At 38.9% G+C, this 288,358-nt stretch overlaps 4 protein-coding genes across 5 annotated transcripts in view; 3 read left to right on the forward strand and 1 right to left on the reverse strand.

Annotated features, from left to right (window-relative positions):
- Positions 1 to 1,786: 1,786 nt before the first annotated feature.
- Positions 1,787 to 189,340, forward strand: LOC145985769 (NEDD4-binding protein 3-A-like). 2 transcript variants are annotated; one of them, XM_083119850.1, is made up of 7 exons: positions 1,787 to 2,003; positions 33,560 to 33,619; positions 85,234 to 85,475; positions 163,336 to 163,468; positions 176,325 to 176,911; positions 183,406 to 183,600; positions 188,470 to 189,340. In XM_083119850.1, the coding sequence occupies exons 3-7, from the start codon at positions 85,254 to 85,256 to the stop codon at positions 188,914 to 188,916; spliced, it is 1,584 nt and encodes a 527-aa protein (XP_082975976.1). In that variant the 5' UTR covers positions 1,787 to 2,003; positions 33,560 to 33,619; positions 85,234 to 85,253; the 3' UTR covers positions 188,917 to 189,340. The 2 variants fall into 2 exon arrangements, with proteins under 2 accessions (XP_082975976.1, XP_082975984.1); XM_083119858.1 differs by lacking the exons at positions 1,787 to 2,003; positions 33,560 to 33,619; positions 85,234 to 85,475 and adding an exon at positions 117,228 to 117,430.
- A 23,132-nt stretch (positions 189,341 to 212,472) lies between these two features.
- Positions 212,473 to 253,708, forward strand: Hsc70-5 (Heat shock protein 70 cognate 5). The gene is made up of 14 exons (XM_083135657.1): positions 212,473 to 212,682; positions 217,665 to 217,720; positions 218,604 to 218,749; positions 220,621 to 220,744; positions 222,750 to 222,951; positions 226,429 to 226,535; positions 229,487 to 229,649; positions 230,911 to 231,066; positions 233,393 to 233,539; positions 236,617 to 236,844; positions 246,556 to 246,778; positions 250,436 to 250,623; positions 252,071 to 252,211; positions 252,923 to 253,708. Exons 1-14 carry the CDS (start codon positions 212,584 to 212,586, stop codon positions 253,031 to 253,033), a joined length of 2,091 nt encoding a protein of 696 aa, XP_082991783.1. The 5' UTR covers positions 212,473 to 212,583; the 3' UTR covers positions 253,034 to 253,708.
- Positions 253,709 to 259,160: 5,452 nt separating this feature from the next.
- The window catches only part of LOC145998916 (uncharacterized), a 281,190-nt gene continuing 251,992 nt past the window's right edge, over positions 259,161 to 288,358 (forward strand). Inside the window, exon 1 of the mRNA XM_083135724.1 lies at positions 259,161 to 259,444. The gene's annotated coding sequence lies outside the window, so the exon portion shown is untranslated. The remainder of the gene's footprint in view (positions 259,445 to 288,358) is intronic.
- LOC145998912 (uncharacterized) overlaps positions 287,235 to 288,358 on the reverse strand; it is a 4,290-nt gene continuing 3,166 nt past the window's right edge. Inside the window, exon 1 of the mRNA XM_083135671.1 lies at positions 287,235 to 288,358. This exon is cut by the window's right edge and continues 3,166 nt beyond it. The gene's annotated coding sequence lies outside the window, so the exon portion shown is untranslated.

Raw genomic sequence — 288,358 nt, forward strand, 5'->3', positions numbered from 1 at the left:
GACGACAAAAAAATCTTAAGAAGCGTTATGCTTATTTTCTGTTTGTTAGTTTCTCATTGGAGTACCGACAATTGCATGAGTGTTAGCAATGCTTTCCCATTGGTTTCATTGTTATATCTATCCTTATCGCTGAAAATATTCGAGAGAAAGAAATACGATGTTAAAAAATCAAAAAAAGTGTACGAACTACGAATTCGTAAATGCTAAGAATTGGAAAGATTAAAATTGGGCTCCCAGCCCAAATAGTCTGTCGATAAAACTGCTGCTTTGATATCAAGGGGACCCGGGTTCGATTCCCGGTGGAGGTAATATTTCATTAAGTGGTTCAAATTCCACTAGAAACTGTAGCTCTCGTCCAGATTAGCCTCTGTGCATATAGTGGACCTTAATATAGATCTAATAAAGTAATCATTGCAATGCGGTGCGAAAATCATCAAGATTGGGCTATTTGATTGCTCGCAATCCTAGTCCTATATGTTAATTAATTATAATTTGTGATGTTAGAAAATAATTTCTGCAGTACCATCATGGTCAAATTTGATTCCGCGGCCGCAAAGTTCAATTTTGCAATTTTTTTTTGCAAAAAGTCGCGCAGTGACTCTCGCGAGAATTGTGAAAATTCCTTGCTTCGTCGCAGTGTGCCAACGTTATTGCAAACGTTCTTCCCGGTACTGATTTCACATCCCCTTGTGAACTCTCAAGTGATGCTGAGTCTACATCCACATCATTAAATAATGTTGAAGAAGTGCTTTGTGAATCACCTAGAAGTGATAAATGCGTTGGAATGTCTTTTAACTTACTTTTCAACGAAAACATAGACTCAGTGGAATTTAACAACATGTATTCTCGCGCTTCATCATCATCCTGGTCGAGTTCCATAGGTAAAGGTAATGTAAATTCTCCCGTGCATATAGCACCGTGCCATGAAGGCACACGTAGTGGTGTGGTGGGCCCCACACATTCTCGATCTCGGCCACTTTGCAGGTGATGTGATCAGCACCATGCTCCTGCAGTCTTTATCCCCCAGGATTGCTCTCAGGTACCCATTGCTATGAGGCTGGATGCGGAGACAAGGTTGGATAAATTCCAACCAATTCCGGGAATCGAACCCGGATATCCCACGAAGTTGTCAGACTAGACCAGCGCGGCTCCTTGAATGAGTTTCATATTTCGATTATTTCAATAAATTTAATATATTTGCTTGTTTTTATGGATTTTCTTCACACTTAAAATGTCTCACTTATCATATACAAATAACCGTTGACTAGACAATTATTTTGAAACAAAAGAAATGTAATTTTGTTCTATTTCTTTCATAAATAGCAGCTGCATTAGTAGTAATTAAACTAATTAATTAATTATAAAAAATATTAATTAATGTATTATTATTATTAATTAATTAAAGTGTAATAAAACAATGGTAATGTGAATTTGTAGAAAGTTTTCGAAATAACACCCCCCTTGATGAAATCCTGCGTACGCTACTGCATTTGACAAGCAAAATAAATGGTTTCTGCTGCTTCGCCGAAGCTATATCATGGGTCATTCGGACGGATCAAGTTCAAGCAATCACCTGTTACTCGGAACTCCGTTGTACTTCCCAGCAGTATGTTTCAGGCTTTTCGATCCACAACCATCCTTGAAGAAGACGATCGGGTGTTCCAATTGCTTTCGCTTACGGATGCAAAGAGTAAAGACTAGTTAGTTCGTGCTTTTTCCGCGAGATGGCTTGCCTCAGTTGAATCTTGAACGGGAAAGGGAAACCTGTCGCGCAAGAACATGTGTTGTGGTTAGTACGCGTGTGTCTCGGTAAAGTTCGTTTGCGTTTGTTGTGATTAGTTTGTTGATGTTGAGTCGTGATGTAATATGAGCTTCTTACTGTGAGAAATACGTGGTGTGACAGAAGAGTATTGACTTCGTTAGATCATGCTATACCTCTAGACTTGGAGAATTTAGATTTTTCTGAAACTTGAAACTTGCTAAATCAAGAGAGAAGGAAAAAGGTAAGTGATTCAACTCTATTCTTACACTTATAATTTATTGGTTTGTTAATGTTCGCGAATGATGCTTTTCCTGCTCTATTTTATGACAGTTTGTTTCCAGAAGTTCATTTAATTCAGAAAGGCTAGCGGGAATTGAGCCTGTAGTTTTATATCAAATCCTGTCATTTGTGCTCTGCAGAGAATCGAACTCAAAACGCATTGATTACATTACAAGACGAACATATTAACCACCAGCGTACCGCTTGTGGTGTGTACAGTTACGATGCCCGGAGGATGGGGAGAAGCTTCAACTCTTATTCAGATTGTCCATTCTCAAATAGACAAGAAAGGCTTTCCAAGAGACAGTTTTTGCATGTGACATTTTGCCACTCCCACGAAATGTTGTCATCTCCCTCCACATTTCCATTCACCTTTATTAGTGCCGTTACTGTTGTATTGTAGTGGTAGCTTTAAATAATCCACTGAAACGCTGTCAGGTGCCTTGTAATGCACATAGTAAATGTTATTGATTGTAAATTGTTAGCACAAGTTCGATTTGCAAGGCACAGTGGTTAACTTATTCCATCTAAGCACAAAGTGAACTTGTCATGGACGTCCAGAAAGAGGGAGGAGGGGTGGTATGCCCCTCCCTCTAGAACATTTCACACTCATAACTTCATGTTCATTGCGATCGCAGTAATTTATGTTAATTATTGTAAGAGCGCTACGGTAACATATCTTCAAACTGAAAGAGTATTAACTGAAGGCGCGAAAATATGCCTCGTTTGCCCCTCCACTGTAAGAAAATATCTTGCATGCTCCTTCCTGAAAAAATCCTCCGGACGTCCATTCACACTATGTTGTTGAAATTATGCAATTCATTTTGCAGTTTGTCGCTTCTAATTACATGGATCGGCGAATGCATCCGCCTTTTTGGCTCCCATTTCTTACGCCGACGTAGTCTCGACCAATTTTTACTGTGATTTGTAGGTGACGTCACTGGGGGTTTTCGGGAATGGAGGATCCAAGTTGATCATTTCTTATATATGCACAATATACGAAAATTGAAAATGTTTTGTTTGTTTGATTTAAGTTTACTTTTTGTTCGGATAGGCGAATCGGGAATGGACCTACCTACACTGGTCGTACAGTTTAAAGTGGGATCCGAATCACTGTGCAATGTGCCTCCACCCATTGGCGTACGAAGGGGGGGGAGCTGATGGGGCTACAGCAGCTCACCAAATTTGGAGAAAATCAAAATTTTTAAAGAAAGCAGTAAAGAACTCGGGAAACCAAAGTGGTAAATGAAAATCCCCTTAAAACAAACCCCGATCACCATATTTGTCTTTGAACAACTTTTAACCGCGGAGCTATCAGAAAGTTGGATTTTATTTACCTATATCGGCTGATACTTTTCCGGCATTTGCGGCGTGCGCCAAAATGCATCATGACACTTTCGCAGAGTCTAATTAATCATCCAGGTTATTATTTATTTATTTATTAAACACTACAGGCAAATGCCCAATTACAGTGCTTTGAGGTTAAGTTCTGAGTTAGGTTCATACATGTTGACAAAACAAAAGTAATAAAGAATTGGAAAGAGAAAACAAAGACAATGAGAATAGAAACTATAAAATGGAACAGAATAATCGTTACATAACAACAATATATAATACAAGGGTGGTATATCATAAAGTATACAACATACTTTGTTACAATGCTTTTATACAGGGTTCACATAATATGTTAGCTTTAGGTGTAAATAGATCAATGTCAGGGGTATTATTAGAGTTCAGTTAATATTGCACTAATATTGTGTGGAAAACTGTATTTTGTGATTACATAAGATGTATTTTAATGTTCTGTAATACTTGAATGTTTTAAAGCAAAAATCTAATAAATTGATGCACATAATTGGTATTTTGAACAACTTTTAATTATTACAATTTTCAAGTAACGGTATCGGTGAGAATCGGTAGGAGTATCGGCATCGGTGTTGCTATCTGCTCAAAGTGGTATCGACTCAACCAATTGAAGGGCTAGGGTGTAATACATGGTAAGTGACATTTTGGTCATTTTTGAGTTACGAAGTATAATGTGCCATCCTTCAATTTTCGAGTGAAATTGCCATGTCATACAATTTGCATTGGACTCAGTGAAACCTTCTGAAATTGGTAAACACAACACCATAACATTTTATCTACAGTATATAGCTTATAATAACCTTTATTCTTAATGAACTCAGAAATGACCAAAATGTAACTTAAGCAGGATTTTATTTCGAAGGGGGCTGAAATTGTAAAGGTGGATATTACATAGCTGTAATCTTGAGGGAAAGGGGAATACACAAAAATATTTCATAATTAATTGAAGGGCTCGGGTGTAAAACATGGTCACGTTTAGCCAAGAATGCAGAAAAGCGACGTAAAATAACAAAAATACGCAATGCACCCTGGAAACTGCTAATTTTAGAGGATAAAAATGCTCTGGCGACTTATGACCAGGAAATTGCATGAGCATTTTTTCATCGTATTTGCTCTTTTAAGTATTTATAAATAATAATAATCATTAGCCCTCAACGTCACGATTAATCTACGGATGTAAGAGAAATAGGCGTTAAGTAACTACAGATTTCAGCATATTACCGTCACTGGCGTACGCATATTTTTTTTTGCCAGAGGGGGCTAGAATAGTAAATGTGGATCTTACGAAGCTGCGTTACCATTTTAACCTTCTTTTTAAAATCTGTACAGACAAATATAGTAATTTTAGGGTAGGTTACCGTTTACCACTTTGGGTTTTCCGGTGTTTTTCCTTCTTTCAATTGATTTTTTTCTCAACATTTCGGAAAGGGCTGAATCCCCATGACCTCTCCCTGGGCACGCCAGTGGTTACAGTACGCACAAGGCAATGTATATAAATAGTCTATTATCTGGCATGCATAGCAAATTTCATATGATTGATTGACTTTTTGAATTAAGTTATTTTACTTCGCGTTTCTGTCACTTCTGGCTAATTGCAAAGATGAAGATGTATGGTGATAAGATGAAGTAGATGAGGGGACAATCACAAACACAAATGGACAGCACACAACACAGGCCACACGGAGGATTATACTGGTCGTGAGTCCAGGCGCCAGAACCTCACTAGTCTGCAAAATGCAGTCCAGGGTGTACTACGTGGAAGTGAGGTTGACATTTGGATGTCTTCACCAATGGTCGCCCCTTACACCCCAAATTTGATATAATTTCATCCAGTGATATTAAAACTAGACTCTGAGGCTACGAAATGACGTTTTTAAGTGGGTGACGTATTCAGCACTTCGAGCCCCATCGACAGTTTTTTCTGGCTTTCTAGGTAGGAAACTTAGGAAAGTTAAAATATTGCCAGCCAGTGGCGGCGATTGTGTCCCAAAAGTGGGGGGCAAAGACAGTATATTTCTCTTTGTAGATAAGATTTAGCATAGTGCGGGGGCAAAAGTGGCGAAAATTGGGGGGCAACTTCCCCCCTCGCCGCCACTGTTGCCAGCTAATCCAACCATCTTGTAAATAACAACTAGATCAACAGGTGGCGCTGAATCCACTGCATGTTTACTCAATGAACAATTGAACAACGTTAATGTAAGACACATACTACAAACTTCCGTAAGTTTTAAAATGGCAATGAATTGTCAAATTCCAACATCACATTTGTTGTTGGCAAATAAATGGTACGAGGCGAGAAATAAACCAGAAACCGAGGCATCGATAAAGAAAAATAAGAATTTTACTAAACGAAAATTACATGCGACATATTAGTGAGGTGTTGCTCGGTGATAAATTATACTGAACTGTAAAGTATGGTTGCATGCATACATTCAGGAGAAATGTAGTTTTGAAGGGTTTGTAGCGTAATGATAAAGTATCCAAAAATCTTACGAGTTATACAATTTTAATCGTTGAAATGAACAAAGTGGATGAATATCGACAAGTCACTTGTGCCAGAGATATCAAAGCCACTTGGAGATAAATTGAAAACGAGTAGAAGCAGTGGTTCAACAAGTGATAATGTTCGCAGAGCCATCATCTTGTAATTTCAGTTGTAAAATACAAGTACATCAGACATACGAAGACAAGTACGTACCGTTATTTTGAATGAAGGTCACTTCACATAAATATCTCGATACATTTAGGATCTGTACTGTCTTTTGAAGTCCAGATAAGATAAATGTTGAGTCTTATCCAATATTGTCATAAGCTTTATGCGTAAGATCTTACTGTAATTTTTAAATCCGTGGGTTCTGCATCGATTACAACTCGTTTTGGTTGTTACGTTACAAGAATACTAATTGACGGATTGGGTGAAGGCCGGACCAGCCGGACTAAAGACCGATAACCGTTGTTCCTGTTGCTATCGGACTCTTCTCTGCCGACCAACGAACACGGTGCTTGACACTTGTAATGTACTATAGTGACTCATCTCTGTTCTAACATGTACAGTATCATCCTCCTACGTAAGAAAAACGTTGCTCCGACGAGTTTCAGTGTGTTTGCTTGTGAAGATCTAATATGAAATCGAACACATGCAGGAACATGTTGGATCTTTGGTTTCGGCAACGTGGACGTAATCGATAAATACTGCTTTGTAGAATCAACTCAGAGGCCCACTTTGTTGTGAACGTAATATCCGTTGTTGGCTCAAACTGTCAAAGAACTTGCCTAATTAATGTCTGTTTATATAATCCCAGATTACACCTTGAGAGTCGTCTTATGCAACAGAACATTCATTAATTTCGAAGTAATATATAATGCTTATTGTAACAAAGCAAGGTGGATTGATTGAAATTAAGATTTAAAGCACTTTAAAGAAATAATTTATACAATAACGTACTTAAGGATTTTGTAAATATCAGAATCACTTGTGGTGAAAGTACATTAATCTCGTAATCATTTAATGGTGTTTATTAGGCTCTAAGAAAGTAAACAAAATGTATGTACTGCTGTGTTCAAGCTCATTTGAAAGGAAATGAAACTGTAAAAATACTTAAATTTATCTTGATTTAAAGTTCAATAATTTTATATAGGCAAGAATAGCAAATATTCTGTGTTGATAAATATGAAAAATACTAATCGTGTTAAACCGTAAATAGATTCATTATCATTAAACTGTAAATAAAAATGGCAGCTGATATTTTGCAAACTATCATTTAAAAATATTCTAAAATTCAGCTACAAAGATTATAAAAATATTTTTTAAGTTATAATTATAGAGTACATCCAGAATGTTTTATTTTCAGTGGAAAAAAGTAACTGAAATTATTATTGTTTCATTGACACACACAACAAACATTTCCGCAGTAGGTTCATGTACACAGTATCAGAAACATAAATGTATATTACAAATATTTTTTTATTTGCTTTAATCAAACTGTTCAAATATTTTACAGGGCCGTTTAAATTGAAAAAGCCTTTATATAAAAAATACATATCTATATGTATGGTGCCAGAAACCACACAAGCAATTTCTATCGTGTTTTTTTTTTAAAAAATCGATTTAAATAAAAACAATCAACAAAAATTATTTTTTAAATAGAAATCATGATTTTTATCTGCTCTGTAACAAACTAAAACTACTACTTCCTATAAGGGCCTATGAATAAGCCGAGCCGGTGGCCGAGTGCATTATGTGGCCGACTTTCGATTTCGTTACCGAAGTTTTCTGGTTCGAGTCCTGGCCTGAACATAGGTGTTGTTTGTGAGTGTTCATTCATCATAGATATCACTCATCGTCATCTTCGCAATTAGCCAAAAGTGGCAAGAAAGCTAAGTAAATAAATGAATTGATTTATTTCACTTTGCATTTGAACCAAATCAATCAATGAAATCATCACTCGTCCTCATCGTTGCGATTAGCCAAGAGTAGCAGAAAAGCGACATAAATTAACAAAAATGCAGATACCAATCCTATCTAAAAATGAAACTGGTTTGTAGTTCTTATTATAAAGCCGCTCCTGATGAAGTGCATTGTGTACAAATATTAGTTATTACAGCATGCATAAAATAACTGTAATAAAATATTTTAAGAGAACAACCCCGCCCCCTCCCTCTCCCATAGCTATGACTCTGCATGTGACAGAAGAAAAGAGGTTTTATTCGTCATAGCTCTGCTATAGGGTCTATATGTAACCGATAGTGAGCAATAGGAATAAAGAGGTGCCTTATGTGTGCGAATGGTTAGCACAGAGAGATAGGGCACCAGGGTTCGAATCCCAGCCTGGGCATGGGTTTCATCATATCATCACTCATCCTCATCTTTGCGATTAGTCTAAAGTGGAAGAAAAGTGACGCTAAATAACAATAATCAAATTCTAAGAGGGCGCACAGGAATTTTGCCCCTGTGTCAGTCCGGCCCTGCAATGCTCACTCTATACGTGAGCACAGCACGGCGTTCTCCCAGTCACGAAAATGCAGTTGGTAAACTCCCTCTCCCAGTGCAGAAAGTAACGGCTCTCCGTCGAGGAAGCCAGACTGGCCGAGACACAGTTCCACGAAGAAGCGCACGTCATGCGTGTTTACGTTGCTCGGAGTATTGCAGTACATGCAATTAGCAATAGATGGATACAAACAGGCTGGTCTGCAGGTCAGTGTTAGCATCACTGCCGTACTAATTGTGTAAGATGTATTCATGATGTTTATTTTTTTATTTTTTTTTTGGCAAAGAGTGCTGTATTTACTAGAAGCAGGTCACTCGTCTTTTGCCTTTTTTCCTTCGTGTTAAAATGTAGGTGTTCATAAACACCTTTACGTTGTTAAAAATAAGAATTCATTTGCCATAACACAAGGGCTGTGCCATACTCCCAGAGAAGTGAATCATGACTGGACCCACTGGCATACGGGACGGGCTGGAATTGTAAAGGTGGATAGTGCATAACTGCTTTCTATGGTGGCGGCATACACATTAAGATATTTCGTACATTAAAAACCTTCCACTATCAAAAATGGCATTCGGCGACCATTTTAAAGCGAGTTTGCATTTACCACTCTGGTTTTCCCAGAATTCTTCACTTCTTTTGTTTCAAAAAAGGGAGCTGTAGCCCCTATAGCCCCCACCCCCATTTGCGTGGCTGGACTTACAGTTTCAAGTGGGGTCCGAATCACTGTGCAATGTGCCTCCACCGGGGATCGAACTCGGGACTCACAGGCGGATCCAGATATTTTTTTTTCTTGGGGAAGAACAAATGTGTGTTGTGATGTGTGAGAGCGCGCTAATTGAGTTTAATTTACGTCGTTTTCCTGTAACATTTGTTTAATCACGACGAAGGGGGTGAATGCCGATAAGATGGAATGAATCAACGGACAATCACGAATGCGCACACGCACACGAGTCACCACCAGCCCCACAGAGGATTTTGCTGGCTGTGAATCTAGCCGCCAGAGCCTTGTTAGTCTGCTCAGGGCGAACAACATGGAAGAGAGGTTGGCAATTTGGTCATAGGCGTGCGCAAGGGCGGGGGGTGCCAGGGCACCCCCTAATGTTTCCTTAAAAAATAAAAGTGTTGAAACTACCATTAAAATAATGAAATTAATATTCGTGTTTTTTTTAAAAAAAAGTAAAGAATTTCGTTTCACTTTAGATGGCCACTCTTTCCTCCCAAAACAATGTGTATTATAGTAGAACCACGAGGAAAACAACCTGCGCAGACCCGCGACTCCTGTGCACCGTACCCCCGCGAGTAGGGGAGGGGGGAGAGTGGACCATGCTTCCTTATGGCCTGAGGTGGAGGGAAGAAGGGAAAGCTGCGCAGGGACTTTTCGTTTCAAGGTTTTTTCCTTGTGGTCGATCTATAGTATTGTTTACTATAATAATGAGTAATCACGTAGTAAAGAAGATGTTTTTAATTTTATAAATCTCACAGAGCTCCTATACAAATCGGATCGCACTTATCTCTATCCCGAGCACAGCCTCTATTGCTAATGCAACCTTCTTCAACTCACAAGGTTTATTTGGTTTTTTCTTCATTTATACATACCAAGAATATTTGCAGTAGGAATAGAAACCGTATCCACAAGAAAAAGAAGAGTTGGCTGTTCTGTACCAAAATTGATTTTCAAATGTTTACTTTCATTATTTATATAATATATATATTGTCGCAATGACAGGAAAACCTGTTCTAAAGTGATAGCGAATACTCACAGGCTACAATCTTAATATTTCAATTTCATATAGCCTAACTACTAATACTTTCTGTGAAATAGGAACATGAATTTACGTCAATTAGGCTAACATTGTCAGGATAAGCAATTCAAAGTCCCCTTAACCCTAGAACACTACCGTGTTCCAATATTACAGTATAACTACCGCTACGTAAAATTTACGTGCATGAAGAAATCTATTTTTAAAGCAACCTCTACATCATGAAAACAAATTTCTATTCATTGTGAACATTATCTTGTTTATTTTTCCTTATATTGGAATTTTAATCTTAATTTTAAAATGTGTAAACATGGTTTTATTAAACATAGAATATTTTAAGAGAAGGTCTTGCTTGACAAGCCCGTTCGTACATTAAGAATGAAGGCGAAAAGTTCGAGCAATGAAAAGCAAACAATAATAATATTCATAACACTGTAAATAAGGAACAAATGTATTTTTAAAGTCTTACAAGATAATAGTGCATGCTTCTAAACTTTTGTTTTCAAAATCTAAGTATCCAAATCGAATTTACAAATGTCAAAATTACGTGGAAGATATTTCACGTTTTACACTGCTACGTAAAATTGACGTACAGTGCACAACATAACAAACCAAATCATGACTATCAGCGCTAGCACTCTCCTTACCACAGTGCTGCCTTATGTCTAACAGACAACTTGAGGCACTGCTAGGCAGAATGGTGAGTGGGTGCGAGGTGGGAGGTAGGGGAGGGATTTGAGCGCAAAGCATACGTAAATTTTACGTACGGTAGCGTTCCACAAATTGGCTTCCCACAGGAGGAGTACGTAGTTGTCATCCTCCTTTTCTTGTAATTGTAGAAACTGCAATACTTTCGGTTCTCTTGTGACGTGGCTGCTACTGTACTTGTCTCTTCCTTCCCCAGTAAGGGGATGACGCTTGTTGTAGATTAAATAATGTTGGTCGAGCACTTGTTATGCCTTCTTCAAAATTGACTTTCTTAATTCCTGTGACAGTCCCGGATTTATTAGCCTTTGCTCCTGCCAGATCTTGGTCAAGTTCTCATGGAGGTGAAGCATGAACTGAATTCATGAGAATGGTCTCTTTTCTGAGTTGCCCTGATCGTTGTAGAAGTTGTGGGTGTGAATAATGTATCCATTAATCGCTGCGATGTTGATCATATTATAGAAAAATGAGATATTATAGAAAAAATTCACGCAAATCTTACGTGAATACAAATGGCGTTATTACTACATGCACGTCAAAATTACGTGTAAGATTTTTCTTCTGTTACTATCGCTACGTATTATTGACGTACAGAGTCCTACATAACGCACAAACTAAAGACGTTCACTGCTTCCGCCCTCCTTACCACAGTGCTGCTACGCACCTGACAGAATGCCCGAGGAATACCATAGGTGGAGGGGTAGGTGGATGCGATGTGGGAGGTAGGGGAGGGAATTGAGCGCGAAGCATACGTAAATTTTACGTACGGTAGTGTTCTAGGGTTAAGACACCCCTAATAAATTGTCTATGCACGCCTATGAATTAGGTACCTTCAGCGAAGGTGACCCCTCCCATACATCCTGTATGCACATTCGTGCGTGTGGAGACGTGAATCCTAGAAAAAGGGGGATTTTTATGTGCTGTGTGTATGCATTCACATGACAAATTCACGGTTTATTCATCCCGAGATCTGGATTTAACCATCCATGCTTTCTGTGTGTTTTTGATTATTTTTTAGTAAAGTGTATTTGAAGTTAAAACTAATTGCTTATCTTCGTTCTTTTAACCAAAATTCTCCCTCCCCCTAGAGATTTTTGGTTGAGGAATTATTTATGACAAGATTGTTGTTATAGGTCTTTCCTACTCTTACGGCGGGCGCTCTATATGCTGGCAAGGGAAGTGGGGAGAGGGGAATACGCAGCAGACCAACCAGACAACATCGGTGGCGCCGAGAGTTACGACGTCGAGAGGAGGAAGTACTACGTGCACCTCATTATACAGGCTGCTACGTTTCTTATCACGCTATAGATTGGTCGCTTCCCCGTTCCCCACTTCCTTTGCCAGCATATAGAGCGCTCGCCGCAAGACTGGAAAAGAGCTATAGTGGGGGAAATCCCCCCCCCCCCCCCGTACGTCGAAGATTTCGTACCCTGCTCTTAAATCACAAGGCGACAGCGTTATCACGACCCCATCGAAGAGACCCTTGAATGTTGTCATATGGAATTAAATATTTTCTCCGCAATAAACTACCTTAACAGGGCTAAGCTCGTCTCCTTGGTCAAATCCGGCAACGCGAAGAGCGGCGCAGCAACTCTTCAACCTGCCTTTCTGCTACAGGTTATCGCACCCTGCCTTTGAAGTTTTCGTTCGTCTTCATCTCGGAGCAGGACGTGAGAGGAGGTTTGGTCGGTCGGTGGATTCTTATGCATGCTCATGGTCGAGGAAGGAGGAAGGACCTCTCTTCTTCTTCTTCCTCCTCCTCCTTTGCCCCATCCGGCGAAGGCTTCGCTTGATCATAATCTGGAGGTGGTGGGCAGAACCTTGCACGGACACTCAAATGAATGTACGCGTTCAATCTGAAGCCTTGGTCATTTTTTTTTATTTTTTTTAAAATTTAAAGCTCGGTTCTGGCTGGCCTGTCGTGTTCATGGGGGAGGAGAGGGTGTTCTCGTGAAAATATTTTAAAATGTAGTGCTGGTTAGGAAAGGTATCGAGAGACAAGACTGGGCAGTCCCGGTCTCGTCTTGAGTTGTGGATGTCTGTCTCGTTCTAGGTCTCGGGCCTATCCGACGGCATAGTTGTAACGTCGCCTGTAATCAAGGGGTCCCGGGTTCGATTCCCTGTGGAGACACATGGCACAGTGGTTCGGATCCCACTTTAAACTGTAGGTCCAGTCCAAATTAGCCTATCTGTGCATAAATTGGACTTAAACATCAAATCAATCAATCGTTAGGTCTCATCTCGCGTCTCAAAATATATGCATATTTCTGATTTGGTTAATTTTACTTTTTATGTCAATTTTGGCTAATCGCGGCGATGATAATGACTGATAATGAAATTTATGAAGGGACACTCACAAAGAACATCCATGCCCAGGCCGGAATTCGAATCTGGGACCCCTGGGGTCGTAACGCGCTATTCTAATCAATCCTCCTCGGAGGTCGGCAAAACTCCGTGGCGCAACAGCCTACTCAGAGCCAAGGCCTGTCAAGCGGTCTTTCGTTTGATGACACGTGGTCAGAGCATCAACTCCCATCCCCGCAGTTTTATCCCTTTCCAAACTGAGGTTTCTTTTCAAGCACCTCCCCAATTGTGATCACGAAGCTGGGTCAACACCGAAATTTTATGGGCTCCCACCAGGAATCAAACCCGGATCCGCTCACACCAGAGACGGGAGCGCTAACCATTTGGCTATGTGGGAGCCCACATATACATTTCCTCCATGATTTTTTTTCTGCTTGACGCCTCACTTCGACGCTACAAGCCCTTGAAGAACTTATTTTTTTCTTAAATATATGCAACCGTGCTCTACAGGTCCACAATTGCCACTGTCAGACGATGTATTTAATATAAAAACAATACATTGCTTCTCTGCAAATAATCAGGTTAATATCCCCTTGAATGACTCTCACGGTAAAGTAATTTTGGTGTTCCAGTACCATACATTCCAGTTTACAAAGAGGAAATAATTTGTTTGGAATATACGTACGTATATAGGGGAGACCGGGGCTAGTTGTTACATAGAGTTTTCGGTGACTTCCGCTAGGGGTAGCACTTCCTTATTCATAGAGGACGTGACTTATTCGACAAAGACGTCCTGGTTGTAGTTTGGTGCCAGTGGTGACATGTCAGTGGACGTTACGAGTGTTTTTTCACTTTTTTGGTTTGAAAGTGATTATTGAGGGTTGCGTTCCAGTTGTGATTTTTACATGAAGAAGTGAAGGTAAGTTTCCGTTATTTTTTATGTTTGAATCAATAATTATTAACGTTGATTTCACGCAGTTACAGATCACTTTCTTGTCTTCATCCGGACAGGACTACATTGGAAGTAATTGCGTCGCGCGGGGCTAGTTGTTACATCGTGTACGGGGCATGTTGTTACATTGTAAACTAAACAAGAAGGTAAGGAAAGTACAGCATGAAAGGAATTCATACAGTGAAGATGAAGACTGTTTGTGTATTATTTGCTTTCATCCGTTTTCCGAAAGTAAAAAGGGGGAAGATTGTGTACAGTAGCTACAGAAATTGAAATCTCATTTTTAAAATTTTATGTTTGTTTCTTCAATTCGCAAAAAGTTGCAAGGGAAAAGTAACAAGTGGATAAAATGTTTGTAGACGTTATATACTTTTGCCTCTCTCTTAATCTTTATTTTTATATGTATGTCTTTACTGCATAAAACTTTGTTGTAACAACGTGCTCCGATACTGTAACAACTTGCCCGAGATCCAAAAATGTAACGTTTATGCCCCGATACTGTAACAACTTGCCCGAGTTCCAAAAATGTAACGTTTACAAGTTCATAATGTAAAGCTATTCCATTGGAAGAAAATATATTCATTGACCAAAGGTGTGATGGTTTAATTCTGAAAATTTGATTATTGCATGTGCAGCATGAAGCTCATAAAAAATTCCGAAGTTAAAATTGTAACAACTAGCCCCGGTCTCCCCTACGTTTAAGAAAGGAGTTTATTCAAACCAAGCATTTGTTAAAATGATTGTTCACCAGAGCCAAATTCTTTTAGTAATCGCGCACATTTGCTTAGTGTTACCAATAAATTTAGTCAAAGTTACCACATTTAGTAAGGGCTACCAAATTTATCAAGCAAATCCAAGACAGATATTTTTGATTCGAGACGAGCCCGAGCCACTGGCAGATCCTGTGAAGAATTCTGGAAAGCGGTGAGAGTCCTTTTGGAGTTCATCCTCTGAGTAAGGGACAACGAGCTTCTTTCAAGAAAGATCTTGGTGCAGTCGGTATACTGTAGATGGACCCGGTCCATTTTGAACATTCCCAGCACAATGCAACAAAGAGTATTTGTGCAGTGCACTTCTGCGAACAATTTATGTAACTTCCGGTGAGGACACGTCTCGGTTTTCGATGAATGAATGGATTTCAATCGAGACTACGTTCATGGAGTATGAATGTAGCCTCCATCCAGTGTTGCCACAATCTAAGAGTGCAATTCCCCTTTTTCTGGTGCAAAATTTCCCTTTCTTTAATTCCCTTCATCTAAAAAAATTGCTATCAATAATTTTGTGACATCGGCTATCATTATCGCGAGTTAACCCATAAAGAGCATCAATTCACAGTAATATTTGGAGTGATTGAATGCATGAAAAAATAACAGAAAATGAAGATCTTCGATATCAAATTCTACACCTTAGGAAGATATACAAAATTTGAAAAGAAGAATTGATGATAACAGTTACCGCTAGACTTATAAGTGGTTGTATTATTGTAATTTTTAAAAGTTCGATAATTGGAATGTTCTTAAACTAAATTTAAATTATTATGGTTTTTGGTTTTACATGTTTAAAGAAAATTTCACATTTGAAAAATCTTAAATCTAATATATGAAGCTGATATGGTGTGCAAGGGGTGACTCTTTTACAAAGTAAACTGCATTTTGCAGACTACAAGGCTCTGGCGTCTGGAGTCACAGCCAGTGTAATGCTCCGTGCGACTTATATTGTGTCCTGTGCATGTGTTTTTGATTGTCTTTCGTTAATTTCATATTATCACCATCCATCCTCATCTTAGTGATTAGCCAAAAGTGGCAGAAGAGCGATGCAAAATGAAGCAAATCAATAAGTCAGTTATGAGTTGATGTCTTAAAATTTTCCTACAATTTTGATATTTTTCTTTTTCCCTTTTGACTTATAATTTTACCCGAATTTTCCTTCATTTGGCAACACTGCTTCCACTCCCAGAACATAAGCGTGTGGTGAAGGCAGTTCAGTGTAGAAACCTCTCGACACCACGTGCGTGTATAGAAGCAAGCCACCTGCAAAGCTACTCATCAATACTCAGAGCCTAGTTTCTGCCCGTTGACCACTCCCGCCCGGGTCTCGATAACTGAACCACATTCCTCAAAGAAACATGTCCTCCTACTCTTCTCTCCATCTCGCCATATGTGCTCGCTACTCTCCGGCCACAAATTTCAAGGGTTGCCATAAACAAATCGTTTCCTGTGTGCACCTGTCTTCATCTCCAGTTTGAGTCCACTGAACTTTTCTTTTGTTCTTGGTGTGCATCGGAACGTCACTTTTTGAAAGTGAGTCAACTTAAAGTTACTCATTTTTAAGAGTAAACTTAGTTGCACTGAAGATCGAAGTTACCAAAGTCCATTTTATGCTTAGATAGGCCAATCGGAGGGAACCGAACCACTAGGTACCTCGACCGGGTATCGAACTTTGGCCCAGTTGATTACAAGGCGACAGCGTTACCAGCACATCATATCCGGTGGAGACACATAGTGAGGGTTGCACTTTAAAAACTGTAGGTCCAGTTCCGATTAGCTTATATGTGCATAAAGATTCAAACAAAAACTCAACTCAGCCAGTACACCATCGAGGAGACCCCACAGTTGCAAGAATATTGCAGCTAAAGTTACCCATTTGAAGAGAAACTTGCAGCCGATTTTGAAAAGTAACTCGGTTGTAGGTAAAGTTACACCTTTTGAAGAGTTATTCAGTAATTAAAAATCTTAGTACCACAATTACAGTTAAATCAGTACTCATTTTGAAGAGTATATCATTAGAGTTATTGGTACCAATTTTGAAGAGCAACATGTAATTAGTTACACTTTTTGAAGAGTAACTGAGCTACCACTGGCGACGTTAAGTAGGGTCAGCAGGATGGGCAAAGCCTTCTTCCCGACCCCACTCCCAAATATCTTGGCTATTAACATTTAATATCCTCCGTATTACCATGGGTAATATTCTGCTATTAACTTTCGACCTTCTTACAATTTTTGTGTACCGCCCCCTTCAAATCTCCGGAGAAATACACCTGACCTATTGAACACTTGTTTGTTCTGTCATATATTTCTTGTAAGGAATCGTCTTTCTCCCATCGTGACGATGACGTCGCTTTTATGGTATCCATGGACCCACGACCTCCTCACAGAAGATCTCGGTTTCGAGTCTGAAGATGAACAAAATACACGAGCAGAAGCAAGACACTCAAAGTTTTTGACAATGGCGGAGGAAAGGTCTCTCTTCGGAAAATCAAAGGAGGGATGTTTTTTTTTTTTTGTTTTTTTTTCAAACAATGTTTAGAAGATTTGTTGTTAGCTTTGGTTGTCTGGGGGCTGGGCATTTTTGCTTTATTTTAGACATTACCCCTCGAGAAACGTTTGGGTATACTTCTGAGGACAGGCACGTAGCCAGAGGAGAGCTAGGGGCTGACCCCCCCCCCCCGAAATCCTACAAATGTTCGTTGGAAATAGTGCATAGTGCTAATTAATTTTATTTCCTTAGCTGGATTAAACATCTTGTATATTAAGTTGTAAGTTGTCATCTTTATGGCTTCTATCCCCCCTCACTCATTCGCCTTTAGATGACGGCTGCTTATAAGGGACGAGCCCCCCAAATAAAATTGTAGCTACGAGTCTGCCTGAGGACTACGCTAGGCTCCAAACGTAATAGAAGAAGTAGGAATAAATGACACAGAAAGAGAGAGACCGACCTAGAATAAGACTCTCTTCAAAGGGAAAAGAAAGTAGAATATCTAGGTAGAAGGAGGGCGAAACAGGATATACTGCAGGAAGCAGGAGATATCGCTGATCGTGACAACAACTGAGTAAAAGTGTAACAATCAATTAAAATTTAATTTAAAGCCGACACCTGGTAAAATATTCTAACTAATGTTGCATGTTCAAATTCTTTGGCGTAATATTTCATGTTTGTTCAGGTACATCCAGTGATTAACTTTCTTCATAATACCAATCAATTAGTGTATTCAACAGGTACAATACTTGCAAAATTAACTTCAGTTAGATATTGTTATTATTTCTGAAAATGTCAAAGTATGTATTTTATTGGAGCTGCATTGGTCTAGTCGGTAGGGCGTCTTGACTACCACGCAGGAGACCTGTGGTTCACTCAGCCTCATATAAATGAATACCTGGGACCAACACTGGGGAACAAAGACTGCCGAAGCGTGGTGCGGAGCACATCACCTAAAAAAATTTGGGTGCTCTACCTCCACATCTTTCCTGTGTGTGCCTGGAAAACTTTACCTATCGTTACATGTCTTTTATTATTTTAGAAAATCCTTATTTCCTTTTGCAGAAAGTATCAATTACATTGTTGACCCTTATAAAGGGATAAAATATAAAATGAATTAATACCTTTTGTGCGCAGGGGTGCCCACAGGAGGGTTTCATGACTGCGTCATGGGAATTTTGGGGGGGACAAATTGTATACCAATTCTATATATCTTCACACAATAAGGGTGGGGGGGATCGTATCGTTTGATTGACTTGTTATTGATTTTTAGTTTTGGTTATTATGTTTACGTTTAGTTATTCTACCTACCTGTGGGTGATCGCGGCGAAAGGGTTGAAATGAAACACCACCTCTTATGCCTTTAGAATCGGTTTGGATGGAAAGGGGGGGCTGGTTTTCGCATTAATACAAGGTTAGTCGAGCAGACAAACTGTGCAGAATAAAGTTGACACTAACAATGGCAGTGAGCCTAAAGTATCTAAAGTAAACATATATTGCTTAAATATATCTGTATTATACAGTGACGCAACCACAGGGGGGGTCATTGCCTCCCCCAACCTTCGACGGAACTCAATTCTAGGGGGCAATGGGGGACAAACATTGACGACCAAGGGCACCTGCAGGGGGCACACAGGAGCAATTACCCCTTCGATTTCGAATTTTATGCAAATAAAAATTCGTTTCGTAAAATTTTCTTGCTTGCTTCGCTCGCATTATCTGCTTTTCTCGTTTTCGTCATGTTCAGAGCTATAGCTAGGGGCGGCGGGAGTCGGCCATGGACGCCGAATGATCTAAATGAAATAAAAAGTTGTAAAAGAAAGAATGTCATGGAGTCCAGTGAAATTATTTGAGCCCTATTAAATCAATATTCTTTTAAATTGCAAAAATTAGATCTAAAAATTTATTTCAATAATATGTGTTGTACTGTATATTTGTATTGAATAAGCTTTGAATATCTATACAATTTAGTGTTAGCTTGTTGCATATGTATTTTCTTATTTTATGTTGCTCCATGTTGCATACGTGTAAAACATATGCTGTACATGAATGTTTATGTATCTTCGGAATGCATTTATCACTCATTTTCTGCCATTCAAAAATACAGTCTGTGGCTTGATTTCCATTATTAGCTAATGTGAAATTGACGGTGTTGAAAAAATATTTCAAATTGTTTGTTACAAACAAATGCATTAGCACTGACTTCTACCATCTTCTTGCGTAATTTATGAGGATAATAACGTCTTTGATACTACTACTGGTAGTAGTAGTAGTAATAATAATAAGAAAGCCATTATTATTATTATTATTATTATTATTATTACTAATGGTACGTTTATCCTGGTACTTGCCCCTCCCCCCAAGACAAAAGTTCGTTGTTATATTTTTCCGCAAATTTTGACTGACAAAAATAATTTGAGTAATTAATTCGGCATAAATGGACGGGGGGCAAATGTTCTACCTTTTTGTGGGGAGTGCGTCATGGGCCTTGGTGGGGATGGGCACCCCTGTTTGTGCGAACATATTTCTAAGAAAAGGTGGGGAGGCAAACAAAATATCTTTCATTACCCGGCTCAAGCTCATTTTGTGAACATAAATATGACCCAAAATATGATTTACCCCATGCTTTAGACCAGATCTCGACAAACCGTTGACCCGTAGCTATCGGGAGCATAAAGTATGTAGCTTAGATCAAATGTTTAAGTGCATCATCGAGAAAGATGCATCAAAAACACATCAATTGATGAATCCGATTACAGCTCGACATTGAAAGAAAAGCTCACTTTCATCATATTTTATGCGCTTTGGCGTTATCTTTACAAACGGTACAAAAATACATCGAACTGTAAACCGGATTCTTGGCAAAGGCACCAATCGATGCGTTTCTGTGTGTGGCTCACCATGTGTTTGTACATATATCCGGATAATATCTCAATGACTAGTTTCTCTGTTTTAGTCTTGAGGTTTTGTCTTTAGTCTACTTTATGCACAGAAAGGCTCCGAACCACTATGTGCCTCCACCGGGTATCGAACCCGGGACCCCTTGATTACAAGGCGACGACTACCACTGCGCCATATCTCTGTTTTAGTCAAAATATGAGCCAAAGGTTAAGCGCCATAGTGTTCACAAAAGCTAGAAACGTGTTTAAATTAATTTAAGAATGGCAGTAATGACGTGACATGCCATAACATTCGGGGCTCTGTTAATAACCAATGACGTAACGACTCATATCGATTGTCTTTGCGTGTTGCAGAAGGATACAGAAACCACTTGCGGCCATCGTTCTACGCTTTTGTTCCAAGCGCCAGTACTTTGAGAAAAGCATATTAAGTTATGTGGCAGGCTTAAGGCCTTAATTATAAAGTTGGAGAATCGAGGTGTATCATTACAGCTTTTTATGACGTGGTTTATCTGGGCTTCGATCGTGTTGTGCTGCCTCGAGTGAAGAGGGGAGGAATGGGATGGCGAGAGAAAAATATGAAAAAATCGAAAACGGTTCTGATGCATTAAATGGATTTTCTTCTTCTCTCTTTTATCACCAGTTGTCCGTTAACCTGAAGTGGCCATCCTGAAATTCATTCGATGAAACTGCATCGTGCGTCGTACCTTGTTGAGTGAATGTGTATTCACTTTTTCCAACGACTCACTTAACTTACCCAATAGACAATGGGTAGGCTATATATCGCAACATTAACGACGAGCCGCCCGCCCGTTTCCCACTTCTTCTTTTTTTTTTTTTTTTTTAGAAAAATATATGTACTAGCATTATTATTACTGATGCATAGTATATTGCTAAGATGATAATATCAACGCGGTAAGATTTGCAGGTTTGATTTAAATAAAACAACAATTTAATGCATAACTCAAAATCATATATCTTTACATAACTCCATACTTGGTAATGAATCAACAAAACAATTGAATATGACTTGCAAATCATAATCTATCATGTACAACTTCTCCCTCCTTTCAAGTGACAGGTCTAGTCTGTCAGGTGGTTTTCTTAGTCTGAAGATCGGCGTGGACTGTTTTAAGGCTCTCCTCACACCAGGGGTGTCCGCAGGGAAGTTATGGCGCAGGCTGCGCCATCGAGATTGGGGGGGGGGGGATTTTTTACCTTCAAATAATATAAAATTCATTCAACATTTATATATTTTTCCAAAATATATGTAAAGATTTTACACCTTAAATGCACCATATTTAATCCTATTAGATAAGAAAAATAAGTGTTTAAGGGTATTATCGAAGGGAGGGGGGTGGGAGAAATATCCAACTCCAAAATATTAGGCCTTATTTATTCTGGGTTCTGGGAGGGGGATTCTGAATTAAACGTTGAGGGAAGAGTATCCAACTCTAGGTCTTAGATTGTGGCGGGTATTTTACTTAGAGGGGGATTGAGCATTAAATTGTGGGGTATCCAATTCTTGTGTATTACTATTGTCTTAGACTGTTGCTAAATTCTTGCGTGGAGACTGAGAATTAATGTTTTGGAGGAGGCAATATCCACTCTTCAATATCAACAGTAAGTCTAAAATTGGCTTGGAAATGGTGGTGGTAGAATTGAGTATTAAATTTCAAGGGGGGGGGGTATAGGAATCTTTTGATAAAGTGTTAAATCTTAGGTTGTCAAGGGAATTTTTTTTGTAGTGGAGAGAGTGAGTTCGAACATTAAATTTTGGAGACTGTATTTAGCAACGTTTCGCCCCCGAACGTGCCGAAAGATAAACTGGAAAAGACTAATTATCTCGGGATCATAAGAAAGTATTTACACCCCATTAAATTAATATTCTTGAAAGCCTGCAAAGAAATGGATATAAAAATTGTCTTGCTCGCTTCGCTCGAAATCATGTGTTGCAAGAGCGCGTGTTTGTTTGGCGCTTTACTGAGATGGATGTGAAGTTTTATACTATAGGTGCATTACAAGACATAAGATATTCTCGATATTCATTAATAACATCACTTAATGCTTAGGGTTGGTATACTATTTAATTTAAAGCAGGTGCATCATTTGGAACAAAAATATATCGAATCCGCATTTCTAACTTCTTGTCACAGGAAAATTTTACTTTAACAAGTTAAATTTGTACTGAAGATAAAATCCACGTAATTATTGTTATAGGTTACTAATATAAATATATTTACCCCAAGAAAACGGGGTGGGGTGAGTTCTTTGAAAGAGGAACCGTATTATATTATCTCCCTGAGCTTTACTTTGTGGGGCTTACTATATGGTTTGAGTTCGCGAATAATATAATTTGGGGGGACGCATGACAGATTTTTTTGGGGGGGGGGGATTGCGCCATTGGCCTTGGGAGGATGGGCACCCCTGCCTAACACGCTCTCTCATAGGGAACCATCGGAGATCCAAAATCTATTTTCTGCATTGTCAGTACCCAACAGCTCTTCGTAATTCCAAATCCATCTTCTTCAATTACTGTACAGATATTCTGTATTTTATTTATTTAAATTAGATTTAACTGCTGAGAAACAGGAGTAATATACAAGATAAAGACATAAGGTACATTTAAAATTACACGACACACGCATTGAAAATAACTATGTACTGAAAATACACTTAAATGCACATTTATTTTGTGCATTGATTACCATCCTTCCTACAGACACTGTGTTATGCCAAGAGAATATGTAAATATATTGTTTGTACAATTGGTAGTAGAAATAATATTGAACTCTTATTGTAACCCCACATATCTATATAATAGGCGTGGATGATTGTTAGTGTCCATTCATCAATTTCATCATATCATCACTCATCCCCATCTTCGCAAATTAGCCAAAAGTGGCACAAGAAGCGAAGTAAAATAAAGCAAATCAATCAAAACAAGTTTATTTCTGGGAAAGTTGACAAATTGAACTTCAAAAGTATAACTTGCACAAGAGTTCACAGAAATGTCTAAATATGTAATTTAGCGAATCAGTGTTAATGAAAATTGATTTCCTTTCATAGGTTATCTGTATCGATTAATTCAGCAAAGTAGATGCATGGTCGATTTAAAAGAAGGCTGCTGCTATAAATTGAGAGCTCGTAATCTGATATTGTTCGCTATAAATTACAGAACAGATGAGCTACGTAAATATTTATTTTGCCTCAACTGGGACAAACTTTCATTGAAATGAACATATCTCAAAATAATAGGAGCTGCTGCTTCATAGTTTGTTTCCATGTCAATGTATAAAGATTCTGCATGTGAACTATATAATTCTAATAACCTTCATGTGAACCACTTCTCACTCGGCAGATGTCCACACAGTAATCAAACTCTTCCCTAGTATTCCCAGAATAGCCCCGTCTAGTTCGCTGCATTTTATTACTCTCTCTGTACTCACTTGTCTAGTTGGTTACGCTGTGCAACACCGACTCGTCTACTTAGTTGATTTGAAGTCAACTGGTGTATTTAGTGTCTGCGCCGTTTGCACTCAAATGCACGATTAGGCGATTGGGGAGCAGTTGCTGTTAATATTATAGCCCTGGAATCAAGGAGTCCCTGATTTGATTCACAGTGGAGGCACATTTCTGTTATTCATATCCCACTTTATGTCGAGTTTCTGTTATCTTAACTGTGCACAAATGGAATTTAAACTATGCCAAATATTTGACTTTGCTGTGTATGCTGTTATAATCAATTTCTCAGTGTTGGCTTTGTTGCTGCAAGTTTTCTAAGCACTGCACTTTACAATGATTTGTAAACAGGACAAGACTGGGCTTTGGTTGAAATCAGAAAGCAGGTTTACGGCTTTTTCTTGAGAACTGTTCAGTTGATAGGAATGGTACCATTTCTCAAGGGTATCTCATGTTATCTTATCCTGTATGACAATGACCTGCGGTGTTGTGTTTGCGGGGCACAGAGGAGTTGGTAATCTTCGTTCGGTACACTCTAACAACAGTGTTTATGCATCGCTCCTTCGCCGTGTCAATAACCAGTTTCCAGCCTTATCCCCTTTGTGAATGGGAAATTAACCGAATGCAGGTTTTTCCTGTACGTGGCGACGAAGTGAGGATTGTTCCTTGTAACTCTTCAATGTCAAGGTTTTCAGTTGCGCCTCGGCGAACGCGAGAAAGTTGTTTTGTGGAGTCAACATCCAAGAAAAGTCATCCCAGGGTCTACCACTCTCACATGTGGCAGTTCTGGGAACAAGGAGCACTTGAGCCTTTGTATCAATTATCATGTTTCTATGTATATATTTATCTCGAAGATGTGTCTCCAAAAACTGACAGAACTTACTTGTATATCAATCTAGGTGGAGCTGTGGGTATTGTACAGGGTGATCAAAAAGAAACCCAACCTTATGGGGAAATGTAGTTGATCATTATGTATTTTCATACCAGTTGCTCCCCGGAGACAATGACAAACGTAAAGCTTACTGTCAGTGGTTTATGACATCTGTAACGCCAGAAGGGGGAGAACTGGGCGATTGGTATTGGTCTGACGAAGCGTGGTTTCACCTTGATGGGTACGTAAATGCCTAAAATTCTCGAATTTGTTCCACGGAAAACCCTCATCAGCTGAATGAGACGCCTCTCTACTCACAGAAACTTGGTGTCTGTTATTCAATATCACGCAGTGACATCTTCAGAACATTCTTTTACGGCACAGTGAACAGTGACCGATACATTCAGATGGTGCGAGAGTTTATTGGCACTGTACAGGTTCACAGGTTACAGCATACGTGGTTTCAACAGGATAGTGCTACAGCCCTTACCGCCAACAACATAATGGCGTATTTGGTACACTGTTTTCATGGACAAGTAATTTCTCAGGGGTTGTTTCCAGCTCGGTCTCCAGATTTATCACCTCCCGACTTTTTCTTGTGAGGTTACCTCAAGGTAACTTACACATACTTTTAAAAATCAGTAACTGTCTCTGAATAACTATTTAAAACGAGTTACTCAGTTACTTTTTGTACCAACTAAGTGTAACTCAGTTACTTTTATAAAGTAACTTTCAAAACACTGAATATACAGCAATGTATCAATACACAAAAGTAGACAAAATTTTGGTAATATCTTATTTTCCAACCATGGACGTTTCCGTATGTATCCGATCACTTTACGATTCTGGTTCATAAACATGTATATATGATTTTGCAGTCTACGCCACGTTATTAGGGGAACATGGGCGGCGTCCTGAGAGTTCCCACAGTCCTGCTGGAGGGATTCCCTGCCTGAGCAGGAACTAAAGAGTGGTCTTCTCAGGGAACTGGAGTGGAACGGGATGCAGAGAACCAAGGAGGACTTCTCGGAAAATGAAGCCATCCCACCCAGGAGTCTGGAGCAAGGGGGAAGGGAGTGTTTTTGCTCATTCCGGTTCGTGACAAGGAAGAAACTCCGCCCAGTGCTTTATTAGCTGATTTCTTTGTGCTGCGACCCTGAACGGTGGATCTTTGTTAGGTCGGTAGCTTAGTCATCCGGATCTATCCGAAAACGGGGCCTCTTCGATTCAGCCATTGTTTGCGCCACCAGATTTGTCTTACTACTTTTTCCATTCTAGTAATGTGTGATAAACTGGAGAAGAATTGAGCGGCACGAATTTGGGAGCAAGACAAGTAAGGTTCTATCGTCCTGCGCTGCTCTTATCCGTAAATCACAGTTCGTTTTATCAGCTTAATCAGAGCTTTGTTTTATCGCCTCTGGAATGCATTCATTACATGCAACAGTCAGGTGAAAAAGTTTAATCGAAAGGTCCGGCGGCCCGAGGCGCTGAAATTGCCCGTTCTTGCTTTGGTGAAGCCAGATACTGTGCTGAAAACTATGAATGTTTTTTTTATTTTTTTAAATAGTAAAAACCAAATAAATTGGCAATTTTTATTTACTACATGACCGATCTAGAGGATCTGGAACTTGTATCTGAAAGATTGTACCACCGTAAAGTGCAGTTGCAAACATTAACGATGTAAATTTCGGGAGATTTTTAACATAACGTACAGTGAGATTCACAAGTATCGCTCAGCAAATTGTCCACAGCTATTTTCATTGATTTTTCTCTTGTATCCTAGGTGCTTTTAAGAAATTTATTTTTATATATGCTGATACAGAGGTTGTCAGCAGCTTGTTTCGTGTTATGTTTTAAATTATTTAAGCTCTCATTTTATATAAAAAAGTGAGTGAATATGATGATGGACAATTTGCTCGGTATTACTTATGGAACCCGCTGTACCCAACCCCTTTCCGAGTATTTCATCGAATTATGATTCGCTCTTCATCGCAAGTCGGGTGTGCTGTCTGGCGTCCGATTTCACCAATAATGCACCGTAATTTTACGGGCGGTCTCTGTGGCGGAGTGATGAACGCTATGACAGCGGTCTATAACCTTTCGTTCCCCATATATCTCCCTTAGTATATTTTGTTTTTGTGCAACCCCAGGGTTTAACTAAATATTTGATTTCCTAAAGTTGCTTATCATGGGCCGTTTCTTGCAATTATAAAATTTATTACAATATAAAATATTAGAAATAGTAAAAACGTGACGTAAAATAACTAAAATGGGATAGAAATGGAATGGACATATTTTCCCTATGCATTAAAACTCATTCGGTACCATAATTATGCATTAAGTTATTTGCAGAATTACAGAACTACAGCAATTTGCTGATTAATATAGTTTCTTTCATTCATCTAAAAATATATGGACACTCGAATGCGGATATTTGTCACCAGTGGCGAGCCCAGGAATTTGTAGCTGGTGCATTTTCTTTTATTTCATTCCTATATTTTGCTATATTTTCCAACATTTCTCAAACTATCCATTTTCAATAGGTTTCATTTTGAAGAGTCTCGTAGAGTGAAATATGTAATTAATGCTAGGTGCATTGTCCATTGTCATGTTCAACGAACCATTTGATATCCCATTCATGCACCAGCAGCAGTAGAGTGAGATGCATAAGTATTACCAAGCAAATTGTCCATTACCATGTTAATTCACTTTGTTTTACGCAATGAGAGCGCCAATGAAAGAAAACGCCAAACCACGGGCTGATAAGTTGTGTACCGGCATACGTAAAAAAAATATTCGTTATGTAAACAGTAGGATGCAAGAGAAAATTTGAGGAAAATAGTCATTGGCAACTTGGCAAACATTCCACGTACAATTGGATGTAAGGGGCTTATGAATGAAAATAAGTAATGGACAATTTGTGTGGTAATGTTTATGCAACCAACTGTGTAAATGCTGAAGATAATTTCAGTTCACATAGCATAAGTTAGACACTAAACCAGCAACATTCAAAAAATATTCATCTGGTAACATTTACTATAACATTACCAAAGATTTTCGACTCTAACGAGCCTTTCAGTTGATGATAACAGTCAAAACACGAAACATATTTCTGCGTTTCGGTTCGAATACTTCTCCCCCTTCCTTCAACCGACAAATGCTTGAGAATTAATATGGAAACTGCCCAGAGCAACTTCCCTTGAACCTGTACTTTGGTCCCTACCTAATGTATCTCGTCGAAAGATCTCTTCCTTATCTTGTAGATTTCCTGCGTTTTGTGTCCCGTTCTAATCAAGGGTTTCACGATGCCTGTGGTAACTAATTGGAGAACACCAGTCTTCGAATTTCGAAGCTTGGTTTAAAATTGTTTTTACCTTCCTCAGTATTATTAGTTCATCTCACAACCCTAACACGGGTGTATTGGTTCGCTTTGGTTAAAGTTTGGAAGTGAATCAATATACTCAGTCACAGTTGGCTTTTGCCCTTGCACCGTTTTAATCAGTATTTCAAAGCTGTTGAAACACAGTCACCAAGCAGTTGTGCCAGTTTTCGTTGAGTATAATTGTCTGAATTGTCGTAAGTATAATTATTTTCATGCTTAATAATATTGTAAAAGTGTTGAGGTGTAAAGTATAGTAGTAATAAAGGAGCTTCACATACTCAGGAGCGATGTAGCTGAATATTCGTTTTGGTGTTAATATGAAACTTGAAGTTGCAGTGCGGGGAAAATTGCGTTGTTATGACGTAACATTTCTAAAATGTATATTCCTTTTTGACAGACAAGTCAGGTAATGGTAAAAATAGAGGCAAGGTTGCATTTCAGGAATTTCGACGTTTCTTTTAAGTCCGTAACAACAACAGCAATTTTGTCCTCATCTTACCACATTAACACAATGTGTTATGACAATTGCATTTAATTTTTCTAGTGCATCATTCGTGTTTTTAAGGACAGATGTTGTCAGCAGCTTGTCTGGAGTTTTGTTTCAGTTCTTGAAGCTCTCATTACGTAAAACAAAGACAATAAACATGGCGATGAGCAATTTGCTTGGTAATATTTATGCATCCCCTCTACATACATCCCTCATATGCTTCTGCACATGGATTTGGGAATCTGCGCTAATAATCAGGCTGAACACACGTGGGGGGAAGTGTATGTCAATCTTGCACACAGATATCCATTCACCTTGACATTTTTAGGAAGTTCATGAGTAAGTCTAATATTGTCAGTCCACATCATTTTATGTTGTTTATACTGTTTCTAGACTCGAGAGGAGACAAAGAGATAGGCTTACCATATTTTTTTGGGTCCAACCCAGGACATATTCGCGATCAGCTCGTATCTTCTGAATTTCAGGTTTCTTTTTACAAAAGTAAATAAAAAAATAAATTGAAATTACTTAAAAGCCTTAACAGTTTATTGGAACATTAAACTATTTTCAAATGTTTAATTGAATAATACATTTTCTGACACTTCATCGAAATGAATTCCCTCCTATATGCTGAAATATCTTACAAGTGGAACAAGTTTTACTTCACTTCTGTTTGAACTATCCATCGATACTGTAACATAATTAATGTTTTCTAAAGAAAACATTATCGAAAATAAATGGCGAAATAACATGAACTATTATTGCCTCGGTTATGGTTCTAGCAGATGAAAATTTTGGGTCATATAACTTTTTAACCAGTTTAGAAGTGCAGTCTGATGTGTTGAAACTGAGTTCGTGTCTAGCAGTGTGGTATGAAAATGTAGCTTCTTTAGCAGCACACTCCAGACCACTGTTACTCCCATCTCTGGCTTTAAAAAAATCTCTTATGTTTGCTGAAGCAGTAGCATTAATAGCACTCCTATGTTTAACTATTTTCACGTGGTCTTCAAAATCACTTCTTCCTTTATGTGCAAGAGAAAATACTCCATTACAGAGTGTACATTGCACACGTTCAGTGTCACTGTCGTTACACAGTTTCAAGAATTTGTATTGCTGCTGCAGGTTAACGTTAATTACACACTTTCTTTTGCCCATTGCCAAATGCAAAGCCCTTGTAAATAGTTATCATTATCAAAAACCTGTAGACGAGTTACTTCACACGCTTGCAAGACCACCAAGACGCTCACGGAAGTATGGAAACGGAAGCGCTCGGAAGTCGATATCTCCAAGAAAGCAAATGTATAATCGATCCTTATAATCTATCGATCCTTGCCGGTCATAAATTCTGGTCGTGAATATTCTATACCAGTAGCTATTTTCATGTTCAGATTCTCAAAACCCCGGACATTTTGCAAATCCCGGACAGCACTAAAAAACCAGGACTGTCCTTGCTAATCCCGGACGTATGGTAAGCCTACAAAGAGAATTGTCCTTCGAAACAGATATGAGAACGAGACAAGCATTTACAACAGCGAGAACAAGATCCCCTTACACACGATATCACTTCCCCCCATAGTTCATTGTTTCACATCACGCAAAGAAATGAGCTATGTTGTCCCTATAAATCCAACATAGTGATAATTCGGTACACAAATCTTCCATTCTTTGTTAGTTTTCTTTGCTCTCTTCTGGAATCGTAAAGATATGAGCAAAACGATTCGGAATAATAAAAAGAAACAAAAAAGGAGCCGATTGATTCATAGCATCGAGTGCACTTGTCTATGACGAATGCCTCGTTAAAGGGCCAGTCATGTTTTCCTTTCTGTCATTTCGAAATGATGGATAACCTAACTTATACAATGCCTTCGTCATTTTCCTATTGGAGCACAGTAATCCAGTCTTCTTTTAAGTGTAAAATCCCTCCACTGGGATATCGTTGTAGACCGAAGCTAGTGGAAGAAGCACTCATTTCCTTCTGTTCCTCCTGTTATTATGTATGATTTATTGGCACTTTTCATCTGTACACCTGATCTGGAAATCACAAGAACAGGGCATAAGGGCCTACCACGCAGAAGCATAACCAGTCCTCTGATTATCGAAGTGAGCGCCCTCTCGTTCCGTTTCCTTTTAATGACGCAGAGGAACGATGGGGTTTTAGCGTGTGTTACTTGCAAAACTTGACGAAGAACCTGTTTTGACTGCAGATTTTAAGTCTCTTGACCCTTGGGTCAGCAGGTGGTTTTGTTTCGAGCTCGGTAGGGTTCGCATGACGTGTTACGACGAGAACCTTTTGTTTCAGGCGATAAGTTCAGAGTGCACAAACACAACAGTTCTACTAACACGAAGTTTCCTTTCTGCTGTGTGACGCACTAAAGAACACACAGAGAGAGAAACCGAACTTGTAGCCCCGGAACTGAACACGGCTTCAGAATTTCCATAGATTTCTTTCCCAGGTGGACTCTGCTTCAGGGCTATTTACTTCACTCTTTCCTTTCTCCCTCCGCTTCTCTATCTCTTTTCTTTAGTTCGCTCTTATTTCCTCTAATATTTTTCCTCCTTCGTTCTCAGTGCGTCTGTCCGCTTCTCAATCGTCCTCTATCTGTTTCTCTCTCGTTATTCTTATTTCTCTTTCTTTGTCCTTCTGTGTGTGAAAAGTAAAAAAAAAAAAAAAACCTCACGTAGGTTGTTCGAGTTGGCAGGAGAATTGACTAAATTATTTCACAGTGGGCTAGAGCCACGCTCTCGTGGCGAAGCCCCTGGACGTAGTGATTATTCAGACAGCAGCGACATGCAACACGGAGGTTTCTCACTGAAGCGACACGATGCACACCATTGTGAAAATTGCTCAGTCCGACCGACACATGCAGCTTGTCGTGTTGCTTCGGTTCGAAAGGGTACATTGAGCGAAAAGTTGCAGTTTACACGGTGTTATTTGAAGGGGGATGAGGGAGAATTTTTCCTCTTCGGATTCTGCGTCCCCCCCTTTTTTTTTTGCTAATTTTTGGACAGGGGTCAGTACCCCTTCCCTTTGGACCATTATGTTACTTTCTTTCTACAATTTTATAATGGAAAATTTTAAATTTCTTAAAATTTCTCATTCTTGCATTGTAGTAACAGTAAAAGTAACATAACTTTTTTAATGTAACGGTAAGGTACTGAGTTACTTTTCAAAATGAGTAACTGTAATGGAGTTACTTTCGGGCAAAATATCCACAACGGAGTTATTTTTAGATAAATTAGCTGTGACGGAGTTACTCTTGGACTTACTTTTTTTTAGAAAAGGAACCTACCAAAAACTCCTTACAGGGTAATGTTTCCAGCACATTACAGCAGGTGGATGGAGCATCCAGTATATTGCTATTGGAGGTCGGATTTGACGTCGAAGTAGCACAGGATTTTTTTAACACCCTGCTGTTGAAATGAGTGCGGAAGCTCGCGGACGAGACTGGAAAGAAAAGGTCTCGCACCAGGGAGTTTTCGATTTCAAGCTGCAGGGTGGTTCGACTTTTATTTCGTAACCTGCGTGAGAATCCATGCTGTGCGTCTTTCGTCAGGTTCCCTCAGCGCACGTGATCACCGCAGATGGCCTTTCTTGTCCCGTTGAGGAGGAACATTAGCACCGCAGGGACTGCTTCGTGCGATTGATTTCGTACAATGTCTCGTGGAAAAGTACGAAATTACAGCAGGGTTGCCAACAGTGCTGTTGATTTTGCAGGTCTCTTTTTTTCACTTTGTGCAGTAACAGTTACTTTTTTGGGTAACAGCAAATTTAGCGAGTTACTTTTTGACACGGGCGCCAACTTTTGAAAAACATTGGATGGACTCAAACACTTGAGTTTTAAGTTTTTTTAATGTGCTATTTACTGATTTCAATAAGCAATCCAAAATAAATACTTTAACAAATATAATAAGTTAATAATAATATATTATATTAACAACAATACCACGGTAAATTATTGGGTACGCTCCAGCCCAGACCCAGCGGCCCATAAACGTTGGCACCACTGTCTTTTTAAATTAGTACCTGTACCACAGTCACTTCTTTTAGCTATATCTATCAACGAAATTTTATTATGTTCTCGAATTCAGAAGAAACTCTGAATATAGTTTAAAGGTATTATTTAAATCTGAGCAATTTTATACTTATATCTAAATAAAATTAATAACATATCGAAGTATATATCAGTCGACAGCAGGAGCCATCAAAACAACAAGTAAATAACAATCAGGTTTCTCACTGACCTGGAAATTGAAAAATCTGAAAACGTCATGGAAAGTCACGGAATTCTGAAAGTACATCGAAAACACTTAGATTCCCAACTCGGGAAAATCAATTGTTTTTGTACTTAACCAGGAATTGGGAATAAGAATAAATTCCACCTTTTCAACTTGGACCATCTTCTTACAGAGAGATATTCTGTATAAAAATGTTTTTATAGTTTATTTTTTGATAATTGAAGGGCTCGGGTGTAAAACATGGTAAGTGACATTCAAGTAATTTTTGAGTTACAAAATAAAATGTGCCATCCTTCAATTTTAGAGTGAAATTGCCATGTCATACAATTTGCATTGGACTCGGTGAAGCCTTCTGAAATTGGTAAACACAACACGATTACAATTTATCTACAGTTATAGCGTCTAATAACCTTTTTTACTTAATGAACTCAGAAATGATCAAAATGTCACTTACCATGTTTTACACCCGAGCCCTTCAATTTATACTGTAGAATGTTGAATAAAGTTTAACACTTGAAACTTGGCTATTAGAATGTTAAAGTATCACATAGTTTGGAAACTTATTTTTGAATTGTCTGGAAAACTTGCGTTTGTTTTGAGTGAATTCTAATAATGTAAATATGAACTCCCACGTCATCAAGTATCATAATACTTTATAATTATTGTTATTATACTTGTTGCATGTGCATATAAATGCTCTATTAAGATGTATTCTCATTCAAGAAAATTAAATTTTATGGTAAAAGTTAAGAATGAAAAGAGGACAGTGTTGTCTCGGATATGGGAAAGAAAGAAGATGAATGGTGTTTCTAATTCAGTTCATATTAATTTTTATTTTCTTTCCATTTTAGGATGATTTGCAGATGGTGCTAAGGGCGGGAGTGTGTACACTATGTTCCTAAGAGCATGAGGTAAGTGAGAAAAGTTTGCTTCTGATTTTGTTTTTATTAGTATGTTTACATGTCTTTACTTCGACACTGGAGATGTATGTACAGTCACCGGCAGTAAAAACGGGACACCTAATGTAGATCTTGAAATACTCGCTTTCCTGCATGGCGTTATGTGTGTTGCCTAACTCTACGGCGTAAGCTGAACTTACCATTGAAGGTTTGCTATTCGCCGTAGAGTTAGGCAGGATAAATTAAGAGTATAGGAAAATAAGAAAGGAAGGTTGTTCCATTCTATTACTACTAATCTGTTGCGTATGAACTCAAGTAAACTCCGTACCAGCTAACTGTAGACCAGGCGAACGAGAACAAGTCTCTGCGCAAGTAGTGACGCGAGACGGCTGCACCAGTGAACAGTGAGAGAAACGGGATTGTGTAATGGGCGACGGGAGTTACCCGATTTCCTCCTTCGCTCTGTAAGTGTTGCAAACTTTTGAAAAAGATAATACCTAAGACACATGGCAAACGGACCGTATTTTTGCTTCCAAGTCCGTACGATTGGTTTAAGAATTTCTTACGTAAATAGCGATATAACTTCAAGAGCAAATTTTGACAAGTCGTGCATTTAGCGTACGGACTAAGGTCTGGACCTTACGTCCGTACATGCCATGAAATTTCCGTACATGTACGGTCAGGTTGCCAACGCTGCGCTTTCACCACTCAATTTTCCTCTTCCTCCTCTGTCGATATGCGCGGCCCTGCTCTACAGTTAGCTGGGACAGGGTATAGTTGATCAGTCTACTAGTAGTAGTTTAGAAATGCCCTGTTATCTTTCAAAGGGATGACACAGCATCAATGTCTTTTTTTAGTTTTTTTTAGAGTGAGCCATTCTGGAGAGTTTAATAACAGCCTGTGCTATTTACGATGTGTGTGAATTGTGTATGCCATAGGTAGCCTCAACGGGTTGGTTATTGTGTGATAAGTGTGGTACTAAGGCAGATTAGGGGTGGCACCTAGACGAGACACATCTAATTCTCATCTCATTCGTAAACGAAAATTGCGTTACTGTGCAGCTTATTTTCAACTAGCTACTGTTTACCAAGCTGATATAAATAAATAGATATCAATATATTTTGTATATTCTAATTGCAAAGATAACCCGTTAGAGCAACTAACGTACCTCTGCAGCGTAGTTGCATTTATTCATGACAAAATGCCGTTTTTCGAGGGTTCGAAGCGTCGAAACGATGTGTCAAACAGAATAAACGTTATTAAGGATAGTTTGTTTCCCGTAATGACCTTTGTACCATAGACAATGTATTACCTTTGCCTGTGTACTCCGTGCATCTTTGTGCAGTGACTTGCTCTATATATACGCATGTAGCTTGGATCTAAAAGGGAGCGGGCATGTCATATTGTCATATTTTGACGACAATGAAATGCAGTGAAATTAAACTCCTCAGGGTGCTAATTTTGTTATGCCGAAAGTCCAAGTTTAGTGGGAAATATGTAATTAACTAATATCCAATGTTAACTATTGTCCATTCAATATGGAGCTTTTGGCACAAGATAATTTATCACACAGGGGAGTCGAATTCCTCTGCAGTCTCATTGTCGTCAAACTATGGCATGCCCGCGCGCTCCCTCTTAGATATACATCTCGAGGTAACAAAGGAATTATGTTAATACGAAAACAGTTTAAATATTAATGTGGATGGACTGACAAATTAACTCCGAATCAGTTGCAACCGAGAAACAGGAAGTACACGGAAATTTTGCGAATATCAAATTTCTCAACAAGAAAGGCACGATCTCACCACCGAAAATTCAAGGTTCTAGTCATCGCGTTCCCCTGTGTCAGTTCATGAGTTTTCATCTAATCATCATTCATCTTTGTCATAGGGATTTGCCAATAGTGGCAGAAAAGCGGCACATGGTAGGAAGAATGCAAGAAAGGCACAAATTTTTGTGGAATCAGGACAAGTCTTCAATAAAGTTTGGTGATAGGTTTGTTTCGAGAAAATTAACTTGTGGGCCCATCAAGGGGGCATCCCAGGATGCTTGGGAGCATCAGTACAGCCAAGTATGGTTAACACACACACACACACACACACACACATACACTTGAATTAAAAAGCGCCACACGTTTGCGCATTAACTGACAACCACAGAAAAATTCTCGTGGGAAAGATACGGAGCGAAGTGCCTGCCCAATCACGTTTTTTGCACATACGCATCAGATATGAGGGAAAATTTCCAACACCAAAATTGGCCGAGACGAGAGAGAGAGAGGTTCGCTTACAAAAGCCAGGAAACGCTCGAGTGATCGTGGAAACAGGCATTTTAGGATAACTAAGGTGATCATCTGCGATTCCCCTTTCTCACTGGACCTTGAATTTCCCCTTGCCTTGCCTTGTTGGGCAACAGTTGGCGTGAGAGAGTGTACCTCTTTTCCTGCGGCTCATAGCTTCGCTAGAAATGCATAGCTCTGACCAATCAAGTACCCAGAAGTTTATTCTGTGGAAAACGGGAAGGTGAGTCTGAACCTTCTTCTTCATATTCCCTGTATTAAAGGTTCGCAAGATTTTCTTACATTGCTTAACATTAAAGTAGGAAATAATATGTTCATTTCTTATAAAGCGAACAAAATTCCGTACTTAGTTGAATTTTTACATGAACAGCATTTTGTTTCTAATCGATTTATTCACTTGTAAAGCTGATTGATTGAAATAATTTCTCTTGGTGCAACACTTGTGTTTTGCACCCGTCACATTATACGCGATCCAGCTCCTTATCGTGACTAAAATCTCCGTACCTAGTTAAAAGTTGAGGCTGTGAAGAGGCACTCAGCACATGTAAGGACAAAACACAGGACAGCACACAGCCTACAGAGGATTATACTGGTCGTAGGTCCAGACGCCAGACCCTCGTTCGCCTGCAATATACAGTTATCGGTGTGCACTACGTGTAGTGAGGTTGACTTTTGGGTTCCTTACCAAAAGGTCAAAATCTGCCATTCAGGCAGCTTTGCAGTTTGAATACACTCCTCACAAAAAGTTTGGAAATTTGTTATAATAGGCACAACAATTTAGGAATATTATTAGCAATAGGCGATAGGCACGATGACATATGTCGGCGAAAAGACGAGAACGTCAACCAGACAGATACCATCAGGCCCGTACCCAGGATTTTTTGAGGGGGGGAGCAAACCAGAAACCGTGGTGATTATACAAGGGTCGTTCAAGGTTGACCGGGATTTTCGTACGTAAAAAATCGATGAATAGCCGGATCATGATGAAACGTGCGGGTGACGTAATGTATTCCTTCGCGAGTAACTAGCGCCCGGCATGACGTATTTCGCGCATGCGCAGCAGTTGCATCGAACATGGCGGCAAGCAGTGCCTGTGGAGCAGCGGTGTGTAATCAAATTTCTCGTGAAGGAGAAAGCTGAGATTTTCAGACGATTGCAAGCACAGTATGGTGAACAAACGATGTCGCGGACAAGAGTGTACGAATGGTGTGAACAGTTTCGCGAAGGACGGGAGCTGGTGACAAATGAAGCGCATGGACACATTCGCCCGACTGCAGTCACACCAGTGAATATCGCACGTGTTGAGCAAATGATTCTTGAGAACCGGCGAGTAACAGTGCGGGATATTGCTGCCGAGGTGAATATCAGTGTCGGGAGTGTTGAGACAATCATTCACGACCACTTACGCTTCCGCAAAATCTGTGCAAGGTGGGTTCCCCGCCACCTGACATTCGATCAGAAGTGGACACGCAGGACGGTCTGTGAACAGCTTCTGAATCGGTTTCGAGCAGAAGGTGATGAATTGTTGCAATCCATCATCACGTGTGATGAAACATAGTTGCACAATTCAACCCCAGAGACCAAAAGACGCAGCATGGAGTGGCGGCATAAAGGTTCCCCGCCCCCCAAGAAAAGCAAAACGCAGCCGTCCGCTGGAAAGATCATGGCAAGTGTCTTCTGGGACATGAAGGACGTTATCCATGTGGATTTTCTGGACAAAGGGAGCACGATTAATGCCCAGTATTACTCCACATTGTTGAGTGGTGCTGTACGAAAGTCCATTCGCAAGAAAATACCTGGGATGTTGTCTGGAAATGTCATTCTTCTCCATGACAATGCCCGCCCTCACACGGCCAATGTGACAACAGCAACTCTGGCCGACATGCGCACGGAGAATACTTTGAAAAACTGACATAGTTTGGTGTTTCTTCTGCTACCTATTTCCTCTGCAGAAATAAAAGTCCCGGTCAACCTTGAACGACCCTTGTATATACGTATATAATATATATAGATAGATAGTTGTCATGTGATAATTATTAAATTATTAATTAATAATATTGATTAATCAATTTATTTTTATATATTTATATTTGGAAACATAAATAAACAAATTAATTTGCTACATAAACTAGCAAATTAATTCCTTTAAGAACTGGTTGAAAATGTCAAGAAATTAAAAGATAAGTGAAATGTTTTTAATAAGTGTTAGATTTTTATTTTATTATTGCTCCTTATTATTAATGGTAATTAAATTTTCATACTTTTATTGTGTTATGTTTCTATAATGGTGTAAATCTATTGATGGTCCCTGAAAGAAAACATTTCCTTCTCAGAGTTGAAGGTAGAGATTTCAGCGCCCAGGACGAGAATAGATTTTCGCACCCTCTGAACCGAATTTGCATTGTCCCCCTCCTCTCTAGATGTAACTGGCATACTTAGACATTGAATACATTTTATGTTCACCCAATGGCAAAAGAAACAGTAGGCAAATTGTCCATCACCATTCTCATTCGGTCTGAATTACACAATGTGATGACAATGAATTGAAATAATGACGTCAATAAGCCGAGAACAGTGCCTGAAGAAGGAAAGAAAGAAAGAAAGAAAGAAGGAAAGAAACCCTTCTTCGAACCAACATAGTTTCATTCCATAAAACAACACAGGATGTAGAATAAAAAAGTAATGAAAATAGCAGTGGATAATTTGCCCACCATTATCTTTGGGGTTGACTGTACCTACACTTTTCCGTTGAATCCGACGAAAAGAAAACTTGGCGTTCAAGAAATGTGGCTAATAAAAGGGTAGTCGGTTCGGTTGTACATTCCATATCATCTTCATTGAAGCAGTGTGTGTTATTGTTCAAATCTGCAAACTTGATTGTAAATTAAAGATTAGTAGGTGGAGGGACAAAAAATGAGATACTTTAAGAAGGCATTAGTTTCCTATTAAATTAACATGTAAGTGCTATGTTTTATTCCCGACGAAAGTAGGTGAGAAATGGAGGAGTAATAACAGGTCGGTCTAATTTCTATATTCCAGGGGCCTAGGGTGATAATGACAACACCTTCGCAGCCAAGGCTCCATTTCTTACTAGTCCAATTTGATATAATTTGAAAATCTTATCTATGAATGTAGAAGTACGTTTTTACCCCATGCTGTTACCAGCCTTAAAGAGAAAAGAGAGAGGGAACAAGAGATGTAAGCAACATTCACACACAGGCTGACATTATTCTTTGTTATTCCTTCTTTGTATGTGTTTATGATATTATTCTTAGTATAGAATGTTTGCTTATCTGTGTTGTTATAACACAAACTCTTACCCTCGGAAAATTTTGATGGGGGAACATTTTAATAGAACAAGATCTTTGGGGGAAAGGTGGGAGATCCCTTTTCCGCCATGTGAATTCGTACCCTGAATGTGACCACCAACGCTAAGGAATGATCCTTATAATGAAGAACATGAATTAACCAAAAAGGGACATTTCCCCATCAAGTCTGCAGTTCGAAAAAAGTCAGAACAGGGAGTAAAAATGGTGAATTGTCCCGACCAAAGTGGTACGTTTGGTACCTTCGCATAAATAGTTATAAAACTAAAATTACTAAATATAGTAGACTGCAGACTTCTGGAGTCTGCCTCTCTCCAGAAACAACACATTCATTTATGATAGAAGAAAATAGAAACTCTTGCAAAATCATAAAACTCGTTCGTGTTATTTTTGTAGGTTTTTATAGGTTTACATTAAAATATTTCATGGCTCGAGGGAAGGGGGCATGACCCCCTTGGTCCCTCCTTTGGTACGGGTCTGGATACCATGTGTTGTTGCATTCCAAGGCCGTGTCTATCACCTATTGTCTAACCAAAATGTGTTTTTAGAGTATTCTCATGTTCATTTTCTAGATTGTATTAATTTTAAATATTCTGTGCAACTGGTTTTTACCAACTTTGTATTATTTACATAATATGTAGAGGAAAGTGAGAGAATTGTGAGCATCCATAACTGAGCATACAATTGAAATAAACGAATTTAGAAGGCGATTATACCAATTTCCCCTGTCCCCACTGGCATCACCACTATATACTCCTTAGATAAAGTGATATCTTTTGTTGGGTACTTTGTTCAAGTCGTATCTGTATGTGAAGCGGCAGCGTAAGATTAGAAAGACACATAAAGACGATAATCGTTCAATCTAAGTACAGACTCACTGCTGAAATAAGTTATTTAGTAAAAATATTTTTTAAATTGAAAAAAACAAAAAAAAAACAAGAAAAACAGAGCTTTTAATAAGAATGTGGAATGTGAACGCATCTCAACAAAACATTGCTCCACGGTAATTTCGACCACGTAATGCCCCGAAATTTTAAGTCAAGAGTTTGTTTCGCACAAAGATTGGGGAGCAGGTTTGTGTACGCCCTTGGTTTTTCCAAGTTAAGATTAACTGCATTGGTTTGTAACTTTCATTCCTACCCAAGATATATTTTTTTTGTGTAGGAACTGTTGTTCCTTTTATACTGTTTAGGTTTGCGATCATTCTATTCATTGATATGCGGTTAGTTTTATATTATTTGAAAGAGTCTTGATTACTTTGGATGCACTTTTGGCATTATGCATTTATTATTTATTATTGTTGAATGCTATGATTTTTACTACGCAACTTTTGAGGTATGTTCAATTTTGTTATACAATTCCTACAAATAGCCCTGAGTTTGTAGGGAACAGCGGGAAGAGGGCGCTTTCAAACTTGCAGATATCTGCTAGAACTCATCTGTGTGCTACTAAAATCTTAAACGCCTAATTCGGTGAAAACTGTATGGATATACGTTCGTGACGTAACTTCTCGTCAACGAATATTCACTCAGTTACATTCAGCGGCGGCACCAGGATATATCATCTAGGGGTGCTGAGGGGGTGCTGAATGAAATTCAGGGGGCGCGATGTTGAAAATATATACATAAAAAAACATCAAACATGCATGCAAGGGTGCCTGCAGGATGTTTCTCCGGGGCGGGGTGGAGGGGCAGAGTAAGATTTTGCTATTTGTAAATAATATAACGCGTACAAAAGTACGAAGTCATGTAGTCCCCAAGCACCCCTTCGCGCCCCCTGGCGCCGCCACTGCTTACATTGATTGACGAACCTGGATATAGACATGTCGGATACTTCTCTCGTAGCAAATTTTCGCGTTTTAGAAATGATGAGTGAAACGTTGCCCTCCGGTTGAATTTTTAAAATCTCTCTGACTGTTGGTTGCTTCAAGGTAATCCAGATGGCGGGCGTTATAAGCTGCATATGGGCCGTGGGAATCGTGTTCAAGCCCAGAGCAAGGTCTTATTTAATAACCGTTACAGGTGTTTAACCCGCAACGTTCACTCACGCGACCAGCAGCCAAGGTTGCCAACCCACGTTTCGAATAAAATCCCTTTCTTATCGGCAAATTAAGTTTTTCACTCTAAAGCCAGCGGGAATTCTTCGCTATTTTACCGCTGGTGTCATGGATAGGGTAACGATAGTTTGTCACGTATCCGAGTCTATCACAGATATATCTAGTAAGTGGACGTCACTGATCCGGCCTGTGCTAAAATTCGTGATCCAGTACGGTATTAATCAAAGCATTGTTCTCCGGGCCTGCAAGGGAACAATAAATCTGAAAATTCCCCACGTTAACCGTTGATTACTCACAGGCCTTGTGCAGGAAACAGCCTATGAGCGATAGTATTGCAGTCACACCCTTCCTATCCTGAGATTCAAGCGTGATCTTTCTTCACAGAGCCGTAGCTAAGGAGGGGGCGGTGAAACAGAGAGAAAAATGTTGGAAAGAAAAACTAGGCGGCTTATCGGAAGGGAATAAAGGTGACCGAAGCTGGTAGAGCATGATACTGATTACATCACCTCCACTCTGGGAGATCGAGAATATGTTGGCTCTTATATAACATAGGCCCCCACTACATAATGTACTATATAATTTAATACTTCGGTGATACGTACAGAAGTTACTCAGCATTTGGCAATAACCCTCTTTGATATGAAAAGAAACATTTCTTTGCATTCATTGTAGACACAAGACGTCTGAATTCCAGACCACAATTCTTTTGAAGAGAACTTGCGTGTTAAAGGTAATTACTTAACCACAAGCTTTGGAACAAAATTGCAGCTTTCACACGGAAAACCTAACTAACAGCAACTGAGGACACAGAAGAGCAGAACAGGATAAGAAAATCGCCTTTAGCAACCATATTCTTCACTCCACTGAACGCTAATTTCTAATTCATGAGCCAATCGAAAGATAATAAGAAATGGACGAGAGAACAAACGTAAAGAAAAATATCCATACTTTGTCCGATATTGTAAATCATGCACCTTTGCATCGCTGTGCATTTCGTTATCTCTACTCTATTTGATTCGTTACAATTAAATTGTAAATAGACTTCCAATTGTTAATATTTCAGTGCAAATTGTACCGTATACAATTTGCATAAGCATTTACCAAGTCAAACTAATAAGTTGATTGGACTTTTTTGTGTCAAAGCGGTTCTTCAGTGACTTATTCAGAAGTTTTATCATATTGGTGAAACGGATCGACAGTTGGCAGCGGCTGCGCCAGGATTAATCATCTAGGGTTGCGGAATGAAATTAAGGGGGTGCGATGTTGAAAATAAAGAAAACATGAAACATGCATGCATGTTTTAGACACTAAATCAAATACCAGTCGACTTTTAGTAGGCTTCTATGATAATGTCAATGAAACTGAAAAATACCAGCGACTTGCTTCACTTTTGCTTGATTTTAGCACAACAACTACATGCTTGAAATTTTGAAAGGAATATATGCACGACAGCATGATTTTTTCCAGAGAGAGGCAAGCGAAGTATTTTTCAAATGTTGCTCTCTCTAATAAAAACACTCCTTCAGTTTAAAGTTACTATGTTCCTGCAACGCTCTTGCAATAATTAACATAAATTATTGTGAAATTAAATTAAATGTGTGAAATATATAATTTTAGATTAACATCCACTTTTCAGAAGAGGATGTGCCCCCCTTGTCCCCTTCTGGGCGTCCATGATGACATCTGTATTACTTTTTACGCTCCAAGATAGTGGTCATAGAATATAAACATTCAAACACACGTTATAGTCTTATTGAACTATGTAGAGAAATACAAAATAAAATGTTCCTTTTTTTGGGGGCCTCCCCTATTGCGCAGTGGTAGCGTCGTTGCCTTGTAATCAAGGGGTCCCGGGTTCGATACCCGGTGGAGGCACATAGTGGTTTGGATCCCACTTTAAACTGTAGGTCCAGTCCCGATTAGCCTTACTGTGCATAAAGTGGACTTAAAACACCAACTCAATCAATCAATCAATCAAAATGTTCCTTTCCTTTAAACACACATTTTTTGAACCTTTGCAGTACATTCTATCATTGTAAAAGTTTCGGTTGAACATAGGTTTTGAAAAAGGGGTGTTCGCAACACCCCCCCCCCCGGCGCCACCCCTGACTGTTGGTTCAGTCTGGGAACTTTGAAACATTGTGCATGACTTTACGGGGACTGTGTTCTTCTTGTCGTATGCTGCTGGTATGGACAGAAGCTTCCTTCGCCTTTGATACAGTAAGAAACATTTATATTTCTGAGCTTTGGAACTGAGTACACAGGAAAAGCAAGGGATAAGCAAATTATGCCCTTTCAACAGACTGCATATTACTGTACTCAAACCATCTACGAAAACTGGGAATATTATGTAAATCATTCATTAGTTCATTGTCCTCTGCCCAATTGATAGATTCCTCACCGCAGCCTTCAGGCTTTCTACAATTTTGTGCCTAATGCTTCATAGCAGAGTAGAATCTTTTTAATGTAATAGCCACCAGCTGATACTTTCTTCCTCTCCCCGTTAACCATTCCTTCCAGTGCATCTTAAACCAGGCAGTGAAGGCGAAGGGCGCTCGCAGGATTTTTTCTCAAGGGTATTATTACTACTACTACTACTATTAATAATATTATTATTGCTATTATTGTTTTTATTTTTGTAATTATTATTATTACATTACTTTTACTACTATTACTACTACTTATGTTTTTTAATTACATACATTTGTAATTTCCATATTCTGTATATCTATTTACAATTTGCATAACTGTATACTTAACATCAATTCATGTAGGATAAATATCTGTTCTTTATAGTTAGATAATCAGTGTAAAATAGACTGTAAGCTGAAATGTAACCCTATTTCAAATAATAATAATAATAACCTAATAATAATAGTTGCTGTAACTTACGGCCTGTAAGTCACAGAAAACAGTACTTTCTTGTTATAAAATACATCTACAATTTCACCATTCGAATTATATTAACTCTTTCCAGAAATCTCAGAGGCAGTTACTTCTTGACCAGACCTTCCAAACAATTTCACTGCTCACTTCCAGCATTGCTTCTTTTTTCACCAACTCTTTCCAGCCCGTTTTCATTTCTTACTTAGTCTGTCCAATTTCCATGCTCCGTTCTTTGCCATGACCACATTTCGAAAACTTCCAGCAGCTTTTCCCTCACTTTTATGTAGCGCCCACGTTTCTTGTGTACAGAATGCTACATCCGGAAAAAAGTAAAAATATTAGTCTCTTATTGTTGATTGATTGATTTGGTTTATTTTACTTCGCTCTTGTGCCACTTCTGGCGAACTTGCGAAGATGGGGATGGGTGATGATATGATGAAATTGATGAATGGACACTCACAAACATCCATACCCAGGCCGGGATTCGAACCCGAGACCCCTGGTGTCGTAGCGCGATATGCTAACCACTCCGCCACGGGGGTAGGCAGTCTCTTATTGTAAATAGCATGTCGATGAGCCATGGGCTTCCCCTATGGCGCAGTGTAGCGTCGTCGCCTTGTAATCGAGGGGTCCCGGGTTCGAGTTCGATACCCGATGGAGGCACATAGTGGTTCGGATCCCACTTTAAACTTTAGGTTCAGTCCAGATTAGCCTTTCTGCGCATAAAGTGGGCTTAAAACATCAAATCAATCAATCAATCGATGACCCATGTTGACATAGCCATACCAAATTTTTAAAGATATCCCTGTTCACAAACTTATTCTATCTCTCTCGGTCTCTCTATTGTCAGCAATGATGCGGTCATGGATTATATCTATTATTTTTAGGCTGTACTGATTTAGTGATGCTTTGATTCCCATCTAGAAAGTCGTGTGAATTTATTTCTCCTCATGTCGCATCTTATCTTCATGCGGATATATTGACATCCTCACCGATGTAAGAATGTTGCAATGAAGAAATTAATACATTCAATGGTGTGCACATGAATTTCGTAAGAAGATATATAATGCTAAAGCTGGGCCAATGGTCCTCAAGAACTCTCTTCTGAGCACGCCACTGCTTGTTTGTACTTCCGAACACACATATTTCGTTTCGAAATCGATCAAATCAGGTGTGATCGTATCGAATACCAAATGGGAAATTTTTATGTGGTTCACAAGAGCTTCTGAGGTCACCTACGTTTCAGCTTGGCATTATCTCCGTAACTAATTCCCAGCGATTGCAAAACAAGGTTGATTGTGAAGCACAAATCCACTGAAGATTTTCCACAGGTGGTGGTTTTTTAACGCTTTTTTTATGCGTCGAAATAACTTTGTACTGTTAACAGTGTCTTCTTTTTCCACCTTCTTATTCATTGCTCTATTCTTCTTGGGATAGGAGTGGAAGATTGGAACAAGATAGAAGAGAAGTAATCTAACAGAGTCTCTCGGCTGAGATGTTGATGTTCAAGTTACCAAACATGGATGAGGTCCTGTTAAAAAGAAAAGAAGAGAAAAACGAACAGGACAATCTTCTTAACTGTTATCTCCTGCAGCACAGGCAAAAGATTCTGCATATTAAAGCGGTGCTTCTTTTGACATGAAGGAAGCTTCAAAGCCACGGCGGCGTTCATAAACAGTCTGCTTCTACCTTACCAAAAAGGAAGAAGAGAACTCCTTGGAATTACTCTTGTCGAACCTGTTCGGATGGGCTAATTGGCCCCAATTGCAACTTTATCAACAGACACACGTGTGTCCGTTAACATGTGTTCTCCCGGAATGATTCTTTTGGATGCACACATTTCTCCGGGGCTAACAGTCAAAGGGTGATAGTGTATGATTACGCATCACACAATCCGTTGCAACTCGTCATAAGTCATTTTTTTACGGGCGAGTATTTCGTAACTTTATACCGTATATGTTATCTCCAAAATTCAACCACGCCTTGCTTTCAGCTCGATGAATTTCTTTTTTCCAGCAGATACATGTCAGTTATCATGTCTTTATAATCCAACCTTTTGCTACGTGACAAACCTCCATGTCTAACAAGAGTTTAATTCTATGTACATGCATATACATGTACATACCCTGATGTATGATGATCAAGAAAGAGAGGTGTATGTGATGAGGTGCAAGGATTTATATATATAGGAGTATTTGGCCAATTCTTACTTGGTTTACCGGAGGAAAATCATGGAAAACCAACGTGAGAACTAGAGAGAATTGAACAAGTGAATATCTTCCTGTGGGACTATGTATATGCTTTATAAACAGTAACATAACCTCCAGTCAGAAATCAAAGTGCAGTGGAGAAAGAAGGCTTTAGCAGAAGAAGTGTGTTTCGTGGAACAGACAAGTAAAGAGGAGACTAATGAAGTGCTTTATGACGCACACACATGGAGACTACAAAGAAGTAAGGAAAAACAGCAAGCAGCTTCAGAAATGTGGTTATGGCGAAGCATTGACCGTGTGAAATGACAAAGCAAGAAGTGAAACTGGAATGGAAAGAGTTGGTGAAAAAAGGCAATCCTGAAAGAGATGAAGAAATGAAAGAAGTGGAGTAGGACATTAGCTAAGAATGAACTATCTAATAAACAATGAACTAGAAGGAATGGTGAATGGAGAAAGTGCCTGGATGAAAGAATCATCTCAGAAGTAAGTGGCTTTCAAGGTGCACGAGAGGATAGGTCGCTGTGAAAAACCTGACCACTGGTCACAGAACATTGTTTGGACATGTGACGAGAATGACGACAAATATGAGTGTTAATTGGAAGAACGTAGAATGAAAATCTGAAATTAAGATTTAGATTAGAGGGGGAGGGGAAGAGACAGATTTACACTAATTGCGGAGAGACAGCAAACGAGAAATGTGAAAATAAGATAAACGTTTTGGAGTTAGGTATAGTATGTTGTTTGCTATTTGTGTAATATCGACCACTATTGACACCCCAAGAAAAACTTCAAGACTGCAATTCTTAATACTTATTTGTAGTACAATTTTTGTTATATAAATTCATTTTCATTGTCAGGATGACGCTAGGGGTGTAAGGGGTGACCTTCCACATAGTACACCCAAATGTCAACCTCACTTCCACGTTAGTACACCCTGGACTGAAGACTAACGAGGTTCTGGCGACTGACCCAATGGGCAGTATAATTTTGTTTGTATTGTCCTGTTCTTTTGTCCTTATGTGTGCTGAGTGCCCCTTTACAGCCTCAGCTTTTAACGAAAGTCAGAAGATTTTAATATTTTATGATTTTAGTTCTGCAACGTTCGAGTTGTTATTTGTAACGATAAGGGGCTGGACCCCGTATAATGTAACGGGTGCAAAATAGCCTTAGTGCTGACGCACCCAAAATTTAAATTCAAACTCAGACTCAGGATGACGCTATTCGGTCACTTTTTTGTTTAATCACCTTCGAGCATAACTTCGGTTTCATTTTTATTCAGAATGGGGCTAAGCCACCACAAAATTAATTTCATTTTTTTTTTTACTATTGAATGCAATTGACTTCAGAAGTAAGTTTTATGTCTTTCGTGGCAGACTCCATTATAGAGAACACCATTAACTGATATTGAAAGTTTATGCTAAGGAACGAAAAAGAAAACAGTGAACCAGTTTACGGTCTGCTATGACAAGTTTCTTTTGATGTGATGTGGCATTTCCTGTTAGAAGCAAGTATCTTGAGAAGTTTTGTTGGTGCCAAGCAGTCTACAAGTCGAAGTCGAAGTTGAAGGCATAGAGATTCCATACAACATGATGCAGTTGAATAACTATTATCAGTATTGTTGTTGAGGGAGGGATTACTATGGATTTGTGTCATCATAACCAATCTAACTCATAAAAATTATGTTATGTTATGTTTGTGCCACTTTCTTAAGCATAAGCGCTCATAGTAAAATCACAACGTACTTAACAGACATGACTACCGGGGTGAAAAAAACACCTTTGTGGCCGACAAAACAAATTTTCTGACTCGCATGTGGATAATATCAAGACGAGATAAGGCTTGGCACATCCTCGTCTCGTGAATGAGCAATCCTGTCTCGGTCTCGTCTCCAATCTCGAACAATTTTGATATAAAGAACAGGTAAAACTTATACGTATAAAGTTTTTGTAAAGTACGGGTAAAACTTACAGAAGAACTTAGAACTTACTCTCCGATGGCGTAGTGATAGACATTGTCGCCTTGTAATCAAGGGGTTCCGAATTCGATACCTGTTGGTGGCACACCTATTTTTGAACTGTAGGTGCAGTCCCGATCGCATAAAGTGGACTGTACAAAACGTACTTCCCCCAAAGGATGAACAAGTGATTCTTCTCCTACGAATACCACCACCCTTTTAACATGGGTGTCCTTACAGGAATTGGCAACTTCGAAGGGACGTGTGGCGGCCACACGCCTCTTCATACCTCGCTAAGATTGTGAAGAATATAATATCAGATTATATTGTGAAATGTTACATTCGAATCTGCTAGTCTCGAAAGAGATGAGACTGTCAATAAGTCTCAACCTTATGCCGAATTTACAGACAACAGAGCTAGCTCATTCTCGCACTATCGTACTTAGACTCGGATGCTCTCTTTGTACTGTATCTCTGGTTGCCGGTCCTACAGATGTTGTTAGATCATGAATTAAGGATTGAAGGTCTCTTAGTGTGGCCAATGTATCATGGCTGCTTTCATTAATCTTTACATTAATTTCAACAAAATAATTCGGCTTGCATCATCCGCGCCTACTGTCATTTCAAAAACAAGTAGATAGAATGTTATTGTAATTGTTTCCGTCATTTATTTAATGGGAAAAGAAATCAGTAATGCCTCCGGGGGTCAGCGAGAAGCTCCCACTCTGTTCCGTGGCCAATTCTTGGAAATGCGCAGCCAATGACCGCCTCGGAATAAAAAAGCAGATCACGCCGGCAGAATGAATTATTCATTTCAGCCATTAACAAGAAAAGCTTAACTTCGAAATGTTGTCACCTTTGCTAAGTAGCTCTTGCAATGCGATATTGATGCTCTAATGTTTCTTATACGTCTATTTTATTAGCATTTAAAACTATTTAGTTGTAATTAAGTATTTGAATCACGTTTATGTAAGTGAATAAAATACTGCCACACTTCATGTGTAACAGTTTCTTTGTTTTTTATTAGAACGAAAATTTAACAAAAATACAGGAATTCACTGTCTAGACATTTTTTTTAGTGTGAAATTAGACATTTTTAAATCGTTACTACATCATATTTCTCTGTCTCAAATGTTCTTTTTTTCTCGTTTGTTTTAGACAAAAGAGTAGAGTGAAGAGGTTTTAACTCCACCGAACAAACCCTGCACTTGTATGTGTAGAAAAAGTTAATTTGTTAAATTTCCATTTAATTTTCTGTCTTACGAAAATGTATTTTCTTTAGAAATTTCAGAAGGTAAAGGGGGACTAAATAATTGTTCTTCACGATGAAGTGAAAAGATCAGAAAATGTAAAACTCGTATCGTGAGGTTAGTGGACACGACCTTATAGACATGACCTATCCTAACCAATGAGGATGTTGACGCTTCAAGGACAATCAAAAACGGAATGTATATGTTTGCTAACCGCACGTGCTACCCATTCCTTTGCGTATGGAGATACCAGTGTTACTGCGATGCGTGAAGGCAAAGAATATATTAGTAACTATTCAGATTATAACGATCTATGAAGTTTTTATTCACACAAATGAAAAAGAAAAGAAACTCGTCTGTAGCGTATTTAACTGGAGATTATGTTTCTACAAGCCACACAACACATTTCATCTTTCCAGCGACAGCATCTATAGTAGCGATAATCCATTCTTTCAGTTGAAATTCTGGTCCAAGATGTAAGAATCTGGCTGACGAAAGTTTTCTAAAGAAAAATAACTCTTCAAAATACAACTGGTTACGGTTACTCCTAACTTGTTACATCCAAAGACTTTAGAGGTGTAAGAGGTGAACCTCCTTACAAGATACCGTGGACTACATTTTGTAGACTAACAAGGCTCTGGCGTCTGCGCTCACAGTCAGTATAATCCTCTGTAGGTTTGTCTTGCGTTCTCACAAATGTGTGTTTGTGATTGTCCCTTCATCCATTTAATCTTATCAGCATTCGCCAATATTATCTATACCCACCATTTGTACTATGTGAAACAAAACATCACTAGCCGGACCCTGTGGCCGAGTGGTTAGCACATCGCGCTGCGACGCCAAGGGTACCGGGTTCTTCTAATCCCGTTCGGGCTTGGTTGTTTGTGAATGTCCATTCATCAATTTAATCATTTCATCACTCATTCCCATCTTCGCAAATTAGCCAAGAGGCACAAAACGCGAAATAAAATAAACTAGATCAATCAATCAATCAAAACATCACTAATAAAGATAGTACATGATTGATCGAAAAAAACCTGAATTGATTAGGTGGTATATCAGCATTTGCTGAACCTCGTCCAAGAATGAAGACTATTGAATTGAATTGATTGATTTGGTTTATTTTACTTTGCTTTTCTGCCACTTTCGACTAATCGCGTATATAGGGATGAGTGACAATATGATGAAATTTATGAACAAACACACAAAGAACGCCCTTGCCCAGGTCGGGATTCGAACTCGGGACCGAAGTTCTGAGGATATGGAATTTTGGTTTATTCAACGGTACCAGGACAACAAGTGCTTACCTGAAAGTAAGCCGGTAGAGGCGGGCTTATCACCACTCATCCTCGTCGTCGTGATTATCCCAAAATGGCAGAAAGGCGAAGCAAAATAATCAAATGACTCAATAACAACAAAAAGTTATCCGAAGACTGTAAAGGTGGACATTGTTTTGCAGTTTTCATGCACCCTTCTTCGCATCTTAAACGCCCAATAGTTTGCACATAAAGGCTCGGGCCGAAGTGATCACCTGTTTCCATCTCGGCGAGTGAAGTGTGGTTCCCCGTCACCGCTGTAGCATTTGGAGCGAGACCCGCCTTTCCCTTCCTCCTCGCTCTGGTTTGGGGAATCGTGCTGTTCCTCGGGGGAGTCTCTCGTTCGGTTAGCACGAGCCTCGGAATCACGTTCTGGCGCCTTAGGCAACGGACGCCGCCCTTTTCCTACTTTTACTAACAGCAAATCTGCTCTTCACCTGTCACCTCACCGATGGATATTCATGACGTCGTTGGACGAAGGAAGAGCACGCGTATCCATTTCCATCAGATCTGCCGGGAAAGTTGACTTTTTCCCCCCTATGCTTGCTCGTTAGAAAGGTTAAGTTCATATTTATGACTTCATCATGGGTGAAAACTCGTGCCTTGCGGTATGTTGCGAATTTATTTTCTGTTTCGGCGAGCGCGGAGATGGATGGGCAGATCACCTGTTCATCTTGGGGGAGGGAGAACCTGAATGTGATTCCCACTCGTAGGAAGAAACTGTCAGCACTTCATCAAGGGCGAATTTGAGGGGGGCGTGGGGGCGATCGCCCCTTGAGATACCTAAGTTTTTAAATAGCTTGATAATGTACAATCACCGGCAATAAAATGGGACACCTAGGTCCTGAAAAGCTCGCTTTTATGCAAGGCGCCATGCATGTTGCCTACCTAAGGCGAAAAGTTGATTTTAATAGCAACTTTCAATGCAAACTTCTACCAGCGCCGTAGAGTTAGGCAACACACATAACGCCTTGCAGGGAAGCGAACATTTCAGGACCTATGTGTCCCGTTCCTATTGCCGGCGATTGTAGATAGTTTTTACCTCAGTGCAAGCAGCATCAAGAAAATGTAAACTTATGCTTAATTACTTGATTGAGTAATTCATTAGCTTGAATGTGGTTTGTTGAGTACAAATTAGTTTTGGATCTGTGCGGAATAATAAAGAAAGTTTCCTTCGGGGAATGTTGTGGAATATTTATTTTGTTTGTTTCTTTCTGTTTAGATTATTTTACGTCATTTTATTGCCTCACAGAAGGATTTGGACGTTATGTTTGATGAAGAACTTTCATTTCCTGAGCATGTCTCCAGAGTTCCATGCGTATACTGGGTTTACTCTATCGTTTTACCGAAATAAACAATGTCTATGTTCATCACAGTCTATAAATATTTTATTTCCCCTAAAATACGGCGCTTGACCGATAAGGTGTTTGACGTACGTGCGATAAGTTAGACCCTTGGTAATGCAAGACTGGAAATTGGAAACTCCTGCCATTTGGGTAGGCAGGAGAGTTGGCTAGAGATTACCTTTTCGGAAGTGTTAACCTCCCTTCCACGTAGTATACCCTGGACTCATCAGTATAATCCTCTCTGGGGGCTTGTCTTTTGTACTGTCCATATGTTTAAGCGATTGTCGTTTCGTCAATATCACCTTATACCACCGATACTTATTTTTTTCTGGCGGTACGCAACGGTACGCCGTACCGGCACCTTTTCATAGGCGATTGTTTCTGAACATAATACTACAATATTTTGAGTAGTTCTCTTGATAAACGCAATAACAAACCAACTTTGAGAGTACCGTGACAGTCCCAGGAAAAGGTCCTGCTTACCACCATTGATCTCTTTCTTCGCAAGTAGCCAAAAAGTAACAGAAAAGCGAAAAAAAAATATCATATGAGAAGATGGATTAATGCTATTTCGCGATGGGTTGTGTACCATCATTTCATTGAGGAGCAGCACCAGTGCTGTTCGCTGCAGCAGCTAGTTTGCCCTGCATTTTCTCCGCTGTCGTTTATAGGTTACCTTCATGATTACAGATAATCGGAGCGGCGAAGAATCCGCACAGAAGATGAAGGACGTGAGGCGATTACGTGCGGGATGGAAACAAAAAACGCCGCCGAAAAGCATGTGGTAGGTAAGCAGATCCTTTAACGACGCATTCCCATCCCGTTGGTCGCCTCGAGAGAGCCAGGTGGATGTGCACGCGGGGAACCGGTACGGAGGGTCTTCTTGGGGTGACGGTGAGGAGCGAGTGGGTTGGCGCGGTGTTCTGGCAAATTTAATTGAAACGAGGGAACAGAGGGAGAAGTTAAAACACAGAGGCATAGTCAGGAATTGACATATGTTGTTGATATCAACTTGACTACCAGTTGTAACAACACCAATAATAATACTATAATTCATAATTTTCATTCATTCATTTTTCTCTGCCTTAATAGCAGGTTTTCCATTGCAGTCTCTAGGCTTTACGATATTTGCGCCTTACGCTTCATGCCAACGTAGGATCCACTTAATTTAGAAACCCTCCGTGATGGGGTGGTTAGCACAGTCCGCTACGACGCCAGGGGTCCCAGGTAAGAATGCTTGCCTTGGTATGGGTGCTCTTTGTGAGTGTCCCTTCATGGCTTTTATCATAGCATCATTCATCCTCGAGCCTCCCAGATGGCGCAATGGTAGTAATGTCAAGGGTTCCCTGGTTCGATACCCGGTGGCGGTTCATAATGGTTCGGACCCCACTTTAAACTGTAGGTTCAGTCCCGATTAGCCTTACTGTGCATGAAGTGGGCTTAAAATATCAATCAATCAATCAATCATCCTCATCTTCTAGAAGTAAAACAAACCAAATCGATCATCTGATACCTTCTTCTTCCCCGATCCTTTTCCCATCGTTCAAACAGTCCCAGCCAGTTTCTTTTTCGTTTCTTGATCACTTCCGGCGTTGTTCTCCTTTAACAAACTCTTTCCAACTCAGTTTTATTTCTTACTTTGTCCATTTCACGCGCTCTGTTCTTCGCCACAATCGCATTTATGCCTCCCTTATAGCCCCTAACAAATTCTCAATCTCGACTATAGTGGAGGTAATGTGATCAGCATCACCCTCCGACCGCTTTTCACAGCAAGATTTGAATTGAATTATTTTACTTCGCTTTTCTGCCACTCTTGGGTAATATGATGAATTTGATGATGGTAAACTCACAAAGAACATTTATGTTCAGATCGGGCTTCGAACACGGAACCCCTGACGCCGTAGCGCGCTATGATAACCACTCAGGCACGAAGGTCTGCTTCACCGGTCATACATCCCAGTTGTCTGGCCTGAAAATGTGATTCTTTTATAGTAAATATCGTAAACAGACAGTCTCAAGCTACGTGCAATAAAGAATGTCTTTTAAAAAAATATGACCTTTGTAAATTTTTAAAAGCTAGTTCCAATAGTTCTTCTCCAAAGAAAATAAATGCACAATTCACATATTTGCATGTAAGCAGAGAAGGAAAGGATAATAATGACGGGTGGTGGATTCTACATTATTTGAGGGCCTTTTTCTCATTCTCTCCCCACCCTAAAAGAAAAACTCATGCCCGCCTGAAGACATTAAATTGTGAGTACGTGCCGTAAGTGCTAAACGCCTCTCCCTGCTGTTCGATTATTCCGTGAGGAGTAACATTAGAGCGTTGTTGGCAACACTGATGACAACAGCCCCCCACGGGGAGGTCAGCGGTGGCCCCTGGCGGATGCGGTAAACTTCTGAAGGAGGACATTTGAGCATTGAAGGTATTGATGATACACCTTCATCAGTTGTTCTCTCGTCTCTTCCTGATTGAAGCGGTACACGGAAGACCGAGCATCTAACCCATCCGAGATTGAAACAAGTTGTATGCAAGTGCTTTCAAAAATGGTTGTTTGGATAACTGAAAATTAGTTTTTTAAAAATAGTCATTACGTAAAATCAGATTATCTTTTAATGATCGTTTTTCAATGTTTCGGTTTTATGAATGTTTACAGATTTCAGTTTTCCAAAAATGGCTTCACTGCAAACGAAAAATAGTTATCAATAATTTTATCAGCAATGTTAGACACCCACTTAGTTGCAGTCTAGTGAAAAGCCAAAAATTGACTCATATCTGGAGAAAAATGAAAGGGAAACTGACATTTGATATGATTTTAGAGCCCCTTTGAAATATCAGCTAAATCTTTAGATATGAACAACACAGCTTTGATGTTTCATTTTGCACAAAGAAAATTAAGGAAACTATACATTTTTGGAAAGGTATGTAATTTATTTCAATATTTATTGGGGATATTTAACAATATTATTATAAAAGATGGTAGCCAAATCTCTTTCAGTTAATACGTTTCAATTTTGCTTTTATCTATAATTTGTGAAATTCTCGAAAAATGCACAAAGAAAGTTATGTACGGTTGAAGCAGCAGATATCAGACGTCTATTGTTTCCCTCAGAGAATGTTTGCTTGGTTGCTGTTTGTTTAAGTACACTTTATGCTCAGAGACACCAATCAAGATTGGATTTACAGTTTAAAGTAGATCTGATCAACTTCACTTTGTGACCAGATAGGCATAGTTGGAACCGGACTTATAGCTTAAAGCGCGGTACGAACCATGTGCAATGGAAGATTTTTCTCATACTTCATAAACCATATGTTATTTGAATAGTTCAATACAATTTCACCTTTTTTTCTTACACAGCAAAGAATATGACTAATTTCAAAATTTCTTACAATTTACAACCTAATTATTCCTGATTTATTAACAGTTTTTTTAGATTACTTTTTAACTTTTTCATCCACTTTTCTACTTTTACAAATATATTATTTGGTAGATGGATGAATATTTAAATTACCTTCTGGTCGCGCCCTTCTTGAACTAGAGTCAGCCTGGTGAAGTATGTTTCCTCCACTAGGGATCAATGTCGGATCTTCTTCATTACAAGGCGACAGTAAAGAAAATTAATCAAGTATCAGGCCCTCCTCTATCTTTATTGGCACATCCTATGGAATTTCCTGGTCCAAGTGCTGTATTCTGCAAATTGTCTCATTTTTTATTTGTGTTTTATTGTGTATTGTATAATTTCAACTTCTCCACAGACCGGATTCGATACTCGTTGTAGCTACTGGTTCAAATCTCACTTTGAACTGTAGGTTCAATTCCGATGAGCAACTGGGAGGAAGCGTGAAGCGTGTTCTTTGTGAGTGTCGCTTCATCAGTTTCAACTAATTATCACCCATCCTCATCGTCACGATTGACAGAAATGCGACGTAAAATAACAAAAATGTAATTACAATGCAACAAAATCTTCTCTTTCAGTCATTGAATCAAACGAAGAGGTCACCTAGATAATTTGTATTGAGTTTAGTATTGGTACTTTACAACTTGAGAGAAGTGACAATACTTGACACTAACGAACGGTCACTCGTCTGCGCATGGATACATTTTCCCGTTTAGGTGGTGTCTTTTCGACCGCAAACGCGACATATTAGCGAGTTATGCCCAGTGAGCTATTTGTGGTTCCGCATTCCGCCACCTACGTCGGTGAGTATATTGTAATAGAACTCACACTTAAAAAGCTTTATGCGTCTCAAGCCGGCCCACCAGAAAGTACTGGACACATATTTCCAATCCGTAAATATGATATAAACCACCGTGTTCGTCCCAGCATGGGGCCAAATTGAAAAAGTTAGGAGGCACTCCTCAGAATGAGTTAAAGAAGAAAAAAATGGACGCCGCAACAAGAAAGAGAAGATAAAGACTAACCTTTTAAAAAGCACGAGTGAACAAAATGGATTACGACGAATGGGGGAAGAGTGAATTCCCAGAGAAAGAAAAGGTTACGGCTTAACTTTGACAACAACAGGTTTAACGGATGATAAATACATATGGCCACTTCAGGCAGAACTCTTTTCTTTCCCACTGTACATCGGCAGACACTTTAGTCTCCTCGGCAGCGATTGTTCCGTATCACATATTTTCCTTTAATGTTGTCCCATACATTTTTTACGCCCCACGGGACGCTAATGCACGATTCGGCAATCACCTTCGTCTGAAAGGGGAACCACAGAAAGCAGTGTCTAGGAAGATGCCTAACAGAGTTGTCGCCTCAAAGGCGGCAGTGTTTCAAACCCCTTTCGCGTGCATTTATTAGTGGTCAGGCTTTTATGTAGCATTAGCTCATGCAGTCGGAAGGAGAGGTGGTTTTGAAAGGGCCATAGAATTTCAGCCCCGTAGCTAAGATATTTTGGCGGCCTAAGCAGGATTGTGAGTGGCGCCCACCACTACCAATCACAGACATTTCATGTGCGTCATTTGATATTTTCTTCTTATGCCGTGGTTTGTGATATTTACATCCTACAAATTAAAAAAAAAAAAGTTTAGCGTATTAAGAACATTTCAGTTATGTCGTAGTGTCTGGACATATTCTAAAACGTACTATTACTGCTACTTTGGGGAACAGAAAATTCCAGAAGTGTGTTACCTGAATATAAGCCTACAAGTAGAAGAAGAAAAATTAAAGTACATAATACACCGTGCCGTATGTTCTCAGTAGAGAAAATATGTAATTTAACATTATTAAACTCTGCTTGAAAAAAAATAACAGTTATAAACTATGTGTTACACATTATTCTAAGTAAAATTTACAAAATACGTAATTATAAAACCCGACTGATATCTCAGAAAAAATCGAATTTAACTTTTCTTGCTTTGAATGAAGCAAAATCGTCAATTTTCCTATCAAAGTTGATCATTCTTGCAGCGATGAACTAGAGGTTACTTCATCACTTGAAAATCTTCAATGGGAACACGGGTCGAGTAACATCTTGTATGTTTTCTTCCTACCCTTACCGCTGCCAAGTGTAAATTTAAAATGCCCCGTCGCACATTCTGAGGTTGTCTAAAGAAAATAGAAGCTTTGAAAGTCGCCTTTGTGCATGGCGCCCTAGTTGGCCACCCAACTGAGAGACATGGGAAGAAAGAGGAGAAAGAGCGATGGGAACAAAGATAAAGTGAGAGAAAAAAGAGGAAACAAGCAAAGAAGATAGAAAGGGAAGGAGAGCGATTGGAAAAGAGATAGAAACAGGAGGAAGGAAAGGGAGAGAATGAAACATGTGAAGAAAAAAGAGAAAGAAAGAGAAGAAAAAGAGAGAGAAACAAACATGGGAAGAAAAAGCAAAGGAAAGAAACATGGAATAAAGAGAGAAAGAAACTAACTAACTAACTCTCTAGCCTTCTTAAACCCGAAGGTTCATGGCTGCAGCAACACAGGCCTTCCATCTTTCCCTATCTTGAGCAAGTTCTATATACTCTTTTCCAGAGAGAAAGAAAGAAACATGGGAAGAAAAGAGAAAGAGAGCGATGAGTACAAAGTGAGGAAAGAAAGGAGAGAGAGAGAGAGAGAGAGAGAGAGACCAGGAAGTTCAGAAGGTCATACATATATTTTACATTTTATATGTTATTTCTTGACGAGACCGAGAAAGAGACTTCATGAAACAAAACTACAAAAACCTCGCCTCGTCTCTGTACCATAGGAAATATCGATGACAAGATTGACCCACAGCTCAACGTATAGTAGAACCACCAGCAAAAAAGCCTGCGCAGACCCTCGACTCCTGTGCTGAATCATGCTTCCTTATGGCCCGAGCTGAACGGATCGAGGGGAAGGTGCGCGAGGGATTTTATCTAAAGGTTCTTTTGTTTGAGGTCGCTCTATAGTATCGACCTTTCTAAAACAGGGGAGGGTTTTCTTAGAATCTGGCAACACCTGACTCGTACGCCTGATATCTGGCTGCGATTTCTCGCAACGCGAGTGGTGTGTGGGCACAGAAACAATGCAGACTTCGCAGGGTCCGCTACGTGACCGGCGACGGCGATGTTCTCCAACGGATCCTCTGCTTCGAATTCGGCAGCCAGGTGTTCGGGTGATTGAATGCTCTGCGTGGGATTCCTATCAGTCGCCTCATCAATTTCGCGTTGCGCGTTTGCTTAAGGAGACCAGGCTTGGAGAGTAACGATTTACTATTTCGATACTTGAGCTACAGACACGTTACTAAATTTCCAAGAGTGCTTGTCACGGTATTTCGTTACTTTGTGTTAATTTACACATTTTACCTTGATAAATTCAGAACTGGAGGATGTATTTGCATTATCGAAACGTGTTTCATTACCTTGTTGTGCGTGTAACGTTACACCAGGAGAACATGCACTACTGAGAACATTGGAATGAAATCATATATTAATATGTTTAATTACTTTGGGCACTGGCTATTTTGTCGGTGCTTAAATGGATATTAAGTTTGAACCTGGCAGTAGACATTTAGAAAAGTTTTCGGTGTTTATAGTTCGATAGTTCTTTTGTGTACGAGTTTGGATTTTCGTAAATGTACTGTTTCTAAATTACGTCATATATTTATTAAGTAAGATTTAATGACCTAGGTTAGAACCAATATTCAAGGTACTTGGAACCGCAGGGCAATAGCTTAGTTTACTGACTGGTAAGATATACAAATTTGCACACACAATAAACATACCTAGGTACTTCCCAAAATGAAATCACAAATACGCCACTGAGTGGGCCAACGGCAGCACTTGCCCACCAGAAAAAGTTCATGTAAATCGAATGATGAAAATGTAGTGATATTTTATCACAAAGAATATTGTTTTCTAGTGGTTTACAGAACGTGAAAAAAAAGGTCGGGATGGGATTGGGAAGGAAATATTGATAATTCTAACATTCAGAACTGAAAAAATCTCAATTTCCCGATCAGGTCGGAAAATTTTCGGGATTGGAAATTTTCGAAATTTCCCGATGCGGTCTAAATCTCGAATTGTACACACTATTCCTCTTCAAGTGATTGTTTTTGTACTTCTTGAATAAAAACTGTTAATTTCAAGAAATTTCACACATTTATAGTGCAGGGCAGAAAATATCAAGAATTAGTCTCCTTTAAATAAGATGGTTTGAACTTTCTCGGCTGTTTGTGATCTGACCTCGATATTTCACACCCCGTCATTTTCAATTATTACTTTTATTTTTACAGTAGGCCTACCCTTCGGCATGAAAAAACATGGATCAGAGGTACCATGAAGGAAAGTAGATTAAGTGTTATCTGTTTGATATCTGTACTTTGTGAAAAAGTACAAAAAGACAAAGAACTGGTCATCAACAAAGTGATAGATGTTTATGGAAAGGAAGCAAGACGAATCAAGTTTATATCTATAGATAGCAGACTGGAGTCTGAAGTTGTATATACAACGCCAAAGAATTGTAAATCCAATTTGAATTTTATGATTTGTAAAGTAATAATAATAATATGGCAATAATAATATAATAATAATAATAACAACAACAACAAAATAACAACAATACAAGTTTCTTTGTCTGAAGGGCAAGATATGAAATCTTACTATGCCTCCTCCTCCGAGAAAAATCCTGCGGGAGGCCGTGGAGTGGGCATTCCCCCCAAAGCAAAAAGTTTAATTCGCACAGTGCAATAAAGTATTGCAGATCACTTTCTTACTTCTGAAGCTTAAATGTTTTTTTTTTATATTTAACGGTTTATCAACATACTGGAAAGGTGTGCTCGATGGCAATCGCGAGTCATTTGTCTTTGTAACATACTGCAACTCAAAGTTAAACACTGAACTCAGCTCAAAGGCCTAGTTGTAACTGATCGTATCTGCAGTGGTAATATATATAAATATATATTGCATTTTAGGTCGTGAATTATGAGTTTGATTGTTGATTTTTTTTCTTTCTAGCACATATGATGCAAGGAGAAAAATACAGAATTTTAGGTCAATTTTTAAAGTTCTTTAGATTATAAATGCATGTTTTTAGGACATTTTAATAAGGTCAACAAATTCCTTTGCTGACAAAATACTTTGTACGGCTTCAAATTAAAATCGCATGCTCCAATGAAGCACCTTCATTTAACATTTTTTTTAAAAATGAGATTAATATCTACATAACATATCACCCTTACAGACAAAAATTACAATGTGAAAAATCCAATCTGTAGTAATAATGACTCATAACATGGTTTAATAAAGATAAAGATTGAAGAACTGAACTAGCAGCTGTAAAAGTGGAAAATAAGAATTAATAGACAAAAATAAGGTTCTAGTGAAGGATAAGAGAACGACCGGAGAGTCTTGTGGCGGGAGGACTCGGCAGAGGTTGAAAACCCTTGGCTGCAGCCATACAGGTTGGGCGACCTTGCGGCGAGGCAGGCGGTAACCGCCCGTCCTTCACCTTGTACGTAGAACACATATGCATACTCACAGGAGGATCGTGTTGCTCGGGCCGAGTGCCAAACGACAACAGGTTCCGGCCGAGATGAACCAACCGGGCGGCGATGGTGGAGCTTCGTATCATTGTGGCCGGTGATTTTTCTCGTCGGTCCACAAGATTTCATTCTCTGTTATTTTCAACCAATTTGGAATTTTAACATTGTCTCCAAGGTTAGTGGGGTTTAATATATCCCCTCCTGTTAATTCGAATCCCGCTCCGAACGTATTTACAGAATTTAAAATTCCAGCAGTAATCTCCTATTAAGCTTTATATACACATACACCAACCCTGGGAGGGCCTCCCCGATGGCGTAGTTGTAGCGTTGTCGCCTTGTAATCAAGGGGTCCCGGGTTCGATACCCGGTGGTGGCACATAGCTAGTGGTTCGAATCCCACGTTAAACCGTAGGTTTAGATTAGTGTAATTAAAACACCAATTCAATCAATCAAACAACAGGCCTGGGCAACTCGCCCGATTTGTAGAGGTACGCTCTCGTATGCACGTGTGGAACTCGGAGCAACCATTTTTGTTGGCATTTTTCTTAACATTTCTGCTACGATCGAATTCTACCGTGTAAAGTGGAGAAATTCTATAGCATTTGCTTGAATCTCGAGCGAGTAGCATAACCAATCACATGCAAGCTCTATGCAGATGTAATGGCTGGCGAGTTGGTTGGTGTTAAAGTCCACTTTGTGCACAGTAAGGCTAATCGGGACTGGACCTACAGTTTAAAGTGGAATCGGAACCACTATGTGCCTCCACCGAGTATCCAACCCGGGACCCCTTGGTTACAAGGCGACGACGCTACCACTGCACCATCGGGGAAGCCCCTAATGGCTGGCGAGTACGATGTAAACGATGTAACTATTCAACCGAGAGATATGAAATATTTGCTAACTGCACTCATCTTTTGACTCTTTATCTTCCTTTCCCAGTTCACTTTGTTGCCAAACTGTTCAATCTGACCACTCATCTCTATATCCCTGGATAGATGGAGTGTTCGCAACTGCAAGGGAATGTTGATTGATTGATTTGCTTTATTTTACTTCGCGTTTTCTGCCACTTTTGGTTAATTTTCGAAGATGTAGATGAGTGATGACATGATGAAATTGATGAATGGACACTCACAAACATCCATGCCCAGGCCGGGATTAGAATCCAAGACCCCTGGTGTCGTAATGCGATTTTCTAACCACTCCGCCACAGTGCAAAGGAATGTAAGCCTGTAGAAATTTAGATTCTGGAAACACGAAAATACACTAATATTCGTACCATTGTATTCTATATTGGAAGCAGTGATTTTTTCCACACTCTCCCTAACACCCCTCAGATGTTTTTCACTAAGGCTAGATTTACGGGATATTTTTGCTCTAAAACTACCCCTACTCCCCCCCCCCCTTCTCCATACATACAGATTGGAAATTTATGAGCAAACCCCTGACTAACGACGGTACAGGTAACAGTGAATATGAGAGGGTATAGTAAACCATTGCAGCATGAGTTGCCTTTATGCCACATACCTATAAAGTGCAATAAAAAATGAAAAGTAGAACGAAAAACATAATTTGACTAATAAACAGAAAAAGAGAAAGAGAACATACAGACATGTTATTGATAAAACGATACATTTGCTCAAGAGGATCTTAGTGCAAATCTATTTTTACTTATGTTTGCGGTTGTTGTGTTTATTTGAATGAACGACCAACTGTAGTGGCCGGAGGCATGTTCTGATGGAAATGATACAATTTACTGAATGCAGTGCGAAAAATGTTCCAGCTAATATAACTCATTATTGAAATTAATGGTGTATATATATATATATATATATATATATATATATTGTGGGCAATACGTAGTTCGAAAATGGGATAATTTTGTGGACTTGTTGGTAGGGAAACAGTCCAATTTGCACATTCTTTCCTGCTAGCCAGTCCATTGTAATAGTCAATATATCAACCTACAGTAACCTAAGATGTATCGATCAGGTGAATTGATATCAATTCACCTGTAACAAAACACAATCACATATGAATTAAAATTTCTGGCATCTCTTTCATCACTTGAATAGTTTTTGGGGAAATGTCGGCCTGCTTGCGGTACAAAAACAGTACATGATCATAAATGTAACACACAAATGCCCTGTTTACGCTAACGGGGACTACATAAAGTAGTAATTTGAAATTTCAGCTTAAGTAAAACTCTCAAAGAAAGTCCGCCTACCCTTTTACCAACACAGTTACACTTTACGATGGCGTTACTCTACTTCATTATAACGTTGCAAGCGAAGACGTGTAGTTTATGTGTTAAAATACATGCTTGTTCCTCCGTGGTTCTCATTGATACTGAAAAAGGATAAAGAATAACTGGCTTCCTCTATAATCCTGGAGCGAAAGTTAAGTAGCTATGCGAAGTTCGGAAATATCGACTTGCATATTAGCATGGGCATTGTAGCTTGCTTGTTACACAAAACATTATTACGAATGTTCTTAATGTTGTTATTGTTATTATTATTATTATTATTATTATCTGTGTCAGTTGATGCACAAAAATAGTTTGTGTATAAATTTCGAACGATATGTAATCATTCCTCTACAACTCGACATCGGCGCATACAGTATAATTGAAGATTTATAGTACATGTACGAATCACATAATGTATTTTCTCCCTAGTGGTAGAATATATGGGGCGTACGACATCCACAAAATTTCGCATCGTATATCTGAGGTTTTGCTTTAAGTCCACTTTATGCACAGAAAGGCTAATCAGGACTGAGTATACAGTTTAGTGGGATCCTAACCACTATGTGCCACCACCGAGTACCGAACCCGGGACCCATTTATTGCAAGGCGACAACATTACAACTGCGCCATCGGAGAGCCTCACAAGTTGTGGATTACAAGACGAACTACTTTTGTTCGCAACATTTTCCTCGATGAGGCCTGGTTTTGACGTTGAATTGTGTGTTATGAAAAAAAAAGAAGAAGAACAAGAAGCAAAGTTAATTCGCCGTTACACAGAAGAGGAAAGTCCATTGTCGTAATAGCACCAGGGGTTGAAAGGAAGTGGCGTGCCAAGAGGAAGGTTTGTGGGGAAGAAGAAGAACGTTAAATGTAGGAAAGATGTGAAAATACAGGAACGAGTAATCCCCCTTACGGTCATATCCCCCTTGTACAAATGCTGGACGCGCCACTGAAGAAGAGAGTGCATATTTTATATTTTGTGAGGATGTAGGTATTGTGGTGACATAATACTGTAACTCACCTTTGGTGTTCGTGGGACATGCGAAACTCGTGAACACGACAACGCTCTTCCATAGAAATACAGAATCATGAATATCCTCCATAGTTTCGAGACACTTCACATCTTTCCTCGACACGAGAAAGACACCTGACGTAACACGTTGTTCCAGTGTTGCGTAACAAAGACCGCATTGAAATGAAGCGAATTCATAGTGTTGTTTGTTGCGCCAATTCCCCAATGATATGCATTTTCTCCTTTCCGAATACATCTTCTTTTCTTCATAAGGTCAATAAAAGAAAGTTTTCAAAATACTCCATTTGATAGAAATTGAATTTCAAAGAGCCGCATTTTTCTGGGAGTAAATTTTGCTCACATGAAGAAAGATACTGCAATATTTCTAGCAGCTGCAAAAGATTCAGCTTGTTTCTTCACCCCAACCGTCCTAAATCCAAATTGAGCCGACTTGATTTCCCAGAACTGCTATACAGGTATTTGTTTATTCACCAAAAAGTTTAATCTAGACAGTGATTTGAAAATAGAATTTGCAGCGGGCGTAATAGCATTAGGTAGATAGGTTTTTTGGCCACCGTTTTGGAACATTTTCAAGAATTTTGATCAGTAACTGTCCATTCCTCGAAGCTATGTAGTGATTATTGAAACACCTCATTGGAAGCTCAAAGTTTACGAAGATAATCTCTCTTTAGTTAAACTCCAGCAGACTTACGTAGTCCATAACGGATGGATTAGGGTTTCCATTTTTTTATTTGATAGAAATCTATGTGCTTTTAGATATGTAAATCATTGAAGTACTTGGAGAAGTTTTACAGTGAAAGATTATCACCTGAGGAGTTCCTTTTGATAAAAAAAAGTTAGTTTTAAGTCCATTCTATGCTCAAGCAGGCTAAGTAGGAGCAATTGGAATTGAGATCCAACACGTTCTACGTATAATGTGCCTCCATCTCGAATCCAACCCGGGACCGTGGAATCTACCGATCTCGATATGCTGAACACGAATATTTATCTTTAGTTTGAAATGTTTTGAGCACGGCATAAACCATATTCCCTTTGTGAGGTAGGTCACGCATTACAAAGACGATCGTCTTGAGCCGGCGCTCATAGGCTCTAAACTTACAGGCACCTAATGGCATTAATTAGGATTGCAATTTGCTAATAAAAAAATGTTTAATATAGAGTGAATAGTTTACGAGGATGGAAACAAATGTGGGCAGATTTTAATTTTGTGAGTACAATAACTCGGTCTGGCCTCGAATTATGAATACCTGTCAAATTCTCGGTCATGTCCCAAATGTTTGTATGAAGTCCAATTTGTGGTCAGATAGGCTACATACCTACAGTTTAAACTGGAACTGGACGTAAAGTGGAATCTGAACGAAGGAGCATACACAACATAAACTTTCACAGGTATGTCAGCGCGCTGCGATGCCAGGGATCCCGGGTTCGTATCCCGGCCTGGGCCTATGAATGTCATAGTATCACTCACCCTCATCTTCGCAATTAGCCAAAAGTGGCAGAAAAGCGAAGTAAAATAAATCAAATCAATCAATCATACATACGTCATTAAGGAAAACACGAGATCAATAGTCCGGAACACTAACAAGCCTCGATTCTACAGAAGCCTGTCTCGCTCTCGGTCTCGTCTCGTCTTGTCTTGGTACTATCCCTAATATTCGTTTTTCCTCGATATTGGCACCTCGCTCTCGGTCTCGGGGCTTGTATCGGTATAGGTACGTGCCATTCGCAGTGATGGACGTAATTAGACTTGGACAGACTATTTCATCGAGAAAGAAACTGAATCATCTGAGAACCCTTGCAGTTTCATCGTCATTTTCCCTTCGCGGCCTAAGAAGCTTTCGGGGAGAGGGGGCATTGGAGAAGGCTCGGGGCACGTGCGGTGGGGAACAGGAGACCCTATTTGCAGGCAAGTCACGTCGCACGGGTTCATTCACATACGATCTTATAATGTTTGTTACCAGGATCCAGCGTTTACTTCGCAACCTTCTGGTGCGTACGGTTCCCATTGCGGAAGTATGCGTCGATCGCTGCTCTTTCATCTTCCCGGCCGCTCAATCGCCAACGCCGTGTCCTAAGAACGTTTCATACGCACGCACAGTGACGCATACATTTACAAGGAAGTAGTTCGTTCTTCTTCCTCCCGTAGACGTCGAATTATGACTCTTCATTGAACATTATCATTTATCGTAGTCTAATGTTCTTTACACAATATATTTCGAGGTGTACCTCGCCGGCCTCTGTGTTGGAATGATTAACGTGGTGGTCCTAAGTTACAATCCTGGGTCGTGTGTTTGTCCAATTATTTAGGGATTTTGACGAGACTGTCCTTCAAAAAACTAGACGAGCAAGAGATCGGACTCTTCCAGACGAGACCGAGATCAAAACAGACCTCTGTAAATCGAGACGCAATTTAGTGTCCTTTGGTATGATACTTGAAAATTCTAAAATCAGATAGACATAGCCTACCAATTAGATTTGTACCTAATTATGTGTATGCGACTCATATATCTTGTTTATCGTAATTGCAAAGTTGATTCATTAGTAACAAATATGATCCTGGTGCTTCGATGCGTGTATAACAGTTGTGCTGAAAAGTTCGTAGGCTAACATAGTAAAAAATATTTTTTTGACAGAATTCGATTTTATTATTTAATATAGTTGCCTTTGAGGGCGATACAACGATTATAGCGGTCATACAATTTTTCGATGCCATTTTTATAGTACGATTTCTCTTTAGCCTCAAAATAGGCCTCAGTTTCGGCGATTACCTCTTCATCAGTGCTAAATTTCTTTCCAGCGAGCATTCTTTTAAGGTCTGCAAACAGGAAAAAGTCACTGGAGGACAGATCTGGAGAATATGGTGGATGGGGAAGCAATTCGTAGTCTAATTCATATAATTTTGCCATCGTTTTCATTGATTTGTGACACGGTGCATTGTCTTGATGAAACAGCACTTTTTCTTCTTCAAATGGGGCCGTTTTTTCGTGATTTCATCCTTTAAACGCTCCAACAACGCTATGTAATAATCGCTGTTGATGGTCTGGCCCTTTTTGAGGTAATCGATGAATATAATACCATGCGCATCCCAGAATACTGATGCCATAACCTTGCCAGCCGACTGTTGCGTCTTTCCACGCTTTGAATTCGGTTCATCACGTGCAGTCCACTCGGCTGACTGTCGATTGGACTCTGGAGTGTAGTTATGGAGCCATGTAATTTTCCATTGTAATATATCGACGGAAAAATTCGTGTTTATTACGGTTGAATATCGGTAAACATTGCTCCGAATCATCAAAACGTTGTTGCTTTTGATCGATTGTGAGCACGCGCGGCACCCATTTTGCACACAGCTTTCGCATGTTCAAATATTCATGCACAATATGTCCAACACGTTCCTTTGATATTTTTAAAGTCTCAGCTATCTCGATCAACTTCACTTTACGATCATTTAAAATTATTTTGTGGACTTTTTTGATGTTTTCGTCGGTAACAGCCTCTTTGGGGCGTCCACTGCGTGTATCGTCTTCAATGCTTATTTCGCCTCGTTTAAATTTAGCAAACCACTTCTCAACGGTTGATTTTCCTGGTGCAGAGTCCGAATAATGTTTATCAAGCCAAGCCTTGGCTTCAACAGTATTTTTTTTCTCGAAAAAGCAATGCTTTATTAACACACGAAATTCTTTTTTATCCATTTTTTCACAATAACAAAAGCTGCTTCACTCACAATGCTATATCTCACGAACTAATTATCCGGCAGCTGTGAAATTTATATACGTATCTTTTGAAGGTTAGTACTAAGTAAAAATCACATGGATTTAATTCTAGTAACGCCATCTATGAGTCAGCCTATGAACTTTTCAACCCAAACTGTTACATTCAGATACATTCAGTCTTTTCGAGTGTTCGTAGCAGATTGATGTGTTGGGGAGTCAAATGTACACGTATATCTCGTATATATAATATTCATACATACAAAAAATATGGATGAGTAACCCTTTCGAAGACACTCAAATGTCAACCTCACTTCCACGTAGTACACCCTGGACTGCATTTTGTAGGCTAACGAGGCTCTGATGCCTGGATCTGCAACCAGGATAATCCTCTGTAGGATTGTGTTGTGTCATCCATAGGCTATGTGCTCGTGATTGTCACTCCATCCATCTCATCGTATCACCATTGATCATTCTCTTCGCGATTAGCTAAAAGTAGTAGAAATGCAATGTAAAATATGTCAATCACTCAACAAAAGATTTGTAATATCAAGTTTTTAAAATTTATATATGCACAATAGTGTGTGTGTGTGTGTAATAGTATACGATAGCTGAAACTAAAATAATGAACTGATTGTAAACTACATGGAAAATTTTGGTAATATTTGTGTGTGTGTGATATTAAAGTAAAATCTCCTCTGACCCATTGAAAAATTTGGGTGGGGGCGGCAAGTGGACGTCCCTGGATCGTAGCATCGAAACGAGGCGTCAAACAGATAATCGTTATTAAGAAGGCTTTGCCAGTATCGTGGCGAACATAAAATCAGATTACGACTACAAGAATCCGCCTCCACGAGCGTGTGTTGTTCCTTTCACTTTCCTCAGACCTTTCAACCAAACCTTGATTCGTATTGTCCGTACATGCTAGAAACGGTTCCATTATCCTTGGGGGACAAGACGAAGTGAACGGCGTGGTCTTCTCTTTAATCACGCCATTTATATCTTCTGCGGCTCCTTGATGACCCAGGTTAGAATGCAGTGGCCTCGGTGGTTTCTGTTTCCGTTCTCAAACTGTCCAAGAAACATTAATGGAATTTGGCTTTGTTCGCAGCGGCCTCGTATGTACAGTCCTAAGATATCACAAGACAAATTGTCAAGTTTGTTTCATAATTATTATTCTGGATCGTTTTTTTTAAAATTATAAATATCATACCCTTGATTTCATTTCAGTCTCAGCAATTTCAACAAATAAAGCTTTTTGTCAGGTTCCTGAATGAAAAAACTGCATTCGATGCGTTGTGCTTTACTGATCACGGAAATAACAATACAACTTTTTGATTGGTTCCTATTTTTGTGACATAGGCATTTTCCTGTTTTGAAATTACAAGCCCAGTTTTAAAACTTTCCAATCACACCTCGTACAATATACACATAATAATGACAAACTATTATATTTGTTTGTTTCTTATGTATGGTATTTCCATATATATATCTATATGCACATTTACACACATATCTACATATAAATACATACATCTCACATTTTCCTTTTGCGAGATTTTCCATTGTAGGAAGTTTCTGAAGTCTTCCTGTTGATGGTCCAGCAATAGTCCGCCAACATATTAGGATTCCATTTTCCCTGGTAACGCTTCTCCATCGTAGCGATCTGCTAATGGAATCTCTCCCCATGTTCATCACTAACAGCACCGAGAGACTCTGGGAAGGAGTCCAAGTGGGAGTGTAAGTAGTGCAGCTTAAGAGACATGTGACACCCCATGTTTTTGAAACATTCTACCATGTTCTCCACTATTTCCACATAATTCACCGCTTTCTTGTTTCCAAGGAAATTGACAGTCACATGTTTAAAAGATAACCATGCTGCTTTTTCCATTCATCCAGTAGTGCAGTGAAATGATCTCTCTTCATGACTGTCCTAATTTGTGGGCCGATGAATACACCTTCCTTGAGCATCGCATCTGTCATTTGGGAAAACATTTCTTGAAGACATTCGTAGACTGCACCCTCCCTATCCAGGGCCTTTACGAAAATCTTCATAAGACCGAGTTTTATATGGAGTGGAGGCAGCAGAATCTGTTCCCTATCGTCAGGGGATCATACAATACATTCTTCTTCCCTGGTTCTAGGTTGCTTCCCTTTGGTCAGTTCTTCACAATTTAACGTTTGTTGTTTGCACGGCTGTCCCACTCGCAAATGAAACATGGGAACTTGATGTAGCCTAACTGCATATCTAGGAGGAGAGCGATACAACCTATAGATCGGCACAGAGTTTCCACTTATAAGTAGGGTATTTTAGACATTGTAGAATATGCTTCAGTGTGTTGTATGTCTCTTTCATCTGTGCAGCATGCACTACAGGAATGGAGCTTTTTCATTCCCATTGTGGAGAAGCAGATATTTTAGACTCATCTTTGAGGCATCTATGAAAAGCCTCCATTCCTGTGGGTCGTGTTCAATTCCCAATGCTGCCAGTAACCCATCAAATGTTATTGCAGAAACAAATGTTTCCATCCATTGAAAAAAAAGTCTACGAATGCCTTGTGTCGCTGACGATAAGAGATACTGACATCAGTAGGAATTACATTCCACTCTTTCAGGCGGGAGCCCAAAAGTTCTGCTATGGCCTTGCTAAATTCAAGATCGCGAACAAGGTCGTCAAGTTCTTCCTGTGTGGGACGATGGACTGTAAAATCTTCATATTGTACCTCTGGTTCAGTAGGAGATTCTGCATCTTCTTCGTCAACTGTCCAATGTGCAGGTGACTGAGGTACAGGTAACTCAGGGGCTGTGGGGAACAGGACGAAGTGCAGATGCTAAGTTTGGATACACAATCCTCCTTTTCTTTGTCATCGTCATGCCTTTTACACTTGGTGTAGCACAAAAGTAACAGTCCTCAGCATGATTTTTCGGTTCTCGCCAAACCATGGGCACTGCAAATCACATAGATACTCCCTTCCCATTCAGCCACTCCCTCAGATGCACAGCTCAGGTATTACAGCAGAAATGAGGAGCCCATGCTTTGTCCTGGTCACCCACCTTACAACCAAAATACACGTCATAAGCCTTGCAGACAACAGGTGTGAGCTTCCTTTTCTGTGCGGTAAATACGAACTCTCCACAAATGTAGCAAAAGTTGTCACTTTTGTTCACAAATTAGCGTGGCATATTATTGCAAAACTTCTCACTGGCTCACAGGAAATAACACACACCTAATCTGAAACAAAATTCGAAGTTAGTTCTCAATATAAAAATTTTCCAAGTTAGGTCTAGGTATAAGATGAACTAACCTAACCGAACGTGGTATCTCAGAAACCAGAACCAATGAGAGATTTTTATTGGTAATTTTAAAATCAGCATACCGAATTTAGGTAAAAGACGTTACTTTCATTTAGGAACCAAATCCATTGTTGTCCAGTGGACTGATAAATACAAATGAGATTGGTACAGCTCCTCACAGAAACGTGATAACATCGACGTAAATCTGTCTTTTTTGAGGACGCATTACTGTTTTTTAGGCGGGATGCCTTGCTTGCCTCCCGTCCCATCCTCCGGAACAATTCTGCGAACTTCCATGGTAGGTTTCACAAAAGATAACCTTACCAATGTTTGCTTCCCGGAGATGATATTTTTAATATTTCACATCATTCTCGCGCGTTGGTACGGCAGCCATTCTTTTTAAAAAAAAACATTGGGTGGACTTGAGTTACAAGTTCGAAAAAAAATCTCGTAAATCCTCCCTTTATTAATGCACACCAAGAAGATATCCTTACTTTATTTTATAAAAAATTGTTTTTTACTGATTTCAATTTTCAATAAGCAACACTAATCAATAATAATAATAACATGATAGCTTATTATTGGGTGGGCTCCGGCCCCATGAGCCCATATAAATTGGCGCACTGCGCGCGTAAGTATATGCATTCTGTATCGTAAATAGTTTTCTTCATTATTTAGCTATATAGAATGTTTTTCAGATGTGTTCATTAGGTACTGATCCACCATCATGTTTGAAGTTCTTGTCTAGAAGCAGTGGCGGTCGAACGTGTAAGTCACGGGTTGGCAAGACCTTTTAACAGTAACGGGCCAGCTTGGTGGTCGAGCGGGTTGAGTGGTCGACTTTCGATCTAGCCATAATGTTAGAGTTGCTGCCTGGACATGAGTGTTTTTTGTGTGTCCCTTCATTAATTTCATCTAATCATCACTCATCCTAATTGTCGCCATTATCTGAAAAGAGGAAGAAAAGCAACGTAAAATATCAAAATACAAATATTCTAACAAAGATAGGGGTAATCGTCGGAAGGTGAGAGAGAGAGGAGATAAAGCCTCTTATTGGCATACTTTCCAAGAATAGAATAGAATTGCCTTTATTGAGAGAGCATATTTTGGCTCGCGGCCCGCGGGCCACTGTTACAACAAACCCTTGTCAAATGCATATTACAATTAACATTGTATACATAACATTTTCTGAAAATAACTGTTACAGCAGAAAAAATAAAATATAGAAAAATAAAACAAATATACTTGTAATATAAACAATGTACTGATTTATTTATTTATTTACCTTCAACAGAGAGAAGTTTCTAATTACAGAAGGTAGTATTATAATATTACATTTACAACCTGTACGCACATACACACCCTCCCTCAACTTCTCTTCCTCCTGCCTCCTTTACACACGCATACATTTACATAGACATATAATACATACATGCATATATCTTGGTGGCAAAACAAGTTTTTTACTTAACTCAACTGTAACAACAAAAATTATCAGATATTTTACCCATTTCACTTGAATCACACAATACACGTATCACAAACACTGGTACAAATATAATTAGAACAGACTTCAATATGAAAAATCCAATCCTCGTAATAAATCAATTATTTAAGAATAACACCCGTTTTTCCATATTCATGATACAGAGTTAAATCTAAAACCACAATTAGCCTAGATTACAAAATTTAAAATAAAACCAATACCTCATTCCTGTTCATTACAGCAAAGAAAAAGCCAGGCACTATTCTAGGGATGGCAGATGTTTCTTAATTTGCGTATTGTGTTTGTGTGTTGTTGAGGTCAGTGGAGGAGGTTACAGCATTTGAATTCTCTGTGTAACTTGGGTGAGAATTTGAGGCATACGCGCGTCACCGCTTGACGCATTTTTCTTCATTCTATGAAGTGTTGAGAAAAAGGGTAAAACCGTAAAGAAGACACGAGAAAGACGACCTGCCCCGTCGTGTACCGGGAATGACAAATTGCCCATCGGCAGGAGTCTCGTTTTCGCTGATCTCCCTGGAAGGACTACACCTGGGCACAGACCGATAATGAATGGCGGTTTATTTAATTAGCACTGGAACTGGTTCGCCAGCGAGGGCTTTTGTGAATGGAGGCGGCGGAACTTGTTCTTTTTTTACTGGGGCACTGAACCGGGGTAGACTCCCCATTACGAATGTACCGCAGGTGTGTGTACTTGTAATTGTGATAAGGTAATAAACACGCGCGAGGCAGGTAGGTTTGTCAGCTGGGATGGTGTTAGACGGACCGTGAAATTGTATCCCGGAGTGTGGGATGAAATATAATACTTCTGTATCACTTTCAAGTTTCCTGTCTTTTTCATCTTTTATTATTTCTTGCATTCACAGAAAACATGAACTTAGCTGTAAACATGCGTCCATGGTAATACACTGTGAACAGCGTCGTATAATGTTTTAGGGGGGGTCAGACTTACGTAGGGTGCTCAGATACACACACATACATCATGGGCGTCGGGAGAAGGGGTAGAACCTGCCATGTCGAACCCCCCTGGAAATTATCATCGTTAATTTCAAGAAACAAAAAAGCAGAAAGCTTGTTATTTTTGTTATTAATACATTTCAGTTAGTTTAGTGGTCGAGTCGAACTCCGTGACCGAGTGCTTTGCACATCGCCCTACGACGCTACGGGTCCACCGTTCGAATCTAAGCTTGGACATGAGTGTTCTTTGTGAGTGTCCCTTCACCAATTTCATCGTCACTCATCCGCATATAGTCGTTTAGGCAGAAGTAGCCCAAAAACGACGCTAAATGATAAAAATGAAATCAATTTTTCGAACAGAATGACCCAAATACAAACTGCGCTGGATCGAAAGGAAATGAATGCAAAATGCAGAAACCACGTTATGTTTTCATATTCGATTCAGTAGTTGGTTACCGAACGGAATTTGTAGGAAAATCACGAGTCCGTCATACGGGTTCGATTCCTACCAGCGGCAGAAATAAATTTAGTCACTTGAAGACGAGAGAAGAGATGCTCTCTCGAAACGTAGTGATAAATTACATAGCAGGTAAGAAGATAAACAATTGATGATGTCGAATTAACAGTGCATGTTAATAATAATAAAGAACCTTCGTTTTTCGTCGCTATGAACCCACGGAAAACTACTTTTTTGTAATCCTGTAGGTATGTAACCACACAGAACATGACATTAACTTTGCAATTTTGATAAACAACACGTAAAGCTCAATTAATCTGTCAGGAACGTATCGCAATGTCTGAAAAGTTTGCACAATAAAGCACTCTTGGTACAATATTAGAAATTACCGTAATATTTACATTATACCGCTAAAATTTCGCAGTCTGCCTGTAAATTTACTAAAACGAGTCGCAACCGTTTTTAATTTAAATTTGAATCATTTATTGTGCCTAAAGATAGATAATCATCATAAACTGCTGTGACAGTGCATCATAAATATATTTTTTACAAACTATACCAGTGCTTCTCAAAACCGGCTCCTTGGAATCAATTATACTGGGCACGAGAAGTTCTTCTGAAATTTAGTTCGCGCAGAAATTTTCATTATCAAATATTTTGTAGTGAAAACATTCTGATTGATTAGAATTTTCCATTTGCGAATTCCTTATCAGCACTTACCAAATGAATTTAATAATGTTCGCCTGAGGAAACTACATGAATTCATTAGATCTAGTGGTTGACATCTAATTCACACCTAATTTTATATTTGCCTTAGACATAATCGAATTATTACTCTTTGTGAGTATGTATGCCATAATGTATTTACTATTATTCAATTTCAAGTGTATATATACGTTAATGTATAAAGTTTAAGAATATTAGAAAAGTATTTACGAGTAAAAATCAGGGCATCGACCTTTTTTTCTTTTTAAAGAACTGACCGGACCATGGTCTCACAAAGGTTAAGAACCACTAAACTAGACCATCAAAATTACATTAATAGATTAACTATGTAATGGTCGTTAATACTTTTAAAACGGTTACGGCCTTTTCTTTTACGGTATAGTTGGATGGCAGTAGAAACCAACGGTCTTAAACCGTCATTCCTCCAGTCATAAAACATAAAGCATAAACATAAAAAAGGGTATATGCAAAGGTATAATCTACACAGTTGCAAACGTGCCGCAAATAAGAGTTGGTGCGGCTGCGAATTTGACAAGCGTGTTGTAGATTAAGGCAGGATAAACTTTACCAGATGACATTCTGGCTCTACCACTTTTCAGCCCTCAAAAGGCAACATAAACCTTGTCCAAATCTCGTTTTTTAAAGGACCTATCAGCTCTTGCTCAACGTGAGGAGGCCTGCGGAAATGTTAGCAATTATGCTACTTGCCTATTAGTAAAAAGAAGTGGTGATTAGTTTGCATATCCCTCGCAAGGGCTGTCACAAAAAAGGAAGAAGGAACAACTTCTCTGGAACAACTTCTGGAGGACCAAGAAGCCATCGAACCACTTTCCGGTTGGTTCCGTGTTCTATGACGTTCCTCTCGGGAGGGTATTCCCATGCATGGCAACAAAAAAGTTCTGCAAGAAGACCACTCAATTACTCGGATGTTTTGATGTTTCCGAGGACCACCCTTGAGACGCGCTCTTTTTCTCCACCCTGTGACTTTCTGGAATGCTCAATGAGACAGATCTCTCGTTCCGATGAGCAGGAGGACCGTGTAATGGTTGCGCTTTAGCAGTCAGGGTTGCAATCCGATGACCGTCGAGCATTTATTTGCCTGAACGTTAGTGATGAGGGATAATGTTTCTTTAGTATCGTGCAGTCTTATTCCTTAGCTATTGTCTAGTTTAACAGGATTCTAAACCGGACTTTGATACATAGTCCAAGATGGGACTATCTCACTATACGACACGTGGTTCTAGGCTATTGAGGAAGAGAGAAGATTTAGCCAACGTAAACACAGTGTAAAATGAGGCAATTTTGCAATGCCAACGGCAAGTTACAAACTTCTAAGAAACCAGGTTACTAACACCAAAATCGCCATCTTTTTGTAAAAATGAGTATAAATATATTCACAATTTCTCATCGATTTTTCTTCTGTATTTTAGTCCGGCGGCTTCAGGCTTCGCAGGTAGCCTAGAATATACGCTCCTGACAGGCGTAACTTATTAGCCAAATGCAATTCAGTTGCAAGACATCAGGTGTCAAAACAATTTTGTGTGAGAAATCTATATTTCTGCACTTTTTTGGGACTACACACTATGGAATTAAATGAATACAACCTATTTTTTTTTTTTAAATATAGACGGGTTGAGCGTAGTGCTGATCACATCATCTCCAACAATGGCCGAAATCGAGAATGTGTGGGGTCCTACCTCTACATTCCTCTATGTGCCTTCACTAGGCAATGTGCGCAAGGAACTTTATATTTACCCTCTTCTTTTCTAATCACGACGCTAAGCATATATAAAGACGAAATTAAATTGATGAAGTGACACACAGAACAGAGTCGAACTCAGGGCTTTCAGTGATAACATTTTGAGTTGACCATAACTTCTTGGAGGCGGTATATGTAGGAGAGGTGGTTTAACTTAGTACAGTTGTTCTCGCCATTCGTGATCTGTGATTCATTTATATTATATTTTTACTCTGCCCAACGTGTGTTAGGTACCAACATGGTGACTGACCGTGATGTTGCAAGAGCCCTTCGAAAGGGCAAGCAAATCATGTCAGTGAGTTTATTCCAGCCTTTAAAGGACCAATTCTCTTCCACTCACTATTTTGTTTGTTTAAGTTTATTTTTATGCACAGACAGGCTAATCGAGGTTGGACTTTGTTTAAAGAGGGACCGGAACCACTATGTCCCTCCACTGTGCTTACCATTTTAGATATCTACTCCATCCCTTTCCCTAGGCTTTTCCCTTTTTTCCCCATTCCTTCCTGAATAATCTTGCTTTATTCGTTTGCTTTCTTTTTGTTTCGTTTTCATTTTTCCATGTTTTATTTACACTTTCTTTAAAAAAAATATAGTAATTTGCTTTTATTCATTTTTGATGACCTTGCTTTCTTATATTCTATTTTTAAAATTTTATACGCAAAAGATTTATTGATTTTCTTTATTGCCTTGTAATCTAGGGGTCCCGGGTTCGACTCCCGGTGGAGGCACATAGTGGTTCGGATCCCACTTCAAACTGTAGGTCCAGTCCCGATTAGCCTTACTGTGCATAAAGAGGACTTAAAACACCAAATCAATCAATGTAATGCTTTATTTTACTTCGCTTTTGTGCCACTTTTGGCTAATTTGCGAAGATAGCGATGAGTGATGATATGATGAAATTGATGAAAGATCACTCACGAACATCCTTGCACAGGCCAGGATTCGAACCCGGGACCCCTGGCGTCGTAGCGCGATGTGATAACTACTCTGCCACGGGGGTTATACGCAAGAGAGAATATTGCAAGAAAGAAATGAACAATCGGTATGGATCCGGATTGAATCATACATTCCGAGAAGGAATTAATTGAAAATTCTTACTTTTATTGTATTTTAGTTTCATTTTTAGAATTTTCTTTTTAAAAGCCATTTGTTTTCGTGTTTTATGTGGTGCTTACCTCGTGAAAGGACACTTTCGGTTGTGTGCGTGCGTGTGTTATGGGAATGAGGCAAACTCGTCTTCGACCATTAATTTACATTTTGCACAGTTCCAACGTATGTAAATTAACAGAAACCGATCAAAATCGATATGCGAATGGTTAAAATTCCTAATTAAGCTTAATTGCAGTTTAATGTATTCTAACTAACATTCAAGGATTGCTATGAAGCAACTATTAGTATGCTATTATGCTGCGAACTCGAGTTTGTTATTAGTGTTGTGAAGGAGCACCACAACATGTTTATCAGAACATCCGCATCTACATAGTCATTTAGCATCCAAAGAACAGGAAGTGAAGGTGTAAAGTGAGTGATTATCCACATGAGGATAGCAACACTGGCGCTAACAGACCGGACCGCACACGAAGCCGTCTCGGTACACGGCTCACCTCTGCGATTACACCCAATAGCTTTTCTCTGTGCTTCATTGTTTGGAAACTGCTGCTTTGTTAGTTACTCTCCAGATGTCACTTCTGTCGGTTATTGGAGCACGAGTCTTTTCAGTTGTACCACGTGCCTTTTTGCTTGTAAAAATCTATTCACTGTACGTGTGTGATCATGGACGTCCGCAGGATTTTTTCCAGGGAGGGGCAAGGAAGGTATTTGTTTTCCAGGGGGGGCAAACAAGGTAAATTTTCACCAATAATAGTGTTGTTCCCTCAAAAAACATTGCTTAAATTTCAATTTATCATATTCATGCAATAATTAAGACATATAATTGTGGCTGAAATGAAATTATATGTGACAAATATATAATTTTTGGTTGACTTTCATTTTCCAGGGGGGGGCCACGGCCCCACCTTGCCCCCCCTTCCGGACGCCCATGTGTGTGATGTCTGTTTGAGAGGAGTGTAGAAGTAAATTTTTACCAAATGGTCAAATGGCCATAAATTGGAACCCAGTCGGAAATTTAAGGGGCTTATTAGAGAAAATTTTGTGTTAGGCAGCTTTCAGACCGAAGCTTTCAACAAGCGATACGAGACACGTCGCTTGGGAACGAGCCAATCAACAGAAATGTTTCACACCGTAGCCACATGACAGGCTGCAAATCAATATACTGTATATGGAATCAATCTAACAAAGGCTAGCAAGTGTGCCATATTTGTGCAGTCTGTACTCTCGTCTAGCTGTACAGCAAAGTATTTTGTTTGTTTACTTAAGTTTACTGATGAGTTGGTCCTCTAAAACAGTGGAGATTCTGCGGGACACATTGTCGTTGGAGAAGGTAGAGATTTCGAACGAGTATTTTATTTCAAAACACATGAAACAAAGATAAAAGTGTCAGTGACAAAATCAGCCTTATTTTCCTGTCTAGTGTTGTTAAAGCTATGATGTCTGCTCTACACACCTGCGGCAAAAATGTTGTCGTGTGGGTATTCTCGACATTTCTCTTCCGAGCTTATCGCATACCCCTTTCAAGTCGTTCATGTACCCCTGCGATACGCGTATCACAGTTTGAGAACCACTGTTCCACTGTATTGTTTTGTTGTTGTTTTCCTACTGTTAAAGTTTCAGTATAAAATGGTCATTCAGTACTGTATCTGAAGCTTGAGGCAAATAAATCAATAGATTAGATGCCCCACTAAACGTCAAACTAGGTAGCAAACTGGAAATGGTCATTTCCAACAAGCTGTTCAACTGTTTTTGCCATCCAGATTCCGTTCTGTTTCGCTACTAGCTTTCTGTACACGACATTAGAAACCCCCAATCAGAACCAACTTTGAATCGCGTTGTTTAGGCAGTGGTGGTCAGACTACATTCTCTTGTTTGTTTTGATTTTATTTTTGTTATTTAGCGTCGCTTTACTGCGTTCTGAGTCAGAATGCTAGAATGCTGGCATGTGTCCCTTAATCAATTTCATCACCTTATCACTCATCCTCATCGTCGCAATTAGCCAAAAGTGGCAGAAAAGCGACGCTGAATACAAACATTAAATCAAATCGTCAAAAATGCTCTCTGTGTTTACCTACATTTCATTAACTTTCAAGAAAAAATCCCTTTTTTCCCTCCACTTTAAATTACTTCTACATGCCGAGGAAAATTTCCCTCCCAAGTACCATTACCATCACTGCTCCTGATGAAGTTCCACGAACACGTGTCTTCCATAACAACCAATTCGCATCCTTCCATCCGGGAGCATAAAGAGGCATGAATGACGGGGGTGCAGGTGTTGAATGGAGCGAGCAACTCGTGAAGGCCACGAAGAAGGGTCCTCGAACCTCATCCGCGGTTCCGTTCACCTCCTCTCGACGTCCATTCATTGCCCGCAGATCGGTTACGCCCACATAGCCTTCCCCGTGTACTGCAAGGGGCAAAAGCTCTCCTCTCGATCGTGGGAACAAATGGACCTGTTTACACAAAACTGTCCGTTCTCGCCAGTCAACTGTTCATGTAACTCTACCTAACTGCATGACTTTTGAATGATTGCTGGCCATTAACAAATCTGGGAAGATATTCTGAAGTTGATCTAATTGTCGTGCAGGGTCTGGTGGTAACGCTGTCGTCTTGTAATCAAACGGTCCTGGGTTGGATCACCGGAGGAAGCGCGTGGACATTACCCAAAACCGAAAAGCAAACCACACGAAGATAATTCACGTGAATGTTCAAGACGGAATGCTAAGCAGATGTAATTTTCCAGATTTTGGAATATCACAACGATTTTTCGCAAGATAAAAATTGGAAAATTACTTGACTTTGGTGTCGGCCAAATGTCCAGCCGACCTTAAGGAAGATTTTTGACCGAAGCGACAAGCGACACAGAGGTTTCTCTGAAATTACTTATAAAACCAAGGAGATATTGAAGTCTCGAATACTGGAGGATATAGAATATAGAATTCAAACTTCGTAGCTCTCTTTTCAAAGATTCAAAACCCCTTTCCCTAGGAGTTTCCTTTCGGTAATTCCAGGGATCTCATCTAACGTAACGAAAGCGCTAAAGTACAGCGCCTTGAATAACGTAGTGTGGAAAACGACCCAAGAAACTGGTTCCCCGAGACGATGACAAGTAGATGGCAGTGCGATCGACACAGCTGCTAATTTTGTTATGAAAGTAATGCGGCTTAGTTAGTTTTTGGAATATATTGTGTAGATTTGTTTCTCTAGAAAGGCGGTAAGTGAATTGATGGAAACAGTTATATTTGTGGAGTGATTTGCAGTCAAGAAATGGCATTAATTTGGAAAGAAAAGTAAAATAAAATTAATAAATAAATAGCATGCGTGCGTAACACAAGAAGAAAGAAACATCGCAATGTGATTCCGGACGTCAGGTCTTGGACTGTGTATTACAGTTTATTTTTCTATGTTATTAGAATATAAATAGTATCCTGAGAGATATTTCATACCGAGGCAACAAACCACAAATGTCGCTTGAAAGCATGCAGTCGGAAATCAATACAGCCTTTCGAACCGTAGGGACAAAAGCTCTGACTCCACCGTTTCCTCAAGGAGATTTTACACCAAAGCGACAAACGATACGAGGATGTCACACCAAAGCGACACGGGTCATTCGGTCCAAGGCAACTTTCATACCGAAGTGACACATGTTGCTTGGGAAGGAGCCAATCAAGAGCAACATTTCACATCGTAGCGGCATGACGGGAAGCACAGGCCAGCGTTCGGTTGGTGAAAACCTCAAGCGATAAGTGTCGCGTGCCGCTTGTCGCTTTGGTGCGCAATCTCACTAAAGCAAGACACTCATTGCATCGCGTATGCGCGAACAACAAACCACGGCAACATGTTGCAAGCTATTGAGGAAATGGCCCAGTTTGAACGACGCAGAAGCGACAAAGCGACACGTGTGGCTTATCGTGTCGCCTAGATCTGTTGTTGTAATGTGCGATTTATCGTGTCGCCTATCTGTTGTTCGCAAGCAACGCTTGCTAATAGACTGAAGGCACCATGTCGCTTGTCACTTAGTTGGGACCCTCATGTGCAATGAATGCTATTTTACAATCTGGAAGTGTGTGTCACTAGTGTGACAGTGTGAACATCCCGTGTCGCTTGTCCCATTGGTTTGAAAGTTGCCTTACATTCATGTCGATGGCACTAAGAAAGTTTTGTGGGGTTCCCCTTGTTGTTTCATGCAATCATCATTATCATCATCGCCGCGATTAGTTTAAATCAGAAGAAAAGAGACAGTAAATATCAAAAATACAAATGCTTCAGTGTGTATATCTTTAAAAGAAATGATGATGATGATAATAATAATGAACCTAATTCATACACAAACATTAGTTGCCAAGAGCATTCCACGCGTATTTTTTCTCCCGTATTATTAACGAAAGTATGACGATAACAGGACGTGGTCGACTGTCTAGAATGTTCGTTAATACCTTCGCGACCACTGTATCATATCATAGCAATTATCACATTCATAGAAATGCTTCATGTAAAAGAATCAGACGTTGCAGCGAAAACTCCATTTACTTCCATTATAAGCAGACGAATGCCTAGCACGTGTACCGACACCAGCGCCTCTAGCGGTATCATTTTCGGGTGGAACCAGCCTGAGAGCGCAGAAGCATGCCGTTTTCCACACTACGTTATTCTAGGCGCTGTAGCTAAAGCAAACAAAAATCTCAAGACGCACAGATGTTCAGCATTTGGGTTTTCCCCCAAAGCTCTGAAGAAGGTATGTTTGTTATACTCGGTCACTGTCATAATTGAATGAATCGGAAAGCAGCATTCAATTATCTTACTTCATTTAATATTAATTTCTCATGGATACACTAACTAACTAACTCTCTAGCCTTCTTAAACCCGAAGGTTCATGGCTGCAGCAACACAGGCCTTCCATCTGTCCCTATCTTGAGCAAGATCTATATACTCTTTTCCATCCCTACCGATTTGCTTTAGGTCCATCTCAACGTTGTCCCTCCATCTTCGTCTTGGCCTTCCTACAGGTCTCTTACCATTAGGTTTCCCAACAAGAATCCTGTAAACTCCTCTTTCCTCTCCCATTCGTGCCACATGGCCTGCCCACCTAAGTCTTCTTGATTTAATTATTCTAATAATATCTGGACATGCATACAAATTATGTAGTTCTAAATTATGTAACCTTCTCCACTCACCTGTCTCCTCATCCCTTTTAGGTCCAAAGATTTTCCTAAGGATCTTATTTTCAAATACTCTCAATTTATGTTCCTCTTTCAATGTAAGGGACCAAGTTTCACACCCATATAATACTACAGGCAAAATTACTGTTTTGTATATTTTAACTTTTAGTTTCTTAGATATTAAACGAGAAGACAAAAGTTTATGAAGAGAGAAATAACATGCATTTCCTGAATTAAGCCTACTTTTTATTTCCTCTTTAATATAATTTTCATTTGTTAATATTACTCCTAAGTATTTGAATTTGGAAACCGGTTCAAACGAGTTGTTATCAATAATATGTGTATCATGGATACACACAGAACCAAATACGTATCAGTTGGCACAAGAACACATACGTTTTTGACTCCACTAACACATCAAAGTGCATCAAATCCAGGTGATGCATTGAAGTGTATAAAAGTAATGTTGCGCCAGGAAAAATGTCGTACTCATCTGTTGTTGCTTTTGATTATCAATTGGGTAATCAGCTACCAGGGCTTTTCATTGAAACTTTAATTGTTAACACGTATTTTACGTGATCTATTCACACCTAGAGTGAAGTAAGAGGTTTTCCAATGCATTCAATTTCCTTCGCTTGAGAAATATGATTTCTGTCCGTAAGCGAAAAGCGTGTTCCTAACTACAGAACTAACTCACAGTGCGGAGGGAAGGGTTTTCCTGGTGTGCACCATGGTGGAAATCACAGAATCAGGGTCCATTGGTACAAATCGTAACATCATTCCAGCTGACTTCTAGCATTCGCGTTTCTGATCAGTAGCGTGTCCAGAAATTTCCACTACAGCAATTTAAAAGTGAACTCAAATCCCTACTGAGGTGTCAATTCCAATTCCACAACAGCCATTCAAAATTGAAATCCCTACTGAAGTGTCAATTCCAATTCCCCCAAAGCCATTCAAAATTGAACTCAAATCCCTACTGAAGTGTCAATTCCAATTCCACCACAGCCATTCAAAATTGAACTAAAATCCCTACTGAGGTATCGATTCCAATTCCACCACAGCTAATTTCAAACTTGAACCGGTTTCGGTTTCGATATCTCTGCCAGAAGTTGCAGATCTTCAGCAACCATCGTCCTCTCCGTGAAGCCGAAAGGCTGCGCGCGGAAGAAAAATCGCGGTGTCACTCGCCAAACAGCGTCCATTCATCATGGAGACTCCATTCCTGTCGAATGTCCCCAAGACGTGACGGCGTCGTTGACAAGGAAATAAACGAAGCCTTTCTCGCCTTCCCACGCTGAGAAGCATCGGGTTCTTGAGACGAATCGCACTTAATGAGACAAGTTAAGTCATCAGGTCAGCTGACAGGGACAAGAGGCTGTCTTTTTGTCTCTTCCCAGCTGACAACGTCTGCTTAGAAACCTTGGAGCTGCGTTTTCGGCCCTCACGCTTATTCTATTTCAGCATTAATGACTTTAGAATTGTATTGCTGTACGTGCTTTTTATCATTATTATTTAGCAAGGTTACGGCCTGGGTATGGTTGTTCTTTGCGAGTGTTCCTTCATCATATCACCATATCATCACTCATCCTCATCTCGCGATTTGCCAAAAATGGCAGAAAAGCGAAGTAATATCAATCAAACCCGGCGGGAGGGTAGTGGAGTGTGAGATTTTTTTCCGTCAATGTCTCTGTGTAGAAAAATGGCTTTAGGGCCCACCAGTGAGTAACCTTTGGATGATGAAGGCGGTCGGAGCGTGATGCTGATCACATCACCTTCATTTTTTTTTTTTTCTCAAGTTGAAAAACACGTATGGATCGTGTCACTGAAATTACGCGTAGTTGCGTGAATTGCTGTTTCGAAATTATGCTAAAGGCCTCCCCGATGGCGCAGTGGTAGCGTCGTCGCCTTGTAATCAAGGGGTCCCGGGTTCGATACCCGGTGGAGGCACAAGTGGTTCGGATCCCACTTTAAACTGTAGGTCCAGTCCCGATTAGCCTTACTGTGCATAAAGTGGACTTAAAGCAACAAATCAATCAATCAATCGAAATTATGGTAAGTCGTCATTTTTCTTCTTTCCAGATCAATGGTCTTTCGAAACAATGGCGAGGGTGGACAGCGGCCATGAGACGCTGTTTTCTGACGACTCGCCTACCCCGACGTGCGAGTCAAGAGGAGATGACCTTTACACCCCAACGTCGAGCGGCATGGGCAGCGCCGCTAGCGACCACAGGACCAAGCTCTACGGTGGCTCTGGGGAGGATGCGGGGCTGAACAGGCCGGCCCCTCCGAAGATAACGCCTTTTAGCGGAGTGCTGAGTAAGGTAAGTCGTGTGCATGCGATTCTGAAATTTCTGCTCGATTGGGGTTGATTTACTTTGTAGGACATTTGCGTGTATCTATCAGTCGGCAGACGAGTCCACAATCAGTCCCAGAAGCGTGTGGGGCAACGCCGCGCATAACCTTAGAGAAGGGGAGAAAGCGGTTGGCTGAGCAAAGCAGGGCGTGCTGCTGCAAACCGCTGGTAGCTGCGGTTGCTTTGACCCCTCCTTGAAATTCGTTTCCCTCACACGCGTCGAGACACTAAACGCTGTCTCTGGAATCTGTGGAGGAAGGACGCGCATAACGTAAGACAAGGGGAGAAAGCGAGTGGGTGGAGCAAAGCAGTGCTCTCTGGTGCAAACGGCTGGTAGACCTTACGGCGTTTTCTCCTCCATGCACTCAGGCGTTCATTGGTTGAGCCCTCTTGAGTGACCACTTGCGCAGAGGACTTGTTTTCATTCGCTTCCTAGACAGATTTCTGGAACAGTGTCGAGAGGACGAGTCTACATGCGATAGGGGAAATAGGAAGAAACATGCACAAACAACGCGGCAGGTTTCATATCTGTATTTGGTTAGGTTGAGTTGCTATTGCCGCTAGTTTTATTGTATCTAGAACTCTTTTAGAACTCTTAACTCCCCTCCTAACGTATTTTGCTGACGATGTTACTGTGTGTGAAACTTAATGTTTTTTTTCTGCTGACTGTACAAGGAAGCCTAAGGAATCCAGCAGTAGGCCTTCGAACTGCATCAGGGTGATCAGTTATCGGTTAGTAGCGGAGCTCCAGAGCTCGCGCATCAATCACAACTGATAAGGAGGTCCGCCCCTGGAAACCGAGAAGGGGATTATTCATTCGTGACCCGGGATTCGTGACCAGTTGCTCATTGTAGAGGTGTAGCACGTGAGGGGTTATAATTTATGCGGATCCAAAAGGAAGAAACACACTTACATAAATTACAGAAAGTGGAAGATAGATAGAACAACGGGAAATAGTTCAAAACACTGGTCTTCAGCCCCGGCCGAAAATGAAGTTAGTGTTTTGATCTTTACTTGATGGTCTCTTGAAAATAACACAGTATGTAGCAAGTTTCTCCATCGGTGTGTTCTTGCGCTATTACTAATATTATCGTAATTAGAGCACAGGGGGGGGGGGGGTGCACCCCCACCCGCATACTTTCAGGGGTTACACTTGTTGTGCCTTTAAATAAACCGGGACGTCAGTTCCTTGAATTAAGCTTCCCCCTTTTTAAGTTATAAGTTATAAGTTCTTATTATACAGACAAAAAGAGTGATAAATTTACTACCGTACTAAGTTAGTAAGTGGTGAGTACCACATCAAGTTACATTGATTGCAACATCATTTACGATACCAAGTATATTCCGAGACACATTTGGTTTACATTTATTACGTAAGTATCATATCAAAGTTATGAGGATATTTTACTATGGGGCTCGAAAGTTGATGACGTAAAAAGACTAAAAAGTTGAATAACCTTAAAATTATTAAAATCACCTAAAAAATAATTTTCGCTCTTAAAATGAAAGCTTGATCTTTTCATAAATTACAAGAGAGTGGTTGAGTAATTAGATGAAACCCGTTGCTGGTTTAAACTACAGAAGCAAAGGGGAAAAAAGCAAGTATGTGCTAATGTAGTACAGTTTTCTTTATTTTAACTTCAAGGTTGCACAAAATACGTAAGATGTTTCTGTTCTGAGTCATTCACCTACTTTCAGAGTGTACTTTGCACGAAACAGTAGTCGGTCACATCTGAAAATATAGCTGCGTTTTGCGTGCATCACATTAGATTTTTTTAATGTTGTGACTATAATTTTTCTAAAACCACAAAATAAAGCGATAGTAGTGGCCAGCAAGGGAACCTCAAAGTAGGCTTCACCCAAAGTTTTTTTTAAGTTTGCTGGAGAAAAAAATAAATTTACCACAATGAATTAATTATAATTAATCGATTGCCAAAAATTTCAGTAATGCCGACCTCTGTTGGTTACCACAGCGCGCTACGACGCCAGAGGTTCAGGGTTCGAACACCGGCCTGGGCATGGGTGTTCTTTGTGAGTGTCCCTTCATTAGTTTCGTCTTACCAACACTCATCCTCATGTTCTCGGTTAGCCAAAAGTGGCAGAAAAGCGAACTAAAATAAACCAGATCTATCAATTAAAAATTTCAGTTAAGAATAATATTATTATTTTGCATTAATCATATTTCCGATAAATTGCGTACTTGTTAGGAAGACGACAAAAGATAGTGAAAACTGACCTAAAAGTAAGAAAAAAAAAAGGCCGGAAAATGTAAATAATTCAAAATAAAAGCAGTGTTTTCTGGTTGTTACTGAAGGGAAATTGACTACTAACAGGTTTAGCATTTTCCTCAAACCCCCCTCCCCCAAAAAGAGGTGATATTTCATTAACTTCCGAGCCGTAATTATTACCCGTTAGTTTCTGATACATGAGACATTACATGTAAGGACAATGTTTGAAGATTCTTCCATTCCAGAAGATGCATCGGTTCTGTTCCCAAGTTCATCTTATGGTCTCCGCTTAGCGACTTCTCTCCGCCTCTTTCGAATTCTTCCCATGCAAGTTCTGGAAAAGGACAAAGGACATCGGAGGTTGCGCTTCTTGATGCTGACGTAATTTCACCGACGAAACAGTCTTTACCGCACATAAAGAACCGAACAAGGACCATAGTTGTCAGACTGCACATAGCGGCCGACTTGAAAGGAAATGTCGGAATTTACAACAATAAAGTCGGCAACAAATACAGCCATTAAAATGGAAGTTTACAGCAAAGTTAAGACTGAATGTTGTTTACATTGCAGCAGCTATTTATAGCAAATAATTTTACCTTGGATCAGTTCACTCATTGTTTCTGGAATAGAGTTTAGGTGTGCAAAATGGTTTGGGGTAAACGTTGAATAAAAACATTTTTTTTTCAGAATGAAACCGATGTTAAATTTAATTTCGATTTTTCGTACATCGAATACAATAGCTTATGTACTAATGTGTCCAGGCCCGTACCCAGGATTTTTTTGAGGGAGGCGCCAGATCCGAAAATGTGTGTCTATATATATATTACAAAATAATGGAAATTTTAAAATATTTTTAAGTGTTAGATTTTATATAATTCTTGTTTTCTGTTAATAATTATCAATAAGATAAAAAAATCAATTCACCGATACACCCACCCCCCTCATCTCAACAATCAGTCGCTTACAGATAAATATGCTACGCAGCGTACAGCTTAGTGTTTATTGTTTACATGCAATTTTCCGAAGTATTCAAATAGTTCTGTGTTGCGCAAATTAACAATGTTTTCAAATTTCCTTTAATTTTCTTGTGTGCATTGAAAAGTCATGATAATTCTGTGTTTAGAAATTAACATATTTATAAATTAAATGTTGCATATTTACAATTATTATTACAATAAAGAACATGTCTAAATGCGACTGCAGTTCGGAAAAGTCGGGACAGGGATTAAAAGTAATGAACTGTCCTGACTAACTCGGTAAGTAGGACGTCTGGTAGCTTTGCATCAACGATTATAAAACGAAAACTATCCAATGTTGCAGACTACAGACTTCTACACAACGAACACATCAATTTATGCAAGAACAAAATTGAAATTTTTACAAACTTGCAAAATCGTCAATGTTATTTTCGTAGCTTTTTATAGGTTCATATTTAAACATTTCATGGTTCTAGGGGGGCCACGCCCCGTCCCCTGGGTACGGGCCTGGACATGTCCATAACTTGTCAATCAATTAAAAACTTCCAGAACGTTGATCACAGTGCATTACAATTGACAGACATGTTACATGCTTTCATAACGTCGCCGCCTTGTAATCAAGGGATCTCGTTTTCGATACCTTGTGGAGGCACTTAGTGTTCGGATCCCATTTTAAACTGTAGGGTCGGTCCCGATTAGCTCTGTGTATAAAGTGGACATAAAAAACAAACTCAAACATGCTTTCATCGCAATGCTAACAAGGCAAATGTGTAAGAATTCTGGTTCATATTCGAATGATCTTGTACTTAATTTTACATACCTTCACCATATGCGCCGACTTTGAGGGGGCAAAGGATTTTCTGCCACCAAAATGCCTCAAGAAGTAGCTATATACATTATACATAAAAATAATTATTGTTGTCAATCTTGCCACCCCCCCCAAATTTATGTGAAGTTGGCGCCTCTGGTCATCACCACTTCCAGGGTTTAATTTTCAATATTCTTCTGGTGGACATGGGCCCTCACGTTGATAATTGCAATATCCTTCCGCGTGTCACTAATCTGCATAAAAAAAGAAAACTGTAACAACGATGGAGATACTTCCAGCAGACCATCAACTCTTGAAGAGGAGGCGAAGTGTAAAAAATAGAATTCAGCCACGTTGACAGCATTCCTGAAGCATCCAGTTCAATATGTGGCCAGCCGCACTCACGGAAATGACGATAATTCCCGAGTCTACTTAGCGCTGACAGTTAGTGTGGTTTTTACAGCGAGCTTCGCTCTTCCTCGCGCGTTGAAAGCTCCAAGAGACGAGCGGCTGGGCCTTGTTTCGGCTAATGAATTGCGCCGCGCGACTGACGGAGAAGCACGCAGAAGTGATATATGAAGTGCTCAAAGTAGAGGGTTAATTAATAAGGATTTAAACTGCATTTAATGATTTATTAATATTATTTTCGTGCATGAATGCTATTGGAGGAGTAAAGAGGAAAAGTCATAGATGAGCTAGACTGTAGCAAAATTCACAAAACCTCTCTCATGTTTTACAGCACTATAAGTTCCTATTATAAGAAATGTATTGTATAATGTAATTATTTTCTTATTTCCGCTCGAATGGCTACAAAGGCTGTCTCTTGCGAATTGCCCCGTGCCTTGAAACAGTTTTTTAATCTCGGCCATATTGGATTTGGTGATTAACGCCACGCTTCGTGCACTTATAATCCCCGAGGGTTAGCCATTGATGAAAGGCTAGGTGAACCCTACAGCCATCTATTTAATAACATTTTCATTGAGAAATTAGGGTCCCCGAAGACACCAAGCTGCTTGATTGATTTCGTTTAATAAAACACTAAATTGCTGATCAAGGTAGAACTTATTGAAAAGTAACACACTATAACGACAAATAACGTTTTCACCCCCTCTATCAGGGTATTCTTCAGACAAAGATACACACTAAAAATTGCGATGTTACAAGGTGGAAATCTTGCGTTTATAGTGTGTTCTTTTTCAATAAATTTTGCACTGGCTAGCATTTTAGTGTTTTATTAAACGTGGAAACAAGGCTTAATTGTGCTATGATTTGCTTTATTTTACTTCGCTTTTCTGCCACTTTTGATTAATTGCGAAGATGAGGACGACTGACGATGTGATGAAATTGATGAAGAACACCCAGGCCTGGAATGGAACCCGAAACCCCTCGAGTTGTAGAGCGCTACGCTAACCACTCCGCCAAGGAGTTCGGTTGGACGTTCTGTAGCGTTTGCCCCCTTTTTTTGCTATTTATCCCCGTTGTCTCGATTATCCGAAGAGGCAGAATACGAGTAGACTAATAGAATAATAAAAAATGCACACGCGTTCACTGTGGAAATGCCCGACGAGCACTGCAGGAATCGAAAGCGGTAATTTTTATATTCACTTGCCCCCTCCCCTCCTCCGATACCTGCTTGTTAGTGGTGTAAATCAACAGACAAGAATTCAGAGCCTATGCATCTTCGCCGAATGAGAAAGCGAAGCACGTAGAGTGCCCCACCGTCGGTCTCCATCAAACGAGGTGATTGAATGATGTATGGCGTTGCCTAGGGAAGGAACAAGTGCTCGTGCAAAAAAAGAACTCGTTCCCGATTTCCGGCGCATAAAAGGAGCAACAAGAGTAATGGCAACAACAAGAAAAAAGAGTTCATGTCGGCCAAGGTGCGAAATCCCGGGGGGACAGGGGGGAATTCCTCCCCACCAACGATCTTGTTCTAAAATTTCCCCCCACCAAACTTTTCTAGGAGGGGAGATTTTTTTTTATAACAACAAAAGATAAACAATTAGTTTTAAAGTCGAATATACTTCACGGAAATAATATCGAAAACACACACAAAAAACTAACAACACAGCCTCGTCTCTAAGGACACTCAACCAGCAATCCCCAGAACACACAAATTAGTCCGATTTGTTATTTCGTCTCCATTTCTCATGGCATTTCGTCAGCTACCGCAAAGTATATAAATAAAAAGAACTTCTTAGCTTTTAGATGTGATTTTTATGTTGGCAACTATTATCTTATGTGTCTTCATTTTGGCCACTCCCCCTACTCACGCAAATCATTGATCACAGCATTAGCAGTATAGTAATATCTTAAATTTGCAATCGAATTTTGAATCAAGGACAATCGATATAATATATTGTATATTTTATAATATGATTGAATTATTTGATAATTGACATATATTTAATGATATTATATATATATATATATATATATATATATATATATATATATATATATTGTGTTTGTGTGTGTCTGTGGGCTGCTCTTTCCCCCACCAGTCTGTAGTTATTTCGCACCCTGAAGTGTCGGCCCGGTTGTCATATCAACTGCCGCCAGGCGCCGAACCAATGCCTTCTTAAGACAAGGCATGTGAAGGGACATTTTTGTTTATATCCAACGTCATCGTTGGTGGGCCATTGAGCGCACACGTGTAACCTTCATTCACACTTTTTTTCCAGACTCGGGACAGGACATCATGTTTGTGCTCTAAAGATTATTTAGGCTTAATATTATATTTTCCGGCAGTAACTTCGCATACACTTTTTAATGCATAATAATATCCTGACTTTTCAATTAGAAACAGCCACGTTACATAAAGTTGGTGAACATATCATGTATGCATACTTAGTAAGACGAATCATAATTAGCCTTACTGTGCATAAAGTGGACTTTAAACACCAACTCAATAAATTCGTATCAGGAACTATTTGTAAATGCTGAGAATTTTATTTTTATACTATGATATTTTTGTTTGTATCGTTGCCTTAAGTCCACTTTATGCACAGATAGGCTAATTGGGACTGGATCGACAGTTTAAAGCGGGATTCAAATCACTGTGCGATGTACATCCACCGGTATCGAATTCGGGACCCTTTGATTACGACGCTGTCGGGGAAGTCTTTAAAATATGACACTACTGGCAAGTGTTCATTTATAGTGACCTACAAATTAATTTCTAAACAATATATGCCAGGAGTGAAAAATAAAGAAAATGATAAAAATAGTGGAAATAATGCAAAGACCTTGACATTATTTCCATTTTTTTTGTGCCTGTACAAAAATGGAAAATAACGAAGTTTAATTTAATTTTGCACGAGGTAAGATAGGAATTTAAAATAGAGAAAATGACAAAAAATATTAAAAAATAACAAAACCTTTTCATTTTACATATTTTCAAAGTGTTTTTCAATTTCAGTTTTAAGCCACGGTAGGCCAGTTGGTAGAGCATCTGGCTACCACGAGGAGGACGCGGGTTCGAATCCCGGACAGGTGATCTCGACCAGGAATTTTTCCAGCCATTTCCCTGTTTCTGCGTGGCTCCGAGGCCCACACAGACTTGTATGAATGCGTTCCTGAATGCAACCCGGGGAGGAAAGGCGGCGGGCGTGATGCTGATCACATCATCCCAACTATCCCAGCTCTATAATTCCACATCACCTCACCCCCATATGCCTTCATGGCATGTGTGCACACGCACAGGGTACCTTTACCTTGGAGGATATCCACCATCTCTTTTGATTTCGTAATCTCGTTAAATAACTTACACATTCTCAGAATCTGCTGATTTCGTTTTCGTAATTTGGAATAGCCCTTTTCGCGGTTTTATTTCATTACGTGAAAAATAAAATTGGACTTTCGAAAGAAGATATGAGGAGTTTATTGCATTGTTTAGTATTTATGTAGAAGAGTAGCCGATGAATGTCTTCGATTGTGTAGATTAAATGTTGATACAGCTTCTTAATGTCTCGTATGGATCGTACTTAATATAGAATTTTTATTACGTAATGACACTCGTTATTATTTAATGCCTTGAATATTTGGAAAATTAGCCTTGGAAACCGGAATTATATTTGAACTTCATCTCTGTCAAAGTAGCGACCGTGTCTTGGGTCTCACATTCATTAGGGTCCCTCTTCTCGAGATGGTGAGTTCGTTTCCCCTTCTCATGCATGTGAAACAGCTTTCGGTTGGGTTCATTGTGGTACCAGCTGTCGCATGTGTTGAACAGAAGGGGCCGCCTGTGGAGACGAGTCTCATATGAGAACGAAATCCTTCTTTCAAAAGATATCTTATATCCCCCCCTCGCTATTTCACCTTTCTTTCTTCTTTTGTTTCCAATGATGTACTTCTTCCCCTCTTCAAATATCCGGTTCAAGAGCATCCTATGTCTGTAGGAAGGTGTTCCAGTTTTCCTTCAGTGCTTTCGCCGCTCTCTATTTTTTTTTTTGTGGTTATGGCCGGTCTTATGTGCGTTCGTAAACCCATTAAGTCTTTTTTAAATAATATTTGTCGCTGACCATGAGAAAACTACACAGTTGACTGATTTGATCTCTCAGTTCAGAATTTAGAAAAAAGAAGATTTGGGGAATGTGATAAGAACCGTGTGAAGAAATAGATTACGAAAATAATAAACACTATAGCAGCACGACATATCGGAAAAATTGCGAAAGGAATATATATATATATTTAAATAATAAACCCCATGGTGCAAAAGCACTTCGAGGACCAAGGCCTGCCTAGATGCTTGATGGTCAATGCATCGAGTCCCATCGTCGCTGTTTTCTAGCTTTTAAGATTGGTTGATTGAGTTGGTGTTTTAAGTCCTCTATGCACAGAAAGGCTAACCGGGACAGGACCTACAGTTTAAAGTGGGATCCGAACCACTATGTGCCTACACCGGGTATCGAACCCAGGGCTCCTTGGTTACAAAGCGACGACGCTACCACTGCGCCATCGGTGACGTCCACATTCAGGATGTCCTGATTCAGGATCTCTTTGAAAAGTGCCTCGATTCGGGATGTGTTTATCACAGATTTGATGTCTCGGTGGAATTTGTCCGGATTGAGGATGTCCTTTAATTGCCTAAGACCGGTTTCTTGAGAATTTCGACCTTTAGGAGCAAGGGGAGATCATAGTCCAAATCACCTTGAAAAGACAAAATTAGGTTAGGTTAGGTTAGGTTAAGTTAGGAATCATATCGTTCCATTGCTACGCGAACCTCGCGTGCAGCGGTGGAATGTCTCCCTTATGAATCACTCCCACTCTAGGACTCCAGTCAAGAAGACATCCTGAGTTAGGACAACCTCAAATCTTTAGCAAACCGGTTCACAGAACACATCCCCAATCGAGACAATTTTCAATGGAATTTCCACAGATCCTGAATCGAGACATCCTCAGTGTGGTATAAATCGCGCCATCGGAGAGGCCTCTACCTATTAAGAGTCAGTACTATTGATTTCAAGTATATCCCCAATTGTCCTCAGGATGCTGGGTCAACAATGATATTTTGGAGCTTCCGAAACATATGCATGCATATTTTGGTAGGAAAGAAGAGCTTTCCAATTTAGATACTTATAATTTTTATTCTTTATTCGTAGACTGGTACGCTCTTGTGGTGAAAACAATATTCAGTTCTGAAACCAAATTTGATTGATAGATTTGGTTATTTTACGTCGCTTTCCTGCCTCTTTTGGTCAACCGCTACGTTGAGGATGAATGGTAAATTGATGAAAGGACAGCGATGACACAACGCAAGTCCCGCAGATATTATTCTGGCTGTGGGTTCAAACGCCAGAGTTTCGTTAGTCTGCAACATAGTCCAGGTTGTACTACGTGAAACACGCAGAAAGTCTGAGTTAAGTTTTTGTTTTAAACCACGTTATGCACAGGTAGGCTAATCGGGACTGTACCTACATTTTAAAATGGGATCCGCACCATTATGTACCTGGCCACCGGGTATCGAACCCGGGGCCCCTTGATTACAAGATGCCAACGGAATAGACAGAAAGAAAATAGTAGCAATCAAAAGAAATTGATAGATTGATTTTACTTCGCTTTTATGCCACTTTTGGCTGATCGCGAAGATGAGGATGAATGATGATAAGACGAAACGAATGAAAGGACAATCACAAATACAACTGGACTGGACACGAACACCAGAGATAATTATACTGGTTTTGAGTCCAGACGCCAGAGCCTCGCTAGCCTGCAAATACAGTCCAGGGTGTACTACGTGGAAGGGAGGTTGACCCCAACAAAAGAAATAAATATCATAAGAACAATAAACGTGGAAATGTTTGAGCATGATTTCTTTCTCCCTAACGCTTTTTTTAAAATTCCTTTTGCAAGATTCAATACATCAGCCTTTGGCCCCGAGGGCGTCTTCGCCTTGCTTTCGGTACGTCACCCTCGCTTCTTTCCTCATCCATCACCATGGCAGAGGTCAGAATAAGAGGATGACGTCAGAGCAGCCCACATGGCCGCCGTCTGAATCTGCGCCTAACGAGCATGAACTTCGGTGAATCACATGTAATGTAATTCCACCGCGGCCGCTCACTATAGGATGAACATGTTCAGCCGTGCAACGGAGGGTCGTGAGAACAAATCCTGACCTCCCGTTTCCATGGCTCGAAACACGTTTCTTCTCTCTCTCTCTCGGGCTGACACATGTGGTACTCTTCTCCCCATTGTTGCACATGAAGGGAAATTTCCCTCGGTGCAGGGAATTTCTGGTAGAATTTTATATAAAAAAGGAAAGGAGAAATTTCATGGATGTTTGTATATATCTGGCTCACCTATCAAAGTCAAACTGATTGAATTGTGAAACATGGAACATGTAATCCTTTATTTTGTCGCCTAATTTATCCTCCTCAAAACGAACTATAATTAACGTTTTAAATTTGACTGGGAACAGTTAATCTTTCGACTGTCATATAACTATTAAAGTTATTGCAATAAGTCTCCGAGAGTGAAAATTGTCATATTTTGCAAAATTTTCTCAGAGTACAATTTGATATCGATAATCTCTTCAGTATTCCATTCTTATTTCCTTTCATACCAATGGCATATTTTTAAGGGAGATGCATTGGATCTGGATCCCCTACCCCCCACCCTCCTTCGACCTGAAAGACCACCAAGTCCTCACATTGATTTTGATTGATTTATTGATTTGTTGTTTTAAGTCCACTTTATGCACAGTAAGGCTAATCGGGACTGGACCTACAGTTTAAAGTGGGATCCGAACCACTATGTGCTTCCACCGGGAGTCGAACTCGGGACCCCTTGATTACAAGGCGACGACGCTACCACTGCGCCATCAGGGAGGCCCTCCAAGTCCTCACAAACAAAATACTTGTTTACTGAAGTTTATTCATTTTTGCATGACTTACATAGGGAAATAGAGAGTGATTATACACCTTTGCGTTGACAGTACCTGCAAAAATTTATACAAACCACTACTAAGAATAATATGTATAAAAATAACGACCAGGGACTTTACTTACCATCAGCTGAACGTAACAACCTTTTAAATATTCAATAAATAATCCAGTTTATTTTTTTTACATTAATTTCTATGTTAGGACCACTGTTTGATCAAATTTTAGTAATTTATCAACACATAAGTCAAATAATGAATACATGCTTATATCTATAGTCTTATATAATTTTTACTTGCTCATGGAATAATAATAATAATAGTAATAATAATAATAATAATAATAATAATAATAATTAACCTATTTTAATAAGAATTTTATTAATATATATATCAATCTTATTAGATTGTTAATTATGAACTTTATTATTATTATTACTGTAATCCCAGACTGATATTTTATTTATTGACTTGGCTAAAGCCTTTGATAGTGTCAGGCACGAGGTATTACCAAATGAGAACTTAAAGGAATTGAAAAAAGTCAAAGAAGTTGCTGACATCCTCTGCACCTGCATACGTAAAGATCCATTCCTTACAAGCATGTATCATGCAATAGAAATGGGATGAAAATAGTCATGGAAAATGTGCCATGAATACTTGCGCATCCCACTGTATAATCAGCCGCAAAGACAATACTGAGCAAATTTAATCCGATGAAAACAGAACCAAGGAACAAACATAAGAGTGCAATAGGAAAACTGATTGTAAACCTTGACCAACATTCAATGTTGTATATTTTTTGCTTCCATAACAATTTGATCGTAAAGTGAAATATAACTGTTTGTAGCTAATAATCAGCAGCGAAGCCAGGCTGGCTTCGTGTAGAATTATGCCAGAAACCAATGAGTTTTAAATTAATTGTATAGTGGGATGCACAAGTATTGCTCGGCAAATTGTCCATGAGTATTGTCAAAATTTTTCTCTTGCATCCTACGTGTTTTTAATGACTGAATTTTTACGTATAGCTAATAGTTTGTTTGGCATTTTCTTTTTAATTCTTGAAGCTATTGTTGGTTAAAAGAGAGTGCCTGAACATGGTGATGGACAGTTTGTTTGGTAATATCACTGTACAAAGCTTGTAGAGTGAGATGCATACATATTTTAAAGCAAATTGTTCACTGTTATTGTTCCTTATTAAATTATTAAATTTTCCCTTGCATGCTACGTTTGTGTATTTTCTAACATTGCTTTTCTGCCTGTTAGGCTAATCGCGACGATGAGAAGGAATGAAGATCATGTATGCAACTTTCCTGTACTACACATTCCATGTCACGAAATGAAGGAGTATGGTGATGAGCAGTTTGGGTTCACATGTCGTTGTAGGCGACTGTAAGGTGTAATTTGTCATTACTGAACGTGCTCCCATCTCTTTTGTATGTAACGAGAGTGCAATGGAATTACCGAATCAGTTTACAAAGTTTCCCCGCCCTGTGCGCATCCTCATAAATATTTGTCTCGGGGAGGAGGAGTAAGTGTTTGGGATACAGTTAGGTGGGTTCATCCCCTGCCACGCCTGCCGTGACTCTGATGCAAGCGGATAACGACAGAGGGCTCTGCTGACCCTATTCGCGGCTTAACGGGACGAGTGACGTCAGAGTTTGGATCTTCAGCTGCGGGCTCAGGTTTATGTTTGCGAACAGGTGTAAACCGTAAAATGTTCTGCATACAGGGGCGGTGGATGGAGTAGGCTTTTCGTTTGGCTCCCTTCCTACCCATCTGTAGTGGCGCAGAAACGTCGTATTTCATCCAGGGGCACAAAGTTCAACCTACATATGTACTGTATATATTTGGTTCATTTTATTTCTGCCACTTTTGGCAAATCGAGAAGATAAGGATGAGTGATGATATGATGGAAATGATGAAGGGGCCCTCACAAAGAACACCCATATCGAGGCCGGAATTCGAACCCGAGATATCCCTGTAGGACCTTTTCTACCATATAACCATGTTTACGTAGATACCCCATATATATATATATATATATATATATATATTTGTGTGTGTGTGTGTGTGTGGCGGGGGGGGGGGTGCGCGCGCGTGTGTGTGTGTACGCGCGCGCACATGGACATCCGCAGGATATTTTCCCAGGGAGAGGCAAGCAAGGTATTTATTTATTTTTTCCAGCGGAGCAAACGTTACCGCTCACAAGAAAACTCCTTTGCTTTGAAGTTATCATGTTCCAGTAACGCTCTTACAATAATTGATATGAATTTCTGTGGCTGAAATGAAAGGATAAGAGCATGTGTAAAATATAGATATAATAGTTTTAGGTTGATATTCAATTTCTAGGGGGCGAGCCCCCTTGGCTCCCCTTCTGGACGTCCATGTGTGTACGTTCTATTTCAGGATAGCTCACGCATCTTTCAATTTTTAGAGTACAATAAAGATGCAATATTCACAAAATGATTTCATTTTTTTTATTTTAAAAATAATTATGGTTGTTTTCAACATAGTTTATATCATTTTTTTTAAACGTTTTCAGTTCCCAAACAGATAAAGCTCTGCCATTAGTCCGTTTTGCACTTATTTTAAACAATTTCTACTTGAGAAGATTGTAAAGTTTTCCGATCGCACAAACCTATTGAGGTAACAAGTACCACGATGCAGTGTTATAGGTTCACGGCGGTTCGAATTCTTTTGGATAAGGAGATAATGTAGACAAAGTAAAGTTTTTATATTAAGTACGAAATTTACACTCATTTCTAACTCTTTTTAAACACAATTAGACAAAAAACTTGAGCCTTCGTTAAGAAAAATGAACAATAAACGCAATCCACTATGTAGGTTAAAATTGTATCTTGCAAATAAGGTTTATAAAATAATGAACTTCCGATAATAGGTAAGGCGAAAGTTTTAAATGTTCGATGCTGGAGGTGTAATTTATTATAAATTACAAATGTAATTTGATTATATTCTGCATGGGCGTCCGGAAGGGGGGGCAAGGGGGGGCCATCGTGGCCCCCCCTGGAAAATGAAAGTCAACCAAAAATTATGTATTTCACACATATAATTTCATTTTAGCCACAATAATATGTGTTAATTATTGCATGAACACCATAAATTCAAATTTAAGCAATGTTTTTTTAGGGAACAACAATATTTTTGGAGAAAATGTGCCTTGTTTGCCCCCCCTGGAAAAATACCTTCCTTGCCCCTCCCTGGAAAATATAATGCGGACGTCCATGATATTCTGAGAAATTCCGGCTGCACGATAGTTGAATCAATTTTATAAAAATTGATTTAGAAACGTACTACATTGCTTACCAATGTAAATTAGTGGCAAGCAATGACGTACTAAGTTACTGCCCCAGTGCCCCTAGCGGAAAAGTTTGACAGTGAACAGCCCCCCCCCCCCCCAATTGCTGCAGGGATATCGCACTTTGGAAAAAATAAAAGGTGAAATTATACCCTGCAAGAAGCATAGTACGAAGTTGAAATTCGCGATTTCCTAGCCGTGGGCTCAGTATGTTGCATCTCACCCCACCGCCGACAAACCTGCCGCAGACATTTACAAGTGTGTAACTAACTGTATATGTACCGTACAGGCGCCGTGCATAAGCGGCTGTCGAGGAAAGGACCACACATGAAAACATTCTGCGCAGATTAAGCTCGCTTCACCCGATCATTCATCTTCGGTGCATCACCTCTGCGTTCATTATGGCAGCTCCCCCCTTCCCCATGCGGGCATTATGATTTATAGATGTCCAGGAAAAAGCCTGTAATGATCTTTGTTGCCAGACGCCGTCTTTTACGACGTAGTACTCGAGGTGAGTGCACGATCGGGGCCCAGTATTTATTGCAAGCTGACGGAAGAGATTTTTAACAGTGCAAGTGGCTGGTTTACCGTGTGGCGTAGTCTCTGTAACGGTCATACCAATCCGTCCATCCATGTCAATCATCCATATCGTACGAAATTATGACAAGCGAAGATATAAAGTTTGGTTGAGGGATGGATATTAATTTATTTCAATTTATTTATTTATGTAGCAATAGAAATAGTTAGGCAACGCCTTGCAGCGAAGCGAGTATTTCAGGATATAGGTGCCCCATTTTTTGCCGGTGACGGTACGTATACACACAAAAGTAAATGCATCAGCTGAGCAAAAAATGCGTAAAGTACATAAAACGCATCAATTGATGCATTAAAGTACATTCGAAATATGATGCACTTTGGCGTTACCTTTACAGATGATACACAAAAATACATCAAACTGTAAATTTGGTACTTATCAAAGGCCCAAAAATACATTTTAATGCATCAATCGATGCGCTTCTGTTGCATCAGATAGATTTTGTGCATTTATTTTTTTGTCTGTAGCTTTTTCGTAAGGGTCAATAGGCAATACATCCTCTAGAGCAGCGTATCTCAACCGACGAGAAGTTCTAAAATTGACGTATCAAATAAATATTACAGCTTTCCTAGTGTGATAATATAGTCATTGATTAACTGGAATTTTTCGGTGATAAAAATGTTTCCGATGAAAATCGGCACTTACAAAAGTAATTTAATGCTCTTGGCCTGATTTTATGTTTATGATTTAACAATTGTCAACAAGTCTAGACATGATAACACTATTCTTTTTCATTATTATGCCATAATTTATTATTAATATTTAATTTCAAGGATACATATTAATTAACGTATAAAGTTTTTTTAAAAAGTAGACAGGTTCTTCCGAGTAAAATTGTTAGGATTGGAGCATTGACTTTTAAATATATTAATTTACCGAGCCATGGTCTCACGAAGGTTGAGAACCACTGCTGTTAGAGAAGGTACATGAATTGTCAACTTGATGGTCGAGCATATTGAGTAGTCGATTTCTGATTTCATCATCTATTCGAATCCTCCGACTAATTATTTTAATCTAACCATCAATCATTCTCATGTCGCGATAAGGAGGAACATTGACACAAAATAGGAAAAGACAGAAAATTAACAAATATCAATGTCTTATTTTTATTTCTGGAGGATGAGACGATTTCACTACTTATTGTCGTTATCTTGATTTGTTTTCTGCCTTCGTATACTCCAACTTCACTGCTTCTCACTATACCCCCTTGAGTTTTATCTCAGATTTATATCTAGACATCTGTATATCGCAATGCAGAAATAATGCCAAAGACTAAATATTTTTATTATTCTCTTTATAAAACGAAATTAAAAAATGAAACTTTTTATTATATACTGTATATTATTTGATTGATTGATTAATTGATTTAAAATTGTTGGGTGCTTCGGCACGCATGGCCATTTTGCACCCTTCAATATATGCGGGGAAGATCCCCTTACGTAAAACCCTTACCTCAAATTTTTTTAAAAAAAGGTGTTAAAAGGCCCTTTGGAAAGGTTAAAAATTCAGTTCTCAAAGAGCTAAAAACATTGGCTAAAAAAACACTGTACATTCAAGAAGAATGTGCCGAACACTTAACACAACGTTGCAAATACGGCACAACGGAGGGTCCAGTCCTTGCAGCAAATGACGATGTTGCTTAGAATAATTAAATATTCGCAATGAAGCCGAAAATGTAATGAAAATCTAAAATATGTAAATAGAACAATTTTCTTAATATTTTCAGCTTTAATAAAATGAAGCAAAACAGCTGTAAGATCCTATCTCAGCATTCTAAGAGTGGTTGTACAGGGTGACCCAGAGATGTATACCCATTTTGGAATGAACATTACACAGTTAATTGTGCACCAAACTCTATTATTTTTGTTGTATAATGTGTGTGATATATTGCCATTTATTTTACATTTATTTATTTATTTATTGCAGTCACCATGGAGTCGTTGTCGGTGGAACATCGCGTGTTCACATATGATGCCTATGTGAGAAACGGCGACTCAGTGGTTGCAGCTCAGAGGTTATTCCGCCGGCACTTCCACTTAAGGCGGCACGGAGCAGTTCCAACATGCAAAACAATCTTAAAATGAGTTAAGCAGTTTCGAACCACAGGCACTGTAACTCCAAAAACACCACCAGGTGCTGAACCTCTGAGCTGCAACATAGGCATCATACATGAACATGTGATGTTCCACCGACCACGACCCCATGGTAACTGCAATAAATAAATAAATAAATGTAAAATAAATGGCAATAGATCACACACATTATACAACAAAAATAATACAGTTTGGTGTACAATTAACTGTGTAATGTTCATTCCAAAATGGGTATACATCTCAGGGTCACCCTGTATAAGTATATATAAACACAGAACAAAATCATTTGCACTATTCTAGTAGACGTTTCGAATCGAAAGTACTGTACAAAGAATATAAAATATAATCTTATTTATGTTTCAGTATAGCTTTTTTAAAAAATTGTATTTATTATATCTTGGCGTAGAAGTTGCTGTGTTATTATGTTCAAGATACCCAATTTCTGTAATCTCTGAATCAATTATAATTTATAAAAGCTGTCCTGCTTACAACATTGGAAGTTACAGAGGACTTGATTCATAGTACGCAATAAGTAACATCCTGTTTATATGTCATATCAATAGTGATACTAGATATGTTTACTAACCCAAAATATTTGGTTTTCCTTCAGCAGTTCTTGACTCATCACTTATCTTATGTTTGCCCCTGCCTGCTGTTTAACTTGTGACAAGAAAGACTAAACCAATGGCAAGAATAATGCACATTCAAATGACTTATTATGGCAGCAATATTTCGTGGGATTGAAAAAAAATATTCACGTTTGTTTATGCTCTGTTATGTGGAAGGTGTATTTCTATTTGTATGAAGTTAATCTCTTAAAGTACATATTTAACTCGTCCACCTACAGGTTCATCGCACTCTGTCAATATGTGCATATTACGAAGATAGCCAAGGGTTTGTGAAACTATACATATATTTTGGCTTCTGAGGTAATCGATGGCTTAAAGTTACGACGCACCCAAAACTTTTAATTGAATCAATCAATTTAATTTCTCTTCTCTCTGTGTGTCTCCTTTCTCTCGCTCAATATTTATCTCTCTCTCTCTCTCTCTCTCTCTCCCTCTCTCCGTGTGTGTGTGTGTGTGTGTGTATGTGTCACATTCTCCTTCTTTCCATTCCTCTATGTGTTTCTCTCTCCCTCTCATCTATCTTTCTCTCTCTTTTACCTATCTTCTCTTTTTCATTCTTTTTTTCTTTCGTTATGACGCTTACAGATATCTATTTCTATACCAGTGGTTCTCGACCTGTCTCTGTAGTCACCGCATCTCCGATCGCAGCAAATTTACTCGTAAAGTATCTTTCTAATGTTATACATGAATTAACATGTACCCTTGAAAGAAATATTTATACTATACAAAGAATTTATCCAAATGCAGAATCAGCAATTAGTGCAGCAAAAGCCAGATTTAAACAACTACAGCGTAACAATGAGACTTTAGAGATGACAATACCTAAATAATCTACGTATCTCACAATAGTTCGATTATGTCTAATTTGTTGTCAAATGTAACAGTAGGTTTAAATTGCCACTGGATCTAATGGACCTCTCGCAGCTCGGTATAACTGGATACCAGGGCCTGGCGGTTGATATCTTGTTTAATCTAGGAAGTGACATTACAAATAGATCACGGGTGGATTTAAGGATAGGGTATCTAGGGTGATTTCCCGCCTAAACTCCTGAAAAGTTAGCTACCCATCCCTTTGACATCTAAAATAAAGCGATCACGTTCACTTGCTGTCTAAGACTAACAATAAATCGTCAAAATAGATTAAATAGTGTCTGCTCTTCTTTCAGGCCTAAATATTAAACGATCGCCCTAGGAGACGGTCTAAAACTAATAATAAACATATATTTTTCTGTGTAGAGAGAATGGGGCAGTGAGAGAAAGAAGAGCATAGAAAGAGAGACAAAATCAGAGAGAGAGAGATACAGAAACAAGTAAGAAAAAGAAACAGTGAAAAGAAGAGAGAAACGAGTAAGGAAGGAATTCAAAGCCTCAGACGAAGTGAGAGAAAGAGATAGAAAGAAGAGCATACAAAAAATTACACAAAGTGAGAGAAAGAGATAGACCAGAAAGCAAGAAAGAGATAGAAAGAAGACCACAGAAAAATGCGACAAAGTGAGAGAGAGAGAGAGAGATAAGAGGGCAAGAAAGAGATAGATAGAATATAATTGAAAAAATGATAAAAAGAGAGATACAAGAGGGCAAGAAATAGAAAGAAGAGTATGAGACAAAGTGAGAGAAGGATGGAAAGAGTAAGAAAAAGTGACAAAGAGATAGAGAAATGAGTGAGAGAGATATAAATATGGAGAAGCAGATGAAATAAAAAAGGATATAAAATCGAAGGAAGGTGAAAGGGAAAGAGAGAGAGAGAGGAAGGCAGAAAGAAAGAAACAAATTGAGGAAGAAAGAGAGGGAGAGAAAAATATAGAGAAATAAAGAGAATGAGGGACAGGAGTAAAGAAAGAAAGAGAGGAAAACAGGAAACAATCTTACCCATGATCACTGTTCACTTTTGAGACCACTCATAGGAAGAAAATTTTATTTTTGTGGCGCCACTGGTTGTTGGTGCTCGTCCAGCTGTTCTGCTCCCTGTTCAACGGCCTCCAGTGACCAATTCCATCGATACGGAGGAGAATAAGCAACGAGCGCCACAAGAGAAAAGGAAGAAAGTAAACGAAGAAAACGAAGAGTGAATTCCCAATCTTGCCCTAACCATCGCTTTGCCTTATAAGGTTTTGTTTATATCACCTCGAAAGCGGAACATGTGTACAAATTGCCGGCGACAGGAAAAACAAAAAGGTAATTTTGGATGAAACTCGTTACATAAATCACCGGGCCTAAGTATTTCCTGACACGTAATGAGTCGATCGTAATTGTCCTTCGATAATGATTTCTCACCTCGTTCGACTGTTTCCTCCCTCTGGGGCTCTAGTAATTACGCCCTCTTTTATTCACGCTGGGAGTTTTCGGTTTGTAATTAGGCTTTTCATAGAAAATAACAGCTTTTCTTGTAGCTCGTGGAAAGGGTTATGACGGTACGCATATCAGGAAACAAATTGGAACTGCGTTTACTACTCCAAGGCGATTAATTAGAATGGCATGTCTTCTATAGTTTATGGGTTATTCATTGTTTTACAGACTGGCCAATGACAATAATTTATACTGTAATAAACTTGAGCTCCTGCGTAGTCAAATGGTGCGAGCGGTCCAGGGTTTGATTCTTGGTGGGAGACATCAATATTTTGACGTTGGCCCAGCATCGGGAGCTACTTGAAAAGAAGTAGCGGGCTGCGGTCTCGAAAGGCAGAAAACAGCGGCGACGAGACTCGATTCGTTGACCACGTGTTACCCATTGAAAACGCTGATCGGCAGGACCTGGCCCTTAGAGGACTGTAGCGCCATGGAGTTTAGTCTTTTTAACTATAATAGTATTTACTATATCCAATGCTATAATTCGATACCAGTCGCGTGGCGTGACTTTTTCAAAAGTGTTACCGGCTATCAGTACGACAATTATGAATGCTAGACATTATCACCCCCCCCCCCCTTCCCGGTAAAGAAAACATGTCTTCGAGCTAGATATTTGTTCATTTCGTTCTTGTTTTGCAATCAGCACAGTGATTTAGCCACAAACACTCCTAGAAAGAACTACCACTCATGAGACAGTTACCACGGAAATCCAATGAATAGTGGTAGACCCTTGTCAATTCTTCATCTGTCTGTTTCTTTGCAATGAGCTGCGAAGGGGAAGAAGAAGAACCACACTCTTCTCTGGTCAGTTTGATGTTTGTGTGGTGAGCAGTGTGCAGACGACAGAACTCAGCTCCTTTGTGGAAGGGAAGCCCAGCTGTACGTACTACTGTTGTTGCCAACTTAGTATTTTGGAGCAAGGTTTGTCCAAATCACGAATCACACCAATGAACCATATTTTCGTCTATTTCCTAACTGGTCTCAGTTGTAGTTCAATCCAGCCTTGGCTCTGCAGTCGACCTCTAGTTGCTTCACAGAAATTGTATTCCTATTTTAGGCGGGATTTAGCTCTTTTCTGCCAATCCGATGTGACAACACTGGCTCATCCGGTAGGTCTGAACGGCAACAGAGCCCCTTAACAGGCATATGAATAACCCCATAGCACACTATGCCCCAAAGTCCTTCCCCGCTCTTTCCTTGCATTGGCTTCTTTTCTCTTCTTCCTTGTTGCCTCTTCAGGGTAGGGGAACGGCCTCCCTCTTCGCTTATGCCGGCTGCAGAAAAAATGTCCTAGGCAATATCTACTGGACGGCAACGGTTTTATTAACGTATTTAACAATGTTGTCATTTTATTGAAAAAACTTTTTATTCTTTACATTTTGCTGTTACCTGCGGTCACACCGGCTACATGCACGCCACGCCTCTGTTTGATATATAGAATGGTATCGAATGTTTAGATTGTTGACTTGTTCAGACAAATAGAATTATATAACAGTAAGCTCGTTCCTTTTATATTTAGACCAGTTTTTCCTTGACCAATGGTTCGCCACCTTCGTGAGAGCATAGCCAGGTATTCTTTTCCCAAAAGTCCCAACCCAATTCAATTCACATAAATACTTATTTTTAATTTTTATATTAATTAATATTTACCCTTGAAATTCAATATTAAAAATAAATAACAACACACCCATATAGAGCAATAGTTCGATTATGCCTAGGCATTTTGACAAACATAAATGTAGTTATCACCTTCTGGATGTAATAAAATTTTGCAGTTTCCTCAATCTATCATCATTAAATTAATTTTGTATGTATTTAGGCAATGAGCGTCTGATCTATCGAATTCAGTCAAGAATATTATTCTCCTCAGAATAAAAATTGCTGCGCACACTAAAATAGCAAATTCTGGAGAACTTCTCACGGGCCAGCGGTTGAGAAACACTCGCCTACGCACTTCAGGAGTCTGTGGAGCAAGAGAACGAAAACAAGTCCTCTGTGCAAGTAGGGACTAGAGAATGATCGACCAATGAACGGTTGGGAGGGGAAGTGAGTCATAGAGGGAATAACACGACTGTAGCTGTATCCGTTTGCGGCCCCGCGCTGCTTTGCTCCGGCCGCTCGTTTTCTCTACAGTTATGCGCGGCCTTGCTCCACAGATTCCCGAGACAGAGTGTAGTATGGCAGCAGATATAGTTTGGCAATATCTCGCATTCAATTTGCCTGAACAGAAGACGATCCAATCTCGGAATTTCCATTTCTCCACTACGTTGGAGCGCACGTAGAATTTTGATCGAAGCTGCTGTCAAGCCTGTCTGTCTGAAGAGGAGGTGAAGCTACTGCAGAGACTGGAGGGGAGATATTTAAGCTCGCAAAAAAGTGGCGTCGCGGTCATGTCTTGGATTCGCTCTGAATCGGCAATAAACCCCTTGACATCTGCTCTTTACGAGTCTCTAATGCATGGACGCTGTCGTTAATTGTTGCAGTGTTTTCCAATTGGTAATCCTCGACGGGTTCACGCCGACCAGTGCAATTAGGACATGTTTTTTTAACGGTTGAGTTGTTGGCATTGCATACCGTACCTCCTGCACATATTCACGTTTACGAGAGTTTTATTCCGGTCAGGGTGAGTACCGTCTATCCATTTCAGAAAACAACGCTGCATTGAAAACGATAGTTGTAACTCTCACAGGGTTGCCAACTTGAAAAGAAGTGAAAAGTCGGAACACATCATAGATTACGTAATGAAAATAATCGTGCGCACGAGGGGGCATGGGGGCCAATACTTTCACTTACAAATTGAATGTAGGGAGATTTTATCGCCGTTACTAAACATAATTACAGTATACTCTTTCAAATCGCTGAAAGATCCAAGCAACGAGTAATGTCAAACACAAAGTGAGGTGGTTAAAACTTTTGTACCAACTGAACTGAACGAAGACCAAAATTATAAGATAGGATATTTTCTTAAGACTGCAAATGTTCATTCTAATGTTCGACCGAGAATGTTTGCTATGTATATGTTATACAATATCAAATATTACCGACCTCTGTGGCGAAGTGGTTGTCACAGCGCGCTACGACACCAGGGGTATGGGGTTCCAGTACCGGCATGGGCATAAATGTTCTTTGTGTGTGCGTGTCCCTTCATCAGTTTCATCATATCGTCACTTATCCTCATCGTCGCGATTAGCTAGAATGGGCAGAGAATATAACAAAAATTAAATCAAATTAATTGCTTTTATTTTATTGTTGGGAGAGGTTCAGCTATTGCTTGTCTACCACCTAACACCAAAAAGTAGATTAAAATAAAAATAAAATTCATGGTTACAAATAAATTAAACGACAAGAAAGTACAATAAAATACAATACGAATAAAAAAGTACGAAACGAGAATGGAGAATCCCCCCTCTCACCCCCTTGAAATATTACCTTGCATTTGGAATATAACAGTTACTAAAAATTATACACAATTATATGTACGAAAAGGTCCTCCCCGATGGCGCAATGGTAGCGTCGTCACCTTGTAATCAAGGGGTCCCGGGTTCGATTCCCGGTGGACGCACATAGTGGTTCGGATCCCACTTTAAACTGTAGGTCCAGTCTCGATTAGCCTTACTGTGCACAAAGTGGACTTATAACAACAAATCAATCCAATCAAATCAATTTATATGTACGAAAAGAACATTCACACAATGTGAGTTTGTAAAGCACAAGATAGTTTTTCTCCTCCTCTTCCTCCCCCCCCCCCTCTCTCTCTCTCTCTCTCTCTCTCTCACACACACACACATATATACACTGTGGGAAATGAGATTCGTTGTTTCTTGGAGATGGACAAGGTCAGTAGGTCAAGCAAAACAACTCGATAAATATTGACAGATCTTCCCAAGAAGAGAGAAAAACAACAGACGTTATCCAAAGAATCTTAAGAGGAAGTATGTAGTTTGGTTGCGAATGCCCTTGAAAACTTTCCCACTCTTGACAAGGGACTCGTTCCCATTGTCTTGCGTGGAGGTAATCAGACGTCGTATCCTTAACAATGGAACACGGCGACCACGTGACCACGGTGGGAAACTTGCGTGTTGAAGCTTTTCATGCTTAAAAACACTTTTGTTTTCACGCCACGGTTTCAGGATTTTTATCGTCGCCAAGTGTTAATTTCTGGAAAACACTGCTAGACGTTTTGAAGTTGTGGACACAAGCATTGCATGGAAAGATCGTATTTCTTACCAAAGAAAAGTGAAATATAGTCCAGTTCTTTGTCCTTTGCCGAAACTTTGACATAGGTATATCATATCGTATTTCTCATTTTTTTTCTAACTGGATTCGGGACTTGAAAATCCATTGATTTCATTTTGTTAGTACACATTCATCCCAGAAAAGAATCACTGTTGCCACCAGTCTCATATTTAAGGGGGGGGTCCAGACCCCCCTCCCAGCCAAGAGACTTATGTAATAAAGTCAAATATAATAAAATATGCTTATTTAGCATCTGTTTTATAATCGTGTTGTTCATTTCCGCCGAACTTACACGAAGGCAAGGATTAGATTGGGACCATGCGGCATTGAATGACAGTACCAAATAAGATTTGTGCAAACTACTAATTATAATAATATGCATAACATATAAATCAAGGAGTTTACTTTTCGTCAACTGGATCTGACCCTCTTTGTTAATAAAAAAAGGCAATTCTTTATCTTTTTTACATTAAATTTTCTTGCCAAGTCGGTCACCTATCCGACACATGCCACAATGTGATAAAAAGTATGATTATAGTTCGTTTGTAGAAGTTCTTTCATTTGTAATTTTGTATTTGTTATTTAAGGTAACGAGATTTAAAACAACAAAACGGGACGGCAAAAATAAACTGTTTCGTCACAAATACTCATATATGAAAACTAATCATATAAATAAATAAATACTGTACAAATAACACATAATATGGTGATATGCACTGCACTCCAACCAAGCAGTCAATCCTTGATGTGAATGACTATATGGTACTATGCCGCTAAGTTATTATGACAAATAAGTAGGGTTGAGCCGATGCCGATGTATCGGTATCGGCCGATTACCACTGGTATCTGGAAGTATCGGTTCGAATTTATTTACCGATACTAGCCTTTACTTTTCCGATAACTTGGTCTCACGTGGTCCGCAAAAATGATGCGCGACACTTTCTAACTAAAACTAACTAACTCTCTAGCCTTCTTAAACCCGAAGGTTCATGGCTGCAGCAACACAGGCCTTCCATCTGTCCCTGTCTTGAGCAAGATCTATATACTCTTTTCCATCTCTACCGATTTCCTTTTGGTTCATCTCAACGTTGTCCCTCCATCTTCGTCTTGGCCTTCCTATAGGTCTCTTACCATCAGGTTTCCCAACAAGAATCCTGTGAACTCCTCTTTCCTCTCCCATTCGTGCCACATGGCCTGCCCACCTAAGTCTTCTTTGATTTAATTATTCTAATAATATCTGGACATGAATACAAATTATGTAGTTCTAAATTATGTAACCTTCTCCACTCACCTGTCTCCTCATCCCTTTTAGGTCCAAATATTTTCCTAAGGATCTTATTTTCAAATACTCTCAAATTATGTTCCTCTTTCAATGTAAGGGACCAAGTTTCACATCCATATAATAGTACATGCAAAATTACTGTTTTGTATATTTTAACTTTTAGTTTCTTAGGTATTAAACGAGAAGACAAAAGTTTATGAAGAGAGAAGTAACATGCATTTCCTGAATTAAGCCTACTTTTTATTTCCTCTTTAATATAATTTTCATTTGTTAATATTACTCCTAAGTATTTGAATTTGGAAACTGGTTGAAACGAGTTGTTATCAATAATTAGATTTTGATTATTACCTAACCCTTGGTTTCGGCCTGTAAGCATATATTTAGTTTTCTCTTTGTTAACTTCCAAACCTATCTCTTTAGCAGTTTTGAAAAATATTTTAGCATTATTCTTAATTGTATTTATATCATCCCCTAATAAGTCTACATCATCTGCATATGCTAACAACTGAGTCATACCATTTAATTTTAGTCCTTCGACACTTTCGCGGAGTCTAACTATCCTGAAAACTGTAAAAAAATCTAACTTTCTTTTATTTTGCACCAATTTTGCGCGAAAAACTGCATTTTGTGATTATGTAACATCTATTTTAACATTCTGGTGTAATTTTTTAATATTGTAAAGCAAGTGTCTTGGTAAAATTATGCATATACAGTAATCCGAACTAATGGTGGGATAAGTTGACCGGTTTAACGAAAGTCCAGATTAACTGAAATAACCTAAAAGAACAGTAGAAGTGCATTAAAACTCCGTTTATACTCCGTTTATAGCAACAAAACACATTTATTATGGTGTATTTTAAAGGCATAGGCCTAAATGCACTATACAGTACAGTACAAAGTCTGCGGGAAACAGAATTTCATCAGTGGTTGACTGCCTTGTCTTTGGGAAGTTCTCTTGTTGACTTCTAGCTACATTTAAAACTTTGCAGCCTGCTTTTTTCTTCTTTTTTTCCTTTTGCCTGTCCGGATTAAGCTAAGTTCGGCTTATCGGGGTCCGGATTAACGAGGTTTTACTGTAATTGGAGTAGAATACTTAACACACCAATATTTTGAACAACTTTTAATTTTTACAATTTCCAAATATCGGTGGGAATCGAGAAGAGTGTCGGTTCAAAGTGGTATCGGCTCAGCCCTACAAATAAGGGATCCCAGTAGCACCAAAGTGTGTGGCAAGCCTTAGGTAGCTTGCTTATAGCTTGTCAAAACCAGTTGGAAAACGGCAAGCTTGATATAAGCATGACGCAAGCTTGTTTCTAGCATGCAGTTTTCTGTGACAAGCCTGGTGCAACTTCCACTGATAGTAACTACTATAGATAGCTGGAAGCAACCTTGCACCAAGTTCACAGCTTACCATGGGGAGCTTGCTGCAAGCTTCTTTACTTGACATGGCATTCAAGGTTGTTCCTATCCTGTGCTATCCTATACACAAGAGCGTATCCAGGCGGTCCGAACCCCCCCCCCCCCATCCTTTTTTCTTTGAAAATATTATGGTAGATTCAGCATACTTTCCGATGAGACACGACACTTGATGTTACAGGGTATAGAAAATTCTCTGGGCGTGGATTCCGAAAATAACACCCATTAATTTTTTTTCTAGTTTTACACTGGGTAGTGATATATGAGCTGAAAATCTGACTTGAGTGACAAGCTGTTTTGGTACAGTACGTGAAGTTTGTGTTTTTTTTTAGGAATAATACATGCAGAGGTGAAATACTAAGAACAAATATATTGCATTATGTACATAAAACATAAAAACAAACTATTGTTGGTGTGTGGTTGGTTGGTTGATTTGGGGGTTTAAGTCCACTTTATGCACAGTAAGGCTAATCGGGACTGGACCTACAGTTTAAAGTGGGATCCGAATGACTACGTGCCACCACCGGGTATCGAACCCGAGACCCCTTGATTATGTTAGAGTGTGAAACTCGATTTCTAGAATAACATGATTCACTTCTAGTTTTTGTTAAATGTCTTCTATTTTGTCAGTTAAGTGGTCTTCTAGACGCGGTTGAAACGGGGACTTTCTTCATTGCACGTACTCTTTATCTGTGAAAAGATTTTCAGTTTCACTGTACAGTTGTTGAAGTATTTAGAGTCCTCTTCACAATTTAGCCTCTTTTCTTTCTTTCTTTCCCAAGAGATGTCACAGAACTCCTTCAGAGACTTCGGGAGATTTCAGATGAAGAGTTCAGCCAAATATTTCAAACTGCTTCTGAAAATTGTCAACAATCAATTCTGAAATTTAAAAAAAAAACAAGAAAAAACGAGATAACTTTCCTTGTATTATTATGGAGGGGGCGTGCCATTGGCCTTGGGGTATGGACACCCTTGGTTGGACCCCCCCCCCCAAATTTTAGATCTGGATACGCCACTGCCTATAGATATTTTGACGTCCCATTTTACGTTTCAAGAAATTGGGACAGAGAGTTCAAACAAAGGACTGTTCCGGACAATACGGGACGTCTTGTCACCATACTGTTATTATGAGGCAGTAGCGAGATTTTGATTTCATTTAGTTTATTTTACTTCGCGTTTTGTGCCTCTTGGCTAATTTGCGAAGATGGGGATGAGTGATGAAATGATGAAATTGATGAATGGACATTCACAAACAACCAAGCCCGACCGGGATTCGAACCCGGGACCCTTGGCGTCGCAGCGCGATGTACTAACCACTCGGCCACAGGGTCGGGCAGTAGCGAGAACGAGAAGCATTTGTAAAGCGGGACGGAGCCGATGGCAGTCGCTGATTGCACCTTCTGAAGGGAACGTTTCCCCAACTTGGAGTGGAGAGAGTCTTTCTCATGTCATTCCAGCAATAACCGTTACAGCTTGTTAAGGGTGGAAGTAGTTGATCTGTACTTTCAGTGGTTTGAAAGCTGAGCGGTCGTTTCTTTTGATCTCAATGCCTGCCTCCCTTTTCCTTCCTTGTCACTGATTTTCCTCCCAACTTTCCCTTTTGCTTTCGATTTTCTTGAAGCATGTTGCAATTCCAAAACAAAGGACGATCGTTTTTATGCTTTCTCATCCGATGGATGTAATAACCGTGGCAGACGATCCTACAGTCTCGAAAAAGCTGGTTTGGCGTCACGAATAAAATAGCAGTTTCAGAGAAAATGAAATGCTTTCCTTTCTTCAATTGTTCATAGTATTCTAATACAAGTCGGTTAACTGTTATGATGTAAGAGAATCACAGGATAGGTATAAAATGCCCACGAATTTCTAGAAATGCCAACCTAAAGTGGCTTGTTTATGTTTGCTTGGATTTGGGTGAAGACATGCAATGGCCTCCCTAAATTTTCATATTCACACAAAAAAATTTCTTGGCTTTTGGAAATTTTACTTCAATATTAAAAGAAAAAATCAAATATTTATTTGGACAACTTGACTTTCAGTTTGCAACACTGTGTCGCAAAAGTAGTTCCAAAACGTTTCGAGTTTAGGAATTCCAGAAAGTTAGGTCCTCAAAATTCAGGAAGATATACATTTTGAACATCTCTTTCTGAAACACATGGTTCCTGTTTTCAAACGCAACTTCAAATATTATAATTTTTAATAAATTGCGAATCGTACGCTCTAAAACGACAGGGGTCCTGAGTTCGAATCCCGACCTGAACAGGTGTGTTCTTTGTGAGTACCCCTTCATCAATTTCATCATACAATCACTCATCCTCATCGTTGCGATTAGCCAAAAGTGGCCTAAAAACAACACTAAACAACAAAATTAGCAATACAATGCGGATTGTATATATGTGTTTATAATATGTAATGAATGTTATTAATATACAAAAAATATATATAATTTAAAAGTTATACCAAGTTTTATAGTAAAAATATTTAATCCTAATTTGGCCTCCTCATATACATCAGCCTATTGCGTCCCTGGGTGAAGATGATTGATTGATTTGTTTTATTTTACTTTGCTTTTCTGTCACTTTGGCTAATCGTGAAGATGAGGATGAATGGTAAAATTGACGAAAGGGCAATCACAAACACACATGCACAGCACGCAACGCAGACCCCACAGAGGATTACACTGATGGCGAATTCAGACGCAAGAGCCTCGCTAGTCTCCAACAAAGCATCCGAGTGTACTACGTTGAAAAGGAGTTGGCGATTGAGTGACTTCGGCGAAGGTCACCCCTGACTGAAGATGAGAAGGAATGGTTAAATGTAACAAATAAAATAGTAAAAATAGTGGAAAGCCCATGTGTTGGCCGGGTCTCGAACCCAGAGCTTTTTGGAGGCGAGATCGTATCAGTCGTATTGAAATCACATTTCAGTACGTGGAAGCGCAGGGTGGGTGTGTATCCTGTTGTCTACAAGTCGGAGATTCAAGTGGAAATTGTTGGCTTGGAGGCTCTTATCCTTGGGATCGGGGGATTCTTCTGTGGTTTCATCATCGTGACGGTGAAACAGATTGGAGAAAGAAGCTTTGCGTAAATATTGCTAGCTGGACCACTTATGAGCTCCCGGACACTGTACTCACACAATTATTATCATTCCGACAAATTCACAGATTACGGATAGTATCTTTATGACCTAAAAATCAACGAAAAAAGAAATGAGTTATGACCCAAAATATAAAACATTTCCGGTCGGCAACCGAAAGTATGATGTCGCACGTTCGAAACTACATCGAATGTGCCGATTTTAATATTCTCAGAAGTGACGGGTGTAATAGCCCAACAGTTGACGCACCCAAGACTTTCCTTTCAATAGCTTCAATTCAGTAATGCCCTCAAGCAAACATTTCGTCTTCCCGACTCCTTGTCGTCCATATTAAGAGATGATGACAGTGTTTTAACAAATGGTTAAGCACGGAATTGCCACTGCCGAAATAATAACAAACATCGCGATTGGCCGAAAGTGACAAAAAAGCGACGTAAAATAAACTAAATGAATTAGAATTCCCCCAGAAATTTTTGTCTTAACACGCCGAAGGGCCCACGTCCAGCCCTGTCACTGTACACTCACCTCACTTAGCAGTGCCGCAATTCGCTTCTTTATACTTCATATTTGTTCAAGGCAGTACACACAACAGCATAAGTAATAGTAGGCGAATTGTCCATCATTTTCATTCGATGTGTTTCCCACTATGAATTGAAGTAAGAACGTCAATAAGCAGAGGACAACAGTTCCTTATTACCAACAGAATTATATTCCTTAAACCAACACAGGATGTGGAATTAAAAGGAATGAAAATACTGATGGATTAGTATCTTTGCCGTTGGATGTACAATGGACAGTAGACAAGATGCTGTGTAAGGAAACGAATTGCGGAACTACTGAGCGAGGAGAGTGTACTGTACAGTGGGATCCAGAAGTATTACCAAGCAAATTGCCCATCACCACGTTTACCCTTTGTTTTATGCAATGAGAGCTTCAAGGACTGACACAAGACACGAAACAATCTGCTTACAACCTCTGAAATACGTAAAAATACAGTTCTTAAAAATACGTAGGATGAAGATAAAAACCAACGAAAATTGTCATGGAGAAGCTGAGCAATACTTATGGATCCCACTGTACTACGACAACAGACCAAACAGTGAGTAAGATCACGTATTATTATTTTGCAATGGAATAAACGTCAGCCTCCTATTCTGCAGACAATTCGTCAACGGTGGCGCGATCTGCCGTTGAAAGGCGGAACTCGATCGCCCGCTGACGGAAGATTTGGCGGAACGTGTTTACTGTGCGCATGCTCTTACGATCTCCCAGCTGGAGATTGCCTGAAATATGCCGCTCTGCCGCCAGTGTACACCGAGGAACGACCGTGTTTTCTGCGGGCACGATTGCTAGCCATTTCGTTGTCTGTGGCGCGATAAAAAGAGGGGGAAACCGCGAGTGTTAAATCAGAGAATGTTCATTGTGGAGGAGAATGACATTCAAAGGACATGGAAGAACTTGCGCTCAACTGTTGGTCGTGACGTGTTGAAACAGGCGTGATTTCACCTCCCAATTCTCTCTGCGTAAGTATTGAAGGTTTTGTAAACATATTTTCTCATTGATACTACACGTATGTGAATGTGTCATTATACTTGCTACGAGTAATACTTTTACGAGTTGTCAAAGAAAGTTGTAGAGTGATGTGCATAAATATTACCAGACATTGTCCATTACTATATTCATTCATACTTCTCTTACATCTATGTTTTTAAGGAATGGAATTTGTACGGATGCTAGTGCATAAGTTGTCAACTGCTTTGTTGATGTCTTGTTTTAATTCCTGAATCTATCGTTCAGTTCTGTCTTTGAATAGATACTTTGAAAAGTAGATTCAGTTGCAGAAAGTAACACAGTTGCTGTTACGGTTTTATTTAATAATACTCAAAGTAATTCTTATATTTGAAAAAGAAAATACGTCACTTAAACATTAGCTCCAAACAAATGTGTATATATGAAGGTTAAAACTGTAGTGTGCAATTCAATGTGAATGAAGATGGCGATGGACAATTTACCTAGTAATATTTATACCTCCGACTCTACATGCCATTTACAGCCACGAATCGACATTTAGTAAGTCTCAAAAACATGTACGTCTGAAAAGCTGTTTGCTAATTTGCTGCGTTCTTCTTCTAATGAAAAACAACACTAACATACACTAACTATCCTCTTCTAAGGGTAGAATCGGTAGTGTCGAAATAGAGATGAATGGTGGAAAAACAGCGACTTGAACTTCATCGGTTGAGCGACTAGGAGACCAGGCTAAAAAGTGTTCAAGCTAGATTGAAACTTCTTTTGAAATGACCTCTACAATGATAAGAATGCGATCGGCCGTGAATTTAGCTCGCGGTGATTTGTGTATCACGCAGATTCAGCCAATCTAGGTACCTACCTACCTGTGTGTACTACAATCTTCTACTCTTCCTAATTATATATTCTAATCGTCAAATTTTTGGTTGGCATTATCAGTTTTTAACATTAATCCACGTGCCATAAATTCTGTATAGATATAATATTTAAATCTTAATCACTGTTGAAAACAAACTTTTCTGTGAAACAATGCACTTTAACCTTCACCAATTAAATCCTAATGTTATTATCAACGGTAACATGTGTACATTTATTTTTTTAAAAAAAGGTTTTCCATTGAAAAATATGCAAATTTGAAGTGTTTATTCTAACCTTGTCTTGAAGAATTAAAACAAAACGATAAGCTGTTGCCAAAAACCTCTGCTCCAGTATACGTAAATATCCATTCCTTAAAAACAAGTAGGATGCAATAGGAAAAGAAAAAAATAATGAAACCAGTCATGGACAATTTTGCCGAGCAATGCTATGTAGTACATCACACTGTACAGTGGAATGCACAAGTAGCTACTGTTCAGTAAATTTTAATTGTAGCTTTAGTATTTTAATTGATTTTTCTCTTGCAGTTGCATTCTACGTGTTTTTAATGACTGGGTTTAAATGTACCGTATGCTGATATGCAGGTTGTCAACAGCTTGTTTGGTGCTTTGTTTCAATTCTTGAAGTTCTCATTGTGTAAAACAGAATAAACATGGTATGCTTGGTAATACGTATGCCTCTAAACTACAGGGTGGTCCATATGTCTTGTTACCCCCATAATTTTACATAACTTGATAATAATACAACTTTATAATAATACAATATAATACAGGGAGGTTATTTCAGTCGTTCACCGCCAGAGTGACGGCCGTTCCGCGGACTCTTCATGCAACAGGTCCCGGCAAATTGCGTTCAGGAAGTCCGTAACAGAAACCGCTTGTTTTGTAATGTTTCCACTTTTCACAATTACAGTTACAATTACAATTGAAATAAGCACGTACCTTGTCGCACGGATGCAGGAAAAGGTGTCCCAAATACAAATATTTCCGGCACCTTATTTCTGACATCTAATCTTAGATTAGTCATCGCTACTTTATTCTCAGTTGTCGCGACAGCGCCTGCAGCTTATCGGGGGTTGGGTGAGTTGTCAGCCGCGAGAGGGCGCTTCATACTGCACGTGTCGGCAGTGATGCCAACCGTAGGGACATGTCCCTACGCATAGGGACTTTTCACTAAATTTCGCCCGCGTAGGAACGTAGGGACAGATTTTGCCAAATGAGGGAAAACGTAGGTACTTTTTTCAATCTTGGTAAATTACATTTTATGAATTAGTTTATCTGGATACTTTAGCGAGGAGGAGAAAAAAGAACTAACTAACAGATCTCCATCAGAATTTTGGAACATGTTATCGGTTACCAAAAACTTTCAAGGCAAGTTCCTTTTTGAAAACATTTCCACTCTCGCGAAAATAGTGCTAACATTGCCGCATTCTAACGCGGAAACGGAAAGAATATTTTCAATGTTAAGTGATACAAAAACAAAAAAGGGAAATAAAATGGGACCAAAATTGTTAAAGAATGCAGGAAATACAGCATCACCAACCAACATCTATCTCTTCACAGCAGCAGCATGTATGACTTCAAATAACATAATCAACAGTAAACGACTCAACGTTATTCATTAGGGGTGTGCTGGATTCTTTACTTTAAAAAGTCGTTAATTCTCGACGTTTTCTGCCTTGTAAGTTTCTGGAACTTATCGAAAGTTGTAAGTTTTTATTCTAGAAATGCAAAAACAATCACTTAAAGTGAAAATGACTTGTAAAATTCGAGATTTCCAGTGCTTCGGGAAATTTCGAACATTTCCCGTCCAGAAAATTTTCCGACTTGGTCGGGAAATTGCAAATTTTTCAGTCCCGAATGTCGGGATTTAAAAAAATTACCGTCCCGATCCCGTCCCGACCCAAAAAATTCTGTCCAGCACACCCCTATTATTCATTAAGGCAAGAATTTACAATACCGGACCCTTCTGTAATTTCTATGCTACGTCTTATACTCACGAAATAATTATTCGTGATTATTTATCTCAAGTTAACATGTTGGGGTGAGGGGGAAAAAATGTTCATTAACGTGTAGAAGTTGTAAAATAAGCTTTTCAATTCTCGCAATGATTCTCCGTATACAAGTATGGTAGCCATATTTGTTGATATGAACAAATTAAAATTAGTTACGCTGTCTACAGCGTTGCCACACTGTTGATTTCATACTTGGAGAGCATGGATCGTGTAAGAATGGCGGAAGAGAACAGTAAAAAAGTTGTTAATGTTGTACAGATTGTTAGGTGGAGTGTGCAGGAGGATGGCTGTGGGCTAATTAATAAACTTATGGATTTCAGTATATTGCCCAAAGAACGTGCTTACATGTGACAGCGACAATCACGATGTAGAAGAACTGATTTGATTACAGGTAAATTTGGCAACAGTACATCAATCATAAAATTGCAGGATACGAAAATGGCGTCTTCGATGATGAACGTTTGCCGTTAAAGTGCTACGAAAATAATATTTTTTATCGGTTCGTAATCACAATTACCGCAAAACCATTCAGGAATAGCCCCACTGACCATTCTCGGTAAGTTTAGGTTAAGTTAGGTTAGGCAAACATAGTTAAAATTTGGGCTCGAAAAAAACATGCACGGGTAGCCCAACAAACCATTGACGGATAGCCCCACGAACCATTCAGGTACGGTTAGGTTAGGTTAGGATAGGCAAACATAGTTAAAATTTGGGGTCGTAGTAATATCAGGAATGTATATTTCGTTTTTTAAGTATTGGAAACACAAAATCTTCCGGTAAATAATAAGCAATCGTGCCGATCGCGGACCACTCAATGTCACTTATTTTGCAATTTCTACACGTGACCCCCCAAATTTTAACTTCAAATTCGTGATTAGGAGGCCTCAATTAGTGAGTATGCGAAATATTACAAAAAATCGGGGAGAGGTCCTGTATTGTAAATTCGCTCCTTCATTAATTGTGGAAGCACCGAGCAGAAAGATTTGGTAAGTAAATGTGTATATTTTATCTTCTGTTTGCATGCTCATGAGGTGTGTTTTTTTAGTCACTTTACTTGGCGTAGGGACATTTGGTCAGTTGTAGGGACATTTTGACTACGTCTGTAGGGACATTGCCGAAAAATGGTTAGCAACACTGTCGGCTACCAGACGTCAGTGTACGTTCATGTTCACTTCTGTTCATTTATCAGTACGCGTGTTGCTTATACTGTGTTATTGTAATGTGCTTACTCGTGGCCAGTGCTTTATTGTGTGTTAATTGTTATTCATTCATTACTTATGTCGTTAAACAAATATAGTCTTGAACATAGAGTTTTTATGTACGATAATTACGTGAAAACGAATTCTTGCAGAAAAGTGGTCAGGGATTACGATAGACAGGATCTCTTGAACCTAAGAAACGTGTTGTATTGCTGTTGAAGGAAGTCATTTTCAACATCTCTTATAACACAGGAGGTTAGTGATCATCATTATTATTACTTTTAAATATCATTTTACGCTTTCGGTTTGCTTTATGCGCCGGGATGCTGTCTTCCCTTTCTGTCAACTGAGGATAAAGTAGCGATGTCTAATCTAAGATTAGATGTCAGAAATAAGGTGCCGGAAATATTTGTATTTGGGAGGACACCTTTTCCTGCATCCGTGCGACAAGGTACGTGCTTATTTCAATTGTAATTGTAACTGTAATTGTGAAAAGTGGAAACATTACAAAACAAGCGGTTTCTGTTACGGACTTCCTGAACGCAATTTGCCGGGACCTGTTGCATGAAGAGTCCGCGGAACGGCCGTCACGCTGGCGGTGAACGACTGAAATAACCTCCCTGTATAATGAAGTGTAAGGTAGCCATTCATTCCATATCTCGTGTGACACCAACAATTTTACATAATTTTATATTATGATAATAACAATATAACAATTTGTAAGACGTATGGATTCAGCGTCAACCAGGATGTTGTTCACGCATCCAAAAGGTCAGTATGACCACTATTATTTTCATGGCACAAAATGACACGGCGCCATGACCTGTGTGAGATTTTACGAAGCAAATTTTTCGTGATTGTTGTCTGAGAGTCTGCCCTAATAGCGTCCTTTTAATTGTTCTGTTGTTTGGTATCGTTGTTGTGATACCTTTTCCTTAATAATGCCCCAGAGGACATTGTCACAAGACGAGAGATCAGGGCTTCTGGAAGGCGAATCCAGAGGCGCCGGATGATGTACCGATCCGCGTCCTATCCACTTATTGGGAAAACTTCACTTAAATATTCCCTGACAGCGATGGCATAGTGGGGCGGTGCTCCATCCTGTTGAAACCAGGAACGTCCCAGGAGATTCATTCTTTGGAGCTGTGGAACAAAAAATGCCCGTAACATGGTGAGATAGGAGTGTTGATTGACTACGCCATCGAAGAAATAGGGACCTATCAAGTGTTTAGCGGACATAGCGACCCAGAGCATCACATGTGGGGGTTGTTTTCCAGCTCTTCGTAATAATGCGGATTTTCCTTGGACCAGAAATACACCTTCCTTGCACGTGCACTTCGATATATTGCGCATTCGTCGGAGAAGAAAAGGTCAGCCCGCTGCGGGAGTGTCGGAAATACCTCCAACATTCTTCCACATGCTGCATGTCGTCTACGCATGTCATCATCACTGAGCTCGTTGACGCTTGCTGGTTTAAAGGATTTCAATCCAATATCCTTCTCCCTGTGTCGTAACATTGTTGTTTTCGGGATTCCAAGCTCAGCAGACCGTTTGCGCAGTGACTTCTGTGGTGACCGAAGCACAGATGCCTCCACTCCTGCACATGTGTTCTGTCTTTTGGTTGGTGCACCAGGCCTCGGTTTGTCTTTGATACATCCCAACATAAACAGTTTCTTTTCCCAACGCAGTATTGTCACTTTTGGAATCGTCTTGTGAAATCTCGTCGCACATCCTCCATGGTCTTGCCGGTATGTGGACGTTCATGGGCCCAAACACTGACAACAAGGCGCTCTTCTACATTGTAGGAGCTTGTGTCAGCCATCTCTGCAAAAGAAACATTGAATTAGAGATAACAAGATATTGATTGGGGGGGGGGGGGTAACAAGACATATGGACCACCCTGTAGAATGAAAGTGTAACGTGTATAGTGTCAACATTTTCAAACGCTAGCAAAGCACAGCAAATCATGGCGGTATACAAATCTACGTGTAAGTACAATAGCAATTAAAGGGATTTCACTCTTGTGTACTTATTTTATCCAATGACGTGTTGTAGCGTTGTTGTAAGTTTTACAGACACGCAATATTTTCCAAAAATATAGACCTAGACTTTTGCGGATAAGACGCGTAATTTGCAACCTGATTTTAGCTAACGTTAGCAGTGTTCGAGTTTAGGCCGATTATTTGGTAATAAACATAAAGCGAGCCATTATGGACGACACAGTTTTAAAACAAGTTGTAATAGCCCAGTCGACTCCTGTGACAAGGCTGTCGTAATACTAATCTTCGATTTCCATAAAGTTATGGACGGTCGTGCTATCATTAATTTAGTAATTACTGCAATGAGTTATCCACCAGCGATTTATCCACAAACGATCTAACACCCCCCCTCCAAATTTCCTCGACACTTCCATAATATTTGTCACAAAGACCCAATTTATATCATTTTGGTTCTAAAATTTATCCTTGCACTCATAAATACGAACTTACACCTCCCTAGATGGAAAATTCTGAATAAACCTCTGCATCCACTTGTCGCCGTTACCCTTGTGATAAAACATAAGCATAAAACACAGGACTATCATTTTTTTTGTTCTTATTTAACTTGGAGTTTGTACCACTTACATCCGTTGCTACGATGAGAATTGTAAAGAAGAAATACAGCACTGACGAAAACAGTGCTATATTTAAAATTCTGGTGTCACGAAGACTGGAGAAAAGGCAACAACAGTAATCCACAAAAGAACATGGGTTCTTTGTAGGTCTACTGGGGTTTCAGGCTCGAACCTGTCCAAGGATAATTGGACAGAAAGACTGTTACGTCACGGAGCCAGAGGACGGGAAGATGATGGTCGTGACTTCCTAGTTATGATTGGTTTGTAACCGTTACGTCTTGATGCTTCAAACAAAAGGGTAGCCTAGAATTCTCCTGCTAACCTTGGGGGAAGCAAGTGATTGGCGTTGTGTGTGTTTTTTCTTCCGTTCTTTGAGACTTCAAAACGTGCTATTGTACTGAAAGGTGACGTTTCGATAGGCACCTTTGTTATGCGTGAGAAAGTCTTCAATTTGTAACACAGCGAGGTAGATGTTTTGTGTGTTATGGATTCTGGTCGTAACGTACGATGAAAGTGATTTCGTCAAAGAGGATTTGTACACGGTACGGTCGGATGCAAAAGTGGTCGAAAGGCACCCTTTAGATTAATTGATTGATTTGCTTTATTTTACTTCGCTTTTGTGCCACTTTTGGTTAATTTACGAAGATGTGGATTAGCGATGATATGATAAAATTGATGAATAGACACAAATATCCATGCCCAGGCCGGGATTTGAACCCGGGACCCCTGGTGTGGTGGGGGCTGGCGCACCCTTTAGAAACTCGATTTCTTGCTGCCTGTAACATTTCACAAAGTCTCGGACAGATGTGAACCAAGTTTGTTTTAGTTTGGTTGTTTCTTTATGCACTGAAAGGCTAATTGGGATTGGACTGGATCCGAATCACTATGTGCCTTGACCGGAGATAGGATGCGAACCAATGGAACGAAAATGATTATTTGCACCCTTTCTCGAAGTGTCAGATAATTTTGGTACGTACAGGGTCAACGAATTGAGAATACGACGAGTTTTATATAATGCATATTGTTGACACATATTTTTCACTCTTTGCTGACCTCCGTGGCGGATCGGTTTTCACAGTACTCTACGCATGCTCGAATCCCGGCCTGGGCATGAGTGTTCGTTGTGAGAACCCCTTCATCAATTTCATCATATCATTACTCATTTTTATCTTCGCAATTATCCAAAAGTGGCAGAAAAAGCGAAGTAAAAACTCAAATCAATCAATTTTTCACTTTGTACACACAGAAGCTTTTTCATTGACATTAATAAGAATGAAAAAGTAAAGATAAGTATAGGAATAATGGAATTCAATAATGTATAGATGGGATTGTATCTTTTACAAATAGTATAAAAACAAACTGCTGGAGTGCTAAGTGAGGCGAGTGTACGCAACGCATTCTCATCACCATGAAAGTTAAGTTCGATTTGTAAAATTATTTAAACAACTATTAAAATTTAAAAACAAAATTTCTTTAGAAAAGTTTTTTCTTCCTAAAGTGATATTAGATTTAAAGGGCAGACATTAATAAAAAAGGGTACGCTACATATACGTATTACATTTTTCTATTGCGAGAATTCATACCCTGTATTCCACGCGTCCTACGCCACTGAGCCATATGAGGCAGTAAATGTAGCACGTAAAGGTAATTGATCCCTTCTTTTGTTTACGTTAAGGAACAAATTATGTGGGTAATAACTTCTCTCCCCCACTCCTTGACTTGCTTTCTCTCTGCATTCGTAACTGTTTCATAATTTATACAACACAGGCGTCCTTGTTGTAATAACATGTGGGCATGTTTCTGCACTTGCTTAATGGCTGCATTAAAAGAAGAAAAGAGTTGCATGCCACGATGCTAGAGATTTCTTCGACATAAGCTATGCATGTGCTTCCTTTTTAGAAATTGTTTTATGGTTATTTCAATCGGAAGCGTTATCAGTTATGAATTGAGTTGATTGTTGCAAAGAATCTACTTCCCATTTCGTCTTTCCGTTACTCGCATAATGTAGGACAATACAGGGTGAGTCAAAAGTCAGGAACCATAGTGTTCTTCACTTCAGCTTTTTTTAGAAGCGTTTTTAGAAGCGATATCGGGCGGAGCTACTGAGAGCGTGTCCTTGGCGAACAGCCAATGGCAGGAGTGCAACGTTGTACAGTTAGGGGACTGCGGCGCGCAAGTTAAACGCCGTGTTCTGTATTTTTTCTTGCGAGCAAGAAGTTTGCATAAAACTCGCCACTTTAAGGTTAATCATAAGATGGGGCACGACATTTTGAACGTGGCCGTCCAAGTCCCATGAATTTCCGTCACCTACAGCCGGAGTTATCGCTTCTCGAAGAAACACGGGAAACAACACGTCTCAACACACACACATAATGACCCTTTCGTTTTTCATCCGTGTTCCGTCTGTTTTTTTTTTTTCCGTTGCCACCGTGTTGACCCCGCTGAGTTGTGTCTTGGTAAAGCTATGGGTGTCAAATTCGGCTGAATATACACAATGCCCCTTCATTGTTGTGCGCGTTCATGAACATTGCGAATCAGAAGTCAGTTTGAGTTCAGCGTTTTCGTAACAAGGGCGGTGTAAGATAATTATACTCGTACGCCACGAAGAACAGTTCTGAGAGGATTCAATACAGCCCTTATTGATTGATTGATTCTATTTATTTTACTTCGCTTTTCTGCCACTTTTGGCTAATCGCGAAGATGAGGATGGGTGGTGATATGATGAAATTGATGAAGGTAAACTTACAAACACCTATACCCTGGCGTCGTAGCGCGCTGTGTAATACAGCCATTATGTTCGATAGTTGTGCAATAGTTTGTGTTCCGTGATTGTTATTAAATAATGTCGCGCATGCCCCTATGGTGCAGTGGTTAGCATATCGCGATACGACGCCAGGGGTCCCGGGTTCGAATCCCGGCCTGGACATGGATGTTTATGAATGTCCATTCATCAATTTCATTATATCATCACTCATTCCCATCTTCGCAATTAGCCAAAGTGACAGAAAAGCAAAGTAAAACAAATGAAATCAAATTAATAACATTGCTCTCGAAACGTAGTAACAGTAGTACAGGTACCGAGGGTAAAATATTACATTCACAAGACAGAAATCTTACTTTTAAAGTACATTCTTACTTCAATGAATTGGCGTCAGAAGAAGTGCGTGCTGAAACAGTGTTTTCTCAGAGTCGAGAACATACGGCTAAAGCGTTTGGTGTATTTATTTTACTGCGTTGCGTAATGTAAAACAGGGTAACGTATCGGCGAACCCCTATTCAAATCTCCTGGGAAACATACCAGACAACAGAAACGAGCGATGATGATGATGACCTTGCAGTTCCTCTATAATAAATTCCTTCAAACTTCTTTCAGGTACGAGTTTATCTTATATGCTGCAGTGATATGATATAATCCTGTGTAGAATTCTTCACTATATATTTCATTGTACTCAAATATCACGTGCATGCATTATACACTATGTGGAAGAAAGTCATTGGACACCACATGTCAGCGGATATCATCAGTTTTCTTGCAATCAATAGGATGTCGGTCCGCCTTTGGCAGTGATAACAGCAGCCACTCGTCATGGTAAACTGGCCACAAGGTCGTGTAGTACACCGAGTGGGATATTCCGCCATTCCTCCTGCAGTACAGTCACCAACCCTGGAAGTGTAGAAGGGCGAGGCGATCTCGACCTCAATCGGCACTCCAGTTCATCCCATAGATGTTTGATAGGGTTGAGGTCAGGGCTCTGAGCAGGCCAATCCAGTCGGGTGACATTATTTTCTGCATACCACTCCATGGTAGCCCTGGAAACATGACAAGTCGCATTATCATCCTGGAACACACATTCTTCGTTTCCATAGAAACGCCACAATGTGGGGAGCGTGGAGTTGTCGAGAATATCTCGGTAAGATGCAGACATCATGTGGCCATACACCGGTACCAGTGGACCTACGCCATGCCAGCTGAAACAACCCCAGAACATGATGCCGCCACCACCATATTTCACTGTGGGCACTACAGACTCGGGTAACATACGTTCTCTGGGTAATCGCCATACCCACACTCTCCCATCTGATTGAAACTGTGTGAAGCGTGATTCATCGCTCCATAGGACCTTCTGCCATTGCTCCACCATCCAGTTTCTCCGCTCTTTACACCAGCGTAGTCTCTGCCGTTTATTGTTTTTTGTTATCAGGGGTTTGTGGGCAGCGGCTCGACCATGATAACCGAGTGCATGGGCCTCCTTGCGAAGTGTCTTGGTCGAAACAGTCAAATTGGCTGCACTTTGAAACTCTTTTGCAATCGAATGAATCGGACAGGTCCTGTTTTTCCAAACCTCCCTCTTCAGCATTCTCCTGTCCTGGTCGTCCAATTTCGTGGGTCTGCCACTTCGTGGTGCATTGCTGCAGTGTCCCTTTTCCTTCAACTTCTTGACGAAAAAGGTTACAGTTGATTTAGGGACCTGTCGGGCATCAGCTATGCTACGTATAGTCATGCCTCCTATAGAGCAGCCTACTATGATCCCTCTTTCAAACATGCTGAGCTCTTTCCTGTCCGTTATTTTATCAGCGAATGATCTGAGAAGCCTCCTGCTGCCGTAAATATACCCATCTGTAGTATATTTTCCATGAGGAGTTCGTTTCAGAGTTGAAACCGGGTGTCCAATGACTTTCTTCCACATAGTGTATATAGAAAGTTTCATATTGGACACAACGAATTCTCTGCGTTCCCCTTCCGCTAGCAATTGGTTTGACAACAGCGCAAGAGCGCTGGTAGCGTATTGGCTGAACTCGTGTTCCTTCTAAAAGCGTACGCCGTATATATGATATGCTCAATATGTTGACCCTCTTCAGCAAGCCACACGTTCAGACGACGCTCCCAGTTCTTCAGGACACTGAGGACAGAGGCGCAACCACGATTTTTTGTCTGGGTGGGGCAAGTACCAGGATAAACGTACCAATAAAAATAATAATTTTAAAAATAACAATGTTACTAAAATTAATGTTAATAATATCAATGTTACTAGTAATGTTATTATAACATTATTATTGTTATTGATTTGCTTTATTTCACTTCGCTTCTTGTGCCACTTTTAGCTAATTTGCGAAGATGGGGATGAGTGATGGCATGATGAAAATGATGAATGGATACTCGCAAACATAAATGCCCAAGCCGGGATTCAAACCCAGGACCAACATTATTATTACTATTAGTAGTGGTAGTATCAAGGACGTTATTATTCTCGTAAATTATGCAAAAAGGGGGTAGACGTTTGTGCTATAGCATTTGTGTTCGAACGAACGATTTGAATTATTTTTTTAACACGTTTAATTTCACATTATTAACGGAAATCAAGCATAAACATAAACTATTTTTGAAAGACAGGAAATGCTTGATAAATGTATTCCAAATATAATTATTTTTTACATTAACATGTAAAACTTTCATGCACGATTTATGTTTCACATATAGCCTATGCAACGTGTAGTGACGTGGCCACTTAATTGTGTACGTATTCAAAGTTTCTTTAATAAATATTATATACAGCATATATTATTTAAATACATTACACAACCAATTCATCCATCTCACAATAAACCAGAAGCAAAAATTACATAAATTGTCTGTGAAATGTGCACGCTGGCTTTCCTCAAAACAATTGTTCATGCATTTAAAACAAAATCAATTAAGACAAGTCGAATTTCTCTATCTGGCAATTTTCAATACATTACAGAGAAGAATGAAAAATTGCGAGCGAAGCGGGAAAGAAAATTTTTGGATCCAATTTTTTTGTATGCTGAAATCAACTATTAATTTAATAGGGTGAAAATAATTTCAAGGAACGCGATGGTATTATATCATTTACAACTTTTGTGCCTCCCCGATGGTGCAGTGATAACATCGTCGCCTTGTGATCAAGGAGTCCCGGGTTCGATACCCGGTGGAGGAAGATAGTGGTTCAGAACCCACTTTAAGCTATAAGCCCAGTCTCAATTAGCATTTCTGTGCATAAAGTAGACTTAAAGAAACACAAATCAATCAATTTTAACACCATTAAGCCATGTTTCCATGATATAAAAACTAAATATGCTGACCAAGGCAGAAATTAATTTTATTATAAAACATAAACTAAACGATTTAGTTTATGTTTTATAATAAAATAAATTTCTGCCTTGGTCAGCATATTAAGTTTTTACAATCAATTTTACATTTTTTTTTTTCATTTAGATCGTTCGGCGCCCAGGGCCGTCTCCCGCCGTCCCCTAGCTACGGTTCTGAACTTGATAAGACTGAGAAAAGCATGTATTGCGAGCGAAGCGAGTAAGAAATTTTTATTTTCATGTAATTTTGAAGTTCTGGGCGGTAATTTCCCCCTGCAGGTACACTTGGCCGTCAATGTTTGCCCACCTAGAACTCATTTCAGACCAAGGTTGGGGGCAATGCCCCCTGACCTCCCCCCCTGTGGTTGCGCCACTGACAGGATTGTGGCAGGAGGTTTGCGTTATCCTCCCTTGCAGATGGAGTAGGTCGCGAATCTGGGTGGAATAAACCATTGCCTTCAGGTGACCCCATAGGTAGTAATCCATTGGTGTGAAGTCGGGGGATCTCGTGGGCCACTCAACGGGACCTCGCCGACCTATCCACCTCCCCGGAAACTGGTCATCCAGTCACTGACGTACGATTAATCCATTTAGACCTATGGTTCCTGACTTTTGACTCCCCCTGTCTAACAATTAACGAAGTTGAGGCAGGCCATGCTATGTTAATTGGGCTTTATCCATTGTGCTCTAACATAACGTTTCGAGAGAGCGCGTCTTCTCTCACCTTCAGGTAAACAATTTCTTTTTACCATTGATGGGGATCGAACCTACGACAGACCTGTGATTTTTACTGCAACCAACCGGGGGGTCCGGTAGAACAGTGGTTCTGAATGTTCGTATTTTTAATGTCGATGCCTCTCAAACTCCTCAAGAAAGACGCAACCGTTAAAATTGAAATTTGGTGTCTTCTCGTGTGACAGTCCCCTCTCAATGTATTTGATTTCTCACGAGCACTGTTTAGAAAGACTTTACTCTTATCGCTGGTGAGCCCTGAACGAAATGCCATCGTTCCAGTCGGTTGCCAGTTCGGGCTGCAAGTCGACTTCAAGAGACCTCTCGCGGCCCGGTACAGTACAATTAACGTTTGGGCCCGGTGATTTTGCATGCTGTTGATATCTGGTTATTCCTAACCTTGGTGCCGAGTTCTTTTACTAGTCGTCCAGAACTGAAAGAAGTTATCAATCGGTATTTTAAATTTCAGATAAAACTTCACTATTTTTGTACAATTATGAATAATACGAAGAATGTCATGCTTATAATGGTTGAACGTTGGAAGTTACAGAATCATATATCGTGTTTATAAGATATCTTTCTTATAAATTGTCAGTTCACGAACAGATTTTTAAAACAATTTTTCTGCTAATCATAATGCTGAGCTCAGAGGCATTTCTTGTAAGAAAATGGCTTATTGTTTGATAAGAGACATAAGGCTGTGAATGAAAGGGTGATATTACCCGCAATATTCCTTCCCTGGTCGGGAGTTTGAGCTGTCCTTTTGTTTTCCATCCATGTCCATATTTTTAGTGCATGATTCGGGTTAGGTGGTAGATCAGCATTTGCTGAACCTCGCCCAATTTGAAATTGAAATTCACTTTCATCGCCACAAATTAGCTAAGGGAATGGAGTGGTGGGCTAAACGTGTCCTGAGGAGACTCGCTGGAAACAGGGAATTAAATTTGGTTTATAAATATTTCAAAGTAATTTTCGAGACTTTGCGCAAAGTACTTTGAACGGAAAGAAGAAAGGTTGAGGGAACCTAGTTAAGAAATGCCCATTTGTGGATTTGAGTAGTCAAAACGTTAAGTTGAAAGAAATAATGGATTCTGAAAACGTTTATAGGTCTAGTCTTTAAAACACCATTGAATAGAAAAACGTAATATACAGTTCTCCTTTATGTTTGAGTACCTCAAATCGGTTTCTACAGCATCGAAAGATTTTCGAAACAATTAAATTAATCAGAAATATTTAGTCAGTATATGCACACGATTTTCCTTTTAAGGTTGCGCGTTAACTGTGTGTTCGTGACAGGCATGTGCGCATTTAGTAGTGGCTGCATTGCATAACATGCACAACCGCCCCTCTTGTATGTAAATTGGAGCGATAAGCCGGCAAGGCATTTCCCGATTACTTGCCTGCGTGGTGAGGCGTGAAAGCGATTTTCACGCACGGATTCCACAGGACATGAATGCAGACACTACTCGTTGCACAAGCACGCCCTGCTTTCTGGTCATTAAGGTGCGGGTATTTAGTTCCAAAAAATGATAATGTTTGATAATGAAAGAATGCTATTACTTATGGCGGATACTGTACCATATTTTCCTGAGGAATAATTCCCAGTGTTCGCTACACCACCGTATTCATTAAGGATAGGGCTTAATGTTTTTTTGGGTAGTGGTGCTATGTTCGTGAAACTGTCAATTGAAACATACGTGTACTTTAGTTGCAAGAATAGCTTTTTCATGCTGGTTTAACATTCCTAACTCTTGGGCCAATTTATTATGCTGGGCGTTCAGAATTCGGGAAGTGATCAATTCGACATTTGTAATTTCAGTTAAGCTTCATAATTTTTATACAGTTTTCAATAATCAGATGAACAAACATTGTGCTGATAATGGTTCATGGTACGAATAGACCCCGGATTTTTATATAATTAGATGTTTTCTCTTTGTATGTAGCCAGGGAAAAATTACAAATGGCATTGAATTACAATGTTGCAAACAATACATATGGATTTCATGTTAAATATTTTGAGGTACAGTAAAACCTTGTTAATCCGGACCTTAATAAGCCGAACTTCGCTTCCGGACAGACAAAAAAAAAAAGCAGCAGAATGAAAGATTTTAATTGCTAGAAGTCAGCAAGAGAACTTCCCCCAAGAAAAGCAGTCAACCACTGATGAAATTCTGTTTCCCGCAGACTTTGTACTGTACTGTATAGTGTATTTACGCCTATGCCCTTTTATACACCATAATAAACGTGTTTTGTTGCTATAAACTGAGTTTTAATGCACTTTCTACTGTTCTTTTAGGTTATTTCAGTTATTCCGGACTTTCGTTAAACCGGTCAACTTATCCCCCATTAGTCCGGATTAACGAGATTTTACTGTATATTACATTATTTCTATTTAGCCCCATATGTATATATATATATGGAAAGAAAGAGTTACATAAACAGAAAAATTAAGAGAATAGAAGATAGAAACAGGAAATACAGAGAGGAAGGGGGTAAAGAGGGAAATGATAGAGAAGTAGAGTAAGAGAGAAAGGGACAGACAGAGAGATAGAGATGGAGAGAAAGATAGAAAGAGAGACGTAAACAGATAGAGAAGTGGGCAAGTAGATAGATGGAGAGAGAGGTAGGGAGAGAGGAAGAAAGAGTTGAAGGAGACAGAAAGAGCGTCTGAAGTAAAAAGGAGGTTAGGAAAGAAGCAGTGAAAGAAAAATATAGAAAGAAAGAGAGGTGCCAGCTCGAGCTGATGACGGAGATATTAAAGAAAATCGATACTGGCGGAACTATGCCTCTTCTGTATCGCCGTAATTTACAGCGTGGGACCTATCTTCAGCATTGGCAGCACTCTGATGTTTGCAAGAGTGTATAACCAAGGAATATAGAGATTAGGTAAAGCCATCCGAAGATTGCCGATCTTGCACGAACGCGTGACGTCACCGGAGAAGCAGTGAGCTCGGCTGAAGCAGAAGGCCCCTAGCATTTATATGGGAGATTCAGAGAACGAGAGTATATTATTACTTTTAGGAGGGGGAAAATAATAATTGTCATCCTCCAAGATGGTATCGAGGCATCCTTTTAATGATTAGTAACATAATTGAAAACGCGCTACTCTTAAAAGGGGGCAAAGTACATGTGAAAAAATATATTTTGAAAATCCATATTCCTGAAACTTTCTGACCGATGCGCTACAAAGAAAGTTGCGTGTTCTCCTTTAGAATTTCGTAATTTTACAAATAGTAATATAATTTTAACAAAAACGTGGCATGCTAAAGAAGAATTAAAGAGTTTAAAAAATAATTGATTAATAGACTTAGTTTATTTTACTTCGCTTATCTGTCACATATGGCTAATCGCAAAGATGAGGATGCGTGATGATATGTTGAAATTGAAGAAAGGAAAGTAGACCCATGCCCGGGCGGGGATTCGAACCTGGGGGCCCTTGGCATCTTAAAACGTTGTGCTAACCACTTCCCCACGGAGGTCAGCATTACAAGGAAATAAACAGAAAATGACAATGGCATCTATGTTTTAATATGCGAGAAACATTTGCGAAGAGGTTATTGAAGTAACAAATAATTATTACAAGACGTTGTGATGAAAATTATTAATATATCTAAAATATCGAGAGTTGACCTTGCAGTCTCTAAATGTACTTTTAGGGTTACGCAAAACCTTTACTCAAAATTGATAGTGTAAATTTATAAGCTATTAAAATTTAAAACTTATTCCTGTTCGAAAAGAGAAACTGCCAAGTCAAATTAATATTTCGTAGAAATACATATATTTGTCTTTCATGAGGTCAAGAGAGTATTTGGAGGGGACGCTGGCTTGGGAAGGCTATAGCCCCGGATCTCGATCTGCAAAGGGGCTTCCAGTGTGAAAACATTCCTATGAAATAGTCCAGAAGAAGGGGCGAAATGATTTTTTTTTAAATGGCTCAAGAATACAAAGATATAAGTGGATATTTGACAAGCTTGGTCTAAAACTTACAACTGAAGTCGTACGTGTGTGTGTGGGGGGGGGGGGGGGTGGCTACGTGAGGTAACACAGTGGAATATGATTCACAATACTAAAATTAAAATAAATATGTGGGAACAATAGAAATCAAAATATGTTGTAGCTAGTGACAGCGCAATAGTAAAGATGGAGGGGTAAATCATATTTTCCCGGGGCAATCATTTTTATTATTCCGTTACATACGACACAAAAATGCATATTTTGGCTAAAAGAGCATTCATTCATTTATTTATTTTGTCGTTTTACTGGGGGCAGATAAGAAAGAGAGAAAGAGAGAGAGAGAGAGAGAAATTGTCGAACGAGAATAGGGAGGCGTTCCTGCCCCCCCCCCCACCCCCTGTAGTGTGGTCATTGCCTATTCGCGATTAAAATTACCACCTGAGCGCTAGTGTCGCTTCCAATATGGCCGCTCTAAGTAGGAGAAATCTTTGTTTATATTCAGCAGTAGTACAAAATAGCAGCGTGTCGTATTGACTGGTATGGTAGAAAACGTTTAAATTACGCATTATTTTTAAATATTGCGATGATGGAGAAGAATGCACCAATTACTACGCTATTAAATGAAACAGATACTTTTAAAACTTTTAATCAAATTATTTGTGAACTATGACTTAAATTTAGAGAGAGCACATACCTGTTTAATTTAATTTGGATGAGTTAACTTCTGAAGCCTGCCATTTCCGAGCCTTCTTCCGGTGTAACTACACTGCCCTTTGAGCCGTAGCTGCTGCGTTCAGGTGGCGGAACGAGCAGAATACTAATTAAAACAAATATGTGACAAATATATATAAAAAAACAACGTGTTGAAGCTATTGACGGCGCCAAAGAAAAGACAGAAGAGAAACGTGCAGAGTGCAGTGATATTTTACGGGAAGCAGCAGGCACTTATCCAGGAATTCCTTTCGGGGCGGCGGCTGAACACCATTTTTTTAAAGGGGTATCACAATTGTATGTTTAAGGCCAGTAGTGGCAATTGGTTTCCAAAATGGGGGGGGGGGGGGGTGGACAAGGAGACAAGCATTAAGAGGCCATAGTGTGATAGTGTGGAGGCAAAAGAATGGGAAGCAACTATCTCCTAAATCGTCGCCACTGTTTAAGGCTGTCATTTTAATCAGAACGTGAAATCGGGAAATTTTCTACCACTCAACTCCTCTGTTTCCATGCATTAATATTGTGTGCCGGAACCATCTCAGTATGTATGTTTGTCCATTTCTTCTCATCAGGCATCAAAACATCTATGTACCAGAAGTGTTTTTACGAAGGTGTTACACATGCACGGAATGCACAATCCACTCGACAAGGCACGATTCAAACTGTGTGCAGGGAACTGGAATCAGACAGTTCACGAATATTTCTCTCTCATTCGAGCCTGAACACCACTAATGTGTCTTGTCCTCCCATGTTTGCAGCTCTTATAAAAGCCGAAACCCACCAAATTGTTCATATTCATGCCTAAGCACTGGCAAGTGTCCAAAATTGTCTGTTGAGTGTGTGTCGAACCCAGTAGCCCTAAACAAAAGTATTTTTTTATGCCATGAAATTCTCGGACTGCATACACAAAATTTGGTCCTGGCACAACCAAATCATCACTCCAAACTTTGATTTTAAGTTGATCTGTGCAGCTTATTTCTTTTTTAATAAATCGCTCCAATACCCAGCCCGATACTGCCGAAATATTCACTTTAGAGAGAGAGAGAGAGACCTTCGATCTCTTCGTCTTTCGACCCGAACTACTCGTAGCACTACTCGACGTTCTGCTGTCGTCAATGTCTTTTGCTTTGGGAGCGAACTGGAACTAGTAGTAGACTTCGTTACTTTACGGTATTTAGTCCATTTCATTTTCGAATCACTAGAACTTATAAAGCAACCAATGGACACTGACTGATCACTAATCGACTGTATGAATTGTCACACTTACCTCTGAAGTCTCCACCTATTCTGTTGTGCAGATCAACCGGGAAATTGAAGCCACGTATTAATATCCTCATTATATTCTAGAACGTTTCGCAAATATCACGATTCGTAAATATTGCCAGTAGTTCGACTCCTTCTCTTTTTCAAGAACGTTCCCTCTCGCGCTTTCCAGAGATTAAAAAATTACAATAAATCCGAATCGCCCTACCTGCGGCGCTACCTTTGTTGTGCAGCTTTCAAATGCTGACAAGTCTCTTCTACATAGTGTTCAAGTTCGCTACGACAACACCGAAAGCGTAAGAAAAGTTTACGTGCAATATTATCAACAACAGGGTTGTAGAACATTCTCCGTCTTGCCTTGATAAGTATTTCTCTCCTAAAATTATCGTCACATTATTCAAGAAGACAAAAACCTAATTTTATCTAGTATAAAATGAAAACTTCCCTGATGGGGGGAGTCCACGAGTTTCGATCCCCACCTTGGATACGCGCTATAAACAATAACAGGGTCCGTAGAACATTCTCCGTCTTGCCTCGATAATTATTTATCTCCTTAAATTGTCGTCACATTATTGAAGAAGACAAAAACCTAATTTTATCTCGTGTAAACTGAAAAATTTCCTGGGGGAGGGGGCTCGAGACACCTGATGCCCACCTTGGATACGCACTATTAACAATAACAGGGTTATAGAACATTCTCCGTCTTGTCTCGATAATTATTCCTCTCCTTGAATTATCGTCACATTATTCAAGAAGTCAAGAACCTAATTTTATCAGTGCAAACTGAAAAATTTCCTTGGGGAGCGGGGGGGGGGGGGGCCTCGAACCACCTGATCCCTACCTTGGATACGCGCTATTAACAATAACAGGCTTATAGAACATTCTCCGTCTTGCCTAGATAATTATCTCTCTCAAATTATCACCATATTATTCAAGAAGCCAAAAACCTAATTTTATCTAGCGTAAACTGAAAATTTTCTGAAGGGGGGCTTGAGCCCCCTGATTCACACCTTGGATACGAGCTGTTACCAATAACAGGGTTATAGAATATTCTCCGTCTTGCCTCGATAATTATTTCTCTCCTTAAATTAACGTCACATTATTTTATTTGACACCACAAGAAACAAAAAATCTCATTTTATCTAGTGTAAACCGAAAACTTTCGGGGGGCTTGAGCCCCCTAAGTCCCCCCTTGGATACGTGCCTGGAAAGCAGTCACGTTTATTACACCCTTACATTTACATACAATATTATAAAGTTCTGCTTTTAGATCTCGCACAATGCCTTTTTCACAAAAATGGGCAATCTCGCATTTTTTTATAACAATCAAGCTGTGATATTTTAGTTTTCTTCCGTTAGTTTTCTGATAATAGTTTTCACAGCTTTCCATAGCATTTAGGCATGGTTTCAGTTGACAAGAACAAAATAATCTTATTTCAAAACATAGAGCAAAAAGAAATCCAACGCGCTTAAGTTAAAACTCCCTTACATTGGAAGCCTGGAGAGAACAAAACAGGGGTTCCTTCGTAACACGATTTCTTGAAAACCATTTTACACATTTGAATCAACTTTGTGATAAATTAATTAGAAAGGATGAATCTTAACAGTAAAAGTTGTAACTTTTCAATTGCTACTATATTTTAGAAGATATTCGTTGTCAAATTTCTCAATATTTGCATAAGGAACCAGCCTCTTCCGTGCCGAGTGTTTCGATGGTGACGTCATGCATCCACGGACAACTGCGCATACGATCTGCGCCGCCGAACGAGCACCCCCTGGTGTATAACATCATATCAGTTAGACGAGCATATCCCTGAAATTTGCCCGCGCTCTTATGCTATTGGATGTCGACCGTACTGTAGGCTTTGAGCAACCGAAGGATGTCTTTATCTCTGAAAAACGGGGGTTGAATTGGCTACAGGATTCGACTGCTATCGGCCGCTTTTTTCTGGCTTTTTCAGAGGAGGTGTTCTGCTAGCTACGTTTCTACAGTAAGCGGGGCATTACTGTGATAGAAACGTGTACGGGACTAGTTCCTGACAGAGGTACTGTGTCGACATTGCAATTAGCAAACTTGATTTGAACGTGCACTAGAGGTCACTTGATTTGCTATAAGATTTATCGATTGTCTATTGATGGGATTTATTTTACTTTGCTTTTCTGCCACTTTTGGCTAATCGCGAAGATGACGATGAATGATGATAAGACAACATGGATGAAGGGACAATCACAAACATATATAAATGACACTACACCAGCCTAGAGGATTATGCTGACTGAGAGTCCAGACGCCAGAGCCTCGCTAGTTTGCAAAATGCAGTCCAGGCTGTATTACGAGGAAGGGTGTCTTCCGATTTGGTACAAGAGTTACCACAACTATGTATTGGTATATCTACTATATTATACATATCCTGAAGTGAAGGTTATTCCATGGCGTGGAATTCAGAGACAACAATCCATTGACGTGATGAAGCCTGTCCACGTGACCTTGGTTGTTATGTGGGAACAGGAAGCGAAAGCACGGCGGCTGGAATGCACAGGTGAGGGGGTTTACGTCTGCCTCTACTGACATGTTGACCGGGCTTATACGGCGCATGCGATGCAACTCCCTGGCCCATGTTCTATTCATAAGTGCGAGCGAGGGCATAATAAAACCGGTGATTCCAGCTCCTGGCGCTAGAGGCGCTGTTGTTGACCTCAACTGCTACGAAACAGTGTTGCTCACGCAGGATAATTTCCCTCTTTGCGACGAAATTCAGCTGCAATTGAGAAAAAAATCGGAAAATTTCGATATTGACCGAAAATTTTGTTGCTCGTGTGCTCTTTGAATATGTATTCAAAATATGTGTACACAATTTTATGTTCCAAATTTCGAATGAAATGTTTCGTTGTTGTTGATTTGCTTTATTTTACTTCGCTTTTCGCTTATCCCAACTCTGGGATAAGATGAAATTGATGAAGGGACAATAGCAGGTGCCAGACCCTCGTTAGTCTGCGAAATGCAGTCCAGGGTGACACGTTGACACTTTCTTGTCTTCCCAAAGGGTCACCTCTCACACCTCGAAATGTTTCGTCCCTGCCTATATTTTTTTATTATGCTCATAGTACAACGTTATCAGTCAGTCCCTTTCTGTTATTTAACTGTGGTTATTTATTACCAAATAGCTACGACGGCAGGGTTCGAATCCTAGCCCAGGCATGGATGTTTGTGAGTGATAATCACTCATCCCATCTTCGCAAATTAGCCAAAAGTGGCTTAAGAAGCGAAGTAATATAATGCAAATCAGTCAATCAATCAATCAATTGTTACCAAATAATAGTTTGTTAAATGTCATGTGACATTTTTAATTTTTCGATTAGAAAAATAGAAACAAATCAAAATTACTTGCCTAATGTAAAACATTTTAATTTCCACTACTTTAACACTTACGAGAATGATTAAGCGGACGAGAAGAGTAACAAAAGTAAAAAAACGTGTCTATTGCGGTACGAATCCAGAACTTAGGCTTTGAATCTAAATCGCCTGGCATTGCAACCCCACCCCAGCCCACCTACTCTTCAAAACGGCACGTTCTATATTGATGTATTTTCGAAACATATAAGTTGAATATATATTTTGTTTAATTGATAATCTGTTTTCAAGAAGAAAACATAAATGAGAGACATTTTATTTTTATCCAAAACCTTTGTAGGGGCAAGGGTTCATGAAAATGGATCCACTAAAAATGGCCGAGATGTCAATTTGAACCTAGCAAATAATTTAAATCGGCAACCATCGTGCCCAAATTCATTATGACGAGGGAATTAATCAGATGGTGCGCATCAAAGGGAAATTACACCTGGCAACACTGCCTCGAAACCCAGCGCTCTGTCTGTTACCTATCTTGGAGGTTGTGCTATCTCGAACAGTTATCGCACCTTCTCATTTGAATTCCTACGTAGTGTCCTTTTCCATAGCCGCTTCTTGAATGTGTTACGGAATGTGCATCACGTACCAATAAATTGCCGGCCGGCATTCATGTCAAATGGTGTTGACCGGGCGGTCATTGTTCCAGCCTTTTCCACTCGAGAATCGTCGCCTGTCTCGTTGTTTCCCACACAAGTTTCTCGATGGTCGCATTTCGACAGTTCCCGAGTTTGCCCGGGGAAATTCGGACGCATGCTGCATGAACACGCACGCTAAAACAGGGGGGCGGGGGGAGGAAAATTTAGGAGTGGTGATTCAGAAATTCTTGTTCAGAGGTTCAGCACTCAGGAAACACCCAAGTTATTTTATGTTTCGCCGCGTTATCTCCTCCTACATGCGTGTCTGGACTGAAAATATTCATCGTACTGAATGATCGGTAGCATCAAGTTGACTAATCGAGAACAGTTCTGGTATCACAGCGAGTGGTTACTAGTCAGATAATTTCAATCTATGGGGATCTAAGGTAGAATCTGCTTCATTCGTGGCTGATTGGCAACGCGTTACTAAGCTTTCAGATTTATCTCAACTTCATCATCGCGATTAGCCGAAGAGAGAGAAAAGCGGCATAAAATAACCGAAATAGGAAGAAAGGTATAATCTATTTTACAGGTGGGTCTGTCCAGATATAATAAACGAACACCAAGAGATGGCGTCACGTCGTGTATAGACCTTGACTCTCTGAAGAGTGATAATATTTAACAGTTGATTTCCCATATTATGCGTTTACTTACATTGAACCATTCATGCAAACCCAACAGTCTGTCGTCCTGTGCAAATTCTGAGAACCTCCAAGTCCAACGTACGTCACAGGAAAATTCCCGAAGACAAAAGTGTCCAACCACACCTTCTTAAATACCTGCACACTATCCAACGTCATCAGGGTAGGTCATGGAACACAACATGATATGAGCATTGCAGTCGCAAATTGATTCAGTGTGAACGTAGTACTTCCGTGTGTGGAGAAGATTCGCGACTACAATGCCGATATTATGTTCTCATCCCATGACCTTCCGCTGATAATTATCATGTAAAATGTAAACAAATAATCTTCGCAGGCCGTGTATATAAGGTGGTGTTGGTCCGACAGGCGCACCAGTATGCATTCCACCTTTTTGGGGGATTACAATACGGATGCTTAATTAAGCTTTCAACCTAACTTTGCGAAACTCCGTGATTGTATGAAATGCACACAAATAGTCAGTCACCAGTCTGCATGCATTCAGATCTTGCGTCCAATTTCGCTTCTTTATATCAAACTCTTGCAATATTATTTCGCTGTCTAGTCTTCAGTTGTTACAGCAAGAGGCAGGGTGCGAAATCCTGTCCTAAAAATGCCCCCGTTCCATAAACGTACAGGGGAAGAGCTTTTGTTACAACAACAAATATAAGGAATTGGTTTTGAATTCAAACATAGTTTATTGTGGATAATATCCGAAAGCACACACACAAAAGAACGAAGGATAATGTCTGTTCTGTGTGTGTTTGTATCGCATGCTTTCCTCCCTTTTTCAAGAGACCAATAACACATCTACATGAAAAATATTATATGTGCACAATAAAAGTGAAACAAGAATGCAGGACAATTATGAGTATGAAATGTAATTGATTTTTATTAATAGAAAGAAAAAACTAAATAAAAAAAATTACACACAATAAAACCATTTCGGCTACAATATTTTTACAACATTTTAACCAGTTGGTAAAGGAATTAGTTTGCTGCGTTATAAATATCTGAAACATATAAAAGTAACAAATGAAATCCTTTATATGTATTTAAAATATATATTTACATATTTAGTAATCTACTTCTATAGGTGTAATAACATTATATATATATATATATATATATATATATATATATATATATATATATATATAATGTATATAATAATAATTATACATTTGCGTGTGCGTGTGTAAATTGAGATCTTCCTTCCCCTCACCAGTATTCAATAATTTCGCACCATGGTAAGAGGCTCTTGAGAATGATATCGTTGGTGTTTCAGTTATTCATTGACTTTTGAACATTGCTGTTACTGAAAGGCGTTCATTACTAAATACTTTTCCCTCACTTGAACTTTTGTTTATTTGTGCCTTGTTCCTGCTTGGGCGGTGTGAGAAGCGAGGTCACTGGGGACATAGCCTAGATAAGGAGTGGCTTTTGAGGCTTTGTTCTGCTGCAACAGTTACCCAACTCTCTTCGACGGATGTGGTCGAGGCTTTGTAATTGCTGCTGTGGTCGCCTGGCTCGGCGTTTGGAGGTAAAAGTCGCTGAAACTTCCAATTTACGGCCCCGCGTGAATGTAGAAATTACGTAACTTACGCTAGGCTCATTCTTGGTGGGCGGCTTTGCTTTATCTTCATGGGCGGTTCCCCCTTTTGTGCTTCGCCTGTAGACCGTATTGTGATTTAGATTCACGTCTGGACTGGAAATCTGATCCCCATTCTCTGTCAGGTATTTCCGCCAGTTCTCTTCCGTCACGTTGTTTTTCCCTTTCCTTCCTCGTTCCCAAACAAATATCAGCATTTACTTGACTGCATGTATTATCGAAAGGTAGAAAGTTCACAAGGGCTCCGATTGGCACAGCACTCTCACTGACTTAAATCTCGAACAAAGGTGTGTTTTGAGTCCACTCATGCTGAGGTAGGCTAACATTACTGGATCTACAGTTTAACTCCTAACCACTGTGCAACGCGCCTCCACCGGGAAACCCGGATACCTTGGATACCATCGAACGCAATCTTCAGAAAGTCAATCTAAACTTTCTAAGGAGCCACGGCGGTCCAGTGGCGGAATGATATGCGTAACGCGTTACGATTTCAGGGGTCACAGGTTCGAATCCCAAATAATATATGGGTTTTATGATTATTTTCAATTAGAATACAATTTTAATAAAGTCTGTCACATGTGACACCCGGGTTCGATTCCCGGGATGGATGATCCCCTCGATGTCACTCATAGAGTGACTTTGGGGCTGACCCAGTGTCTCATCAATTGTATCCAAGTTTGATTCTGTAGCGTTTCTATTGGCAAATGAGTACTGAAAGTATAGGGTGTAACACAATCCTTTGAAGAAAGAATATCCTAAACAGCAAGCAACAAGTTGATCTCTCTTGTCTGTCCAGCTTGCGTCGTGCAAAGAGATACAAAGTGTAATGATATTATCTTTGCAAATTAATTACCAAATCGCAACACTTGTTTTCATTAGGCGTGTGGTTTGTGTGTCAGAGTTTGTTTTTAAGTCCACGTTTTGCGCAGTTAAGCAAATCGGAACTGGACCTATAGCTTAAAGTGGGATCCGAACCACGTGCAATCGGAAATCGAACCCAGGGCTCCTTGATTACAAGGCGATAGCGATATACGGATATAGTAAACAGGGAATTGGTTAATAGTTTAAATTTCCAAATTTTATGAAATATAGTGTTTGTTTACCAAAAAACTGAACTTTAAACCTACTGGAATTACAGTTCAGAAAATATACTTGGTGCGTGAAGAAAATATTTGTAATAACCTAAAATGACAAAGATTTGTTTAGGTATGCGACAAGCAAATGTTCACCATCAGCAATGTTTGTGGTTAAATCAAACACATCAGTTTTTTTTTTCTGTGTACCGGTTTGACTGTAATCACAAGGGAAAGAAACCTTTTTTGTATTCCTGCTGACAATGAACCTATAGCCTGCCAAGCCCTGTCCCCTTTTCCGCTGAAGAAAGGGTATAATTCTCACACAGAAGTCGCCCGTGCTACCCAGCGTTTGATGTTTGTGGAAGCTTATGTAGGTCCCCCGGCGTTTCCAGAAACAACGCAAAGAGCACAACAAAAAAGAGAAAAAACTATCGTATCCTTGGTCCTACGCATGCAATAACCAATGCCTTTCCGAGAAACAATTTCGTTTTGCTAATGGACAAACTCAATTCGTGTCGAGAAATCCTTTCTTTTCCGTTTGTAAGGACAACAACCAGAGACAGGTTCTTGGGTCACACCAAAACATCATTAGCTTTCATTAGGTACGTATCCACAGTTGCTGCCTGCAAATAGAATTACGTTCTTGTGGTGTGGTTACACCTTACTGTTTGGCCAGTTATGTAATAGAGTTGTAATGCAGTTATTACCGTCCAAAAAACAGGTATTTCTAGTTTCGACGGGAGAATCAAGTGACAAGTGATTATTAGAATATCAGATATTTTATGATTTGATTACAGTTATATTTCCCGGTAGCTTTATAACTCCATCACTTCTATGTACTGGCTGACTTCTGAATGACTGCCTGATATCTAGCATACTTACACTTAAAATATCTTCCTTTTTTCCACTTGCGAATTGTAAAGAATAGGAGTTTCAGTTACCTCTCTTATCATAAATCGAACACAAAGCCTATCGTGAGTCGAACCATATTTATTTATTTATTTATTAACGCCTTGTTTTAAATGGCGGAGTTAAGTCCGTACAAAGCCTTTTCTTCCACTCAACCATACACATAAAATTACACATTATTATATTATACACAAAGTACATTAAGTCATTTCACATAGGTCCACACACACACATTATACTCATACACACAAGTCTTAACGCCCTGAATATAACACACAAAATACAAAATATATAATACACAAAATACGATATTGGAATGCAAAATTTAAATTGCATAGAAGTAATTACAAAGTATTTTAAGAATTAATGCACTTGCATATGCCCTTTGGTCTGCTTGACAGGGAAAGATCTAACGAGAATTCTGAAGAGAGTGGCGAACACGTCTGCTAAAGGAAGCGACGGAGCTTACTGTTCTAGTGCTTTCTGGCAACTGATTCCATAGTCTTACAGCCGATACAGAGCAAGAGTTGGAGAAGAAGTTTGATCTGTGGACGGGGATAGAGAGAACTGAGGAGCTGCGTGATCTGGTGTCGCGATCGTGAAATTCGTGAAGAAATTGGAAGCGAGAGAGGAGATAGGAAGGTGACTTGAGGTTGAGAACTTTGTAAAGTAAAATCAGTGTGTGCAGCGTTCGCCTTTCTTGCATACGTAGCCACCCCAATTTGAGAAAATAAGGTGATAGGTGGTCCCAATATTTTAAATTAAAAATGTATCGTTCGCAGGAATTTTGAGCACTCTGCAGACGTGCACAAATTTCACTATGATGGGTCGTTTTCCCGATCTCAAGACTTCCGCAGACGATCTTTTCGGAGGACCAAGCCTGTGGCACCGGTCAACGTGCTCGAGCTTGTGCTGCAACTGAAGCTTATTTTGAAAAGTCTGGAGCACGATGCTGTCCACGTCTTCGTTGGTGGTTTCGGGGACCCCATGCAGGAAAAAGGCAGTTCCTCCTAGAGTACTGCGCTAGGTCATCTATTTCAATGGTGTTCTTGTGTATCTGCTTGTCCATGCTGTCTAGGTCACGCCGCAACGCTGTCATGGAGTCGCTCGTCGATCTCTTAAATTCCACAAACTCCTCTCTGAGGTTCAGGAGTGACTTGCGGAGGTCAGCATCTTCTTGCACCGATCCATGGTTGTCTAGCAACTCATCAAGCCGTTGCTGGAATGCTTCCATAGTTTTGCCTATTTCTTCCACTTCGGTCGAAACAACTGATAGTGTAGGCTTGGACATGATAACAACCCCGAAGATCCACACGGTGAAGCTATTGACCTGGCGGAAGATGTGGCAACGTACAGCGGTGGAGAATAGAATGCCAGGCTAGCTGAGGGGTGAAAGCGCGGAGCTCTATTCAAGCACGTCCATCCACTACAACTGTTGCAGAAATTGGCCATACATCCTGTCTGTCTCAAGATGGTTAATGCTATTGTGGAATCGACGTCACATTTGTAGTAGATCTTGGTATAGTGGCAAGGGTCATAAATTTAAGCTATTGATAGAAATCAGATCCAGTACAGCCTGCCCCTGTGGCGGAGTGGTTAGCACATCGCGCTACGACGCTAGGGGTCCCGGGTTCGAATCCTGGCCTGGGCATGGATGTTTGTGAATGTCCATTCATCAATTTCATCATATCATCACTCATTCCATCTTCGCAAATTAGCCAAAAGTGGCACAAAAAGCCAAGTAAAATAAAGCAAACCAATCGATCAGATCCAGTACATGTTCGAATACGTAAGAAAATAAATGTTCTTAAATCTTCGGTTTAGTAGCACGTCAAGAATTTTTAGTAGTGGTGGTAGTACTATTGAGTGCTATATTTTGCCGTCTTTTCACATGCTCGACGTTCTTTCTCCCCGTAGAAAACGGACCAAATGAAGGGGGAAGTTAGCTCCTATCACCTCTCCAGTCACGTAACTGTTGTCTTTGGTAGTATCAAATTATTTTCCAACTTTACGTGCATAGAAGTTAGTACAATTGAACTTCTAAAATTTTAATCAAAGGATCAACGTAGAATTTGTCTTCTTTTTTATGTTCAGTTTTGGATTGGGTAGTAAACAAAACGCCTCAGTAAACTGTATGTGGCACGACTCATTCTGTTTTCTATCACAACCATCCTACTGCAATCATGAAACTCTAACATCCCAGCATTTGACCATAGGTTTTCGCTAGATAGAGAACACATGTTTTCGCTTCTTGCAAGATGTTCAAGTAGCGTTTCGAGGTTTGAAGTTTGTGTTTAGTCCACTTGGTGCACAAATAGCTAATTGGGGTTGAACCTATAATTTAAAACAGGATACGAATACGATTTACTGTGTCTCCACCGGAAATAGAACCTGGGAGACCGTGAAGTAACGTTGCTACATGTTCACATGCTCTGTAAGGCACACAAATACGTATTCTGTTATAGCCCAGATTCCACACCTGGCGAGTAAGTTGGGTGTTTGAAAAGAATGAATCTAAGATATTCGCGTTTTTGGAAGGACCATGGTCGTACGTACAGCAATCGGAGTATAATTTGGCTAGACAAATTCTTTGCATTTACAAAACTAGAAATCAGTGTAACTACATTTCTGGCAGTATGTGGGTATGTTGTTAGAAAACCTTGTAAAGTAGCCTATATAACATAATAACTAGGGAACGGATTTTAAGGTACAAAATTATAGTCGGGAAAGGAACAAGCGTCTGAAAATGTTCTTAAAAAGGTGAAATAAAAGATGCTGATAAAATGCCTTAATTTAGGTCTAAACCAGTTACATTAATATTATTTATTCAACACTGTAGCAAATAATGTAATATGGTAAACATGGTGTAATTTATATTATACTATTTTATAGTTCTCGTTCTTTTCCTCAAAATGAGACTATAGGATTTTATGTAGCTGCTCAAGAAGAGTAAAAATTATTTATTTTTCTGTCCATTTTTTTTTAACAAAGAATGGAAGAAAAAAGATGCTGAAGCATCAAAGAGGAGGTAAAAAGGGGGATAAATGTGCTAATCTCACGAAAAGGTGCAACAAAAGTGTGTTTATTTTACTTGATTTCATGTCCTAGAATACATATCTGAAACGATTGGTATAAAAATAGCTATATTTTTGGGAAGGTGCTGCACCTTAAATTACCGTGCCTAATGCCCTAATGATAACAATAATCGTACCAAAGGAAAGGAAAAGCATGTTCCCTTGATAACATTGATTGATTGATTGATTTGGTGTTTTAAGTCCACTTTATGCACAGTAAGGCTAATCGGGACTGGCCTACAGTTTAAAGTGGGATCCGAACCACTTGTACCTCCACCGGGTATCGAACCCGGGACCCCTTGATTACAAGACGACGACGCTAGCAGTGCGCCATCGGAGATGCCCCACTTGATAACAGAACTCACGAAAGAGGAAATTATAAAATAATGTCCCAGCACTAAACAGCGGACTGTTTACACAGCATAAGAGATCATCCATGCTAATGTAGATGAGTCACTTGTGAATTCCACTCAATATCTTAACAACCACATTCTGTCTGCAACAATTTAAAACCCGCCATGATAAATAACCCTCATTTGCGATTTCCAAATGCAAGCCAGTTGCAGGTGTTAAGTTGTTCTGTGCATCCCACTTCAAAGGCTTCCTTCCTTGTTCTGGGATGAAGTTCACGTAGAGGTATCCATAAACGTCTCCGAACGCAGCAACTTTTCCCGCAGATTTGGGATGGCTGTTTTTAAGTCTTGCGGTTGGTGGTTGGGGGGAGAGCCGAGTGACGCGGCCACCCAGGCGGCAAGACGGCTGCTTTCGAAGAAGAGTCACAATTACAAGTCGCTCTGCATTCTTCTTTCTGCAATCGCTGTGCCGCGCCCTCTTTGGCACTATATTGACTGAGTGAACAGTGTTGCAATGTAAGAAGATTTGTTCTGGATTGAAGAGAAAAAACTACAAATAATCGGTGTGCTGAAATCATTGCATTACGGAGGTATATCAGTGGCGGATCCAGGAATTGCACTTGGGAAGGACGATTTTTCCGCTGAAATGCATTCTGGCCAATATTTACAAAGTTTCTATGTAACAAATATACCGTATAGCATTACTCTGTGGTGTCCAGGGATGCATGGGACGAAAATACGGATATTTGGATCCGAATATCGAATTAGTAAAGGCTGTTTATTATTGCATTCCATTATCTTTCCATTGTCATGATACTTAACGTTATAAAAAAATCGAGAAATAGTGGGAAAACGAAGAAACAAGGACTTTTTCTGAAGAATCGTGTCGCCCCTGTTGAGTCAGGAAAATGTAAAAATATACAGAAAGCATTGGAATCGTTATTTATTTATGTAATTTTGATTTGTAACGTAATACCTCAGTACAGAATTAAAATTAATAAATAATATAATAATTGATATTCGGCATTACAATATTTACAAAATATCCATAATAACGAGCCATAATGTTTTACACCAATTGAATAAAGAATAGTATAAACGTACAATACTAGGATGCAAATAAACTATAGATTAAATGTAATGTAGGAATAAAATGTTGTCTAGGCATTTGGAAGGGACAATCGCCTTTCCCGTGAATCCGCACCTGTATCGATCTCATTTCGTTTCTGTATTTTGAACGAGGACAAGATGTGCTTATGTGAGTGTGTGTGTGAGTGTGCGCGCGCGCGTGTTATGTATGGAGATACTGATCAATTTTCGGGGAACTGTGTTAACACATCTTTACTCCAGTGAACCAAATTTGTTTCTGGTTCTGTCTCCAGGGAAAGAAAATGTCCAAAATGAAATAATACTCTGGTATTGAAGTTGATTCTGAGAAATTACCCAAATCGTAGAAAATTTTCTCAAACACTGCATGAAAAGCAAGCACTTGCAAAGTGTGTAAGATCTGCAACAAGTGTGTAATGTAAACCCAGCTCATTATGAAATTCCAACCTTGATTGAGTTCATTGGCTCTTCCAGTGGAACTTCTTGCTGTGAGTGGAGTGACAGTGGGTGTAGTCGCCGGTGAAGTCCACTGACTTTCCATCGCGACAAAGGTTGGCAAAACTGTTGGCCACACACATTCAGCCACTGACACATATCTAGCGGTGTAATCTCACAAAACACAAACGTCTATGGCGTCTGGTGGTGACTGGCAGCCAATTGTCCTTGACAGCCTCTCAGCACGCCCCCAAGCTTTGTGAAACCCTGTATTGCGCCGAGAACAATAAAGGTTTCCAATGTCCACCGGTTATATCTGCAAGGCTAAGCCCGAAATCAAGGGCAGGGCGGTTGGCGCCTTGTTTGTTACACAAGGACATTGTGCTGGCACCCCATAAAGGCTACCGATTTTTTTTTCTCCTGCGACAGGGTGAAATATTGCAGTGATGGGTGACTTTCTCGTTTGCTCTTCCTACAGGAAATGACTATTGAGCCATTTTGGTCAAGGTAACACGTTCACTGCCCCTGGGGGACTAAAGACCTACCACCGCTTGCTCCATTCTTTTCCACACACTTCGAAAAGAGATTTGGCCCGTCCTTCCTGTACTGAGATGTTCCTCAAATATGCTTCAACAGGGATTTTCCCTGAATTTTCCATTTGGACAAAATGACAAAAAAATTATGTCTTCATGATAAATCATGACAGGTTTGGAAGTTGCGGACTGTACTGGAACTATTAACGAATGGTAATGATTGGTGTATCAATATAATTACTGATAATATGATTATAATATTTCTGTAGAAAATTCTGTTTGTTTTTTTGAGGGTTTTTATTTGTGTGTGTATTTTTTTTTTACATATTATTGCCTTCACTAAAGCTTCAACTAAATGTGGCATATTGACGTATCATGTATTAGTAAACTTTAGAGTAAAACTGGAGAGTGAGCCAGCGAAATGGAAGAGACAGACAGGAGGAATGAGAAATAAAGTGAGTGAAGGAGAAACAGACACAGCGAGCGAGATGGAAAATAAAGAGAGAACAGCGAGAGAGGAAGAAGGAATAGAAAGTGAGAGAAGAGAAAGCGAAATGAATGGAAGAGAGAGCGAGGGGTAGAGAAAGAGAAGAAATGATAAAGAAAGTGAGCGAAGAAGGAGAGAGAGGGGAGAGAAGGAATGACAAATAAAGTAAGCAAGGGTGAAACAGAGTCAGCGTGTCACGGTATCTAGTGACATGTAAAACGCAGTTCGATAAAAATTATTTTTTGTTTATTGATTCATTTTATGCACCAACTTGAAAGTGTGAGGTATTTTATTTTGTGAATAAACTTGTATCCGAGCCAGACGTCGGGAGTTGAGAGATGGGGTTTTTCTTGAGTGACGGCGGAACTGTCTTTTCGGCTTAGGACGCGACATATTTGCACCAACGCGGAGATAAGGAAAGATTATTTTCGTCGCTACCAGACTTGAGTCGCAGCGGGCGGGCTAACCCATGTTCACGGATGACCAGAGATCCCAGCAAGACCCCAAGCCTGCAAGGATCGACGACGCGCACTTGACCGCGTTTCAAGACAATGGAGAGAGGTCATTTCCATCCCTCTGAAACAGAAGCCAAGCCACGAGAGCGTCCCTTTCAACGGAAGAATTCGAATCTCTTATATATATGCAGTACTATGATCCCACAGACAGTTTTTACCCGGATTGCATAGGGAGAGCATCTCCGCGCTACACTCTCGCGTGATTATTGTTTTGTGTCCGTGGACTTTGTTTCCTTACGTACCGTGAGTGAATCGCAGATAGAGCGTTACCAGGGTGCGCCTTATTTTGGTGAAGATTACGCGGTGATATGTTTTTGCCAAGCGTGGACTACATAAGGATGGAGGGCTAAAGAAGATTGAGAAGGGAGCCCGTCGCTCCCCCTGACGCCTGCAACGACGCCGAAGCCAGTCAGCCAACGCCAAAGACGACACCAAAGCCCGAAGGACGTTTTCAGATCGACGTCCCAACCAAAGCCCGAAGTACTAAGGAGGTGCAAGTACAACAGATCGTCGCAATTATTCTTCGTCGCGATCGACCTCGGAGGACAATTTCGCCACAAAGGAACCGTGTGCAAGTCCCGCGTCCAGGAGAGATGAATGACCACGCCATGTAGCAGAGTCTGGTACAGTATACTTCAGAGGGTCTATGTTCATGTAAACGTGCGTCGTTAGTATCAACACCGTACAGTTAACGCCGAAGTCGCACTTATTCGCAAAGTTACTCAGGAAAAACCTAAACCTAATTTCCGTGTTTGATAATTTTTGGTATTGTTGTAAAAAAGGGTTATTTCATGTTCAGATATTCTAATTTAATTGTCTGCATTCAGCGTTACAAGCTCCATTTCATTTCTTTAATGTTTAGTGTAAATTGTCAAAGTGTGCTCCATTTCTTGTGTAACCGACCGCCCCGTCGCACCATTTAATTTGTCAATAGTTGACTGATGAGTTCTTTTAATTGTGGAAAGCGTAGTTGTTTTTATTTCAAGGTCGTGTGCGTGAAATAGTATTATTTGTTGCATAGTGGTTTTTAAGGTAATTTTTGCTCGCGCCGACGATTGATTAGTGTATTCCGGCAGCTGGAGCCAATTAAGTTTTTGCATCATTATGTAATTGAGTAGTTGTTCTCATGGGACGGGAGAGGCTTGTGTGTAATGCCCCCGTCCGGGAAACTTGTATAATGTCGAGCTTGCGACTCGATGCATACGTTCATTCGAACGAAAGATTTAACCACGCCGACCCAATTGTCTTAGTTAACCGCTTTCCGAGGGCTGGCACTTAAGTTAAATTAAAAGAGCACAGGAGCTGGCAGACAAATGCCCTAAATTCACATAAAGGTTTAAAAATTAAAAGGAATGATATGTTAATGAGATCCGTAATATGTATTTATACTTCATATGTAAAAATACCTCATGTGTGTGAAAGAGAGACAGAGTGAATGTTGGGAGAGCTTGAGGAGGCTTTGTAAACAGTTGTTGATTGCAATATTTTTTGTTGTTACAATATATATTCACTTTTTTACCGTTCGTCAGTGTTGTTATTTGACGTTTTTCAGGTACCAGATATTATGCTATTAGTGTTTTATGATTGTTCGAATCTACATATCAAAGGTAAACAAAACAGTGTAACATTTCAAGGTATTAATCTCCGCCTCGCAATACTATGACAATAAACGACCGTCTCAGTACCGAACTTGAAAACCTGGACCGAGAGTCACGACCGGTCTCCCGTACACATAACGACGTTTGGCCCCGTGCCGGGGTATGATTGACACGTCATTTCGGGGATCGTGAGTGCACTCGTTACATTTGGCGCCGCGAACATGGGACGGCAACTTTTGTCATGTCTTTCCAGGAAAACCAGGTTGCGAGAGCGGTAGAAATTTCATTGTTGTACACGTCATGCATAAAATTCTTGTGTTAGGTTCCTGGTTATTTGTGTGTTTTTCGTTTTGTAATTTCGAGGGTTATTTTCATGTATTTGTCGTAGGTTCACGTGTAAGGACACGTTATTGGGCGTAATTGGTAACAGTAGGGCAGATATTTTTTTCGGCGAAAGCAGCAAGGGCAGCTGCATAGGGCATTTTTATGTACTTTTTGTGCATTTTTTTTTTTTTTGGTTGTTGGCGTAATTTATGGCATCAGGCTGAGTTGCGGGATAAGGGATTCCCGACGGACCTCCTTTTTCTTTTGATGTATCGATTTGTAATTCACATTTTGTGTGAGCTCGCGTAAGTTTGCGTAACTGTTCCTAAGTGCGACAGAAGATTGAGCAGATAATTAGGGAAAGGCCTTCATGAGATTAAGAAATCGCCGTATAGACTGTTTGAACAAGAGTGACGTCATGATGGTTTGCAAGGTTTGTGGACAGGAATTTTATGATTTCGAAGTCGACAGCGAGGGAGATTCCGGACCGGTTTGTCTCCAGTGCAAGAGCCCGCCAGGAATGAAAAGGGAGATACCAAGTGCCCAAGGGGGTACATCGTCACGTGCGGACAGCGACCACAGCAAGGATCAAGGAGATGACGTAGGAAGTGGCAGTGTTGACAACCAATTCCAGATAATCCTCCACATGCTCCAAGGAATGGAAACCAGGATGCAAGCCATGTTCCAGGGATTGCAGACCAAGATCCCGACCATGTTCCAGGGATTGGAGACCGAGACACAGACCAACATCCAGGGGTTGGAAACCAGGATGCAGACCAACGTACGAGGGATGGGAGAACACCTCCAAGGAACAGTTCGCGCCTCCGGAGGAGAAATGACGCAACAACTCCCCCCAACGATCCAAGAATCCGAGGCTCAAATCAAACCCAGGACCGAGGAGACCGACGCTCGCATCATGGATCAAGGAGCCAAGGTGGCAACACTGGCGCAGAGCGTACGTGGACAAGAAGGAGCCTTGCAACACATCGGCCAGCAAAGTGCACAGGTGGAGTTCTTTTGCCATCTGAGCAACGATGCCCCTGAGCGACAAGTGCGGCGAGCAGCGAACCCAGCGGAAGGGAATTCCGAGAAGATAAAGGGAATAGAGGAGAAACTGCAACGACCGAACGTAGCCGACGTTCCGGGATCACCGCGAGAGCCGACAGCTATGACGTCATCGCAGCCAGCTGAAGTTCCTTCGCCTTCAAGGAGCACGAGTGACGTAAGACCGACTACGCTTGTCAACGGGGGAAGCGAAGTGGAATCGGGACTACATCTTCCATCGCCGCGACCGTTCGAAGCCCAAACTTCAAGCCAGGACGACATACGGCCTGAACCACCGTCGGCGATGAGAGCTTTGTACCCGCCCGAATATGATAAAAACTTCAAGAAATTCTCCGGGGACGACAGGATATCGCCGTCTGCCCTCGTCGAGGAATTCGAAGCAACAGCCCGGGAGTTAGGACTGGCGGATGGAGAGCGATTGCTTATACTGAAAGGCTGGGTGCAAGATCGAGCACAGAACAGACTGGATCAGAATGAAAGGCACTTTCATTCGTACTCGGCGTTTAGGGAAGCCTTCCTGACGCACTTTCCACACTCTATGCAAGTGAAGGGAAAGATCAAGAAGCTGTTTTTCATGTACAACGGGCACACAAGGCGCAGCCCGCCAAGGGTTCAAAGGAGCCCGACGCGAAACGCGAACGGGCCGAATCCCAGCAACACATCTCCACAGCCGGGCCCGTCAGGTCGTCAGCGCCGAAGGAAGGAATGGGATGGCGAAACATGGTTAAGCGACATCGCGCCATTTTAGTAAGATAACATTGCGCCATACCCAGAGTATATAAAATGTATATTTATTATGTAAATTGGAGGTATCATTTATATCATGTGTTTTGTGTTATCGAACTGGTTTACTTTTCTTGTACAGGGTGTTAAAAAAAAATTTGTAGTCAAAATTTCATGCCCCTGAGTAGTGAAAAATTTTATTCACCTACAGAATTTTTTGATCGGAAGGAGGGCGAGATGTCACGGTATCTAGTGACATGTAAAACGCAGTTCGATAAAAATTATTTTTTGTTTATTGATTCATTTTATGCACCAACTTGAAAGTGTGAGGTATTTTATTTTGTGAATAAACTTGTATCCGAGCCAGACGTCGGGAGTTGAGAGATGGGGTTTTTCTTGAGTGACGGCGGAACTGTCTTTTCGGCTTAGGACGCGACATATTTGCACCAACGCGGAGATAAGGAAAGATTATTTTCGTCGCTACCAGACTTGAGTCGCAGCGGGCGGGCTAACCCATGTTCACGGATGACCAGAGATCCCAGCAAGACCCCAAGCCTGCAAGGATCGACGACGCGCACTTGACCGCGTTTCAAGACAATGGAGAGAGGTCATTTCCATCCCTCTGAAACAGAAGCCAAGCCACGAGAGCGTCCCTTTCAACGGAAGAATTCGAATCTCTTATATATATGCAGTACTATGATCCCACAGACAGTTTTTACCCGGATTGCATAGGGAGAGCATCTCCGCGCTACACTCTCGCGTGATTATTGTTTTGTGTCCGTGGACTTTGTTTCCTTACGTACCGTGAGTGAATCGCAGATAGAGCGTTACCAGGGTGCGCCTTATTTTGGTGAAGATTACGCGGTGATATGTTTTTGCCAAGCGTGGACTACATAAGGATGGAGGGCTAAAGAAGATTGAGAAGGGAGCCCGTCGCTCCCCCTGACGCCTGCAACGACGCCGAAGCCAGTCAGCCAACGCCAAAGACGACACCAAAGCCCGAAGGACGTTTTCAGATCGACGTCCCAACCAAAGCCCGAAGTACTAAGGAGGTGCAAGTACAACAGATCGTCGCAATTATTCTTCGTCGCGATCGACCTCGGAGGACAATTTCGCCACAAAGGAACCGTGTGCAAGTCCCGCGTCCAGGAGAGATGAATGACCACGCCATGTAGCAGAGTCTGGTACAGTATACTTCAGAGGGTCTATGTTCATGTAAACGTGCGTCGTTAGTATCAACACCGTACAGTTAACGCCGAAGTCGCACTTATTCGCAAAGTTACTCAGGAAAAACCTAAACCTAATTTCCGTGTTTGATAATTTTTGGTATTGTTGTAAAAAAGGGTTATTTCATGTTCAGATATTCTAATTTAATTGTCTGCATTCAGCGTTACAAGCTCCATTTCATTTCTTTAATGTTTAGTGTAAATTGTCAAAGTGTGCTCCATTTCTTGTGTAACCGACCGCCCCGTCGCACCATTTAATTTGTCAATAGTTGACTGATGAGTTCTTTTAATTGTGGAAAGCGTAGTTGTTTTTATTTCAAGGTCGTGTGCGTGAAATAGTATTATTTGTTGCATAGTGGTTTTTAAGGTAATTTTTGCTCGCGCCGACGATTGATTAGTGTATTCCGGCAGCTGGAGCCAATTAAGTTTTTGCATCATTATGTAATTGAGTAGTTGTTCTCATGGGACGGGAGAGGCTTGTGTGTAATGCCCCCGTCCGGGAAACTTGTATAATGTCGAGCTTGCGACTCGATGCATACGTTCATTCGAACGAAAGATTTAACCACGCCGACCCAATTGTCTTAGTTAACCGCTTTCCGAGGGCTGGCACTTAAGTTAAATTAAAAGAGCACAGGAGCTGGCAGACAAATGCCCTAAATTCACATAAAGGTTTAAAAATTAAAAGGAATGATATGTTAATGAGATCCGTAATATGTATTTATACTTCATATGTAAAAATACCTCATGTGTGTGAAAGAGAGACAGAGTGAATGTTGGGAGAGCTTGAGGAGGCTTTGTAAACAGTTGTTGATTGCAATATTTTTTGTTGTTACAATATATATTCACTTTTTTACCGTTCGTCAGTGTTGTTATTTGACGTTTTTCAGGTACCAGATATTATGCTATTAGTGTTTTATGATTGTTCGAATCTACATATCAAAGGTAAACAAAACAGTGTAACATTTCAAGGTATTAATCTCCGCCTCGCAATACTATGACAATAAACGACCGTCTCAGTACCGAACTTGAAAACCTGGACCGAGAGTCACGACCGGTCTCCCGTACACATAACGACGTTTGGCCCCGTGCCGGGGTATGATTGACACGTCATTTCGGGGATCGTGAGTGCACTCGTTACAAGCGAATGTAAGAGAAGGTAAAGAGGGAGAGAGAGAGAGAGAGAAAGGGAAAAAAGCGAAAGAAAAAGGCAGATAGAGACAGAAAGATAGAATGATGGAGACTGGTAGAAAAAAGTAGAAACATGGAGTTTGGGATAGAGAGAAAAGTACAAAGAGGAGGAAAGAAACAAAGAGCGGGGAAGGGGTTATATGGAGAGAGAGAACAGTATGATAGACGGAGAAAGAGTGAGTGCGTGTGTGTGTGTGTGTGTGTGTGTGTGTGAGAGAGAGAGAGAGATATGCAACGAGTCAGTCACTCGTGGGGGAGGAGTGATTCGCCAACTGGTTCCGATTTCCCAAGGTTGCCACCGAACAGAATCTCGTGTTTGCTGGAATTACGTGGCAAAGCAATCAGTCGTGGCCGCACGGACGTTCTTTCGGGCCATGCCGTTTGCCGAACTGATTTGCAATTCATTCCGACGAACCCAAGTCATTGACTCGGGAACACACGACATTTACGAGACACCGGTCGTCTTTTTTCTTTCATACGAACGTGTTCCGAGATTGTGAATTGAATTGTAATATTGTCTTTTTTAATGTCAAATTGAATCTAGTCGCGTTTAGATTGAAGGGGCCAGAATGAATCAACTAAGCGTTCTTATATCTAAAGTAGGGCCTTCCCGGGATAGCACATTGTCGTATTGTAGTCAAGGGGTCCGTGGTTCGATTCCTAATGGGAGCACAATTCAATAGTTCTGGTCGCACTTTAAAATTAAGGGCCTGTCCTCATTATCTTATGTATGTATAAAAAAGGCCTAAAACGTGCTTCACCTAACCGTTACTACTTAACGTAACTTTTTTTCGTGTAACGTAATGCATTCATAAGTCAAGGGTCCTGGGTTTGAATCTCGGAATAGACTTGTTATCTGGTCGTTCAGTATCCAGCCGAACCGTGATTAATGTAATGGAGTGTTAAAGGTATTCGGAGAAAGTGAGAACACTTGATGAAGATCGATTGTGGACTGCAGACAAGAAACTGAGTCTGTAAATGACAATGAGCGTATTGTATTGTATAATTGTATCAGTTAAGTTTATTATAATTCTATTGTGAATGAGTATAATGACAGATTTATAGAACGCTGTAATTGGCACCTGCCTGTTGTGTTCTCAATAAATAAATAAATACAAACTTACGCCCCCATTGCTCCATATGGATAGAAAACTTGGTCAAAATTTCTTTTTCGGTCTGTGATCTCTGAATGCAGATTTTCACCCTAGATTCTATCATTTTAAGGAAAGAAAACAATATTGAACAATATATTACGATCTTATGTGGTATTCTTCGTATTTACATTATTTACAATGTCAATCTGATTCGGTTACATCAGGCAGTGACTGGATGGGAGGTGTAAGTAGATGGGTCTCCCTTATCACAGGACACTTGAGAACCTTTCGTTCTGACGACAGACGAGGAATGCCTACGTTGTTAGGTTAGGTCTGTTTCTATTAGCATAAATATATTGATTTTTTTTATTTATAGATGGGTCTGCCTTATCACACAGCACTTGAGCAATCTTGCGTTCTGACGTCACGCGAGAAAGCTTTTAATTTTAGGCTAAATGTCTTAAGTTGTTAGGTTAGTCTAGCTAGGTTTAGTTCTCTTAGCATAAATAAAAAAAATATTCTAAAAGAACCAAACCTAACCGACCTAACCTAACAACGTAGGCATTCCTCGTCTGACGTCAGAACGAAAAGGATGCTCAAGTGTTGTGCGACAAGGGAAACCCTAAGTGGATCCAACACCGTTTGAAATTCTTACCTCTGACTGCTTGGGCTGTTTGCTGCCAGTGTGTGGAGAGCAAGAAGCCAAAGCATTTCGTCTATCATTGTCGTATTTTCCAGAAGGCTGGTCCAAGCACGGTGTTCCCGATATTGCTTTATATGTTTGTTCCGCTGCGGCAGAACGAAACTGGCAGCTGGGATGGGAAGGAAAAGCATGAGATTAGATTTTTCACAGCAAACCTCCAGATCGACAATGTAACGTTTCCCAACCTTCATGGAACTCTGTTTACACCCAGCAAGCAAAAACGAGTTCAAATTCTTCCCAGTCACGTCCGTTCTTGCCCCGCCTTGTCACCAAACCAAGGATTATTTGTTTGAATTCTACTTCTGGGTAAAACGGGCCAACAGCTGGTTCTCTTCCCTTCGTTTACTGCATCTAGGGCAGCACAAATAAGCAAGCACCGTTCATCACCTTCTCCCTACGTTTTCTGATCAGATAACGAAACCGTTACATTTGATTTTGTTTATGTTGGTGCTTTTTACATTGACGTCCTTTCAGCAGAGGTTACAGCAATGAAGTTGCAAATATCACTTCCTTCTTTGCCGTCATATGGTTGTTTTATGCCCTGTTAAGCAGGGGTTCATCCAGAATTTTCCAGCTGTGGGTGTAGATGCAAATTTAGTGCAACAATGTCCATAGGAACAATTTGGGGAGAGGGATGTTCTAAAATTATTGGGGGTGTGTCTTTAAATCACTGGTGCTAAGGATCGAGACGAGATGAGATTTGACAGAGCCCCGTCTCGTTTTGTGTGTGAGGAGCAGTAGCGGCTGCTGCCTATTCGTTCACTCGCACGTGCACACCCAAATAAATGTGCAATGTAATTGATTTTTATTATATTTATTCATTGAAAGCCATTTCTTGAAAACAGCAAATATTCCCGGGCCACACTACCTTTCATTTACTTCCCTACGTCAGCTTTTCTATCTGAGTAACTCGCGTGTAATGGGCGAGAACCAGCAGGAACACAATTGGGAAGTGCATACAGCTGCACATCGAAATATCGCTGTGTTCGACGGTGGGTAGAAGAACTAGAAAGGGTCTTATGGCTTGGATCAAGGGCTTTCGGACTCGTTTCGCACAAGGAATTGTGACATAGTAACTACGCACATGCGCTGTTCCCTCTTCGTCATGTAGTGCTGCACTCCTTGCCGTGTGACGGAGCAAGGGAAATTTTGTTCTCTTTCACCTCACGCTGTTCTGAGCAAAGCATTGAAATCCGAATGGAGTGAGGACGGGAAAGGAAGGGAAAAAGGCGTGGCGTGTAGTGACGAGCATATTCAACCATGCAAAGGCCAGATGCGATGAGTGGAATACGTTGATACAGGTGCTGGAAAAATAGTCTAGAAAATGTTAGTGGTTTGAATTAAAAACAATCACAATGTCGTAGGAATTGGTGCATTTAGACGCTCTGATTTGTATTTGGAAGTTCAACGAAAATTTCAAATAATCAGAGTTTAATCTTGTATTTTTGTCACGGAACAGTCAATCCAATTCTTTATTTAGTGCATACGAGAATCTGTAACTTGTACTATTATGTCACTGATTTGACATAATTTTTGTAAAGGTGCTGGCATTAATTAGTTGCATTTGATTAGGGTCTCGAGGATCCTCATTACAATGACTAAAGTGAATAAATTAAAAATGGTAATTAACTTAAGTGTAAGATGAAATGTTTATGTGGCATTAAACTTGAGTTTCTGATGGGGTATATTTACATTGACGAAAGATAATGTACATTATTAAAACACAGCAATTACACAAAATTGTGTCAATATTATTATCCCTTACAAACCATAGCAGTTTATCGGTATAGCGATGCTGAATTTTCTACAGATCACGAAAGAGACTAAACAACAAATCTTCTCTCGTGATCGATTAAAAATGTCACGAGGGTATTTCGATTTTGTAATAAACTTTACTTTTTTAAAATTTTCATGAAACATAACTCTGCTATCGTCTATTATCAGGGAAATGTGTGTCATAACTTGGATTGCAAATGCGATTAGCAGAAAGGGCAGGAATAATTGAGTGGGAATAGCAAAACTTCTTCTGGATGCGAGGCCAAAGTGCACACCCATTAACCCAGACCACGAGCCGCCAATGGTGAGAAGGTCTGTTTTGTTCTCGGTCTCGTCACAAGTTGCAAATGCCTGTCTCGTTCTCGTCTCGATTCACCAATTCCTGCAATGACGTGCCCAACAGGGGGTTGTGGGTGTCATAACCCCCTCCCTTTGGCAGAATATTCCTAAAAAAAAATCAAAGGCTGGAGAAGGTGGCATGAGGACTGACTACTAAAAGAAGCAAACGTAACCCCTTCTTTAGAAAATCCTGGGCTCGCCATTGAATACCTGTTTTGTTTTCACCTCAGTCTCGAAGAACAAATCTGACCCAATCGACTTATTTTTTAAAAAATCATAAGAAAAGATTCTTTATATCTTATACGTACTACGTGCACTCATCTCGCATAGTGATTAGGAATTATAGATGACATAATAGGCCTGCAATTATCTTCTTTACACAACATTTTTTGTCCAAGGTGTGGTTCGGCCGGCATTGTTCGATTGTTTTTGAGTATACTTTTTCTTACTTCGTGTAATTGGTATTTTCTTCTTCATACTGAAAGCTTTTCTAATTAATTTCACGCAACGTTAAAATGAGTTCATGAAAAGTGGGCTGTAATAATTACACAGTACTACTAAATTCGTTGACTGTACATACAATAATGTATACTCAGTCCACAACTTTTAATGAAACATTCGAAACCCAACTATGCTTTGCTCTCACAGACTACTGTCGCTCTATCAGAATCACAGATATATTCTGTGCTTGAGTATTACTGTTACTTGCAATATAATAGCTATTATTTTCGCTCATTTGCATTATACAGAATTATACCCTATGCACATTATGTTCAACCCCCCCTTCACACTTGAGTCACTATATTTTTATTTTTTCAATTACGGATTTGTACTGTCGTGTAAGAAAATTAATTGTCTTTTAAAATTTTACTGTGTATCTTTGATTTTACATTCACGACGTTCAATTGTCCCTTAAATGGATTAAGAGTATCAACGTCTTCTAATGATCTAGTTTTCATTTACAAGATCTTTCCTTCTCCCCCAACGTGTTTGCAATATTTTTTACACAGAACAGTTACAGGGTTCTGATTCATGAGGATATTTATATTAGAATTTCCTTTCCTTTATCCATATCTGTCGAGTATCGAAGAATGTTCAATAAGTGCTCACTTTGCTATCATTTCAACCACTATTTAATGCAGGCTTGAGAAACTCACACTTGTGGAGGCCAGCGTGCATCGCGAGCTTCCCGCCTGCATACTTCACCTCAAGGCCAGTGAGCAGCAGAACAGGAGAGGGGCAGCCGCTTGCACCGAGGGAAGAAATCACCTCCTTATCACTGAACCACCTGCTGTCTCTTCTGCCATGATTACAATGGCAAACTGCACTGACACACACGAATCAGATGACGACTGCACAAACGCGCCCGACTAAGCCTCCTGTCTAGCTCCCTCCCTCCTTTCCGCCCCTCTTACAACGCTCCAGTACTGCTGCTCGCTCTGTGCTCCACAGGTGCAAACGAGAGCGCTCTTCCACAAATACGACTGGTACACCAGGCCAGGCATACATTTTTTCCCCAATAAAATATGATTTAAAACAATGTTAGTGGACATCTGTTTTCACTTGCAATACTCTAGTGATAAATTACGTTTTCTCTTTTCTTTCCAGGGGAAGGTGGTGATCCGACCAATAGCGTTCAAACCAATTATGACGCCATCGACAAGGTTTTCCAATGGAGGAGAGAGATATGGATCCACGCCCATTCTACCGAGGCCGGGTTCGCATCTCACACTTTACGGAAGTATGCAATTCTCTTTCTTTATTCATTTATTACTTACAATGTGGTAAATTTCTTTTACATTGGTCTTAAGGCCAAGGTAGACCTTTCGCCGACTCTAGCCAAGTCGTTCTCGAAAATCCCTATCCATTCGAAATACCGCTATCCAAAATCTGAAAACGTACTCGGGCGACTTTGAGGGGAGGGGGGGATTGAATGATAATTTCCGCACTCAGTTCACAGCAACACATCTCAAATACGTTTTAGTGGCTCGGAATTAAGTGATTATGATGATTCAATAATTATAATTTATATAGTGCATATGATTATATTATTATTCGTCTTATGTGCTGAGTATAGCTACAAAAGCGAACGTCAAATATATGTTTGTTTTATTACATTATTATCTTAATTATCAGTAAAAGTATTTATCTGTGCATCTCCCTGTTTACAGTGAGACATGATTTGTGCCTCTTTTTTTGTATGTTTTAAGGGTCCAGGAACCCATAAATTCTAATGGGTTCTATTGGGTTCCGCTGCAGGACCGAAATCTTTTTTCTCGCACAATTTAAATTCGGTCCAAGTTCCGTATTGTTACATTTAAAAAAGGTTCCTGAACCGTATTTTAATTGTTCCTGAGAAAATGTTCCTGGACCGTATTTAAATTGATGCGGGAAAAAAGGTTCCTGGAACGAATTGAAATTCTTCCGTAAAAAAGGTTCCTGGACCGAATTTAAATTTATCCGGAAAAAAATTCCTGGACCGTATTTAAATTGAGAAGGTTCCTGGACCGAATTGAAATGATTTAAATATGAAAAGGTTTTAGACTGTCTGGAACTCATTTACGTTTGCTGATTTTCTCTCCCAGTGCGCGATCAAATTTATTTACAATTACAGACCAGGCTTGACTGACTAAAAGTTGCCTTCTAAAAATGTCCGCGAGTACGTTGTACATTAGAATGTCACACTGCGGTTGTAGAAAACGTAGCGCAGGGAATAAATCAAGACGCTGTTGTTCTCTCGTGGGCCAGATTCAAAAACTCCGTTGTCGAAGAGTTACTATACATAACGCAATGGACTATATGGCTTCACATTGAGTTCAAACAAACCCGTCACGTGTTGCTCCGGCATCCGATCCAGGAACCGCAGCCAATAGGAGCCGTCGATGAGGTAACGTGAGGCTGTTGTGTTCCCAGCAGATATCACAACAGGGACGGGCAGTGTACTCTATATTCCTTGGGGCAGTGTTGCTACAACCAAGTGAAGGAACGCGCGCGAGAGAATGGGGCTATATGGAGAGTGGTAACGTGACTGCAGCGTTTGCGTTTCGCCCATTTCTACCTTGTACCTTAGACTCTCGAGACAGCCAGCACCTGGATTAGTCTTTCATGCTCACAAGTGGATAATTGTTTATAGTCAGGTGCGTATTCGATCCAAGTTGCGTATTGTTTCATTTCAATACGGAACTTGGACCCCATTTAAACTGATTCAGAAAAAAATTGTTCCTGGACCGTATTTAAATTCATCCGGAAAAAAGGTTCCTGGACTGTATTTAAATTCATTCAGAAAAAAAGTTCTTGGACCGTATTTAAATTGATTCTGGAATAAAGATTCCTGGACCTTATTTAAATTGATTGGGAAAAAAAAGTTCCTGGACCGAATTGAAATACTTTACAGATAAAAAGGTTATTTACGGTCCAGAACCCATTTACGCTTGCTGATTTTCTCTCCTGGACCGGAATTGAATTTATTTAAAATTCCTGGACCTTTAACAACCCTGGTTTAAATCCACTTTATGCACAGGTAGGCTCATCAGGACTGGAACTACAGTTTAAAGTGGGATCCGTCTTACTATGTGTCTCCACAGGGTACCGAACCCGTAACCTATTGATTACAAAGTGAAGACGTTACCACTAACATCGTGGAGGTTTATGATTTGATCCTTGTTCTATGTTGCAGTGTTCAGCAAACAAGAATTTTTAGGAAATAACCACTTATTTTTAATTTATATTATTCCTTCATGTGTACCCATGAATCCCCGTATATATATAAAAAACTATCTTTGCTAAACATCAGCATCTGAAGAAGAAAATACTTAATACTCACCTTAAATAATGATAAACATCTTAAGAACGGCTCTCCAAAATACTTATCCGATAAGATCTGTTCTCGTAGAACACCGGTCGGACACGATATTATATCTTTGAAAGTTACTTTGTTTTCATGCACAATAGTCGCACAAGTTGGAATGTCTTCAGTTGTGTAACAGAAGAAAATTCTCTGCTGTATGCCACAGGTAACTTGTATTCTGGTATCTGCTGGACGATAACAGAACTTATGAATTTTAAAGACAATGGTCGTTTATTGTTTTTTTTTTGTAAAGTTAAGTTGTTTTAATGGCAATATTGGAAAACTATTTGAAATACAGAAACATTTAAAACGTCATAATTTAAAATGTAAATAAATTATTAGAGGACGTAGATTTTACATTGTGAACAAAGTGACTGGAATATACGCTGTCATTCATCCTTCGTTCCTTGCAAAACAAGATAAAATAAAAATTCTGCCTGTGAATGTCATTGCCAAGGACATTCCCAGCCAGTCGTAACAGAGAATGATCTGGAACAATGGGACTAGCAGTGTTTTAACGCTTCATGAGATTTTATAGCACTGAGAAAGTGCTAAGGTGCATGCTACGTTAGTGAGTTATTTCCTAATTAATACAGCCCCACCCCTCTGCCTCCCCACCTCTCTGACGCTCTCTTTCCGCTGGCTTTGATCGCGTGTTCCTGGACACCAGCAAGTTGGAAGCAAGTCTGCAAAATCCCATAGCGCATATTGAATACAAATTAGAAAGCCAGAATATATATGAGAATGCTTTTCCGTGTTGGTTTTTCATGTGGCTGCTGTCAAACGAACGCATATCTTCCCTTTCTTGTCTGCAGAATACAAAAACTTGCAATGTTGACTCACTTTTTTGTGTGCAGAAGTCTTCCAATGGCTTACCGGACCGTAAAACTGGAAGAAGAACTGGTTTGTTACGCTCTTCTTCCTTTTCCCTGTTCTTGCTGCTGTGGATAACTTAGGGCTGGTTTACGTGGATCTCACTTATCGCACCCAACTCAAAAGCCTTCTTGGTCAAGCGTCGTATTTCGTCTTCTGAAGACAGGCTAAATACTTTCGCAGTTAGGCTCAATGTAGTGTATTTTTGCTAAGAGATTGAAACCTAACAAGCCTAACCTATCCACGAAAGCATTCTGCGGCTATGCTTGAAGACGAAATACGGCGCTTGACCAAGAAGCAGGGTTGTTAAAGGTCCAGGAAGTTTAAATAAACTCAATTCCGGTCCAGAAGAGAAAATCAGCAAACGTAGACGAGTTCTAGACCGTAAAGAACTTTAATGTTTACAGTATTTCATGTCGGTCCAGGTGGTATCGTCATATCTTTGTAATCAGGGGGTCCCGGGTACGATACCCGATGGAGGCACATGGCACAGTGGTTCGGATCCCACTTTAAACCGTAGGTCCAGTCGCGATTAGCCTTACTGTGCATAAAGTGGACTTAAAACACCAACTCAAACCAAACCAAACCAAAATTCGGTCCAGGAATCTTTATTCCCAGATCAATGTAAATACGGTCCAGCAACCTTTTTTCCGGAACAATTTACGTACGGTCCAGGAACCTTTTTTCCGGATAAATTTAAATCCGGTCCAAGTTCCGTATTGAAATGAAACAATATTCAAGTTCGATCGAATTTAAATTGTGATAGTGAAAAGGTTCCTGTCCTGTTGCGGAACCCAAGAGAACCCATTAGAATTTATGAGTTTCTGGACCTTTAACAACTCTAATTTTTATCGTGTTTCCGTCCACTACCTAGAACGCAGCTACGTGATACCCACTTTTACAATTCCAGCCCCCTCCGAAAGATAATCCTGCACACGCTAGTGGGTGTGTGTGCATGGTTTTTATTTTATCTGATCATCACGTGGGCTCATTGACATGGACAATTGCTCATGCACAAGCCATTTAGGTAGACAATAAGGTGGGTGGAGACCAAGAGCGCCCGCAGGATTTTTCTCAGTGGGGTAGGATTTTTCTCAGGGGGTCAGAATCATGGACACGTTTATTATTATTATTATTATTATTATTATTATTATTATTATTATTATTATTATTATTATTATTATTATTATTATTGTTGTTGTTGTTGTTGTTGTTGTTGTTGTTGTTGTTGTTGTTATTATTATTATTGTTTACTACTACTACCACTAGGGGTGCCCATCCTCCTCAAGGCCAATGGCGCAATCCCCCCAAAATCATGTCATGCGTCCCCCCAAATCATATCATGTGTCTCCCCCCTAAAAAAAATCATATTATTCGTGCCCTCAAACCACATCGTAATCCCCACAGAGTATTTAATTACGTCAGTGTGTCTACCGAAAGTAGCTTTTCTCTCAGCTTTACTGAACACACTTGATCTGCCCCTTCTCCATAAACATCACCCATCGCTTAAGACCGCCCCTAAAATCGTTCATCATAATCCCCACAAAATATTTTTTGTTGTATACATAATAAAGTATGTTTTTTTAATACCATGTTAAACTGCCCATATTTGTTTATTGTTCGATTGTCGAAAAAAACTTAAAGCTAGCACATTGATTGGTTAAATGTAGTAAATTAAATTATGTAAATATGCATATAAATAGTGTTTGTGAGTGGGTTTATAAAACTCATAAAACTCATAATTTGAGTATTTAACACAAATTGTTCCACAACTTAAGATAAAGATAGAAAATTCAACCTTGGCAAACCAAACAACATGCTCCAGCCGCATGAACTATTCGATTTCGGGAAGACATTACAGAAACCTAGCTAGAAATTCTTAAGCTCAGGGCAATAACATAATACGGTTTTTGTTTCAAAGAACTCATCCCCCCCCCCCCCGCCCACGTTTTCTTGGGGTAAATATATTTTAGTAACTCATAACAATAATTAAGTGGATTTTATATTCAGTGCAAATGTAACTTGTTAAAGTAAAATTTTCCTGTGACATGAAGTTAGAAATGTGGATTCGATATATTTTTGTTCCAAATGATGCGCCTGCTTTAAATTAAGCAGTATACGAACCAAAGCATTATATCCTAAGAAGTGATGTTATTATTTAACATCGAGGATATCGCTTATGTCTTGTAATGCAGGTTTAGTATAAAACTTCACATTCACTTCAGTAATGTGCCAAACACGCATTCAAGCTACACATCTTTGCGAGTGAAGTAAGCAAGAAAATTTTTACATCCATTTCTTTGCAGGGTTTCAAGAATATTAATTTAATGTGGTGTCAATACTTTCTTAGGATCCAGAGATATTTAGTCTTTCCCAGCTTCTCTATTGGCACGTTCCGGGTAGAAAACATGTGCATACCATATCGCTAAATACAGTCTCCAAAATTTAATGTTCGAACTCTCTCTCCACTATAGAAATTTCTTGACACTCTAAAATTTAACACTTTATCAAAAGCTTCCTATCTCTCCCTTTAAATTCATAACTCAGTCCTCCCACAAAAATTTCCATGCTAATTTTAGACTTACTGTTGATATTGAAGAGTGGATGTGCCTCCTCCAAAAAATTAATTCTCAGTCTCCACACCAGAATTTTCGCAACAGTATAAGACAATAGTAATACACAAGAATTGGATACCCCACCTCAATTTAATTCTCAATCCCCTCTAACTAACATACATTCCATAATCTCAGACTTATAATTGGATACTGTCCCCCCCAACGTTTAATTCAGAACCCCCTCCCAGAACCCACGTGTCAATTAAGGCCTAATATGCAAGAGTTTGATATATCTCCCCCCCCCCACCCATTCAATAATACCCTTGAACACTTTTTCTTCATCTAATGGATTGTGCTGTTAAGGTGTACAGTTTTCACATATATTTTGGAAAAAAATATATAAATGTTGAATTTTATATTATTTTAAGGTAAAAGATCCCACCCAAAAATCTCGATGGCGCAACTGCGCCATAATCCCCCCCTGTGGGCACCCTTGACAAATCATAGAATTCAAATTGAATTGAAAATACTTTGGCGTTGTATGCAAGTTCAGACTCGAGTCTACTATTGAGATCGAAAGTGGTTCGCCTTTCTTCCTTTAATAAACATCTATCACTTTGTTGATGCACTTTTACACAATACACAGACATCAATCGGAGTCAGAGACAACTTAATCTATTGTCCCTCATGGTACCTCTCATCCATGTTTTTACGTGCCGAAGGGTACTATAAATATTAACAATAACGATAATAATGGTTGCTGAAACTTACGGCCTGTAAGTCACAGAAAACAATATTTTTTTTGTTATAAGATATCGCTACAATTTCACAATTATAATTATATTAACTCCTTCCAGAAATCTCAGGGAGGGTGCCCTGAACCCCGCCCCCCTGTGAAGATCCCCATTGAGCTAGATTCCACCGCGTAGCAACATCTGTTATTGTCCGATTCTATTCGTTCTAAGAGCAATTTTCTACCCGTTTCGAGCTAAAATGACGCGGTTAAAAAAAAGCAAAGCATAATGCATGTTTGGTGTTCATGCACGACATGACGAAAGCCAGCCAACGACAAGTTTCGAGACGATATTATACCCTAGGAGGAAGTTCTTGATGCGCCCGGTTTTATGTATTTATGACCGGTGCTTTTAGTACACTTCTTAGAAAACTTATTTATTTACTCAAAGAACGGGAAGTTAGGCAGGTCATGCATCCGCACTTGTTTTTTTGATCTCACGAACTACTACAACTATAGCAACAGAATATATGGTGTACGGAAGCGACGATACCGCGAATTCCCCCCTCCCCGTTTCCCAAGGGCCTAGTGTCGCTGGTAACAAAGCTACGTTTACATATACCAAAGCAGGCAGCAATCAGTGCAGTCGGTGGCAACATCTGGTAACTATATTAGAGGAATTAATCAATTTCATTCGGAAGTCTTTTTATGCCAGATTGTGCAGAATGGTATAGTGAATAATACATTAAAAATCCACCATCCAAATGTTTGGGGAAAATCCGCCATCTTGGAAAATGGCGCCAAGAATTAACCTTAAAAATGTATGTAATATAAAATATCGAAAACGGTGCATTGTAAGCAAAAGGAGATGATAACCAAAATGAAAGAGTAGAAAATTTGCTAAATTATGGTTTTTGTTTGATATTATGGTTTTTGAAATTAGAAAGATTCAAATATTTTCTTAGATTTTTAGAATGAGCGTAAAACTTGGTTTCCGACACAAGAAACAGCAAATATGTAAGAAACTATGTAATTTACGTCCTAAAGTCACTAAACCAAATTCATAGCTCATGATTTCCTCTACCTCTACAGAACTGACATTGTGTACTGTTCGAACAGGGATGTACAAATCCCAACGCGGTAGTAGGTAGGAACATGCACTGTGTGTTTCAGAGTAGTGTTTCGAGATTGCGTGCGTTCTGTTCTTTATTATCCCTCGGCGTTAATTAATCAATTAGTGTTCTCCTCTTGTTAAAAAAAATAGAAAGGGCTTTGTTTTTAGCTGCACCAATGGATGTCCCTGCTCCCTAAAGGTTTTAATTCGCACACTGGATTGAAACCTTGCAAAATGATGCTGTGTGTCAAAAATTCACCTTTATCTGTCTCCTAGTGCAAATAAAGATAGGAGTAACATTAGTGACACTAAAAGAGATTATGGTGGGCCACAACCTCCTAAAAAAAACACTACTCTCTAGTTATCGCGTATAAAGGCGAATTATTTCGGCTGCTGAACCTACACAGACTCATATCTACATTCCGTTAACCATGTGTTTTGGCTATGGCGTGTCGGCCATATTTGATCCAATTAAACACTACTAAAGAGCAGCGCCTCTTAAATATTGTTCAAGGCAGGAATCAAAATTTACCGTTCTCCGTGGCCGGAGTGGTGTCGATTTTCGTTAATTCCCACCTTGACATTTGATATTAATCATGTAAAGTGGGTTGTCTGGGAACAAGCTTCCATTGGAGCGCGAATATTTTTCTCGCTGCACATGGTTTTGAATGAACAATAACTCCTTCTCCTTGCTCCTCTTGCATGGATACTTTTCCTCTTTGTTTCATCCGATTCCGGAAACATTACCGGAGAATTATGGCTGCATTGTAGCTGAAACAGGCATTGTCTGTGTTCTTCTTCGGCAATTAGAAGCGGAAAGATAACACACAGGAAACAAGCCAATCTTCTGGAAGGAAGAAAAAGTGGTTGATGGACATGTCTTAGGTGTTCGTTGCATGTTTGATTTCCTTAGTCGGCCAGTTTTAAAAAACTAGGTCTACCATCTTGGCGGAACTTGTGATTGAAATATTACAAAGAAACTTCTTTCTTTGCAGCTCATTTCTATTAGGTCAGAAAGCTGAAAATGTACACTATTTGTGAAAGCTGCCTTTTGTGATCTGACAAAGACATTCTGAGTGGAAGCTTTTCTTTTTTTTTTTTAGCGTCAGTTTTCTGTTTTGTCTAATCTTGACGATAAGGATGAGTGATGATATGATGAAATTGATGAAGGGACACTCACGAAAAACCGGAACCCCCGGCGTCGTAGTGGTAACCACTCCGCAAGCATGATTTGAATCGTGTTTCTTAAGAGGATATGCCACGTGACACTAGAGGAAAAAGGTTGTTTGGAATAACTAATATATAGTTTCTGGTAGTCAATCATTTGTTCAAATTATTTCATAATAACAGTGCACATTTGTTTAAAGTTGCCAAACATTTGGTCTTTTCTTTATGACCCCCAGAAACCAGTGGCGATTTCTCTGGGTGTGTAAGTCGTGTGTCAACGGCCAAAGGAAAATGAAATAAAGAAGAAAGTATCTGTACTTTTATAAATTATGATTTTGAGCGTTTTTCTTCAATTGTCAGTCTCGAGCGCCCGGTAGTTTTCGAACGCGGCGCAGCGCGCAGTGGTTGTCAGGCAGGCAGATCGGTCCCGCACTGCCAGGGCGTTGGAGAGGAAATACAACGTCTTACCACTGCCAAAACATAGGATGACCGCGCATGCGCACCCTGCCACCCACCACCATGGTTAGCTTCTCAAGGCGTTGTATTTGTTTCTAACGCTTTGGCTTTCATTCATCCCGCGTTCCGCGTTGTTTTGCTCGTGATTGTTGTGCATTATTTTTTAAGCGTGTGGTGTGAAGTGATGTGATTATTTTAAGATGGAGAATAGTGAAAGTGTTGTGCAAAATATTTAAATAATTCATTTTCTTCGCTTTCGTATTCAGAGAAGAAACAAGTGATTGACAATGGTCGACCATGTCCGAATCTCACGATGTCAACATGTGTTAAAGGAAAAAGTGGTGCTAGAAAAGGTTTTGAGACATTTTCGAAAAGAACTCTATGAAATTTGAGACTGGCTTTTGCGGGTGTGATGTGTTGAATAAATTTTACTGTTGGACATGTTTATTATTCTAGACTAAAAAAGGTGTTGGGAATTATCAAGGGTATGCGGATTTGAATCATCTCAATACTGCAGTGAGAAAACACAGCGAGTCTGAATTGCATCTTTATAGTTTCTTTAAATTTAGTAGTTTTGTTGCCACCCCTACTAGATTTGACGTTCTTTTGGATACTCAACGAAAAGCTGAAATAGAGCTACACAATGAAAAGGTAAAAGAGAACAGGGAAATATTAAAGAGGTTGATTAACGCCGTCTGCTATTTAGCAAAGCAAGAACTGCCATTCCGAGGCCATGAGGAAAATGCAGCCTCTCTAAATAAGGGCAATTACATGGAATTCCTTATTGCAAGTGCCGAGTTCGATCCCTCATTAAAAGAACATTTATTAAATTCTACATTTTTTCGCGGTACTTCGGCAGGCATTCAAAATGATTTAATAAATTCAGTTTCGGATGTTCTGAGAGATGAAATCTACAATGAAATTCAAAACATAGACTTTGTGGCTATCATGGTCGATGAAACATCAGACATTAGCAAAAAATCTCGGGTGTCAACAGTGTTACGTTTTTTTTCGGCCTCACAGAAAAAAGTCATTGAAAGATTTCTTGGATTTCATGACATGACGCCGATGAAACTGCAGGAGCTCTTTTTAGTCACATGACTGAAATAATGGATAAATATAAGTGTGGGGATAAATTAATTGCCCAGACATACGATGGATATTCTGTAATGAGTGGTCATTTGAATGGCCTTCAAAGTAAAGTTTTGGAAAATTATGCGAAAGCTTTTTTTATGCATTGTTATGTTCATGTCATGAACTTGGTGCAGCAACAATCGTTAGAATGTAACAAAGAGCTTAAGGTGTTATTGTGTGGTCTTAAATCACTTAAACCTCATTCTCCAAAGAGGTTACACGAACTTTCTGCTTTCATGTCCAGAAAGCTCCCGTCATTAGCTCCTACCAGATGAAATTTTATCTCTAGGCTAGTGTGGACAGTCAATGACAACAGAGAAGCACTGCTTATGTTTTTTGAGCATGTTAATGAAAGTGGAGACTTCGATCATTTGACTGCAATGACTCCAAGAGGATTTTCTAGCTTCCTGAAGGATTTCGAAAGTATATTTTTAAAAAAGGCTTTATCCAACTTGCTTGCCTTTTCAGACGTATTATTCAGTATATTGCAGTCTAAAAATGTTGATATTTTGTACTGCAGTAATAAAATAACTGAATTTCAACAACAGCTGAAAAAGGAAAGTGAGAATTTCGAAACACTATGGAATTCTATAACTGGTGCAGTAGAAGAGGAAGAGGTTGTTGAAATGAAAAGGAGGCGACTGAACAACGAATCACAGAAAGACCACTGCCGGAGGCTTCACTTTGAAATAATTGATAATAACAGCAACCAGATAACAATTAGATTCGCATCATTTGAAAAATTGCAATATTTTGATTTACTAAATCCCACAAAACGGGGCTACTTGAATAAACGAGAAAACTTTCCTCACCATCTCGTACATAAATTGCAGGAAATTTATGGCAGTGTGTTTAATTTAACCAAACTGCAGAAGAATGAACTTTATGTTTGGTATGCTTCCACTGAAGGATCAGAGAAAACACCAGTTGAAATTGTAAATTATCTACTGGACACGAATCTAGTGGGTGAGTTTACAGAAATGTATAAATTAGCAATGTTGATCGCAACAATTCCTTCCACGATGTCATCTGTCGAGAGATCGTTCACATCACTGAAGAGGATCCACACATTCTGCCGATCTACTCAAACTCAGAACCGGATGACGAATTTAAGTCTTATCTCCATCCAGAAAGAATTACTTTCTATGCTGCGAGAAGGGGATAAATCGAAATTTTATGAGGCGGTGATCAGCGCATTTCTCTCTAAAGAAAGAAGAATAGACTGGAATTCAAGCAACTATAAGTAATGAGCAGTTGATTTTTCAAAATTTACTTTTTGGAAGGATAAATGAAGGGTAAGGGGAAAAACCGGAAATGTGCATTTTTGCGATTTTTCAATGAACGGGTCATTCTTATGTTCACGGTGTTTTTTTTAGGGGTGATAGGTAGGAGTTCCACCAACCCCTCTGGTTGCAAACTCGTGCTTTAAAAATTGATTGTATGCCGAAGTATTGAACATAGTATATTAATTTTCTCCTTACCCTTCAAATATATTAATACTTTAAATGAAGTATTTACTTCATTTAAAATAATTTATGTAATTTAATGTTTTTCTAAATATTTATAAAATTACACCAAAAAGGTACGGAGAAAATTTGTAATATTGGTTCACAGAAATGAGAGGGGGAGGGGTTAACATTCCTTCTTTGCCAACGCCTGAAGTTCAGGGTTAGGTGACGCCACTGCCAGAAACCTTAACCAAACGTGTTTTGTTAATCTAAACTTTTTTGTGCTATAATGTAATGTAATGACATGGATATAATGCAATAATATAATAAATATGGGTATCACAGTGAAAAGTTTTTGACGACCAATGTGATAGAAGCATCACGTTTATTCTGCTTACAGTGCTCCAAATGAGGGTGCGTGTACCCCATCTAGAGAAATTTACGCAAAAAAAACCTCAACTGACTCATTATGTCCATGTCAAACATAGGTGCATGATCCTCCATTTGGTCAAGGTTCAACCTAACTTCCCCCACCTAAACACTTTCCACTTCAAGTTATGTCTATCTACTTTGGTTTTAAAACAGGTTTCGTATTCGTTTCCCCACAGTTTAATTCAATATGACAAAGTGGAATATTTCATAATTGGCACTGTAATACTACTACAGGATGTTCTTGTTTTAAAACAACTTGGAGAAATGAGAATTAACCTTTTTCATTGGAAAGAGTGCTCTGAAAAGTACATTTGTAACACAAATATCACGTATTTTTAGAGAAAAATCTTCAGAGAAATTACCATAATAACATGAATTGCACTCCAAAATGTCCTGATAGAATATTGTTGTTTCAGGAAAGATTGCGCAAGAGTCTGAAAATCGCAATATTAACTACTGGCCATGATGGAAACATAGGCACAACTTGGCAAGGGCAAGGGGAGGCACTTTTGTTAACGTACAGGGATCTGAGGAGAAAAGTAAACAAGAGTAATATTTGTGGTTTCGCAAATTTAACAGTTATTTATCAAAATAGTATAGTCCTGAATAATATTTTATGGGCCAGAAAACTTTTCTATTCTGCCTCCTCCCTCTAGTTAAGGTTCAAGTTCTATTCCCAAGTTACGCCTATGACTATAGATATATCATAAAAATTATACATTCTTTTCGAAAATGGTCGGGTGACCAATTAATTTGATTGGCCCTATATTGTTCAATAAGTAATTTTACAGGTATCAAAATATCATGTTCCTGTAGTAACTTTCACCATATCTTCCAGGTACAAGCGATCTTCGTTCACACGGCGGCACCTCTAATTACTCGCTAGACAGGAAGATGTCGCCACCTTCGAATAAGTTCTGCTACGACAGCCTAGAGAGCGTCCAGTCCCAACCTGCCCACTTCGGACCCAGCTCGGTGGACGACTGCTCCGACGAACCCAAGTACGCCAAGCCCGGGGCGCCCCGGTTCGACACCCCGCAGTCCCTCTTCTCCAACATATCGGCCCTGCACAGACTCGGCGGTTCCCTGAGTTCCGTCTCGCGACTGATCCCTCCTCACAGTTCTATTAGTGGTTCCAGCCTCCAGTTGTCCAGTTCGCACCTGGATCTCCACCAGACTCCGTCGCCCTCCGATTCTGGTGTCGCAGAATTGGAGGCGATCTTGAAGGAGAAAGACTCCGAAATCAACTACCTGCGCGAAACGATGGAGCAGAACGAACAGGTGATTTTCAAAGTGTACGAAGAGAAGCAGAGGACGTGGGAGCGAGAAATACGAAAAATTAAAGGACTCTATGAGAATAGGATGAAAGCGAGTCAGCAGAAGTCTCTAAAAATGGAGCAGATGTTGATGATGCAAACATACCAGGTAATTACCGTTTCTAACTTATTGCATACCCTGTATGTATTCGCAGGTGCTAACGATACTGCCACGAGAAAATGAAAGCACCTCGTATTTCTTACAAATATAAAGTGCCTTTCAAGTATTGACATTTTGACAAATTGTGTTTCTTCTTTCGTACTCAGGATTTTTTCGGTGGTGCTGGAATTGCAAAGGTGGTACACAGCTACGTTATAGAAGTGCGGGATACACAGTAAAATATTCCGTAAAAAATTCTACTGAAAGACATGATGGTAATCGTGGGTTATTTTGAAGGTGTGTGCATTTACCAAAGTTTTGTTTTCATGTTTCTTTACTGTTTTCATTTGAAAATTTTGATTTTCTAAAATTTCGGGAGGGGCTGTAGCCCCACCAGCTTCCTCGTGCGTACGACAGTGAGAAGGAAGAATAGTTTTTGACAGTTGTGGGTTTATCGACCTCTCGTAAAAGCGATGAGTTTTAATAGCTCGCCCAAGCTTGGCTCATTGATGCTAGACGCTTTTTAGACAAGTGATTGCTGACTTTCAGATATCAAAAAGGCTAACCCATTCAGACCTTAGCAGTATTTCTGATAGCCATTGTTAAATTGTCAGCTTGAACGCGGCCACTGTTAAGAAATACACAGTATGCCGTTGTTATTGACTAATAATTATTAGTCAATTATAATTAGACCTCGGATTTTTAGGTTCTAAAAAGTATGCTTTTAGGATCCTAAAATAGGCTATTAAAATCCTAAAATAGGTTCACAAAACCCTAACATAGGTTCTAAAAATCCTAAAATAGGTCCTAAAAATCTTAAGTTACGCTCGAAAAATCCTGAAGTAGGTTTAAAAAAAACTTTAAATAGTTCAAATTTCCTGAAAAATGCTGATTGGGTATAGTCACTGGCAATGAAAATGGGACACCTATATCCTGAAATCCGCAGTATCTTGCATAACATAATGTGTGTTGCCTAACCCTACGGCGATGGCAGAACTTGGAAATTTGCCATTAAAATCCACTATTCGCCGTATAGTTAGGCAACATTTTTTTTTTCATGTTATCCACAGTCAAACTCCGCAATTTTGTCTGTGATGATCATATTATATGCTGAAAATAATCTTTCAACAAAAACATAGTCAGTGGTGCAAACTTCAATGCAGAAATGTCATTTTGCAAGACGTGAATGCCACAAAGCACCAAAGTCACTAGAAAGTGAGCAAGACCAGACAGATCAGACCGCTTTGGATTATGCAGGTAACAGTGGCAGCAGACATTTGCTTTGTTTAGAGCTTTGAAAAATCACCATGGACTTGGAGGAAGGGAATTCGACATATAGTACGTTTCAAACACGTTCGTCATTGAATTCTTTTCGTGACCAAACAAAGCATATGCCTCTGTGTGACATAAAAATCCTGTAAAACCTTTTAAAATATATAAAAACCTTAAAAAAGGCTTGATTTTGGCTCGTAAACCTAAAATAGGTTCTAACAAGCAAAATAGTTTTTTAGTCACTATAAAACTTCATCAGTTGTTGCATTTTTTAACGAAAATTCTTATATTCTTACTGGTTGAAGGGATGCCTACGTTTTATAGGTGGGTGACATTCCTCACTTTAACTCGCATCCTGACTATCTGTGAAGCAATGGCTGGTCAGAAATGTTATCACCTTGAGTATGTAATTGTTTCATTCTTTTGTTTTATATTATTTCAATAGGTAGTGATTCTTGCTACAACTGTTTTAAGCATCCCCATTGGCTGGTAGCTTTTTGGGGTAGTAATAATCTGTGGTGGTTAGGTTAGGCTTGTTGGGTTTGGTTCTCTTAGAAGAAGAAAAATACAACGAAAAATGGTTGTAGCAGCCATACCGACCGTTTCAATAACATTAATAGTCGTGTGTATACGTTCTCCCTCCAAACAAGAACTATAGTAGTGCGAATCTTTGCAGAACGCGCATGCGTCAACAATTAAGTTCGTGGTGCTAGTAGTGAATCCACAGAAATAATTGGAGGAAGCCGTAGGGAGAATTCACACCGAAGACACACGCGACATGCGACACGAGACACGTGTCGCTTGGAAGCCAACACTCAGTAATCAATGCAATCTTTCGAACCGAAGAGACACGGCAAGATGCACGTGTCGCTTACGTGTCTCTCGGACTGTGCAGTTTTCTCAATACCGTGCAGCGTGTCGCTTCAGTTTGTTGTTGGCGTATGCGCAGTGAATGCTTCATTGCAACGAGCTACATTTAGACTCTGGAAGATAGCCCAGCCGGGATCATATTTGAACCTCTAATTTGCTGATATAATAAAGTATCGATATACACAATGTTTTAAGCTTTAATCACAACGTTCTTTTCGCTTTATCAAGTTTTTTGATGCAGTTATCGACTGTAATTTGCCTTCAACATCGTGTAAAGAGGCCGTGTTTTGGTCATTTACGACGTGACTACTTTTATTTAAAAAAGCCAGTATATGGAGGCACTTTAGTCCAAAATATATTAGTCAACATGGTAAAGTACTCTAGTGCATTGTTTCCCAATCGCCGGGCCGCGACCCGATACCCTGCCCTCGTATCAACTATACTGAGCAGCGAAAGGTTCTGCGGAAAATGGTTGAAAAATATCATAATCCCAATATCATATTTGAGTTGCGAGTTTTTGTTTTTTAAGTCCATTTTATGCACAAATATACTTATCAGGACTCGACCTACAGTTTAAAGTGGGACCCGCGCCACAATGTTCCTCCACCGGTTATCGAACCCGGCATCACTTAATTACAAGGAGACGACATTATCACTTCGTCATTCATATTTGTCACAATTCTACACACGTAATGTAACTACTCGATCTTATTTTTCAATATTTAATTGCATAGGTACATGTTAATTAATGCATAAAATCTTATATACTGTAAAGATTTACGAGGAAAATCCTTCGGCTAAGGGCATTGACTTTTAAAAAATACCGTGACATGGTTTCATTTCTCTAGTGTTTAGGTATTTGCTTTATTCAGGCTGGAAAGTCTAGCGTATACAGTTTGAGGTCAGTACATATTACTTCTCAGTTTTCTCATGCACAACATGCCTCTACCAACTTTCAAAAACTTGCACAAATTTTACAACGCAATTTACATGTAACAATGTCTTGTTACTTTTTTTCGGGTGACTAATAAACTGATTAATGCAATTATATCGGTAAAATTATGCAAACTGAGCAAAGAAACCAGTGTCGCGTGTCGCGTACATCTTGTCTCTTCGGTGTGACTCTCTCGTGTCGCATGTCTCTTCGGTGTGAATTCTCCCATAGACTTCAGCCGGTAACGACAGTTTACTAGATGTAAACTTAACAGAATAGTATGCTGTTCGGCCTCTTTTGGATCACCAAACCTAGAATGTATTTATTGGTTGCAAGCTGACTCACTATGGAAATATGCGCATTAGTGTTTTCCTTTCGTGCTCGGGCACGGGAATCTAGCTAGTACAGTTTCCTTCAAGGCAAAATGTTTAATTCGAATACTGCTTGAAAGTAACTTATCGGACAATATTGAGACGGGCACACAGCAGTTACTAAAGTAGGCAAAAGTTTAAAAATACAGGCTTGATTTGGGTCAAACATAGCGCCGTTGTAACTACATTTTTATTACTGTTGTAAGTTCTTGTTTTTCTGCTGTATGCAAGTTCAATTTCCTCAGTTGCACCTGGGAAATGACAAACTTGGATTCATCTTTTATTATGTGCAATGATTTAATGGTTCTGGTAGTGATTACGTAATACGTACTTGTGTGGTTGTATAGAAGTATAATATTTCACATAGCCGGGGAGAACAGTTTATACTCGTCAGGTATCTCCTACGCAAGAACAGTTCGCATTCTATTACTTCCGGCGAGTTTACGACAGGCGTTATTAATTTTGCAGTTTGAACCGTAAGGAAATAGAAATAAGTTGTGACCAGTCATTGTTTATGATAGTCAATAAAACATGATGACCCTATTCTTGTTTATATCCGTATAATATTATATGTGAATATTTTAACAATACCAAACTTTCTACATTTTTTGTTCCTTTTGTTTTAACATACATACGCACATACAATCGAGCAATTTGACTTCAACTTCTGAAAGATTGGAGTTTTCTCTACCACATAATTCAAGCGACTCGAGCATATTATTAAATGGGTTGTTGGATTGGTGAATAGATAATTTATCAAAAACAACGAAAAGAAAGTCCAGCCTCTGTGCCGTAGTAGTTATTGAAGTCAATGATCCTAGGTTCGAATCATGGGAAAGGCATGAATGTTTCATGCGTGTGTTCATTCATCTATTTCATAAAATCATCACTCAACCACATGCTCGCGATTAATCAGAAGAGGTAGAGTTTATCTGGCGGTACGCCGTACCGGCACTTTTTTTATCAGTGGCGTGTCTAAGGAAGGTTGGTGGGGGTCATAACTCCCTTCTCCTTAGGCTCAGTATTCTAGAAAAATAGAACGTCAAAGGCAGGAAAAGATGGCAAAATTAGGAATGACTACTAAAAAAGTAATACCCATTTCGAAAATCTTGGGCACACCACTGCTTTTATAAGTGGGAATAAAATCGATAACATTTTATTTAAAAGAAATAAATGCGCGCGCACGTGTGTGTAACTACACGGATCATTTATGAAAACGATAACAAACCGACTACCGGCACCTTTCTCCCCAGAAAAAAAGCACCGTGTGTGTGTGTGTGGTGGTGGTGGTGGTGGTGGTGGGGGAGGCGTTCATTCTCCTTCTCTCTCTCTTCATGAGGCAAGAGCTCTCTGAAGGCTGGAACCTGCCAAGTGACATTTTCACTGAGTGACGCGTGGTGAGTGCATCAGCTTCTTTCGCCGCTGTTTTGTAGCTTTCAAAACCGGCGTCCGCTACTTCTTTTGGAATGGACCAATATCTAGAATCGAACCCATAACCGCTCTCACGAAAGTATGTAGCGCTAGCTATTTTTCTAGCCCCCTTCCCCCCAGAAAACACACGCACATTCTATTTCTGTTATTTTGCCTCGCTTCGCCACCACTTGGGTTACAATCATCACCACCCAGTCGAAAAAAAAAAGTTTAAAATACAGGAACCATATTCTACCACTAATCCGAAGATAATTGGTTCCACAGTTATCAACTTTCCAAAAATTGGATTCTTATGTGGAAGGCCACATAACAAATTTTTTTATGAATAAAATTTCCCCTTTTCAAAACTTTTCCTCGAATAAGGTGTATGAGACGCAACTTAGCAAAGTTCTTTTAACATAATGTTGTTTTTTTCAAGTCGGACCAGTTACATGACTTTTTCAGATAATGCTAACCAGTGGTGCCAACTTTTGAAAAAAAAATTGACGTGGGCACAACTCAAGACTTTTTTAAAAATTTACACAACATCGATATGTTCCTGGATAGGGCGATCAATGATGTAGAACACTAAAAGTGCCAAATTGGAAATCTAACGCAATGGTTTTGAAATGGTTTTTAATAATAATTATACGGATCAGACCAAATTTGCTTCGCAAACAGAGGAATATTCTCGAATTATATTTGAATTTTGTCTTGTCTCTGGAGTAACCATTGTTGACACTGGCCCCTTCGGTCTATCGGAGCTTCTCAGATCGAAGCGACAGGGACGGTTCACATCAAAGTGTGAAGGTTATAAATAAGCATTCACCGCGTATGCACGAACAACAGACTTGGCCTCCCCGGTGGCGCAGCAGTATCGTCATCGCCTTGTAATCAAGGGGTCTCTGGTTCGATACCCGGTGGAGGCACATAATGGTTCGGACCCCACTTTAAACTGTACGTCCAGTCCCGATTAGCCTTTCTGTGCGCAAAGTGGACTTCAAGCACCAAATCAATCAATCAAACAAACAAACAACAGACCGAAGCAACTCCATTGAGAAAACTATCCAGTCGGGCGACAAGCACACGTGCAACTTGTCGTATCGCTTCCGTTCGAAAGTTTGCATCTATGTCGCTTGCCGCTCTGGTCTGAGCCGGTCTGGTGGAGTGGGTAGCACATCGCGCTACGATGCCAAGGGTCCCGGGTTCGAATCCTGACCTGGGCATTGATGTTTGCGAGTGTCCATTTATAAATTTTATCATATCATCACTCATCCTCATCTTCGCAAACTAGCCAAAAGTGGCACAAGAAGCGAAGTAAAATAATGCAAATCAATCAATCAAGCTTCGGCCTGAAAGCTCCCTATAAGAAAGCACCGCGCATGAGCAAACATCATACCGAGGAAACACGATACACGGGTATAACAAAACGGTTCAGTCCACGCGACACATGCAGCTTGTCGTGTCTCGCTTCGGTTCAAAATTTTACATTTACTTTTGATTTTTGAGGGTTGGTTTCCAAGAGATCTATGTCGCTTCGGTCTAAAAGCTCCCTTAAGGTCTTTACCCTCAACTCAGCTGTGTTATATTGGTGAAAGCCCATTATTAAAGGCACTGTAAATTTATATGATGATTTTCCGTTTCAGCTCCAACAGGAGAAACGAAAGCTCCGTCAAGAGCTGGAAGACGTTCGGAGGCAGAAGGAGCAATCGGAGCAGCAGGCCGAGGAGCTGAGGCAGGAGACGGAGCTGCTGAGGGCTCAGCTGGAGGAGACCGAGTGGGGCCTCTGCCAGAAGAGCGGCGAGATCTCCCTCCTCAAGTCGCAGCTTAAGGACTCACAGGTACTCATTATCGTAACACTGCTTATTTTTGGTCCACAATAAGGATGAAACCCAGCATGCTAGGTAAGATCAGGAGGGATGCCATTTCTGTAGCAATGAGGCGTTGGACCCCGAACACACTGCTTGCCATCTCTTTCTCTGGGGGTAAATCAAGAATGGAATTTTTGAACACGTATCCCTAACGTTCGGATCCAATTTTAAATTGTAGGTCCAGTCCCGATTAGCCTATCTGTGCATAAAGGTGACATAAATCAGAAAATAAACGGAATTTAAGGATTCAATTGCAGAGAATAGCATAACACACTGCGAAAATAGGAGTCTTGGGTTCGGACTCTTGTAATGCATGGATGTTAATCGCTTCCTTTCATTACCATAATTGATCCAATTCAATGGTCGGCCAGAATGGGTCACAGCTCACCTTGTCAAACTGTAATTGGCAAATTACGCAATAAAAATGAAATGAGAGTGTATAAGTAATTATATATTTTTTAAATGTAGCGCTCCTAAATATTTGATAGCCACCCAGTTGTCCAGAAACCCTGAGGCCACCACGGATTCAATTGTTGTTATAAACTTAAATGTACATTTAGCGGTAATAAAAATGGGAAACATTGATCCTGAAATACTCGCTTCCCTGCAAGGCGTTATGTGTTTTGCCTAACTCTACGGCGGTGGTAGAAGTTGCCATTGAAAATAAGTGGATTTTAATAGCAAATTTTCAATGGCAACTTCTACCACCGCCGTAGAGTTAGTCAACATGCATAACGCTTTGCAGGGAAGCGAGTATTTCAGGATCAATGTTTCCCATTTTTATTGCCGCTAAATGTACATTTAAGTTTATGACAACAATTGAATCAGTGGTGGCTCTAGAAGTCCCATCTAATCTAATCAGGGATCTAGGTGTCCCATTGTTTTTCAGGTGACTGCGCAAAGAACAAGAATTTATTATTGACAATAATCATATCGCTCACATTAAGCTCGAATCTCAAAAATGTAAATGAAGAAAGTAATACTTGAATAGTCACTATTAATATGCACAGTTTATGTCACAAACAACTTGATATTGGCAGTTGAGAGAGGTGGTCGCCTCCAGGGCTCCAAATGGTCGTATTATTTATAAAGGGTCAATTCTCAGTGTCTGAAAGTTCTTGAAGTCAACATTTTCATTACAGAAGTATACAAACGATCACTTGAAGGGGAAATGATGGGTAGAATTCGAGATTTTCACCGCGTCGGAAAAGTTCGAACACTTCTCGTCCCAAAAATTCCCCCACTCAGTCGTGAAAAGACGATTTTTTCCCCGTCCTGAACATGGGGACTGTAAAAATTTCCCGCCCCACACACCCCCTAGTCTTCCCCCACAGATTCGGGTAGGCCATATCCAGTGAAACTAGTTATAAACCCTGATTGCAAGTCTGGTAACATTGTACTGACTCAATCTTGTTTTCCTTATCATAAATACATTCCTATTTGCACCGTTAAAGGAAAGCTCCTTTTTTATACGATCTGTGAATCATACATTTGAGACCTTCTCTGTTGAAATCACCCACCGGGCAGGCAGTGTTGCGAGTGCATGGGCCACCGACAATGCTAATCAAGCGGAACCTCGCTAACGTGCATGACGTCATTTTTGCAAGCGCTACACCTCGCTGCTCTTCTAACCACTGGGTAGATTTTTTTCTCTCGATCGCGGTATTGTATCGTCGGCGTTGAGCCTTTTCCGGAAATGACATCACCTCTGCTGTTTTGCTTCGCCATAAAAACAGGGATCAAGTAAGTCATCCAGCACGAGAACAATGAACAGATCGGTTCTGTTCTTGGAAGGCGCTTAAGTGATTATAGTAGGGAATCGATCACATAGGCACAAGTTTTCCGGTAACAGATTGAATGAGCAAGCTAGTGGCGACGCCAGAGGAAAGCAAGGGTGGAGGATCTTCTTCCCTTACCGCTCGAGTTTTGCCCTCCTCTCCGAATATATATGTACTCTCATAGTTATTATTTATCAATGCTTTTCAATTGAGGCCGAAATACCCCAAATTTCAGGATGTGGAATTTACGATGGTGCTACATTGAGAAAAGATGACTAGAAGGGACCCTGTTCACATATCTCCTTTTGTGTGAAGCAAATCCGCAGCTAAAATATAATCAAGATCTGGAGATATTTTTATTTCTACTTCCTGAAAGCCCAGAAAAGTTGCATTTGCAGATTTTGGCAAATATGACTACTCTGCGAATGAGCCAAAAAAAAAAAAAAAAGGCGGAAGACTGTTAATTATGTGTCTAGTTCTTCATCTCCCCTGTAGTTGCTAATTTTTGTTCCTCTGGGTGGTGTTTGGCGGGGGGGGGGGGGGGTATGTATAAATTTATATACTATCCCTGTGCTTCAGGAGCTGTTAACTGAAATTCCTCCCATTTAAAATTCTTCAAATAGCACATGGGCGTCAAAATTCGACTTCGATGATGTGATTGATAACTGCTACACAAAAGGCGAGAGATATTTTTTTAGGAGAGGTAAGCTACGTTGTGTTCTCTGAGGACCGAAGCAACAGGCAACGTACATTGCTTGGAAGCGAATCCCCACTGCAAGCTTTCGAACCAGAGTGACAAGACAAGCTGCACGTATCGCTTGTAGTCTGCTCGGCTGGGCCTTTTTCTCAATATCGTGCGTGCATCGATTTACCTTGATCTGTTGGTAGCGCACCATAGGCGTAATTAGGTAGGGGCTAGGGGGTGCTAAGTCCCCCAGAACAGAACTTTAGCCCCCAAATGCATGCGACATATGCATAAAATAATTAAGGAGAGAGAAACTGCACAAAAAAGTAGAAAATTCATCATGAAACTTCCTTATGTTACTCTTGTGGCGTGTCAGTCACACTTAATGAAAGAAGTTCAAATTATGTTTGATACAAAATACAACGGAAGAAGGTTCAGGATGCGATTTACAAGGTAAAAGGCGCATTTCCACAGCCCCTCTGTCTTGAGCCATTCTACTCTCTGGTTATGTGGTCAAGAATGACACATCCCAATCAGGGCTAATTTTTACACCCATTCAGTATGTAAACTGTATTATTTAATTAATCATTCTGGCACCTACACTGAATTGTGGCGATATGTTCATTGATTATTATGTAACAGCATTTATTTTACAGACTAACAATTAATTGATTTCCAGTTTTAAGTCCACTTTATGCACAGTAAGGCTAATTGGGACTGGACCTACAGTTTAAAGTGGAATCCGAACCACTATGTGCCTCCACCGCGTATCGAACCATTGCTTTTATTATATTTTCTTCTGTTCCCTATAAAAGGTAAAGTTCAAACAGTAGCGGTTTTCCAGTATTAACATAGTTAAATGGAGTTTCAACAATGAGTTCCTACAAGTGCCCTTTTCTGAACATTTAAAAGAGAAACTTATCATAGTTTGATTGAGTTTAAGTTTGTTTTTAAGTCCACTTTGTACACAGAAATGCTAATCGGGACTGGACCTACAGTTTAAAGTGTGATCCTAATCCCTACTGCCTCCACCGAGTATCGAACCCGGGACCCCTTGATTAGCTGTCATTGTAAAGACTTGAATAAAGTAGCAGCTTTGGTTGGGAAAATATTCGTCTGAATGTCACGTGAATATAAATATGTCGCGATCGTGAAGAAGCAATTGAAGTTAGTCGCGCTTAATCATATTATTAAATGGTGATCACTACAGTTCATTAGTGAAATCACTTCTTTTTTCACTTGGTGGGGCAAAATTCAGAAGTTCTGCCAAAAGTGTCAAATTGAATTTGACATGTCTATGAGCTTATCAAAACTAAAACTAGAAGACCCATCAAGATTTAAAGAGTTCACTGTTTTATCAGCCACCGAAGAAACAGACTATCAAGAGGGAAAAATATAAGAGAAGCGGTTTTAGTTAGTGATGGAGAACGATTGTGTACTACAGACTTTTAGATGCCGTCACCAATCACTTTGAGTGAGTTGGAGTTTTTTTTTTGTTGTTGTAGTTTTAGGTCCAATTTTTGCACAGATAGGTTAATCGGGACTGGACCTACAGATTAAAGTTGGATCCGAACAACTATGTGCCTTCACCGGGCTTCGAATCCTGGACCCCTTAAACGCCAGTCAAGACCCTACCCATCACTTTGAAACTCAATTTTCGGAAGACAGCTTATGCATTGTTCGTTCTGTAGACCACTTCAAGAAATTTACTATCGATAGTTAAACAGCTTTCATTGCAATTTGTATTGAAATTTTAAAAATGCAAAGTTTTGCTGTACAAAAATTAAAGAAATATTAATTTTTACTATTTCATTACCTCGTACTTTTAAATGCGGTTCAGCTTTATAATTTGTTCATTTCCATGAAGATAGGACTACCCATTAACAGTATATTATATTAAAATTATCTTTATTCTAAAGAAGACTGTGTTATTTTCTATACAAGAGGTACTCAATAGACTGAAGGAGATTGTGTAACTTGTAGCTTTTCGTTTGGGTGCAAAACCCCCATGTCACTTGTCGGTTTGGTCTGAAATCTCCCTAAAGGAATTACCCTCAATTATACTAACACTACCAACATGAGTGTCGGTTCATTGATTTACCATCTTCATTGATCATCATTCATGATTTGCAAAAAAGTGACAGGGAAGAGGAAAGTAACACAAAATAAGAAAAATGAATGACATATCATGTACATATTTTATTTGTATTTAATATGCTGAAATTATATAATATAACACAGTATTGTGTGTTTGTCTACATTGTATAACGTATTCAAATATGTTGCTGATAGCAATATAATTTATTAGAGTGTTTATGTATGTACTTTATGTGTGTGTATCGCAATTACAAATATTTGAATGTTATTTTCTTACAGGGAGATCAGACCTCAAAGTGCCATGAGATGATACAATTGCGAAACCAAATTAGAGACCTAAAAACGAAGCTAGAAAGGGCACAAGAGGAACAGAAACAGCTAAGTGAGGAATCTGAGAATCTCCAGCGAGATTTAGAAGATGCAAAACTTAGAGAAAAAGGCGACCAACGGGACTTGCATGCAGAGTTACACAGGCTAAAAGCTGATTTGGAAGATCAACGTGAAAATTTTGAGGAAGAGAGAGTTACTTGGTTAGAAGAGAAGGAAAAGGTAATAAGGTATCAGAAGCAGCTGCAGCTGAACTACATGCAGATGTATCAGAGGAACCGAAGTCTTGAAACGGAAGTGGAAAACCTAACTTTGGAACTTGAGAAAAAGTTATGCCATCATCACCACCACATACCAACCAAACTTCCTACAATTGAGGGTCATACTATTGAACTTTGACCAAGAATGTTGTTTCTAATTATACAGATCTTACTCATTGGGTACAAGACAGCATTTAATAATATGTATTCAATCAACTTTGTGGTAGTCCAGTAGTTGATTTGACTTTTGAAGCTAGTGTTTCCATGTTGATCTGGCATTCTATTTTCTACAAACTTTTGTGTTAAATTTGATTTAACAATTCACTCCAAAAGTGCCATGCATTTATACATTATGTGCTACAGTTCTTTATTGTAACATAATGACAATTGTTTGATTACAAATCATCAATATGCATCTATTTATGGAACTGTTTAAGGTTTTGTTTATTGAAGCAATGAATAAATATACAAATATCATATTTCTTCTCTGTACTTGATATTTCTAAACCACTTCCAAGTCTATCTGGATCAGAAATATCAGGAACGTAGGAGAAACAGTTGTAGTAATACAGTGCGTCCATTTCGATCTGCAGCCGAGAGATCGGGAGAAACGTGGCGGGCGGCGCTGACGGAGATGCCGACATTTGAGGCCTGTAATGCCCGCTTATTTTTGTGGACATCTTGCAAAACGAACACTAACCTGTGTTATAACACGCAAAAGTTCTTCTGTAATTCTTCCAAGTTCCACCCTTATATACACAAATAAATACGCTTTAGAAATTATATTAAGAGCCACAGATAATACTCTGTAAAACATTTTAATCATAGTTTTGACCAGTAACGTCCTGCTTAAGTTTATATCCTTGAAAGAGTTTTGTGTCGATGGGGATCGTTTGGAGGTTTCGAATGTGCAACACTGTATCAAGATTATGCTGCAGACGAACCGTTAAAAGCTAATGGTGTTCGTGAGCTTCCTTGAAATCCGAAATCTCCTAGCTCAAGTTTTTTGTTCCTTCGCGACTACAGAGCTGTGAATATAGTGGCAGGCAGATGTAAACCAAGAGCGTGTTAATTTCGTACTGTGCGTAAGAGTGTTATTCTTGGTTACTTGCCGTTACTTGTTTGTGTTATTGCAGTGTGTATGTGTGTTGTGTCAGTCAGACGATTGGAATGCCAGCCGCAAGGTTCACGTTAGAACAAAGAATTTTTATGTATGACACTTACGTGAAAACAGACTCGTGTCGAGACGTGTGTAGGCAATTTGTACAGAAATTCCCAGGCGTTTCACCTCCACATAGAGATACGGTTAGACGTCTTGTCCTTAAATTACGAGAAACTGGATCGTTAAATTTTAAAACACCTAAGCAAAAACGACGGATTCTAACCGAAGCAAAACTCGATGAAATTGGTGCAGCGTTAGAACGTTCTCCAAACAAACCTCTACGCCGTGTTTCACAGGAGATGGGCGTGTCAAAATCATCAGCACATACAGCCACTAAGCTACTAAAATTAAAACCGTACAGAGTTTCTATAGTGCAAGAATTACGGCCCCCTGACAACGTAAGTAGAGTAAATTTCTGTAATTGAGTTTTGCAGAATATTGTAGATGGTATTGTTGATCCACAGTTAATAATTTTTTTCGGATGAGGCATGGTTTCACTTGCGTGGTCATGTTTGTTCACAGAACAATAGATACTGGAGCATGAAAATCCCCGAATAATACACGAAGTTCCGTTACACGATGCAAAAATTGGTGTGTGGTGTGCTGTAAGTGCCAAAAGAATAATAGGGCCTATATTTTTTGAACACACAATAAATTCAGAGAGGTACCGCACACAAATACTCGCGCCGTTTTTTCAGTTGTTATCAGATAATGAGAAACAATGTGGGTATTTTCAACAAGATTCGGCCACAGCCCATACCGCCGCTGATTCTTTGGACGCTATAAGGGAGGTGTTTGATGACAGAATAATTTCAAGAGGTTTATGGCCTTCACGTTCGCCAGATCTTACCGTATGTGACTATTATTTGTGGGGAACCTTGAAAAATAGAGTCTACCGAAATAACCCTCATAGCATCGACGAACTAAAAGACAATATAAGGGCAGAACTAGGAAGAATTACGGAAGAAGAACTTTTGCGTGTGAATCAAAATTTCATCAAACGATGCCAGGAATGTGTGAATGTAGGTGGACATCACTTTGAACAACTCTTATAACACAGGTTAGTGCTAGTTTTGCAATATTTATATAAATGTCTGCATATGTCCATAAAAATATGCGGGCATTACAGGCCGCAAATGTCGGCACCTCCGTCAGCGCCGCCCGCCACGTTTCTCCCGATCTCTCGGCTGCAGATCGAAATGGACGCACTGTATATCATTATTTCAACAAGTTAATGAATTGATTGTAAAGACATCTTTTTAGTTATATTTGAGCCCTAATCAAGATAAAATAACAAACAATGAGTGTTTTAAGTTGTTTTTTTAACTATTTTCAGCAACAGCTGCTATCATCGCCATTTAAATTATGAAAGATACACAGAAAGTACAAAATTTACAGAAACTAAGCCACTTAGGGTGCCGTTACACTGACAGTATGAAGTTTTTGAATGCATTTAACAAACTGTTTCATTTCACGTAATGATGATATTTGCAATCATATTTTACTAAACTATCGGAACGCAAATTAAAATACATCTTGTTATGTTTTCATTTATGATCTTTACAATGGTGGCATGAAATCTCCTTGTGTTGTAATTTGAGGGTTCTCATACCACATCTATCTTCTCTATGATGAATGCTTAAAATGGATCTTGTTCCTGACTGCATCCCCCCAAAATTACCAATTTAATAAACTGCACCATCAGAGTGGTACTTTAAGGGAGGGATGAGGGCGAATCTCCCATTCTGGTAAAAATATTTGGCCTCCAGATAGCACGTAAGTTAACTGCAAGTTAAATCGAATGTCGATTTAACTTGCAGTTAACTTACATGCTATCTGGATGGGTAGTGGGGGTTAGGGATTACACATACACACACACACACACACACCAATATTTGTATGGAAGTTACTGAAATCTCCTGCCCACTGGAGATTTTACAAATGCCAAAGCTTTAAATGAAATTTTGGAATATATTCATGAAATAGAACCATGGCTATAATTTAATGTCAGTAACTGACTTTTAGGGATGACTTTATATGCTATTCTTTGCTTCTCTCTTGTTGAGCATGGACAAAGACAGTCAGTTTAGAAATAATTTATTTAAGAGTAGATGCTAGTAATTTAAAGCATAACAGACATTTGTTATTAAAGATGGCAATTTTTTTCTTCTTGAAAAAAAATGCTGCTGACTTTTCCATTTATTACAAGCAATGCCAATGTTTCATTTTTAAAGTATAGTTAATTTTTGAATTTTATAAATTGTGGTTTCATTTGATTGGCTCTTCATATTTTCCCTGTCCCTTTTCTTTATAACTAAATATAAACACCTGGCCTGTGATAGTATCGAAGAGTTATGGAATGAAAAGTGAAGAAGAAGTGACCTATTTGCACTTTTTTGCCATATCAGATATAGGATATGACAATTAAATGTATTTATATTTTGTTTCTTATGGAAGACATAGACACACAATCATATTTCATTTCAATTCCTTTCAATAATGGCGATTAGGGTGGTGAGGGAGCAGTTACCCCCCACTTTTTACAATTTTTTGCTCCTGCACTATGACCTCTTAATGCTAAGCTTTGTATACTAAGAGAGAATAAACTGCCCTTGCCCCCATCCCCACCTCAGTTTTGGCCCAGTATCGCCACTACTTATTCTTTTAATGCTTTATACAAGTTGTGGGCCCAAATGAACAGTGTTGGTTTAACGCATCATGCTACAAGATCCCCTTCTCCTATTTAGTATAGCAATGTAAGATATACATGTTCCAAAGTTATTTAAGATTTGAAGGAGATACAATACTTTCTTCCTAAACGTATATGTAATAATTCCACGTGACTTTGTGAAAATGACTTTATTTGCCTATGAATTTCTGCAACCCACTGTCGCATTCTATGAATTATTATGTATTTGCGTAAGAGGATAATTCAACCTTGTTTGTACTATACATTTAAATGTTACAATATTATTCGATAATTATTTCATCTACAATGCAATAATTATTACTTGCTGCAAGTATCCTTTTTTCAAGGTTTTCTGAAAATGCATGTGTGACTCTCCATGGGTGGATTAACCCATGTTCCAGAGTAACATGTTTGGTATATGATGAGCATGAGCTCACATATGAATGTCTTTGTTTTTTGTCATTTTTTAAAGTATGTTTTCACATTCAATGCATAAAAGATATTTTTAGATATGTATTCCTTGTAAGTTAAAATTTTAATTATTTATTGTATAACAAAATTATATTTTCTATTGCAATATTACTGAATTACATATAATGAGACAAATTATCAAGAAAAACATAACAATGTTTGTTTGGAATTTACTTTTGATATTAACTTATTTGCAAAACATTAGTAATAAATTCTACAATTTATTACTTGTTGACAAGAGACATGCATTCTACTTCATAATTTCAAACCGCCTAATATATTGAGGGAAAGGAACAAGTAAAAATAGTTTTATCCTCATAAGGAGATTGATCCGTGTTGCTATCATTATAACTTTTCAATAACTCGTCATCAAAATTATCTTCTGGGCTCTGATAATCAAAGACTCTATCCACATCTTCTCTTTTCTCATCATTTGATTCAGCAGATGATGTTTGGAACTGTTCATTCATTCATGCTCATTTAGCTAGAAATAGTAGCCGTAATAAGTGAATGGAGTTAAATAAAATCATTATCGAAGAATCAAAACACAAAACAATGACACAACACGAATTTAGTGTGCACAGAAATAAAATTTGTTTGCAGAAAATTGTTACGCGGTTAGTATACGTGCGAGCGTGGCTCTCACAAATCCCGGATTGTCATCAAAATGGCATGTCTGAGCAGACTGAGAACAATTCCGCAACCTATAACTGGTATCATCTGGCCATAAACATTCCAAATTACAGCTACACAAGACCAGAAAGTGATATTGTTATCTGGGCCTGAGAAACTTACAATTTTATCCCAGGGTGAGCATTGCACTCACACGTATACCAACGGAGTGTTATGAGAGGGTGAAATTTCCCCTGTGTGGTATTTGAAAAATTTCTAGACACTTCTTTTGAAGCATGTAATATCCTGATGCCTCACCAGAACCAAAAATTTGCAACCAGAGGAGATTGTGGTAACCAGAAGAGCGAACTCCCTGCCATTCCCATTTCAAATAACAATCTGCTCTGTCTTCAAGACAACTAAAATTAGCAATAAATTGTCAATTGAAGAGATCGTATCAAGATAGTGTCAATTACTTGTTGCAAATGCAGATGCTATTGTCTCTATTTACAATGCTTTTAGCTAGTATAATATTAAGGTAAAACCATCATTTCAAATTAAATGAACATATCATGGAATACTTCAATGGTGCTAATGTTTTGCTTTGTATCTGCACAATCTAAAAAATCATGGTAATTGTTTTCTATAGAGCAATCAAATACAAAAGAACATTCTGCCAAAAGCCTTCACATATCTTCCTCTCCACCGCTCAACTCCGACTATAAGGAAACATGCTCCACTCTGCCCCTCCTCTCCATGCAGGAATACTATCCACAGGACACTTGGTTCTGCACAGGTCCTTTTTGCCTGTGGTCCCACTATAGTAAGAAAGTGCATAATCTATAAATTATGGTAGATTATTAGCAGCATTTCCAAGTTACATGATTTAGTACTACATGGAGATAACATAATGAGAATATTGCTCGCAAGAGAGCTTGCTTTTTTTTGCTGATGATATTGATTTTGAATTTTTAGGAATTCAGTTTCGCATGACATATATAGAGAGGGCCTTCGAATACAAATGACTTTTGAGCTGTTATGCTAGTGGCTTAGAAACAAAGATTTTAAGCATACAGTGTGAATTTTCGAGTGCATTTAATATATAGTAACATTCCTATATAAGACATGGTGCTGTGTGAAGTTGTGTTAGATTTAGTCAAAGTGCGCTTGTAAACAAAATTACTCAGGTTCATTGTGCCCTATTTAAGTAAATGTTATTTAGAAGTGTAATTTATATTGCCATAAATTTTTACCAATGCGAGTTTCAGTGGTGTGTTCTTAACTGTGAGATACAGTAAAGAAATTTTCAGTAAACTTTCTGTAAATGTTAATGAAGAGGAATGAGAAATCTCATGTGTGTATACATGTTTATAGATACATATTTCTGTATAGTTATGTTTGCATATGTGCATTTGCAAAGTAATTTATATAACTTATTTAAATTCCACATATAACAAACTACCACATGTAAAAATACCAAGGAAGACTGTCATGATTAAATGCAAAGGTTATATTGTGTTGCATATTATATTGCAATATGTTAAAAACTGTGAATTAACTTTATAGAGTTACGTGGGACTTTCCATGAAATTTTTAGTAGCACATATTGTGTTAAAAAAAAGTTGCTAGAATGCCGAATCTATTCATTACTATTATTAACCAATAAAGTCATCTCAAAAGATGATGGGTGAAAAAAATGTACACAAACATTTAGATGTTACTTGTTTATTGATATATTTTGTGTGTAATACAGTGTGCTAACAAGATTTTTTTAAACCAAGGGTTGAAGAATAAAAATCAAATGGATGTCATAATTTTGGAAATATGTTAGAATATCTACAACCAGATTTTTTTTTTTTAATAAAAGGTTTCTTCCATAATGCTGCTATGTTCTGTGTGTCCTGCATCGTGACTGTGTAATCTAAGGCGTGAGGCTTTGGGTTCGGGCTACAAGATGTGTGCTGGTTTGAATCTCCTGGGGAAAAGTGTAACAACTTTTCTCCTGAGATTTCAGCCAGTGTATGGGATCGGTAGCCACCCACCATCATGAGTAAATTGAGGAGCTAGGAATGGGTAGCATAAACCAGTAATGGAAACCTACAACAATGGGTGGAGTTAATCGTCCTGACTACATGCCACCCCATAACTGGTTGGATGATCGCCCACCTCTGCTGAGGCATGTGGAAGTGAGGGTATGCCCTGCCTCTCAAGGACTGTTGAACCATGGGTTATTATTAAATTGATTTTATATTTTATAGATTAAAAAATATTTATTTTTTAAAATTAAATCAAACAATAGAGTGTGTGTTAAAGCTACAGCAAAATGATAATGTTGAATGGGACACTAAGTGCGGAGTCAGTTTTGCTGCAAAGGAAAAATTAAGTTGCACATTGTATATTGTGGTAATTTGCGCCTGTATAATTTTGAAGTCGAGGAGATGGATTTGTCTCTTTTTTGTTTCCTTCCCTCTCTCTTTGTCTCTCGCCTCTTTGTCTTTTTGTTTCCTTCCCTCTCTCTCTCTCTCTCTCTCTCTGTCTTAGGTTATAAAAAAAAAGGTAAAGTGTTCCCCTGTGCTTAGCACCATGCCATGAAGGCGTATAGGGCAGCGGCGTGCATTCAGGATACGCAAAGTACGCACTGCGTACCCACAACACAGCAAGAAAAAATAAACATTTTTTCGTCTTCCCCGAACATGAAAATTCAACGATTATCGCTCCGAAAGCAGTTCCACTGCAAGAAATTCCAATTTCCGCACGAACACGCTGCTGCCTTCCTGAAGGCAGTCCCGAATGATCCCGATTGACTTCGGCACCCACCCGATCCACGTTCCTGCTGATTTCCGCAGAAAGACGCTGTTTCTTCTGCTTGGTACCCTAGAAATTCGGAAGGTAACCCCATTGGCTCATATCAGCCCTGACCACGTGTTTGGGTCTGCCCGCTCTTACCCTCTCTCTCTCACTTCTTTCCCGGTTCTAAGCATCGAAGGTACCCAAGATTTTGACAGGGTATGCAGTGTTGACAGTAGTCAACATATTTTTTTCTGGAATGCTTAGCTTACTAGCATTTAGCAGCCGCGCGTACATAGATCACTGTTGGGTTGCAATAAAAATACATTATAAAAAGTGATACAGGAATCGGAGAGGAGAGCAAGAATATGTAGTGGTGGAAGATCATATTTAATATACGCGTAAACTATCACATATAAAATATTTATGTGAGGTTAAAGTTACACTAGCAAGTTTATTTTTTTTTTCGTATAGGGAGGTGAGGACCAGAATAGACTGTCACTGTGTCGAGGGGAAAATATGTGAACAATTTGCAAGTTTCGCACAATTCTCAGAGTATGAGAGCATCTGTTTATCTCCTTTCGGGATTAACATTTCCTTTGAGTTCCATAGCATGGGTGTTGATTGTTGATCCGCCGATATGAATGAATGATAAAAGAAAAACATAATAAAACACAATGCTTACAATGGGATTCGAATGAGCCCCCCTTCCTCCCGCCAGACATTGCAAAGTGATGTACGGTAGTTTAGCTTTTGAAGTGTTCTGGGATGTATGCTGACGTATTTTCTACTTGTCCTTAATTATCTCCCTTCTACAAAATACTTTGTCGACTGGCAACTCCGATTCATTCGTCCACAAGAACGCGTGGTTTTCGGGCATAGCGGACCGGACACAACGTACCGTGGGAGGTTGACTTTTGCTTTCTTCTGTCGTGTGAAATTTGCAGCGAGTGTTTCGTTCATATTATTTACATTATAGGGTCTCTATTGTTTGTCGGTGCTGTGAAGTGATAAAATAGGGGGACCGGGAGTTACTGATGACATGCTGGAGAAGGGATTTTCGGAATTACGAAAAAAGTGTAAACAATCCGAAATGGAAGGTCTGTTCCTGATTTGGAAAAATTGTTTCAGGCAGGAGGTGTGAAGGATGGTAAGCAGTATATTAGGCATTTTGATTTTTGAGAAGAAGAAAAAATATCTCTACAGAGTGATTGACTGAGTAGAAAAACAGTGAAACTTTCTTGTTGACCTTATTCGTTGGCTTCCTTTGCGAAAGGGGTGAAATAGTAGAGGATACTGAGATTTATCAAATTTATTACATGAAATTTGAAAGGACGGAAAAATGATTGTGCCATTTCCTTCCCGTTCAATGTTCATCGCACTGCATGAAGGAAATAATCAAAGTTGAATTGTTGGACTCTACGTAGCTACTATTGGAATACATATGCGAATATAAAGTATCATACATATATTTTACCTCGTTACATTTGGATATTGTTGATGAGAAATTTCCCATTATAAAATTGTAGAAAAAGTTATTTTCTGAATAACATGATGGCCGGGGGGGGGGTTCTGGCCCCCATAATTCATTTCGGTTGGCCCATGTTGCGTACCCTAGTTTAAATATCACCGCACGCCACTGGTATAGGGGGTGTGGGGGTAACGCCCCACACTTTCTTGATCCGGTCGTGAGTGGAGGTGATGTGATCAGCACCATTCCCCTGACCGCCTTTACCCCCCAGGGTTTCCCCCAGGTACCCATGTTATTCGACGCTGGGTGGGTGCCGGGGCCACTTCCAACGTTAGAAAAGTTCCCGGATTTGAACCGGACAGGGATCGAACCCGGGACCTTTAGCATGGTAGTCACGTTACCGACTGAGCCACCGTGCCCTGTCTTAGGTTATTTGCAACGTAATCACATTGACAATTTGTCATTAGCAGTGTCTATTCTGACGATATCGAAATAAATGCACACTTGATGTGAAACTGTCACTTCTCGCCTTAAAACAAAAATGGATAAAGATATGGGAAAACATCCCTATATAGGAAAGGAGAGTCCTCCTCCGTGGCCGTGCGGTCTAAAGCACTGTGCTTTGGGCTCCGACTGCAGGATGGCATGGGTTCGAGTCTGCCTGGTTTCAGTCTCTGGGCTCTCATCCTGTGTATAGGACTGGTGGCAACCCACCATCGTGAGGAAATTGGGGAGCAACGAGTGAGTAACGTAACCCGGTCTCAGAAATCTATAAAGATTGGGGGTTCGACGTGCTGACCCCACGTCACCCCATTACCAGTTGAAGATCTCCACACCTCTAGGTAGGAATGTGGGAGGGAGACTGGCAGTAGGGAGATCTGCCTAAGCCCTTCAAGGGCTGTCGAACCACGGGTTATATAAGAAAGGAGAGAACTTAGATATGTTACCAGCCCAGTGGCCATCAATTTAATATTTTCAAATGACCATGCGACATCAGAATGGACTGTCATTTCACAGAAAACACATTCATATGCTTGATTTCAAAGTAATGTTAACATTATGCTCCTTGAAGTGTAATGTCTTTTGTGATCATTAAGTGTGGAAACATTCTTTTAAAGCAAATAAATACAAGAAGGGAAGCACGAATCAAGCATCCCTAATATGTATTACATAGGGATGATTGATTGGAGGAGATGAAAAAAACATCAGGGTATGTTATTACAATGGTGTTAATCTGGAAGTGGGCCATTTTGGAGCAAACTTATAAAATCATGAGGGAGAGTTTCCTCAAGTTTCATTTGACCGCAGCAGCTGGGAACACTGTTGCCAACTTAGCTCTTTTGGCGAAATCTGGCTCTTTCATGCACTCGTTTTGCTGTGAACTGGGGTGCCCGTCCTGCCCCATCAGCTCACATAGGCCAACTTTTGCTATGAGTATGCATTTTGCACATGACGTGATATTGTTACATTGACTGCGTCGTCCCACACCCTCTTACCTCCCAAGTTACTTTTTTATAGCGCCATGGCTGGCATGAAGGTGACATGCCTAATATGGTTATCTGGGAATCCTTTATTTTCCATGTCAGTGAATTATTGAGAAGGGTAGTGTCGCCAGATCTAGACGGTGAAAACTAAGAATAAATTGTCATCACTTTAAAGTTAACGGTAATAGCAGGACCCCGCACCCTCCACCCCTTTGACAACTAAAATTACCCTGGGAGGCACATCCAGTCTTCCTATATCTAGCTCCTTGAAAGTCAACTTTAGCTCCATTTAAGGGGAAATTTTAGGGGTGTGCGGGATCCCGAAAAGTCGGTACCGGGATCGGAAAAAAATTTCCCGTCCCGATCCCGACTTCGGCAAATGGCTTTCCGACTTTTCTGGATCCCGAGCAGTCGGGAAATACTGAATGGTCATTTTAAAAAGCCATTAATTCTCGACGTTTTCTGCATTGTAAATGTCTGGAACTTATCGGAAATTGTTAGTTTTGTACCAGAAATGCGAAAACAATCACTTAAGGTGAAAATGACGTATAGAATTCGAGATTTCAACAGCTTCGGGAAATTTCGAACATTTCCCGTTCCGAATGTCTGGATTTTCCCGTCCCTACCCAAAAAATTCTGTCAAGCACACCCCTAGTAAATTTAGCTTTTTTATGCGCATCAGGTTTGGCAACACTGCCAAGATGGCCCTAGGAGACAAGGATAAATGCATTACGCTTATGGGAGCATTGTTTTATTTGTTCTCTGGGGAATATCAAATGGCTTAGAAGAGTACAGTCAACGGCAAAGATAATGGTAAGCAAATTGTCCACCGTTATTTTCATTACTTTTTTTTATTATACATCCTGTATTGTTTTAAGGAATGAAACTATGTTGGTTCGAAGCCGGTATTGTTCTCTGCTTATTGACGTCTCTATTTCAATTCATTGTCAACACATTGTGTAATTCAGATCGAATGAAAAATGGTGGTGGACAATTCGCCTATTGTTTCTTTCGGCGTTGGGTAAAAAAGGACACGTTCAACAATTTCTTAGTACGAGGGCTGCTGGAAAAGTTTCTGCAATCAATATGAAGAAAGACATGTGAAATTTCGGGAATGGCTGTATTGTTTTTCAAAGTATTCACCCTTAAGATCGATACACTTTTACATTCGCTCAAACCAATTTTGAAAGCATTTTGTTCACTCTGAAGCTGATACCTCAGAAAGCGCTGTTCGGAATGCGTCAACAGCTGCTTCAGGCGACCCAAATCGCTCACCACACATCTTATTTTTCATGTGTGGGAACAAAAAGAAGTCATTAGGTGATAAATCAGGTCAGTACGGACTATGAGTCATTAATTTGACATTTTTTGCTGGACAAAAAAATCAACAGTTTGGTGTAGTGAGTGGGAACTGGCGTTGTCGTGGTGAAAAATAATGCGACGATTTGGGTTTGTTTTACGCAATTCATTGATGACCTCTGGCAAACAAATTGTTGTATTATAACGGTCAAATATTGAGTGACAAGTCGCGAATACAGGTGTCTAGCGAACTGCCTTAGCCAGCACTAGCTTGCTCAACCACCGTTTTTCGCCCGAATTCGGATTTACATGCATTCTTATGGGAATAACAAGAAAAATGCAACTTCTAAACCAATGGACCGAATTGGATGAGATTTCAACCAGCGGAAGAACACATAATGAAAGTACTGATTCCAAGATTTGAGCCTAATCAGAACAGAAATACGGGAGTTATGAATTATTAAAGATTCATCGCTGGATTGAAAGGGAGAAGCTACCCTACTGAGTTGTCCTTGCTTTTCGTGACTGAATACAATAGCGGAAGATTTAGCCTAATCTCTGCACGAGGGGCTGATACCAGAGGTTAAGGACCGGAGTGAGCATTGAACTTTTCTAACGATGGAAGCGGCCCCGGCGCCCACCCAGCGTCGAATAACATGGGTACCTGGGGGAAACCCTGGGGGGTAAAGGCGGTCAGGGGCGTGATGCTGATCACATCACCCCACTCACGACCGGATCAAGAAAGTGTGGGGCGTTACCCCCACACCCCCTATACGCCTTCATGGCGTGGTGCTATGCACAGGGGAGCACTTTACTTTTTTTTTTTTTTTAGTGAGCATTGACCAGGATAGGAGGACAACGGTCAAAGCACCAGAAACAATAAACAAGCACCTGATCATAGAGGGTAGCGCGTCACTACGTTCAAATCTGGAATAAAAGGGATGATTTGGAATAGCGAGACACAGTTTTGCACAGTTTGCCTACAATCGCCACCGGAGCGTGAGCTACGCGCGACCGAGCTGCGAGTTGCAAGCAGACTCGAGGTCTGGATTTGTTTTTCCTCAGAGCCATGGAGTAGAGCAGAATAGAACCAGGGGGTCCTTCTCCCCCTCGCCGTCAACGCATCCGTGCACATACGTGTAGTTATGTGAGAATAACGCCAGACACGTCCACCCGTGTCAATCGTCCGAAACAACGTCCAAAGTAGTGAAAGTTAATAACATTTGATATCCATGTGAAACCGCGAATGGCTCATCGCGTACGTTCGTCTCATCGCCCAAGTCCCGTATCTGTACTTACGAGTGACCGCGAAGAACTGACCTATTATTGCGCAAGTTGTCGTATGGAGTCGACAGTGAACGAGTGAAGCCAGGATCCGATGATGCCAGATGGAGCTGCCGACTGATCCACTTTCGCCAACCAGGATAACCGCGAGGTGCAACAATGGAGTGTGGAGGCCTTCCAAAACTGTAGGACCACTTTCACCCAACCCAGGTCAGAGGGAATGCAGCGAAGGTAAGATCCAACCATGTGCGTGTGTGAGAAAGATGACGACTATCTACCGCGAATCTGCGTGAATCAAATCATTGCATAACTTAAATCAGTGCTATGGCAACCCTAGACATCTGTTTTCCGGCGGAGTAATCAAATGTTAAAGATGAGAGTTTATGTTAACAGCAAACAATAGTTCATTGAATATATTTATACCTTCAGAAAGGATAGAAGGGGTTCGCACAAGGAACAATTATTCACTTTATACTTAAAATCCTAAACGGTAAATTGTAATAGGCAATGTAGCCAAGACATAGCAAGAGTATGGTCAAAGTAGTAATTAATCTAACCTTTGTAATTATCATATTATCGCCATATGCCATGGAATGAGAGTATGAATGTGAGATCGAGTGAAAGAGGGCGAGATGTACTGTCTATTTATATGTGCTTTAATATATGTGTATATTCAGAAACACCGTAGTATTATGTAACGTCATTTCAGGTATTTAAAATCAAATCCTCCTAGGTTTATTCTCGGTAACTCCGACTGTTAGGCACTTATCCTGACCGTATTATATTTCATGTAATGTTTAATTCGCCCAGCAGGTGAGGCGAGCGATTCTTCGTTGTTGCGTTGCTAAGCTCAGTTCAGTTGAGTCAATTGAGTTAATTAGTTATTATTAAATTAGCAGCCCGTAACAGTATACCACTCAGCATTTACAGTCCTTCGATCTTCTGAAGCTATTCTTGCCACATGTCTGGTATAACCTAAGAAACAAGCAATCATTTGCTTGGCAGCACTCAGTGACGTGCGGTGACGTCGACACTTTGCGTAGCAGTCAGTGGCGTGCTCAAGGAGAGGTGGGGTTGGTGTGCGTCGCTTTTTTGTCACATTTGGTTAATTGCGAAGATGATACGATAAAATTAATGAAGGTACAAACACAAAGAACACCCATGCCCAGGACGGGGTGATAACCACTCCCGCACAGTTGGTTGATTTGGTGTTTTAAGTCCACTTTATGCACAGAAACAAAACACACTTTTTTGTAGTTTCTTCAATAATATTCATTTGGCTTTTTGAGTTCTGAGATACATTTTTCATTCCAAATTATTTCATTATTCACTGCAGATTACAACACGTAGGACAAGAATGCGCACTCATCACGGGTTCGAATCCTGGCCTGGATTGTTCATATAAGGTCCCTTCATCAATTTCATCATATCACTCATCCTCATTTTCGCGATAACCAAATGTGGCAGAAAAGCGAAGTAAAATAAACCAAACCAACAACAATATAAACGCGCGTTCTCTTGCCCAAATAAATACAACTGTATTTATGAATGTTAGAGGCCAAGACTAGTATATTTAAATAAAACACTACTAAAACGAGAGTGAGAGAGAGAGCCCGAGCACATATTTGTAATTTAATCATTATATATTCCATACTTGAAGAAAAAGAAAGAGAGCATAATATTATTGTCTGCACATAACACGTTCCCATTTCATAAATAATAAAACTACATCCTATATTATACATACATATTGTACAACGTGTAAAATGTTGTGTAAATACAGAAAACTGCAGAAAATTGTACCCTGAGTTCGTAAGAGGATTTACAAGAAAATCTATGAGAAACCAATCCCCTATCTGTCCTATAGGAGATAGACAGGGGGACCCGAAAGCACGGGCTTTCAACCATTGCAGCGGGCTGAGGGGGCAAGGGAGCTAGAGGTAGAAATCTTCCTATTTCATTCTGGCAGATGTTTCTACCTGGTAACTGGTCAGGCGCAAGAAGAGGTATCCAGCCAGCTTTGCCCGCGGAGAACACCGATGGACGAGAAGCGCGTGGAAAAGAAGTGTTGCATATGAAATGTGGCTTTAACAAGACAATAAATATTGTGATTTAAATATAATTCGAAATGTGAGATTGATTGATCTATCTCTGCTAGACTAGCTACTCCTCAGTGCACGTCACTGGCAGCACTCCTCGAACGAACAACTTTTGTTGGTTCGGCTCACTTTGAAACTTTAGTTTTGGGTTCGTATGAATAGATCCAAGTTTCATCCCCTGTAACGATGTAGTACAGCAAATTTGACTTGCCTCGGTTGATTTTTTTGAGCATTTCTTTACACGAACCTGTTTTTGAGCTTCGGTCAAGTTGTGTGGGTTTTGATTGATTGATTGATATAGTTTATTTTACTTCGCGTTTTGTGCCTCTTGGTTAATTTGCGAAGATGGGGATGAGTGATGAAATTGATGAATGGACATTCACAAATAACGAAGCCCGAGCGAGATTCGAACCCGGGACCCTTGGCGACGCAGCGCGATGTGCTAACCACTCGACCACAGGGTCCGGCTCAAGTTGTGTGGGATCCAACGGCTTGAAAGTTTCCGTACGTTCAGATGACCATGCAAAATCGTATGTATTTCTTTCATGTCAATGTTCAAGGATGTCTGAATCTCACGGTATGTCACATGCCGATCTCTCTCAATCATTTGCCATCAACATTACTGGCAACAACAGACCTTCACGAAATTCATCACTGAGAAGTGTGCGACCACGCTGGAATTCTGAAAACCAATTGTACACAGCACACAACAATTTTGCAATGTGTTGAATGTGTTCAGAGAAGCGTGAGTTCAATTCTATTACAAAATGGTCCAAAAATGGACAACGAAGGTATACCTTGTAATAATCAATTGTGCTCTCAGCTGGTGCAATATTGCTTCAGATTTGACGGCTGGATGTTCTAGGTTTCTCTATTTCTTCATCATAGTCTCTAAGTAGTTTCTCTTATTTACTTAATTCCTGTTGTACAAACCTTCATCAATCGCTGCCTGAGAGAAAAAAATAATAATATATTTGGCCAGAAGTGATTCAAAACCAAGAACTTTGGAGAAACAGAGGTGTTCATACAAATAAAGCTGCGAAAATGGAATTGGATAGGGCATACATTGAGGAAGGAAAATGAGGATGTCGAGAGAGAGGCACTAGACTGGAACCCGCAGGGAAGAAGGAAAAGAGGGAGGCCTAGACACAAGTGGCGAAGATCTGTTTACGCTGAGGCATTGGAGGAAGGAAAGATCTGGAATACAGTGAAGATAATTGCCGTCAATAGGACCAGGTGGAGATGCTTTGTTGATGCCCTATGTTCCACAGAAAAAAAAGTAGTTTCTCTGCTTTGGCATAACTTTCATTAAAGTTCTCAGAACTCTCTCTTAGTTCTTTTTTTTAAAAATATTTCTATTAGAATACTGACATGTTCACAGTACTGAACAGGTGCCCAGCATAATCTTGCACTGCATGAAAACAATTTGGTTAGAACAAGTGGGGATATTTCAGTTCCCAGTGGCGTATGCTGGTTCTAAAGAGTGGGTAATCTCCGACCCTTGATCCTCAAACTCCAAAAGTTTCCGTGCAATTTATGTCAGGATCCATATTGGATTTAGGAATATTGTGTGGGAATGTTTGTCTTATTGCTACGACCACAATCAATTAATTCTCGTTATTGCAGTTTAATATACGTGTAGAATTTCAAAGAATAAAACAAGACAGTATTATAAAGATATAAAAAAACAACCTGTGAAATATAAAATGAAAGACGTGCACTAGTGAAATAAAAACCCGCAATATTTATTTAAGTGCAAAATTCAACTTACTCCAGGACCCGATTACTTGTGCTGTACCACATCCAAAGCATGCTGTTTGTCCAGTTCCACGTCAATACGTGTCTGTGCGAAAGATTGCAGCTTAACAAAGGAAGTTATGTGACTTTTGGATTTTTCATGTTTGACACAAGCGTTGCAAAGATTACAGTATCCGCCACGCGTCCATACATTCCTTTCAGCCCCGAAAAGTAAGCACGGCCAACAAAAAAGCAAAGCTTATTAACACTTATACTTCCTGTCAACCATGGTGTTTTGTAATAATTTGCTTGCGAAAATGCCTCACATATTCCCGATTTTTGTCTTTGTGTGTAGAAATAAGTTCAAGCGATGACACTGGCCTACCTGTATTAACAATTTGCAACTTCTCCTGAAAAGATCTTGTTCCAAAAGGTTTCACCAGCAAATCTTGTATCACATCCATTACCCTTTAACGCAGCACTATCACGACAAACACTAACACCTAAATAAATAATAAACACGAAGCCAACGACTACACGTATTCAGTTTCACGCGCCAAACTTCTGTTGTTGTGTTCCTGGCTGAGAACGAAATTCCCTATGAATGATAAAAAAAATCCCTTTCCGAGCTCGAAATGACAGGTTTTAAAAGTTCGAATCATTGCAGGCCAGAGCCAGAATTTTATTTCGGGATGGGGATCATCCCTTATTAGCAGCCGCTACATAAAGTTGAAACAGTGGGATTAGAAGTCCTGAAGATGAATCTCAGATTATTACAACGTATTATGCAAGGTGTTTAATCCTGCTAATGAAGTAAAATTAATTACCACTATACACTTTTTAAATTAGATATTTGTAGGATTTCGGGAAGGGGGCTTTCAGCCCGTCGAGTCCTCCACCTGGCTACGTGCCTGATGTGTTTTTTTCGTTTTATTTTTAATTCGTTCATCTTCATCACTATTAATCTAAAGAGGCGGAATATAGCAACTTAAATTAACTATTATATATATATAATTTATTTTTGATATCTTTCCCTTTAAAAAATATTCAGTTCCGTGAAAGAAGTATTCTCGCTGCTTTTGAAGATTAGAGAGGAGAAACAATCACTATTTTTGTAAATACAAGGATGGGGGAGTCAGCATATAGGTGCTTTAATTGCTTAAGCTTTGAATTTTAATTTAGTTTGCTTCATCTTCAATATTAAAGCTTTTTCCTTTTGATAAATTTATGTTCAAGTAACAGAAATCAGCAAGACAGAAGCAAATGTAAAGTGAAAATTAGCGTAGAATTGGTTTGCCCTTGTTATTCAATTTTCCTGTTCTTCGCACTCTACCGGGTATGTTTTCCCTAGTTCAGCGGAGGGAACGAAAAGGCTCTGAAGGTTGATAGTGCGACCGGTGGACTCTCACAAGAAGGAGCTTACCCTGGCCACGGAATCACCGCGCCTGAGAAGCAGTGTTTCCTCTCCCTCTTTCTCTCTCCTCCCTCCTCGCCAAGGGTTGTAAGGGAAGAGGGAGGAATGACGTCAGGGTGAGATTCCCTGAAGTCATTCCACCGGCTGGAGAAAGGTTCCCGGACATTCAGCGGCAAACGGTTGGAAGCATTCTCTTGCTGGAAGCAAAGAAATGTATGCATCGAAATTGGTTTGGAAGAATATTGCGAAGAAATGTGTATATATATATATATATATATATATATATATATATATATATATATATATATATTTTTAAAAAAGAAATACAGCCGGGTCATCTGCGATTACCTAGATGACCCAGAGTATACGCCGCTGTCAGTTCACACAGGTTACGCAGTGTAGAAACTGAAGAGCTTGCTGAAATAGTTCTCTTCTGCTAGTAAATTGTAAAGTCTGTAAACGTACTACAATTAGTAAATACAATTCCACAAGTCACGCTACTTAGTGTTGATACTTTTCTGTCCATCTTGTGTCAAATAACTTGAGAATGTTACGGTGTTTCCCTGATTTTCTTGCACTGCCTATTTAAAAACCAAATTCCTTTAAGAAGACTCGAGGGGAAAAATATATAACTGATTTGACAGTCCCAATGCAGTTTCTTGTCACAGAAATTCCGAAATTATCAGGAAATTGCAGACATTTGGTCTGTAGTCCCATCTGGCGAGTGGAATTACATAATTTCCTCCACATCCGTATCCCGTCCTATACGTCTCTAATTTAGGAGAATAAAATAATTGCGAATAAATTTTTTATGAACAAGTTGATAGAACATGTAATCTGGTAATTTTACTGGACCTGGGGGGGGGGGGGTCGACCCGTTGAACCCCCTCTTAAATACGCCCATGATAATATATATGTTTTTAAAAAAAATGTGTACAGCATGCCCTTTATGAAAATCCAGGATATGCCACTGGAGTGGTGTAATCAAGGGGTCCCGGGTTCGATACCCGGTGGAATTGCGCAGTGGTTCGGATCCCACCTTAAACTGTAGGCCCTGTCCCGATTAGCGTATAAAGTGGACTTAAGACACAAGACGACAATAATTGAAAACGAATTTCCATCCCTCACACTACCTTGAACGCCTTCTCTGTAGGTGTCTCGAGATGAATTACCGATAGCAGCGGCGGCAATTGGGTGCCAAAACTGGTTGGAGGGTCATTCCACGTCAATTCATCCAGGCCATGTCACCCACCATCACCGATTTTGATGAAATTCGGTATGCTTATAGAACTTTTGATGCTGATTACAAAACTGACAACTTTTTAAAAATTGGTCAAGGGGTTCAGAAGTTACGAGATTTTTAAGAACTCCCTGTACGCCACATGCAGCTCCACTTTGAATGACACGCATTAGGTTATAAACGATCGTATCTTCCCTCGGGTTTGCCGTAGAAACTTCAAGTTTGTTTTCTCTTGTTCAGAATATTGTAAGCTTTCATTTAAATAATGTTTCAGATGAATGCATCAATAAACATGTATTTTTATATATATTTTTATGTATTTTTTTAGGAAAATAAATGACTAACTTTAAGAGAGAATTTCATGCAATGCCCCCCCCCCCTTCAATTTCCCCCCAATTTTATATGTAGCTAGCTCAGAGTGTGTACTAATGCCTGATAGAAAAATTCGGATGGGCGGTTCAGAGACAGGGTGATAAAAAAATAATTTGCATAAAATGACATTAAAAGTAAATCTTATTAAAAATGCTTATGTATTTAGCACAAAGCCTGAAGTACATTATATTTCAAGCTACAATATTCAAAATTTATGTTCACTATGTGTGAATGTAAGTATAGACGTAACCTGGTGGGGGCAAAGGGAAGCTCTTGCCCTCTCCCAAATTTATATATTAATTTAAAATTTGCAAGTAATAATTACAGTGGAACCCCGATTTAAGTTAATCGATTTTACATTTTCCTTCATTTTGCATTAAATCGGGGTGGTCCCAACATAGCAAATTGTTTAGAAATTTTCCAAGATTTTACATTTTCCCTTGTATTAAGTTTGTTCAGCTTGGTCTCCTCGATAACTTGAAATCGACGTTCCACTGTAAATTAGTTTCAACAGTCTTCATTTTTAAAAAATATATATAATAATAATAATAATAATCCTTTGCGCAACAGCCCATGAAGGGCCTGGGCATACCTACCGACTGCCGGTCTCCCTCCCACACTTTCCTCGTCACCTCTAAGCGTGGAGATCTTTAACCAGTATTGGAATAGTCGGGGGGTCAGCCCGACGTATCTCCAGCCGTTATAGTAGGTCGTCTCGACCGGATTACGCTCACTCACTCACTCGGAGCTTCCCAATTTCCTCACGATGGTGGGTTGCCACCGGCCCTATACGTAGGCCGAATAAATTCCGACCAGAGCCGGATTCGAACCTACGCCGTCAACGATCTCAAGACGAGTGAACGCCTTAACCCGCTCGACTACGGAGGAGGACAAATATATATATATATATATATATATATATATATATAATTATAAATACAATCATCATTTTTAACATTCCCAAGTTTAGCAAATTTATCTTCGAGAACATTCTTTTTGTGCATTTTATCTCAATATGGAAGTTCTTTTTTGGCTACTCTTCATGGGGATACGTAATATGAAGTAAGAATTAATACTACACATTTGAACTGATTGAAGTTTTTTGAAATGGAGTTTTTTCGCCACATACCACAGAAAATATCCTTGTGACGGGATGGTTGGAACAGTAAAAATACTTGTATAGACTTCTATAGTATAAAGCAACAAGTACGGCAAATATGTACCAATTCCGTAGAAATAGTATTCAAGGCATAAATTTCTTAGTAATCATCTAGGGTGAAATGACAACAACCAACAGTACAATGTGTCAGTGATTGCAAAGTACTACAACAGTAGCAGGAAGTATGCACTAATTTGAATTTGCAGGTTCCGTAAGTTACTTTTTACAAGTAACTGAGTTACAGTCAATCATTAAAAAAGTTACTCAGTTATTGTTACTTTTACTTTTAAAGTAACTGAGTTTCTTTTACAGTTACTGTAACAGTAACGTACTGTTAATGATCATTGATTTGTGTAAAAGTTACACAATATCAATGATCATGAAGACTTCCGTGTTTTACTTATGTTTCTCGTACATAATATGCATTCATATATTTACATTATTACTTATAATAAATGATGGAAAACACAGTCAGCTTTGCGTGAACGATTATAATTTTAAAAAAAAATTGTATGCTGACCACGTTATTTTGAATATGGTGTCATTGATTCCACTTGCACTTATTTCTTTCTCCTCCGTTCCAAGTTCAACAAGATCCAAAGATCCACTCCCTCGACAATGACTTTTTCCTAGCTGGACAACAACATTCCAAACGGACACAGCAGTCTACCAAAAACAATGGAGTTTTCACATACAATTAGAAATGAATTACAGTAAAGCGTGGATGTTCTAAATTTAGCATGCAACAAAGCATAGCTTCCTTGCCAGCAATTCCAAGAAAATCCTTTCACGTAGCATCCGGAGAAGGTACATATTTTATTTTTATAGTCTGGAACAGAATTGTCTATTTAGCTATTTCCCTACTGCAAAAAGTAACTCTGTTGCCATTGTTAACGTTACAGGTACTTACTTTTAAAAGTAGCTAGTTACAGTTAGAATATCTAAATAAAAAGTAACTGTACTTGTAACTTTGTAACTATTTACTTCGAAACACTAGTTGTTTAACAGTCAGACCAAAAATATTACTATCTTAATGGGTGTCACTTGGAAACTATCTTCGGGTTGGGATAATCACAAAGTTTTCCATCGCATAAAAATAGTGTCCAGGATTATTTGATAAATACATTTGAAAAATCACAATTATTACTCTTTATTCGTTCCTCAAGTGCCAGGAGGATCACAAAAAATATTTAACTTGTAAATTTTAATTAATATATAAATTTGGGAGAGGGCAAGAGCTTCCCTTTGCCCCCACCAGGTTACGCCTATACTTACATTCACACATAGTGAACATAAATTTTGAATATTGTAGCTTGAAATATAATGTACTTCAGGCTTTGTGCTAAATACATAAGCATTTTTAATAAGATTTACTTTTAATGTCATTTTATGCAAATTATTTTTTTATCACCCTGTCTCTGAACCGCCCATCCGAATTTTTCTATCAGGCATTAGTACACACTCTGAGCTAGCTACATATAAAATTGGGGGGAAATTGAAGGGGGGGGGGCATTGCATGAAATTCTCTCTTAAAGTTAGTCATTTATTTTCCTAAAAAAATACATAAAAATATATATAAAAATACATGTTTATTGATGCATTCATCTGAAACATTATTTAAATGAAAGCTTACAATATTCTGAACAAGAGAAAACAAACTTGAAGTTTCTACGGCAAACCCGAGGGAAGATACGATCGTTTATAACCTAATGCGTGTCATTCAAAGTGGAGCTGCATGTGGCGTACAGGGAGTTCTTAAAAAGCTCGTAACTTCTGAACCCCTTGACCAATTTTTAAAAAGTTGTCATTTTTGTAATCAGCATCAAAAGTTCTATAAGCATACCGAATTTCATCAAAATCGGGGATGGTGGGTGACATTTTCACAAAATTCTGGATGATTTGACATGGAATGACCCTGGAAGGAAGTTTAACATTATGCGGGTCAAAAAGTTAAAAAAGTAGTGAGGGGGTAAGAAGTAACTACCCTTCTTGCCACTCAAAAATAGCCGCCTCTGCCGATAGGCATATTTCAACTTCGGGCTGATTGAAACCGAAGCACTTCAGCTTGTCGAGCGCTACTATATACTCTGTCCCTGGAATCTCTGGAGCGAGCGAACGAAAACAAGTCTCTGCGCAAGTACACACGCGCTGCTGCGGCCTTGTGCCAGAGATTCCCCCAGATCTTTTTTTAGTTTTGACCCCTGATATTTTCATACCAAAATTCGGAAGAGGAAGATTAGTCGTTGAAATGTTAAAAGGAAATAATCTGGTTCCTGCCAGCAATTTTAATTAATATTAATGAATTAAAAATTGAACTATGTTGTAGAATTTATTTTTTGAACACGTTTATCTCATATGTGAGGTAATTTAGTATTATCATCTCGAAACTTCTTTTCTCGTCCTTGCGCGAAACAGGTGCGCAGCGGTTGTGGACTTGGGGTTCTTCGTCGTGCAGAAATTGCATCACCACGTGAGGGATAGGATTTTACAGAACTTTGTGTATTTGTGTAACTAAAAAGAGACAAAATGTTGAATGCTGCACGATTTGTATGCCGAAAGGCCTGTGATTATACAAGTTTAGCGTCCGAACTAAATGGAAGAAATTTCAGCACACTATTAAAGAAGGTAGGTACTAGATATTTTTATCAAAGCACAATGCATGTTGCCAATGCCGCATGATAATGAATAAATTTAAGAAAGTACATAGCGGCAAGTAAATTATGTTATATTAAATTGTGTTTATTAAAATTCTACAGTTGAAAATAGTACTTGGTCTTATTCATGCCATTTTATTACGTATAATAGTTGTTACTATTTCATTAAACTTAAGCAAAATATCAGATTCCCAGTATACGGACAAGGTGTGAATATTGGAGATTGTGCATTGAAGTCGGAAAGAGATTGACTGTTAATCCCAGTTTACACATGTGAATATTGGAGATTGTGCATGGAAGTTGGAAAGAGATTGACTGTTAATCCAAATTAGTACCAGTCTGTTATAGGGAAAACACTTTTCACTCGTCCATTTCGTCATTTTTTACATTCGTACTTACGTATTATGCATTGCGAAACATTATTGAAGGTGGGATTTTGCTTTTTTCACTGAAATAATTGTAATTTTTCACATTACGAGTATTTATTGTTCGTTGCTTTTTCGCTTCCGTTACACGCAATATGGCGGGCAAATCTTGACTAGCGTTGTCTATCAACTGTGGGTATGCAGTATTTCCAACCTTCTTAAGCGGAAAAATCCTACTTTCGTGTTACGGATTTTGTATTTTTTCCGGGTTCCAAAACCCCACGAACCATGCACACATAGCTCCACGAACCCTGCATGCATAGCCCCACACACCATTTACGGATAGCCCCACGAACCATGCATGGCAAGGTTAGGTTCTGTTAGGTTAGGCAAACAGTTAACATTGTCATGTTCTGGAGAAACAATGGCGTCGTTGGAAACACTGACCGGGGTTTATGTCATCAAACGCACGGAACATTTAGTTCACATAGTCGAAGGTAATGGAGGCAAGAGCTTTTGTGCATCGGAGAGACATTAATGTCGAAAAATACATGTTTTACCGGCCGAATATATTGAACAAAGGGAGAAAACTCTTCCACGACCTTTCAAAAGTCTAACAGAAACTCAGTTCTGTAAGTACTTTCTCCTGTAAAATTAAAGAAATGTGTTTTCCCTATAAAAGTGTTATAGTGGTACGTAAGACTTGAGATATCAACAGTTAATTATTTCATGTTAGCGGTTGGCCACATTTCACGAAACGAAATTGTTTCACATATTGTTTCCATTTCCCCCCAATACTTCTGCAGTTGCAAGTAGTACTTACTCTTATGCTATTTTATTACGTAGAACCAAGTTATTTTTATTAAGCTTAAGTTTACTAGCAGATTGCCAGTATACGGACAAGGTGTTTGTATTACATATTGGGCATAAAAGTCGGAAAATAGTTTACAGCGGTGCCAAGTTACACATTGGTAGTATAGTATTACGCAAGACAACATATCGGTAAAAGTTCGGTATATCGGAGACGCATTTCTTCAATTTTACAGAAGAAACTACTTACAGAAATGAGTTTCTCTAAGGGTTCTAACGTTTGTCGAGGTATTTTCTTTCATTGTGGAATCTATTTGACCGGGAAATCATGTATTTTGCAAGAGAAATATCTCACTGATGCACAATTGACATTGCTTTAATTTGCTTTCCCGATGTGAAGCAGATGTGATGTGATGTGATGATGTAACCCCCTATAAGTGTTTCCAACCCCCTTTTTTAACTATGTTTGCCTATCCTAACCTAACCTTATTGGAAATGGTTTGTGGGGCTATCCGTCAGCTACCTGTGCATAATGTACAATTTGCACACGTGACGAACACAATGGTGGGTATTTTTCAGTGAAGAAGGTTGGAAACACTGCATACCGACTACGGTAGTCAACCTCAGCCCGCCATATTGTTTGTTACGAAAGCAAAGAAATGAATCAAAAGAAGTACTCTGTATGTGAAAATTTGTGTTTCTTTTTGTGTAAAAAGCATAATGGCACCTTGAACTATGTTCCGCAATACACAATTGGGGTATAATTTTACAATACCGGACCCTTCTCCAATTTTGTCCATATTTCGCATACTGACTAAGTTAGGGCTCCTAATCACGAATCTGCAGTTAAAATTTGGTGGTCACGTGTAGAAATTGTAAATTAATGTGTAGAAGTTGTAAAATAAAATTTTGTAAATTACCACGGTGATTGTAGATACATAAACAATGAAGAAGCCATTTTTTCCCATGTGAACAAGTGACGTTCACAACTTGTTACGTTGCATTCAGAAGGTTGCTAAAATGTTGTGCGATAAGTGTGAACCGTTATTTGTTACGTTGCGTTCAGTACGCAAGAAGGTTGATAAAGTGTTGTGCGATAAGTGAGACCTTCAGTTCGTCAGTTGTTCAGGTGAGGAAGATGGTGTCTTTTGAAGGAAGGAAATAATGTACATTTTTCCGTAAGTTTTGCTTTGGAAAAAGCAATTTCCTCTGATTTTCTTCATATTTGTCATACATGCTAATTGAGGCCTGCTAATAACGAATCTGAAGTTAAAATTTGGCGGAAACGTCTAGAAATTGCAAAATAATTGCGAACCATTGACGCTAGCCCCACGAACCATTGACGCGTGGTTAGGTTAGTTTCAGTTAGGTTAGGCAAACATAGTTAAAATTTCGTGTCATGGTACTATCAGGATTTAGAAAGTGCAAAATAATTGCAAACCATTGACGCTAGCCCCACGAACCATTGGCGTGTGGTTAGGTTAGGAAACATAGTTAAATTTTAGAGTCGTAGTAATATCAGGAATATATATATTTCGTTTTTTAAGTATTCGAAACGTAAAATCTTGCGATAAATAATGAACAATTGTGCATTGTCGGTTGCTATGAGTGACCCTCTTATTTTGCAAGTTTGACACGTGAGCGCCAAATTTTAACTTCAGATTCGTGATTAGGAGCCCTAATTTAGTGAGTATGCGAATATAAACGAAATTGGAGAAGGGTCCGGTATTGTAAAATCGCTCCCACAATTGGTAAGTACGGAACATGCAAAACACAAAATATCCGATTTTAATGTCTCTCCAATATACCGAACATTCACCAACATATCAATGATGCATGAGCTTTATAGTTAGTGAATTATTTCATGTTATCCAGAGCACCTCACGAAACATAAAAATGTTTTACATTCAATTTCCCCTCAAATGCTGTCACTGCAACTTTGAAATTAATTGCGATGTGGTGTCTTAATAAAATATTAACTTGCAAGTCTTTTCAGGTGACGTGAAAGATTTGCTCGTAAGTTTATGAAATAATTAGTATTGATGCATACCTTAATGGCATAACGGCCCAAGTTCCGATTGTTTAATTCCGAATTTATTATGGTGCACCACCATTTTTTACATAATTTGATTTTTATTTGTTCATGTTAAAACATACTTCAGAGTTATACTGCGCCGCGTGTGGAAACTATTTTCCCCTTCCATACACCCCTATATGAATCTTGTTTGTGAGCAACCATTTGTTTCCTATTGTCTTGGATACAGACTGCTGTTACCATCTTATTCACATGCGTTGGGTGTGAATGGGTATTTTGTCCCTAAATGCTTTGTGTTAGGTTAGAATATCCATGAATTCTTTTGTTGTTAGGTGTGTCAGATTCACGGCTCTTAGCATTAGAATAACATTCCTAAATGCTTTAAACATCTGATCATGTGATATTTGATCTTGAGCATAAAACCCTCGCATGAAAATCTGCAAAAAACCACGTCCGAGTCGACCAGAAGCCAAGAAGCCCTTCTCGCGCAAGCTAATAATTTACCCGGTAACTAAAACCTAGTGTTGCTTTTAGCTGTGGAAATTGTTTCATGTTTTACCTCACTGACTTCATGCATTTGTTTTTTAAAGGATCACTGTAGTCAGCCATGGCTACGAGAATGAACTAAGTTCTATGTTGCCCTGAAAATGGCTCTTCTGAAAGGATTCTGGGTTGCACCTGACTACCATGGTTTAACTTTCTCATACCCCCTTCCAGCTGGTATTGTGTAACATGCCTAGCTCTGTGGCAGAATTTTGATCTGACTTTTCATTTAGCTGCGTGGTCAGTACTTAGACACATCTGCAAAAATACCTACTTCCACACTCATTTTCAGTATTCTAAGTGCCTTCCCATTGCACTAGTTTTACAATGTTTGTGTAGAAGGGTATTATATTTTCTGTAATGGTTTGATTGAATTAAAAGTTTTGGGTGTGTGTGCAGTCAAGGCCATTTTGCACCCTTCTGTGTATATGGGGAAAGTATCCCTTTATCTCAAATTCTGACCGATAAATTTAAAAGGGGTGTAAAAAGCCCCTTGGGAAAAACTAAAAGTGCAAGGTTGTAAAAGGACCAGAACAAAACGAGCACAACACATTAAAAAGTTAGAGTAGGCTATATTAAAAGCTTCCTCACAGATGGTGGAAGAGACCAGCTCTTCCCAAAAATCTAAAAATGTTTCATAAAACACTGGTGTCATCATCTAGCAGGGATGACAAACAGCTGGGAAGATTAAAAGTCTGTCTGATGATAGCAAAGTCGCCACATTCAATAAGAATATGCCGAACACTTAAAACAACGTTACACTTCGGTGGGTCCAGCCCTTGCAGCAAGTGACCATGCATTAGACAGCAATATGCATCCGTGTTAGAAGAACTTCTCGACGGGATGAGGCACAACGCCATGCACCTGTGGAGGGCTTAATAGAGTGAAGCTTGTTCCCCGTTTCCGCATCCCACTCGGCTGATTGGAGATAATTCTTGCATTGTTTTGTACCCAAGTACTGAGTTATCTTCATGTGATTTATACAATAACTTGCATAATTTAGGAATCTTAAAAGGCCATTTTTTTTTGTGGGATGAATAATTGGCAATAAATTCATGTAAATGGTAACAGGTCCGATTGTTTTGATTTTTTACAAATTATCCTAGCAGAAAGACTAATTATTGTAGAATTTCGGAAATTATTGTCACACTATTAACTAGTGAATATCTGAATGGCAACCATTTTTTTTTCTTGTTTCAGACATCACCATCAGTGTTCATTCAGCCTCAGCAGTATGATATCTATGTTAGGAATAAGTAAGTATGGTTTGTTGCTAATTTCTGAATGTAGTAATTGTAGACAATTTTTGAGCTTGACGTAACACTTCCCAATATATTTTTTGCATCTTTTGTGATGTAATATGAATGTGCAAAAGTCGTATGTACCTCAGTGAGTTATGCTGATTAGAAGTTTTATTAAGTCACATAATCTCTGTTGGATATAGTGAAGGCAGTGTGATTAGCACCATACTCCAACCAATTACCCTTTTGATTAATGCATTTCTGCACAGCATATGGTGCCCTTGACCCCCTCGAGAAATTGAAATTAATTCAATGTTTAATGGAGATTACATTATGAACATTTTCAGTTGTTTGTAGCGTGTGGAAATGTGTTATTGTGAAGTAAAGTATGTCTGTTACCTTAGTGTGTTATCTTACCATGAAGTAGAACAGCCCAAAGGTTTCGCGTAAATGAATATACCTAGGTAGCACCCAACACAACATTTCACAACAGCAGCTATAATTTTATGCCGTTAGATTTGGAGCTGATAGCAATTTTCAACATGTTCTTTTGCTATTTTAGTGTGCATAACTAATAAAAAGTTGCGAAAGTACTCCAAGGTGGCAGGTTTTTACTTTAATGGCGAGCCATACTTTATCAAATATATCTGTTATTTGCATTTCTGCATGCTGGAACCAATTTTCTATTACTTAAAACATTGAAATCTGTCGATTAGAAAAATATTCAACATATTGTTATGCTTGATTAGCTGTTCGAGATTTTCTGGCTTTTAGTGAAAACCTTTTCATTGACAAACAATGTCTTGTCAGAACATTTAAAAGTTTATAATGTAATAAATATTGAGTAGGTTTTTTTATATAACAGTCCATTGAAATGTTATATTGTCTCTTGCTATAGATCTGAAGGTGTTAAGGGATCAGTTATTGGCATTGACTTGGGAACAACAAATTCATGTGTTGCTGTTATGGAAGGTAAACAAGCTAAAGTAATAGAGAATGCAGAAGGTTCCAGGACTACTCCCTCAGTGGTGGCATTTTCAAAAGGTAAGTGAATACACACAATATATGATACAGTTGTGGGTGTAACATGCTAGCACCAAGACATATTCTCACACCATAACAGAATGCACATGAATATTGATTCAAGGTGGTGTGATCCCTTTTGACATGGACAATTTCTATTATTTCTATGACTGAATCAGAATACACATTATGCCATATGTCCATTTTAAGTCTCTCAGAATAACACACACAGGGTGTCACCACCCAGCAGTGACAAATTTTGTTAGCGTGAAGAGGGCAGCAAGTTTTTTGGTAAACTTTTGCTCATTGAGTCTCTGTTTTTACACTAGGAGCCTTTGAAAAAACATCTCTTTTATCTGATATACATATATGCAGCCATATTGCACAGATTTATGTTTTGTATCAGATTATATGTTGAAAGTGATCGTTAATCTTGTCCATAGCTATAGAGTGACCACAAACAAAAGAACTTTTGTCTGAAAGTTTCCACGTACCTTTCCCTCCATCAGTTCAACTTGGTCAGGGTTCGCAAGGTAATTTACTAGTTACATATTTTACATGTAATTTAAGTCATGTAGAAAAAGAGTTTTTTACGGACATGTAAATTAGTAATATAAAAACTACTTTAATTACATTACATTTTAAACATTAATTTTCTTACATATTTCAGCACAAAATCATTATTTTTCTGAAGATTGTTTATGCAGCTACCTCACACCCTCACCCTAACTGATATTAAAATAGAACTATTCTTTCACACATTTTAAAAAGTTGAGAAACCTGTTGATATTGTGCAGTCACAGACACTTCTGGGTTGTAATGATTCATGGAGAGTCAATGAGATTGTTGCAACCCAGAAGTGTCCGTGACTGTGCATCTTGCACTAGCACATACTTGTATTTATAATGGAACATAACGATTAAGAAAAATTTATGTGGGTTGGTTCCAAAGTTTTAGTAACAGCTTCAATTTTTTTTTTCATATGTATTATACACTTGCATAGGCTAATTATGATATGAATATGGCTGCTTGTAAAATTACAGTATAAGAGCAGATACAAATTCGGGAGGAAAGTTTGTAGAGCCTTTTTTTTCCTACTGCTGCTAACTGCCATATGTAACAATAACCAATAAATTCTAGTTTTTTATGTGTAATTTATGTGTCATGTACAAAAGCTTTTTTGACGTGTAATTACACAACCCTGAACTCGGTCCATAAGGAAGCTTGCTCCAATTTACTCCTCTCCTCCACATAGGAGTTCGATGCACAGGAGACTCGGTTCTGCGCAGGCTCTTGTGCCTGTGGTTCCATTGTAGCAATACATGGTAGAGTGGCCCTTGCTTTGGTTATATTCTGTAGTGTAACAAAAATATTGTAATTGACTGACAAAAAACAATATGAATGCCAAGTATGAATCTGTTCGATTGAACACAGTATGCTGCAAATGTTTGTCGGTGTTATATGGCAACATTCCTCTCGCTGTATGTGTTAGTTTCTTATAAGGAACCTTCATAGTGTGTATCTTAGAATGTTTGTGTAAAGTATAGTTTACTTCTACGATACTTGCATTTAGATAGTGATCACAAATCAGTGTGAATCTTGGAAGTACTGTTGACTTACTCTTTGTCCATTAAAGTTGTAATTTTTTTGTGCAGGAAGTTACATTGTAAAGTGGAATCCATATTACATCACTGGTAATTATCTTACTAGTCATCATATTTTATTGTGATGTAATTTCTAGATGTACATCTTGCTCAAGATAGGGAAAGATGGAAGGCCTGTGTTGCTGCAGCCATGAACCTTCGGGTTTAAGAAGGCTAGAGAGTTAGTTAGTTTAGTTTACATGTGTGTATACTTAAAGATGATGTCGAGCCATTTGTTGTTATTTGTAGATGGAGAGAGACTAGTTGGCATGCCTGCAAAGCGTCAAGCGGTTACGAATTCAGCCAACACGTTCTATGCAACAAAACGTCTCATTGGCAGAAGATTTGAGGATGCCGAAGTCAAAAAAGATATGTAAGTATGATTTCTTACGACTATTTTGAGTGTGCTACAATGTAGCATTCATTAATGTGTTTTTTTTTAACTCATACAGTTTCTTCACTACTATTTAGTTAGATTCTTTTAGCTAATATTTATTTTTATCTGACTAAGGAATAAATTAGATTTCACTTCACAGTATACATGGAACAAATGAATAGAAACAGCAGGTTTAATTAATAATAATTAAAATTGAATGCAGTTTTATTGTCACGATGTTTGCACAGATATTTACATTTATTAACTTCCAACATATTCTGGTTGGAATGCTGATGTGAAACTTTCCATTTTGAGCATAACATTTTGTTCTGTTAATAGTCACAATCTTTCAATTGGTACATACACAGGTACAACAGTAAAATTAATGTGACATATATTATTTATAAATGTGTTGTTTCTTCCCAACTGGTATTATCAAATCTATATAAGTTACCCCTCTGACAAAGATATGATGTCCTGACTAAAAATTTTTAGCAACTTTTCAATACCTTTCTTTGCTCAACATTTCAACATATTTCTCATTTCTCTTTCTCAATAATAATGAATAAAATGAAGTGTAATGCCAATCATTATTATCGTTCCTAATTGGCATTACAGTAAACTTAATCCATTGCTCACGAAGTGGGTTGTGTTGATACATTGAGGAAATAAAATAGAACCTTGAATTTATTTTCAATTTTTTTTATTTTCTTATTCAAGTCCCGGTGCACAAATGTTCAAATGCATATAAGTAAGAACTTGAAGTAAATCTTGGTGTAAAATGTGAATACAAAATCATTTTTGTTACGGCAGTTATTTGTAGTCCTGGAAAACATGGAATTATACTTCAAATTTGAGCTTGGTGTTGGGAGTAGCCACCATGGTTTGCTGTAGTTTTTCATTAATACCGTATTTCTTCAAATCCAAGTTCCCATCAAACTTCAGATGCACCTTATTATTGCTCCACCTTTTGAACAAAAAAAAAATCACTTCGAATTGAAAGCACGCACAGATGTACATATACCGGTAATACCATATACATAGTATATTACAATTACATTGTTGTTACATTATTGTTATATTTACCATCAACAATACTATCACAAGAACATTTCTCCAAGGATGATTTTATCAATCCCAGTATATCGGTAAAACCTCAAGGAAATAACTTGATTTATCTTCCCCAATGGCATAGTGGAAACATCGTCACCTTGTATTCAAGGTTCGATATCCAGTGGAGGCACATAGTGGTTTGGATCCCACTTTAAACTGTAGGCGTAGTCCTGATGAGCCTATCTGTGCATAAAGTGGGCTCAAAGCAACAATTCAATTCACTTCCTTTTTCAGACATCTTATTTATAAATAAATTATAATAGTGGGCTAATAATATTATTTATAGGACTTTTATTTTTATGATTAATAAGTAGAACCTATTTATTAAATAATATAAAAAACTTGATTATTGAAATTGCAAATACTCCATTTTATATTACACTAAAATGTCGTGGTGTATTTATACACATACTCAAATTCAGGATGCCATCGAATCCAAGGCACAGCTAAATTTTCAACACAGTAACACCAGAAAAAAAGGCACACCTTAGATTTGAAGAAATTCTGTATGTATTATTAGCTGTCTTATTAGTGGATGTATACACAGATAATATGCAAATAATTAGTTTCATGTTTATATCTTATTTTGACTTGAACCTTTGTTTAAAACAGAACTTTTATCATTCTGAACAGTAGTACCTATATTATTTCACAAGTTGATATTACAAGATAAAAACCAGAGTGGAACCCTGATTTTGTGTTCCTTGATTTTACTACATTCAAACATCATGGTTCCAATATATCACGTATAAATATTTTCCAGATTTTACATTTTCCTGCATTTAAAGTTTGTTATGGTCCCTGACAAATTAAAATGGAAGTTCCACTGTGTCTGATACTAGTTGGTGTAAGTACACGATTTCAAATTCATACCTGATTATTTTTCTAGGAAAACAGTTTCTTACAAAATAGTTCGAGCATCAAATGGAGATGCCTGGGTTCAGGGCAGCGATGGCAAAATGTACTCACCAAGTCAAATTGGAGCATTTGTCCTCATGAAGATGAAGGAGACTGCGGAGAGCTACCTAGGGACGTCTGTTAAAAATGCTGTAATAACAGTCCCTGCCTATTTTAATGATTCTCAAAGACAGGTATGTTGATTTGTTGTTTCAGGGCAGAAATGCTGAAAGAAAAATTTATGTATTCCTATTTGCAATATTTCTGCTTGCTCTATTCATCAGACATTTATTTGTAATTTCATCAGTGTTACATATCAAAGAAGGTGTTTACTTGCTTGTAACAACAGTAAATGGTTGTTAGAAATGGTGCAACAAAACTAGTAACCTTTAGCGGACGTAGGTGATATATATACGAGGGCTGCTGGAAAAGTTTCTGCAATCAATATGAAAAAGGCATGTGAAATTCTGGGAATGGCTTTATTGTTTTGCAAAGTATTCACCCTTAATATGGATACACTTTTGCATATGCACTCTGAAGCTGATACCTCAGAAAGCACTGTTCGGAATGCTTCAACAGCTGCTTCAGGCGACCCAAATCGCTCACCATGCATCTTATTTTCCATGTGTGGGAACAAAAAGAAGTCATTAGGTGATAAATCAGGTAATTACGGACAATGAGTCATTAATTTGACATTTTTACTGGACAAAAAAATCAACAGTTTGGTGTGCTGAGTGGGAACTGGCATTGTCATTGTGAAGAATAATGTGACGATTTGGGTTTGTTTTACGCAATTCATTGATGACTTCTGGCAAACAAATTGTTGTATACCACTCAGCATTTACAGTCCTTCGATCTTCTGAAGCTATTCTTGCCACATGTGCGGTATAACCAAAGAATTGCTTGACAGCACTGCTCGAACAAACACCGTTTGTTGGTTTCGGCTCACTTTGAAACACCCAAACAGTGAATTGCTGTTTAGTTTGAGGTTCGTAGGAATAGATCCAAGTTTCATCCCCTGTAACGATGTAGAACACCAAATTTGACTTGCCTCGGTTGAATTTTTTGAGCATTTCTTTACACCAATTTACATGAGCTTGTTTTTGAGCTTTGGTCAAGTTTTGCGGGATCCAATGGCTTGAAAGTTTCCGTACGTTCAGACGACCATGCAAAATCGTATGTATTGCTTTCATGTATATGTGCAAGGATGCCTGAATCTCACGGTATGTCACATGCCGATCTCTCTCAATTATTTCGCGCACAGCATCATCATTACTGGCAACAACAAACGTGGATGGACGACCTTCACGAAATTCATCACTGAGAAATGTGCGAGTACGCTGGAATTTGGAAAACCAATTGTATAGTCACTGACACTGCTGGCTTGTAATGAATACATTGACTTTCAATGGAATTGTTACAAGCTGACAGTGTCCGTGACTGTACACAGTCCTATTGGATGGTGCTTCATCCCCAAAAGCCAAATGAAGTCACTCGATGCATTGTTTCGGTGTTAAACTACATTTGAAATCATAAAAAAAACATTTCCCAAAATATTCACTAGAAATTTCCATTTCTCACACGACACCTACTTCAAACTGCTGTGAAAAATAAACGAATAGGGTTAAGCAAATAATGAAAAATAATTTAAACACAAAAATTGGTCTATTCTTCCGATTTTTATAATAGTGGAACACTAGCCGCCACTGTTTGTGGTAGTTTGCAGAAACTTTTCCAGCAGCCCTCGTATATCCCGGCTCTACGTGCCAGCAATGAGCTTGTTATTCCTTGAAAACTACACATTATATTATAGCTCTGTCTATTTTGTTCATTAGTATACATATGAAGGTATGACATATTCAAATTACAAAACAATGTATTCATTGTTACTATTATTAACAAACTGTGTTTGAGAAAGTTTTTAGTGTCCCTCTTGATATTATGGGATAGATTTTTAGAAAAGGGCTGTAACTCCTCAACCACTACTTTTTTTTCCATATGTAATGGTGAGAACAAAGGAACATTTTAATATTGTATGCCAGTCCAATGGAGACCGGGGGGCAAAGGCCCAAATTTCAAAATTTTCAGAAATTACGCAACATTTCGGAATACTGTAATTTCAATATTTTTTTTCAAAATTGAGGTACAGGCATTACATATCCCCAAAGAGTGGTCTTTGTCGTGCATCCATTCAACATCTATAGGGCGGAAGCTAGAAGTGAAATCCTGAAAATTGTTTCTGTAAGGTGACAATATTGCTATTATACACTATTGAAGAACTTCAAAAAGATCTAAGATCCATTAGTTACGTGAGCAAGCTTCTCCCAAGAACTGGCCGGGTGGCTTCTAACAGCCGCTTCGGATATTTCTTTTGTGAGGTTTTAGATTTTGCACGGTTTTAGATTTGTGTGTGGACAGAATGACTGCTTTTATAGCTACAATACGGGTTCTTCAATAAGTGTTTTTTACCATAACCTTTAACCTGTATCCTCAACTAACACTTTCTTAACGTGAGACCATGTTTGGTGCCTAAGAATACGCATTAACCTGAAGAAGGAGGCAGTCTTGACCTCTGAAACGTTGTTTTGATCAGCGTTACTCTCACACGTAAGTAATTGATCTTAGATCTTTTTAGAGTTCTTCATTATTTAGCTGTGAGTAATACGCACATCACAATATGTTATACACTATTACTCTCACATGTAAGTAATTGATCTTAGATCTTTTTAAAGTTCTTCATTATTTAGCTGTGAGTAATACGCACATCACAATATGTTATACACTATTACTTTTTACACCGAGAAATATGTCTGTTTTGATCAATGAAACCTACCATGGTTGTAGGAATGTACCATTGCTGCAGTATTCACTTTGGTACCTTGTGGTGGCCAAAATTTTTTTGAGAAGTTTCAATTTTGTTCTTTCTTTAATACTAATTATTAGGGGGTACAACATATACATTTCAGCTTCGCTAATAGCCCTGTTTTTCCAAAGAAAAACAATGCCAATTTCATATCTCTGTGACAATTAGTTCAGGAGCTATGATTTGTTTAAAAAAAAATTTTTTGCACTTTGCTTCAAGTTTGAAAAACACGTGCTTGAAAAGGTCCCATCTAGAGAGACTTAATGAAATTGTGCATGAGCTGTCCCTAAATTTTGAAAACTTTACAGTGAACCTTTCCAAAGACTGACTGTTGCTCCAGAAAACCATGAAGCATACATGAATAATCTAATAAAAAATATGTACTTCACATACTGAAAGTATAAAATCTTAGTACAACAGGTACAATCTCTTACACCCTCACGCGAGTCTTGTCTGCTAAAGGTTAATCACACCAATGAGGATGAGTGATGATAGATGAAATTGATGAAGAGACACTCGGAAAGAACAAGGTCTGATTTGAACCATGGTGTTGTAGCATGCTGTGCTAACCACTCCACCACAGAAGTCACCTTATATTTATGTATAGTGGAACCACAATCAAAAAGGCCAGTGCAGACTCGCGGCTCCTGTGCACTACTCCTGCATGGAGGGAAAGGGCAGAGTGGAGCATGCTTGAACTGGAGAAGGGAGTGGTGCATGGAGACTTTTCGCCAAAGGTTCTTTTGTGGTCGCTCTATAGTACATTAATAGCTAGTCACTTTAGTAATTGAATATTATTTACTTTCAGGCAACAAAAGATGCTGGTCAAATTGCAGGGTTGAATGTGCTTAGAGTGATTAATGAACCAACAGCAGCTGCATTGGCGTATGGAATGGACAAGTCTGAAGACAGAGTGTAAGGAATGACACTTAAAATATTAAATACTGTGATTTATTTGGTTGACATTGATCAAATGTTATCAATATGAATTAAGGTTAATCTGTTACTTGGTGGCCAAGCACATTTGAGTTGACTTGATCTTGCTACCAATCATCTGTGAGTATACCTTCATAAATTTAATCTAACCATCGTCATCACTGCAATTAGCCAAAAGTGGCAGAAACATTACAAACGTAATGAAAAATAACAAATACGGTTAAGTTGGGACTGGAGTATCCTCACCTGCTTTGACAGTCTTAAGTGCAAGAATTAGAATGGGAGGCACTATTAAGTCCTCTTTATTTATTAAAACTAAAATATTAAGTTACTTACGTGAAATTTAGAAGATTTCGTACTTCCGCGTTGCACAAATTAACGGTTCAATCCTATTAATTTGTGCAACGCGGAAGTACGAAATCTTCTAAATTTCACGTAAGTAATTTTAAACCGCGTTTACCGCAACCACCATGAATAAAATATTAAGGCTGTTCATAGCATCAATAAAGCATAAGTTGCACCAGACACAAACTTGTTTTCGAACAAGTAATGCTACCCTTTGGCACCTGCCTTTACTTTCCTCATGCTTGCACCACAGCGCGTTGTTTTCTCAGATGCTTGGGAAAATTAGGGTATAAATCAGGTGAGTTTAAAACAAGGGAGCTGTTTCTCTGTCACAATGAGCAGATCTAGATTCAATTAAAAAATCTTGCATCTGATATCCAAATTTCAAATTGTCTTTTTTTTATCCAGTCCCACGTTAGTATTGGATATCTCGATCAGCCCATCTCCAGGGTAACAGTTCTTATGTATGTCTATGGGGGAATGGTCCTGTCTTTGATTCCTGGCAGAAACCCCAAAATCTCTGTGTTGACCCAGCATCATGAGAACAATATTGCCAGCCTCTTTGCCGGATTGGTGTAACTTAACATTAGGCTGAGCCGAAACCTATGCCTGTATGTTTTCTTTTTGTCTTTCATGAGGCTGCAAGAAATCCTGCATGACATTTTCAGTGTAACTTTGATATTATGCAAATTTGAACTTTATTAGGCTCTTAAGAAAGGAAAATAAAGCAAACACAATACATGTACTGATGGGATAAAGCTCATGCAAAACATACTTAAATTTCTCTTGATTTAAAATGCAATAATTTTTATAAATAAAAATAGCAATAAATATGGTGTAGAGTAATATACAAAATACTTAATCTTATTAAACCGTAAATAGGGCCATTATCATTAAGCTGTAAATAAACATGGCAGCTGATATTTTCCAAACTATTGTTAAAAAAATTGCCAAAGACTATAAAAACTATTTTAAGTTACACTGAAATAGTACATCCAGATTTAATCAAACTGTTCAAATGTTTTACACAGTCGTTATCAGGAAAAGTCTTTCTGCAAAAAAGGATGTATATCTACGGTGCCAAAAACATACAAGCAATTTTCATCTTTTTAAAAAATAAAATAGTCAATTTAAATAAAAATGTATCACAAAAGATATTTTTTTAATAAAAATCCTGATTTTTATCCACCCTGAAGTTGATTCATATAATTGGAGTGGAATACTTACACAATAATATTTCATCTACTTTCCATTGTAACAATTTTCAAGCATCGTTCTCGGTAAGAGTAGTAATCAGCTTTGGTATGGGAACCAGTTCAAAATGTTACTGGCATACATGCTACAAAGCTATAGGTCCCAGTTTCGAATTCTACCCATGCATGGATGGGGTTTGTTCTTTCAATTCACCATAGTTCCTTATCGTCGCAATTAACGTCACAGTTAGGCAGAAAAGAGAGATAACAACAGAAATAGAATAGAATTATGGTGGTTTCTGCTCTAGCAAGTTAGATAATATAAAATATATTACTCTAGGGATGTGACGAAGCTGAAAATTTACCGATGCCCTCACCGATAATTTTTGAAACCGATGCCGATATTTAACCGATTCCGATACATAAGATTATTAAACAGAAATGGGATGTTATTTTCAGCATGACAAAAATAAATTTGCTATGTACATTTCTATTGCATATCATATGTATATACATATATATTCTCAAGAGATGCGAATGTACATTTGCATCTACAAAATGTTATGTGAACCTTTAAGAAGAACATGGATTCTCAAGAGATTAAACATTAGTACACTAGCAGTTCTTTGAAATGCAAAATGAATTCCTGTTCTGCCAGATTCAACTTCAGAAACACGAGATTTGGAAGCACTTCAGGAAGGAACCTACTTCTTCTATTATCGCAAATCTGTTCAGCAACACTGAACACTCAATCACCGAATACTGATGCAGCAGGTATGCCCAAGTATTTTCTCAGGACTTGCTTCAGGTTTGAATATTCATTTTTGAATTTCCAATACAACAGCAGATCTTGGTTCAGCAATGTACCGTTTTATTTCCGATTTATAGTTAGGTTCATCCTCTGAATGAGTTTGCAATAATTTTATTACAAAAAAACTACAATAATGACGAATCATAACCAAATTTTCAATAAATCTTACAAAACTAGAATATAAAACTTATTAGAAGGTAAAAACTCTAGTATAATCTGTACCGGTTTAAAAATCGGATTTTTGCCGATACCGATGCCGATGTGTCAATTTCGGTCGATTTTCATACATCTGTAATCGGCTTCGGCACATCCCTATATTACTCTATGCATTAACTATGTCACTGAACTTACAGCTGCTCTGCGGATGTCCGAAAGGGCCACAGAACACAGTATATACAGTAATTGTGATTATTTACCATGATTAATATTTTTACATGCTGTGATGTCTGTATTTTTCGTCTCTTAATATTATTGTGTGGAAACAAAATTCTGAGCATGTTGTAATGTTAAAATCCTTTGAATGGTAATTAAGTAATGGTATTTGACAAGAAGAATTGTAATTTTTGTTGTTTTCTCTGTAGGATTGCTGTATATGACTTGGGAGGTGGAACGTTTGATATTTCAATTCTAGAAATACAGAAGGGTGTATTTGAAGTAAAGTCTACAAATGGAGATACATTCCTTGGTGGAGAAGATTTTGACAATTTGCTTGTAAATTACTTAGTTGCAGAATTCAAAAAAGAGGTATGTGCCTTTTTCCAATGCACCTATAGCTTCATATGTAATGATGTTTATTTTCTTTAGTTCTTTTCACTAATTGTGACACACTTTTTCCTACATGAAAATTAAGAAGAAAATTCAGTTCCTAGTCACTCTTCTCACATTGAAAATTAGTTGAATCTGTAAGCTTGGATTTATACTTTTTTTTTGTTAGGGATGCAGAGCTGCTATTTTTTCTCACACCGATAATGTACTAATAACTAAAATAATTATAACTTATATCATGCTCATCTAATAAAAAAAAAAAGTAGAAAATTGAAGAGTAGAAAGTAATCCGAATGATTCATTCACCTTCTTTGGATGGATATTATAAATTTTGCAAAACCAGATATCACAATTATACATTTATATTCCTAACACTAGGTCTATGCACATGCCGATGTATCATTGACTGAAAGAATTGTTTCAAATTGAATTAACCGTATGAGCCAGTATTTTTCCAAAGTTAAAGAGTATTTCATGTGGATCACATAAATCCCTTAGAGCACTCCATCCATTGAATTGTCTGGGAAATATGTGTAATTCTTACTTTTGTTTTGCACCAACATTTGTGACAAGTAAATTTCATAACTAAATTGCTGCCGTTTCAATATTCATTTTGTGTCATCTATTGGGCTTGTGTCATCCACATCCATCCATTTCATCTTATCACCATTCATCCTCATCTTCACAATTAGTTAAAAGTGGCAGAAAAGTTATGTGAAGTAAATCAAATCAATCAATCAATTACATACTGTATATTCTGAACACAACTTTTAATTGTTCCCTTCTTCAACTTTTATTGTCAGTAGAAAATTTCAGAAACATCTTTGTCCCATCTTCACATAAAATTAAATGGGTAGATCAGATTAGATCTTATACTTAACCATTGAAAACTGGCTGAAAATTTTTGTACTCAAAATAACCGTAAGTTTTCCCTCTGGTTCTTTCTTCATGTAGTGTGAAACAGGTTATTTGTCCAGTCTTTGTGTTATTTCCTCTTCACGTTTTAATAATAATAGAAATGACATATATGTAGCCCTCTAAGTCAGTCACAAAATCCATTGTTTATTACTTCAGCATTGGAATTTTACATACTATTATTTTCTTACTTTCAGATTGTTTTCTCTACATGATTACACATTTCCTGTAATGATTTTGTTTGCTTGCTTGTAATTTTGTGCCTCTGTATTAAGTATGCAATAATCGTTGTATATGTAAAATATACAATTTACTTTCTTCACAGCAAGGAATAGATGTAACAAAAGATCCTATGGCAATGCAGCGGTTGAAGGAGGCTGCAGAGAAAGCTAAAATCGAACTCTCCTCTTCACTTCAAACAGATATTAATTTACCGTATCTGACCATGGATTCTTCAGGCCCAAAACATATGAATCTCAAAGTACGTATTTTGCTAGTGTAATGGTAGTTGTAGATTACAAGAGTTGAGCATAGTATAATCTTGATCAAGATACCTGTATTTACCAAGATATTTTTGCTCGGGTTCTGCGCAGAATTATATAGTAGATGAAAAGTGTATTTTAGACACAGTGTCGCCTCAACATCTTATGCTTCCTGCAGATATATAAAGAATAAGAAATATTTTACACAAAAAAGGGAAGGAAGTTCTTCATTACAGGTCTTGAATGTAATCGTTCTTTAGTAGCATGCAGTCTTAATTAAATATTACCCGTTGCTTAGTTTTATCTTACCTAATCTAGCACTGTGTAGAGAGTACCTATACTCTTGTCTCCAAGTGTTTCTGCCATTGAGCTCTCTATTCACCACTTTGGCAATATTGTGGAAATTAAAGGAATAAATATGGTTCAATATAAACCTTTATGCTACAGTAAATAACATCCATGTGCAATGATGTGTTTATTTTTCGTCTCTGAAGTGTGTTGTGTTGAACACCAATACTGAGCACATCTTGCAACACTAATGAACCTATATTGAGGCATTAGGCATCTAGTTTGATCTATAATTTTGTTTATTTCTCTGCATTTTCCAAATTCTACACATTCTGTACCCACAAATTTTATTTATTTTGTTCTGCATGTGACGGTCTAGTGCCTCTGAGTTCTATGTGTGTGTTTCTATTCGTGTATTTATTTTGGTTCTGAACCTTTTCTGTGTCATTTTTGTGTGAACTTTTGTTACCTGTCCTCTTTCTTTCTGCTGCACTGGCAGCGTAGAGAGTTGAATGATCAACTCACCATGATCAAATCTTGTCATGAAGAGGTAAAAGTGGCAAGAAAGTGATGTAAAATAACAAAAATCAAGTGCAAATATGATGGTTACCTCGTTTTTTATGTAGGTATTTGTTATGAACAATTGTAACTTTTTTTGGCATGTTTGGTGATTTTTTGTATGTATATTTTCATGACCAAAATCAGGTGGTGGGGTGGGAAGTATTGGTTTAGTAATTATTGATACCCGACAATATTTTTCTGGTAACTGGATATGCACCAGAGTATACCAAAATGATGGACATTTTTGTTGGTTCAAACCATCAAAGGAAATGTACCAAATATGCACATTTCATTAATTCAGCGCCAGTTGAAAAATGAATTTGAAGCAAGACTGGTAGATTTAAAAAGTCCTGTAGCTATAGCTACACCGTAATAATTTGTTCAGAAAGAATCAACAAGAGCTTTTGGCATCAATGGTGACATCAGCTCAAGTTTTATTTGCTCTGCCATAACTAATATGCATTTTTTTATTTGTTCTCAATGATTTCTTGTGTGAATAGAGATTAACGATTTATACATTGTAGTTTGTAACTATGTGCAGTGATGCTGGATTATTTTTCGTCTCTGAATGATGTTATGTTGAAATGAATACTGAGCACATAGACTGAGTAATCTTAGACATTAAGTATCTTAATTTAATGGCTGCTAATACTTCGAAATTAGTACAAAACAAAACATTATCCAGAAGTGTAGAGTATCTAGCCATGTGAGGTTGTGTTTTGTATGTGTATCTAGGGTAAGCTTGAAAAAAGTTCTGGGAAACCAGGACGAAACTTCACAAAAAAAAATAAAAACCACTGAAAATAACTTAGATTATTTTGCAACTATAAAAAGTGGTAATGCAAACCTTTAAGAATAAAACATGGTTATTATTTGATGAATTATAAAAGTATATACAGGTGGATAAGGAAGGTGACATGGTACAGTGGTTTTAAACTTAGATTACTTTATATCTTTGACGCAGATAAGGATGACTGAGGGGACAAATTTGTTACAAATGGGAGTGGAATTGAATTGCAACACGCATTCTGTTACTTATGTCAAGAATGTTAATGTTGTAGGTGCATCCAAGTAAATATTGTAATTGTAAAGAATGTACATAGTAAGTGGTACTTTGACACATGCAATGATGTTGCACATGTGCAATATTTTTCGTCTCTTAAAACTGCTGTGTGGAAACAAATCACTGAGCATGGAGGTACCAATTTTTATTTACCAAACTGCTGCTGACTTGCTTTAATAAATTGTTTGTATTGAGAATTAGACATCAATGTGTGTGAGGAATAATGTGTATACATTTTGTTATCTATGCTTAATTTGAATGAATGGTATGAATTATTTACTATTTTTGGATACTTGCTAACACCCTACTGTGATATCCTGCACAAAACACTTCTTTCAAAATATTTATACTGCACAATGTATTAATATAATGTGAAAGGTATATATTATTTTTAAAAAAATTCTTTTACCTAGTTATCCAGAGCAAAATTAGAAAATCTAGTCGGTGATTTGATCAAGAAGACAGTTTCGCCATGCCAGAAAGCCTTGCAAGATGCAGAAGTCAACAAATCTGATATTGGAGAAGTTATCTTGGTTGGAGGAATGACAAGAATGCCAAAGGTAATTACCTTATTTTAAGTGGTGTGTTCTTAAGCCATTTCCATATTTCTCTTCAAGAATGAAGCAAGTTTAAATTAAGTTACAACAATGCTTTAAAGGTGTGAAAATTTATTTGGCAATACGTGGAAAAGATGGGGAATTCCTTCTGACAAGATGAGTTGGGGTGGTGGCTGGCTTTTGGTTGGATAATTTTCGTTATAGATGTTTAATAACCAATGAATGTTTGTCATTTGTGGACAAATTTTTAAGTTTTTAATGTTATATTTTGCAACTGGCTAGTAATAATCTTTTATAATGAAGCAACCATTTTTTTTTTCAAATTTGTTTCCCCATGTATGTGTGAACAATTTTAAGGTTAAAGTTCATAGCCAGTAGAGGGGGATGACAGAGGGAAGGGTTCATAAACCTAGAAGTTGCTAAGATACCTATAGTTACAACCAAATAATTAAATTCGTGTTTGGGGAATAAAAGATGTGGTTGATAAGAATAAAAAGTAAGCAAGTTACTGAGTTTTTCCATGAAATTTAATAGAACCTCTACAAGTAAGTTTAGTGAAAAAAGTTAGTAACTCACTTACGTCTAATTAAATAATCAAATAATTTAAGATAGGAAACAGTGGTTCAAACAGTCTTTCCTGCATGCGAATATGGATTTGAAAGTTTGGACGTAATTTCGAAAGTAAATGTCTTATTTATCTATTTATCTTTTTTTGTTGTTGATAAGAGAACCTTGATATTCGGTACTTTTATCTGAATCATCATATATAAGCAGTTGACACCAAATTTCACCTTCAATGTTTTATTTGATTGCCTATATTTCACTTGTTTTAATATTTTAAGAAACTGGCATACTGTGTTATGATGACAAACTTTGTCCGAAATTCCACTTTTCATCATCGCCAGCAATGGCTGAACCTCTGATAAAGAAATGTGTTTGATTGCCGCAGTTCCTATACATTTTTGACAAATGTTGTGACTTATCAAGCTAAATGGTACAAATAGTGGCCAGTGTATTCATGGATAGACCCAAGATTGTGATGCATAATGTCTTTCTTCACATTATCACTTTGATATCTAAACCTATTGACGTTTTTTAAAAATATGTATATAACTTGTTCTCATTGTCCTGATGTTCATTCAGCTTGCACCACAAATAAATTTGCTATGTACATTTCTATTGCATATCATAGTCTCAAGAGATGCAAATGTACATTTGCATCTAAAAGAAGTGGTTATGTGAACCTTTAAGAAGAACATAGATTCTCAAGAGATTTGACATTAGTACACAAGCAGTTCTTTGAAATGCAAAATGAATTCCTGTTCTTAATGTTGTAAATTTAATGCTGGTAGATTCAACTTCAGAAACATGAGTTTTGGAAGCACTTCTGGAAGTAACCTACTTCTTCTCTTATCGCAAATCTGTCCAGCAACACTGAACACTCGTTCACTGAATACTGATGCAGCAGGTATGCCCAAATATTTTCTCACCACTTGCTTCAGGTTTGGATACTCATTTTTGAATTTCCAAAACAAAAGCAGATCCTGGTCATGTGGAATCGTTGGTTCAGCAATGTACTGTTTTATTTCTGATTTTGAGGTAGGTTGATCCTCTGAATGAGAGTTTGCAATAATTGTATTACAAAAACTCTACAAATGATGAAGAATCTGTTGGCTGCAGAAAAACTATCCTGTTCAATATACACTCAACTCTGTTAACTTATTTAACAATGTTGTTATTTTATTAAGGAAAAAAAACTTTTTTATTTCTTTAAGTTTTTCTGTTACCTGCGGTAACACCGGTTACATGCACGCCTCTGCTTTTGATGTATGTGCTACTCAACTGTTCTTAGGTAGCGGAGTCAACAATACCTTCCCCTACCACTTACCACTTTTCTGTGACTCTTGTTGACACAGTATGCCAGCCAGCATCCATTAGAGTTCATCTTTAACACACACAACTTTGCTTTATTCTTGCATTATGCAATAAAAATGTGGCATTAAAAATTTAACCCTCTAAATTAATTTTTCAGCAAAAAAAAAAGGGTGGGTTTCCCCCTCAATTGCAATGAAAATTCCTTTTGCTTGATATTTTCACTGAGTAGTGTGTGAAAAAGGATAAAAATTTGTCAGTTAGTCATGGAGGATGAGGGGAGGCGAAGACTCTAAGGTTTCTTTGACTTTTTGCAATTACTGCATCTCCATGAATGTGTGTAGTCCATTTTATGTACATATAGTTTAATCAGGGGGCAGACCTACAGTTTAAAGTGGTATCTGAATCACCATGTGCCTCCTCTGAAACCCTTTGATAATACTTTACCAGTGTACCATTAGGGAAGCACACAGCTGTTTGAAATCTCTTGTCGTATGTTTATGTAATCTGATATTTCTTTGAAGTTCTGTATTTAGTATAAGCAATAAGCAAACACCAGTCTTTACTTAGAACTAGAGACATGCATATTTTGCTTTTGACAGAAATATGAAATATCATGCTGTGATGTTCATTTCCCATGTTTTTAAATGGTTTGTACATTTTCCTACTGTGCTTTATGAAATGATGCGAAATGAACTGTAAAATCCAAAATAAACTTAAATATGAAATGTAAGTTTATTTTCCCATGCAATACTTTCTGAAGTCTGAATTATCCTGTGAGTTATGCAAAATCATGGAGAAAACGTTATACTCTAAAAATTTGGGAAGCAAAAGTGAGCTCCTTTACACAGGAATAAACCTAACACCCTGATAACTACATAAATGTGCTATTCGAAAGGAAATGTTTATTTTGTGTAATATGTAGTTTTAAATCAATTTGGGATTATATTCACCATTTTAATAGTGAAATGCCATTTTATATACAACTTTTGATCCAGAAATGTGCCCAGTTTTTGTACCAAAATCTAGATCTTTTATTCACCATAAATATGTGGCCCTACTTTTAGTGCTCCCAGCTTGCATTTTGAAAATTCAAAATTTTGTAGAAATAACGCATATTTCATATCCCATCCTTACTAAAAATATTGAACCACCTCTACACTGAAAATTAGCAACTTGGAGAATATGCAATTGCTTTATTTTTCTAGGTCCAAACCACAGTGCAGGATATATTTGGCCGCCAACCAAGTAGGTCTGTGAATCCAGATGAAGCTGTTGCTGTTGGTGCTGCAGTCCAAGGTGGTGTGTTGGCTGGTGATGTCACAGATGTGCTTCTTTTGGATGTCACTCCCTTGTCCCTAGGAATCGAAACACTGGGAGGAGTTTTCACACGGTTGATATCCAGAAATACAACCATTCCCACAAAGAAGAGTCAGGTGAGTTTGTATTTCCTGTGACTCTGATACTCAAGATTACGTTTCTTCTTATTTCAGGGATGTTTAAGGAAAGTTCCCCGTGTACTTTGCACCATGCCATGAGGCATATATAGGGGGATTGGGGGGGCACATTCTTCAATCTCAGCCATTTTGGAGGTGGTGTGATCAGCACCATGCTCCAGCTGCCTTCACCCTCCAGGGTTGCCCCAGGTGCCCATTTATTTGAGTCTTGGTGAGCCCCAGAGCTGCTGTGTTGATAAGCAGGCCCGTAGTTAGGAATTCTTAGTAGGGGGGGCAAAGTCAATCCCAGAGGGGGCAAGTTTTTAATATATTGTCACATTTGCAGATATAGCAGGGTGCACTTGTAATGGTCGGATTGACCATTACTGGTTTTGGTATATTGTATTAATTAATTGCTGGCCAGCTACAAGGTGTAGAATTCATGATGGTTGCGGTAAACGTGGTTTAAAATTACTTACGTGAAATTTAGAAGATTTCGCACTTCCGCATTGCACAATTTAATGGTTCAATCCTATTAATTTCGAAGATCCACTGTCTTCATTCACAAAAGGGTACCCCAGTGGATCTTCGAAATTAATAGGATTGAACCATTAAATTGTGCAATGCGGAAGTGCGAAATCTTCTAAATTTCACGTAAGTAACAAGGTGTAGGGTTAAGTAATATGTTTCCATGAGTGTACTTTTATGTTATTATTGCATGTAAGTGTATGTGCTTATTGCAGTGTGCTTTACTGGATATTACATTCCCCTGTTTTTTATCTCCCCAGTTGGTCTTACCAAAGACCGTTGGCAGTGGAATTTTTCCAATGCTACGGGGTCCACGTCCATGAACATTTACCCCGACTATAAAAAAAGGCCAGTGGGTTTTATCAAAAAACAGTGTTTCTCCATTGATCGACGAAGAGGAACGTCTCCTCAGGTTTAGTCCACTTTTGGTGGCTAGACTTAATATAATAATGTAGCATTTGGTGTAAGCCAACCCTTGTTGGTGTCCCAAGTCCCCTTTTAGAAAAAGCTTTGAATATGTGGATATTTCCGCATTGAATAATTGATGCCCATAAGAAAGAGTAAAGGCGTAAGGAGACGCATTTGTTATGAACAGAATATCATTTAAGCTGAGGGTAGGCCCGCAGAGATAGTTATGCTAACTCTGCAGTAAAGGAAGTGCCGATGGTGTAAGCCATAGGTGCGCAATTATGTTGAATTAAGGGAATTGGTTGATTATGTAAATGCACACATAGAAGCAGTATGTAACTATGTGTATATATATAACAACGTATAATAAACCAATATATCCTACTAGAAATGTTATGATTCCAAGAACTACGGTACTGTCCACTTAAAACCAGTTGTTTATTCACTTGCTGTACATGTGTAAACGAACCAGGGTCTAAAAAATATAAATTGTTATGTGAAACCCCCCTTTTGTAATTCCGGCGCAAATATAATCTGCTCGCTTGGCACCCAGGGTGAGGTGAAAGGAGAGATTTGAAGGATTAAGGCAGGAAGTAATCCAGAGGGCCGGATAAAACAAGGGATAGGGGGGCTGACGCTTTCACACACTTGACCCCCTCCCCCAAAACCAATAAGTAACAGGAAAAGGATGATATCTTGAAACTCCAACGAACAAGAATAGTTCGAGCAACATCAAATAACAGTATTTTGAAAATTACCTTTCCGGGCTGCCAAAGAATACAAAGATAAAGTCTAGTAGGGACTGTATGTACTCGATATTTACAGGTCGATAATGTTAATAGACGATTAATATGTACCAACAGCTTTGAGCCTCTCTGTAGAGCTGATTAACCCTTAGTTTGCCGCCATAACACATATGTTACAAAAAAAGTACAGTCAACTCTCGATTCAACAACCTTTCACAGTTCCCGGGAAAAGGGTCGTTATTTCGAAGGGGTCGTTATTGGAATTTGCCCCAATTTTCTGCTTAAACTGAGCTCAAACGGACACAAAGATGCATAGGAGATGGTAACACCATTTATCCTGGTAGTTATACAACCTGTTATGCACAGGACGCGTGTTGTGAGAAGGAAAATAGAACATGAAAACGTTTTCACAAAAAATTATGTTACTTTCTTTCAATTGTGCACAGTCGTTGCTTTTCCAGGAAATTCTTACAATTATAGTTCATGAGAAAGCCGTTTGCACCGAGACCTATGGAAAGGAAAACAATCTCTCGCTTATTGAAAGCGAAACTCGAAGAATCTTGACACCAGTTACACTGGCGCCAGCAAAAGTCGGGAGATAATCGGGCAGAATGAATGTTGGATTTTATACGTGTCTAGTGGAGCATTGTCTGTTACAAAATTAACTGGTAAGATAAAAAACACGTTTTCTTTGCTTCAACCAACTCCATTCACCCTTCCCCATTCAAGGGAGCAGTCCAAACTCCTTCTTCGACTTGCATTGTAATCCAGTGTGAAAAAGGAAACTCGCAACTTGCGATTTGTCTTCACCCAATGCGTATTCTAGGATGTCATTAAACAGCGTCCCAGTCGAAAGTCATTTAGGTTTGGAATTGAATTTCACTTTAAACTGTATATTTAGTCCCGATTAGCCAATCAGCATAAAATGAACTGAAAACAAGCTTTATGAAACTGCGCACTTTTACATGTCAAAATGGTAGATTGTTATTTACTCTCACGTTAATCGATGATTTAATGTTGGATTTGGGAGTATTCCCGATGTCAAACACCCACTCCTCCAAAAGTTTTCCCCTTGAATAATGTCTTTCTAATCGATCTCAGCGACCATTCCTACATTGAGCACTTTTTTTTTCTTCGCATGAATGGTTCTGAAGAAAAGCGGATGTGAATTAAATTTACAGTTTTGCTTATCAGAAGGCGCAGAACACGAAGTTGTTTTAACTCTTGTTTTCCTTTCTGGAGATCGAATTTCGTTATCGTCAAATGAAAACAGCTTTGCGAGATTCAAAACAATAACATTTTTCTTCGCTCTGGATGAGTCATTGCTGTTATCGGCAAGCAAGAGCTTTGCGGACGCTAGACAAAACACTGGCGCCAGCTGCATCGTAAAAACAAGGAGACCGGCTGGAAGTTCGAGCAACAGGTGGCGGAAGAGAAAAGTCCCAGCATTTTAAAGATAACGAAACTGTCGAAGACGGAACTTTTAACAGTAGTGTAAAGAAGAAAGAAATGTCCCTTGCATTACGTTTTACCATGCAACAGACAATAATACGGGTAATATTTCCTATGCAGACAACAGCATAAAAATAGACCTGAATTCTGCAATTATCAACATTGCCGTGCACACCAGTGGCGGAGAATAAGCTGGGAAAAAGGGAGGAGGGTTAATTTTTTTATTCTGTTTTTGTTCGTTTTCAAGAATATATCCAGAACTGGTTGCCCCATTTTAGACGTTAAAGGAAGAGGGGTGGGTCCACTTCCACCCTCGCCTGTAATCAGCCCGTGTGCGCACACGAGCAAGAAAATCGCCCCTCCCCCCTTTGCTGACAGGAAAAAGGGGAGAAGTCAGTCAGCCAACGGAACACTTTTTTGGCAGATAGCAGATATTACGACACAATTAGGAAAACGTATGAAGTGGGGAAACGGGAGTTATGATGCACGTAAGATCGAAGTAAACTTTTGTGGAAACCTGGATGACAACGCATTAAGCGGGTTGACGATCTTTAGTTCGCCTATGTGGCTTTGATTATCTCTAACAGTTTCGCTTTTTTATGAAGTGTTGCAGGGAACAAAGAACACGTTTTGAATGAAAGCGGTTACCGGAAGTTGTCGGCTACAAGGCCGAAAGTTGCTCACTCACGGGAACCTGCTGAACTCTAGGTCAGAGCTGGACAGATGGGCCAGACTTCCAGGCGCCACGCATCTGTATTTTCGAACATTCCTGCGATCTTATCTCTCAAGGTGGTGTGTTTATCGATGAAAGAGCTTGACCTGCCATACACATTGGCAAAGACTGCAAGTCCAGCAGTCATTTCGCGCTGCTCCCCCCCTCCTCACCTGCGAGTTTTCAGCAGCTCTTAGGACAAGGAAACAAGTCAAGGTCGATTTAAAATAACATCCAAGCACATTCGATCTTCTCTTCTCGCGTATCGAAGAGAAAGCATAGCAAAACAAGCCTGGCACGTTGGGTAGCGGCCGTCGGGTGCGGGGTAACATTGGTGCGCTTGAGGGAGGGGGGGCAGAGGTTAAGTGCTATTGGATATCACTCAAGCATGGTGTGGTGGTGTCTATTTTTAGTTCAGACCCAATTGTGAGCGGTAGAGCGCTCGTGAAGGGAATGATGGGGGGGAAAAGAAACGCATTTTTCGGCCGATTTCCTTCAATTTTTCAACTTTTTTTCCAAAATTTTCAACTTTTTTCTAAATTTTTCACGGTTCCCGGGAAAAGGGTCGTTACTTCGAGGGGGTCGTTATACCCGGGGTCGTAGAATCGAGAGTTGACTGTATGTCCCTTGTAGCCGCTGTAACACATATGTTACAAACAGCTTTAGATACAATTATCGAGGGTTTGCCACACTTATATTTGTATATTGAGGTTGAAACACTGACAGTTCGTTCGGGAACATGTTTTGCAATCATGTTTCGAAAATTCCAAATCCCCCCACCCCCTCCTTTCTTGGAATATGTCACGTGTTTGGGCTCACCCAAACACGTGTTCGCTCTTCAGTTGACAGACACAATAAATGCTTGGTATTTACGATGCTGTTTTCCTCCAAGCTTCCAACGCTGTGATTTAGTACTGATAAGGCACACATTCTTCTTTGTGTTTAGACCTGGTGATCGAGCTGAAGTAGTGGCGGGGATTAGGGGGTAGGGGAAGGAGAGTGGGGATTGGATGAGGTTTGGCATTGTCAGCTTTCTGTCGCCTCTATGTTAGAAATGCAATGAAGCTTGACGATAGCCAGAGGCCAAAAGCATGAGTCTAAAGCGTGCGTCTATCCAGAAGTATAGACAAAAGAAAGGATTGCAAAGGCTCCGTCCCTCCTCTGTTAGGACTAACAAATGCCTCACCATAAACACTTCGTATCATATAACAGCTCATCGATTTCCCTAACGCACAAACGTTTCCTTCCGGACATATTTCCACAAAGAGCCGAGTCAAAAGGGAGAAATAGATTCACAGTAGCTACACAAGATGCAAGTGCGAACGAAAAAAGCAAAAGTTCGGGTTTTCTCCCCAAAGCAGCTGGAGAAGAGGGGGCAAACTCCACATTTTTATGATTTTTTCATTGAAATTCGGGGGATGCAGCCCCCGCCCGTAACCCCCCCCCCCCACGGTTGGGGCATCCAAATTTTACATGGTTGCATGCACTGATGTTCTGCCTGCAAAACAAAAGTTATCCGAAGTAGATTGGTCCCATTGTGTCAATTATAACAATTTTATGAATAATATGCAAATTGGCTAAAATTCGCTAGAGTTTTAAGTTTTGCCTTATTATTCAAATTGTATTGCACCCACGAACATGAATCAAGTTTCATTCTGTTGTGGAAGGTCCATTCTTTTAAAAAAAAGCAAAAGTTCCGGTTTTCTACCCAAAATAGCTGGAGAAGAGGGGGCAAACTCCATATTTTTATGATTTTTTCATTGAAATTGGGGGGATGCAGCCCCCGCCCGTAAACCCGCCGCGGTTGGCTCATCCAAATTTTACATGGTTGCATGCACTGATGTTCTGCCTGCAAAACAAAAGTTATCCGAAGTAGATTGGTCCCATAGTGTCAGTTATAACAATTTTATGAATAATATGCAAATTGGCTAAAATTCGCTAGAGTTTTAAGTTTTGCCTTATTATTCAAATTGTATTGCACCCACGAACATGAATCAAGTTTCATTCTGTTGCGGAAGGTCCATTCTTTGAAAAAAAAGCAAAAGTTCCGGTTTTCTCCCCAAAGTAGGTGGAGAAGAGGGGGCAAACTCCAAATTTTTCTTTTTTTTTCATTGAAATTGGGGGGATGCAGCCCCCGCCCGTAACCCCCCCACGGTTGGGTCATCCAAATTTTACATGGTTGCATGCACCGATGTATTGCCTGCAAAACAAAAGTTATCCGAAGTAGATTGGTCCCATAGTGCCAGAGTTGTTACGATTTTTCTCCATTATGTATACGAATTCAAATTTCCCGCTCAAAGCCTCGGCGACACTGGGCTTACTTTTGTCAGACCGTGCGGCGTACTAAGGGTTAAGGGAGCCTTTTTTTCATAAATCGTGCTTCATAATGTTTCCCTCTAGTTTCCAGTATGCACAATTTTTACGCACAAAGGAATCTAATGAGAATCCAACTACAAATTTTGTCGCTTTTTAACCAAAATGTGAAACACAATCAAATTTTCATAGTGTTTGATAATAATTTGACCAACTAAGCTGTTCTACATCTTTCACCAGCCGACCTCTAGGGTGGGATGGTTACACAACACACTACGAAGCCAAAGGTCCCAGTTTCGAGCCTGGGCATGAGTGTTCTTTGTGAGCAGAGGCGCAACCACTGGCGTACGCTACAGCCCCCTTATAAATTTTGAAAAATCTACAATTTCAAGTATATAAAATCACCATAAACGTAGGAAAACCAGAGTGGTAAATTAAAGCCCTATAAAATTATCCCCAGTTGACATTTTTGAGAGTGGAAAGTTGTAAATATACGATATATCTTATTGTGTATGCCCCACCCCCACTAGAAAGCAGTCAGGGATGACAAATTTTGAAAAACATTAGGTTCTTATAAGTTTAAAAAATCTCAAATTCTCCCTTCCATGTATTATGATATTAATATGCACCATACTCGCTATTCTAAAAATATTATTTATTGATTTTAATACGAAAATATATAACAGTAATAAATATAATAATAACACGACAAATTCTTAGGTTCTAAAAATCACACAAAAAGGGGTTAGAAGTCGGTGTTAAAGCATTTGTGATGGAACAAATGATTTGAAAATATGATTATAAATAAGTATTTTTCCAACACGTTCAATTTCCATCAGCTAATACTGGAAAGCAAGCACACAACTGTATTTTTGAAAGACACAAAATGCATCATGAACATAATTCTATTTGTACATATGACATGTATTACTTTCATGCACGTACAACATATATTTTATTTATGCAACATGGAACGACGTAAAATAAGAAAATACATAAGTATGCAACATGTTAACGCTAAATTGTGTATGCATTCAAAGTTTCTTTAATATATATATTATTTACGAGGATACATTAAATACATTACATAATCAATTCATCCCCCTCATAACAAATCAACAGTAAAAATAATACAAATTTTGTCTCCTTTTCCTCAAAAGAATTATTCATGCATTTGAGACAAAACGTTTTAGCAGCAACAGTCTGAAGTAGCTACATATTTGGTGTTACTTCTCTCTCGAGTAATTTAGAATGCATTACCGAAAACAATCAGATTGGGACCAAAGCGAGCAAGAAAATTTTTAGATCCAATTTTTTCAAACTGAAAATAGGGTGCAAATAATTTCAGAGGGCACCATGGCATTTTCTTTAACACATTTTTTATTTCATTTAGACCGTTTTGGCCCCATAGCTATGGCTCTGACACAGCAGACATTGCGAGCGAAGAGAGCAAGAAAATTTTACGAAAATGTGAAATCAATGGGGGCAATTGACCTGTGTCCCCCCTGCAAGTTCCCTTGGCCGTCTGGAAGAAAAAACTAATTCCATCTTGAGTATCTCCGTTTGTCCTACTATTCTTAGATGCTGTTAGTCTTGTTTTTTTACTTAAAAGTTTCCCCTCCCCCCCTAGAATGGACTTCGTTCAAGGTTGGGAGTACAATGCTCCCTGCCCCCCTGTGGTTGCGGCATTGTTTGTGAGTGCCTCTTCATCAATTTCATGTCATCACTCATTGTCGCGATTAGCTAGAAGTAGCAGAAAACCAAAGCTAAGTAACAAAAATTAAATATCCATTCCCTCTCTCTACTGCATGAATCGCTATTACTAAATGGTAGACTTGGGAAACAAAAAAATTAAGTAGTTCAAACTTCATAGCAACACATCCAAGAATATCATCCAAACACATTAGGCACCTTTAATATAAGACTTCTCAAAATGTCATAACTGTTCTAGATAGTGAAAATTACGAAATAATTTCCCGAAGTCTGAATCAGGAAGGGACCCCCCCCCCCCAATCCCAGTAAGACATTATTCGGAATCCCACACACCTCATTAAATCACAAAATCAATAAGTGTCTTTGTTATGTTGCTAGAGTAATACAGGATATAATTGTAAAGATTAGTGAGAATACCAGGTAGGAATGTGTTCTGTATATTTCGCAGGGGGGGGGGGGCAAAGCAGGCTCTCAGGGGGGCAGTTGCCCCCCTCTAGCTACGGGCCTGTTGATAAGGCTGTAAAAATTCTGACCTTAGATCACCCACCTGAGAGTCAGACAACCTACCGACTAGACCATCGTGACTCCCTCAGGGATGTTTGATGTTATTTTAGTGAAGGATACATTGCATTCTGGGAAACTTTAACGAATTTTATTAACATATTCAGTAGTTATCATATGCCGACTGTGCTAAAAATCATTATAGAGAGGAATACAACTGTGTGCATCAGTGTAGTGGCCAAATTTACTGGCGATGACATGTTCATAAGGTTATTTCATTACATTAGAATTGTAAATACGGAGAAACTAGTACTCACTTTTATCCGCGAAGCTGTTTTTTCTTGTTTTTCGATTAATTTCAGTGGCCACTGCCACCATCCTCGTTGGAACTTGCTGCGCTGTTGAGTACTAGTTTCTCCGTATTTATATACTACCGCGTCTCTCTTTTCCCAATCATAAATTAGAATTGTGTTTTCACAAGACTTTTGGTACATACTAGAGTACTGCATTGGACCACTTTTGCTCGAAAATACTAGATCGAATCTCCCATGCTCGAGCGTAATTTGCTCGAATATATAGAATATCAAATATCTTTTTAATGGGATAATAATCGTACAAATATATGCGTAAAAATCCATCCTGGTAGTTTCAGCTCATAATCATCTATTCATTTTCATATATTGCTATGTGTTGTCAAGATGGACTAAATTACATTTTAACATGAAAATGATGACTACGTTCCCTTCAGTTTCAATTTCAGTGCGTCTTTCACTTCACGATCCATGTTTGAAGGCCTAATACTACAGAAAAATTAGGGTTACACGTGAACTGGGTTTCGAACGTATACTGATTGTTTTGCCTGTTCGAGCGAAATTCGCTCGTGACGTCATGGTGATCGAAGAGCTGTCAGTTCCTAATGCTATCTAGCATCGTCCGTATGAACTATTTGCCGGTCGAGCAAAAAACTCATTGCAGCACTCGAGTACATACAGTCAGTGTTGTCTTTCTTAAAGTATCGCAAGATTCAAATAAATGCTTCATAAACAACAACGGTGTCATCCATGAAAACAAAGAATATGATTTTTCCTATGACTATAGTAATACTACCAAATTCATGTTACAAGTTGAGAGTTTTGAACAAAGTCACTTAAAATTCCTCTATATTCATGCTTTTATTTAATAATGCCAATATTCTTCTTAATTTCCCTTCTACTTTAAATATATGCTGATTTGGTGATGCATAATTTTGTTCATTTGTACAGAGCTTTAAACACCAGAGCTACCTGGTTTCTCCATGATTTGTTGTATGATGGTGTTTTTTTTTTATTACATGGAAAGGTGTTCTCAACTGCTGCCGATGGTCAGACACAAGTAGAAATAAAAGTGCATCAGGGAGAAAGAGAAATGGCATCTGACAACAAATTGCTAGGTCAGTTTACTCTGGTAGGAATTCCTCCTGCTCCTCGTGGAGTACCACAGATAGAGGTTACCTTTGATATAGATGCAAACGGCATTGTCCATGTGTCAGCAAGGGACAAGGGAACTGGAAAGGAACAACAAAGTAAGTACACTCTGTAATCGTAATTGTTTCTTTCACTTCAGCGCAACACTTGACATGTGTCACTTGGGAATGACCCAATCATCATTTCACACTGTAATACTGTGACAAGCTGCAGAAGTCTACATTCGATTGGTGAAATCCTCAAGTGATGTCATTTTTTTCACTTAATTGTGAACTCTCCCTCGGAGTTCATATCGGTAACATTTTTTATGCTTGTTAAAAACAACACAAAACAGGAATAGCACGATAAAAAAAATACTTTTAGTTTTTAAGTTTTTTAAAATAAAAATTTAGTGTTTTTTATCGTGCTGTTGGTGTATTTTGTCTTGTTTTTAACTAGTATGTTGCTGGCACGTAATGTTAGATGTTTTTTACTGTCATATTTTTTATACTCTTATGACTGCTTATCATGATCCCAATACATGGGCATTGTGGTTAAGATTGTACAGAATTGGTTATAAAGAGTGTGTTTATCTTCTTTCTTTCTACTACAATTCTTTGGTCTGATAACTTCAGTAACTTTTTTTATTACAAAATACCAATGAAATCCTTTGAAATTTTTAAAACTTTTCCTCTTACTCCATGAATTATTCTGTCATTTTTTCCCCTAATTGTTAGTCTAATATCAGTTATGTACCAATAAGCGATTTTGAATCATTTTTAGAAACACTCATTTTATAAAAAAGGCATGTGCGACTTACTTACATTGTTACAATACAATACATATAAGTACTTAAAAAGAATCCTATAAAAATGATTACTTATGGTTCGTGAGTATATGTTTTATAGAAAACACAATGTTTCGAGACTCAACTGGTCTCTTCCTCAGGTGCACTTCTTGGCTATCGGAATTACTTCATGCCTACGTCAATTTACACAAAAGAACAAGGAATAAGGTGATAGTAAAAGATCATGGTTAAAAAAGGTATTTGTTAAAACTGCCCTTTGTGCACATAAAAACTCACTTTCTCACATTGCCAAGCATGAACCTCAAACCTAAAAAAACGACCATAAAAACATGTCTCCCATTACACGTTAAAACCCCACCTCAAGCAACGTTGTCTACATGGTAACTGATTTAGCTTCTCGCTGAATGCTGGAAGTTGCCAGACTTATTTAGTGCATAATGATTACTCTATATTCACATATTGTTCATCACTTTTGAATATTCACTTGTCATAGAAATGTATGAAACATGGAGTGCAAAGTCCAACGACACATTTGACATGTCCAATATGAACAATACACCAGCCTTTGTGTTGTAATGGGCTACCAATCTTCCTTAGGTGTAACACGAAATGATGGCATATAGTGCTGAGTGCTTTCCCATCCAAATTCATGCTAGGAGAATGAATTTTTCCCTCGGAAATTCATGTGGCATATGGATGAGACGGGCTGCAGATTTTCTAAATTTGTTTTCAATGTCAGTGGAATCTGGTTATACTCTTGTCTCGATAGATGTCAGAACTAATGATGTATCCACGGAAGGTGTTCAAGCACCAGACAGGCTTTGTCACCAAATCTGATAGGTTTACCTCTAATAAATGGCTTGTTGGAATGTTTTCCATAGAATGGGATCACAGACTCGAACATAGGTGAGCTACTGAACAGGCACAAAATATTATTACAATAAAATAAAATATAAGTTATAAGCAATAGAAATAAATGAAGCATGCAAAAGACGACAAAAGGCTTTACAACTTAAAATTTCTTGCTTTACATGCAATAATAATAGAATAAATGAAGTACCGTGCGCCCATTTCGATCTTCAGCCGAGAGATCGGGAGAAGCGTGTCGGGCGGTGGTGACGGAGATGCCGAAATTTGCAGCCTGTAATGCCCGCTTATTTTTATGGACATATGCAGACATTTATATAAACATTGCAAAACGAGCACTAACCTGTGTTATAAGAGTTGTTCAAACTGCAAAACGAGCACTAACCTGTGTTATAAGAGTTGTTCAAACTGATATCCACCAAGTGCCAAGTGTGTAGAATTTCGGGGAGAATACGTTGAATAGCCTGAAACTTTCGTGCCTGTAGCTCAAGTCCTTCTGGGTCGGGCTGAGAACTTATCAGCCCCCCCTCGTAACGTGAACCTTGCGGCTGGCATTCCAAAAACTCTTACTGACACAACACACATACACACTGCAATAAGACAAACAAGTAACGGCAAGTAAACAATAATAACACTCTTGCGCACAGTACGAAATTAAGACGCTTTTGGTTTACATCTGCTCACCACTATATTCACAGCTCTGTCGCGAAGGAACAAAAAACTCGAGCTCGGAGATTTCGGATTGCAAGGAAGCTCACGAACACCATTGACTTTTAACGGTTTCGTCTACAGCGTAATCTTGATACAGTGTTGCACATTCGAAACCTCCAAACGATCCCCATCGACACAAAACTCTTTCAAGGATATAAACTTAAGCAGGACGTTACTGGTCAAAACTATGATTAAAATGTTTTATTATCTGTGGCTCTTTACATTGTTTTTTAAAGCGTATTTATTTGTGCATATAAGGGCAGAACTTGGATGAATTACAGATGATAAATTATAACACAGGTTAGTGCTCGTTTTGCAATATTTATATAAATGTCTGCATATGTCCATAAAAATAAGCGGGCATTACAGGCCGCAAATGTCGGCATCTCCACTAGGGCCGCCCGCCATGCTTCTCCCGATCTGTCGGCTGAAGATCGAAATGGACGCACTGTAATTGTTGAAAAGCCTGTAGCTACTGTATCTGCAATGCCACAATTATGAGCAAAAATGGAATAAAGTGATGCAGATTATTAAACAGAAGACATCATAAGGTTTGCATTACATGTGTTTACTAAATGTTGAAAAAATTCAGCACACCTATTGAAAGACAATCAGATAAAAAAAACCATATTTACTTTCCAGCGTATGACATTTTGAATAAAAAAATCGAAGGTCAAATCGAAGGTCAAAACGAAAGGTCTGAAAAGCAGGCCTTAGGCTTCCTAGAGCGACTTTGACACTAGGTTCGCATACACAATGTAGACAAGCCTCTAGCATGAAAGTGGCCTCATGTTGAGCATTACCATATGGTAACGTTGTGTCAAAAAGTACCATCTTCCTGGTTTTAAATTGAAATAAGCAAAAACTAGAAAAAATCTAACTTTTTTCTGTTTATTTCAAATTCGATACAGTATATGGCATAATGATTTACAGGACTAATTAGTGATTTTAATGGAGAAAGTTTATTAATTGGTGATGACTGGACATACTGTACTTTCATGTAACATGAACATCTATATTTACATGTATCAAACAAAAACTATAAAATATTTTTGTTCCTTTACTGCAACTTTTTTTTTTTTTAAAAAAAAGGGGGAACAGCATTGTAAATTATTCTTTCATGAAAAGAAAAAAATGTAGGGCTTTATTATTTCAAGGCCTACCACTTTTAACCAACATGGATACTGATTGCAATACTCTTCCCGTTTGTGACCAGTGCCGATTCAACCTTTCAAAAAACATTTGATTGTTCTTGTGTGGTCTTTAAAAGTACAGGAATGTAGATTTATCACATGCACTTTTATCATAAATATCAAAATCTAATTTCAAACCCTGTTCTCCATTATTAGTATTAGGTGCAGTACTTACTGATGATTTTATTTTTTAATAGTTGTCATCCAATCATCTGGAGGTCTCAGCAAAGATGAGATAGAGAACATGGTACGAAATGCAGAACAGTATGCAGCTCAAGACAAAATTAAAAAAGATAGGGTGGAAGCAGTTAACCAGGCTGAGGGTATTATCCACGACACAGAATCCAAAATGGAAGAATTTAAAGCACAATTACCACAAGAGGAGGCAAGTAATCTGTTGTAATGGTTAATATTTTCGTGTGTTTTAATTTCAATGGGTTGATTGATTTTCTTTATTTTACTGCGCTTTTTTGTGCCACTTTTGGCTAATTTGCGAATATGGGAATGAGTGATGATATGATGAAATTGATGAATGGAACTCGTAAACATCCATGCCCAGGCCAGGACTCGAACCTTGGACCCCTGGCATTGTAGTGCAATGTGCTAACCACTCTTCCATGGGGGCCGGCTTAATTTCAATAGGATAAACCTTTTAAGTTTTATCTTAGATATTCATGTTTCTTATCCAAGATGGCTGATTTATTTATTTGTGATAAGCAATCAGGTGCCTTGCATCTGATTCAGTATAACAATTGATTAAATCTTTGTAATCCTTTCATCTTTCAACTCTATTGGGACTGATCAGAAGTTTTTCACAACTGGAAGAAACATTATGTTTGTGATTAATTAGTAGAGGCACATATTTTTGGTAAATATAAGAAAATTTTGCTGTTATAGCAGTGAAAAAGCGGTATATAAAATGACATTTTGGTTTTAAAAATGTGAATATAATCCTAAATTTGATTTAAAAACTGAACTTATTACACAAAATAAACATTTCCCTTTAGTAACACATTTATGTCATTACCAGAATATTAAGTTTATTCCTATATAAAGTGATCCATTTTTGTTTACTCAAATATTTACAACAGAATTAACCAATTTTCTGTGAACTGCATAACTCTCAGGATAATTCTGACTTCAGAAAGTGTCGCGTCTGTAAATAAACTCTAAATTTTGTGTTTGAGTCTATTTTGCATTTTGCAGCTCATTTCGCATTATTTCGTGACAAAACAGGGTGGAAAAATGCACCTTCCACCTTTCAGAAACTTGAAAAATTAACATTACAATGTGTTATTTCACATTTTAGGTTTTCGTCAAAAACGAAATATGCATTAGTGAGTAAAATGTATTTTGCAGCACAACATGTAAGACACTATCTTGTGCCACAAAAAGTAATGCTTTTAGGACTTACCTTACTTTGAACCAACATTAATATTATTGCTGATTGATACAAATATAAATACATGATGATGTAGATGTTTAAAATGATAAATGTAAGTTTGAAGCTGTTGACTAATGAATTAAATCTCATAGTTTCTTCCTTTCTCCTGTATCAGAAAAACTGCATCGATGCCAGTGTAATAATCTCGAGGATGTTTATAATGCACAGAAAATATTCTTATAGCATATTTATTTTGCCATGTTGGAAATGACTTATTTCTCTTAATCATGTGTATCAGAACCTGTTCCAAAGAAAAAAGAAAAATATTTGCATCCATATTGTGAACAGTAATTTACCTGCTTCATCATATATATTGCACTTTTACTTTTTAAATATGAGGGTCTGTGTTATTGTGAGTTGTACTTGACATTTGAATTTGTGTTTCCAGTGTGATAAGTTGAGAGAGCAAGTCAACCAGGTGCGTGAAGTTTTGAATCAGAAGGACGACAAGGACCCTGAGGAGATAAGGAAAGTGACCACCCAACTTCAGCAAGCTTCACTTAAGTTGTTCGAAATGGCTTACAAGAAGGTAGGTGCACTGTAACTAGATAATTTGATACTTTTTCTAAAATTGTAATTTAAACAACTCTTCTTGATTGTACACATTATGATAAGGGCACTACCTTATTAACACACTTAAGCTAATAGTCCGTATGGCAGCAAGACATCTCGTGATTGCAGATGTGGTCCATTTCGCCTAACAGCAAGGCAGCTGTTCCAGGTAATGAGCACAGGCAGAATTAACAGTTGTCCCTTGTTGAATACTGTGAGCAAGTATCACCACCACCTTCACATTTGCAGGCTCTTGTTTCAATTTATTTGGGCATGGTGAAGATGAATGACACCATTCATTTGATTGCCTTTTCAAGTCAAGTTCCTAAAATCTAGCCAGTGTTTCATCTACAATAATGGGTCCTATTAGAGTGAATTACCTCTCTGCATATCTGCCAAACGAACATCTTTCAATACAATATATACCACAGGCTTTGAAGTGTATACCAGATTTCCAGTGTTGTATTTGGTGAAAGAGAGTATAAAATTAAGTAACTTCGAAATAGGTAAACTTGCTCTTAAAGAACCGGAAATTTCACGGGAATTTGGTGGTGTTGCTCGAGTAGGCACCCTTTTTCCACCCGGAATGCTAAATCAATCATTACACCATTTGGCTACCTCCACTACTACCACATGAATCCATATCTCTGTCTACACTACTACTAACAGTCGCTATTTTCTTAAACAGATGGCAGCTGAACGAGACTCAAGTTCCGGCAGTGCAAGCAGCGAAAGCACCGGGAGCAGCGACGCTGGTCAAACAGCGGAGGAGAAACAAGAAAAGAAGGAGAAAAATTGAGATGATAAAAGCTAAATAGAAGACTTCTTTAGGTACACGTGTAGTTCTGAGATACAAGACTTGCATGAATGAGATGAATGCGTTAATTTTGTTTTGCGTGTGATAGTTAGTGTTTGGTGCATTTGAATGTGAACTGGCAGTTTGCTTCGTGTGTGGGATGCATATGGTGGACCTGTAAGAGAAAGCCACTCGGAGTTTCCAGTAATACCAAGAAGTGCATGCATTCCATAGAGTGGTGCACTAATTGCTACTTATTGTTAAAGGAGGGGAAGAAATAAATTGAGCGTAACTAGAACGAATCCACATACCAGTTATATGGTCAGTGGATTAAATTTTCTATGGACAGAATTATTGTTAATTTAATTGCGTTGTGTATAAAAATCTGTTGATAGATGACTCCAACGTCTTTATTTAGACATGGAATACTTGCACAGGGTTGTATATTATTTTTCATATTTCCCAGTTTATGTGTCAACAGGTGTTAATCACTCCATAACTAATAAATATGTTATTTTAAATTTGCCATATTACTAGGGCATATTCATTGGTCGAGAGTATGAGTATGCAGAGTTGCTTTGTAAAGCCGTTTGTTGCCAATTAGAAAGAAAATGAATAGTTGTATTGGTCAACACATGTAATTATATTTTTAGATGTATAAAAACTTCAGTTATTCGATTTAATGTGTTTATGTACATTACCCATGAAAATGTATGAATTGTTATGGTCTGAACATGATTTTGCAGGAACATCACTGTCAGTGGCTTACACAAGAATAATTGATTGTTATTACCACCTCCACGAATAGCAATAAATTCATTTTGGTTCAAAACCAGTACAAAAAAGACATTTCAGTTTTATTACAGTCAATAAAAGTTATTAAACAAAATAAAAATGTATTCCTCCCATCTTCCAAATCATCCATCTAACGAATACGGAAGTGGAGACCTCAAGGTTGTTTTTTATGACACAGTACAGAGCCATCCCAAAAACCTTAAATTCTGTGTCTCCAAAAGTCTCTCGCAGCAGAAACTTAACAATACTGTAGAAAAAGTTGGGCAGGGGGGAGAAGGGATGAGAATATAATCAATACAGGATTTCTGCCAATACCGATACGTGACATTTCTCAGCAAATTAAGATTAATGTAAATAGTAGTTATATGTACTAGAATATGGTAACTTCACTCTGCCACTATGCAAGTGTTCCGTTCAAAAATATTTTTAACCTTCCATCGGTGGTGCTTCATCTCCGAGATACATGTGGCTAAAATAGTTTTTCTCGGAAGCAATCAGACATGATGTTCTAAACTTCTCGGAAGCTTCTTCACTCTTTGTCTGAATACAGATGACCACAGTCTTCACCTGGTGCCCCTTCATGTCTGGGCTTAGTAGGCTGTTTGTATCTGTGTATCGGGTTAATGGTAGCACAGTCTGTAGAATGAACTGTTAGGATCTAGATAAACGTTGAATTCATTCGTTCCATGCTCTGCAGCAGTGATGGTGAATCCAATGAATACGAATATCATCAGTGAGAAGGGTGTGTCAGCGATTATGATAATGCAGACGTAAGAAAAGGTAAATCAGAGACTGAAGTGGAATGTGATTGTTGCGAGCCGAGTAACATATGCAATAAATGGTTGTAAGGTGACAATAAATATCATACGTAGTGCTAAGGTACTGTTTTAATGTGCTTAAGAATCATTATATGCAAGACAAAAATAGAAAAAGGTGAAAATAAAAAGTAATTATGAATATGTTGGTAAAACCGTACTTGTATCTCACAGATTGTGTTACTTTTCCAGGTGAAGGGTTAATTTAATTTAAATACAGTAAATATTTTGCACTGAATGTGGAGAAACTGGTAATCTAGTGTGTTCATGGTACGAGCGGCCAGGGACAGCATTAGCACCTTGGGAAATACATGCTAACCACCAAACCTGACCTGCCTAACCTATCCACGTATGTATATAATAGCTTAAGTAGACAAAATTTAAACTACCTAACATATTTACATGCTTATTTCAGCTATTATATGCCTGCGTGGATAGGTTATACAGGTTTGGTTCTGTTTGCATGTATTTCCAAGTTGCTAATGCTGTCCCTAGCTGCTCGTGTTCATGAGCTCATACACTGGCCAAGCCTATCCTTTCCTGGCCTCAGAACAGCACAATTGGCAAAATTGCAAAGATTCATTCTGTGCTGTATCAGGGTGTCTACCAAAATAACAAATCCATAATTATTGACTTTAATGACTTTTAGTATCCTCTCTATCTCTCCCCCCCCATTTTTCTTAACCTTTATTTATTCAACCCCTACATACGTAAAGTTGGAAATTTTGCAATTAAGATAATAAATATTTGTTTAATGAAAACTGCTACCAAAAGGCTAGTTAAAATATAAAATGAAGCTGTATTTAACAAGACAATTAAACTTACTTTATTCATCCTGGATTGCATTTGGTAGACTAGCGAGGATTTGGTATCTGGACAAACAGCCAATTAGCCAAAAGGCCTAGTGAAGTGAAATAAGTCGGTCATGGTGAGAGCAAAAATTCTTAATTACAAGTGTAATTTCCTGACTGGTAGACACCCTGTGCATTTGAATCTCTTCCGTACTTGGGTGTTCACATGCAGATATACTTTGCTAGTTGCAGTACAGCTTATTTACTGGGTAGGTTGCTGCCAGAGAAACATCTATTTAAGGGAGAATTCACACCGAAGAAACATGTGAGATGCGACACGAAATGCGTGTCGCTTGGAAGCCAACACTCAGTAATCAATGCAACCTTTCGGACCGAAGAGACACGGCAAGATGCACGTGTCGCATGTCGCTTACATGCTTCTCGGACTGTGCCGTTTTCTCAATACCGTGCATCGTGTTGCTTCAGTTTCTTGTTCGCGCATGCGCAGCGAATACTTCATTCCAACGAGCTGTATTTAGACTAGAAGAGAGCCCAACCGACATTATGTTTGAACCTCTAATTTGTTGATATAATATAGTATCGATATGTACAATGTTTTAAGATTTAAACACAACGTTCATTTCGCTTTATCAAGTTTTTTGATTCAGTTATCTATCGGCTGTAATTTGCCTTCAACATCGTAAAAAAAGAGGCTGTGTTTTGGCCATTTACCTGACTACTTTTATTTGAAAAAGTCAGCTTATGGAGGCACTTTAGTCCAAAATATATTAGTCAACATGGTAAAGTACTCTACTGCATTGTTTTTCAACCGCCGGACCGCAACCCGATACCGTGCCCTCGTATCAACTATACCGAGCACCGAAATGTTCTGCTGAAACTGGTTTACAACTATCATAATCCCAATAAATTTGAGTTGTGAGTTTTTGTGTTTTAAGTCCATTTTATGCACAAATAGACTCATCAGAACTGGAGCTGCTTGGTGCCTCCCCAGTTATCGAACCCGGGATCACTTAATTACAAGGAGACAACGTTACCACTTTGTCTTTCATATTTTTATATTTGTCAACAATCCTACACACGTAATCTAACTATTATTACTCTTATGATTATGCTAGAATTTATTTATCAATATTTAATTTCATAGGTACATGTTACTAGGGACGTTCAATATATAAGTTTCCCTGTGCTATAAAATATTGTATAAAGCAATGCAATTAAAAAGAAGCACATGGTTGAAGACAACTGCCATCCTTCGTCTACAAGGAACAACAATCGATTTGTTATCAGACGTGAAGGCGCATACGCTCAAGGGCGAAAAGTAAATGCTTGTTCGGAAAACGCGGGCTCGCGTCATAAGGAGTTTAGAAGCACGGATGGTACACGCGTGTTGGAAAGCTGGAGTAAACATCCCCTGTCACAATGCACATGAGGAATGCATTGCCATCTTGCTGGTATTGCATTAAACCTTCAAGGCTGCAGGCCATGCTCGTCAGTCGATTATCGCGACTCAGTTGATGAGGAACCCAACGCTCGCCCCCAATCAGCAGTACAAACGCAACACAAAATTGAAGAATTGCCCCACCCTCCATACAGCCCCGATTTAGCGTCGAGTGATTTCCATCTTTTTCCGGTGTTGAAGTCTGAATTGCAAGGTTACCATTTCGAAACAGATGAAGAAGTGAAGCGGAATGTGAGAATAGTGCTCAATAGCCAGAGCCCTGATTTTCTTGCAAAGGGTATGGACAAATTGGTGCAACGGTGGGACAAATGCCTGAATCTCTATGGGGATTATGTGGAGAAGTGAGGAAGGATACTCCTACACATGTATGTATAGTTTTGTAATGTATCTTAAAAATAATTTTTTTTACAGCATACGGAAACTTATATATTGAACGATCCACGTAATTCATGCATAAAATCTTCAATACTGTAAAGATTTACGAGGAAAATTCTTCGGCTAAGGACATTGACTTTAAAAAAATACCGTGGCATGGTTTCACGAAGGTTGAGAACCATTTCTCTAGTGTTTAGGTATTTGCTTTATTCAGGCTGAAAAGTCTAGCGTATACAGTTTGAGGTCAGTGCATATTATTTCTCAGTTTTCTTGTGCACAACATGCCTCTCCCAAGTTTCAATAACTTGCACAAATTTTAGAACGCAATTTGCATGTATCAATGTCTCTTGTTACGTTATTTTCGGGTGACTGATTAATGCAATTATATCGGTACCATCATGCAAACTGAGCAAAGAAACCAGTGTCGCTAGCCGCGTGCATCTTGTCTCTTCGGTGTGAAACACACTTGTTGCATGTCGCGTGTTTCTTCGGTGTGAATTCTCCCTAAGACGACAGCATTCATACTTGACCCTGCGATCTCTCAACACCTCATCCAAATATTCTGTTCTCTAATTAACAAAGTTTGTTGAGAGTATCTAGAATAAGGAATTTTCGGTTGGTCTCTTCTACAATTTGTGCAATGAATTGATCAAACTAAGAAGAGCTATGCTGCCCTTGTAAATAGGGAAGGTGAAACACATCTATATGTGAATTTGATAGATTCGAGGCAGAAGCTGGGGTCAGGACAGGTCTTAAATGCGGAAGATCACACCAAAGTATGCTGTCTGGATCTTTAGGGAGTCTGTGATGTACGTAGGTTGTGCAGAAATGGATCTATTCAGTAAAAAAGAAAAAGCTTTTCTATAATTTCTTTGGATTTTTTAAAAGAAAGTTTCCAAAATTGCATTGTTTTCTGTGTGAAACTATAGCTTGAGGTAAAAAAGGAAAATGGGACCACAATAAATTTACAATATTGCAATCATTACAGTATGGCATGTCAGTGTGCAGGGAGACGAATGGCAATGTGTATGTTAGTTGGAGGGTACGACAGATAACACAGCTTATCATCATATTTTAATCTTTTCCAGGTATTAAAATAATAATATTTCACTGGAATAATTCAGAAGTTTTCTAATTCTATTTTAGGTGAAAAGTTCCCAAATTGCAATCTTTCAAATGTCACATTACATGAGTTATCTTATTTTATGGCTGCCATGACATTTTTTTAAAATGAGAGAGATTTAAAATTATGCATAACCTGTCTTTTCTGCCTTATGGATCAAATTCAATCTGTTTTAAGACCATGCATGTTTTGGGAGATAAAGTAAAGATATTGAAAATGTACAAGAGATTCTATTAGAAAATGTCAATTTGAAGTAAATAGATTAAGATAGAAGTGCATTCATAACCATTTTGCAGTACAGTGGGATCCACGAGTATTGCTCGGCAAATTGTCCATGACTATTTTAATTAACTTTTCTCTTACATCGTATGTGTCTTTAAGCGATTGATTTTATGTGCTTGTGCAAAAGTTGTCAATAGCTTGTTTTTTCTTTTAATTCTTGAAGCTCTTATTGTGTCATAAAGTGCACTAACATGGTGATGGACAATTTGCATGGTAATAGTCATGGATCCCACTCTACATAAAAAGTGTCAACTGTTACTGTGATATTCATATATCTATTGAAATAGTTGTTCACGTTACAAATTATATGTTTTGGCTTAATACATATATTTAAACCAGTTTTGTACTACTGCTTTTCAAAAGAATGTTTAAATCTTCACATTTAAAAGATTTGATATATCACTATTATTTTTATATACCTGTAAGTGAAAGGATCTGGTAACATTGTGGAGCTGCATGGAAAAAATTGAAAGAACAGGACATTGATATTTTAGAAGGAACCTTGTTTATCCTCAAACTAAGGAATTATGGCAGAAAGCATGAATTTACAGTACTAAAAAGACATTAATAATTCAAGAAGAAACTGTTGTGGCATATGTTAAAATGTGATGTGCTGCTATAATTGTGAATTCCTTCTCTTGCATGAAGAGAATTAGTTTAGAAGCAAATGAATCATGATATCACCATCTTGGAATGAGTACAGCTAAGTTTAATCCTTAATCATCCATGTTGTTTAACATTTAAATACACAAGGTTAGTGATCTTTGGTAACCTGTTATATGGTGATTAGTATATTTAACACAATTAAACTTGATGCAAGTGAATAATTGGTGGCTTACCACATCTGAATGCTAAGAATGATAAATTCTTCTCAATAATGAATAATTAACTTGTTTGAAGAATTGTGACTAGATACTTGAGAAACAAAACAAATTGTTTTTAGTAATGAGATCTAAACAGATTATCTTTATTAGTTGACGTACACAAGTTTTCTTAAACAACAAGTGTATATAATCTTTTCTCCATAATTTGTCAGTGTACGGTTTACTGGCAACTTGCTTGAGATTACATAAATGCAAGCTTATTTACAAAATAGTGTCGTCAAACACTTGAAAGATACAAACTTACACATTTTTGTTGTTTTGGAAATGAGCATTCTTCAGCGAAAACTGTAGTGCTGCTTATTGTGCTGTGACACTCACATTAAGCTTCTGATCAGTTACAAATATTTAGAAATTTATCTGCTATATTGGACCAAATAGATGTCTTCCATCCATTGTCATACCTCCAAGGCAAGCAGGGTGTAAAGTATCTCAGAATATTTCTAAGCTGCTTTAAAAACTTAGAATACGCTGCTACTAAAGCAACACATTTTGAAAGATTGATGAGATTCAGGGGTTTGAGCTTATTTTCACTTGAATGCACGCTGCTCAATCATTTAACACATGTGCATCATAATGGGTGCCTGAGCTGAACAAGTGGAGGCGAAGATGCACGAAAGCCTCTTGCCAAAGGCTCTTTTGTGTGTGGTCCTTTTATAGTAAAATTCTTCATACAGTACATTAGCTCAGAATTAAATTTAAGTTATACTATTTGTATTTTTTTTAATATTTAAAACTTTATTTCCTGAAATTTGTTTCCCCTGTTATGTTATTTGATTTGCCTACATGGATGGTAAGTGTTAAAATTTTATTTTCTTCTAGTTGGCTGTAAGTATTGATCAATGAATGACTAAACGAAGCCCTACTTGCTGAGACAGCCAGAATAATAAGTTTATCAGTGAAAACATTAACTTCTCTGGCAATAGTGGATATAGTCTCAATATTTCAAAATGTGTTAGTATGCAGACTGTAACTCTTAAATTAGTTTTAGGAAGAATGAGCTTAACAAAGATGTTATATTCTTGTTTTATTTTGATAAATATTTCCATACAACTTTTACAGAGTTCCGGTTCCACTATCATCAAAAACAGTCTTTTTTTAGATGTATACATGTACATAGACTACATATACAGACATACAGTCAGTTGGTCTGCATCGGCTTCAATGCATAACAGTGCAGAAAATAACACTTTAGTAGAATAACCAACCATTCACGAAAGATTGTAACAATAATGATTGCTCCTTTTTTTGCAACTGCAAGATATTGCAATTGTTGTGAAAAAGTGTAACAATAAACACATCTGGTTATTAGCAGCAATAAAGGCTTCCACATTGAAAACTCGCTACTAACAATTCTCTTTTACATTAATTCTGTGTCATACAGTTTTTACGTTGTTACTTATTTTTCAGACCCGTTCTCATCACAGTGAACAATGTTAATGCACCTATGAGATAAACAGATAATAGAATCTTTCATGACCATAGAATACAACTTGCATTTTTGCTTTGTGATTACATAACCCATTCTTACACAACAAAAAAAATATTGTTTTGTGTTGAAAAACAATACTTAACATACCAACAGCATGATTTCATACATTTAATGTTAGGTCACTAGTGCAGTACTACATACTGTGTCCATGCTTCATTAATTTGACGTTGAAAACCAAATCTTTTGTAAAAAAAAAAACATTTATGCTTATTAACAGCGAATGGAAAACATTTGTAGCCGATTTAAAGACAGAAACATAGTGCAAGTTCTACATATATGTAGAACCATAGTCTCTTAACATTTTTTTGTATACAATCATTAAAAAAATGTATGAAAGCCCATATGTTGCTCTGCTAAGAATAAAATAATTGACATCTGGCATTAAAATCTTTACAAAATATCTTACACTGTGCCTTGTTTGTTGAAAAGAAGATAGGACAGAAGATTTTTGTAGAACTTGCATCCAAAGCATTTGATCCCTATCCTGTAGTACATACAAATAATCAAAACTCTTATGAATAAAGTGCAAGCAAACAAGATAAACATTTTAAGTAACCATTGTAATTTTTTTGTGATAAATTAACCTTTAATTTTGAATTAGGTACTACAGATAGAAATCTGCTTTGATGTGAAGAAACCGTCAGTACATATCAGCCCCTTGCATACAAAGATATATTTAATTTATAGCTAAGATTTATTTTGACATTTTTTTTACCTTTAAGCAAAAAATCATGTTATGCCACAATACATTTTGCGATTAGAGAATAATATAAAGCACTTCTAAACACTTTTTTTTTTGCCTCCAATCAAATATGAATAATTAAATGGCAAACTCAAAATAATTATAATGTTGGCAGCATAGACTGTTACTTTTTTCACCTGCATTCATCAATGTTTACTGTCCTATGCCAAAACACAAAATATCTGGGTTGAAAGCACAGTCAATGAATGGTGGTGTACGTCCCTGTATATACGTATATATATATTTTGGTGAGAGTTTTTGTGACTGTTAATTTCTAATTAAAAATATACAACTTTGCATTGGTTTAAAAGAAAAGAAAAACTAACAAAAATATTGCCTGAAAAATGCAGATATAACCAAAAAATTACAAAAAGATACATGCTTTATGTTGTGAATGAAGCAAAGTTAATTGCTTTTATTCTTCTTTTTAATTTTCATAGTTTTCACATGATATTTTCTATGCTGTTTCTGTAATTGCACACTGTTCCCCTCAATAGGAACAATTGGGTGCCACAATTGGGCAATTTACTTTCTCTTGATAGATAAGGTTTAGTATTAAGAGGCCGTGCTGGGGCAAAAAGTTTGAGGGATGGGAGGCGATTGCCCTCTCCTAATTGCCGCCACTAGTTAAACTGAATATTCTTATTAAAATGTAGTATGAGACTTTTAGGCTTCCAAAACTTGAATGAGGGGAAAGTTTTGTATCCTATCAATGAAAGAAAGTTATGGAATATTTATTTACATTCGGGGGGATTAATCATGTTGGTTCCATGTTTCTTCATTTCATTGTTAACTAAATTTACATTTGGCACATTTATTATGTTAGGTAATTCGATTTTCATCCAGATAGCCTAGTGTAATGAAGTAGGATCTAACCAGGTTGTTGTGTTGTTTTTTTTTTTTGTTTTTTTTATTATGATTGAGAACAGTACAAAAGTGGGTGGGTATATACTTCATCTTTACTCATTTCAGGTTAGTGAAAATATTTTCAAAACTTACCACTTGTTTTGTGTTAATGTAATCATATTAAAGCACTTTAGCAATGTTTTTGTTATTCTCTGTACATTGTACTATGCCATGAAGGCACATAAATGGTGTGGAGATAAGGACCCATACATTCTTGATCTCAGTACAGTGGTAGTGTGATCAGGTAACAAATTAGAACTTTATTTATGTAAGTTATCTGATAATATTGACATTTTTGAAATTATAATGCCACTACGAATTGTAATATCCATTTGAACAAAAAGAGGGGGTGGGGCAGCATTCGGAAAGGTGAAAATGCCTCTAGCATACCCTGAGGTGAGCATCAGTACATAGTCTGCTTCTGTGTCCACAGCAAGCAAGTTGTTTCATCTCCAGATATAATAATTTGCAATACTTTAGAGGTATCGAAATTACGTATTTTTTATTTGTCATTCTATTTAAGTAAGTGCAAAAATAAATCTCTGGTTACAATCTCTGATTCTGTTGAGTGAAATCTACCGTTGTTACATTAGATGTTAGTGAGGGTCTAGGAGCTGGTGATGTCCAATAGAAAGTGATCCCCAGTGCTTGAAGGACGTTAGGAGGGTAATGTTTGTGTAGTTTAAAATCATACAATTCATTTCACTGCATCCAGTGTTATAGGGACTATCTTGCATTTTTTTGTACATGATTTAATTACACATATTGGCGATATTTTACACAATCAATAAAATTAAATTCGTCTTTGCACTTTGTAATGTTTCATCAATCATTTGAATTATTATTCTTTACTTATAACATGCATTTTAAGGTATATTTCCAGTGGCGAAGCATGACATTATTACACAGTCATAGCAAGACTTGTCAAACGTCAGGGTCGATCTTTTCAACCTGGATGAGGGGGATGGAGGCACAATATTTCTCCTCGGTAAAAGTCAAAAATATTTCAAACTTTCGATAGCTAACGTCACTCTCACCTCTACCCTGAACCTGAAGATGAGAGTGACATTAGCTCTCGAAAGCTTGTAACTAAGCGTGATTTATAACACCACCTGGGTTGTGAAAAGGATGGGATGGTTTTCTTTTAGCGTTCTTGTGTGGAAAAGTGGATAAGAATACATGGTATTTCATTCATTTCCTGGGACAGCACTAAATCTATACTTGAGCGTAGCAATGCGTAACTAACGCCTTCGGGTACTGTACTCGTCCTGGACCTTCTTTTGCAAATCCGCTAAATGCCCCGACATGACTGCCGATCCGTCATAAGTTTGACAAAAATAAATTTATTCTCCAGTTTCTACTTATTGACAATTTTTACATGAACAAATAACCCGTCAGATATACAATTGGCACCAGGCTGCGAAATCAGTGCAGATTGGTGGAGGGGAAGGAGCAGACAGACACACACACACACACTATATATATACATATAATGTCTGTAAATAAATATGTGCAATTACTGAATAATCAAATTATATTATAAAATATGCAATACTTATATAATATCGACTGTCCTTCATTCAAAATTCAATTGCAAATTGAAGATTTTATGCTATGAACAATGATTTGCATTACTAAAAGGGAGGGTTAACAGACATTAAAAAGATAATAATTTCCTATATAAAACTTACATCTAGATGCTATTACGTGTTTTATTAATATATTTATATACTTCGTGGTTGATAACGAAAGGCAATGAGAAATGAGAAAGAAATAAGTCCGACTAATTTCTGTGTTCTGGGGATTGCTGGGTTCAGTGTCCTTAGAGATGAGGCTCTTTGTTGTCCGTTCTTTGTGTATATTTTTGATATTATTCCAGTAAAGAATATTCGACTCCCAAACTAATTGTTTGTTTGTTGTGAGAAAAAAACACTCCCCCCCCCCGGAAAAGTATGGTGGCGGGGAAATCTCAGGACAGAATTGTTGGTGGAGGAATTCCCCCTGTCCCCCCCGGGATTTCGCACCCTGATTGGCACTCAAACCAATAAACCCTCCTCCTATGCACGGATCTCAAGACAGTTGACAATTGAGACCTACTGTTAAAGATGGTTCGTCTAACATAATTTAAAGAAAGTGATTTTTTAGTTTGTTTTAAAAAAATTTCACTCACGACATCACTAATTGCGTGTATTATATCATTGCATTGCATGTTTTACAATGATGGAAATAGCACTCGGAAAATTTTTAATCCTGATGATGTCAGAGAAACCCTGCCGTAAACATGGGAGCTGAAAAAATAAAAGACCTTTTATGACCAGACCTTGAAGCGGTCGTTGGGTGTCTTTCGAGCAGGTAGAGAGATTTTCTGCGATGACCTGGGCCAGTGAACACCATTGCCTTCAATAGGAAACGTAGCGCGAGTGTTGACCACGGGGAATAGTACTGTCATCTCATCCCGATGCGCTAAGTTTTACAATGATGGAAATAGCACTCGGAAAATTTTTAATCCTGATGATGTCAGAGAAACCCTGCCGTAAACATGGGAGCTGAAAAAATAAAAGACCTTTTATGACCAGACCTTGAAGCGGTCGTTGGGTGTCTTTCGAGCAGGTAGAGAGATTTTCTGCGATGACCTGGGCCAGTGAACACCATTGCCTTCAATAGGAAACGTAGCGCGAGTGTTGACCACGGGGAATAGTACTGTCATCTCATCCCGATGCGCTAAACTTAGAAAATCCCTTGTGTATATTTCTAGCCGTTTCATGATGTCGCTTGGCTTATTTCGCACAAATATGAGAATATTCTGACTTATTTTTTTTTACTTCTTTTTTAAAAATAATATTTAAAATGCAGTATTTTTATTATTTTGCTAAGTCATCGCCGCATCTGCGTCTCTATATTTCGAATGCTCAAGCCCAAGAACACGCGTTAAATACGCCACTGTCATTCACAGCAAAGTGCAATCGTTAGTAGTTGGAAGCTGCATATAAATTATGCAGCCGTACCAAAATAGTTCCTGAATGAATTACTTATAGCAGCGCGCTCTGAACTCTGGAAATAACATCGAAAATCAATCAGAGAATGCTAAATGTTTGTGATGGGAGAGCATCGTACGCGTAAAAAACTTCGTTCGAATCTAGAGAATGGTACTGAAATGAGACGGAGACCAGCCTTCGATACGTATGAAAACGAGATTGAGAACGAGACAGCACAGATATGGGCGTCCCCACTCGAAGATTACATATTACATTTCAACCACAGTTTTTTTGCGTTTATTATAAAGGAATTATAATTACTGATAAGTCTAGTACAGGTGCGCACGGCGTGTATGTCCGCAGAATTTTTCCACAGAGAGGGCAAGCAAGGTATTTTTCCATGGGGCATATTACCCCGATAATAGTGTTGCCCCCTCAAAAAATTCCTGCATCCCCATTATAATAATTAATGCAAATTACTGTGATAAATCAAATTATATGTGTGAAATATACTATACGTTGACATTCGTTTTCTAAGGGAGAGGTGTGACCATCCTTGTCCCCCTTCCAGATGTCCATGCCCCTATATATGATTATACTTTCGCCTAGAAATTTAGTGTAGAGGAATCTTATCGCCGTTATTAAAGATATTATACTCTTAACGAAAATGAAGTATTTTCAAGCCGATGAAAAATCAAACAACTTCAGGGGAAGGGCGCAAGCACAGGGGGCCAGGAACATTGCCCCCTTCTTTGACGGAAATCAATTTTAAGGGGGTCAAGAGAGCCAAACATCAAGTAAAAGGAAGCAAGACTAACAGAATCTAAGAGTAGCAGGACAAAATGATAGTTAAGATGGAATTAGTTTTCACATTTCTTTCCTTGCATTATTTCTTCAGGACGGCCAAGATCACCTGCAGGGGAGGGCACAGAGGGCCAATTGTCCCTCTCGTTTACAAATTAAATTTTATGCAAATAAAAATACATTTTGTAATATATATATATATTTTTTTGCTCGCTTCGTTCGCAATATCTGCTTTTCGTACAGTCTTGTCTAGTTCAGAGCCGTAGCTACGGGTTGGTGGGAGTTGGCCCTGGGCGCCGAACGATCTAAATGAAAATAAAAATGTAAAAAAGAATGGTATGGTGCCTCATGAATTTTTTTGCGCCCTATTAAATCAACAGTGTTTTAAGTTAGCAAAATTTGAATCTAAAATTTCATTGTTTTCTGTAATGCATTGTAAATTACCAGAGAGAGAAGTAAGAAGAACTAAGGACTTCAGACTATTTCTACTAGACACTTTTGTCTTAGGTGCATGAACAGTAGTTTGAAAAAAAATTCAACACGTTCCAACACAAATGCTTTGGCACCGACTTCTTCCCCCCTTTTGCGTGATTTGCAAGGATACATTTCTTATTAACATTATATATATATATATATATATATATATATATATATATATATATATATATATATATATATATATATATTTATCATAGGCGTGCGCACGGGGAGCAAGGGGGGGCAAATGCTCCCCAAATAATGGATGTGCGCAGATTCTTACCACGGAGGGACAAGCAAGGTATTTTTCCAAGGGGCATAATTACCCCGATAATAGCGTTGCCCGGTCAAAACCACCACTTGAATTCGAAATTATCACTTTCCCGTATCCCCATTATAATAATTAATGTAAAGTACTATGACGGAAATCAAAATATACGTGTGAAATATACAACTTTTAGGTTGACATTCGTTTTCTAAAGGGGAGATGTGGCCATCCTTGCACCCCTTACAGACGTCCATGCCCCTATATTAATATACTTTCATCTAGAAATTTAGGGTAGAGGAATCGTATCGCCGTTATGCTCTTAAAGAAAATGAAGTATTTTCAAGCCGATGAAAATTCAAAGCAACTGCGGGGGAAGAAGGTTCAGTGGCGCAACCACAGGGGGCAGGGGGAATTGCTCCCCAACCTTGGATGGAAATCAATTCTAGGGGATCAGGGGGCAAACATTGAACTAAGGAAAGAAAGGAATCTAAGAGTATAGCAGGACAAGATGAAATTACGCATAGTTTTCACGTCTTCCTTGCATTATTTCTTCCAGACGGCCAAGAGCACCTGCAGGGGAGCGCAAAGGGGAAATTGCCTCCCTCGATTTCAAATTTTATACAAATAAAAATACATTTCGTAAAATTTTCTTGATAGCTTAGCTCGCAATTTCTTTTCTGGACTGCATTGTAAATTACCAGAGGGAGAAGTAACAACAACTAAGTACTTGAGACTGTAGCAAACAGTTGGTCTTAAATGCATGAACAATTGTGTCAGGGAGAAGAAGCACACCATTTCAGACAATTTGTATAATTTTTGCTGTTGGTTTGTTATGGGGCGGAAGAAGTGATGTGCAATGTATTTAAATATATATATATATATATATATATATATATATATATATATATATATATATATATATATATATATATATATATATATATATATATATATATATATATATATAAGTTGTGTACGTATAATAATAATATTATCCTGCTACTTGATCCCCCAGACAAAAGTACGTGGTTACGCCTCTGAGGGGTGCATTATTTTCTATGTAATTGAAAACTATCCAGCTTTGTTCTCTGCCAAATTTCAGTTATGCTACATATGTTGCTGCATTATATATATACACATACATATAGATACACACACTCACACAAACACCCATCAATGCAATAAAACTAAAACAGTGAAATAAAATTAGGTTTTTCTTTCCCGACTGAACTTTCATCAAGGCTTTTGAACCCCTAATCAGAGGCTTTGCGCACGCCAATGTATATAATATGTATATACAAGCATATGTGTGTAATTTACTATATGTATACATATCAAGATTTTTGCTCCCCCCCCTAATCAGAAGGTCTGCGCACGCCTATGGGTGCACCACAACTCGTAAGCAAAATTTTGGGGCGTGGGGCAGTACAATTTTGGGAAGACGTTACTACCTTCCTGGAGAAAAAATGGTGGTCGTCCTTGAAAAAATACATGTAAAATCGAGAAGAAACCTTTACTACAGTATCTCATCTCGTTCAGAATTTAATAAATTGCTAAATAAAATGTAAAATATGAGAAACATATGAAGACGTCATACACGGGACGAGACGAGATTGTGACCTTTTTTTGTGAACAATTTTAGGGGTGTTTGGTTAAATCACTGCATACGCAGATCCCTCTGCACCTTCAGTTTTTTCACTGGCTATAGTAAGCCGCAACTCCTCATTCAATTTATTATACGCGGGAAACCACTCCACCCACTCGGGAACTTCTACCTCATTGATCTTGGACTTCTCTGAACAAAAGCAGCGTCAGTGTTGCTAGAGAGTTTACCTTCTCTTAGTAGACAAGGCCTAGCATTAAGAAACCATAGCGCAGAGGAAACTTCCACCCCCCCCCCCCCAATCGCCGCCACTGGAAGGAACTTTTGCACGTGACTGTGCATATCATGCTATTTGGCATCAGGAAGAAAGAGATCGCTCAGCTACAGGGACGTACAAACTTTGCTCTGTGAGCGTAGCTCACTTGCTCGTGTTTCACGAGTAAATTTTCTCTTCGCTCATCATAGTTTTCCATCACAAATCATAGCGCTATGTATGAGTATGAGTATGTGAGTGAGTAGCGTTGCCGTATTTATCTTGTGCAAGATGTTTTATACACAAACACAACAGTGATATATTTTATGTAGTCTAATACTAATACATATTAGTTGACGCCTTGCGAAGTGATACTTAAAAATACGAGACGATGCTTCCTTCGTGAACAAGTTTAGTGTGAAAATCTAATCGGCATATTTGTGTTACAAATGTGTGTAGCGTTTATGGGGGTACACATTATCCCTGGCCTGGATAAAAATTTACTATTATTGTCGGGGGCAGTTGAATCTCGTACAGGTATTTGCGAGAGTTGGAACATTGGGGGCTTGATTAAGCCAACTCTGCACTGAGAGATGCAAGCTACCTAAGGGACTGAAGCCGCATTGCCAAGCTTTTTTTAAAAAAAAATCACGGCCGGCTGCAAGCATAGGTTCCGGCACGAAAGACTCAGTAGCTCCTTTTTTTCGAAAAAAAGTACCACGTTATTGATTGAGTTGGTGTTTTAAGTCCACTTTATGCACAGTAAGGCTAATCGAGACTAGGCCTACAGTTTAAAGTGGGGGTTCGAACCACTATGTGCCTCCGCCGGGTATCGAACCCGAGACCCCTTGATTACAGGGCGAGGACGCTACCACTGCACCACCGGGGAGGTCCTTTACCACGTTATGATCTTCTCAGCAATCGATGCTTTCACCCTTCCCCCGGACCAACGAAAAGGCGATCTCGTACATTTCATCTTCGGATAAAAAGAACCCTCATTCTTACTCTGACGTAACGACATGTTTCGAAAATAAAACAAGAAGAAAACAACGATTATGTATGCAAGAACAATTACTTTCGATGTATTTAAGTCGGTAGAGCGGGATGCACAACTATTACGAAGCAAATTGTCCATCACCGTGTTTATTCTGTTAGTTTTACCCAACGAATTGAAACGGTGAACAAGCTGTTGAGAAGCTCTGCAACAGGAGACGTAATAATGTAGCTATTCCTTGAAAACACGTAGGATACACGAGAGAAATTCATGAACAAGCCGAGCAATACTTGTGTATCTCACAGTACATACAAGGGCAATGCACGACAGTTAATCGAGCGTGTTCATAGCAGTGCAAGAGCCCGCAAATATTGCGTTTCAGAGCCCCTTTCTTGTGAACTGTCCCTGCAAAACTTCCACGAAGTTTATGTGCACTTATCTTTTTACATCCCAGGCGTGCAACAACTTCCTGCAACGCCAGGTCACCCTTACTCTCCGCAACCACATTGTGTCCGTTCTGTTCAGTGGAGGTTTACAACTGTGAACGCAACCTTGGCTAGCGATGCAGTTAAGTGGCCGAGTTGGTTAAACTGAGCAATTCTCCTTATCGTGTCAGAAACGTTGGCTAGAGGTATTCACGCCATGCAGTGGCGGGTTATCAACATTCCTTTCTTGCTTGGGGACGCACGAGTTTTCTTTCTTTAGTTGTCGCCTCCATATTCGTATGTATTCACAATTTGGTTGAAGGTTTATTGCTTTATATTTGGGGGTTATTTTATGAATGAAGGGAGTGATTAGAAAGATGCGAATGAAGCTTTGCTTTGGGGTCACGCTAGGAAATCTCTCTCACTTTTGGGCAAGATAAATATACATTACTACTACTACTACTACTACAAACGATGACATTAAGATAATAAATCATTCATTTATTTTTACAAGAATCTTCTTGCCGAGTATTTTCTGTTCTACTGCTGGCTCTACTGAGCTATTCTTTTTTTAATTTTAAATGTTGTATATTATTGCATTGTGTAAAAGTCTTGTTATGCAATTTATAAAGTCTGAAAGTTCGACTTCTTTTCCTTGTGGCCCTCCTCAATGGTGTAGTGGTAGCGTCTTCGCCTTGTAATCAAGGGGTTCCGGGTTCGATACCCGGTGGAGGCAAATAGTGGTTCGGATCCCACTAAAACTGTAGGTACAGTCCCGATTAGCCTTACTGTGCATAAGTGCACTTAAAACCCCAACCAACCAAATCCTTTTTCTTGTGCAAGGTTTGAATGTGTGAATAACAAAACTAACAGTCCTCCATTAAATTCATGTCAATACATAAAATATTGTTAAGTATTCTTTCACAATACGCTGGATGTGTACAGTCAACGAATTTAATAGTACTTAATTTATACAGTGCAATTTTGATGCACCCATTTTAACGTTTTGTAGATATCATTAGAAAACATTTCCACTAAGAATAAATAAAAATAACAGTTACACGAAGTAGAAATTCTACTTGAAAACAAACGAATGGTTACATCGGATTCTAGTTGGAACTGAACAACCAATCATGTTTAATTTCCTTAATCTTTCATGACCAAACTAATATTTACTATTTAACCGTGTTTTAAAAATAGCAACAGTACGTATTTCTAATTTGTTACAGAAACTAATTTTAACAATTATATTTCAAATTCGTACTGAATATTAATCTGAAGTAGTTATTATGATTTATTAAACCGATTGACCTGCCATCTGGTGGAGCATTCCAAATGAAAGACTGTTTTACAGACGGTCAATAACTTCTAGTTTTCAATCCATAGTAATACTTGGTATAGTTTGAGAATACTTAAGGGGTGGATTTCATGTCACGTAGGTTGAAGACCTTTCCAAATTTCAGCACAACTACTGTTCCGGAGTTTCTTTCTTTCAATCAAGTCAATAATTAAACTCACAAGATATGTAAGTTAATTGTATAAAACTGTTAACATTTAACTATCATCTTCCAGAAAAATCAAGGGCTTCCATGCATCACATAATCTTGTTCCTTGAATATCCATTGAGGTTTCGCCCATGTCATTCTAAAATTACTTCACGTTATTGACGACTCTCTTCTCTGCTTTACTAAACGAACTATTTAAGTTATATCCAGCAGCGTCGTCATCAGGTGCAATGCCATAACCAATCTTGAACTCGTCCGAGCGTGAAGAGGATTTCAGATAAAGCATAAAGAAACTGAGGTGAAACAATTTGCTTTAGAGTTGTTCTGAACCCTATTGTTCGAACCTTTAAGCCAACGCTAAAAATTCCGCAGTCGACTAATATAGGTTACATTTCATTCAAAAAGGATGAACATGTTTGTAGTCCCTAGGTGCATGAGGTTTAAAGTGGTTTCAAAATTCCATGTAATGAAACTGGCTTTCTTTCGTATGCATAGAGCTCTTGAATCACAACCATCATGGTAAGGGGAAATTGCATAGACGGTACCAGGGGAGCGGTTTGAGGAGGTACCTGTTGTCGCATCCACACCCTATTTTAATAACAGATAACAATAAATTAAACATGAAATCAGTTCTTATTGTGGTACAAATTGCAATATGTGACTTGCTTTTCATTTCTCACATTAGCCTCTACTTAATTACAGTTCATTATTAAGCGGTTACAAGAAATTTCTTTCTCTCCTTCTTAATGTTTTATGCTGATATACTTTTTCTTATTCTATTACTGGCTCGTTTCATTATCTGTATTTTATCTGTACACTATTAGCGAATAATATATGAGAATCACTATGTATAGAGCTAAATATCATTTAAACATGGGGTGTTTTTCGATCATTTAAACGTCACTCCCTTCACTGTGAGGTCTGTGCCCCATCCGCACCCGCACGGAGATATAGGGCGTAACTATCAAATTTTCTTGTGTTTATATCTTTGTCTCGTCCTGCCTACACGCTTCTTCGGGAAATTTTAAGTTTGTACATTGTTATCATCATTGTGTAGTCAACAACAATTCCATCACAGAGTAGACGCATTTCCATCATCAAAGTTCCATCTGCTTTGCTCGTAATTTCTGCCGTGAATTTCGGCAATAGAGGAGGCGCTTCGCCCTCTTTGTGGCCATGGCTTCCGAAATGAAGCCCATCTGAACATATTTGGACCACCCTTGTATATCTACTCAAACATTTTTTTTTCTGGTGAAGTTACTGATGGTATCTTTTAATTACTCTGTGGAATAACGCTGTGGCACAATGTAATATTTATAGTTTCGTTAACTGTAACTACAATTGAATGGTTTATTGCAGAAAGGGACCTGAGTCACTTTTGCACAACTCTGAGAAAAACAAGAAAAATCGTATATTATTGATAGTGTAAGAAAGAAATGTACCGCTGTTGGTTCAAATATTCAGCATAAAGAAAAGTCAATTTTGCAACCCTCAATGCGCCGCCCTGCAGTATGCTGCTAGAGACAGTGGAGATGAAAAGGTTGTGACTCCGGTACCTTTCTGCAATAAAAGTGGAAACTGAGAAATAAGACGAGAAATATCCTACAAACGCCCGTTTGTCGTTGCCACATACGGTAGGTTAGGTTAGGTTATGTTATATATGCCACAGAAAATTATAGATTCATCAATAAATGACAGTATACTGCACTTTATTGTCGGTGTTTGAAATACAATAATGTACGAGCTCATACATGCATGTGTTATTCTACATCTGAGTCTGTTTCATTGCCGTGTGTAGTGGGCCACTGAAGAATATCTTCATAAAATCTTTTGACGTCGTCTGGTACATACGACAAGGCAGCTCATATGTCCTTCAATTTAGTAAGCTTGATCGGCATACGTGCAACTGGGATTGTACGTGGCGTACGAATTACAATTCTTGCACCTTTGGACAGATAGAAGGTGTAAGACGTCAAACCTTTGATGAATTCGGAAACCTTGACAGTACCCTTATGATTCAAAGTAATGATACTTGGAAATCTGAAAATACTGCCTATTCTTGTAGGAACACATGGTATTTTTCACAGATGCCACATTTTTTTGTAGACATGAGGCCACCACGTCGCGAAACCAATAATGTTACTGGTGTCAATGAGTTTGACAATATTTTTACCACCCCGAGCTGCATTACAGATTAGTGTACATAGTTCGTACAACGTATAAATACGGCTGAGTTTATTGCAGAAAAGGACCCCGAATCAGTAACTCAGGTACCTTTCTGCATTAAAGTACACTTTTCACTGTGCATTTTCTTGGCTATAGCCTCGTGCGACTGACATCCTTTCTGCACCAAAAGATGTGTCTGTAACTAGGAAAATCAAAAATACCATTAACTCCGATACCTCAAAAATATTACTCAGGTCCCTTTCTGCAATAAGCCATTTAATTGTTTTTGTGCGGTTGATTTACAGTTACTTGTAAATTTAAAATTTAAAATGTCTAAATTAAATACACTCGATTTTGTATTTCATTGTTTAGTCATTTTGAAATTGCTCAAGAAGTGTGCAGAGGGCTGTTAAGATGTTAGCATAAAAGAGGATTTCGTGAAAGTGAATACAAGCCGCATATTGCACAGAAATGTGTAATACTTGTTCACTAATTTATATTCATATATTCAAAAGAAACATTGCAACGTCGTATCCTCTTTCCTTGCAAAATCAAGCCACGGAGGTAAATCAGTAATCGACAGCGGTGTATAAAAGAGTAGTTTCTAAGGCAACCTAATTACTTCTGCCTCTTCCTACTTTAGAACGATTTTGCACCCTTCTGATTTTCAATTCGAAATGAGACACCAATTGGACAATGTTGCCAACCCAGATTGGTAGGAACAACCTAAACAGTGGAGCTAAAAGTCCGAAGGCACCCGTTCTGAGTCAGTCTGGACATGCCATTGGACACTCTCAACGTTTGTTTTCAGTTTATTCAACTTCATCGTTGTAATTAATTGTAGCAAGAGTGACGTGTAATGAAAAAGACCCACAAAAAACAAAAACAAAAAAAAAAAACGAAGACATACGTGTTCTGTGAATAATAACAACACTCGCCAACCGCAGATGCTGGATTCGAATACCACGAAAGGCACATGGCCTGTTAAGCAATGATGGCGGTGGAATAATGACTCTGTGTCGGAATTGGGGCGTCTTTCTTTTAGCTGTCACTTTTATTTTCGTTGATACTTTTTATCTTACACATACCGATAAGGGGGAAGCGACAATGATAAATTAAGAAGGCAGTCAATACGAAAAGGGTCTAGAGTTGGTGTCAAAAGAACGGAGTTGGAAACACTGAGTTCGGGTAGTAGAGAAGAAGGGGGTGGGGCAGGTTCATTACGTGTAACTCGAGTGATTGCTGACGATGAAATTTCGCCTGTTATTCAAACTTTCCGAGAGAACATCCTCTGTAAAGAAAGAGAAAAATGCCGCATCATCAAAACACGAAGAAGAAAAAAGGATGCACGACGGAAACTTTGGCATGAAAAATTATCTCACACGCCAGCTGAGAGAAGAGGGGAGAAGTGGGAAGGGGGAAGGCGTGTTTGCCACGGCGTTTCATTGTGCCGTGTCGCTTGAAAAGTTCTCGTCGTGACTGCGCACGAGACGCTCTGCTAATGAAGAGTGGCCGGAGCAAGCGCGGATGAAACTGGCGCTGAATGTTTTCAATTTCAGGGCAACACAAAAGGCGCCACACTGGCAAGGAGATTCCAGATTCTCCTCTGATAGCCTTTGATTGATTCCCGCGCACGACTCAGGAAACATTAATTTCCGATCGGCAGAGAAACAGAACCGAATGTTACTAACACTCCCTTCGGCAGCTTTCTCTGTGGCTTGTAATACATATTAGCACGGGCGTATTTAGGAATCCATTTCGGGGAAGAGCTGTGTTTTTATTGGTGTCTCTTATTTTAAGAGTCGAAGTTGATAGAATTCCATGTAGGAATTGAGAAATTCCAATAACTACGCAGGGCTTTCGAGGAGGAGGAGGGGGTGTTATATCTTATTTTTTTAGTAGTCTCCCCTATATAAAGTATTTTGCCACATTTTCCAGCATTTAAAGTTATTTCTTTTAGAGACGCTGAGTCAAAATGGGATTATGCAACCTACAACCTCACCTTAGGCAAGTCACTGGAAAACAAACCCCCTTACATGAAAACCTGGACCCCCAAACTTCCCTGAGTGTCATCACCTTTGAGATTTGTGGTACATCTTGTATAATACATTAATAGTCTTTTATTTTTCCGGATTATTGAGAGACACGTTCCCCCTGTTCCCTGTATCTCCAGACCTCACACTCCAACATTACATTCCAGTAGTAATGTAGCATAGACGTAATATAGATTGGATAGACCGTAAACTTTCTCTGGTTCGGGGATAATTCAGACGTGCTAAAACCAAATAACTTCCCCACATTACGCTAACGGCGCAAAAAAAAAAAAAAAAAAAAAAAAAAAAAAAAAAAAAAAAAAAAAAAAAAATCAAGAAATTTCAGAATTAGTTCCTAATGCGGAAACATGCTAGTAGTTCGGATCCTGATTTAGGCTGTAGGTCCACACTAGATTAGACCGACAGTGCATGAAATTAACTTAAAATTAAAATGCCATTTTTGTGTAATCAAAATCTCCAATGCAGATGTTCTTTGCTATAGACATCACTCACGGAAAAAGCCTGAAGAACGTGCAAATCAGGGCACTGACATCTCTTTCTATGCCCCTTGCTCGTTGGCAACCACGAAACACAGTACAGTTAAGTGGGTTGCAGAATGTATCAGGATATCACGACCTCCGTCAAGGCAACCGTAGGAACTAAAGATTCCGATTCTGCTCGCTCCAGATGAATTCCGAAAGCTTCCTTAATAGCTTTTATATTCAGTAGCGGATTTACAACTTTCGTGGGGCTGAAAAAATATGTTTATGCCTCCCGAGAGGGCCATTGAATATTATTCTTAGGCATCTTACTTTAGATGTTGGGGAGGTGAGGAGGCGATTCTGAGATTCAAGATCTCTTATAGTTATTTGGGTAAGGATACTTACCCAAGATGCTCCTTGAGCGCTCGTATATGCAACATTCGGCATTTGCACCGAACAAAGTCCGCAAAGAAGTTTTTTCTTCTTGTTTTAGGTCTATTCATGGCGTTCAACGAAACTGAATTACGAAGTCACATTTCTTATAGTTTCTAAATTGTGAAACAGTGCCCTGTTTGTAAATATTTAACACTTATTGCATAATCTTCATACATAGTTCCGGACAAACTTAAATAAACTCGGACCTGGTCTTCCTTACAATCTTGCCGCGACCGTGGCTACTATTTGTATATGTCCACGTGGAGACCCTACAAAATTTGGCAACATCCGCAGGATATGTGGTGGCCACACTCCGTCGAGATTGTCAGAATCAGAGCAAGGTCATTAACGTTTAATTTTAAAATTGAAAAGCTATTAGTTGTAAAATATGAACACCCTATTCAGTGGCGTGCCTAGAAATTACCAAAATGGGTGGTTTTTAAATAGTCAGCCCTCGCTTTACTTTATATTTTATTACCTTTTATCAGCCGTTATTTGTAAAAGGATATCTGGGTCAAAATGGGAGAGGGGATACAACCACATCTGTCCCATCCCCCCGGGCACACCAATGACGCAAATACTTTAATTATATTTATTAAGTAAGAAATACTTGTCTACGAAGCCATGAAAACATAGTGCAAAATAAATCAAGTGACAATTAAAACAAAAAAATTAAAAGATTGCATTTTAGATGATAGAAATGATTTCTATAAAATGATCTGCGTTTTAGCTTCAGATACAAATACCGTTGCGTTTCATAAATGAAGAAATACGGAAGCTAAAAACACAAAACAAATGTATTAGTAAATAAATGCAAGGAACGTTATAGCCTTTTTAGAAGCTCTTCAAAATACAAGGCATTTGAGTAATCTTTGTCATCGAAAATAGATGAAAACATATTGCAGATATTGGATTCTTCAAAACTAGATTACCCCCCCCCCCCTTCCACAGAAATTCATTCTGATTTATTATATGTAGTAGTACATAGTGTAAATGAAAGAACATAGGCTCTTGTCCTGTCACTTTCAAAATCCACTTTTCAACCAGCTGATCATATCTGAGGTTGACAAGCGAACGTTGCTGTGGATTTCATGTGCAAATAATTCTGTGTCATTTCAGGGTGTGACGAAAAAGCTTTAATAATTTGCTTGCATAGGTTTATCTTGGAGTAAACGAAATAAAGGACACCAAGGCTGAATCATAGATGCTCAGAAAGTTTCATTTAAACAGTTTCATCTTATTTGAACTTGTGGAACGAATCCATTCAAGGCCAGCTTTTCTAAGATTGTCTCTTCCTCATACATGTCACTAGGCAAGATATCTCTGATGTTTGACAAAAGAAAGGAAGCCTGCTTGACACTGTTGCCAACTCTGACGTAGCTCCTGCAAATACTGAACGCTTCCCATTAAACTTCATATAGACTAATTTACGGCGCGAAAGTAAAGAGATTTCTCGCTTAGTTGCGCCAAGTCACGAGGATGAAACGCTGAAGCAGACGAGAATTTTTGTGTGGAAAATGGCTTACTTGGATCACGATGTTTGAAGGATTAAAGCGTTATCTCTCCTTTAAAAAAGACTTAATCACACAGCCGGCTTTTCTCCCTCGCGGTGCAGCGAAGATGTAAAAATAAACAAACTTCTTGCAGTTCATAAACAAACATTATTCTTAGGCTGAGTTTATGCATTGCGTTTCGTGACGTTCTTTTACGTAATTTTGACGACCGTTTTGGAACAATAACATTTACTTTTATTATGTATCGTGGATTGGATAGTCAATAAAGTTTCTTTGATACCCGAAATATCATTTAACTATTCGATAAAATTAGATTTCCTTTAGGTGTATTTAGTATTACTAATGTGAATGTGCAGCCGTGTTCTTTGTGAATGATCCCTTCATAATTTCATCATATCATCACTCATTCTCATTTCACGATTAGCCAAAAGTGGCAGAAAGGCGAAGTAAAATAGATCAAATCACGCATAAAGATAGTTTAAGTGAGGAACACGAAATCTCATACAAGGCATACTTGTTAAAAGACCTCTGCAAGAGGCGTATTCAGTATCAGTGAGATTGCAAACATCATTAATAGTATATTCGAAGATAATATTACAAAATGTAATTGGAATTTTATATCCATTAGACCCCAATGGAAATTTGAGATGAAGGCAATACTTAAAAAAAAAATAAGAAGTCTGTTTTACTGGTCTACAAAATTCACAAAATTATGGGAATTTCTTCATTTTTCTGATCATTGATCGCAAAGTTTAATGTTATTTGGTTATGATTCTTTTGAAAGATAAAGACTGAGAGAATATTAGTACAATATGATCGGACTGAGAAGTCTTATTTAAGACGCATTAGACGATTAATAAAAAACGGAGCGGAAAAGGAATAAACAAATATTATTGTTTTTATCTGTCGGAGAGTTTATGAAGGTATTGATTCGGTCCAAAAAAAACAAGACAGACATGGAAAGTTTAAAGAAAGGTAATTTGCTTTAATACGTAGACTGTTTCTCTAACGATTCGTGTTATGTCAAATAAGTAAGATAGCTACAATTATAAAGCATTTACAACAATAGTATTAATATTTAATGCCTCTTTTACGAGTCAAATGTACGGCCTACAATTAGGTTGCGTGGTCACTGAAGATGTCGAATCTGTGGCTTTTGCAGCGACTGACGTAGATAATGATAGGTTTTGTATCTTTATTCGTGTAGGAACTATTATTGAGGACTTCGTGGATCAGTGCTAAGATGTATTCTTCAACAGGCCAAATGTGGGTGACGTGACGTAACATTCTAAATATATCTTAGGGCCTCTCCGATGGCGCAGTGGTAGCGTTGTCGCCTTGTAATCAAGGGGTCCCGGGTTCGATACCCGGTGGAAGCACATAGTGGTTCGGATCCCACTATAAACTGTAGGCCCAGTCCCGATTAGCCTTACAGTGCATAAAGTTGACTTAAAACACCAACTCAATCAATCACTCAATCTAAGTATATTTCAAATTTATGCAAGGCCTTCTTATTTAAATTTGAACACAATTTGATTTAAATGTCTGATTTGAATTCAGAATTTTATTCGTTGAAACATGAGAATAGTTTCGGCGATTGGGTTCCGAAACTGGGGGGGGGGGGCAAGAACAGCTTACTCCCCCCCCCCTAATCGCCTCCACTGCAGCAGGATTAATCTTTTCATTGTAGGCGTGGTTAGTTAAATAAAAGGACACCTTAGAATTTGACTATTTAAATAATTTGAAAGAAAATATTTGTTTTTGTAATTCAAATTCAAAATCCCCTCCAAAAATATGTCGTCGCCTTGTAATCAAGGGGTCTCGAGTGGTTCGGATCGGAATTTAATCTTTAGGTCCAGCCCCGATTGGCTTATCTATGCATAAACTCGACTTAAAACAACTCAACAATTCCCTCCAAAAATATCATAAATTGTTTTTAATATTCCTCAATATAATTCAATATGGCCTTCCCGATGGTACAGTGGTAACGCTGTCATTTGGAAATCAAGGGTCCTAGGTTCGTTTCCCTGTGAAAGCACGTTTTACAATGGTTGGGATCCCACATTAAACCGTAGATCCAGTCATGATCAGCCTGTCTGAGCACTGTGTCGACTTAAAACAAACATTTAAAAAACAATTTATGTAATTTTTCATTATTTTATTTTGCTTGGACTGCAGCCCCCAATAAGCCCTCTTCCCCCTTCTGCGTATTGGTTGGAGAATAGTACAGCGAGTTTGCCCTCCCCAACTCCGAAAGATTCCATTACGCCACCGAGTCAAAGATGAACGAGTCAATTGAAACAAGAAAGTAATTAACTTATCTCGCATAGAACTGAAGCCTCTCATTCCATGGTTCAAGGTGCACGATCTAATTCAATCAATCCAGACGCAATTATGAATCGTTCCAACCGGTCGCTTGTGGCTGTGGAAACCAGCACAATGCGCCTGCGATCGAAGCGCCCGTCAGCCATTCCTTTCAGCCTTTCATTGGCCTCACAATGACCTTAGGCAAAGGACAATCACCAGATGCGTGGGCTTCATCAGGCTTGTTAAGTCATTATAGCACTTTCCAAAGAATGAAATGTTATACAGAATTTACACCAGTGCATATTAACAGTTACAAACCGATGCGCTGCTTTTATACCAAATGGAACAAGGGCGCAGATTATTTGTTTATTTTCTCTAAAGATAGTATAAATATATATTTTTATAAATGTAATGTAATGCAAATTTCATGTGATAATTGACAAGATGTACGCCATTATTTATTTCTGTAACAGTGTTTCCATCTACGAGTTTTTTAGAATGATAATGTGCTCGTTCATACCTTGGTGCATATTAGAAATCTGATACTAACTGAACAAAGTCCCACAACTCGACATAAATATAATCTGTTAATTTACTTAAGTGTATATTTTCCTTTTTGGACGATATTTAAAATTTTCGTGAAAATATGATAATACGAATATCAAGATAATTTGGATAACGATATCTAGATATTAGATTTGCCTGGATATTTACACATCAGATAATCTAATGGAGACATATGTAATTGGGATACTTGGATATCCGTCATTTGCATTGTTGGGGATATTAGGGTAGTCATCAATAAAATTATCCGGGCACTAGTCAACTATATACCTGGATATTCGTATGTTTAGACAATTTTCACCTGGACAATAAGTTATCAACCGAATTATCCGAATCCCTATGATAAACTGGATTATCATGGCCTTTAGGGTACCCACTACCTTGATTATCCGAATATCCATTATCTTGAAATAGACTTCTTTTTTTATCAACGTTCCCCATAAACAAACTGTGTTGAAAATTCTCATTGTCGTGTGATCTTTCAAGAACTAGTATTTTAGATTCTGCTGCAATTGACGAATTTGGAACATCTTTTAATCATTATAATATCCTTTTATAATTTATAATTGGCTCTAATCACACAGATAGCGTTAATCTATATTAACAACCTCAAATTAATCACATCAACAATTAATGTGTTCACTTATGTATGGAAGAAGATAGATCAATGCTTTCGCAGAAACAATAGAAATAGAATAATTCGAAACCATATATTATAAATGTCAAATGAAGGGCTCGGATGTAAAGCATGATAAATAACATTTTGGTAATTTTTGAGTTACAAAGTGAAATGGCCCAGCCTTCAATTTTCGAGTGAAATTGCCATGTCATACAATTTGCATTAGACTCAGTGAAGCCTTGTTTGATTTGATTGGTTTGATTTGGTGTTTTAAGTCCACTTTATGCGCAGTAAGGCTAATCGAGACTGGACCTACAGTTTAAAGTGGAATCCGAACCACTTGTGCCTCCACCGGGTATCGAACCCGGGACCCCTTGATTACAAGGCAATGACGCTACCACTGCGCCATGGGGGAGGCCTCGTGAAGCCTTGTGAAACTGGTAAACACAACATGTGACTATACTAGCTTGGGTTAAGGGTATTCAAATAGTGGAAAGAAATGCTAAAGGCCCGTGGATACTAATTTACTACATACTAAAAAACAATTTATCTACAGTAGAGCTTCTAATAACCTTTTTTTCTTAGTGAACTCAGAAATGACCAAAATGTCACTTACCATGTTTTACACCCAAGCCCTTCAAATATAAGTCTGCATTAGTATTATAGTAATAATAATTAGCCTCAGTCAGCGTCTTTCTTGGCCATGCACCTTTTTGTTATCTTGACAGAGGGGAGGTTCGTTCAGCGAATATCTTTGACACAGATTATAGAACGTATAGAACTGATTTGTATCTGTAGTAATTTGAAGTTTCAGTAGATATTCATTTGTTTGTTTGGAGAATCTAGCATTCAAATCGACAGAATAAATTAGAGTATACCAGTAAATTGTAGCTTTAATTGTTTCCCCGAGAACGAACGTTAAAAATATATCGATCATTGACAAACGGAACCACCAATTGAGGTGAAATATATGTTTAAAAATAGTATACTAGGTCATACAAATATGACAGGGACTGATTTTTTTTTACCAAATCCTTTATTGTCAAATACTTATTTGCACATGTCACCCTTCAAAGTACTCCCGTCCAGAGTCCATAAATTTTTTTCAACGTTCTGGAAGCATCTTAATGCCCTTTTCATAAAAGTTTTTTTGGTTGGCTGCGTAACCACTCCCGAACACTGCCGATGACGGTGACGTTATCCTCAAACCGCATGCCTTCCAAATTTGATTTAAGCCTTCCAAACAGGTGGAAATCACTTGGGGCCAAATCGGGACTGTATGGCGGGTGTGGCAAACGGCCCCATTTCAATTTGCTGAGGGTTGCCATTGTTGTTTTGGCTGTATGAGGCCGTGCATTGTCTTGAAGGAAGGCTACCCGCTTTCCACCTCTCTTCCGCTTGGATCGGATCTTTTCCTTTACTTCTGTTGTCAGGAGTTCTTAGTAATAAGCTGCAGTGACTGTTCTGGTATCTGTAAGAAAGTCTACATGGATAACCCCCTGCCAGTCCCCAAAAAACGTTGCCATCACTTTTCCTACCAAACGTGTCCTCCGCGCTTTCTTGGGTAAGCCGCCACTTACGTGATGATCATGCGCAGTGGCGTGCCCAGGATTTTCGAAAGGGAGGGAGGGGTTACGTATACTTTTTCTTGGTAGTCAGCCCTCATTTTGTCATATTTTCTACCTTTGACGTTTCTTTTTTTAGGAATACTGGGGCAAAGGGGGGTTATAACCCCCCTTGGGCAAGCCACTGATCATGCGGTTCATTCTCCACGCGCTCTCTTCCCTCTAGTACTTACACCACTCAAACATACGGGTTCGTGAGAGACACTCTTCCCCATACTGTTCTTTGAGTCTCTGCAAAATTTCAGATGGCAGGACGTTTTCTCCAACGAGAAATTTGATCACAATGCGTTGTTCCAAGCTCCGCGGCACCTTCTGTTCGCTCATCACTCTAAGCAACATTCAGACTCTACTGAGCAGGTTCTTTTGGTTCTAACCTGCGCGGGAGAGAGGGTGGGGATTGTGGCTCTATTCTCCCAAGGACGCACAACTGCTGCGCATGGCAGGCTGTTTGAAAGGAAAATCAGTCCCGGTCATATTTGAATGACCTAGTACCAGTGGCGATTCCTCCATGTAGGAAGTGAGGAACTCCCTACAGTTTCATTTATACTTATTTCCAGTTTTCTACTTTTTAAGAGTTTAATGAGCGTTATAAAATTTTGAGCGCAATTAAGGTTCGCTACTCGACTGTCAAGAGTCAATGTGTCACCCGCTCGTTCCAGATCTGTTGCCCAAAGACGACCGTCTTTGCCTGCCGGTCCGCTGAGGAACCTTTCTCGTCATCCTGCAGGTAGATGGGTGAGGGGCGGTGCAAGTGAGGGCGGTGTACGCAGGGGGTTGCCCAGTTATACGGTCCCCGAGGAAGGTCCCGTGGGTTCCTCAACAGTGATGCCAACTTTAGCATAATGGTTCTAAACCTAGCAAAATTTGAACTTCGTTGACACCTAGCACTCTGTGTTTGGCATAATGAAAAATCCAGCAACATCTCAAAAACGGGCGTCCCTGGGAAGAAGAGAGATTGAATTCTAATGAATATATTTTGAGGAAATATTTATTTTTAAGAAAAACTCTAGATCTTGTTTGTACTTCTCTAGCGGACTTGCTTCAAACAAAGGCAAGTATGCCGACTAAGGGACAAGCTTTTACAGGCAGACCATGATCCATCCTCTTGTGTTCATCTTTGCTTTATCCTCCCCGATTCAACAAGGGAGGAAACAAAAGGAAATCGGTAGAGAGAGTTCGAGGTCACAAATAAAACGAACAAAATAAAACAAATTCCAGTCATGGAATTTTCTTCAACTTTTTTCAAGCACTATGCTAAACCCATTTTTTGATTAGTCGAAATTCTTAATGTTGGTTAACTACAATAAATAGTCAATAACGCAGTTCACAACTCCAAAATAGCAAAATAAAATTGAACTTAAAACTACTGCAGTCATCAGAAAATGATGATTAATAAATTAATAATAATTGTATAATAATAATAATAATAACAATAATAAAAAACCCTAGCATAATTTTATCACATTTAGCGTAATTTATGAGTTGAAACAGCACATTTTCTTATCAGGAGGTTGGTATTGGCAAATCTGTTCTTAATCCACACATGACAGGCAGGCAGGGCCTGCAGCTAACATTGCAAATCCAATGGCTAATCCAAGGTACAGGCGAAACATGTCACTGTGTAATTGAACGCATTTTCGTAAACTTTCCTCGGTCTGTTTACCATAACTTCCTACACCCCAAAAATTCCACGAGTCGCCACTGCCTAGTACTAGATCTGTTTGTCCATCGGTCAATCAGTGTACCCTCCTCACTGCTTACTAGATAAATAAATGCCCTTTCAACTCAAATACATTTTCTGTATGGTACTTTGTTGTATATTCATTGTGATTAATCCCTTAAAAATATTCCCGACCCGGCTCTGTCTAGCCACTATTTTTTTGTTCGATGACAAATTTTTTTCTCTATTTCTCATAGTTTCTAGGCAATCGATAGGATAGATTAGTTTCGATTTTTGACTAGAACGGACAGACAATAGTGTCGATTTCCTAGTCTGATTAGTGCCCATGGAACATATTATTGTTATGCCACAAACGCAGCTCGTACTCATTATTTCTTATCTTTACACAAATTTCTCCCTTTCCTTATTTAATTCAAACTCGCTATAGGCTTTATTTCCAGTAAGAGAACAATGTTGTTCCTTGCCGACAGCACTTTGACTTTCAGAAGTCCTTAGCTACGTTAACGTGGTTTCATGTTCACAATAAGGTACAGGCAGTGTGGTATTTAAGAAATTTCCAGTGGGGAGGATTCTACTGACTGTCTAGGGACAGCATTAGATAATGACTTTATGCCATATAACATTTCCCCCCATGGATACAATTTATCTAGCAAAGGGGGACACAAGTACCCAGAGGGGGAAATCCCCCCATTCCCCTAGAAATACCACCCTGGGTACAGGTTTTACAGGATACGACTTTACCCCTCCTACTCCTATGCTCTAGATAATATAGTCTACACAGAATTTTGAAAATGTCAAAAATGGGCAAAAATGGCCATGCGCATCTTTATTGAGGTTATTTTCAACAACATATAACCAATATTCGTGTTGTAGACCTCGAGGCCGACGAACAAAACACTGTCCTGAGGATCAGATTTCACCATGATGGATTCGGCAATAATGCATGCTCAAAATTAGGGAAATGCAGACAACGAAGAGGGGTGCAATTGAACGAGTGACGTTATGGCTATTGATTGCCATTACAAAAGCACTCGCTGAACACATAGTAAAGCAATCATGGACCGGACGATGATGCCTGAACGCTTCCCCTCCACTCTAGCCTCAGTAATTGAGTCATTAGAAGTTTTCATTCACAGGGGAGCAGAGCGGTGCAACGTTTCACTTATCTGCTTTAATAGCGCACGGTCGGTTCATTTCGGAGAGTTAATGCCTGTAATTACAGCGTCAATTTTCAACGGCCCGTTACGCTAATAACAACTAAAAATATGGCAACCTTTCATCTTTTTTGGTGCGCTTACAGTGCAGTCACTTGTTTGGCTTCGATCATGTGCAACAAGTATGGTAGCTTTTCAGTATAGAACTTTCTGGCAATATTAAACCCGAAGGTTTAAACAACCCAAGCATCAGCAACATTTCTAATGTCCTTCAGATATAACTAAACGCTGTCTTTCAATTAGGGATGGTACTCTAGTCTCTCATCCCCCCGAGATATAGTCGCTGGTTAGAGGCGTAGAGAACGCTCACACCTATTATCTCGGGACGACAAAGACGGCACCTGGCGATTGGTAGATAGTTAATAAAAAGACTGTCGTCTCGTTCCACACATTTAATTGTAGGCCGGATATTTGAAGGGATTATAACCGGTAAGGCAATTACCACTCACTCACCTTGCTCCGCCGTAAATCCCGTCGTGTCGACTTCAGGTCGATACAATCAACTTGCACACTTTGTGATCGACAACCGATGATAGCAATAAGAGTAATGAGAGGGATGGGACGTTGCGTCTCCCCGAGTTGACGCAATGCTCCTCCCAAGGTGGAGCACACGTACATTACGCTGAGCAAGGGACTTGTATACGACACTCTTGCCCTACCGTCTACAGTACCAAGATGTGGCAAATCTTGGTCTTGCCTCGACAGACCTCTACAAAATCGAGACGAAACCGAATGACTTTGATGTAATAGTACATGAGAAATTTACTTGAACCAAATGTACTTTACTATGAGACTTCTTCAGAGATTGCAACGGAATTTCTTCCTGGTTATATATGTATGTATGTATGTATATATATTATATATATATACTATGTTATACCGGGTGATCCAAAAGTCCCGGAACGGTCACATATCGTGAGAAATACACATCGAATCGGAAAACGAAAAAATACGTGTTTAATAAATGAAAGAAAGCTATTCAATGAGATCACACTTGATTCCCCACCCCCGCCCCTAGGGGTGGGGCGGGGGGCAACTGTAAAATTTTAAACGGAAACCCCTATTTTGTATTGTAGAATCGGAAAGAGGACTTCATTCCGAGTCCAACGAGTTATCATCATTCTCCTAGCTCAATTAGGAACGGAGATATGGCGATTTTAAATTTTCGCCCCCCCCCCCAAAAAGTGTCCCTAATTGAGCTAGAGTGAGAGCGATTGCAGATTCGGAATCTATCTATCTATATGTGTATGTATAGCCTATGTATATCAGAAAGTCTATCCATTAGTGACAATTGCGAGTCTATGCTGCATGGTTGCATATATTCAGGATAAAATTAAATTTTTTGAAGGGCTTGTGGCGATGAAACGAGGCGTCAACCAGAAATACTTTATTAATCAAGTTGTTTGTCGTAATGACTTCTATACGCTGTGAAAGCTTGTGCAATGACACACTGTATTTGTTGTTTGTATAGGAACGAGATCTAGACTTGTCCTTCCTCGCGGAGAACGAGACGAACATTTACAACTAGAGACGAGACCTTCAATCTTTGCCATGGTCTTCCTACACAGGCCTCTTACTATTAGTTTTCTTAACAATGTTTTCTCTCATTCATGCAACATGCTATGAGCATAAATATGGCTATTTATCAGGTGAAAAAGTCCTAAAATGGAGGACATAATAATATTAGCTTCTAGTTATTCAA

This window comes from Lepisma saccharinum, chromosome 1, assembly GCF_977018435.1.
Source record: "Lepisma saccharinum chromosome 1, izLepSacc3.1, whole genome shotgun sequence".
NCBI classification, from domain to species: Eukaryota; Metazoa; Arthropoda; class Insecta; order Zygentoma; family Lepismatidae; genus Lepisma; species Lepisma saccharinum.

Excerpts from the sequence above, each read along its gene's own strand:
- LOC145985769 (XM_083119850.1), top strand. The coding sequence starts at position 85,254 with ATGGCGAGGGTGGACAGCGGCCATGAGACGCTGTTTTCTGACGACTCG. Across the intron at positions 85,476-163,335 it reads TTAGCGGAGTGCTGAGTAAG|GGGAAGGTGGTGATCCGACC; the intron begins GTAAGTCGTGTG and ends TTTTCTTTCCAG. Across the intron at positions 176,912-183,405 it reads TGATGATGCAAACATACCAG|CTCCAACAGGAGAAACGAAA; the intron begins GTAATTACCGTT and ends TTTCCGTTTCAG.
- Hsc70-5 (XM_083135657.1), top strand. The coding sequence starts at position 212,584 with ATGTTGAATGCTGCACGATTTGTATGCCGAAAGGCCTGTGATTATACA. Across the intron at positions 222,952-226,428 it reads TTAATGATTCTCAAAGACAG|GCAACAAAAGATGCTGGTCA; the intron begins GTATGTTGATTT and ends ATTTACTTTCAG. Across the intron at positions 246,779-250,435 it reads AACTGGAAAGGAACAACAAA|TTGTCATCCAATCATCTGGA; the intron begins GTAAGTACACTC and ends ATTTTTTAATAG.